We start from the raw sequence: 288,358 nt of genomic DNA, 5'->3' as shown, positions 1-288,358 counted from the left end.
TACTTACATATCCTGGGGATAAATCTCAGGAATTCTGAGTACCCTCTGCACCCCACTGACTTCAGTTTGTGGGCACTCAGCAAATTCAGGTGTAAAATAACTATTTGGTGAACAAAAGGTATTTGAATGAAGCCTTATCCCTCAGCCTACATTATTATGAATGTAGACATGCTCACAGTAAGAAGTACCACCAAGATCAACTGCTGTGTCATCTGTAGATGAGGCTCATAATATGAAGACTTGAAGCTGAAAGTACCAGCGAAATGACACAGACATTACCACTTTTTTCCCTATATGTTTGTTCCTCCCAAACTGTGAAATTGTCTTTGTGGTCCAGAAAAGCAGAGAAGAAAGGAAAACAGGTGAGTATCTTCCACTAATGTTTTGACTATCTAGGATGGCCTTGGGACTCCCCATTCCTCAGTATGCATGTCTAAATCACAAGAAATACTGCAGTACCTGAGCAGATTCCAAAAGTCACTGCAGACAGGCATCCTCCTGCCTTGTACCAGAGTAAAGCGGCACTGTAAGGTACCAGGTTCAGAGCAGAGTCCAGTATAATCAATTTCCACCCACTCAAAAGCAATATAACAGCCTTGAGTCAGGTGTTTGAGCCTTTCTCAGAAAAGCAGTTTATTTGTTTCTGCTTACAAATGGAGCTTAATTCTTCTCTGGTCTGAGACAGCTTTTTAGATTCAGTTAACAAAAACACCTGGGTTTTGGGGATGCAATTGAACCAGTGCTTTCCTGTTGGAAAACACTTTGCCTTTGAGGATGTTAGCATCCAGACCCGCACTCAGCGCATAACCATAGTTAAATACTTCCTTTGAGGGCAAGTGGAAGTAGGTTTTTATAGGTGCAGAAGAAGTATCAAGGTGTGATATTGTGAACTGCTAGCCAGGGAAGCAGTGTGTGACTGGATTTGGCCACACAGAGGCTAGTGGACCTGTGAGCCAGGCTGACAGCACAGTGGGGTGCAATGTGTCACCACTCCCCTTACCAGCAGAATGTCCAGCCAAACCCAGGAAGATCAAAACCTGAAAAACAAATTAAAGCAAATTCCAGCCTGAAATGCACACAAAGCTCGTGCCCAATATGCAAGCCCCCATCCTTCATCTATGCATCATGGAACATTTGCTCGTAGTTGTGTGCTCCAAGAAAGCAGCAAACTCAAAGGGAAATACCTGAGGGACAGTCAACACTGGGCTCCCTGTTTGCCAACCAGGCCACACTCCTTCAGACTTGGCTGTTTCACCACTCCTTGCTGATGACCAGCTCGCCTTAGACCCACCTCAGAGCTCCTTGTTTGCTTTGGCGGGGCCTGCAACCCCAGGCAACCCAGCCTGGTGTTTGAGCCTTTCCCAGTACACTGCAGAACAGAGAACATGTGTTTTTTGATTTCAAAGATATTGCTTAAAATAACTCCATCTCTATAATGTTGAAAGTGGAACCCTCTTTCTCCTCTACCTCCTCTGTTTGTGCAACAGTGACTCCCGTGAGGATCCAGAGACAGATGTGCCGTGAGGATCTGGTTATCATTCCTCCTTCCTGCATCTTTCTCTGCATTGCTGAACAATAGCAAGCATCTGTGAGAAGATGGGGGGAAGGAAAACACAGGCTGAAAAACACCTCCTGCCTCCTTTCCCCCTCCCTGTCATCCTGTGCTCTCTTCAAACACGTTTTTAAACATACCAGTTTTGGTCTGGTTTCCTGGATGGCACATCTTCATGTCTAGCTGGGCTCCCTCCATTACCTCATGAGACAGGGTAGGATCGAGGTAACAAAATTGATGGAACATTTTGAGCTAGGGCAGTGGGTGAAAAGACCCTCCCAGGACAGCAGTGGAAATGGAACAAGGGGGCATTTTTATATTTTAAAATCATTGACTAAGTCTGTTTTAAGAGGGAAAAGGTAATTTATAGCCTAGAGAGATAATTTGGCGTTCCGTCTTGTTTGTCCAACCAAAATGATGAGATGACTAATTTCATTTTATTTTTATTTATTTATTCATTTTTAAATTTTACATTCAGTACCTGAAACTGTGTTTCTTTTCTTGTCTCTCTCTCTTTTATTTTTATTTCATTATTTATTTATTTATGTATTTATTGTGGTTTGGAGAAGTGTGATTTAAAATGCCTGCCTTACTTAGAGTTCAGAAGCAACCAAGTTACTTCCACTTCTGGAGGGTCCTATATTTTATTCCAAATTGGCACAAGATCTGTTCAGTTATTCTTAGCCTTGCTGACACCTTTTTGCTTTTGTTACATTAATGCATGGATGTGAAGAGGGAATGGACTCAGTTCTGGATCCCATTCCACTGAACTGCTAATTCACATTAAGAAATGTCAAGTCTAATAGAGTACTGCCTTATGTTGAGGCCAAGAGGAAAAGGAATTCATCCAAAAACTCACTTTGCAGGAGTATTTAACCCCTTCAAATGCCATTAGGCTGCATATATGTCACAGCAAGTACTCTTTTATGGAGGTGCCCAGACAAAATATCTCATTGCTCATCTTTCAGTTCCAGTGTTCCAAAGCTCAGATCTCAGTTCTGTTACAGCTCCTACTGCTGCATGATCTCCACTTGTAACAGTCAGCTTCCTGCTAAAGGCAAAGACACTCTTCCATATTATGGTGCAGAGTTTGTGCATGAATGTATGTATCAGGGCACTCTACGCAAAATGAAAGAAAGCAAGAAAATACAAAGATGCTCATACAGGTGAGGGAGAGAAAGTTTGCTTCTTATGAAAAAATAGAATGATGATGAGCTACTAAATAGAGGTAGGTAACCTTTGCTAATTGTATTGCAGTGCAATGTGCACTAAAGAAAACAGATAATCTAAGAGTATTGTCTCCCAGGAGACTCCCAGAGTCTGAAACTCTACATATGGGTTGTTAAGCGTAGAGAAGAAAGAAAGATGAAGGCCAACTGGCTGCTTAGAAAGTGCTCAAGGAGACTGAAAAAAAGATTAGCATTTTCTAGCTGAAGATAAGAAACACACCTATTTGTCTTGTGCAGGGACAAGAGGTATAGGGATTTGAAGAAAATTTGCTTCTGCTAAAACAGAGGATTACAAATCATGGTATTTGTCTGCATCACAAACCTTGAAGTTCACTTGAACATTTTAGGAAAACAAAACATTTTTGTCTCAGACTCAAGGGATAGAGGAAATAAATAATTTAATTTTCGTTCTGTCTCTATTAATATCAAATCATGAAACACCTTGCTATGAGAACTGCAGGATGTGATGAATAAAACAAGAAAAATTCTGCTGTCAAGGTTGAAGTTGTTCTACTAAAAGCTTGCTATCTGTTTGTCTTCTGCAAGGGAAGAGTCTCAGGCAGGCCAGTGATTATGGATATACAACTAACAGTGTCTTGCAGTGCACAAATTAACTTATTAAAACGCAAAAAGACTGTTAAAAGGAAATGAATACAAAACAAGAGATGTTCTTTTTCTGTATAATATTATACTCTTTCAGGATGTCTATTCCACAAAGAAAAATTGTCATTAAAATAAAAATGTTCCATTTTCGGACCTTTTCTTGAAGAGGAGCTGCCTGAGTTGTGGATTTTCCTTCTAAACAAGAAAGATTTTATTTATGTCCTGAGTGATACTACATGTATGATGCAGGCCAATGTTTTTATATATATTTCTATGAACATGAAAGCATAACAGTTCTATATTTTTTTTTAAAATGAAAGCTGCATATGATCTTTTCTAAGGTTTCTCTGAGCAGTGGATATCTCAAAACATAGAGCTAGCACTATCATTGGCACAAGTACATGTAAGAGACTTGCTTTTCTTCACAAGCAAGGCAGGAGAGAAACTACACTGATGGAGGTGAGACAGCAGAGATTTTACTGGGCAGCAAAGAGATAAGTTCCCAACCCATAGAGCCCTTGTTCAGCACAGCCCTTTTCTAACACCATGTGAGACTGGCAAGCACAGTCCTCCAGGAGGGGAACTCCCTCTGTGTTGGCTGGGAGAAGAAATTCAGTTCTTTGCTCTGCATCCTTCGAGAAAACAAGAATCTCTCAGTTTGCTTTTATGAGAAGATTTCACATTTTGTTCCAGCTGGAGGGAAAAAGAGAGAGAAAAATACACACACTTTCCTTCACCAGGCGAGAGTTGTCTGCACGCACAGGCTGGGCCCCACACCTGACACTGTGGGTTATTTCATCAGGATTTGCATATGCCCTGCTTCCCACCCAGCTGAGAAAGCATCAGTCCTGGTAAAAGCAGCACATCCTGTGTGAAAAGGCCTCAGAAGCAGACAAAACTTGGTGTCTGGCTGAGCAGTTTTAGTTCTACCTTGTTTTGAGCAGGTAATAAATAGTAAGGTAATAGTAAGTCTTAAATTTCCAAATGCAGTCATTGCCTTCAGAGCATCTTCAGTGCACAACTCAGCTGTGATAATATATGTCTTTGGAAAGTTGAGTCCTTTACCAGCACTGGTTACGTGAAGTCCAAAGAGGCTCTGCACACAATAAGAAATCACAGGAAAAATCCTGACTCACAGAGTGTTTAAAGATCTGGACTATCTCTAGAAGAAGAGATGCCAAGTGTGGATACAGACTAAACTGTCTAGGAGTGTCTTGTCTAGGAGTGTCTGGGGTTCCAATCTATCCCGTGAAGTCAACAAGCAAAATAGCAGTTTGAATTTTATTGTACTTATTGTGTCCACAGATGTGAAGCTCCAGGTGAGGCCCCTCTGCTTAAAACAACCAGGGACTATGCAGGTGCAGGGATGGGAGCCAGCAATCCAGCTGCCTGCACAGCCCCCCCAGCTCTGAATGGCAGGATCTGTTTTGGAGATGGACATCCCCTTCCTACACCAATAACCTAAGTGGGAACCAAAGCGAACATCAACTGTGTGATGTTGAGTGAGAGGAAGTAGTAATGTCCAACAAACTGCATTGTGTCTATAATTGTTCTTAACATGAGGCTGTGAGAAGAGTATCTTGCAAGCAGCATGTAGTGTCATTCCTGTCTTTACCTGTCCCACATCCTCAGGGTAGGAATAGAGTGCCTGTTGCAGTGTTGGGGCTGTACTCATGAGTGAGTGGCTGGGTGGTTTCATCTGCACCAGCTTAGTCTCCAGCAAGATTCTATTTAAACTCCTGCACTCTGTTTTGCCTGCTGTTATCTGGCAACTTGCTGAGGCCTGCAGCAGGGGTGGGGAGGCAAATAGGGTAGACAATAGGATTCAGAGCAATAATGATCATGATAAGAAGAACCAATGTTGAATGCAATTCCCATTTCTCATTACTATGCTACTGTAGCTATGGTTTGGCTCTCCTCCTGGCCTTGGCAAACATGATCCACTTCATCTCCTGCATCTCCTGTTGGCTGGGCTCCCATCCTCCTCTTGGCTCCTGAAGCCAAACTCCTGGCTGGCTGGCTGCAGTAATCCCACATAATATTTCACGCAAATTTATATGAAGCCTATTACAAAGCTCAGCAAGGAGACACTGTTTCTTTTTCTTGATACAATTAATCATTTGTAGCTCTGCTCCAAGGACTAGCCTGTCTTTCATGTAATGGCTCTTTTCTCTCAAAGAGGTTGAGAAAGTGCAGTACTTAGGAGGGGCAGTGAGAAACAGTGTTTTCCCCACTTTTCTCTTCCCTTTCACCCTATTTGAAACCATGACAAGTTACAGAGACTCCTGACCTGCCTTCCCCTGTCCTGCTTTGGGCAACAAACATTCTTATCTGAATGCCATCTTCCCTTAACCTGAGCACAGCTGCTTAGTTGTCCTACCTCTACATAGACTGGATGCTTGCTCTCCAGCTGCTCCCTTCCTCAGCCCACTGGTGGGGACGCATTATGGGTTTGGTCTTGTCTCCTCCAGTTCTTGCTGCTTTGCATCTTCTTGTTCATCTTCTCAGTAAAGCCTTCTCCTCCCAGCCCTACTGAAGCGCAGCGCAGCACCATTTCTAGCGAAATCTAAGCCACAGTATAAAGTTTCTGAGGCTCAACAGGAGACCCGAGTCTTTGGGCTTGTTAGTCCAGGACCTCACACCAGAACTGACATTCAAAGAAACAGAGAAAGAGAATCTATTTCTGCTTGTAACTGTGTGTGTCCATATATTAACTTGGTATTTCCCTGCTTAAGTCCATCTGACATATAAATCAATTTCTCCTCTTCCTCCTAGTCTTAGGTATAACATCAGGAAGGCAATTAAAATACGTGTTCTTAACAAAAACCCATACTCACCTTTTCAGCTCTAGGCATAGAAAAGGTTTGAAAACAGGAATCTGACTCAGTATCCTTTTTTATGATATTTCTATGTAATTGATGATAGTCTGATTCAGTAGAGATAGTAAGGGAAAAGGAAGTTTAATCATGTTTTTAATAATTCTTAAAATAAACACTAGAAGAGATGACAATTTATTTTTACTCTAACTACTCAGAAGGTGCTGTTTTCCATCCCAGAGCAAATTCAGGCCATGTGTGGTAATAGGAAGAAACTAAACAAGAAACAGGCCTTTTTCTCTCCTTTTGACAGGATTTTCTTAGTTTCATGTAGAAAGAATGTCATATATTCTGAAGCACAACCACTTGCCACCATTAAGTGAATTACTTTTGCCTGATAGCTGCAGTTCCTCTTTTCAAAGCATAGTTTCCACTTCCAAAGGAACTAGGTGAACCAAATTGAAATCCATTATACTCCAGAAATCTTTTCTACTTGTCACAGGTTTACTTGCCAGGTAAATATTTCTTCTCAGCAGAAATTTTTTCTTTAATTGGCCCTCCAATCTAACAGATTCATATTTGCAAACTGAGATTAAGACTATAAACCAAAGAATTAGGAAATGAGTTTGCAGCCATGCCTCTAAGGTAAGGGCATTTCTGAAGGTCCAATTTGCATGACAGCTTTCTCACATCATATTTCTGATACTGACATTTCCTACTAAATTTTTTCAATACCTGGAGGGCTGAACAGGCAGTTGTGGTTGGTATTTTTTTTAAAGTATTATGGCACTGTGGCAGATATAAGGTAGACAGAGGAGGTTTGTGGAAGAATGCCCTGGCATGAATCTGGCATTTAGTGTAATTTCATTCTCCATTCAGGAAATGTTTGCTAGAGAATGGGATAGCATACAAAAGGAAAGATTATACTTGGAAGAAATATGCACCTGTTTCTTCAACTGTTTTTGTAAGCAGATACTGTTGTTCACTACCAAAGGCAAGATACTGAGTCTAACATCTTATTGTTAAAGCTACAAAGTTATGTGGAATATCGTATTTCCTTTTTTTGTTTGTTTTTCTGTTTTCCAGCTAACAGCTACAAAGTTTTCTTTTCTTCTCCTCTCCTCTCCTCTCCTCTCCTCTCCTCTCCTCTCCTCTCCTCTCCTCTCCTCTCCTCTCCTCTCCTCTCCTCTCCTCTCCTCTCCTCTCCTCTCCTCTCCTCTCCTCTCCTCTCCTCTCCTCTCCTCTCCTCTCCTCTCCTCTCCTCTCCTCTCCTCTCCTCTCCTCTCCTCTCCTCTCCTCTCCTCTCCTCTCCTCTCCTCTCCTCTCCTCTCCTCTCCTCTCCTCTCCTCTCCTCTCCACTCCTCTCCTCTCCTCTCCTCTCCTCTCCTCTCCTCTCCTCTCCTCTCCTCTCCTCTCCTCTCCTCTCCTCTCCTCTCCTCTCCTCTCCTCTCCTCTCCTCTCCTCTCCTCTCCTCTCCTCTCCTCTCCTCTCCTCTCCTCTCCTCTCCTCTCCTCTCCTCTCCTCTCCTCTCCTCTCCTCTCCTCTCCTCTCCTCTCCTCATCTTCTGTCATGTCCTTGCAGGGCACTTTTTGCTTTGTTTGTTTGTTTATTATTATTATTATTATTATTATTATTATTATTATTATTATTATTATTTACCACCTTCAGGAAAAGAATATACTAGAGACTGATTTTTGAAGAATTAAAACATAAAAGTAAATTTTCAAGTCAGATTGACATTGCTTCAATTTAAAGGAGCAGGAATGAAAACTGAGAATTATATACAGTGTTATATGCTTCCTTTTCAAAAATTTTTTGGATGCTAGATATTCCTTCTAGACTTCTGGTAAAAAAATACCACATTAGTTTATTTCAGATTTACACTTGACCAAAGTTTGGATTAAACAGGTTATGACAGGACCCCACATCAATTAGAAATCTGAGGAAGACTTGTCTGTATATTGTCCTTAAAGAAAGAATCCCCAGAACACACCAGGAGGAATTTAAAAATTCAAGTTGGAATTTCTGAGAACCTAAATATGTAGGGATCTTCTTTCAACAGAGGGAAAAAAGATCTTCAGGTTAAAATGAAGAAAAATAAAGGATTTTGACAGGAATTCTCCCCAACTGTTGTTCAAAGTGATTATTTCCTGTAAGCTTACTCACACCACAGCATCATTTTGATGTGCCAGCACCTATTTGTTGTTATGCGGCAACTGTTCACTGACTTCTCTGGGTCCCTTTGAACAGTCCCTCTCTCTCCATTGCCTCAGAGGCCTGATTGTGTGTGTGTTTATGCAGTCTATTTTTTTCACAGTAGAATTGTTACTGGCAGTCCTCTGCCAACCCTCCATGCTTGTATCTTCAAATACTCTCAAGGGAAGATTAATCTTCCCCTTTCTCACTTGTCCAGTAGCGAAAACAAGGCAAAGAAACAGTTCTCCTTTCTATTGCTCAAACATTCCACCTTTATGGTTGATTTTCCTGTACTCAGAAATAGTAAGTTGCCAAACAAATGAAACAGAAACTATATATATCAGGATAGAAAATTCATCCTTATTTGTTATTCTTTCAAAGTAGTACACTCTACATTGAGCCCCCTCTTGTAACTCATCCATTATGTCCTTCATCTTCTGAGCAGTGTATCATGTTCCAAATATTAAAATATTTAACGATATCTGCCTGGTAGCTGTTTCATATACTGGGAAAATCTTCAAGTTAGAGAACTATGAACGTGTGCCCCGGTGGCGCAGCGGTAGAATTCCCATCTGCAACACCAGGGGGCCCGGGTTCGAATCCCCCCTGTGGAGCAGGGGGTAGAAGTGCCGCTCTGCTACACAGAGGGCTCGAATCCCGGGAGTTGGACTCGATGATCTCTAAGGTCCCTTCCAACTCGCACAATACTATGATACTATGATGAACTATACTAGTGTCCATGTCCACATTTCCAATGACAGACAAAAACCTCCAATGGCATGTCATCACGTTACTTTTCTGCATCTAAGCCCTAGAGCCCACCTCATTCTCTTTTAAGGGTGAATCACCAGAGATCTAATATTCAGATATTAAAAGGTATTGTTATGCTACATGACTGTTTTTCTTCTTCTGTGCGTAAGACAAATATAGCATTGCACAAAGAGCTGTTGATCACTCAACTGAGAAGGTACAGTAATTGCCTTCGATCACTATGGCTGAGGCTCCTTACTCCTGGAGAGTGAGTGCTGCCAGGTGTGCTTGACCTGGAAAATAAATAGAAAAATTGAGGAGGGGATCCTGAGTATAAACCAGTTAGTACAGCACAAGAGGAAGCAGTTAGCCCAGCCTCTATTTTAAGCCAACTGTGTGTGATTTCAGGGTTACCAAGAGATTTAGATTAAGTGCTGTCTTCCGTACATCAAAGATGTGAACCCTGCCTGGATGATATAGAGAGCAATTGCCTGCAATATGATACATGTGTCCACTTCAGACATGCCAGGAAACCCATCTGTTTACTTAACTTTTAATGAAAGCAGTTGGGATAAAGAGCTTCTATTTGACTGAGGAGGTATTTTATTTATTTATTTGCTTGTAGTTAAAAAATTTAATATGAATTATGTGAAAAATATCACTTTTCCGGTACTAGAAGTTATCAAAATAGAAGTCTTTCAAAGAGCAGTGTGTAGCAAGAATAACGAGAGTGACACCAGCAAGGACTCACAGCAATTCATGACCCACCTCTATTTCTCCATAGGAATGAACTGCAAATGAACTGCAAATAAACTTTTACAAACTACAATTTCTCCTTCTTCTGTACCCTTCTTTCTCTGAAGCTGTCTTTTTCCTGGAGTCACAAGCTAAGCTTTGCAGAGCTCCCAAGATGCTCATAAACAGATTACTGGAAGACTGGAAGCAGGAACGCACAGAACCTCTCCAAGCAGAGGACAACACATGAGAGAGCTGTTTCCCACAGGCTGTATCTGATCTCAAGTCATTTGGTAGTTCAGAAGATGGAGGGGATGTCCAGGGTACAGTGGATGCAGAATATATTTCTGCCAGGGCTTCTTTCAGTATAAAGCACTTGCTAGAGAAGCACATGCAGTGCTGTGCAACCTTATACCTTCTTTCTTAATATTCTAGGTGCCACAGCTTCTCTTTTTGGCTTTAGTCAATTAATGCTGCATCTCATCTGTCTTTGTACACTGACAGAAAAACCCACTGGAAGTAAGCTACAACATTTTGTGATGTTACTTCTCCCATGTATGATCCCTCCCAGTATGTTGAAGCCTCACATTATCTCACTTCGCAATCCATTGTACTATAGAAGAAGGGAAGTTTGCACCAGTTTTTTTTGGACCCTAAAATACGTAGTCCGAGTCATTGAATTTAATGATCTATCCCACCACTCCCTCGAATTGGCTGCAGACTCTACCAGATGACCACAGTGTGCTAAAGCCATCAGTGCTTGTAAGTCTGTGCCTTGAATAGTCATGTGGTGGCAGCTGTCTATTGCTCTGAATTGAAAACAACAGTAATAAAAACTTCAATGAAACAACCTACATTTTTCTAATCAGAACAGTTTTGAATAGCTTTGAGGAGGAAAAAAGTTGCTACCATCTTTCCGGTAAGAAAAACAGGGACTTAATTTTTTGAGACGCAGGCAAGTTTTAGCCAGAAAAATGGCTGTAGTTATTTGCACAATTTTACTTGTACAGACATTCAGGTACAGACGCTTTCATGGAAACTTTGGCTACATAACAGTATTAATTTTGGCTGCATCCTGAGACTATTTTCAGAAGCTTTCAGAAATTTATAGGAAGTACATTTCCTTTCTTATTTATGTACAGTGTTATTATTTTTATGTATTAAAGAAATAAACTTAGATACTTTTACTTTTCTTCTACTAGATTCCATGTCAAGAAAGAGGGGAGAAAAATCTGGGCTTAGCTAATTCAAAAACAAGGCTCATGGCAACCCAGCAGTCGAATGTCCTTTCTAGAAAACCCGGTATTAAGGCCAATGGTATCCTCTGAGACTGCCTGGTCTACTGCTTGTGTTGTGGCAGAAGAAACAAACAAACAGAGCAAAGTAAAGATGAGATGGTTCTCTGAGGTTTGGGTTTCTTGCTGTCTCTTTCATGAGCAATGAATGGGGTGACCACACAGACTTGGAATATCTTGTGATGCTTGAATCCACTGCTGACTTTCAAGTAGATAGAATGCAGGATTATATGGGATTCTCTGGCAGTGTTAAGGAGTCTGTTAGAGAGGCTTCAAGGTAAACTAGGAGTTTTTATTGCTTACACAGAGGGGGAAAAAAATTAACAGCTGCTCTTTACTCTCACTGGTGGTATATGCAACAGAGTCCTAAGAAACTCCTGGAAAAGCCTGGGTGTCCAGATCTGCTGTCTTGAGACCCTATTATGAGTATGAATTTAATTTTCAGGAACAGTAGTGAAACTCCTGTTCAGTGTGCACACCTGAGATGACCACATATCCCAAGATAATTTCCCACTGACCTGGGTGGTCTCAACCACCTGAAAGTCTTTCTACTGAGAGATGGCATACAAAGTTGATGCAATGAATATTAACCAATATAATATTACAATGTCTCCAAATACAAACGTGCTGTGTTCCAGAGTTCATGTCTCTCCTTTCTGTTTTCTCCTTGAATTTTCTGAGCTTAATTAGCAGAACTCTATAATTAAGGCTTTAAGGATTTATTGAAGCAAAGAAAATTAGGGTTTTCTTCCACACTACACAAAGAATAATTGGGAACAACTATTTATTATGCAAAAGGCATTTAGTCCTGTCTTCTGTGCCTACCATGTGAATCACTGAAGTTGTATATCTTTTCTGTGATAGAAGCAGTGAACTTGATTATCCCCAAAGATAGTTCAGCTATTTTTCCTACGGAAGTGTACTGCCGAATCAAAATCAAAATTAAGAGATTTAGAGACTGAGATTTAGAGAGGAGAGGAGAGGAGATGAGAAGAGAAGAGAGGAGAGGAAACTGACTACTGCAGATTCATGAAAGGAAGAAGCAACATGAATTCTGTGTAAGAAATATGATAGTAAGGTGGAATAGTGACACTGTTCTGTGTTTCCTCTTGTGATTGCTCTGGCTGTTCTTCATATGTGATGACATTAACACCATATGAGAGACAGTTTTCTTATCTGGCATACCAACTCCAGTATTGTTGAGAACTGGTAAAAAGTACTTTATGGTAGAAGAATTAAGATCTTTATTTCTACTTGGTATATCCATATGCTGACACTAAAGACAAAATAAATACTTGTGATTTCATTTTGTGGCTATGGCACTGTTTCCCACTTTGCTGCCTTGGACAAATTACTTGGATATTGCCTCTGTTTCCCTACTTAAGATTTTTTTTTGTCTGCTTTATTGCCCCTCCTTGCAGGGTATCACCAGCACTCCAAAGATCATGCATGGACTTTGAAAGACTGTGTAATAGATGAAGACCTTCACACTAACCTTCCATGAAAGTAGAAGGTATTATCCTTTTCTTAGCACAGAGAGAATTACTAAGTATTTGAGGTTGTGAAGATGTAAGACTTCATAGAATTACTTTGTGCTGTACAATTATAATAGGTACTCTAAGGGTAGCAGAAAGGGAGGATTTCTGTCTCCAGTGCTGCCATGGTCTGGTACCTTTCATGAACAGCAAAAAACAGTTTTTAACCACTATAAAGAGTAAAAGTTAAAGTGGATAAACATTTAAAAATATACTATGAAAGAAAGCCAGCTTTTGAAACAAACTATGAAAGAAATCCAACTCCCTTTGAACCAGACAGCAGCATCATAAAGAGGAAAAAGCGCAAGAAAAATGGAGAAAATGAAATCAAATAATTAATGGCTAAAAGAAAATCCAACCCTAGATCTGAAACAAAAGGAAGCTGCATGCTGAAAACTATACATACTAAAAGGAGAATTACAACAAAATCAAACAATAACTTTGCAGTCTTCTCCACAGGCACAGAGCTTGTTCTGACCACAGAGCTCTGTGCCTGGTGAGAATGCAGAGTATGTTAGAACAGTGAAGGTCTTTGAAGATTAATAGTTTACAAAGTCAGAAGGGATTTGTTAGAGTTTCTACTGAAAACAAGTTTTGGATCCTCAGCCAATATCAGACCACAAAATGTCACTCAATATCAAGCCTAAAGTATAAAGACTTAGTTTTATAATTTTTTAGTTTTGTCCTGATTTGAATGAACTATAACTTTCTCAAAGGAAAATGGATAGCTAAATATAAGAAATATGCAATAACAAGGACTACTACTTATGGAGTAAATCATAATGTTTAATAAAGGATCTGCAAGGCCAGCCTTATTCTTCTTTTCCCAAATGTAAATAGAAAAAATGATTTATTTATTTATTTTTAATCAGAAATATTTGGCACTCAGAAGAGAACTGAACTTGCAGATGGACATAATATTTGGAGACCAGATTTATTTTACTGAAGAACACGTATTGGAAGAATTATTGAAAATGTTTCTTTTCCCCAAAGCAGATTCACCTCAGTAACTACAGAGCTTAGTGCAGTATTAGCTGAATCTCTGGATAGCTTAGAGATAGCTAATTATTAATGTCTGCAGTAAGAGCAACAAGAGATTGTGAAACTTTGCACTACTCTTTCATGTTGCCATGACCATTACCAAAGAACAAAGTGATGGAATTATGTACTTTCTCTAAGCTCCCAGGTTCTTAGGAGAAAGTTTGCTCAACATAAATCTCATGGAGTCATTTGAGTTAGAAAGAACTCTTAAAGGTTGTCTAGTTCAACTTTTCTGCAATGAACAGGGACAGCCATAGCTAGATCAAGTTGCTCAGAGCACCCTCCAACCTGACCTTGAATGTCCCCAAGGATGGGGCATCAACCACATCTCTAGAAAACATGTTCCAGTGATTAACTACCCTTATTGTATAAAAATAAAAATAATAATAATAAAAAAAGAAATTCCTTATATCCAATCTAAATCTTCCCTCTTTTAGTCCGAAACCATTTTCCCATCCTATCGTAACAGACCCTAATAAAGAGTCTGTCCCCTTCTGTCCTATAGCCCTCCTTTTGAAATGGAAGGGCCACAAACAGGTCCTTCTGGAGTCTTCTCTATGATGAACAGTCCCAGTTCTCTCAGTCTGTCCTCATAGGGAAGGTGTTCCAAACCTCTGATTATCTTCGTGGCCCTTCTCTGGATACACTCCAACAAGTATATGTGTTTTCTGTACTGAGAACTCTACATCTGGACACAGTACTCAGGATGAGATCTCATCAGCAAATCACCATCATCATCACAAAGGAAAGAGGCAGGATCATTTCCCTTGAACTACTGACCATGATTTTTTATTTTTTATTTTTTTAATTAATTAATTTATTTATTTTATGCAGATCAAGATAAGGTTGTCTTTCTGGGCTGCAAAGGCTGGCTCATGCTGAGTTTACCATTCATCAGTAAGCCCAAGTCCCTTTCAGCAGAGCTGTGCTCTATCCTTTTACCTCCCAGCCTGTATTGATAGTGGGGGTTTCTGCAGTCTGGGTGCAAGACCTTGCACTTGGCTTTGTCTGACCTTGAGAACTCCTGAGATTCTTCTGGGCCCACTGCTCAAGTCTCTCTGCATGGCATCTTGTCCCTCAGGTGAGTTGACCACACCACACAGCTTAGTATCATCCTCAAACTTTCTGAGAATGTACTCAGTTTCACTGTCAACATTGTTGTTGAAGATATCACAGACTATCAGTCCTAGCACAGACCCCTGAGGGACACCTCTCATCACTTATCTCCATCTGGACACTGAGCTACTGACCACCACTCTCTGGGTATGACCTTACAACCTGTTCCTCATCCACTGAGCAATCCATCCATCAAATCAGTATCTTTCCAATTTGGAGAGAAGTATGTCCACGCCAACACTCATGTCTGAGCAAAGACAGGAAAAAAAAAACCAACCCAGCTTATTCAGTAGAATCAATTGCTGTTTCCCTGAGGAAGATCAATGGAAGTCCTTCGTAATAAATCTCAGCAACATAGTATGCACAGCCACGGTTCCTCTCATTTATAGATTTCCCCTGTCCCACTAGAGGTGTGGGCTTTACGGTGCTAACAATACTGAGTCATGGGTGGAGATGGTCATGGTTAAACTGTGCAGGGATTTTCAGAGCAGCAGGTTACACACTGGCTGATAAAGAGCAATAATTAAAAGCTGGGTGCTCTGGAGAGGCAGAAGTCATAAGTGAGGCAGATTCCCTTCTTTGAGTGAGATGCAGACATTCAGAATTATCAAAAGTCCCTAATTCTCTCTCCTTTGTCGCCAGTGAAAGGCACACAGTTTTTCTGCAGTTTTTATGACTTTCTGTTCTCTGAACCACCTGAATTCAGAAAAAGAATTTTTTGTTATCTGGCACACATGCATTGTTAGTTCCAAGAGACCAGATGATTTGCTCTGAATTATGGGTTGTAAGCTTTGTATTGAAGTGAATACCTGGGTTGGTGTCTGTGACACACAACATTGCTGCAAATTGGAATGGAAATAAGCTTTCATTTATTAGAAATTTCTTACTGCTGTAACATCTTGACTTGTTCTATGCATCCTCTACACTGTGCACAGAGCCCTGATTAACCTGACATACTGTCACAACTGAAAATAAGAAATTTTGCTTTAATTAAAGCACTGGGGTGAATTTGTTCAATAACTAGCAGTTACGTTTGTCAGGTAGGTGGTATTTTCTACTATATATGTTTAGAAAGGGATCATGAGCTAACGCATTTGCTATCCACACTGTCGGCATGAAATAAATCGATGAAGCATTGATGTAGATCATGCTAGAATTTATATTCAAGGCCTCTAATGTATTTTTTTACTTAAAGATTAATACCTGTATGGTTTTTACTTCAAAAATGGTTGGCAAGCTCCTTATTAACTGCACTCACAAGCTAACATGGTGGGCAGTAGTAGGAGGATACTTCATTTTAAGGTACTAAAATCTGTGATTAAGCAATGATTTATGTCTTTTTTTCAACTTAGAACTGAGGGGCTTTTTTAATAGGAGGATTTTTGGATAGGCTAATTGAAGTTAAAATTGACTGATTTACGATTTAATTTGCAAAATCTTTTGCCACGCCTTTCTTGATGAAACATACTTTTTCCTTTTTCCCACTGAGGTATATTTTCCATTACTGCTATGCTAGCATAACATTAGAAAAGCAGTTGCTGTCTCAAACATCACTGAAAGGCTATTTCTTTGGCTATTTCTTTTCGGGTAGCTTTTGCAATTATATATTTAAACTGCTTTTCCTTCACATCTTTCTCTGTCCAAACAGTAAAAAAAAAAAAAAAAAAAAAAAAAAAAAAAAAAAAAAAAGAATTCCTAGGTCAAAAGCTTGCAGGAATTCTTGCCTTCCCTCTTGTGCCTAACACTGGGAAGTGTTTCAGTGTAAGAATTACTATTCCTACAATCTCCATAGGTAAATTAACAAAAGAGTTCTATTTCAGGCTGTAGTGCTTTAGTGCTTGAGGCCAATTTTGCTTATCAGTATTGTGTTTATCTTATAAACTTTCTTGAGGATATCCATGAGCCTGTGGTTACAACAGATAGAGATTTCTTTATTAAGTAGAGTTTCACAGATCCTTACATCACACTGAATCACATTTTTATTTTCTTATTTTTGGGGGTATGGTTCCTTCTTGCATTGTTGAAAACAGTGTGCATAGGTATTGTGTAACAGATGTAGGATGAAGGATAAATCAGGCAGGCAGTCACACAAGCAAGAAAAATCTGTCCAAAGGTTCCTTTGCAGACAGCTCATCTGTAAAGGTTTACTTTTCATTTTTTCGTGGGAAAACTAATTCAACACTTTCTTCCATGTTTCATCTGGTTTTGATAAGTGCATTTTCTTGAAATCCAGAATCCACTTTGGACATTTTAGCTGAATACTGTTTTTGAAATGGTTTTCCTGTTGAGAAAGTTCAAAGATCTGCTCCCTATTGATTTGTTAATACTACTAACAGTTCTGAAGTACTTTAGCGAGTCAGCCAGGTTTAAACAAAGCAATCTTGGACCTCTGCTATAATTCATACAAGGCCCATTTTTTTAGGGAATACAAATGATCTGAGGTGAATCTGGTTTTGTATTTAAACAGAAAAAGCTAACTTTTTCTGACAGACAGCAGATCAAACAGAAAATGGCTCAATTTAGAGATTTCTAAATAAATCAGGAAGTATGGTCATGGTGAGAAATGCTTTCAGGTTTCATAGGTACTTCTCCAGAAAGCAATTCCCCATGTAATTCACACACTTGCTTATCAAAACATCCATTCAAATATAATACCATTAACGTTCAGTGTGGCTTCACTGTGCTGAGAATTATTCCCACACCCAAAGAAATGAGAAACTTTAAGAACATAACAAAATGACATATCTTTATGGATGTGAATTAAATTAAAGTACTCTGTGATCATCCTGACATGCCAGATAACACTCTTGCTAAAGTCCCAACTCCATATCAGCTAATTATAAGAAGCTACTCTCTTTCAGTTCAAGCCTCAGTGAGCTGTCTTAACCCCTAGGCATTTGTATGACTTCCATTTATACAAGATCGTAATGCCTTACCAAATTTTCTGTGTTATCACTCAGAAGAAAGAATTTATCATTCCTATTCTGTAGCTGGGAGAAAGGAGAAACCCCTCAAAAGAGAACTGGGCCAAACTTTGAGTAGGAACTTTCAGAAGTATCAAGCTTTGAAAGTTAGATAGATAGTTGGGCACTTTTGGAACTGGTTCTAGAATTGTATAAGACTGATCAGTATTAAAAACTAGGCTTGCAATAAAATTACTACAGTTGTAGAGGAAGTTTGTAACATGACAAGGCAAAAAACACAAGAAATTTCCCATAACCCTGATCACTTAGGCCATTATTCTCTGATGGTATTTTACCTAACAGAAAAGTAGAGCATTTAGAAACTTGTGTATTGATCTATCTACATCTCCCTATGTCTAAACCTGGATTTATAAAATCATGTTCAGAAATCCATGAATCAAATCACTGCAATACTTTATGAATATGACATTGTTTGCACAAGGAGTTAATAAAACCCAATAAACTCCATTAAATGTACTTTATTGTTGTTTCAAGTTTTCTTCTCCAGATTTTAATGCAATCTGGAGATGTGTCAGGTTCTTATATTTGTTCCACTTAAAGACCAAAAAATATCTAGGATTAGTGAGACACTCCCAACTAGGTCAGAGCATGTTATTATGCATCAAAGATTGAAGTGGCAAGGAGCAGTAATTGCTGAGCTTTGACAGCATCTTTTCTGTGCTCCGGGCAGTTGAGATTGTATATACATGTATTTGTTTTATGCATGTCTGTCGTAACTTGCTTCAGGGATTCAACCAACCATTTGTCTGCAGCCTAACTTAATAATAACTAAGACAGCCGAAGAAGGGGGCTGAAGCAAGCAGGTAAGGCTGTACAGAGCTTGAAAAGTATAAAACTAGTAGAGGAAACTAGTAGGGGATCACACTGTGAAGCAATAGTATTCAATTCAGAAGGGAAAATTGGTGAGGGATTACAGTATTTCTGTTACTAAAGGGACATTTGCCGACTGCTCTGGACAAAGTATTGGAATATGTAGTGTATGAAGCCAGTTTAAACAGGTAGCTTGATTCTTTGTACAGCTTGACTATAATCAAGAAGAGCTGTACTGAAACGTCTTTCTCACAGTCAAGTTATTCTATTGTAGTTGTGCAATTGCTACATCACCCATCATTTTGTTTAATCATCCAACCTTTGCCCATTGCATATTTGCCAGCTAGTCCATGCTATGGAAAAACATGGGTTATCATCCACCTCTCACCCCGCACAAAAAAGGCTCTGTGATGTTTTCAAACATGCATGAGACATGGATTAAGTATCTTTTGTTACTGCTCTTCCACTTGTCTGACTCTTATTTCTGTCTTTACTGGCTTCTCTGTGAGGGCTCATTGAAACTTCATACTGAGTCACTTCCAAGGAACTTTAAATCAGCCACAAATAGACGCAGATGGCATGTTTAAAGAGAGCAAGGAGAATGACTTCCTATTACTACTGTGACAAGAACACTTTTTATCCTACCATTTAGTGAGTAAAATAATACGTAGCAGGCTCTTAGGTTTCCCAAGAAGCAGTTGCAGAAACTTGGATATACATAAACATTCACTCCTGTTCTATGTGGTGTGGCTTAACTTGGTAGAATAGAATAGATAGAAGATAAGACTGTCTGCATGGCCAAACTCTCTGTGAGCATCTGGTGGCTGGCTCCCTCCCCAGCTCTTAAGCTAACAAAGTTCAGTCAATCATCACCTTACACATTTTTTTTTTTTATTTTTTTTTTTTTCCTGTTTTACAATTCATGGACATAAATATCAAGAGAAAATAATGGCTGCATCAGTCTCACTAAACAGTACTCACTGAAAAGGAGTTTTTGTTTTCTTAATTTTTTCTCAGGAAAAAAAAAAAAAAAAAAAAAAAAAAAGGAATTAGGAAACATTACATTGAGTAAGTGAGGTTTCTTTGTCTGCTGTCTTGGCCAGAAATTATACCCTAAAGCCACATTTACAGTCTATTCAGCCCTTAAATTAAAACTGTGTAGAGACTTTATTTTTCTGTGCTCATATACACATTTGACAGCTAGAGAAGAAGCAAGTGAGTACTGGTGAGAAGGAGAATCAGATATTCTCCTTTTGTTTTATTTTAGAAATTGAATGCACTACTACCATACAGTGTGTTTATTTCCATTAAATGGTTTGCTGAGACACAGAAAATACAGAGACAACATTATTAAAGTATTTCATATTACATATAAAGAATTATTAACTATTGCTTCTAAACTAGAATACACGCAGTTAATCTTCTGTAGTGCAGGTGATTTATTGGTACCTCCCTCATAATTAGCTGAATGAGTAAACTGTTTTGCTATTAAAAAGTAAAGGAAAGCCCTCCAAATCTTCTTCATTATTAAAAGCTCTCACTCAGTGGTACAGAAAATACCTCAGATTCTTCTTTATACATCCAGAGCTCTTTAAATCAAAACTCAGATATTCAATAGTGGGTTCTTCATTACAAGCACTAAATGACTCTGTCTGCACTACATAATTTCTTGCATTGTACCAATTAAACTCTCTGAGTCCTGCCCAAGCATTCTTTGAACTTAATTAGTAGAAAAAGAAAGGAATTCTCTTGATGGGCAATCATTTGCTTGACACACTCAAAGTCACATTCAGGGATTAAAAAGAGATATGCTGTGAACCTTACATGTAAAATAGGAAATAACTCTGTTATACCAGTTGGAAACATATCTCTGAGATACAACTGTGCTGTGTGAATGGGGAAACAGAAGATAGACAAGAAAATAATATGGATTACCTTCAACATCCCAGCAGTAGTGTCACATAACATGGATGACTCTCTGGGGCTTCAGTACACTAAGACAATTTGTGAATTGCTTTTTAGAGGTAGTTACTGATTTTCCTTTTTATATTTCTGTGGCAGGGAATGAAGGAAGGAGAATAAGGAGGTGGAAATAGCTATAAAATATGATTTTTCATAGAATTTTAGAATTATAAAGTATCCTGTGTTGGAAGGGACCCACAGGGATCACTGAGTCCAACTGCTGTTTAAGCAAAATGAAATTATTCTTTAGGAAAACACCTAATTTATTATAGGTTCTGTGATACACTAATGCACTTTTTACAGTTCAAGGGCCATGACACCCTGATACAGCACAATGAAATCTTTTAAGACTGCTTCCACAATTAGGCAACTAAAAAGATAACTACTGTACATCCCCCAGGTAAAACCTCTTTTTCTGTGTATGTTTAAATGCCTGACTTGCCACTGGCACAGATGAAGCAGGTTTAATAGCATCCGCAGGAAGGAGGCCATTTATTTTGTCATGCATATCACCACAGGTATTTTTGCCTATCTGTGTGTCCTCTGCTTAAACTCGTGTTAGCATGTACATTTATAGCTGGACATGCTGTTGCTGTAGCAACGGTTCCCCAAACTTCAGCTCACTGGCAGATTCAGAAACAGAGTATCAGCATAAGGTTCCTTTCCTCAGAGCTACTATATATCAGAAAAATACAGTCTTGAGACACCCCATAGGATAGTTTTTTAGAGGAACATGGATAATTAGGATATTTAAGTGTAACTTTAAACATTTACTTCTCTTGAGAAAACATTTAAAGTGGCAGTACTTTATACAATTCCTGCAAATGCAAACACACACATGGGGCTTGAACTTGTTTGTCAAATCTCTGTGAGTTTGGGAGAGTTTTGCTTCTGATCGGCACGACAAGCTTTTCTTTCTCTCTATTTTAGATGTGAATGTGTGTACCCTCTAGCTATCTCCGTTCATATGATTTTTACTCACTTCACTGATTTTACCTTGTCTTATCATGATAGGGCATGTGATGTGAAGTCATAAAGATCACTCTAAATAAATGTGGTGCATCTGCAGCTCTGAGTATACGTACATGTGCAGGCATCCCTTAACTCCAGACAAACCTCAGTGTTCCATACAAGCCAAACCAGTACTCACTGCTTTGTCTTCTCACACATTTCAAGAACTTTCAATCTGACATGCTATCTATTACAGTTTCAGTTTTGAAAAAGCAACAACAACAAAAACCAAACTCAAAACCATTGCAACCATTGCATTACAGACTGTAGAGATGAGTGTCTGTTGACACAGGACAACTGATGAGGAAGGATGTCATAACCCTCCTTCCTCCACTCCACCTATGAAGATTTTCCTCCTTTCCTCCTTTTTTTTTTTTTTTTTTTTTTGGTTTGTTTGATGACTTGGTCAGTGAAGAAAGATTTAGGGAGTGTGAGACATGGAAAGTTACATCTCTAGTTATCCAGAGGTCGTGACAGTCAGCCAAAATGTGTACTTCCATTCCCACCTCTACACCCACTATGCTGTCCTGCTGCTGACCTTAAAATGGAAAGACCACCCTCCTTTGAAATGAAATGAAATCCTCAAAACTTGCTCATCCCAGGGCCTCTCCCAAGTGCTCTTGCTGCCAAGCATGCCTAATTCAGCAGTAGCTTCATAACTTGGTGAGCTTCTACTCTCTTGTGATCTGGGTTGAGGTCATCGCATTCATTTCTATTTACTAAGCTGTCTTGCATTTAAATCCATGTTGTCTCAGAGGCAAATGTGCGTCTGGATTTTTCCCACTGTGTATGTGCTGCCCTTCTTGCACAGATGAGATTTTTCTGGAAGCCTTCTCTCATGTTGCTATGCTTTGAATTACTATTTTTTTTAAAAAAACTTCTCCAGTCCAAAGTTCTCTCTCTCTTTTTTTTTTTTTTTTTTTTCTTTTTTTTTTTTTTTTTTCCATTCTCTCATGCTCTCCCCCCCACACCTGTATTTTTTTACACCATTGCCATCCTTTACCCCTCCAATGTATCTCTGTGTTATTTTTGGCTTGTTCAAATGCTGCATAGGAGCTAAGTTAATTTAGGTGCTTGTCTCCTTGCCTGTCAAGTTCTATCAAGTGTAAAAAGAATGACAAAGTAATAAACTCAAAATTACATCTGGCACAAAGCAGACTTTTATTCCATGCTGTTTATCTGACAGCAGGTGAAAAAATACCAATAAAAGGGAAGAAGTACAATCATCTTTCACACATACACGCATACATGCGTGTACACGCTCTTTAAAAGGACAGCAAATGGCTGAGCTTTACTGTCAGTTAGCCAGCACAGAATTAACTGGTGGTCTCAGGCCAGACCACATGGGGCATATGTCCACATTACAGAAACCACAAGCAACATTTGCAGGCTTCTTGACAACTGCAGCACAAGGACTCTCTCCCACTCAGGAGAGACACTTGTTTAGAATTAGAGAACAGGATAGAAAGGAGAATTGAACAAGAGCATCCTGCTCCTGGTCAGGGAATATTAACACAACTAATAAAAGACGCATCCTCCACAGAAAACAGACTGACCAGGAGAATGAGATATAATGAACTGGCCCTGCCCTCAGAAAAGTATGTTATAGATTCATGAAATCAGGAGTGAGTGCTATCTTACTAGAAAGAAAAACATCAAAAATCTATAAATTAGAGCTGCCAGTATCCTGGGAATTTTGTTGAGCTTCCTTCCATAACTGAAGCTTCACCAATATATTTAGGAAGCCCAGAAGAACAGAATATATTGGAACTAAACGTAGAAAAGATGCTACCATATAGTTGTGTTTGAAATTTAGAATTTGTTAGAAATAAGATAGCTTTGGAAAAGTCAAGAAATGTATCATTTCTTGAGGGGGGGGGAAAAAAAAAAAAAAAAAAAAAAAGAATTATGCGAATAAGAGAAGGGGGAAACCTATTTATTTATTTATTTATTGTAATTTCACAGCACACCCCTTTCTTTCCACTGTACGAAAGCACAAGTCATGCCAGTCAGGCTTCTTCAGGGCGTGGTATTTTTCAGGCTTAAAGAAGAAACTCTTTCCCTCCACAAGGGTGGTATAAGTCTTTCTTTGTTAACACCCCGTTTCTCTACTTTTGCTCCTGGAATTGAAGTTATATCTTCCCTTACAACTTTCAACCAAGTCCCCAACATCACCTTAGCTGAATTTATCCCTCCTTCCCAAGGAAAAGCCTGTGCCTTCAGATGAACTAAAAAGTAGCATTATATTTTTATTTCTGCATTTTGTCTCCCTTTCAGCATCTTCCTAGCTTATCTGCAATCATTCTAGGAAATTACTTAAAAGTCATGCTGTTGTGGTTTAAGCCAGCATGTGACTCAGTACCACGTAGTCTTTTGCTCACTCCCAGGGAAGGAAATAATAATAATAATAATAATAATAATAATAATAAATAACAAAGTAGAACCTGTGGATTGATATAAAACCATTTACTAAAATAGAGAAAAAGAAAAGGATAATAATTATGACCACTATGTATCTCTCTATATAAAGAAATATATGTACGTGTATATAACAAGTAATGTACAAGGAATGTCTCACTGCCCCCCAACCAATGCCCATCGAGCCCCCAGGAAGTAGGAGAGAGAGAGATGAACTCTTCCCCTTCAAAACTCCAAATTCTTGATGGCATAAGTTATGGAATATTCCTTTTACCAGTTGAAGGCAATGGTCCTAATTCTGTTCCCTTTCAGTCCCTTGGGCCCTTTACTTTAAATGGCCTTGGCTCTATACAACACTGATTAGCAGGCTACTATAAAAAATGGTATGTTATCAACCAAGATAAAAAAAAAAAAAAAAAAAAAAAGCATCACACCAGACACACTGAAGAAAAAATTCCATCCCAGCTGAAATTAAGACACACAGACTTGCAAATAAATGAGAACATCTTAGTGATATCACATCTGATGCATCCAGCTTTTAAGAACTAAGCTGCTGAACTGGATCTAAATTCCAAATGTTTGGTGGACTTCAATGAATCAACCAGCATTTAACACTGAGTAGTTACTGAAAAATTTAGATCCTGGACCAGAACATTTCAAAAGCTTGGTACTAGTAGTGGGTGGCAAAACATATATAATTAATTCAAAAATCAAACATGCCTTATAGCACTGTTGAGTAACGTTTGATTATGTTTTTTATTTGCGTATTTGAGTATTTATAACTACACAAATATATTATGTAAGTACATATTTTGTTTACCAATGTGACTGGGAATTTCCCAAAAATGCAGTGCTACACTTTCTAAAGTCATGAGTCTGATAAACATGTGAAAACTCCAACTCCCTCTGGAAGCTTATACAAAATGTGCTTGATTTAGACACCAGAGAGACTCGCTGGAAATGTTACCATTTATTTAGTGACAATGTGCATTTGAATACAAAACATAAAGAAAATACACATCTTAGGATTGTGTATATTAAGCTCTCACTTCTTATTAATACAATCATTAATATCTAAAATTTATCAAGCAACAGGGGGCCAGCAGCAGTAGTCCTACCAGTAAACCACAATCTAAGAAAGCCTAATTTTTAAAAAGGTTGTTTATTTATGCTTTTTGTTTGTTTGTTTGTTTTTTGTTTTTTGTTTTTTGTTTTTTTTTTTTGTCTAACATGGTTAAGTAGGTGTTGAAAAGGTCTAAAACTATCATGGGAGCAATAAGGAGCGGGCCAGGTGGAAGAAATTATTGTAACATTTGAGCAAAAATATCAGGATAGTAGGGATATTTAATGTGAGACTATAAAGCATGAAGAATATTAATGGGAAACTATACTTTGTCCATCTTGCAGCTCATGGACTAACACTTACTTTCAGGCTGTTGGGCCCCAGTTCATCACTGTACTATGTTGGGTTCTTGGCTTTATGCAACTGAATGACAGTGTTGGAATCGTCGGGACTATGTTACTTCTTAAAAACTTTCAAAAGAACACTGTTAGATTATGGCCATAAATTACCACAACAAAGAGATGCAACCTATTCTACAGCTAGAAGACAGTAGTTCAACATGTGTAAACAAGTACAACATCTTGCTTTGAATTCCACTTTGATTCATTTTCAGAAACAGACCTCATCCCTGTGGAGCAATTTATTTCCCACTTGGCGTGCTTCTAATTAGTGTAAGATAATGACATACAGAAATGACACTATAGTAAAGATGATGGATGATCAATTAAGTGGCTGCAGATTAGCAGAAAAGAAAGCTGACTTTTGAAGTTTGACTTGAAGTTTGTAGAAAACAAAAGTAAACAAACAACAAAACTCACAAATAAACAAGTAGATAAAAATCAAATTCTGTGAATTCTATGCCTTAAATCTGGGGGACCAGATGTCTTCTAGAGCAGGTGTTTTATGTCAAAGGCTTACCTTGAAATGTCTTCATCTCCTCTGAAATTCATATTTTGTAAGGAGAAGGGAAAAACATAAAGCCATTTTGAAAGAAGAAAACTATGTTTTCCTTAGATAAAGCTTTTAGACTAGAGTGTTAGTAAGTCTGTAGCTAGTTTATGCTTATACATGGATTTTACAGACCAAGATGAGTCAGTCTAGTATGAAAATGACTGGATGACTTTATATACCTACTTAGAATTGTTATTTTCCTCCTGATTGCACCTGATGAAAAGCTTGTAAGTGTTTGCACCACTTTCTAAGCAAAGAAGATGAACTAGACAACAGTACCTGGAATACTTTACAGGACTTTCTGTTCTGAAGTGATCTTGACAGTGATTGCTGCATTTTAATCAGAGGTAGGCTTTTGCTTAGAAGGTAGTCCAGTAGGCTATTTTGAAAATTGGAGAATGGAGTAGAAGAGAGGAAGAGATTGTAGTAGATAAGGAAAAATAAAATAAAATAAAATAAAATAAAATAAAATAAAATAAAATAAAATAAAAATTACTTAATCAGTCAAATAGTAAACTATCCAAAAATTTCCCTAAAGACATTCACTTATCTTGTCTGTCTGTGCTCAGTCGAGTTAGAGAGATCTCTTGGTTTCTTGTACAGACACTGCTTGCTCTTTGTCTCACACTCTGGTCTTCCAGGGTTTCACAGTGATAAGATCTATCAAAGAGTCTGATCAGTTCCTTGGTGACTTGCTCATGGTCACATCTTCCCTCACACTTGTCTGTGTGAACTACTACAGAAAATAATATTATGTACCATAGTTTGCCACAATATACCCCAAACAAGGAATTGATCCCTTGCCCTGTGCTGTGTTTGTTCTCTGGCTACAGTATACTATAATATTTTAAGGACTTTACTGAGGTTCAAGGATTTTATATATGTTCACATATGGACTTGATATTTTTTTCTACAGTTGAACTGAAGATGAGGATAACTCTCTCTCCAGTTCCGCTGCTCTTTTGAAACCTGATCACTTTACTGAAATAACACAATATCAATGTCATTACAAGCTCAGAATGTATTTAAGAAGCAAATCTTAAAGCAAATCTCCCCATAGTCAAAGAGATGACATATGATAGGGACAAGAATTATAAAATTGTATGAAGTATATCTATTTCAAAAAAATGTTTCAGTGTTTGGTAAGCATCAAAACATAATCATAAAAAAGTATCAAAAAAACTTAGAATGACACCATGCATCATTAATGAGTTAAAGCTTTGGAGCTAAGATATCACAAGAACTCTCAAATTTGAGATCACACTGGAATACAGAAATCATAAGGAAGTAACTGCTTGTTTAGTCTTTCAGTATGGAATTTCTTATTGTTTGTTGTTTTCAATGTCTTCTAATAAGACATGGAAACATGGATATTTGTTTCAACAAGTAGGTCTGTCAGTGAGTGGACTTTGCTATTAAACAGCTCCATACGAGTATCACCGTAGATGTGTATTTTCACCAATCAGCTTTAGGAGTATGTGTGCCATGTTGCTAACTATGAATAAATCTGAAGAAGCTTGTATAGTATCAATGTAAGTTAATTTTGTAATTCTTATTTTTGGCCAGTTTCCTGTGCTGAGATGGAAGAAATGTTCTTTGATAATTCAAAAAATATTCCTAGAAGGTGTTTTTTTTTCTTGAATGTGACATTTTTGTCAAAAAAGGGTAAATTTAAGCTGAAATTCTTTAATTTTGTAGACATGTGCTCATTACTAACTTTGTCACAACAGGGGACAAAGAATGCTAAAGAAATACACCTACTTTTTTAACAAGGTTTGTGTTACACTCTTTTACCACTGCCTTGTTCTTCAGTCACATCTACTTTGAAGAAGACAATTGGAGCATTTTACAGGGTAGCTACAGTAAATTTGACTCTGCCCTCCTGAGAAAGTTTATTTCAGTAAATCCTCCCAACCATTCCCCAGAACCAGAAAGTATGAAAGCATCAAATAAATTCTAAAGCCATTGAAGCAAATATTTCAGTGATTTTTTAAGCTATATCTTTAAATCTTTGTTGTTAAGTGTTGATACTTGCATGTGCTTGAGAAAGGAATGGAACAAATTCCAATGGTTCAGTAAAATATTTCTGATCCTAAGTTTCAACTCATTTTCCTTCAAAATATATTGGATGCTTCACTGGATAAGCTGTATGTACACCATGACTTTGGAAAGTAAATAAGAGAGCTCCACATTTTCTCATTAACATAAGAACATAAACTCTGCATCTCCTGTAACACTGAAATAATACACGACTCTTTGTTACTGTTAACAGCGTTCTTAAAGAAATACTCCTGTTAAATACATAGTTAAAAAAATAAAGATTTTCACTCTATAAGGAAAACAGAAGGCAGGGGTAAGGCCACCAGTTTTCAAAGAGAAGAAACCTAACAATGGAGAGCTCGGCATATACCAAATGCCTAACTGCCAGTCATGTGATATTTAAGGTGTCCAGGTCACTAGCAGTTGCTTAGGAATCAAGCTATTTAGTAGCATGGAAAGTGCTTAAATATTTAAAACGTAATTCTATGATTCATATTTTTTAAAAACTTGATGGATGACTATTGGTAAAAATGTTATGCTCTTAAGAAGGGAGGTGGAAAGGGTCATAACTTGGTCATCAACCTTTGATGCATCCCAAAAGAGGACATAAAATGGTCTCTCACTAGGAGTTTTCTGTTGTTGTTGGCTATCCTTGTTTCCAGATGTGACTGAAATTGATTCAGGCTTTCAGGAGTGAGAATAAAAACATAAACTGTAAGTTCACTAGCTGTTTGGTGTTTGGTTTTAAAAATTATGAGCTACTATGATGTCTGAGATGACACTATTGAGCCTATTTGATAACTTTAAATATTTGTTATCTCAATGAGAAAAAATACCATGGAAGATATATTATTTTACATGTTTAGACATAATTACAAAGCAAAGTAGGACACCACTCTGCCATTCCAGACTCTCTGACACTTCCCATCTACATGTAATTTGTGGGCAGAAGGGCAGCGAACAATCTAAAGCAGCAAAATACAACCCATCTTTCCCACTAAACCCCAAACTTCCTTAAAGTACTTTACTTTTCCTGTCTCTACTATGGATAACAAAAAACCTTGGTTTTCACTAATAACCTGGTTTCCTTTGGTGGTTGTTTGTTTGTTTTTAAATTGAAGCTTAATATTAATATGTTATTGACAAAAGATGCAAAGTCAAGAGTGATAAATGGCTCCACCAGTCTACACAATAGACGTGATCTAGGCAGGCCTCTAGCAGGCCCAGTTTTAGTTTTTGCATTTCAAAGTGAGCATCTTAAATATCTTGAGTGTGTTCCCCTTCTCTCATCTACTTCCACAAAAATCCTTTTACTATTTCAGTCTCTTAAGCAAATTTGTCCTGTAAAGACAAAAACAGCTTTGTCACAGCTGAGCCTAATACTTACATTATGGCCTTGCTATACACATCCCATGAGGTGGTTTTAAATAAGAAGTTTAGTCATTCTTCTGATTTCTCTATTCAAAGCTGTCCATGAGAGTGGGTAGAAAGAAACTGTATCTGTTTGGAGGGAACCGGCTGGAAGTTGTTAATTAATTTCACAGAAACCAGACTTCAGACTGTCAGTGGCTTTTGATCAGTCTAAGTAGTATTTCAGGTATGATTTATAGCTGAAAAGGTTTCTTCTACTACAGTATGGAAGTCTTGCTCCGCCATCCAGCCTATTTCTAAGCAAAAGGGTGGCTGTGACTCTGTGAATTAGTGAGGTCACAGGGCTGAGAGTTTACCTGGGAGAATAAACTTATTTATCTCAATAGAAGTTCTCAATAGAACTGATTTATCTCAGTTAGAAGCTACTACAGACTAGAAATCTTGTTCACAGTATCTCAGGAACCAGAAGAATATAAGAAGAAACAAGGTTCTCCTTAGAGGTGACAAGACTCAAAGATGATAGATGTACTTTTTCAGAAGGATACTTACTCCCTGAAACACTCAGTTGTCTTTGTTGGCTCTGATGATAATTAATGTTTGGGTGGGAAACAAGGAGAAAATTAAATGGTAAAAACCTTAATTCTCAATCTCCTTGTCTTTTACATGTCACCTTGCCTTTTGAGGGATCCTGAAGTGCTCTGTGTTGCATAACTTCTGAAGTCACTTTGTCCAATCTAGATGATGAACTGCGGCAGTAATACATTTCTGGATAGGTCAGTTTTTATTATCAGATACATTGGCATAAATATAGAGGAAACCATCAAATTGTCAAAAACTTCTTTCTGTTTATCAGTATTATCAGTATTTATCAGTATTAGAGAACTGAGCTCAGTGTGACTACCTACACCACAGAATACTAGTTCAGAATACTCAGAATACTCTCTTATTTTAAAAATGAGTGAAATTTAGTTAGAAAAATTACAGTTACAATGGGAACACACTACTCAGTTTGATAAAAAGAGTCTATAAATTATGCTTAGTACTTGAAATATTATACTTCAATCAAAAGAATGAGCACTCAAGTGCATTTACTGATTCTCTTAGTAACATTCCTGGGCATTAATGTTAGCAGTAAAGTACAGTGTGTTGGAGTTTGCCTTGGAGGCCGTACGATGACATGTATTTACCTGGTTTGTCAGATCTGAAGACATCAGCAAGGATGTAAAACAAACTACTTTGACATTTTTCATTTGAATCACAGAAAAAAAAAAAAAAAAAAAAAAGCAATCTAAAGTTTGTTGCAGTACAATCCACTAGGCAGCTAAGAACTACATAATAATTCTCTCATTTTGCCATTCCTCCCATTAGTGTATTAGTGTGCGGGACAGAATTGGAAAGAAAGTTGAATGCATGGATTGGGAAAAAAATTAAATTACTAAGACAGAAAAGGAAGAGAATAATAATAGTAATAATAGTAATTACATATAAATATATACATATGTACATGAGGGCTGCTCTGAAAGTATCACATCCTATTTTGTTATGCTGATCTGAGACCAATATAAGGTGGTTGCTGGTGGTATAGCAGTAGAAGTTGAACCTTCCCACCTACATGCCATTTGTTGCTGTATAACAGATGATAGCAGAGAGGCATGCAAACAAAATAGAGCCTGACATGGAAGTGTATATGAAGAAAAGTTATGTCATTGAATTTCTCCATGTGAAAAAAGTTGCTGCCATTGACATTCGTCAATACTTGCTAAATGTTTATGGAGACTAAACAGTTGTTAGCACAGTGAGAAGGTGGGTGGTGGTATTTCAACAGTGGTAACAGAAACACAAATAACGAATCATATTCTGAACAGCCATGAAGATTTTCATGATTGTGGCATGCAGACTGCTGTTCATTACTGGTGAAAGTGCATAACTAATGGTGCTGACTATGTTGAAAGATAGTATTTTGTAGCTGAGAATTTGCTCTACCAAATAGTGTTATTGTGCTCTTTGAAACTGTTGTAGTTTCCATGGAAATATGTATATATTTTTTCAAAGCAAGTGATGCGCAATGCAATTGCTCACCACCCCAGACCCATGCCCAGACAGTCTTTGAGCAGCAGCTGCCCCCCAGCCAGCTCCCCTCAGTTTTATAGATGTTTTTTTAGGTCAGCAGTCCTGGTTCTGTCCTTCCTCAACTCCTTGTGTCCCCACCCAGCCCACTTGCTGGCAGGACAGTACAAGAAACTGGTAAACTGAAAAGTCCTTGGCTCTGAACTGCACTGCTCAGTATCAACTGAAACGCTGTGTTATCAACTTCTGTCTTTTTTTTTTTTTTTTTTTTTTTCTCAAAGCCAAAACATGGCATCACACCAGACACTACAAAGAAAATCAACTCTGAAACCAGGACAATTATGTATGTGCTAAAATAATGGAGAAATCATTTGTTGACCACCACATCTGCCCAGAAAAAAATTGCCTCTTTCTGTGTAGGGAAGGTGAGCAATTTTTTTTTCTATGCTAGTTATTCATGCTAGTACAAGTGCTGAGAAAACAGTAGCTTTGAGACTTTTATTAGCCATGTGTTTTCCCAATAAACAATTGCATTCTCAGGGCCTTCCAGATATATATATATATATATAATTCATTGATGTGCACTGGATATTTGGAAAGATGGAAGGGAAGCAGGAAGACTTCTTGTTGGGTTTGATTTACTGCTGGACTGCATTTGGCTGTGTTGTCTTTTAGTCTTGATTCTTTCACTGTTGACATGCTCAAATGACAGCTCCCATTGGGGACCCTTTCTTGCTTTGCAGATTTGTGTGCAACACATAGCAGAATCATTGAGAAGACAAAGAGCTACAGTATAAAGTGAAAGAGGCTGCAGAGGTAATCAGGAAAGTACAGAATGGAGTGAGTGGCTGGAACATCTTGTTTGAGTCACTCAGCATCACCAAAACCTAGCCAATCTGTATTCTACCAATCAATAACTCTACACTGATCCTTTCTCCTGCTGTACTAATTCATTTTCTAGCCCCCACTTCTTTCTGCTATGCTATTTCACCATTGGAAGCAGATACCTTCAGACAAAACTAAACAGCGGGAATCAACAGCTAAATGAGGTATCTCTCTGCCTATCCCTCTGTCTGCAAGCATTCATTTTGCCTCCTGGACAAAGCCAGGTGAAGAATGATCCAACTGCCCAAAGAATGTCCTAGGAAAGAAGAGTCACATCAAGAGACAGCAGTGTGGAAACTGATTACATGTCTGTCATAGCTGTATTTTCTAGCAGGATACAGTGAACTCAAACATGTCTACAAACAAGAGAACAAAGACACAGCCTGGCAACAATGAACACAAGAAAATCCATTTCATGGCAAGACTACCAGTAACTTGTGCAGGATTAGGATAATCCTTCTTCAAGTACAAGGGAGAAAATTGTAGTCACTGTCATCTAAAATTACTGTTGTTTTCAGACCTTTCTAACTTTCCTATTACTTTTCTGTAGCTTGCCTATTTGAAGAATACAAAGACCTTAAAATATGAGCTGCAAGTAATTTTTTCATATTAAAAACAAATAGAAATTCTGAAATTAATCCCATAGCAGCACAAGGCTATGAACTAAGATCTAGTTCAAAGAAGGATCTCTATCTACTAACACAGACATTTCAGCCAAAATAAACCTTTATCTTCAACAGATGTCACATGTGGCTTAAACACTCTCATGCATCTCTGCTAGAATAAATTTTAGAAATGTTCTCCACTTGACAATACAAATTGAAATTCTGTGAGCTGATCTTAAGATAATTAAGACAATCCTTTATCTTCCTCCATTTTATGTTATTCTTTGGCCTTTCAGGGATCAATGTATTCAGCAAAAGTGGAGACCTCTACAAACTTTTGTGCCCAGATGAATGCAAAACACGGGACACATCAGCTACACAGTGCCAGATAACATTTGGTGGTTCAGATGAGTAAAGCAATGTGATGGAACCAGACTAATGATTTTGGTATGTTAACACTTTTTATTTGGTTTTCATTATTATTACTGTTCTGACTTCAAAAGCACCTTTAAAGAATGCACAATGGCCATGGGTTTGATGGAGGAGACAGCTACCTAAAAAATGTAATGCCCTATTGAATAATTGGATTAATAAAAGAGTAGAAAAATACTTAACCAAACATTTTAGCCCTTCTGCAGTCTGGGATTCACGGAAGACTCACTTACAGTCTCAATCTTTAGCACTTTGTGTTCTTGTGGTAATCTTAAGCAAAACTGACAGCAGTTCTCTACAGGCCATCATGGATTCTTGAAATTAAAAATAGTAAAAATAAACAAAGCATACCCACGAAACAAACAAACAAACAAACAAACCTCAAAACTTAGAAAAGCCTGAAGAAATAGGCTTAAAACATTAGAAAAACAGCTCCAAAATATATTTTCTGTAAATCTAAAGTTCAAATGCAAGAAATTTTTCTTGCTGGACAGAGGGAGCAAATAGAGAACCTGGGAAAAAAAAATAATTCCTAAGAGAGAGAGGTGGAACATAATTCAGCTATATTAAATAAGAGTATCCAAGACCTCCCGTTTATTTTAAACTGCCCTACTAGTCCTGACCCTTCCCTTCCACTGTAGCAACCAGCTGTTGCTGGTTGCTGTTTCACTGCGTATTTGAAGGTGTTTGCACCTGTTTGCCATAGGAGGATGAAAAAGGAGATGAAGATCACATTTAGACATAAAAGACATGAAAAAAGCTGAAAGTAAGAGAAAAAACAAAAAACAAAAAAAACCCCAAACCTGACTACTGTGAGGGGAGGTAATATCAGACAGAATGTTTGGAACTATGCTGTTTGAATGACATGGACTTTGCCATCAATTTTAATCATGTATAGGGAGATAAGAGGATGGATTTCAGAAAGAATCTAAATAAAAAACACCCCACAGATTTAGCACTGAATGAAAACCTCCAACCCTTCTTTGGGATGGGATGACTGGAAAGAATAAACATTAATGGAAAATTTAGAATGAAGGACATTAGGGAAAAGAGGTGGTTATCCAAAATGTCTATCGAGTATTTTGAAAACGCAAGTTTCAGAGTCCCCAAGCAAGACTTCCAAGCCTGTAGGCTGGCCCAAGCCACATGAATGTTAGGGAAGTGTACAAAACCACTGCTTTCCTTTGGCCCACTCACCTAGAGTTGTTAGAGTTTCCTGACTAGAAAAAAAGAATCTGCTACAGGGAATTCAGGACAAATAGTTGTCTGGAACCACTATCACTTTTTTTTTTTTTTTTTTTTTTTTTTTTTTTCCCTAAAGCTGTAATGCTGCCCAGTTCATCAAAAAATAACCAAAATATTTTAATCAGCAGCACTGGATTTCACTGAAGCACAAAAGCCAACAGAAAAACATAGTAATTATTAGAAATGCTTCACAATAATTAGATTTTTTCCCATGATAATAACAAGGAAATTAACATTTAAATATACTTTTTGCTCATAAAATATCATCTATCAATCACTCTTCCTGTTTTGTACTTTTGCCTTGCAGAGGTATGAGTCCTACTCTTCACAAATATGACACAGGGTAAGAAAGAGGAGAGAGAAGATAGACCACAAGGAAACAAAATATCAAAATATATGCTTTTACTGAATATACTTATTTGCAGAAAGATTTTTGCACTAATGCAGTATTTAAGGAGACAGAGCAGGAGTCCTGAACATTAAGCTTGTTCATAAATTACTATAAGCAAAGCATTCCATTTTGATAAATCCATTTTCTTCAATACAGTTTTTACAGCGTTCATTTCTTCACTCATCAAAAGTTTAGTGAAAACAGACAATAAAAGTGTTTATCTACACTTTGAGACTGGTTTTTGTTTAGTTTTTCATTAGTGATTCTTTTCTTGGATGGATAAATTGTCTGGATTTTTCCTATCTCATATTCCTTGTCCTCTACCATATACCCCATCTCCAAAGTTTTCACCTTTGCCCATTTCTTTAGCAACCCTCCCTTCCATCTCCCATGGCTTTTCAACTTTTCCTTGCCTTTCTGAGAGTACACGTCTCCTCCAGCTTGTGCTTTAGGCAGCACAGAAGGTACTTGGGAAGTATTCTCCCAGACCCTCTACCACAAAGTGTTAAACCTAATACTTGGGCAACACTTCAATTTCAAATGTAAAATTCTGTGTCATTCTGTCCACTTTTGCCAAAGTTCCTGAAAGAAAAAGTTTGTTCAGAAGACAAGAGGCAGCATATGATAGCTTTTGATTTCTTGCTGGGAATGCATAAACTAGGTCTGAAACAGGAAGTTGCAGAAATGTGGCATCATGTTCTCTGTGAAAATCTTATGTTTGCTGAAGAGAAAGTAAAGAAATTGCCAAGAGCTCCCCACTGCCTATTGATACACAGTCAAACTTTTCACCCTCGCAGTTCTACCACACCTTACTTTAAATCCCAGCTCAGATTATTTTTATTTTTATAAAAATAGCTCATGATTTTGTTGGGTCTACTGCTCACAGAGATTGTGTTGCCACTAAAAACACATAGCTAAACACAAGTGGGTAGAATTCAAAAGACTCAAGCAGATATATTTATTTGTAATTTATTAAAAATCTCTCAATACAGATAAAAGTTCCTGACTTAATACTTTTTTATTGTTTCACCTGCTATACAGCAGGAATTGCAATGGGGTTGTCTAATCTGGTTGTATCTGCTTGAACTGTCTGAGGATACTGTGATGAAATACAAAACTAAGAAGCCACCCCCAGTAATATCTCCCAGCTGCCCTCTGAAATTTGAGTCTCCCTGCATGAGCTTTGGGCTCTGGGACCTATACAAGTCACAAGCGAGTTGCTTCCCTTGCACACATGCATTTGCTTTCTGTGATCAAAGAAGGAGGCACAGTTGTGTTCTGCCAGAAGTCCTTACTCCATGCTCTCCAAAACTGTCATTTGAAGCCCATGCTACATTTCTACTCATATTTGGTTTTGGATATTCTAACAAATTTTCTTGGTATTCCCTGCACTGTGAACTTGCTTCTAGATCTGATCATTTGGAGGCCGGAGGAAATAAGTTCAAATATGGTAAAGGAAACCTCTGTGGTGTTCCCAATTGTTCCATCAGGCACACAAGACAAACAGTGCGATATTTGCTGATTCCACCCAAGTAGCTGGCCTTATTTGGAGATCTTTTCTAATTATCCTGTGTTATATTCTTGTTTCTTTCTTTCAAGCTTTCTTGTTAAATCAGTTCCATGTTGTTAAAAGGTGCTTCCTTTGTGTCTTTTTTGCTTTTCTAAGATATTAGGAAACTCTATTTTTGCCTTTTCTACATTATCTCCATTAGCAAAACATCTGCTGTAGTTTTCCTAAAGCTAAAGTACTTCGAATGTGATATATTATGTATGGTAGTGGAATCCTATTTTTAATATGATATTAAAAGGCGCTGCACACAGCAGTTTTATTTTGTGAATTATGGCTGTGTAGAAAAAAGATTATTATTTCATTTCTTAGTGACCTCTGTATCTGTCACACCAAAGCCATCTAGATTCACTGCCTACAGGGCATGTCTGAAGGCTGTATACTATTTTCACTTCCTAGTTACAAGTGCCAGCTGACACCAAGCAGCTGATCTTGTGGCTTGCCGAATACTCTTGGCTTTGTCTGAAGAAGAATCTTCCCAATGGTGAAGAGTATTTCTCCATTATAGCAAGGCAACTTCGGCAACCAAAGTCATAAGATCTCATTCCACTAAGAAATAAAAATCATCGGTGGAATTCCAAGTTACATAGCTCATTCTAGCAATGCAAGGTTTTCGTTTAACAGATAGTAACCCTCTTTTCCTTTTGCACTGAACCTATAAATTCTTACTTTAGACACATTAGTATTACATAAAATCATTTAAAACTATGGCACACTTTTTTCTTTTAATACAATAAAATTTCCAATGAACTTTTGAACCTTCTAACTTTTTTCAACTAAATATCTATGTTAACAGGAAAAATAAAGTTTCTAAATAAAGTCTTCCTCTCGGATGGCATTTTTGTCTTGCCAAATAAAACTAACCAAAACTTTTGTTTCTCTAGAAATTTAGCTTCCCAAGAAAAATACACCTGCAGCTATCAGAAGTCATGCTTGAGCACGCAGGCTCTCTTTTTCATGATCAACATTAGAGGGCACTTCTGCATTGTGGTCAGCTTCAGCCAAAGAAAGGGACAAGCTTCAGCCAAAGAAAGGGACAAGCTTCAGCCAAAGAAAGGGACAAGTCTGATCATACTGCTTGAATTGTTTTTGAATTCAATGACAATTTGAAATCTGTTCCAGCCTCATTCAGATTATTATTCAGATCATTGTGCAGGCAGCATCTTAAGTCTTGTTAAAGCTGCTCCTGGAAATGCTGTTGGGGAAGGTGGGCACATGTACTTTCTGCAGAGGTCAGCAGCCTGGGTGGTGGGCCTGGAGCATGGGCTTCCCTCCCACCCCACATTCCTGCATCCCGTTACCCAGACAACCCAGCCCCTGTGAGCTCTCACCCAGGGCTGGGGTTCTGGATCAAAGGAGGCTGTGAGAGCTTTATTGCAGAATGTGAAAGGAAGATGCTATGGTTTTGACAGTTCTATTGATTTTGTTTTGAGTCTCTCTTCATTTAACGCTCTTGCAATTTCAGCTGACAAAAACATGTGGTTATTCTATAATCTCTGCTTTCTCTGAAAGAAAAACAAACAGCTTTCCAACCTGACTGATTACAGAAGAAAGCTTGAAAAGGAGATCTAAAACCTTAAATATCAGAAGGTCATTGGGAGGTAAAAACTGGATATTTATTTACTTATTTATTCTAGAAATGCCATGACTTTGAAACTAATTTTCTTATTTTGAGGGTTCTGACTCACATTTTATGAAAGTTTCAGGTTAGAAATGCTGACATAAGCAAACAAAAGCTACCATTAAAAAGCTCTAGTTTATCCAAAAACCTTTGTGAAAACATTTCAATATGTGATTTTCTTCAATTATAGAATCACAGAATATCCTAGTTGGAAGGGGCCCACAAAGTTCATCAAGTCCAACTCCTAATGACACGATCTCTTCAAAAGTTACGTAACATTATCAGCAGAGGGGGTTCACCAGGTGTGTTTTCTTACTTTCTGTTCTCCATGGCCTGACCATGTTGAGCTCCTGATCCCAGAATACCACTGAAACAAGGTTACAATTTATCCTGTACCTATATCTTTTTCCCCATTAGGAGGAAGGTTTTCACAATACGCTTTAAGACGAATCTTCCATGTTTTATACTTTGAACCACCCCTTCCTCACTTATAATAACAGGGGGAGGTTTTAGGAAAGTCCAGTCTCACCCTGGGGGTAAGGAAGTGAAAAAAGAGCAACAGAAGGGCATTTTGAAAACATGGGTCAATCTGGACTAAATGACCATGATTTCCCCACAGAAAACTCAAAGTTTTGACCTAAATTTATTTTGTTCAGTCCAATCCAAAAGTACACAGCTTTTTTCCTGGAAATAATTTGGTCATCATTCAAGCCACACTAAATGCTCAGCCTTCTCTCCAGCTCTGCAGGTACATCTAGTAATCAGGATCCCTCAAAGACTCCCAGATAGGCTGTTTACTTGTGTACTACTTCATTTGCTGTTGCATTTCACCTTGCATCACTTGTGTCACAGCCATTCCATAAACAGAGTACAACTTGCTATAATGACTAGCTGGATCTGGGACTTTTCCTGGACAGATTATCTTGGTGTTTTCCACATTCACCCACACTTATTAGCACCAGAGGGACTGGCCTTGGACATGTTTAGAAGTGAAAACCAGGCTTGTCATTGTGTTTAGGCTGAGTGGCACAATACATGTGCTTCTGTGGAAGCATGAACATTTGTGTATCTGTTCATCTCTCTCTCCTATTCAGGAGCCTGTCTGCCCCTTGTCTTGGCAGCTCATGTATTCAAGTTTCAGCTATCTGATTCATGCAGTAAAAAGCCTTCCCACAGAAAACATACTGGCTGAACCACCTTGTTTTTCCTAGAGCAGTGCAAAGTTATTGAAAGGGGAATTTTAGGCAGATTGTGCCTGGTAAGGAAAGATTGCTAAATAAATATGTGATGTTAATTACTGTTTGCCTATTTCAAGTGAGCACTTCAAAGTGCTCTGCAAACCATTAATTAAACTGGAATTTAATACCATGAGGTAGTTAAATATTATTAACTACCTATTTTGCAGGTGGGAGACTATGACAAGGAAGGTGAAATATCCTTCATTAAGTCTGACAGCAGCAGACCTGTGAGACAAACCTCTAGGTTTCATCTCACTAGCTCTTGTCCTGTTAGACCTTTGTAGCATGAAAAGATGTGGTTGCTTCAAGAAGTGTGGTGAGAGGATGTGAGAATTTGAAGGGTAGGTCTGGAAACCATGTAGAGGGTCCCACTCTTGACATAAGAGGGACCAGCAGAAGTGGTTACCTGGACTGTGCTATAAACATGGCACTGTGTCCCATGTCCCACACTCTTTGGAGCAATGCTTGACTGACAGAAGCCTCTGTGGTTAATTATAGCTATGGTTCTGGTCTGTTGCTAACATCTGTGGAGAGAGATTTCATAAATAAGTGTGACCCTAAAGTCAGGTCTGCACTTCTGGAAAATTTTTTGGTTTATCATTTCTCTGAAGTTGCTTTACCCATTTAAATTGTCTCACACAGTTTTCATCCTCCTGCATTGTTAGACTCTCCTTTTTAGTAAGCAGCTGTGTTAAAGTGTCTTAGCAGAACCTTTTAATGTGCACAGGAGTTGAGCCTCCCATACCATGTATGCTAGCTAGAGTCACAGCTGGAGGAGTTATCTGAAGCTGAAAGATGACTCTTTGAAAGAAGGTGCTGAGCATCATCCCCAAAAGTGGGACATAGGTACTGAGGATATTTCACCAGCTCCTCATAAGATTAATGTTTTATTATCTGTTATTGACTCCTGCTGGAGACAGTATATCTCCTATTAGATACCAGGCCTGTCTCTACATTCTCCTATCCTCCTAGTTGATCTTCTTCCTTTGTTTAATCACCTTAGGAATCACCTTTATCAATGGAAATTCTAAATCAATGAAAGAATAAGAGTGAAGAAAGACTAAGAGTTTAGGACACCTGAAGAAAATGGTGAAAGGGAACAGATCTGTGCCACAGGGCTCATGTATCTGACACTGATAAGGAAAGAAATGAAAGGCGGAATTAGGGCTGACTGGGGAGGCAACTGACAAAGCATTCAAGGTTATACGTTTATTTTTGGGATGGACATTTGCAGAAAAGACAAGTAAAAGTGCAAAAACCAGGGGATGACTTCCTTTTTCAACAATCTGGCTTTTCTTCTCTTAGCACAGCTTACACCATTGTAGAAGATACTACCTTTCACTGCTTTTGAAACACATCTAATCGTTCTTACATCTAATTTGCCACCTACTTGGCATGAACTTTGTGAGGTCAGCTCCTTTGTGTGGCAAGCTTGTGAGGCAGTAGTACAGATGGCTTTTTAGCAGACTTAGCTGGTGGCAGGGACTGTGGCATCCAGGGGGCTGGGCTACCTCAGCTCCGTGCCACCAGAAGGCAAGGTGATTTTCCTTGCATGTAGAAGCTCTTAAATAAAGCCCTAGTGGTTCTAAATGCCTTTCAAATTCTGCTCCATACTGTATATGCATGCAGGTGAAGCTGTGCATTTTTATGCACATTTATACTTTGGTGTATACATCTACCTTTGTCATTCATATGTGTGAGCGGCTAGGATACATGGCAGATGTACAGAGGCATTGAGCCACTAGATGGGGCTGCAGGAGGAAAAAGATAAAAGTGGTTTGGAATACAGGCAATTCATCATGATAAAGACAAGTTGTGTGTTCAGTATCCTGGCCTGTGTGGAATCTTTACTGAAAAGATTGACCATAATAGCAGCGTACATCACCTGTAACCTCACCATGGGAAGGGAAGCAAACATGCTATTCAAGCCGATATGCAGAGTATTTTACCAGGAAAAAAAAAAACATTGTATCCCTTCTATTGTAAACTCTGGGTGAATGTGCTTATTATACATTCAGACCATGAGGCAGATGGTAACAAACCACACACTTGTGGATTATCCCACTTTTTCCACATTTGCATTCTCGAAACCACTTTTGGTGCCCGTGGTTTAACCTCTGTTTCCCTAACTCCTGTTTATGAGTTGAGTGGTCACATGTCATCATGTTGAGTGGGAAAGAGTGTACAGGGAAAAAGAAGGTAGAAGTAGTCCTATATGGTGAGAGATCTGACTATGTTGAAACATTAAAAAATACATAATGAGGAAAAGGCAAGAGTAAACATTTCAAAGAGACTGAGAATCTAAGACAATTTGACCTCTTTTGAGGGAAACTTTTCTGTATGTTAAAGGGAAACCTTGTGATTTTTGGTGTTTGCATCAGACATATTTACCTTCCTTTGCTCCATAGAAGAATGAGAGATTTCAGTCAGGGTACAGGAGGCCCCTGAGTGAAACTGCCAACTTCTTCTGAAACTGCTGATTACAGTGAAAAAAAATGCAAATAAATTTTCTTTAGAGAGTATTAAATCTGTCCACAACAGTGTTAAGAAGTGAAATGGGACTAAGTACGTAGTTCTAGTTTGGTGAGACAATTCATCCAGCAAAGTCAGAGCCCTTATGCTTTGGAAAAATGTGAACAAAACACATGTCCTTTATTCAAAGTGAGTATCAGAGATAAAATCTGTTACAGTATTATGTAACAAATTAAAATTATGGAACAAAAAATGAGAAATGATCCTTCACATTCCAGGTTTTGAATGAAAATTAAACAACACGGACAAAAACCCATTGTTGCCCAATGTGGATACAGAAGTTATTAATTCAGGTATTTTTGTTTATAAAGATCAAACAAGCAAGGATGAATGGGAATTTAACTTTAAAGCATACTTCTACAGTTTTATCTTTCATAGGTTCTGTGTTTAAGTCTTTCATAAATGAAAGGATGTTTTACCCAATGAGACTGTGGTATTCACATATATATTTAATTATATAGCATGAAGCAGTTCTGAAAGCCAAGATCTCTAGTTCCTTGGACTCTTTTGAAAATTAGGGGTCTCTGAGAAATTTCTAATAGGGCTCCAAAAAAGGAATATATTTCTGGATATTTAGGCTGAAGTTTTGAGGGCCAGTCCCAGAAGTCCCTAGTCCACTCCCAGAAAAAAGTTTCATCGATTAATTCAAACTGGCATTTATACTGTCCTTTATTAGTGGTTCTTAAGATTTCAGACTTGAGAGTTTTCAGAAGACAGACTAAGAAACCTGCATATCACTCAAAAGCACTTAGCTCTGCCTTCAGGGGAAGAAGATGATCTTTGACGATGTACCAGATAATGCATAGAAACTGGGTTGAAATTCCAGCTTCACTTTGCCATTAGCAAATCTAAAGCCAGTTGTTTTAGGAACATACCCAGTATACATTTTATCAACTCTAAGACTTCAATGGATGATGGATTGTACATATTCTCATAAATTAACTTATTCATAATCACAACTCAGAAAAAAATGAAATGTAATACATCGTCATTTCAGAAATGGAAACAGAATGCATAGGACTGTAGGAGGGACAATACAGAATGACAGATATAGGTCAGGACTACCCAGGTGGCAACTTCTTTGAAAGAGGATTGGATTCCTCACAGAATGTCTGAAACTTTCCCTGAGTTAGGTCTAAACCTGCACATTGTACAAAAACACTTTCTATCCCACTAGACATCCTATCACAGACCTGTTCTATATTCTGTAAAACTGGTGGTGGGTGGTTTTCAGTTAACTTCCTCCCCGCACACACTTACTGCCCTTTTCTGCCAAGTTAGAGAGAAGAAAAATCATATATACTTGCATTTACCAAGTGATCTCCAAAGCAACTTAACTCTGGTTCAAGTCTTCCTTGTTTTATAAATCTGATTTGTTCTGTAGATTGTTTACCTACCACTTCTAGTGTGTCTCCAATAAATTAAAATCTGCTGAAGTGGTAAAATATACAAAAGATATAGTGAATGGTCTGCAGGCTTTACAGTGGAACCATTATTCTAAGAGGAAGTAGGAAAGGCAATCATAAAATTTTGAAAAATTATGCAATAATTTTGTAGTTATTGCCCATCTGTACACATTACAGTGATCTACTTCACAGATATATAAATAGAACTGGCAAGTAAAAGATGTGCTATTTGCCTCCAGTCATCGCACCAGGCTTCAGCAAATGAAATTCAATTAAAGACTTTAGAAAAAGTGTTATAAGCATTGATCAACACAAGGAATCTAATCACCTCTCTTTCTCACCCTCTCTCTTCACTCCGCCATGCTTGCACTCACCCCCGTTCAGGACACTTTTGGAAGAAAGATGACAAAATTTAATAGCTTCATTTTTGAGGCAGCTCTGATACATTGCATGACTTCATTCTCAGAAGGCAAAAAGTCCCATAAATCACACCTACTGAGTGTGCCCATTAGCGCTCCAGTCTGACAACTTTATGCCTAATACTCTCCAAACAAGGACCACACATAACTGAGACTTTAAAATTGCCTGTGACTCACAGTGGCTTTTATAACATGCACTCAGCTCAAAAAGACTTAACTTATATGGTTTTTAATCATGTTTAGGCATAGAATGCCTCTCTAATTTCAGACAACATATATTAAAAAGACAAAAAAGCAGGACATGTTCAGCAGAGCTCTTTCCCTTGAAGTTCCCACAGAGAAAAATGTCAGTATAATGGAAAAGCAATTGTTTCATTTTGTAAAGAAAGTGAACCCTTGTAAGTGTGTCTTCCTAAAACTGGAAAAATGGTGTTCTGTGCATCACCATGGGGTGGGATAAAGGGGTAGGAAGTGATTTGTTTCTGGGCTAGATGTATATCTGCACAAATCCAAGGGAGCTGCTAAAGCTGCACTCTTTTCTTGATTCTGCCTCCAAAAATGTTTACACTATCAGGCCCTTGAGCACTCATTGTAACAATCCCACTTGTGTCAAATATGAACATATGCATAATCACACTGACAAGATAGAGTGGAGAGCTAGGAGCAGTGAAACCCAGTTCAAGAGCTGACTGATGTTCTTCACAGAGTCAGATAACCAGCTGGTATTAAGTTATGTATATTCAAAAATATCCTAGACTATCTGCCCCATCGAGACCGGAGCCTTAGATCCAGAGGCTGACACTGCAGGCTTCTGCATGAACAATGGATGCAAAAGGGGCCTGGCAGTGGATCCAAATATTTTCAAGTGCTTTAGACCGGGGGTCCTATTGCTTGCCTCCAACTGTGTGACACGCATCACTACATTTGACTGAGAATCAGTTATTCCTTCACACAATAGCTTTTTTTCCCTGCCTTCCCTACGGCTACAAACGCAACGGAGGGAGTAAATCTTACACACTGTCTAATGGACTTTCCTGCATTTAGAAGGCATAACCAAGGGGGTTTATATAATCAGGCTGACAGGCAAACTAACTGAAATTACAATGGTACATTAGAATACATTCCTTAAGCATTCAAACCACAATGAAAAAAGTCCCCTCTACAAAACTAAGGGGGGCTAACTAAAATTCACAAAAGCTGAGAAGCATGGTAAGGTCTGACTGAAAGCCTGTCCTTATTTCACCCCTGAGGAAAAGACAAGAATCAGTATATAGAACAATGTACAGACAACACTGGCTACTTTTTGGTGGGCCCCATGTGAGCGGCAGAAATGTTAAGCCTCACAAACCAAATATGAGGCTTGTGAGCGTATCATCTCTTCTGCTCCCAGATAGGTTAGCCTTTACTTTACAGGCTTGCTGGGCATCACTTCCTTCAACTCAGGACCTTCAGTGGCACAAGCACCAGTCTTGACTCTGCTTTTCAATATTACAAGGTTTAAGATAGCAACTGCCACACTTTTCACTCTGCTTGCACTTGCCCTCACACAAAGAGGCTTGATTACATCAACTGTCCCAAAACAAGTAAGCAGAACAGTTCTGGATGCCCAGTTTCCCAAGGATTCATAGAATCATAGAATCACAGGATGGTTTGAGTTGGAAGAGACTTAAGATTATCTAGTTCCAGCCCCTCTGTTATAGGCAGGGACATCTCCCTCTAGACCAGGTTTCTCAAAGTCCCATCCAGCCTGGATTTGAATGCTTCCAGTGTCTCAGGACCCTCATAGGAAATAATTTCTTCCTAATATCTTGTTTAAATTTGCCCTCTTCCATTTTAAAGCAACTTCTCCTCATGCTGTCTCTACCTGCCCTTCTAAAAGTTCCTCTCCAGTTTTACTGTAGGCCCCCTTCAGTCTGCTAAGAGCCACAACTCTCTCAGCCTGCCCTCATAGGGGAGGTGCTCTATCCCTCTGATCATTTTCATGGCCCTCCTCTGGACCTGCTCCAACAACTCCATATCCTTCTTTTTCTGGAGGCTCCAGAACTAGATGCAGTACTCCAGGTGGGGTCTCATGAGAGCAGAGTAGAGAGGCAGAGTCACTCCCCTCAACCTACTGGTCACACTTTTCTTGAGGCAACCCAGGATACAGTTGGCCTTCTGGGCTGCAAGAGGACATTGCTGGCTCATGTTGAATCTTTCATCAGCCAACACATTCAAAACCCTCTCCTCAGGGGTGCTCTCAAGCCATGCTCTACCCAATCTGTTTCTGTACTTGGAATTACCCCCACTCAGGTACAGAACCTTGCACTTAGCCTTGTTCAACTTCAGGAGATTGGCATGGGCCCACCTCTCAAGCCCGTCCAAGTCTCTCTGGTTAGCATCCCTTCCCTCTAGCATGTCAAATGCACCATTCAGCTTGGTGTCATGTGAAAAATCGGTGAGGAAGCACTTGATCCCACTGTCCATGTTGCCTACAAAAATGTTAAATAACACCAGTCCCATCACCAATCCTGGAAGAACACCACTCACCACTGGTCTTCACCAGTTGACTGCAACTCTCTGAGTATGACCATCCAGCCAATTCCTTATCCACTAAATGGCCCATCCATGAAATCCATTTTTCTTCAATTTGGTGCTTAGAATGTGATGTGGGACAGTGTCAAATGCTTTGTACAAGTTCAGGTGGATGGCGTCAATTACTCTTCCTTTATCCAGTGACACTGTAGCTTCATTACAAAAGGCTACCGAGTTTGTCAGGAGTGACTTACTCTTGGTGAAGCCATGTTTGTTACCACCAATCACCTCATCTTTATTTTCCATGTGCTTTAGTAGGGCCTTCAGGAAGATCTGTTCCATGATCTTGACAGGAACAGAAGTGAGACTGACTGGCCTGTAGTTCCCTGGATCTTCTTTTTTTCCCTTCTTGAAAATGGAAGTTGTGTTTCCCCTTTTCCTGTCAGTGGGAACTTCACCAGACTGCCATAGCTTTTCAAATATGATGGATAGCTGCTTTGCAAACTCACCGACTATGTCTCTCAGAACCCTTGAATGGATCTCATTGAATTCCATGGACTTGTGCACCTTCAGGTTCTGTAGGTGGTCTTGAACCTGATCTTCATTTTAATTAGGCTGATATTCCTTCTCCAAGTTCTTACAATTTCTATCTGCAACTTGAGTGGTGCAGATAGATCCATTGCCAAGGAAGAATGATGCAAAGAAGTCATTGAACACCTCAGCCTCATCCATATTCCTGATGACCAGGTCTCCGGTTTCCTTCCAGAGAGGGTCCACATCCTCCCTGACCTTCTTTTTATCACTAACATACCTGTAGAATGTCTTCTTGTTCCCCCTTAAGTCCCTGGCTAGATTTAATTCTATCTGGGTTTTAGTTTTCCTTTCCTGATCCCTGGCTGCTCAGACAGCTTCTCTGTAACCCTCACAAGTTCCTGAATCCACTCCCTATAGACATTCTTTTTATGCAGTGTACAGTTTTATGATTCAGTGTTCCAAATGATCTAGGCTCAAATATATACCTTAAATCATTGTGAAAAATCTTATAGCCTGTCCAAGCTGATTTTGACTCCTTATCCCCTCCCTAGCTACTACTATTTAAAAGACACTTCTACTGAAAGTTAGCTTCTAAGCCTCAAAAGCTGATTAGCAGTACTGGAATTTATTTTTTTCTATAGTGCTATTTTCTGGAGGGGAAGAAACTTGCTATAAAAATGGGAGCAGCTACAAAATCTTGCAGATTTTGAAGATGGGAAATAACAGTTTCTTTGTAAAAAAAATAAACAAACTAAATTTGAAAAGCAATGCTTCACATTCTTTATGGGTTGGCATGAGCCTACAGGCTGATGGTTTGGGACACTAAAGCTATGAGACAGGAAAGACAAACCAAATTTCTGACACTGTAGCATAATGGCTAGTGCTATTCAAATATTCCATCTGCTTTATTTTTTTTTTTTTTTTTTTTTAAATAATAAATGAGTACATGTAAAATACTCTTTTTTCCCCATCAGTGCAAAAAAAGGTATTGTTTAGCTGTTAGACAACAGAGATGGGCAACGGTAAGAGATTATTCTTTTATGCCATTGCCTCAAAGCTTGCTGAGGAACAAGTCCAAGCAAGTCCTGGTCAAGGGTTGAGAAATCCTTTGTCTGAGGGACACAGATGGACAAGGCCAGGGGCAATGAGTGAGAGATAAACTGCAGATGAATGGCTGGGAAGCAGTCTTTTGTGTGAGTTTATTTCAAGGAAGATGGCCATCTCAGGGGGTGCTGCACATGACATTTACCCAAGCACCCAGGGATGTCACATAAGCAGGAAAAAAGGAGGATAAAACAAACAACCATGAAGTTAGGGTTTCTGACAACAGATTCCTCATGAAGAAGAAGGAGGTTTCTGACATGAGAAGTCTCGCAGCCTGCCTCTCCCTCCTGGACTTGCTCTGCGCTCTACCTGCTTGCTGCCTAAGGCCAGCCACTCTGCTTCTGCTCTCTCCCAAAGGTGTCTGCCATCAGATCCCTCACTATGGAATGCCTACATGCTGATGGACTCTCCAGAACCTGCTACTGGAGACCTGCTGCTTCCTCCCGGGCTTACCCTGCGGCCTTAGGACACATGGAATAAATACTGAAGAAAATGGTATAGACGCATTCCAATTGTAATATGATCTACAGTCAGTTCTGCTACATCAAAGATATAAGCTAACTTCTGGGTTTAGAAAATCTGTAAAAGGGAAAGGATTTATTCAGTTAGATAGTAACAAGTAACAAGAGATAAAAGAATATGGTATGATATCGCAGATGCACTGGCAAGGGAAAATGGTCACATTCAGGAAAGTTAAAAGGTATGTATGTGAGTAACAACCTTGTTACTATTATTTATTGATACAATAATTAATGTTAATATTTTAAAGTAGGAGAGATGGATAATCAATGAATTTTCACACACATAGAAAATTCAAAACCTAGAAGAAAACATTAAACCATCCTAGACGCTGTTATTTGTTAGGCATCACCAAATTCCCTTAAACTAAGCCCAGACACTTGTAATGAAATATTTCCGTTCTGTGGATACCTTCTCTTTATATATCTGGCCTTCAAAAGTGTTCAAGAGAAGTGAGCTGGGACAAGGTACATATTATAAATTTGTTCTTTACTGAAAACTCAGAGATTATTAGGATTTAGGGAGAGTTTTGTGCAGCTGTTTTGTGCACTACCTTTTCTAGAGAATTTTACGGTAGTTAATTTTCACATTTTCATGCCGATTTTCACCATAAAATTTTTATCTTTCTCTTAGTCTCAAGACTTGCCTTTTCCTGACTCTTTTTCCAACCCCTCTCCATCTTTCACAGCTCCAGAGAACTCTTCACACCATTTAAAACTCAAAAGATATTAAAAAGGGCTGAATTTCTACCAGAATAGCTCTGTTATTATGTTTGCAATACACAAATGGAACATGCAAAGTCATGAGCTGTAAGCCAAAACATCTAATCAGTCTGTGTTCATGTGAAGGGTGACAATGAGAACCAATCTCTGTAAAAGAAGCTATTTCAACGATTTTCCAACATGCTGTGTCAGAATTCTTGACTCAGACTTTCACTTTACAGTCTTCCAGATCTGTTCTGCTTCTTTTGGTTTTTGAAGGAGTGGATCAATCCCGGAATAAAAGGTGGAACTGTATATTTGCTGGATTCTTAGCTGTAGTCAGGGAGTCAACTTAATCTTTTCACTCACAGAAACTAAGGTAAGAGAAAAACTATTCTGAAGCTGAGGGGGTGGGGGGGGTGGGGGGAAAGGAAATCACACTTTTTTTTTTCCTGTTATTGAGTCATTGCTATGGAAATTAAAGTATTTGCACATAGTAGCTTCTCATCTCCCCTTCTCACACAGGTTATGTGTTACCAAGGTGGGAAATCCTGGAAAAAGCAAACCACCCCAACCATCATCTTCTTTCCCTTCTTTCACTGCCACAGCTGGTGATTGCTTATGAGTTATTGCTCTTCAGAACCTGAAATGAGACACAGATGAATTCTACAGGCGGGGAGCAAAATGTTTTAAGTATGAGAGTCATGCCAATTGAATTTATTATCTGTAAAGCTGATGAAGATTATTATTTGCTCAGAGCCAGTTATTTTAAGCCCATTACTATGGTATTTTACTGTTTTTATATCTTTTATCTATCTTCTACTTAAACAGACAAGCAAACAACCCTTGAGATGAGTTTACTGTGAAGACTACCATGACAGGATCAGCATGAGTTTCACATCCAATATTATAAATTCGTGGCATTATTCAAGTGCTAAGATGCAGCTGAAGATGAATACTAGCAGCTGTGCCCATGTAGGCATAGCAAGAGATGCCTCTCAGAAAGAAAAGGACAGTTATGACATAGTATGTTATACTCACTGTCAGCAACAACCTGAGGTGAACCGGATCTGCTTTCCTGAATTTTTGTATGTCTTCAAACCAAGAAGGCACAAGAAGCCTAAAAAAAGATACAAATTCCAGTTTTATGGAACAGCCTTTTTCTCCAGTCATACAAGTATGATATTTCACTTGGAGGATGTTGCTTGTCTCAGTCTTGGCTGAGTCCAAATCCACTTTGAGGAAATCTTCTAGTATTATTCTTGGGAGTCAAGGATAGTCCTTTTTCTAATTAATTCTTCTGAATTAATTGCCCATGCTTGATGAAGTTTAAATGCATATTAATATATACATAATAGAGCAGACAATGATGGAAAGTAATATTCTTGCATAATTCATCTAAAACAGGGAATACAAGTGTCTGATGCTCACAAACACAGTGCACTGGCTTCAGAGACTGAAACTCCTTGTATTCATCGAAGACTGCATTAAACAAGCAATACAAATTCCTTATTTCTTTTCTTATTCCTTATTTCCTGGTAAGTTCTATGAAATTCTAGGATTTTTTTTTTTTTATAACACATTTTTGTTGTAATTTGAACACTCAGTTTTTCAGCCATTTTTATGTTGATGACGAGTCATAGTCAATGCAAGTTCAAAGGAAACCTTGGTGAATATAAATTGCGCGTGGAAAAACATTTATATTTGGCCTTATGAATAAGGAGATCAAATATTCCATCAATATTCCATTTAATTAAAAACACATAATTGCTTTAAAACATGCCTTTGTTTAGGTAACAACAACTGATGTCCTTTGATTTCATACCTCGTAGAATCATAGGGCCATGGAATGGGTTGGAAGGGATCTTAAAAGTCATCTAGTTCCAAACCCACTGCCATAGTCAGGGTTGCCGAGGACAAGATCAAGCTTCCCACAGCCTCATTAAATCTGGCTTTGAACATCTCCAGGGATGGGGCATCCACAACTTCCCTGAGCAACATGTTCCAGTGCCTCACCACTCAATGAGTGATGAGTTTCTGCCAAATATCTAACCTAAATCTCCCCTCTTCTAGTGTAAAATCATTTCCCATTTTCTTATCACTGTTAGATTGTGTAAAAAGTCAGTTTCTCTCCTCTTGAGGAATCAGCTCAGTAGCCAAGCTAATCCTCACAACTCTGTGAAGATTTACAAAGAACAACAATAACAGGTGGGAAAAAAAAAAAAAAAAAAAAAAAAAAAAAAAGCATTTGTAGTAAATGACTATCAGAACTGGAGAAGATCCAGATATACCAAGGTGGTGGTCTCTTCTACTCAGTCATATCAGTGGGACTAAATTCTGCATCTGCCCTACATAACTAACAGACTTCTTAATTTCCATTTCGCTTTAAGAGGAGGAAAAAAATTCTCTCTCCCTCCCTGTGCAAAACCATGATTCATCTGTCATGTCAGTAACATCATGTTCGTAAATATACCACCATGCCTGATGTTTTCCATTGAAACTGGCAAAAGTACGTAGAAAAAAGTGAAATGAAATTTTCAAGAATTTCCAATTGGACTTAACAGGTTGTGAAAGAAGAGTGATGACTGCTATCAATTTAGAGTAATGCACTGTCTGGTTCTTCTGTTTTATGAAACAACTTAGCCATAGAGCATACCTACTTCATTGCCTTATTGACCTGGTCCTGGCCATGGTCTTAATACTTCTGAGGATGTTATTCATAAATGTTCATTTAATCAAGCTCAGGCACAGAATTTTACTGTACAGGCCAAACTAATTGCCAGGATACATGAGATGCCAAACCCTAGAAGGTAAAGCTAAGATCTGTGTGTCCTGGCTCAGGGAGCCACTCTGTTTCAAACTTGAAATAAAACTGAGTTTTTACATTTCTTAAACAGTTGTTTTTTTTCAGTCCAACAACTAGAACTCTGTGCGTCTCAAAAAAATTTACACTGCAAATAAGTACGTATCTTTTATTTTTTAGTAATAATAAAAAAGCCCCCAAAACAACCACCTCCACCACCAACAAAAAACCCTCTCTTTTTAAAGGGTTATGCTTTTTATTATTAGTGTTTTTATTTTAAAAGAGTAAGGACTAAAAATCTATTCCAAAATAATCGCTGGCTGGTGTGTATGGTTACCACACCTAAACAGAGAACAGTTTTCTGGGTGAATTGGCATTACCTTGGGTGCCAAGGCCCACATGGAGGATATGCCAAGGACTGCAAAGATTTTTATGTTTTTTCAGCCTTCACAAACAGGAATGCTGTATCTCTCAACTAGGCAACTGGAAGGTTCCCCGGTGAGTATACCCTTGTATTGAAAAAAGAGAGATGAATGTCTTCCTTTATTCTTTTCTGATGAAGGGGGAAGAGGGGGCTCAGGGGAGACTATATTGCTCTTCAATGTCTTAAAAGTGATTGCAGTGAGAGTGGGACTAGTCTCTTCTCACTGGTGACAGGATGAGGGGAAATGGCCTCAAGCTGCATCAGGGGATATTTAGGTTGAATATCAGGAAAGACTTTACAGAAAGGGTTGTTAAGTACTGGAGTAAGCTCCCCAGGAAGATGGTTGAGTCACCATCCCTGGATGTGTTTAAAAACAGTTTGGATGTGGTGCTCAGGGACATGATTTAGTGGGTTGTTAGGTTAGTGTGGTTAGGTTGTAATTGGACTTGATGATCTTTAAGGCCTTTTCCAACCTGAGCAATTCTATGATTATCTGATTTTCTTAAGAAGATAGGAAATGTCACTCTTTGGCCATAGAAGTAAACATATATATTTGAGCTTAGTATGCAAATTGCAGTAAACACAAATAATCAGTTTCCCTATTTCCATATTTCAAGATGCCTGAGGACAGTTTACAAAATCTTCATCTCTGTTTTAATTCAGAACATTTGTGAGTGCATTCAATAAGCTATTACTGAAGTACCATATGAAATGCACGTATCTTTAAATATTTAATTAGCAGCAGCACATGCTATAAACTGCACTTTTATATCAAAAATTGAAACATACATCACTGATTTCAACTATACAGTTGAAGATTTTGGAAGGCAGTTTGAAATACAAATTGTCATAAGAAGAAAGCATTTTCTACAAGGATTCTTTTAAGAAAGCTTTAACATTCGGTAAAAGCATACAATGAGTGAACTGAAATGCACTTTTGGAGTTAAATGAATAGCTATATGAAAGATAACTGTATTATTCAGTTCTATAAATCTAAAGAAATTAATTACAACAATGGATAAATATGAAAAGTACTGGCTTGAGATTGTGGATAAGTTTTCAGACTGTCAGTATTTGTCCAAATTATCAGGAACATTTGGGCATGGAAAAGCTGGGTGGAGAACTGCATGAAATCAGTAAAGAAAAAAGGAAATCTCACAAGACAAGAGCTGGAAGGATTGCCACGCATGGTTTTTTGGCAATTTCTCTACCCAGAAGCACACAATAAATGAAAAACAGCAATAACCAGTTCCAGATAGTGCTGAGAATTAACTGAAGCTCCAAGAACAAGGCACTTTCTGGGACCCTACACATAGAGATGGCTTGTGGAATGCCAGCCTCCACCCAGCTGCTCACAAAATTTTACAGGCGCAGTGTTTACTGCTGAGTCATGCTGGCAGACAGGCTATTGATTCCAAGCAGAATACAAAAGGATTTGGACTGTGTTGTTGGAGGAGGGGAAACCTACATCTCCAACAGAGTATTACCCCAGATAAGGGCTGGGAGAGAGGTACTGTCTTAGTTATTATTGCTAAATACTATTGATAAACTATGAATCATAGAATCATAGAATTACCCAGGTTGGAAAAGACCTTGAAGATCATCAAGTTCAACCACAGCCTAACCATAGTACCCTAACTCTAACAACCCTCTGCTAAATAGTATCTCTGAGCACCACATCCAAATGGCTCTTAAATACATCCAGGGATGGTGACTCAACCACCTCCCTGGGGAGCCTATTCCAGTGTCTAACTACCCTTTCTGTAAAGAAGTGTTTCCTAACGTCCAACCTAAACTTACCTTGGCACAACTTGAGGCCATTTCCCCTCATCCTGTCACCCATCACCAGTGAGAAGAGACTCGCCCCACTCTCACTGTAAGCACCTTTCAGATACTGGAAGAGAGCAATAAGGTCTCCCCTCAGCCTCCTTTTACCCAGACTAAAGAGCCCCAGCTCCCTCAGCCTCTTCTCATAGGAGGAAAGAATAACTCAGAAAAACTGAATGAAAGGATTCATGCTGTCTTTAAGAGTCCATTGTGCAGTACACAAATTTGGAAAATTCTTGCTCAAGAATAGCTGTTTTCACTTCCATTTGTAACTTTTGGAACCAGGACACACTATCTAAGGACATGAATTCAGACCTATGCACCAAAAGAGTTGCCATAATTTAAAATGCCCCTGCAAGTCTTTATTTTAGGTTGAGTGGAAATGCAAACTCAGCAGAAGAAACTATGTTATACTTCGCTGGAGAAGATCATAGTTTGCCAGCAAGTGACTGCATAATATGAAGCATCATATTGCAGCCATCACATAACATGTTACACTGATGTCATGGCTTCAAAGAAAATGACAAATTGCTGCTCTTGGAAAGACACAGGCTTCCAAAATCTCTCAGAGATACCTGAACAGAGGAAACAAGGAACTTGATTACAAAATGTCTCTCTCTCTCTCTCTCTCTCTTTTTTTTTTTTTTTTTTTTTTTTTTTTTTGACAAGTAGCCATTTATTGAAGTTATGTCAGCTTTGATGAAGATTTTCACAGATTATGTAATAGCATTACAATCCAAAATAAGTAAGTGAGCAAAAACAGACTGTATTTAAGAGGCAGAAGTCCAAATTCAGAATTTATTTTTCAGGCAAGGTCTTAATCCATCTTTTCAGTGTCAATCAAGATCCTCCAAATTAAAAGTGAGTAGGGAATCAATTGGGCTATCCTGTGACTGGTATGAAGTAATTCTCTCCAGCAGGCTTCAAAGTCCTCCTCTCGGATATTCTGATTTCTATATTTATTTCAGTATCACCAAGTAATAAAATAAGATTAAAAAGTATGTAATAAAATAAAGATTTTTCAGTGTCTTTCGTTATCTAAATCAAATGCCAAAAGGACCACTGATTTTTCAGAATCATTACTTGTCCAAGAATTCTGTTACAAGATAAACTTCACTTCTTCTGTCCAGGACAGAAAGATGTAAAGGTCTAGGTCCTACCCTGTTGGAGGACAGGGCTGAACTTGTGACAGAACAGCTAAGTTTGTACCCCTTTTCTAGGTGAAACATGGGAGCAGCTTTGCAGCAGGCCTTGCTGGTGAGCAGCGAAGAGTCAATTCTTTTCCCATGAAAGATACTTTTAAGCTGAAAAACCAGTGCCTGGACCATGCCCAAACTGTTGCTCCAGCTTAGAAAACTTCCGTTCCAAGCTCATGTTTAGACATCCAGCTTGTGATTCTACATAAGAGGCACTTATATAAGTCCAAGATTTCTTATACCTCTTCTATTCTCCATACTGATTTGGGAAAAATAATGACACTGATGTTTTGTCCATCAGCATAACTAATGAGTTGATTTATTTTTCATAATTAATTGTCACAGCTGGCATCATTTCAAACAAAGTTTTATTTATTATTTTGGAACTCTAGTAAATCAGGTTGAGGAATTTATTCCACACAGGATATCTTGTTCTATAGGCCTCTAGCATTGATGGGCCTATGGCAGTACTCACAAGCACCGATGTGGCTGTTTCCCAAGGAAAAACTAATGGATCTTTCTACCCCACCACCAAGCTATGACATTCATATTCATATTCTGTTTCCCTTGAGATAAGACAGATACATTTCCTTCAAATAAATCTAATTTAAGGGAAAATGGTATTTCACCCCTTTGAATAGGTCTACCCACACAAATTCCACTTTGATTCAATAAAGAAGTCATATAGAGTAAGAACAATACGGGAAAATAATAGAAATAACAGTACTTTTGTTTTTTACACTGTATTACAGCCAATATCAGAAAAAAGACAATGTGTTATAAAGAAGTACAAGTTTCAGTGATTTAGTATTTAAGCCAGTTGCATATGTGGTTATTTATACCTGGAGATGGACACGATCATTCCTTTGATAGGCTCAAAATAAAATTATTTCAAATATTGTAAACTGTTAGTGCAGGTAAACTGGATTTGGAGAGTAACAACCAGAGAGGAAAGGAGTTTACAAAGCAACAAACAAAAAGATGACTTACGGAAAATGTAGGGAAAATGAATTCAAAGAAGAGACAAGGGAAATAAAGGTGTGGGAGATACAACTTAAAAATAAATTTGAGAAGGAAGCAGAATATGGAGATACGAAAAATAAAATTAAAGCAATAAAAAACAAAACAAAAACAAACAAACAAAACCCCAAAAAAACAAAAAACCAAAAAAACCACCAAACCACAAAGAAAGTAGATCAGTGTTTTTGTAATCCTGATGGTCAGAGCTAATTGTCTTGACTTCTCATCTTAATTTTACAGTACAGCACTGGCTTAGTGGCATTTCATGACCTAAGTGTTGGATCTTGAAAACCTCCAAATTCAACTGAACTCTAGGTGAAGCCTTCTGTCTGCGAGAGTCACCCTGCAATATAGACAAATCTGATCAGAAAACAGTAAGGAATAAGTGTACTAAATTACTTTGCTTGGTCAGTATCTTTAACCTAGGTAAGAAGGGGAGAGTAGGTGAGGAAATGCTTGGGACTAGGATAAAAAAATTATATTTTTTCTGTCATTCAAGTACACTATGGTCTGAAATCAAAGGAGCATTTCTCATTTTACCTTCTTCCACAAATTTATAGGCATTTTAGTTCTAAGTGTTCTGTAAGCTGTTGATTTGTCAAAAAATGAATCTTTTCATACATGGTTTAGGAAGAGAAGATTTCTCAGATTAATGATAAAGTTTCTAGACAGGACTAACCTCATGCTATGGCACAGTACCTCTTTGTTTAGACAGATGACGTATGGACAGGCTTATCCTCTGACAGGGAATTAACTTGTTATCCTCAAACAAACAGACTGAAAAAGATTCTCTCCATTCAGGATTATAATGATCAACACATCTGCCATGCAGAAGCTTTTAGAGAGGAGTCAGTATTTCATCTGAAATCTACTTCCTGGTAGATTACTTTATCCCCTTGACATCTATGTTTTTGTGCTCTCACATGTAAAGGAAAAAAAAAAAAAATGGTTTTGTCCCTCTTAGGAATACTTAGGAAATCTCAAACATATTTCCAGGACAGAAATACCACTTTCTACTTAGTACTTGCATTCATCCCACTTCATTTTGAAATTGGAATATTTTGATATGACCTGTATTGATATGACCTTTCCAGGCATGATGAGCAAGGCTGATTTGACCTCCTTCGTTGTCAGTTGCAACAATAGACAACCAGAGGTTGTGTTTTGTACATCTGCTTAATGCCAGGTCAAAACTGAAAAACACTGTTATTTCTTCTTCAAATGGAATATAGTTAATTACTAGCTCTGCAGAATAACAGGAAATCAACAAAATTTCTTACAATTATATGTAGTAATGATTTCACCATTTGAAAAAGCTTTTAGAGTCATGGCAGTCCAAATGCAAGATTTCTGATGTGAATTCAACAGGTATTCACAGTTGTTTTTTTTCAATTAAAATCTGTAAAAGCTTTGACACTACTAGATGTGGGCATGAGAAAAGCTAAATTACTCATGTTTTCAAAATATAGGAAGATCAAATGAATTTCAGGTTGTAATGGAAGCAGATTGTTGTGCCAATAGTACTGATGTAGTTGCAGATAATTAACCTTAATAATCTTGATATACTGTTAAAATATTATGTTATCTATGATGCTTGCAGTGCACAGGAATGATGATTTTCCTCACAGTGGGCTGTGGGATTTGATAGTAAAACATATTTCACTAGTAAAGTGGACTCAATAATTTGATTTTGTAGCTTGATAGCATTTTAGCAGCTGTGCTCAGTCTAACATCCCATCTTATAATAACCCTGCATCTGGACAAACTGAAATCAATGTGCCAAGGCAAAATACTCAATTAGTGGTCGCTTCATTTAATGTTCTTTATATATTTTACCAACAAATATACAGTACTCATAACCAAATTTGTCTTCTTAACGAGGCTGGCAGAATGAGGAGTGAAACAAATTTTCCAAGTCCTGAGTACTGACATGAAAAGCCTGACAATCAAAATCCATCTTTCTCCAATATGAAAAATATTTATTTTATTCTTAAATAATAGTGGGATAATGACACAAGGACAAAAAAAGCCACCAAATTCCCAGCTTAGCCTAACAACTTGCCTAATGAAGCTCTGCCTGAAGATCTCATTCATTTCCTTTTTCTCCTTGTTGCATAATGTCTCATTTCAAATGCTGGCATGTCACTCTTCATCCTAATTTTTTTGTTGTTGTTATTTTTTGTTTATGCAGAATTATAGCAGAACAGCAATGTGAAATAAAGACATTTAAGATAAGAGAATTTAAGATGCTTCTTCAGTACTTCATTTTCTTCCTTTTCTTTAGAGTGGAGGGCCCAGTAATAAAAAAAGCAAGCGTGGTATTCAAATCTCATTCCTGATACTTAAGACTTTAGACAAAAGATGGAGTACCTACTGATTTTGGTAAAGTACTTTAAGTTCTGAGTCTTAGTTTCTGTTTTTCACTGCTTTCTAAAGAGTTCTGAACAGAAACTGAGACTATGCTTTCTGATGTATTCTGTAGTTTGACATTCTAGGTCACACTCATCTCTCTGACTAAGGACACTTACTATGACTATTTGCTTTACATATATTTATATATATGTATGTATATATTTTGCCACATAAGCAGTTCAGATCCCCTCCTGATGAGTGCCAAGATAATATAACTTATTCCTTACGATGGCCATGGTAGAACTGTCAGCTGTAACATTCTTGCCTGCAAAATAAAACCGATCTGTGTCCTCATGAGAGGAGGATCAGCCATGTCTTCAAGAATCTGTCAATCCTTTCATGCATTTTAACAAACTCCTGAGAGAGTTCTGACACATTTGTAAATAGCAATTACAAAAATGGACTTAGGACTTCATATTAGAAGTTACATTATTTACATACCACAGGTTTTATGGCTTTATGGTAAACTCTTGTTAAAAAATGCTTCAGGGCTTGAAATCAAATCAGAATATGGAAAATTAAGAGTATTAGAAAGATTTTAGTACAAACCTTGTCTATGACAGAGAAGTTCTATCTGCTACTCGCTGTTCAATTCTAAATGAATACAGCTGACAGCTGGCTGCTTTTTAGGTGAAAATGTTGATAAGAACAAAGCATATTTTTGACTGTACTCTGGAATAAATATTGAATATGTCTTGCTTTTGTCTATGTTTGCATTGAAATTACCATGTGTTGCTTGTAGAATTAGGCAAAATTAAAAAGAATAACTAGTGATGAAAAATCCTGAAATGCATCCAGGAAACAAAGAGTGAAGCGATACTCACACTGTTTTCATTTTGATCTTTCTTGGGAAGGTAGCACATAGTATTGTATTCTGACAAGGCAGATATCCTGGTGGGCGTCTGTTATAGAAATGAAATACACTCTCTCAGAAATAGAATAATTATTTGAAAGAAAGACTTCTACACCAGAGTAGGTTGGAAAAAAAGGCACTTTTTTCTGCTGTTGTTATTCCAGCCAAAATCCTATAAAGATAATAACTTCCATGAGAAAGACCAATGTCCTTAGTATGCAGTATAGTCAGAGATCTTTATTTCAGACCTGGTCTGATTCCTTGTTGTGTTACAACAGTGTGACTTGAAGTCTGAGTCTGAATGGTCTAAAAGCAATGAAACAGAACAACATAGATTGTGTTTTATCAGGGATTAACTATCTAACCATTTATGGCTGTGGCTTTTTTGGCTAACAAATTATCAAATGAATGGAAGAACACTCAGAGTTTCTCATGGATGTACCATGAACATTAAGAAAGAATAAACTAGTTTATGAGACATTGTTCACAAAAGAATAATAAAACAGTTTACAGAAAGATGCTGTTTAAGAAGAAGTAGTTTTGTGCTGAGAGAAACAAAGAAAGCCCTGTTTCCTGTAGCCTTGTGTCATGGTTGAATTCCTTGGTGTTTGGAAAGGGAGGAGTTCATTTTGCATCTACTGCTAGTATCTGTCTATGCTCAGCATAAGATTTCTTAGTGAAATAAAGAGAGCACTGGGAAAGTAATGGGGGAAAAAAAAATACATGCTTTTGAAGCTGGACGAGAATGCACCCATGAATAGTGTAAAATGTAGTAGAGATCTTCTTTAAATGACATTCTTCCCATGGAAGCTTAGGACCAGAGTAGACTTTAGTCGCCTTGCATTTGCTTGATTCAGTGTTCATTTGTGCTGACACACAGTAATAGATGAATCCCCCATATATTAGTTAAATTTCTTTCTGAGAAGTGCAACTTATTCTGAGGAGCTGAACCAAGGTGTAAAAAAATGCGCATTTTAGATAAATCTATGAAGCTGAACTCTGAGCTGGCATGACCTCAAGCCTGGGAATTAGACATTACTGCTCTTGGAAGTAAGAGAGTGTTGATTTTCTGTCAGGTATTTCTAAGCATGTTTCAGGCAATAGAGCCTGGCATAATTATTCATTAGGTTGGTTGCTACTTGGGAGGGCAGTTAATCCCTCCACATTCTCTCTCTTCCTCTCACCATCCTGTAGAGCTCTCTTCAGCCAGCCAGAATGCTCTGCTTAGGTGTAACCAGAGGAAAAGTCATGGTACTCACATACTTTTCTGTAAGCGCACAGGTAAGAACAGACATGATTTAAAGGTTGCAGTGTTATAGTTCTGTAGTGGGAGAGATGTGATGGAGCTTTTTTTCTCCTAGAGGTATTTAGAATGTTTTCTACCACCTACCAGAGTCATTCTGGCTATCCTTGTCAGGCAGGCTCTATTTTCTTTAATATTCATTTCCATGGTATTTATAAGGCCATCAGAGGCCTGCTAGCTAGAAAGAAAACTTAAATCACTGTGAATACTCTTAATTCTGGAAAAAAATCAAAAGTAGACTTTCAGAAAAAAATAAAAATAAAAATGTTTGGAGTAATCACTGCCAGGTTCCTGAAGTTGCCTGTTCCTCGGTGTCTTTAGTATTTCAGTGTTTATTTTGACCACTGGATGCTCAGCTTTTCAATTAAAGATCAAAACAACAGCTTCAAGTATTTAGCCTGCTTGTAACCAAAACCTTTGCTCATCTTTGGTAGGAAATATTTTAAGATTCTATATGGGACTTCTATTTCTGTTTATTCGAAGGATTGTCTGATATCTTGAGTACCATAAAATACAAAGAATATTCCTCATTTGTAGGCACTCAAGGATTCCAGGTTTGTTATCAACTTTCCACTCTCCTTGCAAATTGGTCCACTATGCATATGAAATAAACTGCCGTTGAATGAAAAGAAGTAGATAGTCTATGGTCTATATTCAATACTCATCATCAAAAGAAAATATTCTCTACACAATTGATTACATGTTGTCTATTTTCTATCATTAATGAGGCAGGGAGATTAATGTGTGCCTTGTCACACTTACAGAAGCACAAATCATTTGGAGCCATATTAATGTGACTGTAGCATGGAAGATAATAAAATGTAAACAGTAGAAGTCAGAGTATAGATAATATAGACAAGCTTCCTTTTAGTTCAGTTTTTCAAGAACTTGCTAAAGTTTTTTAAGTTTCTATAGCAAATACTGAACATATATATAAAAAACTACTGAAAAAAAGGAAATTGTGCTTTTGAAAACTGGATTCTAGAAAGAGGCAGAATATTCTGGTCATTACAATAAGCAATTCAATGTGAATTGTATAGTTGTACAGTTATAGTGTTCTTTTATTTTCCATGTCATCTTTATTTACCATATTTTTCAGAAAGGCAGATAATTTGTCTAGGAAAAAAAAAGAGTTGTGTACTAACTGAAACATGTATAGCATCCGCAGTGTGACTTTAAATGTAACAACTCAGCAAGGTCAAGGATATATTTTACTTACATTTTAGACCAATTCCCTGCATTAAAAAGGTCTGCTTCTATGATCTTAACAAAAGTGATGGTTAATTTTTTTTTTTCTGTCAGTGTGAATAAGAAAAACAAGCATTAAATGGACTTAATTTCTATAATAGTTCACATTTATATTCGGTCTAGTTATTTTTCTTGATGTTACCTACAGAGCTTAAGTCCCATACATTTCAACCTCATCTTCTAAAACCTATAAGTTTCATTTATATAGACAGCAAATAATTTTAATGCACTGACTACTTTATCTTCTTTTACTTTTATTTCTGAAATATGAAATCAAATAATATAATTCTTATTTCTATCATAGCCTCTTGATTTTTATGGTTTAAATCACACCACTTTTAAAATTGCTTAATATTGTTACTCAGTTCTATAAATCATTATTCAGTTGGCACAGTAGCTGCATATATTCAATGCATTAAAAAGTTTCCTGATTATTTATAACTTAGTGGTCTAACCTAATGAGAAGCCTCAGGGAAACAGAGATGTTTTCTCTGAGGAAAAAAATAAGAATTAGTTCAAGGTTAATTCATTTTTCTAGCGATGGTCCCAATATATATACATAAAATTTCTGGTTGTCAACAGCATTATATGTAGTTTGCACTGAAAATAAAGCCTCCTATTTATGTCCACATAAACTGCAATATATACAAAGAGCACAATGACACTATTTGACTGAACAAATTTTTAGCTACAGAGCACTATTTTTCAACAGAGTCAGCACCATTAGCTATACGTTTTCACCAGCAATGAACAAGATCCTGCATGCTGCACTCATAAAAATCCATATCTGAGGATGTGACTCACTGCCACTACTAAAATCCAACACCCATTGCCTCACTGTGCTTACATCCACTGTTTGGTCTCTATAAACATCAAGTGTTAATGAACGTCAGAGGGTAAAATTTTTACTGCATGGAGGAATTCAATAACACACCTTTGTTTCATACACTTCCATGTCAGACGCCATTTTGTCAGATGGCCTCTCTTCTGCCATCTGTTACACAGCAACAAAATGTAACAGAATATTTGAGTGAAAGTTCAGCCTCTACTGTCATACCACCAACATCTGCCTTTGCGGCACTGCAAAATGATGGAAATCACAAACGGAATCTATGAGATTCCGAGTAAACAACAGCAGTGCTTTGGCCTCTTTAGCATACTGGTTGGTGGCAGAACTCATAGACCCTTATCATACCTGGTGAAATACTGTGAATTTTACATGGAAGTGTATGAAAGATGCTTCTGTTTTGGAGTTTTCTTTCTTCAAAAATCACTCTTGTAAAAATCAGAAAACAACAAAGCAAACAGAAACATCTGCAGTGTTTGCATCTGCCTTGCATCTACTACTGTTTTTCCCTCTTTTAAGAATGCATACAGAATTTCTGTACTTTCCCCCTATATTCTTCCCTCTTTCCAAGACAACTGAATAGTTTTTAAATACAAGATAAAACGGAGGTTGGGGAAGAAAAAAAAGAAATAGCTGGACAACAAATCTACAAGGTCTGCTCCAAAAGTAATGCCTTCAATTTTATTATGTCAGCTCATAATCAACTTAATGGATGTCTTGCAAACCTGTGTCTTTCCATCAGGTCTGTGTCTTTCCTGTGCCTCAGAACTGAATGCAGTGTTCCAGATGGGATCATATGAGGGCAGATCAGAAGGGGACAATCACCTTCCTTGACCTGAAGGTTATGTTTCTTTTGATGCAGTCCAAGGTACAGCTGGCTTTCTGAGCCACAAGTGCATGCTGTTGAGTTCACATTCAGTTCTTTGTCCACCAGAATCCCCAAGTCGTTCTCTTCAGGGCTCCTCTCAATCCCTTCATCATCAAGCCCTAATTCATGTTTGGGATTGCTCCAGTTGGGTGCTGAAACTTGCATGTGTTGAACTTCACATGGATATATGCTGGGAAAAGCACACAGCAAGCTTCAGAAGATACAGGAATCTTCTGGAGTACATGGATGATAAGTTTCTGGTTCAAGTGTAGGATAGACCAAAGAGAGGTGAAACACTACTGGATATGGTGCTCATCAATGAAGAGGAGATCATTAAAGAATCACTGAAGGCAGCTTAGGCAACTATGCCTTGGTTGAGGTTTGGATCTCAAGGAACATGGGCCAGGTAAAATGTAGGGTCAGGACCCTGAATGGGAGAGCAAACTTCAGGCTGTTTAAGGAATTGTTGGAAGAAAGTTGGCTACTCTTCAAGGATGCCTTTCTGAAAGCACAAGAGCTCTCCATCTCTCAGAACAAGAAAGTAAACAGGGGAGACAGGAAACCGACAGGGCTTGGCAAGGACCTCCAAGTCAGACTGTGAAAACAAGGGCATATTACCTGGGGAGAAAACAGATGCTATCCAGATTTGCAGAGAGGAGATTAGAAAATCCAAGGCACGGACAGAACTGGACTTGGTGAGGGATGTTAAAAACAACAAGAGATCCTATAAGCACACTGGCCAGAAGAGGCAGGCCAAAGAGAGTGGACCTTCTTTGGTGAATGAGAAAGGAGAACTGGCTATTACAGATATGGAGAAGGCTGAGGTACTAAATGATTTATTTGCCTTGGTCTTTACTGGCAGCCAGGATTCATGTATTTCTCATGTCCCTGAAGATCACATCCCTGGGCCTCTAGGTGAGAACTGGGAGAGTAAATCTGCCTCTGCTTTAAGGACAGAGTGAGTCCAAGACCGCCTCATGAGACCGAATGTATACAAGTCTATGGGGCCGGATGACACATATCCTGGGGTGATAAAGGAGCTGACTGATGTGGTTGCTGAGCCGCTCTGCATCATATTTGAAAAGTCGTGGCTGTTGGGTGAAGTGCTCAGGGACTGGAAAAAAGGAAACATCACTCCCATTTACGTGAAAGGGAGGAAGGAGGACCCAGGGAACTAAAAGGCCAGTGTGCCTCACATCTGTGCCTGGGAAGATCATGGAACAGATCCTCCCAGAAGACACATGACAGCACATGAGGGATAAACAGGTGATCCGAGACAGCCAGGATGGCTTTCTTAAGTGTAGGTTGTGCCTGACCTATCTAGTGGCTTTCTATGATGGAGAGACAATATCAGTGGTCAAAGGGAAGGCTACTGATGTCATCTACCTGGACTTGTACAAGGCCTTTGACATGGTCTCCCACCACATTCTCTTCTCTAAATTGTAATGATACAGATTTGAGGAGCTGACTATTTGATGGATAAGGAATTGGTTGGAAGACCATAGACAGGGTTATGTTGAATGGCACTAAGTTCAGGTGCAGGCTGCCAACAGCAGTCTGCCTTGGGACTAGTGCTCTTCAACATCTTCTTCAGTGACATTGATGACAGTCTGGAATGCACTTTCAGCAAGTTTGCTGATGACACTGAGTAGTGCAGTTGACATGGTAGAAAGAAGTGAAGCCATCCAGAGGGACCTCAACAAACTCAAAACATGCGCTCGTGTGAACCTAATGAGATTCAACATATCTAAGTGCAAGGTTTTGTGTTCTGGTCAGAGTAACCCCAAATTCATATACAGACTGGGAGAAGAAACGCTTGACAGTAGCCCAGTAGAGAAGGACCGTGGGGTCCTGGTAGATGAAAAACTAAACATGAGCCAGCAGTGTGCTCTTGCAGCTTGGAAGGTCAGTGGTATCCTGGGATCCATCAGAAGAGGGCTTGCCAGCAAAGGCAGGGAGGTGATTGTCACTATCTACTCCGCCTTTGAGAGGCCCCATCTGGAGTACTGAGTCATGGTCTGGGGTCCCCAACACAGGAAAGATGCAGAGCTGTTGGAGAGGGTCCAGAGGAGGACCACTCCTACAAAGGCAGGCTGAGGGAGCTGGGCTTGTTCACCCTGGAGAAGGCTGCAAGGATACTTCACTGCAGCCTTCCAGTATTTAAAAGGGGATTATAAAAAGCAGGGGAATTATTTTTCACTTGGGTAGGTAGTGAATGGTAGTAGGGTAGGTAGTAGATGGAAATGGTTTTAAGCTCAAAGAGGGAAGATTTAGATTGGATGTCCGGGGAAAGTTCTTCACAGAACTGGTGCTGGAACAGGCTGCCCAGAGAGGCTGTGGATGTTCTGTTCCTGTAGATGTTCAAGACCAGGTTGGATGGGGCCCTGGGCAACCTGGTGTAATACCAGATCTGTGTCAGGGGGTTGGAACTTGGGGATCCTTGGGGTCCCTTCTAATCCAAACCATTTTATGATTTTATGATTTATGAGATTTTCATGGACCTTCTAAGGCCCTATCATTTGGAGACTGGAACACTCCTATGTGCTTCATCCAGATGTTCTTTGAAGCCATCTGAACCCATCTGCTTATGGAGCTGTGTTTCCTCCCACTGAGCTACCAACAACAGGGGACTTAAAAAATCTATCTGATGTGCAGTTTGAGTTCTGCTTCTTCCAGTCACACAACGTTTTGCAAAAGGGCGACATACTGCCAATATATTGAGAGCCAAATGACACGAGTGTTTAAGAACTAATGTTGTGTATCAGTCTGGACATTTGACATGAGCTTCCAACTCTTATGCTTAGCCTTACCATCTCAAAAGTTGTGGTTACAGTAAAAGCTCATTTGCAAAGAAGGTTGTTCCTCCTCAACATACTTGTCTGGTATTGTCCAATGTATTGTTAAAAACATCATTAGAGCTAAAAATTTTTGATTTGGCAACATGCTGTTTCAATGGTCACCTAATGGGTTTAGTAGCATGAGAAAACTAATAAAAATAAATTAAGAGTTTTCTTGGCAAAACCAGAATAACATAGAAAGGAAGACTTTTTTAACAGTAGAAGTAAGACCAAGCTACTCTTGTTCTCTGTTAGTTTAGACGACCTCTAACATTAAAAAGAAATACATCCATAAACTTCATTCCTAATTTCCAGTGTTGTTGGTGAAATGACAATGGGAATGGGATTTTTATTTAAGTCATGACTTCTGGAATATCTTAGAAACTGGCTGTTTTCATATTTTCTTTAATAGATGTGAATGTCAAGATGTCAAGACAAATCTGAATGCTGTATGGGTGATAAAGAGAATAGTTTACACAGCACCAAGAAATTGGGTTCTTTTACTGCTCTTTTCCTAATTATACAGAGGTCTTTTGTTTTATTTTTTAATATACAGATATTTTTCAAATTTTATTTTGGAGTGGAAGAAAAGGGAAGATAATAGAGAGCAATGCTAGCTAACATCAGGGGAAGCCTACTATTTGACTAAGCTTTATTTATCAAATCTTAGAAGTTTTAATCAGGACAGTGTACAGTGTTTGTAAGAGAAGAGCTCTGAGTTAATCACAGTAGTCACTGAAGACCTTCATCTTGGAAGGACACAAAGGTAGTGACTTGTGTCTGGAATCAGAAATCAACATTCAAGATTGTAAGATGAGTTACATAGTAAAGGCATATATTGAGAAAAAAATTAGTTGTAGTTTCTTCTGATAGGTAAAAACACCTTCATCATCCTACTTCTCAGTGTCTTTGCTCCTTGTGTCTATCAGCCTGGTTCTGCTTTTTCCCTGCACCACATCTTCCAGTTTCTACCTTGCTCTTACTTCTCTTTGTATTTAGCTTCTGGTCCCAAGTATAGTAGATTGCCTAGAAAGCATGTGAAAAAAGCATGTGAAATTATTTTTTCACATGCTATCTTGGCAATCTGCCATATTTGTCCTTGTATCTCACTCTTCTTTGCTCTGACCCTAGAAGTCATGGCTGCTGTTGTCCTCAAAATCATCATTACAGACCTAGGAAATAAAAAGATAAGAATTTACTGTAGATATTGAAATACATTAGAATATGGAAACTCACTGGGACACCTAATGTTCAATTGCTTTATGTACTGACATATTGAATTACCTCTATTAGTTGGTATGATTTATGTTACAGATTCCTTAGCAAAATTTTTAGTGTGTGAAGATTTTTAATTTTTGTACAGATTCCTATAGGATGTTTGTATAACTGTGCATTCTGGGGAATCTAACATGATCTACAAGAAAACCGGGGAGGGACTTTTTGTAAGGGCATGTAGCAAGATGAAATCACTTTAAACTGGAAGAAGGTAGATTTAGACTAGCTACTAGGAAGAAATTATTCACTGTGAGGGTGGTGAGACACTGGAACAGGTTGCCCAAAAAGGTTATGGATGCCCCCTTCCTGGAAGCACTCAAGGCCAGACTCAATGGGGTTTTGACCAATCTGGTCTAGTGGAAGGTGTCCCTGCCAAGAGCAGGGGTGTTGGAACTATGCAATCTTTAAGGTCCCTTTCAACCCAAACCATTCTATGATTCTATAATTTCCTAGGAATCTATCAGCTACAGACAGCATATAGCCTCACAATTCTATTTATATATTGGAGAGATGGATTATTCCTGGAACTATCCTTCTCAACCCTCTCTGCTTCCATTTTCTATATATAATTGGTTTTAAGAAACAGAATCATATTTTAACAGTGGAATGCCAGCAATGAGAACAATTGGGATCCCTCTGGCTGGTTTTCAGACAGAAATGGATGAATGTAAGTGGAAAAGAATTTCCCAAGTGAAAATGAATAAAATCATAGCTGCCAGAAACAGAGAGTTTGAATTTGAAAATTGGAAGTATGATCTGAACACCTGTTTTCAAGCCCAAGTCTCATTAAGAATGGAAGCTAAAGAGAAGAGATGCAAGAAACAGTCAGGAAACCATATTCAATGCAATATTATTAAAGATAAGGAAAAACAAAGTACAACCTTGGCTTAGATGAAATCAAACACTCTCCTTACCTTCACTACTGCAATAGTGTTCCTCATGGACAATTCTAGGGCATTCTAGAAATGGAACAGGGCACACTGAGTAAAACTGTGGAAAAGACTCAAAAATTCCACTATATTAAAATGATATTATCTTTATGACTCTAGCAGATTTACTACAAATGAAGTGTAATTTTGTTTTCCTCTCCTACAATAAAACCAGTGCATTACAGTGGAGAATTCCTTCCTTTTCCTGCAGCTGCTGTGACAAAGTAACTTTTAAAATGAGTTATGTACCCAGAAGACATAAAGTGAAGGGGTTACAGAGACACTGCTGCTTTTGGAGCTTGCACCTGGTTAAAACAAATCTACCTTATTTTATTCACAGTAAAGTAGTTTATTTGTTCGGAGTAAAGTAGTTTGTTTAAGAAAAGTGTAGGCCTGGATCTTAGCTTAAAAATAGGATTCCATATTGCTACGGTATCTTTGAATTTCCTGACTGAAGCAAGAAGATAATGTTCAAGTTTTTCAGATTTTTTTCCTATTTTGGAAAGTTCTTAATGTTGAAAGTCCATTGAGCATAAGCCACAGTTGTGGCTTAAGCAGGCAGATAAACACCACGTAGCCATTTGCTCACCCTCTCCTACCATGCTGAGGGATAGGGGAAATAATCGAAATATGAGAGAACTTGTGGATTGAGAAAAGGATAGTTTAATAAGAAAGGGAAAAGAAAAAAAGGAAGGAAAATAATAATAATTAAAAAATCCACACCAACACCAATCCAACAAAAAGCACCATAAGAAAAAGAATAAATAAAACAAGTGATGTACCAAGTAATCTCTCACCATCAGTCAACCAATGTTCAATCAATCCCTAAGCAATTGTAGTCCTCTCAGCCAACTTCCCCAGTTCTATCACTCAGCGTGTCGCCATGTGATACAGGATATCCCTCTGGCCAGTCTGGATCAGCAATCCTGGTTCTACTTTCTCCCAGCTCCTCACTGGCAGAGCAGTCACTGTGAGAAGCTGAAAAATCTTTCGCTCCGTGTAAGCACTTGTCTGCAATAACAAAAATGTTATTAACATTATTCTCATCCTAAATCCAAACATACTACTGAGTTCACTACAGTGAAGAAAATTAACTCGAGCAAAGCTGAAACCAGAACAGCCATACAGTACGTTTGCCAGTCAGTCAGGGTGTTCTCCAATGATTTCTGTGCATATTTTTGAAACTTGTAATGACTCTAGTTGGGATGGAGCTGATTTCCCCATAGCAGTTCATACAGTGCACTGTTTTGTGTTGGTAGAAAAAAAAAGTGTTGATAATATCTGTGCTTGTACCCCAGTAAGTAGCATGGCAGTGGTCAGGAGCTTAGGAGAGTGCATAGCCAGCAGAGGCAATTAGAACTGACCAAAGGAATATCCCATACCATATTATGTCATGGTCAGCAATAAATCTTGCAAGTTACTTAAAAGCAGTTGTTGTTTGAGAGAGTGGCTGGCAATGGGATACTGGTGGTGGATGATTGCTTTTGCACTACTTCTTTCTTCTTCCGTTGTTTTTTCATATAACCTTACTGAATTGTCCTTAATTTGACCCATGAATTCTTCATATTTTAGCCTTTCCAGTTCTATTCTTCACCCAAATGGGGAGAAGTGAGTGAGCAGTCAGGTACAGGTCTACCTAACAGCCAGAGTTAATCCATCAAAAAACTGAACATTCATAAAACTTCTTTTAATGGTACTGAATGTGTTGGGTATGCAAAACCATGTTTAGCTGGTCTCTTACTGATTTTGGATTAGATTAGATAGTAAGCCAGTTGTACAAATCACAAGGTGAGAAGTGCTTTAGCATTAGGTGGATTTTTTTGGCAGAGGTTCATCTGCTGCTGGATTTTTAAGGATGATCAGGAATAATTTCAGTAGATGTCATTAACACTGCTATTGCTGGACAACTAGATGACCTCAGAATACCACAGGAATGATAATATTCGATGAAAAAAATCTTTCTTTTATCAGAGATTTAAAACAGCGACAATTCCAGAGCTAAGAAGAGATGAGCTGAGAAAAGATCCTTCCATTTATGGTACATCTGTCGAAAGGGTCATCCAAGTCCTCTTCGTACATATAGAACTGACAAAGCAGGGACAACACTTGTGTGAATCATCTCTAGTTTCGGCATATTTTACTGGTAATTCGAATGGAGAAGTTTCAAAGATGGTAAGACATTCCCTTCCATCAGATAGAGACACCTTTCATTTGCTCTTACCTGAACCAGATTTAAACCAAGCAGCTAAGATGTGACACATTCCTTACCTCATGGCCTTTTTCATTACTTTTCTGATCCCATTTGTTTTTCACCTCTTTCATGTTAGCAACATCAACAATATATTTCTCTTCTTAAATCAAAATTATAGCTCTTATTATTTTTTTTCCTAGAACAGCAAAGAACACGTGCCAGCAGTGGATAAGACACAGGCCAAAGTCTACAGGCTTCTGGCACTGTGTCTCTGTTTCTTCCAGCTGAGGAGCAATAATCCGACTCCTCTGAAGTAGCAGGACCTCATACCCTGACAACTGCAGCCTTGTTTTACAGCTCCAAGCCATTCAAACACATGACAAAAATCACAGTCAGCAACATCCATAGTGGATTTTTTTCCCACCTTAGCAGTTCTTTCTCTCCTCTGATGTGGGCTTGGAGATACACTTTGTGGTATCACTGTTATGCTTTTCATTTATTTTTCCACACTTAGTTACACAAAATGAAACACTCCCTTTTAGACACCAGTCCAAATTATTCAAGAATACTTTTGACAGTTGCCAAGTAATTTAGAAGGATACCTTATTAACACCTTCTCAAAACAGACCTGACAACTCAGAAGAGTAAAGCTTTCACTCACTTTTAACTATTCTGCACATGCTGAATTTACCAAGGATATTAATTTCACTGAAGCACAGGTTTTCTTCCTCTTAGTTGGGTGAAGGGACTTTATGGTTCTCTGGGTTGGAACACACATACTGCCATTTACAAATCGGTAGTTTTCTACCACTTGTCACCACCAAAAATCTATATTTCGAATGATGAGACTTTAATAGAATGTCAAATGTTTTAAAAGACACTTATGTTCAGTGAATAACTCACTAAAATACTTAAAGGGTTCTTCAAAAAACATACATACTACCAAACTGGTCAAACAAAAGTCTTGTTTTCAAGGCTTTACTCATACCACTGTTACATTTACAGTCCAGCAAATAATGATAATATAAAATCACCTGATTAGTTTGATTCACCTGACTTTCTAGGTTACAGCTTATTTTGGGAATACGTTTTCTTGCATCAATAAAGAATATTCTATCAAAACTTATGTGTGATGTTGGCTTATATCTTTTGCATCACTGATAAGTGCTCCATGGGCAGACTAAGAAAAGCCTGACATATATTCAGAATGAAGGCTAAGTCACAGAGTGAAGCTCACTTAAATATTAAAAAAAAAAAAAAAAAAAAAAAAAAGTGTAACTCCAAATTGAATTCTTACTATTATATGGTTAGAGGGAATATAGCCAGGAATGCTTTCAGCTATGTGGCCTTCATTTAACACATGTAGTGGAAACCCTGGGGACATGGGTTTTGATTCAGGAAATTCCCTCAAAGTTTTTTAAAAAGCTGAATCACTTACTTACCTAAAACAATATATCCCTGTGAAATGTATGGATATTTAATACCTAGGCAACATACACCATGTGTTCATCATTATGGATAAATATGTCTCTCAGCACCAGACATTTTGGAAAGCAGAGTATAAAAGAAAGCCCTAGACAGCATCAAAAAAATCTAAACCAAACCAAAACAAAAAGCAGGAAGGACCTGTCATTGCTGCGGCAATTAACCCCTCTACCTTATCCCTCAGTTGTAAGCCCTTGTTGATTATAAGTCCAGGAATTTAAAAAAAGAACAAAAACCTAGTGATGAGGAGCAGGATCAGGCAAGTTTAGGCTTGATCTAGTCATTGCTTACTTTGCAGGACTCTTCCCTGAAGGAAGCTGTCAGAAGTGACAAGGAAGTGCTGGAAGAGCAAGACAGTAGTTTGCTCTTCAGTTCAGGTCTTTACTGCAAAGAGTGTTACAAACACAACTGCACACCAAAGTGTACAGAATTTCCATGCTATATAAATGATAGCTACTGGGAGACCAGTGACAAGAAATTTCAAATGCTCCAGTTGAACAGATGTGACTGATCTTCAAGATCTGCTATTGACATTATTCCATTGTCTACTCTGTATGGAGCTTAGCTGGTACAATTTTTTTGTTTGTTTGTTTTTGCCTTTGGCAAAAGATAGATCACTTTTTCTATCTACAGGCTGATATCCTAGTCTACAGATACTAGTCCTTGAAGTCCACCATAATACGTATTTGCTCTGACATCTTGGCAATGTTATAGATAGCCTTTAACAGAATAAGCTGTTATTTGTTCTATACTTCCAGATGTTGTATTCATACTGACTTCCATAGACTTTTCATTGAAACCCACTGTTTTCAGTGAGGAAGTGAAATGCTTTAAACTGGAAGAAGGTAGATTTAGACTAGGAGTTAGGAAGAAACCCTTTACTGTGAGGTTGGTGAGGCACTGAAACAGGATGTAGAGGTTCCCTAACTAGAGGCCTTCAAAGGCTGGTTGGATGGGGCTTTGAGCAACCTGCTCTAGTGGGAGGTGTCCCTGCCTATAGCAGGCTGGAACTAAATGTTCTTAAAGGTTGCTCTCAACCTAAACCATCCTATGACCCTATGATACTATGAATTCTTTTTCAAATACATTCTAATCCTCCCTATAGATGTAAACCTTCATGACTGCCAAACAAATACGCACCAAAACCTGACACAAGGTGGTAGTGGAGAGAAGGGGAAAAGTATTTTGAAGTACTATAGATGTCAAATAAGTCATTTGTTTTCTCTGTGGAAGGCTCCCTGTGGATGACTGAAAATTAAGAGTCCAAAAGTATCAATAGTGAAAATTGTATATGACTTTTAAAATATAGGAAAATATTTAGAAGGTTCAACCAGAAAAAATATATTGATGAATAGATAGAGTGGGAGTCAATGTTCTGAACATTTTTAAGAAGTAGTTTTGGGCAAGGATGAGAACCATCCTCACAGAGCACTGGGAAATGAAAATTAAACCAGCACATAAGAAACTGGTATAAGTTCTCCATGATACTTTTACTTTCATAAAAGAATGTGGATGAGAAAGAGAGGAAATGAGGGCAGGGGTGGGAACATGGAAAGAACATCCTCAGCAGAAAGGAAATATCTCAGCATTGCTCTGAACAACTTTCTCAAACTACTCTGCATCTTGGAACAGTACAGAAGGTGAAATCAGTGGACTTCACAATTGAATTAGAATATAGTGAAGATGATAATAAGTTTAGTTAATGTTCTGAAGTTTTTAGTTCATCTGATGATTAACTCACTGCCTTGGGATAGATTCTAAGAAAGCTCTACATCTTGCTTAAACCAGCTATTTCAGTGCAGAACAACCAAGCAGATGCCACCAGAATGGCAGATGGTAACCCAGCTTCAGCAAGTAGCTTGAGAAGGGCTCTTCATATTGGCTTAGCACTCTAGATTTCCTGGTAAGTAATCAGTAGATTTCTTAAACAAAGTTATGTTTTTGTTTTTTAATATTTTTCCCAGTTTGCGTTACAACCCTTGCTCCTTCAGAGTCCAAAACAAAATAGACAAAACACACCAGACTCAGGAGCTAACTTAAACTGAAATAGAATAATGCATAATAGTATTCAGCATAATGCAGTCTCGGCTTGGGTTGACTACAGTTTAGATTCAGTGTACTGGAAACCAAGTCATTGTTAGACTGTCTCAGATGACATTCTTATGGTGTTAGGCAAACTTGAGAAGCACCTTGAATTCTCTGTAAAAACAACAATAACAAACAAAGCCTGGAAGTCAAGAGGCATGGGAAAATAAAATAAGAGGGGAAACAGTTAACCAAAATTATGTGAAAAGGGCTTGTATTCACTACAAGCTATGGGAAGGTCAGATCCATTCTCTGTGATTATTCTGTGCTTAATAATTTCAAGATTAGGTCAATAAAATAAGACGTGCGGAGACACTAAAATTTCTCAGGCCTTTCTATTTTCAGTTGAGTTGTTTTCTCCCACTATGTAGCCTCTAAACCAGGTGGAAAAAAGTCAGTTTCCTAGTTAATAGAATACTCATTGCTTCTCTTGGGAACTATATCATATTTAATAGTTAATGTCTAGATACATCTCTCTCTCTTTTTTTTTTTTTTTCTTTTTCTTTTTCTTTTTCTTTCTTTTTTTTTTTTTTTTTTTTTTTTTTTTTTTTTTTTTTTTTTTTTTTGTTTCCAATATACAGGAATATCAGTACATTTCATCCCCTTAATTTATGTCTGATTATTGTCTGAATTAGTTATTCCTTGTGAAACCCTTCCAGTTTAGTCCATTACATCTCTCACAGTAAGAGAACATTGCCAAGTCCCATTTATATTATGGAGTAGAACAAAAATAGGATGTTCTCCCACCTTGTGATGTACCTTGGGCGTGCATTTAAAACGTGCACCCTAGGGGGCGTAGATGAAGTAATTAAGGTATATAAGGTGTTGATTACTCCTACTAAACGCCATTTTGCCACCTTTCTTGATGAGTCACGGTGGTCTTCTTGGCCCTAGCGGGGGTTTCGCTAGAACCTGGGCAAAGGGGGGGGTGAACACAGCAACAAACTATACATAGAGTTTGAGCCAAAGGAAATAATAGAACTCATTCCCCAGGTTTTAGACAAGTTTTGAGCTTCAAGTTTACCTGTGCTCTGTTACAAGTGAAGTAATCAGTTCAGTTTCCCTAAAATCACAGGACCACCAAGGTTAGAAAAGAACTCCAAGATCACCTAGTCTAACCATCCACCTACCACCAATACTTTCCCACTAAAACATGTGTAAACATCTCTTGAGTGCTTCCAGTGACAGTGACTTTACCACTTCCCTGGGTTCCAGCACTTGCTTGCAAAGACTTTTTATTCAGACTAATCTGTATTTGTCAACTGGATTTATTGCAATGGTCATTCTTTAAGAAAGATTTTAAGGGTGACAGGACATTGCTCACTGGATGCAAGTGATGATTTTCTCTGTTGGAGTTTGCTCTGTTTGGGAGAAGCTGAGAAAGAGAGAGAAATCTTGCTAAATGATTAATTTGGTTCTAGTGATCTGTGATAGCTGAACAATTGGCATGCAGGAAGCACTCTTCAAGTGAGATTTTAATCAGTATGATGGCATTGGTAGTTTAGGACAAACTATTTTTTAAAATTCAAACATTTGAGTATGAAAAGAGCATTTGATTAAAAGCTATCTACTTTTCTTAAGTAAGCCTATGGACTATGGTTTAGACCATCCCCCTTGATCTATTTACCTTTAGAAACAAATAAGTTTTATCACAGGAAACTGAAATGTAGAGATTAAACGACTTTTCCAAAATCATATGGTTTGCAGCAAAACACAGAAATGAATCCACATCTACGGAATTCAATGAAACTAGATTTCCCTTGTGCATTCTGATTTATAAAGTCTGTCTTCTTTATTTTTGGAGTGTTATTGTTGCACCTTCTAAAACAACACTGAAGAAGCCAATAGCTACAGTGTCTTGTTTCACATATGATGGAAGAAAACTAGGCTGTGAGTGTGACTATATGCAGTTTGTGCACCAACATTCATGTCCACATTAACAAAAAAATAAGCAGTCTATAAACATAAAGTGAATAAAACAACTACGTGATAACTTTTCCTGAAACATAGGACCCTAACTTGCAACATCAGAATCCAGTTAGAGCCTGGATTGATCTTGATCCTGTATTAATTAAAATTTTGCATTTTTTTTTTTTTTTTTTTTTTTTTTTTTTTAGGATTCCAAATTAAGTTATTATTTGAAAAAATTCACGCTGAAAGGCACTGAGGAAGAATGGGACTTTTCTAGTTAAAATTCTAGAGTGAACTGAAAAAACCCCGATTCTTTACCAAAAACAACAACAACAACAAAAAAACAAACAAACCATGCAATTGTACACTAACCATATTCTCATATTCCTTATCAGAAATTGTTTATTTTCCAGTAGCCCTGTGCTATTATTTTACAGAGATCTATTTTATTTTGTTTTGGTTTGTCTTTAATATTGGTAAGGTGTTCTTGTCTTGTTTTGTATTTTTTTAGCTTCCTGTCTTAACAGTATTGGAAACCCTCAGGCTACATATGCTGCCTCTCTTGAGATCACCAGTCAAAGTGTTGACCACCACATAAACCCATCTGGCAGTACCAGAACTGAATTCATGTCAGTGAGCAAAAAACAAAACAGGAATCTTGCTTAAAATAGACATACAGATTGTCTGGGATTTTAACTGTGTCAACATTGTGTCAGTGAAAGAACCTCAGATGTCTAAAGTCACAAAGAGATTAGAGCCCTCTGGTGATTTTCACCTGGACTGTGTCAGGGTGATCCAGTCTGGAGCTTCTTCAAACTCTGACCTTCCACATTAATTGTCTAATGCCAACCTGTATTTTACTTTGACCATTTGATATAGCTTTTGCAATTCCCTTCAGCCCCAGCTCATATCTTCTGCCTGCTTTTCCTGTCATGTCCCAGATCCCATCTACCTCCTGCAAATTCAGTACAGTGTTCACACAACTGTGAAGACACATCTTCCATTCTGGGGTCAGAAAAATGAAACACATTATTTGTTTAGACAGTAGACATTCAAATACTATGTTTAAAGGAAAAGGTACTTTTTTACCTGTAGAAACAAACAAAAAATGCGGCTGAGAATATAATTTCTGAGCCATTAGAAATGTTGATTTTTAAGAAATTTTAGGACACCAGGAAATTGCAGAGGATAAATAGAACATAAACATTGATAACAGTTTTGAAGTAGGTTGGAGGGATTCTGGGAAAGTATGAGAATAACTTGACACAGATGTTAGGCAAAATCACAGACAGGCTGCTATGGGGAACTATACAAAATGAATGAAGAAACTGTGATTGTAAGGTGAAAGATATGCTATCATAAAAACTTGAGTTTGATTTCTAGATATTTCCTTTCATTAGAAGACAACAGATTTGGTGGTTAAAGACACTGATGAAGTCACTGTATTTTTACCACTATCTAAAGCATTTGGTAGAGTCCTGTATGACTGCAATTTTAGCTGAAAAATGAGTAAATAATGGCAGCAAAAGTGAGTATCTGTGTAATTCACATTAAGTATATGAAAGATTAAGTGTTTACCTCATTTGACTGTAAAAAATTGAGATCATAAAACAGTGTGGCTCAACTGCCATCTCTCGGATTCCTCTTCCTGGCTGAAAAGTACTTACCATCAAGATTGGAAAAGACCTCTAAGATCATCCTCTCCAACCACTGCTCTTGCTGTCAACACTATGTCTGATACAAGCCAGTCTGGCACTGGCCATCTTGGCCACCTGGGCACTGCTGGCTCATGTTCACCTGAGCATCCAACTGGTCAACATCCCCTGGCCTGTTTCTTCTACACAGTCATCCAGTCACTCTGTCCCCAGACTGTAGAATTGCCTGGGACTATTGTAGTCAAAGTGCAGGACCTGATACTTGGTATTCTTGAACTTCATCCCATAAAGTAAAAATATATAAAAATAAACATATATATTTGCAATACACTTATTATATAAAAATATGTATAATTTATATGTATATATATATATACACATAAATATATACAGGTCACTCCAAAAGTAATGCCTCATATTTATTTTCACAGCAACTGCAACATCTACAAAGAGCAGAGTGACAGTATTTGATAGAGCAAATTCTCAGCTACAAAATGCTGATTTTCAACAATCACCACCATTAGCTGTGCATTTTTACCAGCAATGAACAGTATGAATGCTACGCTCATAAAAATCCGCACCAGTGAATGTGATCCACTGTTTCAGAGCAGCTATGGTGGCTTTGTTGCTAAGAAAATGTTGCCCACTTAATCCATCCTTCATCAGCTCAAACAGATGGAAATCAAAAGATGCCAAATTTGGACCATACAATAGATGTGGTAGGACAGTTTCACCAAGACCAGAAATGTGCTTCATGGTCTTCAAACTTGTATGGAGCCTGGCACTATCATGTTGCAAGTAAAAGCTTTTTTTCTTCTTCTGGAAGTTTGAGCCTTCAGCTTAGTTAGCATAATGATGTAGTAGATAGAATTGATGGTTTGCCAGGGTTACAGAAAATCCAGAAGAACCACCCTTTTCCTACCCCAAAAGTTAATGCACTCACTGAGGGCTGTATTTTTCTTTTTCTTCAATGGAGAATTCATATGTCACCATTCCATGGATTGTTATTCTGACTCTAGCTCATAATGGTGACATCATTTTTCATCACCAGTACTGATCCAATCCAGAAAACTTTCAGCCTTGTATTTGTTCAACAAGTTCTGACAAACTAGCATAAGGTGTTATTTCTGCTCCACTGTTAGCACTCATGGGACTCACCTGGAGTAAACTGCAATATTCCAACATTGCCACCATTTTCAAAGCATTAAGTTGATATTCAGCTTCATTTACAGTTTCCTTGTCATAATTTGCCTATGCAGGTTGATGAGTTGATTAAGACACTCTTCATATTGTGGTATGACAGTTGTCCATGGCCATCTGGCATGTGATTTATCTTTCACATAACTGTCATCACTGCTGAAATGTACCACTCATCATCTCACTGTGCTCATATCCACAGTCTGGTCCCCAGAAAAATTCAGCAAGCATAGAATCATAGAATCACAGAATCATAGAATCATAGAATCATAGAATCATAGGATCATAGGATCATAGAATGGCCTGGGTTGAAAAGAACCCCAATGACCATCTCGTTTCAACCACCCTTCTATGTGCAGGGTCACTAACCTAGTCTGCCCAGAGCCACATCCAACCTGGTCTTGAATGCCTCCAGGGATGGGGCATCCACAACCTCCCTGGGCAACCTGTTCCAGTGTGCCACCACCCTCTGTGTGAAAAACTTTCTCCTAATCTCTAACATGAACCTTCTATCACTATCCACCCTTGCAAACAGGCATTGCCCCTCCTGTTTAAACTGGAAGTACTGGAGGACCGCAATGAGGTCTCCCTGGAGTCTTCTCTTCTCTTCTCTTCTCTTCTCTTCTCTTCTCTTCTCTTCTCTTCTCTTCTCTTCTCTTCTCTTCTCTTCTCTTCTCTTCTCTTCTCTTCTCTTCTCTTCTCTTCTCTTCTCTTCTCTTCTCTTCTCTTCTCTTCTCTTCTCTTCTCTTCTCTTCTCTTCTCTTTGTCACAGGTTACCCTAAAATCTACCGGCACCCATGACAGGGGTATAGACGGCCTGCAGGGCCGCTATCCCAAAAGGAAAAGAAAACAGGGAAAGAGAAAATAAATACAGCGGCAGCGATCTAAGGAGGCACACTATTTTACTAAATACTATATCAGAATACAGAATAACACAATATAATGCAATATAATTGGAATTAAGGCTAACAAATCAAGTAAAATAAGAGAGAGTGAGTCCCAAAACCGAGAGGCCTACTGTAACTCTAGGCGAAATGGCTGGAACGCTTCCACACACTCCCCCATGGCTGGCAGGATCCGAGAGAGCGAGTCCAGCACTGAAGTGAGATTATATAGTCCTGGTCATATGACTGACCGTGGTGCTCCCTGGGACATGTAGTCTTCTTTCTGTGAGCAGCAGATTCGTCAAAATTATCTATGCTTAACATGATGTTATGATGTGGAATACTGATAGCAAAATTACAACATTGCAAAACCATGACATTCCACCCCTTATTCTACATCATTACATTATGCTTATTATACACACACACACATATATATAGTCGTGAGCAATCAGCAACCTTATTTTCTTAACAATTTATATCTATTTTCATGCAAATCTTTAGGCTGAAAATAAAACTCCGTAACTTAACACACTATTATTTACTAGGTCGAGGAAATGACAAAACTGCTGGAAAAAGGAACTGACGGCAGTGGAGGGAAAAAAGGGGAAAGGCAGCACTAGTGGAGCGTCCCCCACATCAAGGTGCACTCATGCTTTCCCTAAGCTACAGGGCCGCTGCATGGAGGACTTCTTGGGATTGTCCTCCTCTGTCTCCATCACTGGATGTCAGGCAGGAGACCCGAGAATAAGTAGAGGGGAGAAGCAGACCAGCATCACTGCTGGTGGTATGGCCATCCTCCAAGTCATCTGTTCCGTCCAGTGGAACAGAAGCATCAAGGAGAGGCTCATCAAGAAGCTCCCCAGCAGGTGATCACTGTATCACAGTATCGTGCGAGTTGGAAGGGACCATAGAGATCATCGAGTCCAACTCCCGGGATTCGAGCCTTCTGTGTAGCAGAGCGGCACTTCTACCACTTGTGCCACAGGGGGGATTCGAACCCAGGCCTCCAGTGTTGCAAGCGGCACTTCTACCACCGCGCCACCGGGGCGCACGTTGGTGCCAGCAGCTTCACATACTGGCCTGGAGAGTTCAGCTCCAAACCCTCGTAGGGGAACAGCGAACTCAGGCCTCGTGGCTGCAGGATGACCCCCCTCACTGTGGGGTGGCTCACTTGGCACATCCACACCATCCTCACCATGGGCTTCTGCTTCATGCCCAGGTGACAGGGATAGGAGTGGAACTGCTGGGGCAGTGTCTGGAGTACCATGCCTCCATAGAACTTGCTTCTCCAGCCCTAATATGGTATTTCGGGTGATAGCATGGGGTACTGCGTATGTTTCAAGCCACCCAGTGGTTGCCTCTACCATGGTGAGCACATAACGCTTACCATTGCGCGATCATGGCAAGGTGATATAATCAACCTACCATGCCTCCCCATATTTATATTTTTGCCATCGCCCTTCCCCCCAAAAAGTTTTCATCCTCTTGGCTTGTTTAATTATGGCGCATATTTCACAGTCATGAATGACCTGAGCAATAGCATGCATAGTTAAGTCCACCCCTCGGTCTCTGGACCACTTGTATGTTGCATCTGTTGCTTGATGGCCTGAGGTCTCATGGGCCCATCGAGCTAGGAATAATTCAGTCTTGTTCTGCCAGTCCAAGTCTATTTGAGCCACCTCAGTTTTGGCAGCTCGATCAACCTGATGGTTATTTTAATGTTCTTCAGTAGCCTTACTCTTAGGCACGTGAGCATCTACATGGCGCACCTTTACAACAATGTTTCTTATTTGGGCAGCAATGTTTTTCCACAGTTCAGCAGCCCAAATAGGTTTACCTCTTCGTTGCCAGTTGTCTTGTTCCCACTGCTGCAATCACCCCCATAAGGCATTTGCCACCGTCCATGAATCAGTATAAAGATGAAGCATTGGCCACCTCTCCTGTTCAGCCACATCTAAGGCCACCCCTCATGCTGGACAGCCGGGCCTCCAGTGGGCTGGATGGGGGCAGTGCAGTTCTCCTGCCCCATGGCCATAGCGGTGGGCGCCTGCTCAGCCTGGAAGCGCACCAACCCCTTCCAGATATGGAACAGACCCACCGGGAGAGCCGAGACCGGTGTTGTCCACTTGGGGTTGCGCTGCTCCGCTACAGGCTGCCTCGTCTGGGCTCGGGAAGGAGCCTTGCTCTGATCGGAGGTTGTTACACTCAGACTGGAGGTTGTTACACTCAGACTGGAGGGCGTCGTGCTCAGACTGGAGGGCGTTGCGCTTGGACTGGAGAGTGTCACGCTCGGACTGGAGAGTGTCACGCTCGGACTGGAGAGTGTCACGCTCGGACCGAAGGGCATCTCGCTCAGACCGAAGGGCATCTCGCTCAGACCGAAGGGCGTCTCGCTCAGACTGGGGTGTGTCTTGCCTGGACCAGAGGGCATCAAGTTCGGACCGGAGGGTGTCACGCTGATATAGGAGGTCATTTCTCTCAGCTCTGAGACTCTCCATCTCAGTTCTGAGACTCTCTATCTCAGCTTCAGAAACTTTTTCCCTCTCTGCCTTTTCAGCTCTGAGACTCTCTCTCTCAGCTTCAAAATTGAATAAGGCCCAATAGGCATTAGCCAGGCCCCAAATCATTTGTGCCTCCTGAGATCTGCCTGTGCCGCAACATTCCTGCCTCAAATATGCGATCAAGCTCTCAGGATTCTTCAAGTGTTCAGGAGTAAAGCTCCATGACGCTGAAGATGTCTGCCTTTTTAAAGTCTCCTCAAAGCCTCTCCACACTCCCTGCCACTCAGTATTCTCTGGTTCTGGGGAAGACTTCCTCAGAATGTTATAAATCCAGATACTGAGTGAGATTAATAAAATAACCAACAGTATGTTCAGGGAAATTAACAGTGTGGTCAAATGGGCATTCAAAAACTGCATAATGGATTCAGGGAAGGGACAAGGAGCATGCAGTCCCCTGAAAAGCAGTTTTACAAGCAGTTTTAACAGAGCACACATTTTTTTTTCCTCTCTTCAATAACGAGATAGCAGAGCTAAAAGTTTACAAAATATTCTGGGGTATTGGCCGTCCGCCTGGACTTTCAAGGTCAAGCTCCCAGGTGCAGAAACGTAAACTTTAGATAGCTCCTTAACGAAAAAAAAAACTCGTAGCTCTGTAAAAGCTAAAGGAACAGCAGGGAAAACAGCAGCTTTTGCAGTTTTTCCCCACTTTTGCCCCTTTTTGCCCAAATTTCTTGGCAATCTGCCCGCATTCTCCACCAATTATGTCACAGGTTACCCTAAAATCTACCGGCACCCATGACAGGGGTATAGACGGCCTGCAGGGCCGCTATCCCAAAAGGAAAAGAAAACAGGGAAAGAGAAAATAAATACAGCGGCAGCGATCTAAGGAGGCACACTATTTTACTAAATACTATATCAGAATACAGAATAACACAATATAATGCAATATAATTGGAATTAAGGCTAACAAATCAAGTAAAATAAGAGTGAGTCCCAAAACCGAGAGGCCTACTGTAACTCTAGGCGAAATGGCTGGAACGCTTCCACACACTCCCCCATGGCTGGCAGGATCCGAGAGAGCGAGTCCAGCACTGAAGTGAGATTATATAGTCCTGGTCATATGACTGACCGTGGTGCTCCCTGGGACATGTAGTCTTCTTTCTGTGAGCAGCAGATTCGTCAAAATTATCTATGCTTAACATGATGTTATGATGTGGAATACTGATAGCAAAATTACAACATTGCAAAACCATGACACTCTTCTCTTCTCTTCTCTTCTCTTCTCTTCTCTTCTCTTCTCTTCTCTTCTCTTCTCTTCTCTTCTCTTCTCTTCTCTTCTCTTCTCTTCTCTTCTCTTCTCTTCTCTTCTCTTCTCTTCTCTTCTCTTCTCTTCTCTTCTCTTCTCTTCTCTTCTCTTCTCTTCTCTTCTAAGCTAAACAAGCCCAGTTCTCTCAACTTTTCCTCATAGGAGAGGTGCCCAGCCCTCTGATCATCTTAGTGGCCCTCCTCTGGAACTGCTCCAAGAGCTTCAATTAACATCGTGTCTAGAGGAAGGCCACAAAAATGATCCAAGGGATGGAACACCTCTCCCATAAGGATAGGCTAAGAGAGCTGAGGCTGTTCAGCCTAGAGAAAAGAAGACTCAGAGGTGACCTGATAGCTGCCCTTCAGCATCTAAAGGGGTGATAAAGAAAACAAAGGGACAGACTCTTTAGCAGGCTCTGTGGTGACAGAAAAAGGGGAAATGGCTTCAAGTTCAAAGAGAGTAGATTAAGGTTAGATACCACCCTCTTTATGTTGAGGGTATTGAGGCACTGGAACAGGCTGCCTCAATGGTTGATGCCCCATCCCAGGAGAGTTTCAAGGTGAGGTTAGATAAGGTCCTGTTCAACCTGATCTAGCTGTGGATGTCCTTGTTTATTGTTCGGGAGTTGGACTAGATGGCCTACAGTAGTCCTTTCCAACTTTAAGGATTCTATGATTCTATGTAGGATAAGAACAGGAATATTATCCCTCTCACATCGAGGGGAGCATTCTTGGAGTTTTCTATGCAATTTGATGTCTATCCTTCCAAAATAATATAGAAAAACTGGAAAGTGTTCTGAAAGATCTAAGAGAATGATTAAGATCTAGAGAATTGCTAATACACATCTCAGAGTGTGAGACTGGTTTGGAAATATCAGTATGAAAATAATTTCATATCAGAGATAGATTTCTAATCAAATAGAATAAGACAGAAATAAGATTCAGTGACTAGAATATGCAGATAAATAAAACCCAGCCTAGGGGAAAGGCATGACTTTTTACCAGGAAGAGAAAGCATCCACTTGGATCAAGGTGAATTCTCTCTCAGTTAGAGCTTGTAGCTCAGTCCAGATCTGTGCACAGAGAGCCAGGAGAATTTTCTGGGTGAAATGCTAAAGCTTGTATTACGTAATGGTTAGACTAGATTATAACCGTCCCAAGTTCATCGTAGGGGAGTTGGACTAGATGATGTTTAAAGGTTCCTTCTAACTCAAATGAATCTATGACTTCAGTTTTAGTAACATATTAAAAGCTCTTTTTTTTTTTTTTTTTTTTTTTTTTTCCTTGCAGAAAACAGGACCAGAAGTCTTCTATTTGCAGTGGAGAGATGGACATCCACTGAAATGCAGTCTGCAGATGGAGAGATATGAAATATTTGGATGAGGAGAGCGTCCCACTGGGTTGTTTATACTCAGTATATCTCTGTCAGATCTGAATGAGATCTTGACGTGCACTGAAATTATTCAGTAGGCACTTAGATAAGTTAAATAAATTTCCTTTCCTCCCCATTTCACCTCCCAAGTCCTAATGCTTTCATTTATGGTAAATATATATATATAGCTAGTAAATCTATACTACTCTATAAAAAGGACAGCATAATGCTTGTTAAGTTTTTGGACAATTTCTTCTTATCATACATACATAAGTAAAGTGTACATGATCATTATGAACTGCTCTTGTGAATGGGTCTTTATCAGCCTACAGTGATTAGGACATCGTAGATGCCAGGACAAAATTCTGTCAGCACAAGAAGCAATTTCATCATGTTTCTTTTTATGCAGACTTATGGCTCGCACTGGCTCTGCAGCCTTCCAGATTTTTTTAATCTTCCCTAGCCATTCCATTTGATGCTTTATTCAGATGGAAATTAAAACAATTTCAAGAATGAATAGTTTTAGACTGTATTTAAAAATAGCCCTGCTTTTCAGCAGGGGATATGACTCCTTATCCACATGCAAAAAAAGTGACCTCCTTGTCAGATCTAGGCTATAATAGGAGATGTCTGCTTCTGTTCTACTTTTATACTGGTTCAAAAATAAACAGCAAGTTTCTCTGGCTGGCCTCCCTCACTAAACACAGGCAAGGAACATTCTTTGAAAGGAAGCACTCATCTGTTTGAGGGGCCAACTTTAATGAAGCTAGTTGATGCATCAATGATGTGTGTTAAGCGTTAATGCTTTCCTAATATGTTTATGACTTGCATGACTACATATATTAGTGCACAGTAAACACAGCCATGTACATTTGGGATATCCTACAGATGTGAGTTAAAAGGGAATGTATTTATTTTTGCAAATGGAATCTTTGTGCTCAGATTTGAAATTTATGTAATGTGCCAGGGACATCACAGTAGATGATATACTTTCCCAAATACAGGTGAATGAATCAGAAATGTGTGTGATATTTTACAGAAAAAAAATAAAAAAATAAAAAATATCCCAATTAATAAAAAGGTCCCTTGTACTATATGGATTACATCTTCTAGAAAAACAAAACAGAAAAGGGAAAATTCAGAAAGGGAAGTAGAAAATTAACCCGTCTTAACTGTCATTAATATTCAGGAACTAAAAAGCTACAGTGTAGTGCAGACATTGAAAATATGAGCCCTTAGGCAATTAACAGGGATATGTTGCAGTGCAATTGCTACATTTCAGCAATGCAAAAGACTTAGATGGTATAAGGCAAAAATGCATAACAAAACATATTTTCATTGTAAGAATGAGGTACAATATTGTTAGAATAAGAATCTAGACCAATATATTTGATACAGCACATACACTGAAGAACCGAGTGAAGTGCAAACACTGAACACACTTTACCTTGTTCCAGATTGATTGCCATCTTGTGACTGATGAGTTCAGAGACACAGAATAACACTGCTGATACTGTCCGGGCTGAACATTCACCATTTGATTTCAGCAGAGAAACGCCTGAGGAGACACAGTGCAGCGTCTCTGTGTAATGGTCTACTTCTGGCACAAGATACCAGCAGTTCAGCTATGTACAATATAATGGACTCCATAACAATGGACAAAGAGACAGAGATGCTTGGGAGGCACATCAGGATCTAAAGTCAGAGCAGTATTTCATATATTCCAGCTGTTAGATAGTTTAAAACACATGGTAACACTAAAAATGTTTTTATTTCTGTTGTTAGACTGTGTGATAAAATCTTTTCTCCACACATGTGAAGGTGAATGGATGCAAAGGCAAGTGGGGAAATCCAACTAACACCCTGATATGGACACTTCCAGGCCCACAAAAGGAGTCATCAGCCCATCAGTATCTCATCTTCACAAACATGAAGTAGCAGAGAGGCACAGCTGCAGATGGGAACACCCCAGAAAGACTGAAAGAATTGAGTACAGCTCTGCTGAAAAAGACCTGGGGGTACTAGTGGATGGGAAGCTGGACATGAGTCAGCAATGGGCCTTTGCAGCTCAGAAAACCAACCATATCCAGGACTGCATCAAAAGAAGCATGGCCAGCAGGGTAAGAGAAGTGATCCTGCCCTTCTACTATGTTCTGGTGAGGACTCGCCTGCAGTACTGCATCAAGATGCAGAGTTCTCAGTACAGGAGAGACGGAGATCTATTGGAGCATGTTCAGAGGAGGGCCACAAAAATGATCCAAGGGATGGAACACCTTTCCTATGAGGATAGGCTGAGAAAGCTGGGGCTGTTCAGCCCAGAGAAGAGAAGACTCAGAGATGACATGATAGCAGCCCTTCAAGCATCTAAAAGAGAGCTAAAGAAAAGAAGGGGATAGTACTGCTTCCTACATTCAGTACAGTTTGTCCTATTTTCTTAATGAAACTACACTTATGCATGACACTCTATTTTGTGAGCACGTTTGTATATAGAGGTCCACATAGCAGCCACTTGAGAACAGACCACAGCTTATACCTGTGGTGCTGGCAGCTCAAACAATAAAGGTGTGCATAATCCTGGATGATAAATAGCTGTCTTAGTTTCAGCTGGGATGGAATCGTTTCTTTCAGTGTGTCTGGTACGATGCTAGGTTTTTTGTTCTTGGAGAAAAACTATGTTGAAAACACACTTATGTTTATACTTGCATGTGAGCTGGGAGGAAACAGAATTAGTACAGCAGACTTAAACTGGCAAAAAGGATATTCCATACATCACAGTGGAAAGAGTTTTGAATGGGGTGAGAGTTCATCTGGCTCTCTTTCAGTGCCTGGGAGACTTGCTGGGCATCAGCTGGGGGGTGGAGAGCAATTGTTTTATGCATCACTTGCTCTATACATTCATATATATATATTACCCTTTATATATATTACATATATATCAATAAATAATATTTATATTATTTATTAATAATTTAATAATTATTATATTAATATATATATATTACCCCTTTCCTTTTCTCAGTCTTAGTAAACAGTTTTATCTCATCCCATGAGTCCCATGATATCCTTATCTCCAGACTGGAGATATATGGATTTGAAGGGTGAATGATTCCGTGGCTCAGGAACTGGTTGCAGCCTCTGAATTAACTTCAAATGGAGTCAAGGTGTTGATCAAGCAATAGTGTGCTTTTATTTACTAAAAGACAGGTGAGAGAGAGAGGAAAAAGAAAAAAGGAAGGAGAAAGAAAAAAAGGGAAGAAAAACAAGTCACCACTGTGGATCCTGAGATGTCCTGAGGGTCCGTACTCCTTTTTCTTCTGAGGTGTAAGATGTGGTGGGACAAGCATTGCCAGCTGTAGGGTTGGTAGTGCCTCTTATGCCATATGATGGTCCCTTCTGCTCAGGTCAGGAGCTATCACCAGATAGAGAGAGCTGTGTGCATGCTATGTGCTTCTCCCCTCCACAGGCTGGTTGTGGAGGCTGTGTTTGGGAGGTGGGGAGGGACCCAAGGCCACCTTCTCAAGACAACTAACTCCTGGCTTCTCCACTGTGTTTAAGCACAACATGAGTTTGTTCTGCACCTTTCACAACAGTATTTTTGCACTGTTTGTACTGTACTGTTTTGTACAGTTTTTGCACTGAGGCCTTCACAGGACTGTTACAACTTTGACTCCAGTCACCAGTTAGCTGCAAGTCTGCCTCTTAACCAATGAGAAACTGAGTGAGAATTCACAATGTTACAGTTCCCTATAATGTTGTCACAGTCTGAGCCAGAAAGAAACATGTCACTTTGCTCCCACAGACTGGGCTTGTTGAATCTGGAAGAGAAGGCTGGGGGGAGACTTCGTTGCGGCCTTTCAGTATTTCACAGAATCACAGAATCAAAGAATTATCAAGGTTGGAAAAGACCTAGAAGATCATCCAGTCCAACCATTACCCATACTTCTCAGCTAAATCACATCCCTCAACGCAACATCCAAACGTTTCTTGAACACTCCCATGGTTGGTGACTCCACCACCTCCTTGGGCAGTCCATTCCAGTGCCTGACTACCCTTTCCGAGAAGTAACATTTCCTAATGTCCAGCCTGAATCTCCCCTGGCGCAGCTTGAAACCATTCCCTCTAGTTCTATCACTGATTACATGAGAGAAGAGGCCAACCCCCAGGTCACTACAACCTCCCTTCAGGAAGTTATAGAGAGCAATGAGGTCTCCCCTGAGCCTCCTCTTCTCCAGGCTGAACAATCCCAGCTCCCTCAGCTGCTCCTCATAAGGCCTGTGCTCCAGACCCCTCACCAGCTTTGTCGCCCTCCTCTGAACACGTTCCAGGGCCTCAATGTCTTCCCTGTAGTGAGGGGCCCAAAACTGAACACAATACTCAAGGTGTGGCTGCACCAATGCCGAGTACAGGGGGACAATTACTTCCCTGTTCCTGCTAGTAACACTGTTTTTTTTAAAGCGGAATTTATAAATATAAGACAAAGGAACTTTTTACAAGGGTAAATAGTGATAGGACAAGGAGGAATTACTTTAAAACAAAGGAAAAGACATTTAGATTAGGTGCCAGGGGGAAGTTTCTTACTGAAAGATTGGTGAGGCGCTGGCACAGGCTGCCCAGAGAGGCTGTGGATGTCCCATCCCTGGAGGTGTTCAAGGCCAGCTTGAATGGGGCCCTGGGCAATCACATTTAGTACTTGATCTAGTGGCTGGCAACACTGCCTCTAGCAGGGGTGTTGGAACTTGATGATCTTTGAGGTCATACATATACACAGGCCATACTATAATTCCATGATTCTATCCACTTTTTTTTTTTTTTTTTTTTTTTTTTTTTTTTTTTGTGTCAGTCCTCTCTCTCATCCCCCTGGGAAGCAAGGAGTGAGCGAACAGCTATGTGGTGCTGCTTAGCTACCTGCTGGGTTAAACTGTAACAACAGCAAATATCACAAGTTGGATTAGCCAGATAATGGATGAAGCGCAGAAGATACTCAGGAAGAGAGAACATTCTGGACAAGCTGCTGGTGGACTCTGGGTGAGGCAGGTCTAAAGAGAAGGCTGTTACAGGATGGCCCCAAATACACAGTTGTGAACAGAATGAACAAGAATAACATTCATCTTTTCTCAGAATAGAGAAGCAAGGAAACATCCACTGGGTACAAAATGAAACTTTTGTTGTTACATACAACATATTTCCTTGGGAAATTCAGAGTCAGTGTATTATTGAGGATAAGTGGTTACTGAACAGCCAAAAACGGAAAAGGTAGTAAGCCTGTGGAGTCTCAGCCTTCAAGATGTAAAAGCCGGCCTTTAACTGACTAAAGCCAGAAAAAATATTTTCTTTCTCAGTGTGGTATACCATAATTCTCCATTATGAAAAGTCTTGACTTGCTCTCAGGGTTACCTGGTACTACTAAGAGAGAAAAGCAAAATCTGCTCTCTCTGTGAGTAGCAGGGCCTCTACCTTTTAAAACAGCATTAAAATTTGATATAATTCATGCTAGTCCTTCCTTTTCTAGAGCACTGAATAAGTAAAGAACTTGACTATGGACTTTAGTGGAAGATGGTTTAAGGAGGAATGTGGAGAATTAAACCCAGAACAGTGTGACTACAGATGGATTGTTCAGTAATCTGCTGGCTCTTGGAAGTATGATTTTATGATTTTACAATTAAAAAGTTATAATTTTATATTTTCATAGTATCATAGTATCGTGCGAGTTGGAAGGGACCTTAGAGATCATCGAGTCCAACTCCCGGGTTTCGAGCCCTCTGTGTAGCAAAGCGGCACTTCTACCCCCTGCTCCACAGGGGGGATTTGAACCCGGGCCCTTTGGTGCCGCAAGCAGCACTTTATACCACTGTGCCACCGGGGGCACGCATTTTATAATTGATATTAACAATATAGTAATTGTATAACATAAACATATCCTGGATCCTGAATCCTGAATACTACCAGGCAATCGGAACATTACGAAGTTGTACCTAAACTGAAAGAACTGCATCTAGGTCATAAGACCATCTCAAGGTGAACATTCGGTATGCCATATTTTAACAGTTAAAATTGGCATCATCATTTAGACATTTGTACAAGAGGGCTGAAAGAATGAATCCCTCTTTGTGATTTAGGTCTGATGTTCAATTTCCATGCACAGTGGTTTTCCCATTTATAAAAGGAGAATTTACTGCCCTTCTTTAATCTGTAGAGCTTTTTGCTGAGCCTAAAAAATATCATGGTTAAAAGATAAGCCACTAAGAATAACCCATATGGGTAGGTAAAATGGCAGTCTACATAGAACGCAAATTCTTAGCTAGTGAACTTTGAAAAAGAGATTCTTGGACAGATTGGACAAGACAGAAAAACGACTTCTCATTGCTGATTGTTATTCAGTAGGTTTTCTCACCACTTTTTCCAATTAGGGGTTCTAGTATGTTTCCTATCTCCTCCTTCCCATTTGTTCTGGCATTGAAGCCATCACTAGATAGGCATTTTATAAAGAGAATTCCAGATCTGAATTTTTTCAGAAACTGGAAGATGGGGGATGAAAACAAAGTATTGGCTTCTGACATGTAAGTTCAACTGGGGATTCAAATTCCACCTAGTTTGGGGTTATGTTATTGTGAGATTCCAGTTCAAGCTCATCTCTCCAGTCATTATTTGGAATTCATGACATTAAAATTCTTTCCACAGCACGAAACGGATGTCATCACAAACACTACATTATGACTTCCCTAGAGGTTGCTGGAGACCAGCACTAAAACTAGCCCAGAAACAGCAAAGATCTTTAAAAAAAATCATGACCTTTCAGCAACAGAACACATGGGAAAATCTAAGTCTTACAAAACCTCATTTGCTTATGTCTTGGCCCTCTGTGTAAATCTCTGTATAAAGAGAAAATTAAGGCAAGGATTTCTATGCTCCCTCCTTAACTGCAGGCACAGTTTTTTTGTTTGTTTGTTTGTTTTTAATCTAAACATTCTATTCCTGAGATCTTGATGTATCCTTTGCCAGGTACTGATGATTCTGAAATGTAGGGATTAATTATGAGAGTGTCATTGTGAGAATGGCAACCACAGCAACATCTAAATTCTGATTTTGGACATGGAAAAAATAACAAAGTAGAAACAAAAACAAAGAAAAGAAACATATTCTGTGTTGGAGTCTTTCTAAAAATCATATGCAAGACTCCAGATGGAGAGAGTTCAGAATGCTGTTCATGCCTAACATGATCAGCAGATAAATGAGTGGCTTGGAGACAGAAGTAAGTGGCCTAGAGAAAGTCCCAGATTGCTAGCTGGGATTTCAATGAATGTTTGTGGCAAACCATGCCTCCTCAGATCTCTCTCTCTCTCTCTCTCTCTTTTTTTTTTTTTTTTTTTTTGTTCTTCCTTTGGCCTGAATGCTGTCTTAGAGGCCATGAATGGAAATATAAGGACCAGTCATTTTGGGGCTAGTTGTGATTTCCTAATAGCGATCTCATTTTCCAACCTGAAAGCCATTTCTTTCTCAAGACTTGTGAATACCATTAGAACAAAATAATGCCTTCAAGACAAGCCAGTCTCACTTCATCAAAAGATACATAAGATAAAGACCACAGTGTTAATAGAGGAAAGGGCTATACAAGTATTATTTCTCACCCACAACTTTTTTTCAGTTCTCCTCAGCTTAACCACTCTAGGTTAGGGGCTGGGGAAATTCTCCTGTGCATCTCTGTGCATCTCTTTCCCACTACTGGCTCCCTGCTCCTACTGACAATACCATCATCTTCCTGTCTTCTTCTCCAAGTGGAAATTTTATGTTTCAGTGGTCACTTGCTATATGTGAACTTCATCCTAGGCTTGTCCAAGTGGTTTAGTCTTTTTCCTTTCACCACTACTGTTACATAAGAAGGCGGTATTTGCTGGTTCCCTGAAAGACAAACCCTGCAAAATTCCTGAGGTGAATATGTGTGGTCAGGCTTTTGTGGACAGAAGTGGTTATTTCCTATTCTTGGAGTTGTTGGAGTGTAGAGTAGAAAGGACAAGAAATTTTTATGCTAGGCAAACCTACTTAGAATCAAGTGCGTTGATTCAGAAACAGACCTTTTTTCTTACTTGTACAAATCCTTTAGAGATGATGATATCTCTCTTTCTTCCTAGACCACACTCCCTTGCACTACAAAGACCTATTCTACTATCCCTTGATACACATTCTGCCCCAGTTTCTCAGCACTATAGTAAGATCTGAAAAGAATCATTTGCTGGTCTGATTTGCAACAGAACCTGAACTAATCCAGAAAGTGAGGACTCAATTGGTCTGCAGCTTACTCTTTTTAATCTGCTCAAAAACATATATCAAATGGGAAACACCAGGAAAGGGCAGCTTCCCAGATGTTAGAATGATGTTTTAGTGCCCAAGGGAAAAAGAGTCATTAAGGCCTAAGTATGAACTGCAGATGTCAGGTTGTTTTACAGGCTTGTTTCAAAGCCCATTAAAGTGAAAAAGAATCTTTACTTTGTCTTTGATGGGTTTTGGATAAGACCTGTGGATATGAAGAAGTCCAAAGTGACAATTAGGATGAATGGGACTGACAGAAATTCCTTAGAAAGTGGCTATAATGTAAAAAATTAAAAATAAATAAATAAAAAATTAAGCAGAATATTTATGGAATATTTCTGTATTTACGTATACAGTGCAGGATAATATGTTACACATTCCAGAAAAGTTACCAGCATTCTGTCTCTTGCTGCTCCAGCACATGCTGCCAGATGGATAGGGAGAAAAGCCTTTTTCCAATTGGATTTCTCCATTAGCACAGCTTTATACGCTTGTATATAATATGAAGCAGCATTTTCTATTTCTCTTCAAACTGTGGAGGCTTGGATTTCTTCCAGAAGTTTTGATTAACAGGTTAACCTAAATCAAAGCTGCTTGGGGTCTCCTCTGCCTTCCTGACACATCATGATAATCCTTTCATCTGTTTTTTCAAGTCTGTTACTCTCCCTCTCTAAGACAGAACTGTTTCAAAGCAAGACTTCTACTACATAAGGGAAAACTTTGTTGGGTTGTCTCAGAACTGAACTGCCAACAACACTGGATTAAGGACTGCAGGACAGAGGGCGGGTTTTGTTGAAGGTAGTCAGCTCCTCTATGCTCAGGCCCACGTCAGGCTTTGCTCAGGTGGTCCAGGACCAAACCAGCACAGCCACACTTTCTTGCATATAACACAAATTAAAGCACATTGTCAGTGCCATCTAGGGTCTGCATGTTGCTTTTATCACCAACCAAAAAATTTAAAAAACCTCTGTGTGGCTCAGCTGGTGAATAGACTGAATTCCTGAAAGTGACATGAAAGTTGATAGGACTAGCTTACAGTCTGAGACGCAATTTAAGCATCCATCAACTAACTGAATCACAATTGGCTATATGTATATATATGTATATATATTTCTATTTTAAGAGACTCAGTGTGTCCTGATAGCACTGGTCACATAACAGCAAAAAAATTTAATATTAAATAGCAGAATTGTAAGATTATGTTTGCACCGTGTGCATGAGTAACATCAGTAGGAATGGAATTATGCTAAAGGCAAAGCCTCCCAGAGTTGAAATCAGTAAGAAAAAATAACAAACTGTTCCTATCTGTATACTGGTGGAATAAAAGCCAAAGACAGAGTGAAGACTATCACTCAGCAGGTCAAGGGATTTAGTGATAGGCTGTAAGGAAAAAGATGTGGTATTCAATGCATGTTGTGGCTGAAGTTTCACAAATAAGACTTGAGAAGATTGCTGAGCAACTCTTAGAAGCCATTTCTAAACACAACAAGGATAAGAAGGTGATTAGGGGGAGCCAGCATCATATAATATCCAAACAATTTCAGTGCTTTCTATGATGATGTGCCTGAAATGGTGGGCAAGAGGAGTGCGGCAGATGTTGAATACCTTGATTTATGCATGGACTTTGACACAGTCTCCCACAATTTCCTCATCACTATATTGGTGACAGATGCGTTGTATCTCTGGGGAGAAAACTGTCTAAACTGTTGGGCTCAAAGAGTTGTGATAACTGCTGCAAAGTCCAGCTAAACGAACAAACTGTCAGGAGCAGTCCTTATTCTGGAGGGCAGGACTGCAATTCAAAGGGACTGAAATAGCAGGGATGGTGTGAAGAACTGAGCTGACAAAAAAGCTCATGAGATTCAGAAAGAACAAGCACAAGCATCTGGGACAAAATAGCCTCACAAAATGATACAGATTGATGGGTAACTTTTATGAAACAGCTCTGCAGGAAAGCAACTGTAGGTCATAGTGGGCAGCATTCATTTCTGAGTGTGTGTAATGCTGTTACTGCGCTACACTCTGCTGATGGTTTTAGGAGATTCTCCTTTCAGTAATAGTACAGTTCAATCAGTCTGAGCACAGATTTCAGTTCTCTGCAGAAAAAGCAGAAAAATTTGCATGCTTCCTAATTTCTTCTCTATTGTTAAGGGTGAATTTATGATATTTTTGTCAACACATATCCGCCTCTGTCAAACAAAACAAAACAAAACAAAACAAAAAAAAAAACAAACACCACAACTACTAGACTATCTCTTCATAGCAATCATTGACAAATATCTGCTGTATTTTGAAAGTTATAACCAAAGATAGTCTCAGAGAGTTACAAACTCTAGGTCAAAATCTAGAAATAGATATTGAACAAAATAGTGAGCACCTTTAGAAACTGTCTTATAGCCTTATAATCAAGTTCAGTACTGAAAACTTCAGCTGAAGTATAAAGCTGAAGTATAAAGCTGAAAATAAGTTCAAAGTAGGTAGATGTTTTGTTAAACAGTTTTAAGGTAACGTTGCATAATATTTGCATTATTTGTCATATTTGCATTATTTAGATTTTAGATTTAGATTTCCATCTTAATGACCAGTAATAACAATATAAATGCCATAGACAAAAAATGGAGTTACCTGTGAAATGCAGCTAAGAAATGTAATTAAGTCTTTATTATTGCTCTCTAGTCTTGCTGGTTTTAAACTTAGTATATCAGGCCTTGAAGTGTTCTCTGAATGTCATGCTAGAGCAGTATCCTTTCATTGCTCCCCTTTGTGAACCAAGATGAAGAGCAACTGCACTCAGGAAAGCTGACCTTCCCACATTACTAGAGGACCAATCACCTACGTGGAAACAGCAGTGGATGGGACTAGAAACGAAAGATATTAAAGCACATTGTCTTCTGATTATTCTTACTGAAGAGATAAGTTCAAAAGAATATTTATGCCAGAGTAATCTAAAGTGCTCTAAATGTCACCCAAACTCATTCTTACCTCAATGTTAGTATCAGTTATAGTGGGGGAGAAATAAAAATGCATGAGGGCCACCTTATTTCCACCTTAATATCTCAAGTTACACAACCCCAGGCAATGATACAGGCTTGAGGCAGAGTGGCTGGAAGCCTGTGCAGAGAAAATGGACCTGGGGGTGCTTGTCGATGCTTGGCTGAACATGAACAGTCTGCCCAGGTGGCCAAGAAGGGTAGTGCCATCCTGGCTTGTACCAGAAATACTGTTGGCAACAGTAGCAGAGAAGTGATCATGCTTCTGTATTCAGCTCTGGTGAGGCCATACCTTGTTTACTGTGTTCATTTTGGGCCCCTCAATACAAGAAGGACATTGAAGCTGTGGAGCATGTTCAAAGAAGGGCAATGAAGCTGATGAGAGGACTGGAGCACAAATCTTACGAGGAATGTTTGAGGGAGCTGAGCTTGTTTAGTCTGGAGAAGAGGAGGCACAAGGTGATATTACTGCTCTCCAAAACTACCCGAAGGGTAGTGGCGAGATGGGAGTTGTCATCTTCTCCCATTTAACTAGCAATTAAGATCAGAGGAAATAGCTTCAAGTTGAGCCAGGGTAGATTCAGGTTGAATGTTAGGAAGTACTTCTCTGAGAGAGTGGTCAGGCACTGGAACAGGCTGCGGAGGGAGGTGTTTAAGAAACATTTACACGTTGTACCGAGGGACATGGTTTAGTGGGAAATATTCATGATATGTATGATGGTTGGACTGGATGATCTTAGAGGTCTTTTTCAACCTTGGTGATTCTATGATAAGTTCATCCGTAAGAACAGCTCTGTCAACCCATAAGCTGTTATCTACAATGCATATTCTTCCAGAATTCCAGATTTATGCAACCACATTTTCTGATGTTTTTCTCTAAATATACACATCTTGTGACAGTAAGCAAACCTGCAGCATGTGTAGGATACATCTTTCCATCCTGCCTGTCAATGATTCTTGGAAGTATCATATGTTTCATGAATAAATCTGTAATTTATAGTTATGTCACTGCTTTTAGACAAAAGGGACACAACAAGGTAATTGACTTGCACATCATCTAGACCAAGTGAACTGGAATGTAAGCAGCAAAGACATTGGACAAAACTATGGAGATGAAAAGAAGAATAGGGCATTACTGCAGTGTTAATATTTGTCTAGTTACATAAACAGAAATAGTATTTTTTGTTTTGTTTTGTTTTGTTTTTAAGAAAAAAATCCGACTTCTCACTTCCTATTTAATACTTCCATTACGTAAAGTAAATATGTCAAAACATCTCCAGATTCCTTCATGCTGGAAATGAAATTATACTTAAACAAAGTTTGTGTGTGTCCTTCTCTGGCAGCTACCAATTGAATGTCAGTATTTTAAATACCACTTTTAGAAACAGCTTTTATACTTTGCCAGATGAGGTCACAACTACTTCCTTTCAATTGCTAGCAGTTTTACTAAAATGTAGAAATGGGTAGCATAAGTTTTCTGTTGTTTTCTTGTTTGATTAAAAAGAAATAAGCATGTAGAGAAGACAGGGAGACAGAAGGACATTTGATCACGTGAAAAGAGAAAAGTTTGCATTCTCTGTGCAGCCCCTCCAACAGGAAACCACTCAATGTTAGATGTGTGTTCATCAAAACATTAGGATGCTTTATCACCAAGGACAGCCCTTGCCCCACAGTAGAGGCTTCACACAAGTTCTTTACCCCATAACAAACTTATCTGTAGTTCCCTACTATATGTGCAAAGATAAAGTATTAGAGAAAAGCTCTGCGGTGCTAGTTAGCCCTCAGGGTATGGTCCTGGGAAAGTGCTACGGTTGTCATATCTCCCCATCAGTGAGGCTGAGGCACCCTATTACTTGCAAAGTAGACAGCAGGAAAGACCTCAGAATTTTCCCACTGATTCTTTCCAGGATCTTTTCACATAAGGATTCAGTTTATTCTCTGGAGTTTCTGTGTAAACCAACACCAACTCATGATCTCTTGTAATACCAGCAGCTCATAACTCCAATAGGCCTTGGAATGAGCACAAGGAGAGCATTTGCCAGCTGATATCCATATCATAACTCTTACAGACCAGGTTATGTGCAATATTGGCATCTACTACACCTGCAAAATTTGTCAGAATCCTTTAAATAATCCAGACCATCAAGGTTAGAAAAAAATAGCATTAAAAAAAAAATAAAACCCTTTTGAGAATTTTATACTGTTTTCACTGGAAAATGAGCTGATTCTTTCCACAGTACTTTATCATCTGAAAATGGCAGTTAATCAAAGTATGTCTGTCAGCAAGTGAATAGAAATAATAACCACTAATGTTGGGACCACGTGATCCAAATCAATCCAACTAGATTAGATTTTGTGGGATGCTATTGTGCAGTTACAAGATTTCCTCTTTGCATGTACAGTATACCATTGTCCAACATCTTTCACAGAATCACAGAAAATCCTGAATTGGAAGGAACTCGGGCAAATCACCAAGTCCAACTTTTGGCTCCACACAGGACCACCCAAAATTCAAATCTTATGTCTGGGAGCATTTGAACAGTGATTGGGGTGTGACCACCATTTCAGGAAGCATGTTTTAGTGCCCAATCATGCACTGGGGAAGAACCTTTTACTAATCCCCAGCCTGATCCTCCCCTGATTCAGCTCCATGATGTTCACTTGGGTCCAGTCACTGTCACTAGAGAGCAGAAATCAGCACCTTACCCTCCAGTCCCCTTGTGAGGAAGCTGAAGGCCAACGTGAGGACTCCCCTCAGTCCCCACTTCTCTAGACTGAACAAACCAAGTGATCTCGGTTGTTCCTCATCAACTCTCATCCTCTAGACCCTTCCCCTTTGTAGCTTTCCTTTCAGCATCAATAATTTTACGTCCTTCTTATATTGTAGCACCCAAACTAGCACACAGTGCTCAAGGTGAAGCCACACCAGTGCAAAGCAGAGTGGGACAATCCTTTCTCTTGAACAGCTGGCAGTGCTGGGCCTGATGCACCCTAGGACATGGTAGACACTTTTGTCTGTCAGGACACAGTGCTGACTCAGATTCAACTTCTAATCAAACAGAACATCTAGATATCTTTTTCATGGGGCTCCTTCATTCCTTCTCTGGGTGGTGGTCTTCCCAAGAATGCATTAGAGGAGCTTTCTTAGAAATCAGAAAAATCAAATGTTATTTCTGTCATAATAGATAGTGATATAGTACTTGCCCTCAGAGTCCTGTGCAAAACTCTACAGCCAATGAATCTTGTTCCCAACACAATTACTAGACTCAGCTCCATACTTTGAAAAGGAGCCCTGCTTTACTCTGTCCAGCATGCAGTCAGACATGTAAGTTAGACTTAGAAGGGGGTCTGAGTGTAAGCAGTTGCCAGCAAATTTAGGGTGATACATTCTGTGCACACCAAAATGCATCCCAGAGCTTGATCCCTCCCATGCTGCTGGAGCTCATCTCTTCTTCAGTTCAAATGAACACCTTTCACCAGCACAAGCCCCAGTTCACCATCAACTGAGGACTAACTAAAAGGATATGGCAGCTTGGATACGATGGAGTTTTAGGTCAAACACACCAGCCTTCCTTCCAACTCCCCTTTGTGGTGGGGGTACATTGGCTGTTTAAGGACCACAGCTGTATGTTCATGTAAAGATCTAGCAAGCAATAAATCATACTGAGCTTTCTTTGCTTCCAATATGTCCCAGTTATTTTTTCAAAAGCTCCACTAAGATATATTTAAACTTTATGAATCTGGGATTTTCAGAATATCAGGGATTGCCATGTCAAACCCTTCATTTACTAACTTACTTGACAGCATCTCCTACAATAGATCTCCACTGAGATCAATAGTTCTGGATCTCTCACTGACCCCTTCCTGGGACCAGACATCAGGGACTTTCACTTTTTCACAGGTCCTTTGGATGTACTGGAAAAGTTCTTTTATTCTCAATATTTCTGCCTTGAATTTTTCTTTCCGTTCACTTCAGTCCTCGTTGAATCTGGCCCTGACTTCACCTTGGAAGCATATGCAGTGACAGGGTGATTGAATGAAACACTCTTGCTCATCTAAACATCTGCTAGATGTGAGCAAAACAACAGAGAAAGTTCAAATTACCTCTCTTAAAAAAATGACAGATATGAGTAAGAGGCACCACTCATGAGGCACCTCTGTGGAGTAAACATTTTGGAATAATATTCCAGGCAACAACTACAGAGGCTCTAACAACAGATTGACCAGCCATTTATTACATTTCAAACAAAGTGACTCAAAGGAAAATCTTCCAAACAGGCACCGCTGGGCATTTGACTCAGTCAAGCAATGCTTAACTATTGCTCTGCCTCAGAAAATACATGTTTCTTCTGTAAACCATGTCCAGATCAGGCTGAATAAAAGCATAGTGCATCTCACCTTTTTCACCCTAATTTTTGATATTAAGTAGACACTGAAGGGAGCTGCTCTTTCCTCTCAGCATGTGATGCCAAGTTCAAATGAATTATTGAGGTATTTTAAACCTTTTTTTTTTTTTTTTTCCTGGGGGGGCTCCTTAAGTAACAGAAGTTCTCCGAGTTACTGCAGGCCTAAAAGCTGGTTTTAATTTAAATATAAATAATATCCAGAGTGACTGTGTGATTTTTGTAAAAATAGATTGTTTTCTGTTCTAAATGTTTCTCTGATCTTAAAGCTGGGAGGGTGGAGAGGGGATAGGATATCCAGACCTTTTCGGACTGAGTGTGGCATTCTGTCTCCAGAGAAGTGATTCATTTCTGAGATACCAACAGTTTATCTGGAAATGTGTTTACCATCCTATAGTACCAGAACATCTATTCAGAATGTGGATCAGAAATCATGAGGGGAAATCACATGGTGTGAAAACTAAATATTCTTGAATGAGCTTCAGCCATAGCTAGTTCAGTAGCACAAAAAGAAACTGTAATGAGTGCAGTTGCATAAATTTTCCAAATAAACAAATCAAACAAGTTTATCCAGGAAGAAAGCCATACCTATATGATTTATAATAGTCCCTAAAAGCAAGATGAATGTTGTCAAACAGAAGTCGCAGGCCAAACAGAAGTCACAGATTTCAGTGATATCTGCAGTACCTTTACTTATTCTAACCAGTCTGCAACAACTGGTATGGAGCTCATTTGATGTTAGGAATGTATGCCTTCTAGCAATGCTTGGAAGCTTCTACTGGCTTAAAGGCTGCTGATGAGCAGTGTGGGTTAGTATCAACAGTTTAAAATTTAGGGATCTTATTTACAGCCTCCTGACAGAAGATTGACAAAAAAAAATGTCCAAAATCAGTTTGCTTTGCTGAAGGCCTCCTTAGGTGTACTTTGGAAACAATTCTGTCTGTCTTTCACCACGGTTAAGTCACCCTCCAGTTTGGCCTGCCAGTGAGTAGTAGCTGGTAGTGCAGAGCCAGCAAGTTTTATGGCTGAGCGGCACCAGACCATACAGCCAACAACAGATGGAAAATACTAAATGCAATGTGACACCTGATGAATGATGATAATGAACAAAAATTAGAATGGGGACTGGTGGGCATCTTGATTTCTTTTCACACTACTTGTGACATGATGAAATGACTGACCTCACAGCTGTGAGGGGTGTTTTTAACAACAGGACTCCTCCCATTCATCAGGAGCCAGCCCTTCCTTGGTTTCTTATCACCCACTCCTAGAAAAAGTAGCTCATATCATGGGCCTGCTCATCTAGTCACCGGCACCCTGTGCAACCACTGTATCCCAGGCTATGAAACAAAATCAATGAAAACACTCATTTTCATTGATAGGAAGAACTTTATATCTTCTGTTCAAAACAATGGAGCCATTCAATGCACAAAGCAATGAGGAAAGATAAGTACAGTCTCTGAAGACAAGCTTAGAGCAGACTTCATATACTTTGACAGCTTTTTTACTAACTTGTCTGGAGGTAGTTCTCTTGATCCTTGATCTCTGCACAAGAAGTTTTTTTCCAGAGACAGTAATTGGGCGTTCAGATTTCAGAATAAGTCATTTATTTTCTCTTCACTGCTTTGTGTCAAGTGATGAGATTCAAGTCTTACATATTCCATGCCTGCTCTGACCTCATTCTTACAGATTCTAGGTGTCAGGGAAAGGTATTACTAAATCTCTTGCTATGGGGTATCTGCTTTTTCTCACTGAGTCAGAGGAGTGACATTTCCAGAATCACAAACTTCTCTGTCAGATTTGCTGCTCAGCTTTCCAGGCAGCAGGAAGATAATGTTCCTCAGACACTGCATTCTGTAAAAAAGCATTTCAGGAAGGCATGGCAGTCTCAGTGGCTAACACAATAATTATAAGTCAGCAAAATACCTGAAAGCCAAACAGCTCTGACTGTGTTAGAGATGCTGTGCTCTCCATTTTGCTGCACACTTCTAGGAGTTACATGTTACTGTTTGCTAGACGTATGCATGGAACAAAATGGATGTTGGGTTTCTGTAGCAGATTGTGAAGCTAGGCAGAACTGGGCAATGAAGGGAAGTGCTGATTTTGATTGACTCAGTTTCATTCAAAGCAGAAAGGAAAAGCACTCATTTACTGCCCATTTGCTGACAAATGCTGTTTTCCAGCATTAATTTCCCAACCTATTGCCTTCACTAGGGCTCATGGATACATGTGCCATTTTAGGGGCTGAATGAAGCCAGTGGGATACTACTTCAGTATGAATCTGCCTTCAGGCAGAGCTAATTGCAAGATCAGGCCAAAAGAGTGTTTATGCCAGTACGGAAGGATGGAACTTAAGCCTATCAAGCAAGGAAAATTCCAAACAATGCAGGTTATATTTTAGGAATAGCTTCCTCCTCTACATTAAAAACTCCTCCTTCACAACCTAACACCAAAGAAGTAAAAATACACTTATGTGGACAGAGATGAGGTACTGCTTAAATAATTATTTCATGTTCTGCTAACTGATGGCACTGCACGCACCATTGCCTTGGTGTTCTGCTAGAGCTGCTGCTCACAAACAAAACTCACTTCAGGGTCTGACCTTCTGCAAGCTTACTAGTTCTGCCAGGATTTTGTTTACACGCTTGGCACATACTTCAATGAGCTATACTGGAGCAGGCTGCTAAAGTAGGTTTTTTTGCTCCTTAAAAACAGAAGTCTGCATCTAGACTGAAGCCTCAGTATTATCAGAAACCTTTCTCCCACACAACCCCAAATCTTATCAAAAAGAATCTGTATCATTATTATAACCATTCGTGCTGTCACAGTTGAATCCCCTAAAAAGTATGAAATGTGCTTTCACATATCATTTACTGTTTTCCTGTGATTCATGAAACATCTTTTCACATGAACAGTCAGTCACTTCTTGTTTATGTATCCCTATGGTACCTAGCTACTCTGAGGAGGCTGAAAAGAAAAAAGGGCAAAAACCAAATATTTAATCATTATATCCACATGCAAACTACTCCCCAAAATTCCTTACAAAAGAAGACATGGAATTTTTGATCAAATAAATGTTTCTTAAAGGTAAATCAGGGAGTTTTACCTTCCTTAGCACCAGTTAACAAATTATTTTTCTTCATGCTTGTTTTGTGCTTCATATTTTATAGTGTAAACAATACAACAAGGAAATTCCTTAAAACCATCCAGAGATGATGGAGTAAAAAGAATGCTCTAAGTGCACTGTTTCTGGAATGACAGCTTTCTAAACATGAATTAGATGATTTCTCAGGGGAGACAGTTAGAATGAAGCTTACATCATCTGAATTAGATAGCATATCAGTGTGTCCTCAGAACTCTGTTTCAACTTCAACAGTGAAAGCTTCAGTGAATGCTCACTTTTACAGAGCAGTGAACTGAGGCACTACTTAATTTGTTTACAAGGACTACTCACTGAGTCAGTGCTCAAGTTACTCTGCAATGAAGTTCTGATCCGTAAAGCTCCTCCTCTGTCTTCAACAACAGCTTCCTAATCAGACAGTATAATTAGCCCAGTGTGACAACACCTGTGAAAGATAGATGCATATGTCTGTGTGTGTAGATTTGTGTTTTGTGCCTTAAATTTGAAGGTCACCTTGTGAATTATTTTGACAGTGAATGAAAAAAAAAAAAAGCCAAACAACTATATTTCTGTTTAACAGCTTTGTACCATGGCAATCCAAAAAGATGTCAGACAACACAAGTCATCAGGAACATTTATAGGAAAAAATATACTAGCATATGACCAGCTGTCAGCGTAGAGCAATAGGTTTTGTCCAACAAATGTCAGTGGTCAGAATCAATGCAAAAGGATAAAGAAAAGAAAATTCTTGTAATTGGAAATACAAGAGGTCCTGTTTACCAAAAACAGAGACCAACCTCTGGTTTTTAAGATGAAAGGGAATAAAAAGCTGAGCAGTTTTTACCTCATACAAACATGAGTCAAACCTAAAGCCTCAAAATTTGATCTTACTAAAAAACAGGATTGTGAGCTGTGAGGTTTTTGTTTTTCTTGATTTTTTGGCAGAGAGGTAGAAACAGAAGGGAGTGAAACTTTGGCGAGTGGTGGAGTTCGGACAAGGGAGGAGAGAAGTGGACAAGGGAGAGAGAAAAACAACTGCTTAGAGTCTAGTCTTTTGATTCAAATGCACCTTAGCAGCACTGGCTGGAAAGCAGACTAAAAAGTGGAAAGAATTTCTGGATCCGGATCAAGACAGCAGAAACTTTTTAATTTTTGCTGGGCCATAATCCCTTGAGAAAAGGCTTGTGAGAATTTGATCCTGTCATTTCCAAACTAGAATCTTAAAACTGCTTTGGACCAGAACTACAGTCAGCTTGAAAATGTTACTCCTTCCTGTGGAAAGAAAGAAAGGGGGAAAAAAAAGAAAAAAAAAAAAAAAAAAAAAAAAAAAAAGAAAAAGAAAAAGAAAAAGAAAATGAACCAAGAAAACAAAGCAAAACAAAACAAAAGGAAAAAAAAATCAGCTAAACCCGAAGTGCATGGATTCATTACAAGCTCAGGAAATAACTCTATTTAAATCTCTTTCAGCAGCACTCTCCAACTTTAATCATGCGTGTGTAGAAACAAATGTTACACAGACTTTCACACTTCCCTCCTGGATCCCCTTCAGCCTTAGCTGTACATCTGAATGGTTGATAAGTCTCCTCAACACTTCCTCTCACTACCCATAATTTTCATTCTTTTCAGAATTCCTTCCTCGTTCAGCTAATGATGCTGGGCCACTCTCTTAATCTTTCTTCTGATCTCCTCAATGCTGCTTCCTTTGGGAAACTCATAAGAGCAGAGCTCCTTGAAATGGCAATAAAGATGACAGGCTACAGTGTAACCATTTATTATTTTACAATGTCTTACATATCAAAGATTCTAGGGTTGGAAAAAAGAGCCTCCATTCTTTATAAACAATTTGGTCAGCATGAAATCTTTATTTACTTAGTGCACTAAATGAGAACTTCTTATAATGTCAATGGTTCATTATTCTTACATGATCTAAGACCTCACAAAGGGCATTTATAAGAACCAGAAATTTTCTACTAGCTTTCCAGACAGTTAAGTGAAATACACTGAATATACTACGTTTACAAAGTGGGTTGAAGAACACTGTGTTGTCTTTGCTTTAATGAACTTCTATGAGGATCTAACATACTTCTAGTATTTCCATCCTTCCGTGAACCTGTGGATCACCGCTTCCATTTATGTTCTTTATTTTTAATTTAAGTTTAATTTTAGCTAGAGGATAATTGACCTCTTTGGTACCAGTATCTTCACTAGTTGTTGGCAATCAGATTTAAATAGCACTTGCCACCATATAAATCACAGGTGCTGCAAATGTGTTTTGATTGCAACAGCTCTGCATAGTTTCTAATGTGAGGAAACTTTCCCAGAAGCAGGATCATCAGCAGAATTTTGACACACTGAGCACAGTTGTTGGTGTCCACATTTTTGCCTTATCTGTACTCAAGCTGCCTTGAATTCAAGCCTGTCAGTTTGGTATGTAATAAGCCAAATAATGTGGGAGTGATTAATTTTGGGTCTGCATGACTTTATTCACTGTGGCAGACTGTCAGCAAGAACTATTGAGGACTATATACCCTCCTTAAACACAGAAACTACTGCAGCGGTAACATAGAGGCACCAGTATGCCTGAGAATGCGTTGAAGAAAAATTATTCCAAAAACTATGTGTATGCATTTTTTTCCCCATGATATTTGTATTATATATTTCTTGATAAAAATAGCTTTACAAAAACACAACATATGTATTATATATGGATACTATCAAAGTAAGTTTAATTTAATTCTGATTTTGCTATCATTTATCTGTAGACTTCAGAGTAGTCTTGTTGTTTATGAAATATGCAGCTATCAGTCTTTTGTAGACCTTCTCTGTTGCTGTCCTGAGGAAGCATGAATTTATATTCCAACTTCTGTAACATGTTCAAATTAAAAAGTATTTCATTTGTGAGATAGCTGAGCATCTTTCTTATTCCTAAATAGATTATCAGATTATATATAATCTTCCAACACAATTCTGGATTTCTTTTCATGTTATTTGGCAGACTTTTAATGACCTCTCTGTTGTTTATACAGTTTTTGAATGCTAGTGCTGCAGTCAAACAAGAATTTGTTAATCATCCTGATTCACCAGTATTCCCAGTAAGCACCATTCCTCTAGACAAGTTTCCAAAACATGGTGTTTAGGAATCCCTCTTGATGTTTCTCAGACTAACATATTTGGATTGAAATATATTAGCACTGGAATGCTTTTAAGGTTTGCAAGGCATAAACTGTTCTACTTATTTTATTTATTTATTTATTTTTGAGGTTTTAGATGTTTTCAAGTGTGGAATCATAGAATCACATATTGGTTTGAGTTGGAAGGGACCTTAAAGATCACCTAGTTCCAACCCCCTTGCTATAGGCAGGGATACCTCCTACTAGACCAGGTTGCTCAAAGCCCCAACCAGTCGGGACTTGAATACTTCCAGGGAGGGGGCATTCACAGTCTCACTAGGCAGCCTGTTCCAGTGTCTCACCACAAGAGAATTTCTTCCTGGTATCTGGTCTAAATCTACTCTCTTACAGTTTAAAGCATTTTCCCCTCACCCTGTCACTACCTGCCCTTATAAAAAGGAGTCCCTCTCCAGCTTTTTTGTAGGCTCTCTTCAGGTACTAGAATGTATATGGTCCTCCAAGAGCCTTCTCCAGGCTGAAGAGCCCCAACACTCTCAGCCTGTCCTCATAGGGGAGGTGCTCCAGCCCTCTGATTATCTTTGTGGCCACCCTCTGGACCTGTGAGGCAGTAAGATGGTAGCCATGAAGCTGTGGGTCACCTTCGCTGCATAGATTTTTAAGAGTGCAGCATTCAGGCTCTTGCTCATCACTGGTGAAAATGCTTAGCTCATCGTGGTTACTATGTTGAAAAACTGTGTTTTATAGCTGAGAATTTGCTCAATGAAATAGTGTAATTCTGCTCTTTGTGTCTTTCAGTGTTTCCATGGAAACTACAGGTGGAATCCACCTGGGTCAAAAAGGAAAAAGGATTCTAGTCAGGAGTTTGCAGGTTTCACTTAGAAGACTTTAAACTATGTTGAAGAGGTAAAGGAGATGAGCCCAGGGGCAGCATGCCAAGACTTGCAGAGAGACAAATAGCCCGCTTGAAGTGCATCTACATCAATCCCTTGGGATTCAGTCCAGAAGAACAAAGATGTCAAGGAAGGCTGGAAGTTCCTTAAGAATGAAGTTTTAGAAGCACAGGAACAGGCTGTCCCCCTGTGCCATAAGATGTGTCAGCAGGGAAGAAGACCAGCCTGGATAAACAGGGAGATGTTGCTGAAACTGGGAAAAAAAACTGCCTCCAAAGACCATTTGGAAGAAGTGTCTGGGAATTCAGAAGGAGTACAAGGATGTTGCTAGGATATGCAGAGGGTAATGTAGAAAACTGAAAGCCCAACAAGAATTTAATCTGGCCACCATTGTTAAAGATAATGAAAAATGCAAGAGGAGATGCAAGGAGAATCTCATCCTTTATTGGATGCATCAGTGAATATTATAACTGAGAATCAGGAAAGGACTGAGGTTTTCAGTCTTCTTTGCTTCTGTCTTTAATAGTCAGGCCAGTTATCCTTGTGGTACTCAGCCCCCTGATCTGTAAGATAGGAATGCAGAGCAGAATAAACCTCCCATAATATAGGAAGAAGCAGTCAGTTAGCCACCTGGTACACAATCTGAAGTCTATGGGGATGGATGGGATTCACCTAAGACTATTGAGGGAGCTGGCAGAAGTGCTTGTCAAGCCATATTTATAAGCAGTTCTGGTCAACCAGGGCAGTTCCACATGCCTGGAGACTTGCTAATGTGATACATTTCTATGAGAAGGGACAGATGGACAATCCAAGCAACCACAGGCCTAACAGAATGACCTTGGTATAAAAGAAAGTCATGGAGCAACTTGTCTTGAGTGTGATCACAAGGCATACATACGACACCAGGAGAACAGGCCTATACAGCATGGGTTCATGAAAGGCAGGTCCTACTTGGTCAATCCAATCTTCTTCTATGACCAAGTAGCCTGTCTAGTGGATTAGGGAAAGGCTGAAAATGAAATTTAACTAGACTTCAAAAAAACCTTAGTCTGACTCCCACAGTGTTCTCCTGGAGAAGCTGGTCGTCTATATCTTGGACATGTGTTCTCTTTGCTGGGTAAAAACTGGCTCAACAGCTGCGCCCAGAGAGTTAAATCCAGCTGGCAACTGGCTATGAGTGGTATTCCTTAAGGGTCTATATTGGGGACAGGGCTGTTTAATATCCTTATTGATGATCTGGAAAAGAGGATTGAGTGCACCCTCAGTAAGTTTGCAAATGACACCAAGGTGGAAGAAAGTATCAACCTGCATGAAGTCCTACAGAGATATCTGGATGTTCTGGATCCACGGGCTGAGTCCAGTTGTATGAGTTTCAATGAGACCAAGTGCCAGGTCCTGCACTTTGGTTACAACAACCCCATGCATTGCTACAGGCTTGAGACACAGTGGCTGGAAAGCTGTGGAGAAGAAAAGGATCTAGGAGTATTAGTTGACAGCCAGGTGAACATCAGCCATCAGTGTGCTCAGGAGGCTAAGTAGGCCAGTGCCATCCTGGCTTGTATCAGAAACAGTGTAGTCATCAGGATTAGTGATGGCAACGAAGCTGGTGGAGGATCTGGAACAAAAGCCTTATGAAGAACCATTAAGGGAACTGTCACTGTTTAATCTGGAGAAGGCTCAGGGGAGACCTTATCCCCTCTCTAGATGTAATAAGGTTGTAGAAGGGTGGGGATAGGCCTCTTTTACTAAGTACTTAGTGATAGGATGAGAGGGAATGGCCTCAAGTTGTGCCAGGGGAGGTTCAGGTTGGATATCAGGAAAATCTTCATCTCAGATATAGTGGTAATGCATTGGAACTGGCTGCCCATGGCAGTGGTGGAGTCACCATCCCTGAAGTCTTCCAGGAAAAGGATAGATGTGGAACTTATGGACATGGTTTACTGGGCATGGTGGTGAAGGGTTGAGATGTGGACTAGACTCTCTGAGAGATCGTTTCCAACATTAACAATTCTATGAAATAAATAGGAGGCATTATGTAAGGTCCGCTAGCTTACAAGTGCTCCTTTAGATCCACTATCATTTTCATAAACATTTGTGAAAATACTGCTCCTTTTGCCTTAGACTGTGAATCATGTGACTAATACACAAAAAACCATAAAGACACAAGACAGGAAAATTGCATTACAGATTGGTTTCTGAAACAATCATGCTTTCCAATATCAATGTTAGTGTTTCAGACAGACCAAATGCAGGTTTATTGTCTTTAGCCAAAGCACCTGCTGAAATACTTGGATGCTGACACTCCAGGACAGATTTGGACCCATTCTAACAATAATCCACAAACTAAAGCAAAATGTTCTCATTTGCATGACTCCCTGACCCTGGGAAAACTAGTAAGACTCATCCTGTTTCAACTGGGATTTTTTTTTAAATCAAAATACCATCCAGCTGTAAACTTAGAAGCACAGCATCATAGAACTGTTTGAATTGGAAGGAATCTTTAAAGGTCATGTATTCCAATGACCATACAGTGAACGAGTAATGAACTCTAGTCTGGTTACATTTGCCACAGCTACAGAATTTCAGAAAGTCTCCATTTTCTCTGTCACTGAAACGTAGTTACAGAAGGAACATATAACATAGTAGTAACACCTTATACTTACCTTCATGTTTTCTACTTCCATCATGCCTCCTGCTAAAATAGCCTGAGTTATATCTTTGTGATAGTCACTTTGCTGATATACCACATAGTATGTATTTTCTACAAGCTTTTCAGTAGGGAAAACTACAATTTGGTTCTTATGAACCAAATGAGAAAAAAAAATATTTCAAGAAGAATATAGAAATACATTATTTTTAGCAGTATTACAGTACTGTGAGACGTAGCCCCTAACCAAGGTCTCAGCCGGCGGCTCATCCCCCCTCCTTGATACACAACAAACAGAACAAGTGCTGATACTTACTTTAGAAAAAAAGATTGTGAAATGTGCTCTTGAAATACATTTCCAGAACACTTCTCAGTACATTTCCAGGCCCATACAAAGCTGTTTATGTTCTATTAGTTGCAGATACAATTGCAAAAAATGTGAGGAAGACCAATATTCAGAGCTGCAAGCAGCCAACAATTCTTGAATTCCTGGGAGCCAGAACTTCACAGTCACTCTTTAAATATGTAATCTCCGGTAATGATAAAAGAACTGGAGGTTTAAATAATGGAATTTTTAAAATTATTGCCACAGAAATAGAGACTGGACATTCATCATCGTGATCAGCTATCTTTCAGAAAATTTATGTTGAGAGATTGATGTGAAGTTTCAGCTGTTGCCCTAATTTGGTAGTAGTACATGAACTTAAACAGCCTTCAATATTCACTTAGACAAAACAAATCTCCTTTCACCAAAGGGCCTCCTACCATCATTGTATAGATGGGAACTCAGAAGTTCAAATCCTTTGAACTTTGTGAAAAGACAAAATATGTTAAATTGAAGAAAGAGAATGAATGAAAATTACTTTCCATCTGACAGTGATCTTTATCTACTGATACAGACTTACTACCAAATCCAGTAAAAAAAAGAGACATTTATAGCATTTTGTTGATAATTTTATTTCTGGGTATGTGTATTAATAAACATCTACGTTTTTTTTCCCTTTTATGCTAGGTTTTGCTGTCAAACTGTTTGAAAATACCATTAGAAAGCCTGAGTGTTTATTCAATAGCACCTTCTTTGTCTATCATATTACTCATGCTGGACAATGGAAAGCATCTGAAAAACGCCGAGTTTTAACTCTGAAATGCAAGGAATTGAAGATGAAATAAACAACTTTGAATCTCTGACGCATATTGAAACAGTTACAATTACACACTATGAAAGACATTCTGATCACACTCATCACAGGAGATGACGGTTCAGAAAGATGGTGGAAAAAAATTAAAACATATTCTGTACAATAAATGATTTCAAAAGAAAAAAGTTTTTGTTTTTTTTTTGTTTTGTTTTTTTTGGTGTTGCTAAATACTTGCTGTAATGAGCACCTACAGATGATTTTCATCTTTCACGACATTATAATATATCTTTACAATGACATGGTGCACAGATATGTAATAACCATAATATACAAATCTGCTTCAAATAGTATAAAGCAAGGTTGACCTTTTGCTCTGCATGCAACAGAGCTTGCTGTGGGCATTTTTAGCTACTACATCACTGTGACAAGCGAACTGCTTAGGTAATGTCTGTTCTTCAATGAGAAGTCAACACATCTCTGTCCTTAGCTCTGTCCTTAATTAACACACCAGACACAAACTCTGATCAATTCCACAACTTCCTCTGTTTCCCCATAATGTTCAACTGTCCAAATAGGACCTTTATTCATCAGCATTACTGTTAGCTCTATGGAGGCTCTAAGAAGAAATACTAGTGAAGAGACAATTGATTCTTGAAGCCTTAGAACAATATTTTTGGACACATCACAGAAAATGGTTTAGCCTGTTTCTGAAGGTCCAAATTATACCCACGAGTAAAGTGTTTTCCACACCAGCTTTCTTTGGCATATTTAAAATCAGATGATGAAACACGAATGACACAGAAGTTAAAAGGCCTTTCTAGAAAATATTCAGAATGGCCATGTAAAAATTTTCAGGAAAATCTTGTCAGGAAAATCTTCTTTTCAGGAAAAAAAGTTAGTAACTCCTGCATCAGCATCTACAGTACTAATTAAAGTAAATGACGTATTTCACATAACCTCATGTAGCCTGAAATACAGATTGGGAAACAGAAAAATGGACATTTGATACTGCATCAATACTGTCCATTATCTGAAAGTAAGCAGAAATTATATGTGTTAACTTGAATAATTTTTAATCAGTGGCTATTACCTTTTAGGAAACAAGATGAAATCTCTTCATCCAAGGGGAAGAGAAAATTCTGCAAGCTCAAGTATTTGGACATAAACACACAGTGCAAGAGGAGGCTCCAGCATGATATACAGGAGCTTCAGTATTGAAAAGGAAATAGGCCCTTTGAGGTCATGCCTACACCACTAGTTTCAGACAGTCAGGAATTAACATTGCCATATACTGAGCTGGCAGGAGATGAGGCAAGTTTAGACCAGAGGCCAGTGTAATGATGCACAAAAGTCTTAAAATGCTAACACAAACTCATCCTTCAAAATGGTTACTGCTTTTTCTTTGTCCAGCTGTGTTTTGACACAATGAAGGAAATAAATTCTTTGTAAAAATGACTTTTATTTAACAAAGTTATTCCTAGAGCAAGGCAAAAATTCAAATATTCCTTCACTTACCTCAGATACAGACAGTGTACAAAAAAAGCATGGAAAATGAATTATTCTTTGTTAATGACATATATACATAGTCTCAGAGCTAAACTTCTGTAAAGGAAGTAGATTGGGAGCCAAAAGAAATGTGCAGAAATACAACACAAATGCGTAGATCTGTAGTAACATTAAATTATTGGTTAGAAATCTCACTTATCTGATTTTCTCTGGTCTAGATCATCAAGTGAAAATGATCAAATAGGATAAGCCTAACTGATGCTAATAAAGACACAGTTAGATACAGCAGATCTATTATTACTGTTTTACTTAGCTTTTAGACACATTCTAATATAATCAAATGTATAGCTAATTTCTAATATAAAGCCTATAATAATATACATGTATATAGCATGCATATTATATGACTGCAGACTGAAGAGCTTGAACATTTTAGATTTTGCATTTGTTGAGCCTAAGGACTAGTTCTAGGTCTTCCTGCTTCTTTCACTGCATGTAAGTCTTGTCCGAATTCAAGGCACGGTTGGATGGGGCCCTGGGCAACCTGATCTAGTAAAGGTGTATGTTTGGCAGCCCTGCTAGGCAGGGGGTTGGAACTACATGATCCTTGAGGTCCCTTCCAACCCGGGTCATTCTATGATTCTATGAATCATTTTATGTTATCTTGGACACAAAGAATATGCTTAAAAATTGCACTAGCAACCATGCCTTGGAGGCAGATAAAGTTTGAACCTTTATGCTTTCAACTTATCTAAAATGCCATTTTTCAGGATATCATCAATTTATTTATTTAATTTATTTATATAACATAACTAAAAAAACACCCCTGTGATGTCACCTGCCATAAACTTAGAATGGTTTTGCAAACCTTTCCCTGATATTCCTCTTCCCAAATTTCCACAAATTAGTTTCCTATGATGTCATGGTTTTATGCTTTTTGTTATCAGTATTCTGCATCATAACATCATGTAAAGCACTGGGAGCTAAAGAGTTAATGCCCCACTTCCATGGGCTGCTGAGAATACCCATCTCTAAGAAGAGAAGAACTACATACCCCAGAGGACCTAGGGTTCAGAGGGGAAGATAAAGCTGGCAAGTCATAGGACTTGCTCTCTCTCTCGCTGCCTGGCAGTGTGTGGGTGTGCGTGTGTGTGTGTGCTCCCCAGCTGTTTCAACTTCAATTCAGAGTAAGACCTTTGGTTTCAGACACTCTCTCTCACTGTCATTTTATTTGATTTATTAGCTTCAATTCCAGGTGTGTTATCTTCCATTCTGATATCATATTAAGTAAATTAACTTTCCTCCTCAGATTGTTGCTGCTGTTCTCTTTCTAGGCCCATCTTTCATCTCCCTACCCTTCCCCTTTCCTTTTCCCAGGGTGTGGATCTGTAGGTCCCCTGCCCCATTATAGTAACAGCACTGGGCCAAATTAGCCTGTAAACCATTGACACTCTCCCCTTCCCTTTTCTGGGCCTGTGGGCCTGTGGGCCTGCTATCCCCCTGTCACAGACACAGATAGATGTAGAGATAACTCCATGACACTATGATTAGGCAGAAATAATGAAAACTAGAAGTAATCTCTAATGCTTTGGGCGTGATGAGGAGGAGATGGTGTTTAATGCATAATGAAAAGTTTATTTACTACATAGTTCTTTCATTTTCTGCTGGATATCTGCATTTCGTCTCTCAGACTTGCAGTTTTGAAAGCAGTCACTGCTCCAGTCTGATTTTTTATGTCTGTCATCTAATTCTGAAGTTATGCTCACAGGGTAGAGAGAAGAACACCTAATGCACTAGAACTGTCAAAGGGAAGGAAAAAAACCAAACCTGTTGTTCTATGTGATAATTACAATATTCATGAGCGGAGACTAACACATGATGTTCCACTGGGGAAGATACAGTGTTATCAGTAACAAAGTAATCATTAGCTTCTCCCACTTCTCCATAACCACACATTGCTGAAAGACTACAAAACTCTTCTGTAGCAAAACTGATGAGGGCAAATGGTAAAAACAAAGTGCAAGCAAATTCTACCATTTCCTTTCCCTATTTCACCTAGTTAAACAAGATTGTTTGGATTCATCAACAGTCAAATATCTTTCGGTTTACCAGATGAAAACTGGTCAGTCAATCAAAAAATCTGGATTTTCATTCATTTGGAATGAATTCATTCATTCATTTTCATTTCATTCATTTTTCAATCATTATCTAATAAAATCTGCATCATTTACTTATTCAGTGAAAACCCACAGCCATACAGAAGGCAAGAACTTTGGTTCTGATTACAAAAAATAAGGACAGAAAAAGATTTAAATAAAAAGAAACCCTCTGCAATACACATTTCATATTAACAAACACATAGGAAACTATTTGGAGTTCATTGCTATAAGGAAGCAATTTATGGAAAGTGACTGACTGGAAAAACAACAGAAAAAAGTGGAATAAAAAATCACAACCACCAGAAAATAACAAGAAGTGCCCATGGGTCCCCACACAAGCACACCATTGGAGGTATCATTCTCAGTTTATTTATATTCCTAGGCATTATTTCATCCAGAACATAAAAACTAAAGCTCCGGATGTACAATCAATAGAGTGCAGGCACTGCGTTTCCCATTCATAGACTTGATCCAAAGTCCATTGTCAGTTGGCAGCATTATTACTTCCTTCAGTGGGTTTAAAAATGACATCTGAGGTCAGCAAGATACTCTCCTTATTCTGTAAGAAATTCCACTGAAGCAGTGCAGTATACATATCCACAAGATTACGTACATCATATTCCTGAAACTGAGGTCTCTGAGCTTTGTAAAACAGAAATAGAATACATACCAGACACTGGTTACAGTAATGTTCGTAACTACTCTAACATGATGCACTGCTGGGTTTTTAATTTTTTTCTATCACTAGAGCTGGAGTTGTTTATGAATGTCTGAAGAAATGACTGTCAAAGCTCTTATCTTTCAGCACGGATTCTTCCATTATGCATCTAAAGCAATAAGAGTTAATAAGCTTCTCACACTCATTTCAGGCAATGCATTTGGGCATATACTTGAGAAATAAAGACAGACTTGTACATATATTTAATTATTTTTCAATTTCTTTTAAAATTAAAAATGCTAATAAATTACATCAAGACATGATAACACCTTTAAACCAGAAATGAAAGGGAATTTTTTCATCATTGCTGTAGTTACCTAGAGCTTCAATCACAGGCTACTAGATAAGACAATAAAATTAAATCATAAATAAGAACTATTTTTTCCTATTAAAAGAAAAAATAAAGGACTGAATACACAGATACTTCTCTCAAGAATAGTTTAAGAGAAATCTTGAGCCCATGATACACACCCAAATGAAGATATTTACCATTTGCTTAGCAGAGATTTGCAAGTTCACAAATCATATTGTATCAGTGGTACAGAGAATGTCAGTCTCTCTTTTCCTGTGTGGTGGTTGGTTCTTCATTTAATAAACTGCTTAACTGTTTCTGTGCACATGAGAGGAAAAGTTCCAAACTAGACAGATTTCTCTGACGAATAACTTGATCAAGCTGTTGAAATAAGGAAAGAAAGAAAGAATAAGAGAACCTAGAAATAAATGCTAGGGTTTAATTAACAAAAATTCATACAAATTCACTAACAAAAATTCAAAAAACCAAATTAGACAACCACCCATGAGAAGAATTAATACTCACAGTTTAGTAACAGCTTTTGAACAATTATTTTCTTCCATAATAAAATGTATGTATGTCACTTTGAAAGCAATGCCTTCTATTTAATTCCATGGAAATGACAACAGACAGGAAGAACATACATATAACAGTATTCGACAGAGCAAATTCTCAGCTACAAAACACTATTTTTCAACATACTGAACGACTTTGCATTTCTGACAGTGATGAACAAGACCCTGCATGTTGTGCTCATAAGAATCTGCACCAGCAAATGTGCCTCACTGTCCATTGTAGTCATTACTGAAATGTACCACCTACTGTCTCACCATGCTTACATTCACTGTTTGGTCTCCATAAATGTTCAACAAGCATCATTTTTTTCTGCATACAGGAATTCACTGAAACACCTTTGCTTCATACACATTTCTGTGCCAGATGCCATTTTGTCAGACGCCCCTTTGCTGTTATCTGTCACATGGTAACAAAATGTAATGGAATACTGGCTGGGGAGGTTTGTTAGAAGTTTATGTAAGTTCAGTAACATAAAAGTTCAGAACTCACCACTGAAGCTTTACCTTCAAAGATAAGTTTTTAAATTCTTCCATGCTGAAGTAGCTGGCAAAACACTCAGAAAAGACTTAGGATTTTCACGTGACACAAAACAAAACAAAAAACAGTGAAATGGTACTAATTTTGAAAATAGTACACTAAAATGTCTGTTCAGAAGGAGAGCATCCTCATTAATGGAGAAGTTGACTGGGAAACACAAAAAAATCGTCAGAATATATAATAGATTATTAAATGAAGTGTTTGGAACAGCCAGTTTTTTTTTGTTTTTTGTTTTTGAAGAGTGCCTTAATATTACTGTGTTGCTCCTTGCATAACATATCATTAAATGAGAAGGTTTTTTAAACCTTGCTTTTTCTAAACAGTCATCCCTTTGTATTTATAGGTCCTGTTCACTTCACGGAATGATCTCATTACTTCAGCAAACATTAATGGACATCTGGTAAATTCAAACTGAATGTGACTCATGTGCAAATGTAATCAGTATGAATAGCACAATAGGGATGGAGTATTCATATAACCAAATTAAGTTAGCTGCTTTAATTCTGTAGATACTGAAAAATATACTGTATTGGTCTTGATCTACCACAAGTGTGGACATTCTCTATATCCCACCATTACTGTTTTTAGTATTAATAAATGTTTTTAATCATAATTTATCCTGTTCACTGCTCCCAATTTTATATGCCGTGTCCTAGAAGCAGAACTTTATTAAAACAGTTTTATTGTTTGCAGCATTAAAGCCTTCCCCAAACTTCATTGGACTGATATATTCAACACTATATTTTTAGTACTTTACAGTTTTTTAAATTAAAAACCAGCAATGAAACAAGCAGCAAAGCAATAACAAAAAAAACTCAATAGCCAGAGTTTGTTCTCTTATGTTCCCATATTGAACACACAGAGACACAGGCTATAGATATGATTTGGACAACTCCATAGGGTCTGTTACTACTCCTGAAAATCCCAGAATCACTGAGACACATTTGTTTGCCAAAAATAAAAAAGCTTTGGTCCACCTTCGAGATCTAAGTATTATTCTACCATCCTTCTGGTCTGAGACTCCTTTGTGGGGTCACACCTCAGACATATCCTTAGATCACTCATATGATGTGTCTCTGGGCCAAATGAGGTGTACTCTAAAAAGGGACATAGGTCTCATGTTATTGGAAGTAAAAATTTGGGAAATAAAACCAAAGGCTCATATGCAGCTGTGAAGAAGACTACCACTAAGTGACTGCTTTCATTCCAGATTACACTGTTTTACTTTATGTCAATCCATCTTGCACTGCATCATTTTGTAAACCCATACCTCTAATCAAAGCTAAGAATTATTCTTGGCACCACATTTTCTTAGCTTTTATCATAAAGTTCAATTTTTCTGCAAAATTGAATGAAAATCTACATGACTGATGCCTCTAGGAAAAAATATTGCTTCTTACACAAATAGCTGAGCATTCACATCCTTCACATTTTTCCATTTCTAGAGTAACTACCCACAAATAGAGATATTTTTGAGGCACAAGTTCTTAGCTTCCTCCATCAAATATTTCCCAAACATCTAAAAATTTTAAATGGCTAGAATAGAAATGCTCTTTAAGAATATTCTTTAAGTATTTCCTACATATCAGAATTATTTTATTCCTTACTAGTCAATTATAAAATATTTTACAGAAAGTTCAAATTTAGGTTTAGGTATGAAGTTCTAAGGATGAAACTAGGATCTAATCATAGTAAAGATGATGCATTTTATTATTAACCTTGCAGTGGCTTAAAGTTCACCTAGGGATGTAAAGAAAGCAAAATTGTAACATTAAAGTCCTTCACTTTTCCCTGCTGTGTAAATACTAAGGTGTTTACAAGATATTTATCAAAACTGTTTGTCAGATGAGATTATTTTCCAGTAGTGAACAGATTCCAAACTGTAGAAAATGGCAGATACATTTCTAAAGATGTATGCTGAACAATTTATCAGTACTTCAAGTGATAATCTGATGACTAAGGTAGACAAATGCAATTCCACTCACTCTTCTGTCTCTGTAATTTTAAAAGGATTTAATGTTTACAATGACTCGAGACTAAAAATTAAATGAAGACACTGAGTACTGTTGATACTTTTTAACTGGAATTTTTCACGGTTGATCTTAATCATATGTTGTAAAAATGAAGAATAAACTATTTAATGAAGCAGAGCATCTTCTCTTAAACATAATGAAATCAGAAACCAGTTTTTGTCTCCTGCAAATTTCTTAAGAAACTCATGCAAAACAATGACAAAAAGTATTGAATATGTAACAAATCCCTTTAATACGTCCATATCTGTGTTTTTATTTACCCACAGAAGAGAAAAAAAAAAACTTCAAACCCTGAAAAGTACCCTTGTCGCTCAAAGAAAATGAAGTTCATGAAAAGACAGGAAATTTCAAATGCAAAATAAATAGTTTATGGAATTGAAAACACCTAGATTGATGTGTAGGAGAATGTGTTCTGAATATTGAGCTTAGTAGATCAAGGTTAGTGGAGTTAATATAAAGGCTTTCCACCTATTCAGTGATACAAGTAGCTGCTTGTTAGCTGTTAAATAGAATTCAATTCCAAGGTAATTCCTTTAAATTCAATACTGATCAGGCAGAAGGAATTATTTATAGATAACATTATGAGGTCATTACACACATTTCCTCCAAGTGACCAGTAATTTGAGCTATCCTACATATTTTTCAGTAAAAAAAAAAAAAAAAAAAAAAGACATTTCAACACTGTAGGTAAATGTAATTAAGGTTTGGTTGTATTTGTTGTGAGTTTATCTTCTTTTATTTAATCTTGGTTTCTCTACCTATTTTCATTTCTATAATTCTGTTTTAACTGAGTTTCTCCATACTTTGAGAAGTATTTCCACAGAGCACACAATATTACTCAAATGTGTTCACGATGAAAGCTGCTTCTACTAAATATTGATGTACTTAAGAATTAAGAACTAGAGTAAAAAAAAATCTTCACTAGATTCCACTAGAATCAGGAACATAATTTAATGTCTCATTCTACACACTTGATACAATATTAAAAGTACTCTGGATTGTTCATGGAGCAGTTCCTCTAGATGTAAAACAACTTCCTACCACTGCTGTGATCAAATTAAAATGCAGGTATTTCTTTTCTATCTAATTGTATGCAAACAAGTAATAACTTGTAAAAAGTTCACTAAAATGGCATATCAGAACTCTGTGTTATGAAATACAGACAGAAAATGGTCTTTCTAAAAAAGGACCTGAACTTCAGTGCTATGAAATGAATGCACATAAAATCTTACAAAAATTTTTAACCGCAGTTGCTTTTTATGAATAATATAATTCTTTCTGAAACATTATGAGTTTTCTTGAGTAATTAAAACCTCAGCTTTTGCAGAATTTTCCTGCCCCCATTCACAGTATAGAATAATCCATTCAAATGAACTTAGTGCAAAATTTGTTGCGTATACTGTGCTGTATATTGGCTTACAAACTCAAGTGTTCAGCAGAATATTGCAGTGTAATTACAGACTCATCCGTGTGTTCTCAGTCTGATCTGTAGACGTTCCTCTTCAAGAAAAAATAAAAAACGAGGGTACAATTTTTGGTACAGTTTTTATGCGGTATGTTTTGTGGGTTTTTTTTTCTTCTTTTTTTCTTTCACAACTAATCCACACACGAGCCACAGACTCATGTGTTTCTGAAAAAATGCATAGCTACAGAAGTTGAGCGGTATGTAATCTATGGTTTCGGAAAGTTTTCACACTGCACTAACATGAGCTTCTCTCCACAGATTAAACAGAAGGCTTTAAAAATTTCCCTAGTGCATTAAATATAACACATAAAAAATTACCCCATGGAACCTGCAAATCTGGCAGTTGGATGGAGAAACAATGAACTTGTTCCTCTCATTCCTTTAATGCATGAGGAGAAAAACAGATCCATATGGTACATATGGGTAGCAGAGCCTATTTTAAAGTTAATCCCAGAACAGCACATTTTTGTCTGTTCACCTGTGTATTTCTACTATTGATAACACTTACTAAGAATAGAAAAACAAGGTTCTTCATGGCTGGAATTTATTCAGTATCTGCTACTCAGCAGAGAGCCATCAGTGTTCAAGACAGAATCTCTGGAGTCTGAAATCACTGGAACAGGCTGCCCAGGGAGGTGGTGGAGTCTCCTTCTCTGGAGATATTCAAGACCTGCCTGGACGCCTACCTCTGCGACGTGGTGTAGGGAACCTGCTTTGGCAGGGGGGTTGGACTCGATGATCTCTAGAGGTCCCTTCCAACCCCTACAGTTCTGTGATTCTGTGAAATGTGAAAATGTTTGTTTCTCCTTATAATAAATAACACTTCAACTTCTAATCCTTAAGGAATTTAGGCTCCAAACTTGATCAGTGAAGCCATTAAAATAATCCCATATGTTGGAGATATCTTCAAAACAGATTTGCATAGTCTGCTGAAAGTGGTGAGGAAACACCGTCAACCCTCTCAGAATCTCTCCACTGTCTCCCAGTTGGACAGAGAAATGTAAGAGAATGCCAACCTTCCTTCATACAAATAAAAGAAAGAAATCTACTTTCAATCAAGGAATGCAGAAAGGAGCTAAAAATCATTGCAACACCTGCTCAGACTAATGTAAAAGGTCTGAAAAAAGGGAATATCTAGGAAAACAAAAATAGTAATGGAAATACTTATGTGTAGAAACACATAAGCCACCTCTGGGTAGATCTATCTATTAAATAGCTTAGCGACACATGATTCCTTTATTCAAGTATTTACAGGTTATTGCCATATACTAAGTATATAGTTACCGTAACTGTTACTGTAATTGCTGATGGGTACAGCAATCAGATACCATATACTTCAGACAAACATATGGAAATATATTTAAACAGTACTTAAGTATATGGATATCTCATACAACTAAATTCCCTTGTATAACCTTAAAGACTGAGGTCCTGATGCCGCAAACTTGCAGATGCCTGTAAAATCTTGAAAACACCAGTGACTGTCCCACTATTAAAGTCACTCACGTGTGTTATGTGGACATATGCTTCACTGATTTTTAAAGGTTTCCAAAAGAAAAGATTTTGTAAAAACCTGTTGAATTTGAAGAAAACAAGTGTCTTCCTTACAGCATAATACCTGAAGCATGAAAATACTCATTAAATACATGAAGACAGATTCATTTTATAGTTATCTTCTTTTAAAGCAAAAATATCACAGTGCTGTCATATCCCACTGTTCTTCTCTAGTAGAGTTACTGAAGAGTACCAGAAAAGCACAGATCAGTTCCACTCATAAAATAACAAAACGACTAAATTTGGCACCTGTATATTATGCAAAAACTGCATCTATTGAAAATAATGGAAAAGCATAATAAGGAGTTATTTTGAAGGCTGCTTTCCATGTTTCACAGACTAACAGGTTGCGTAAAACTGGCTTAGACTGGGCAGGCTTCAAAAAAAGCTCAGCTTCCCACATGTTATGTCACACAAGACCAATTCTTGTTTTCCTTTGGGCACTAGAATTTCCTCTAATTTTGAAAATGGAAAAACAAACAAACAAGCAAATAAATAAATAATTTGCAGTAGATACCAACCATCCCCTAGATAACTTTGTTATCCCTGTCAATACTCAGCACCTTAACTCAATTTGATAACTCCGTGAATGTTACTACAACTATTTTACAAATAGAGCTACGGGGGTGACTCTATGCTATAGCTACTCCTGAGCCACATTTGATTCTGTTCAGTAAGGAACTCAGCAGTGTCTGCAAAATCTCCAAAAGAAAAATGGTTCACATTTGGTTCTGCAAGTGCCTACATAGTTCCTGATATGTACAGTCCCTGCAAGACAGGTGCAGAGCAGGAAACTAATCACAGTGTAACTATGGGTCATCTTCATCAGATCACCTCTGATACGGAAGTAAGAACCGAAAACATACAACAGCACCTAAATCATGGATTCTTAAATGATCTGACAGCTTTCTATCTAGGCTGGTCAGATCCTGGGTCCTTACTGTTTTGAGTATCCAAGTCAGTCTTAGGCACTATTAAATGCTGTTGTATATGACTACTAAGGACTTCCTAGAGACTACCCAGGGCTTCTGTGTAGCATCATAACCACAGATTATAAGATGTTACAGGATGAAACCATACATACCTGAAGGCAGAGGGAAAGATGATAACATATGAAATACCTATAGGTAAAATTATATTACCATTGTAGATAGATTCTCAAAAAGAAACTCAACAAGGAACCAGTCTGCAGTAAATCTGGTAAATTAAGTCAGTAGTAATCTCACTTGCAATGGAATAATACGTAATTAAGCATTAAGGCTTAGGGAGTAGAAAACTATAATTTTCTACTATCCAGACAGGCATTTCTGAGGCCATGCTTAAAGGACTTCTTCAGTATTGACTGGATTGCTCTTGTTTTCACTGTCAGATCCATTTTACTGGATATTTCCATTTGGAATTTGAAGCCAGACTTCTGCAGCGTAATTCAGAGCAGCCACTGCAGAAGAACCTAATAAAGCTGCATGTGCAACAACGTCATCAAAGAAAAGAAACGGTATCATAAAATTTAAAGATGTAAGAGATCTTGGTCAATCTACTGATTTTTGCACTGAGAATTGCAATAAAATTTATCACTGTGGAATTTCTCTCTTGCAATTTGACAACCTCATATGTGCCTGCCAAAATGACGTTGATAGCCATATTTTTTGCTCCAAGATTTCTAAGGATCCTCTTTTTGCCAACAGAGACTTGTAAAAAGACAAGGAGTTGGCGTATAACAACAAAAACAAAACTGCAGATGATTTTAGTTTCAATTAATCCAAGTTGATTATATTGAACTGATTAATTTTCCAATCTAGTCAAAACTAATGTGGATAACATCAACTTTGTAAAATTTGTAACCATTCTTGTGCTATCAATTCACCTAACATTGAGAGATTGACCAGTGGTATAACTCCCTGACAGGCCAGAGAGAAAGGCTTCAGGGAGACACCCCCCTGAACATGATGGACCCCCTGCCTCATCACTGTCCGGCATGGGGAGGGACGGGACTTGAGAAATGGGGAGAGCTTGGAAGACAGTCCCAGCTTGGACTCGTGGGCGAACCCCTTCCCAACCAACCTCACTTCCCCATGTGCCCCTGAGTGATAGGTTTGAGGCACTGGAAATTGAAGAGGAGGTTAAACGAGCAGGTGTGGGAAGATTTGCCTAAGACATTGCCAAGGGTGAGGTAGTCAACTCCGCATTTCCAGACTGCCTTTGCCAAGAAAGAAAGATGGATTATTGTTGCAGGTGATTCCCTCCTCATGGGAATGGAGGGCATTATATGCAGACTGGACCTGACTTGTAGGGAAGTGTGCTGCCTCCCTGGGGTGTGGGTCAAGGACATAATTCCCATAGCTGGTTTACCCCTCTGATTACTACCCATTACTGATAGGTCAGGCAGACGGTGATGAAGTAGCTCAGAGAAACCTGTGAACTATCAAAAAAGACTTCAGGGCTTTAGGGCAGTTTGTTGAGGGAGCGGAAGCATAACTGGTAAGTTCTCCTATCCCTTCTGGGGCGGCTACAGATGAAGTGGGCTAGGAAAACTCAGGTAATAAATAAGTGACTGAGAGAATGGTGCTGACACAGGAACTTTGGGATTTTTGATCATAAGGTTATTTAATCAGCACCTGGTCTAATATTTGCAGATGGGTGTCACTTATCTCTAAGATCTAACAAATCCTAGCCCAACAGCTAGTGGAGCTCACTGAAAGGGTTCCAGACGAGGTAGGAAGGGGATGCAGTGAGGCTCACAAGGCTAGTCTGGGGCTTTATACTAGATCCAATGAGTGAAGAATGTTGAGTGTAGTGGGACAGAGAAAGAACTGGAGTTGCTGTCATGGCAGGAGATTGCAGTGAAAAAACTCTGAAATGTCCTGTAGGACTTTGTGGGAACTTCTTAGAAGAGTCTCTGCAAACTTCTCATGTCCCTCTAGGCAGCAGTGGGGGAAAACTTCAGATTTATTCCAGAGATTTGAGGGAGGGCCCCTCTAGAAAGGTGGTGTGTCAGAAAGGCCAGCTGAAGTGCCTTTACACCAATGCACACAGCATGGGAAATAAGCAGAAGGAGTTGGAAATCATGATATGCTTGGAAAATTATGATCTGGCTGCTATCATGGAAACATGTTGGGATGACTCACAAAACCGGAAAACCACTGTAGAGGGCTATTGCCTTTTTAGGAGGGATGGCCTAGGTAGGAAGGGTGGAGGAGTTGCTCTCTATGTTAAAGACTGGACAGACTGTGAGAATCAGGACCCTGAACTTTGGGAGAGCAAAGTTCAGGCTGTTTAATGAATTGTTGGATGAGAACTCCCGGGAACCTGTCCTTAGAGACAAAGGAGTGGAAGAAAGTTGGCTACTCTTTAGGGATGCCTTTCTGAAAACACAAGAGCTCTCCAACTCTCAGAACAAGCAAGTGGGCAGGGGAGGCAGGAAACTGACAGGGCTTGGCCCTGTAAGGACCTGTAAGTCAGACTGAAGGAAAAGAAGAAACTGTACCAGCTGTGGAAACAATAATGTGTCACCTGGGGAGAAAACAGGGATGCTGTCTGGATTTGCAGAGAGGAGATTAGAAAAGCCAAGGCACAGATGGAACTGAACTTGGTGAGTGATGCAGCCAGGATTCTTGTATTTCTCACATCCATGGGGACTAGAAAAAAGGAAGCATCACTCCCATTTACATGAAAGGGAGGAAGGAGGACCTGGGGAACTACATGCCAGTGAACTTCACTTCTGTACCTGGGAAGATCACAGAACAGATCCTCCTAGTAGATGTGTTAAGGGACATGAGGGAGGAGGAGCCAGGATGGCTTTCTCAAGGGATGGTTATGCCTGATCAACCCAATGGCGTTCTATGATGGAGAGACAACACCAGTGGACAAAGGGAAGGTGACTGATGTCATCAACCTGGACTTGTGCAAGGCCTTTGACATGGTCTCTCACCACATCCTCATCTTTAAATTGGAACAACATAGATTTGAGGACTACCCAAGGATACCAATGGTATCCTGGGCTCCACCAGAAGAGGGCTTATCAGCAGGGGCAGGGAGATTATTGTCCCTCCCTATTTTGCCTTTGGAAAGCCCCATCTAGAGTACTGTGTCCAGGTCTGGGGCCCCCAGTACAGGAAAGATATGGAAGTATTGGAGATGGTCCAGAGGAAGGCCACAAAGATGATCAGAGGGCTGAAGCACCTTCCCTAGAAAAAGAGTCTGGGTGAGCTGGGCTTGTTCAGCCTGGAGAAGAGAAGGCTGTGAGAACTTACCGCAGTCTTCCAGTATTCAAAGGGGAATTATAAAATTATCAACTTACTCAGGTAGATAGTGATAGGACAGGGGGGAATGGTTTTAAGCTCAAGGAGGGAAGGCTTAGACTGGATGTCAGAGGGAAACTGCTCACAGAGAGAGTGGTGAAGTGCTGGAACAGGCTGCTAAGACTGGGTGTGGTTGCCCTCTCCCTGTAGGTGTTCAGTACCAGATTGACTGGGCCCTGGACAACCTGGTCTATTACCAGATATGGAGGTTGATAGCCCTGCCTGGGGGAGGGAGGCTGGAATTCTATGATCCTTGGGGTCCCTTCCAGCCCAAGCCATTCTATGATTCCAATTGCACACACACAAAAATTCTGAATGAAGAAACAACCATGGAATACAAATAATTGTAATACCAACTTGGCTACAAACACACAGATGAGTTTGAAAGAAAAAGGCAACAAATTAATAGTGCTTATATTTTACTAGGAACAACTTCACCAAGTATGCTAAACATCTACTTAACTCAGCCTAATGTAGTATCTAACCTTAATCCACTTGTCTTTTGTAATTTCCTTATTAGGATGGTAAAATAGGAGTATTTATGTTCATTCACACAAAGATGTACAGCCTTTGTTTGTGGTTTTTTTTGTTTGTTCTGATGACTTTTTATCATCTATTCTTAGTCAATCTTAAATTCTCTTCTTAATGCTTAAGGGAAAGAGCCACAAGTTGTATTAAAAATACATAATTTTACTTATCTAATTAAGAATTATTTTTTCCTGTACTTTATTTCAAAACTTATTTTGAGTAAGCATACAGAACACATAGGAAGCAATCTCAAAAGACATGATCTGGTTATAATTCTGATAACCAGAGATGTTATTTTAAAGTCTTGCTCAATTACAGCACAAGAAAGATGGAACAGGAGTAACACAGAAAAGCTTTAATTAGAGAGGACAGGAGGATGCCTCACTTCCTCTTGTCACACACAGCTTTCCCGATAAACAATAGGAAGAAATAAGAAACTCCTATTTTTCTTGTCAAATACTTGTATAATAAAGGACCATGCATGTCAGACTTTGTGGATTCCTCAGGTGTTGCTGTATCACATAATGATATTGAAAAAAAACAACAACCCATTATACACTGACAGATACATCTGGGTGATGCTAGTATTACAAACCTTTGTTAATGTGAACAGACTACTCCACAGAGAAATTTTAACTTATATCTTACAACTTGTATATATAGTTATTTATTCACATTGGATAAAAAACAATATATCTAAGCAGTTTTGAGATAGTGTACCAACCAGCCATCTCACTGCTGAATGTGATAATTCATCCTGACATTTTTTTTTTCCTCCCTTTTGGCTTAGATATCAGAGTTTTTCCTCAGCTATAATACTACTTGACTTTGGTTTGAACTGGAACTTTGCCTGGATAAAGAGTACAGGCATAACCTTGGTCTTTGAAGACTTAAACAGTGAAGCACAAAAGAATACGTGAAACAGCTTCAACTTAATTTCAAACTCTCACGTTTTCACTACAGAATAATTGCAAAATGCAAAAGGTTATGCACTGCAACTAAATCACTTTAGTCAACAGACAATTAATCAAGGAGAGTAAGAACTATAATTTTGCTTTAATATTTTCCTTTGATTTTAATGAACTTAAGTGGCAGAGAACTGCATTTTTAAACATTTAAACAGTATTATAATTTCTAAAAAATTTAACATCCTCTTCATTACTGAGAAGTGGCAGAAAATGTCATAAATTACTCTTAAGAAAAATGTCAAATAGGATCAATAGGATATAATATTATATTCCTCCATTTTAATATCTAGAAATGATATTTCAAAAGATCATAGAGATTAAAAGTTCAGGAAAAAAAAAAAAAACAACAAAAAACTGATCTAATGACTGTATTGCATGCAGGAAACTGCTTAATCATGTCATATTCACAAAAGAGAAAACGGAGAGCAGGTGTACCAACTCATCTTACAGTACAACTTCACATAAATCCCTTAGTTAATTCTTCGGATTTATACTGCTTTTTGAATTGGGTAAGGAGCAGTGTAAAAATGCTTCTATGGCCTCAGTGTAAATGTTTCTTTAATCCTTTTAAAGCCACAAAACAGGCCCAGCTGAATGAGCAGGAAACTGAGCTGAGAAACTCTCAGTGACCCTATCATACTACTGTCTCTCTTGGCACTGATCTGTTGGTCACAAGTTCATCCTGGGTGGGGCACAGAGGTTCAAACATCAGGCTAATTTAAAGCACCAACACGTGAACCCTGATAATAAATATATGCCTATCTGATGGTGACGTGCTTTGTACTAACATGAAGATTTGCACTCGTAACTTATAGCAGAATTATTAAAATAGTTGACGCAAAACTATACAAAATATAGATACCAAAACAAATTATGTGATTAAATAGTTTTACATCAAAATTTCTTGTTTACACTGGATTTTGTGCTACCAAAGCAAATTAATGAATTCAACCCCAGATTATACAGCTTTATTGTTTTTCTTTTAAAGTAGAAAGGTAGGGGGATGGAATTTGAGAGAAAAATGTTCAAGGTGACACCAAACTTTAGGAACTAGGAAACTAGTCTGTTAAAATGTACTGGTTTAGGGCTTATAATCCCATTAATGTGGCCTGAGGGAAAATACAAACACTTTTCCTGAAATTAAACTTTGGGTCTGCCCAGTACAATAATCACAAACAGCAATAACAACAGTCCCCTACTTTGTTCTAAGTTGTATTAAAATACAGGAAGCATAAAAGAGAAGAGAAGAGAAGAGAAGAGAAGAGAAGAGAAGAGAAGAGAAGAGAAGAGAAGAGAAGAGAAGAGAAGAGAAGAGAAGAGAAGAGAAGAGAAGAGAAGAGAAGAGAAGAGAAGAGAAGAGAAGAGAAGAGAAGAGAAGAGAAGAGAAGAGAAGAGAAGAGAAGAGAAGAGAAATCACTCATTTGAGATTAACAGATTAGGAGAAACTGATTTTCATAACCTCTCCCACTTGTGCTTGCCTTCAAATAGTAAGTTTTCAGGTGAAAGCTGTGCTTGATTCTTGAAGTCAAGCACACTTAAAGAATGTGAATCAAACTTCTGATAATCACCATCACTGAAGAGCATGAATTCTACCTAGATAAAATCAATTCTCTGGTTTTGATGCACAATTTTGCAGGTGACAATACAAATGGATTAGTAAATGAAAGTCACCTAACTATAACACAAGTACTTCCTTTCCATTTATAGTGATGGGATATCCTAATAGTATAAATCTTAAAAATCATTTTAGGCCTGGATATGCTTAAATTCTGATTCATATTCTCAGTTCTTTTTCCTAAATAAACTATCTACAAGGTGATAATATGCTGCTGCAAGTGTTACCTTTTCTTCTCCCCTGAGGCTGTAGCAAGAGCCTTCCACAGTTGCACAATGGAGATGGACTGATAAAGCTTAGGTAATTTAAATAATTGAAAAGGATATATAACCTAAGTGTATATTTTTTTTTCCATCACCCCAATAATCCATATTCTTATAGTATAATTCTTGTGGATTTAGAATTATATTAAGAATCGAGTTGCAAGAGATTTTACTTAACAGCAATAGTTACCGCAAATAGATGTATCACAAAAGTAGATACATCATGTACAGAAGTACAGACAGTAAAGCAAAGATACAGTCAGTGGGAGAAGTTGAAGGAATTCAGTCAAATGTAGTTGAAAGAGGTTAACTACACAGCATATTGTCTAGAAAGCAACCATTCAGACATTTCAGAAATGATAAAATGTAGACAAAACAACAAAAGTTCAATATAATAGTTGAACCTTATGCCAACTTTTAGTTCGACAGAAAGCCAAAATGATATCAAAACTGCTTCAAATACAATGTGCCACAAATATGATCCTAAAGCTAAAGACTAATACATGGGTAAAATGAAAATGGTTTCAAACCTTATAACATTTCCTCAGCAGTAGAGAGATCAATTACATAGACTTTTTTTCTACAGAAAAATGTAATCTTTCAAAATAGATACTTAAAAATCTTTAAGAGTGATAAAAAACACATCTCATAACTACATCCAATAGGACGTTTTTGTTTTCTAGTAACTTATGAGTAGATTTACTTATAAGAATTGTTTTCAAATGACAATCTGAAACCGTCTTTGATTGGATATCAGACATCTCTACTCTGCTTACTTACCCCATTAACTTCACTCAACTCAAAATAAAACGTGTTATTAACTATGAGGAAGGCTACCTTTTACATACTAAGGAATTTTTCATATTCATGCAAATAATGTAAAGAACTGTCATTTTAATTGTAGTACTGAATTATGTTAATGGGAATTATAGTCTAATTTGTTTAAGAACTTAACTGATGATTTTCACTGATGGTTTTGATGGATGAAGAACAGCAAATATACAGATGTACAGATATCTTCTCACCTGGCCAGCATTCACAAGTAAATTAGAGGCAATTCCTCAGAATTTCAATGACCAGAAGGAACTTATGACCTTTACTCAACTGGGCAGAAAGACTAATTCACGTGAAAATTTACATTGAACTTTAAGTATTCTCCTGTAGTCTTTACCTTGAGTAGTTTTAAATGCAAGGCATTAGCTTTCATCAAAAAACCATTCTAGGATTTTAAAGAACAACGAACACTAGACAAATGGACCTTATGGTCAGTGCATTTTAAGGTAACTTGCACTTTAGGGAACTGCTGTAAATGTGTATTAAGATAAACTCTAATATTTTACAAACGTTCTCAGTCTTCTTCACAAAAAAGTAAAAATGTCTAGTTCTTCTAGTTGTGCAATAGATACCTAAGCTGACTGTTCTAGAACACATCAAATCTACAGAAAGGCAAACTCCCACTCATCTTTCAGTCCGGACAAAACTGCACAGATAGCACCTAGTAAAGAAAAATAGAAAGCCCAATTAGGATTCCAGCTTCTAAAAGTAATCACAGCACTACCACGTTAAAGTAATAATTTCTTTACATAATGCCAGAAAAGAAACTTTACAGCTTAGCTTTTTCATTGCTTCGCAGGAAGACAGATGTGGTTTATACCAGCTTGCCAGTGATCCTTAAATACAAACACAGTACAGTTGCTAAGTTTCTATAACATTAGGAAAAAACAACAAGCTAATACCGCCCTCCCTTCCCCCTCCCCTCCCCCCCCCATCTCATTTTAATATCTGCAATTATTAAGTGTGCATTTATGTTTTGGTAAATATTAGAGAAATACAGTGTTTAACTACGCATCTTCTAAAAGTTATAGGACACAACTTCACAAATCACATGGGAACACTCAGCACTACATTGAATTTCTCATACGGCGGTTATAGCCTTGCTCACAGCTTCTGACAATTAAAGTGAGATGGGATGGCATGTGACAAGTGTCTGCGGACAGAACAAACATATTCAAGCGATTACTCAAGTCCTTACATGTAAACTTAACCTCTGTAAGCTAAAATATGCCCTTTGAAGTCTACAAAAGCTGCATACATTAAGCAGTTGTCTGATACATGCAATCTAGTTGGTTTCCAGTAAAGTTTCCCAAAGGAAGATCAATGCCAGAAATTCAAATTTGCTTGCTGACTGTGTGGGCAGTAGTTTAGCAACACAAACACAGAAAATGGTTGCTATATGCATTTGTCTCACAAAGTAATCTTTGTCATTTAGAACATTGCTTTCAATAACCTGTTCAGTACAAGAACATTTACTTGGTAGAAAATGCTCCCTCCCAGCTTGCTTTTTCCTATGTATGACAACCATAAGAATTCCTTTTTCCCTCTGCACAGCTAATGGTCACTGAAACAAAGAACTACATAAAAGGTAAAATATCTGAGTATTGCATTTTTGCCTGCTATAAACATGCAGATGATAGCACTGAATGAGTACTTCATGAAGCACTCAATAGCAATGAATAGACAGTAAATTACTTAACTATGAGATTCATAAGTAACTTTAAATTAGAAGCTGATAATAAAAATATAGGAACTGAACAACAGAATAATTTTGTATTTCCCCTTCCCATAAAACTTACTAACACTTGTACTTTTTTAAGAGTTGAAAATACCTGGTTTTGAACAAAAGGCAAATAACATTTATTACATATATTATGTAGAAGAAACCTGAACACTTTCCATGTGTTTTTTTTCCAAAAAAAACCCCACAAAACAAAAACAACAAACAACAACAACAACAAAAAAAAAAAAAAGAAAAAAAAAACAACAAACAAAGCAAAGAATTTCCTTACCTTTCTAGCAAAAATAATTACAAGCAGAGTTCAGTTTGAAGCACAGTGGTGACCAATTAGAAAAACTTTAATCATTGAAACAGATAAGACATACAGATTTGTTATTTATTTACTTTTTAATTTAAATCAGCCTGACTCAGTTTCTAGACAGTTTACACGGACATCATCAGCAGGAAAAACCACACTGCTATCTGAAAATTTCATATCTACTAATAAGTTACCCTCATAGTGGCTAAAAAAGAAAAATGAACTCCAAAACACTGTTGTTTTTCCTCAGTTTATTTGCTATTTTATTAACGTGGATGAAGAAATTATGATTGACAATGATGGCCCCACTCAGTGCAAGTCAAAAGAGGGCTAACTGTTGCACAATTGATGAGTTAAATTATACCTTTCCCTGCCCTATGTACTCATCGATGAGAAAAGTGTTTTAGAAGTTGCGAGGCCTTATTTACTTTGAGGAGGCCACTGGCAGATAAGCTGAGATACCCCAAACCAGTAGGAGGTAAATGTGACTTTCTTGAACTCCTCTGTACAAGAGCAGAAGATATCAGGAAGAATGAAATCTCAGCCTAAGCTCTGTGGGAGCCATTCTAGTCCACACAGATGTCTCCTTTAACAGACAGACATATACTTGCTCAAGTTAATATTACACAGCAACTTGAAATTGAAAACATTTAAGTGATACAATGTCCTCGCTAGGAGACTAGAACTCCCTTTGAGCAAGTGACTGCATGGAATACCAACATCCAGACAGAATATTTCTTTTGGGAGCACAAGTGTTCCAGTATTCTCTCAAGTCAATCTCCTGCTGTCTTAAAAAAAATACAGTAATAAAATAATAATTTGAATGCTTTGTTGATGTTCCTTTTTAAGGAAAGCTTGATGCAGCACTGTATGCCTTCCTCTGAGTAAGGCTCTTTTGTCCAACTTACACATCTCGGAAAGGGAAAAGTATTTTGTCAGTTGTGACACTGATCTTCGAATGAAAGTAATTTTGAAAGGGAGGCCTTGCTTTTTTTTTTTTTTTTCTTTTTTTTAACCCTGAAAAAATCCTCACTATTTTCCACTAATAAAACTGTTGTAAACACATTACAGAGGCATAGTTTGTGGGATCCACAGCATGGCTAGAATGGACAGGGAACCAAACAGGGATAACTACAACAAAACTCTACTGGTTGCTGCAGTCACTGACAAAAAAAAAAAAAAAAGACAGACATACAAGAAGAGTGGTAAAGCTGATAGCCTGGAATAACACCTAACTCCATTTGTTCACCTAGTTTTTCTATGGCTCTGTATTTCACATCAAGAACACAAAGTACATACAGAGTCAAAATACTGAATATATAGATAGAAACACTTGTGATAATTCTCCTCAACACTGATTCTTAAAGATGGCCAAAGATGCTATCTTCTGTTTCAAAGTAAATCGTGTTTACATTTGCCTATGAAGACATATTTCATTTAAACTGTGTTTCAGGCGAATTCTTTATCTAAAAAAAGTTGTCAAACTGATCAGCTTTTGACATAGTTTTCATTCCTGAAGTGCTTACAGAAATGCTTTAAAGTAACATTCAACTCTCCTGGCCTTGGTGATGTGCTGAAGGCATACTACAAGATGTTTCTACTTTTAAGTACAAGGTTACAGTCGAATAACTTGATGAAAACAAAGCTTTAATGAAGTTCACATGCATATTATTTCACTATATGAAAGCATAATGGATTTATTACGCACTTGATTCACCAAGGTTCTAGAGACAACTAGAAGCAGGAATATTAAACTAGTATCAAATTAGACTTTAAGTCAATTTCATTTTTACCATCTTACTGCTTACCCTAAGTTTGTTTTGTTGTATTTTTCCCCCTTTTTATACACAAAAACTGACTGCCAAAAATAAGAACTCAAGTCAGGAATGTCCATATTTAGTAGAAGCAATAAATGCTTTATAATCTACATATGAGTCCTACAAATGTGGTAGTAGCAGCAACTATCAAGCCAAGTGCTTCCTTCTACACTTCCCTATGACCTAGCATGCAGACATATTGCCTTGTTTAAAAAAAAAAAAAAAAAAAAAAAAAAAAAGTAAATGGTAGTATTAATATTTTTAGTTTCTATTTACTTTGTTTATATAATAAGAACAAAAGAATAGATTGTACTCAACATTTCAGTACAATTTAGACCAACGTCCAACTAGCCCAGAGGCAAACAGCAAGTACCTAGCAAAAAGTATAGCTAGAAAAGCATGCACTACCTCAGTTACTACCTTTGCCAGTGCAAAATATTTTTGCATTTAACAGTTCTTGGCAGAACTTTATTCCAATGAATTCCCAGTCAATTGAAAACAGTAAGAAAAAAAAAGCAAAAACAAGGTTTAATATCTGCAACAGCCAGTGTTGAGGAGCTCCATATTATGTGAAGAACTGCATGCTCCTGCTTATTTTTCAGCTGGTATCATCTAACTGCATTACCCGACAATCTGATCAACATTAATCTCATAAGTATCGCTATTTACAAGGTTTCATGACTAGCGTTCAAAGGCAAACCTTTATCAGAATGAACTGTTTCATCACAAGACCCTTCTGCAACTATTTAGTTAGACAGCAGTTTCAAGACTTCTGCTAAAAAAAAGGTCACAGACATCTTGGAACTGACTTATACCTTAACATACAGCACATAACTAAGAAGACAAGCATTTCTAAATGTTTGTATTTTCCTTGATTTAAATAAAGATTTATTATTATTATTATTTCCAAATATATTTTTAAAAATGTATAATCTTGGTGTATCAACTCCAAAAATAATCAGATCAAATACAAAATAATGAGTAAACTCCAGACATGCTCTTGAAATGCTTCTTCATGAAATGTGGAAAAGACAAAAGCATATCACACCAAGTGTAGAAATCCAAGAAAATTAAAATTAATGGAAAATACTAAATTATACTCCTGCAACTTCATAACTTCTATTTGAGAGAAATCCCTTCTTGTGCAGGAAAAAGTTATAAAGTTATTGAAAGTACCTACACTGTTGCAAGAATGTTATGAGTTACTGAATGACAATGGTAGTTTTGACAATGTATCTTCAAATGTGAAAATCAAAATCAAGAAATAACCCCTTATTAACACTTTATAAAGAAATGGACATATCACGTATTTCCATTCTTCCAGAATCAGTAACTGTAGCAAATACATTTCAACCTATCCTTAAACACAGTCACATTCTAGCCCAGGCAGGGTTTGTTTCTTGTAATGAATGCCTCATATTTGTGTTTATTCTTCTTTTCAGCAGCCATAGAATCCTCACAGTTGGAAGGGACCTTTAATGGTTATCCAGTGAAACTCCCCTGCAATGAACAACTAAAGCAGGTTGCTCAGGGCCTGATCCCACCTCACCTTGAAAGTCTCTCCTTGTAGGAGAGGTGTTCCAGCCCTTGGATCATTTTCTGTGGCCCTCCTCTAGACATGCTTCAATAGGTCCATGTCTTTCTCATACTGATGACTCCACATCTGGATGCAATACTCCAAGTAAGGCCTCACCAGCACAGAGTAGAAGGGTAGGATCACCTCCTTCAATTTGCTGGCCATGCTTCTTTTGATGCAGTCCTCGATATGATGGCTTTGTGGCTTATGTCCCGATTCCCATTCCACCAGTACCCCCAGGTCATCTTCATCAGGGCTGCACTCAATCCTTACATCCCCAGTTTACACTCACAGTGATTACCTCAATCCAGGTGCAGACGTTGCATTTGAACTTGTCAAACCTCATGAACTTCACCGAAGCCCACTGTTCAAGACTTTCTAGGTCCCTCTGAATGGCATCCTGTCCCACTGGCATGTTGACTGTACCCCACAGATGAATGTCATAAGCAAACTTGCTGAGGGTGCACTTGAACCCACTGTCAATGTAATCAATGAAGATATTTAAGAAGTCCAGATAGAAGACATCAGTGACACTTCCCTTGTCTAATAATTCAGTGACACCATCATAAAAGGCCACCAGGTTGGTCAGACAGGATTTGCCCTTGGTGAAACCTTGCTGGTTCTCCTGTGTCACCTCTCTATCTTCCTCAGCACTGAGGTGAGTCTGATAGAACAGTAGCTCCTGGGATCATCCTTTTTACTCTCCAAAATAAAAAAAAAAATAAAAAATAATAACCTGATTGCCACGATTTTTTAAATATCACAGAGAGTGGCTTAGCAACCACATTAGCTAATTTCCTCAGGATTCTGGAATGCATCTCATCAGGACCCACAGAGTTCTAGATGGCCAGGCTCCTCAGGTGGTTACAAATCTGATCTCTGCATAGGTGGGAGAGACAGTGCTTCCCCAGTGTCCTACTACCAAACATTTAAGGACTCTGTGGCCAGCACTTGTCAGAGAAGAACAAAGCAAAAAAGTTGTTAAGAAGCTCAACCTCTTGTAACTCACTAGGGGGAGGTATGCCCTCCTGGACTTTCCTTTTCTTGTTGAGGTACCTGTAGCAGCCTCTCTTCTTCTTCTTGGCACCCCCTGCCAAGTTTAGTTCAAGCTGAGCCTTGACTTTCCTCACCACATCTCCATACAGTCAGCCAACTTCCTTATGCTCTTCCCACAGTACCTGCCTGTTTCCAATGCCTGTGCATTTTCTTCTTGCTTTTCAGTTGGACCAGCAGGTCCTGGTTCAGCCAAGTCAGCCTCTTTCTAAGGAAAGCTTCCTTGAAGATTTGCCTGTTCTGCAGCACACCCTTGCCCATGTTGACAGTCTCCCAAGGTGCTCTGTTGACTAACTTTCAGCTCTTCAGGGAGTTACTTCAGGGAGTTTCTTTCCTGAAATTTAGCATCCTAATTTTACTCTTTTCCTGTCTCACATCCCTCAGGTGCACGAACTCCTCCATGGTCACTACAGCACAGGTAGCCTCCAATTCTGATATCACAAATCAATTCATTTGCACTGATGAGCAACGGATCCAGTACTGAACTAGCAGAGATGCAATTACTTGACTCAAAGTTATCCTCAATGCATTCCAAGAGTCTCTACAGCTCACCACACTACTTTTCCAGTAGATGTCTGGAGGATCCTCCCGGCAGGATGAGCACTTGAAATTGTGACACCTCCTGTATCTGGAGGTAGAAGACCTCATCAACAGGTTCTGCTTGATTGGGTAGCCTGTAGAATACACTGATCACAAGGCTCTCTTTGCTGCCTTGATCTCTAACGGTCACCCATATCTTTTGACTTGCTCATGACCATTCTTTAGTGACAGCTCTTCACATTCTATTTATTTACTGACGTAGACAGTAGCACCCTCTCCTTCCTTGCCTGTCCTTTATGAACAGTTTGTGGTCAAAAATATGAATTATTTGTTTTACATCTTAGCTGTGAACAACTGCATATCAAAAATTAAAAACAGTGCTGTAAGAGAAGTGAAATGAGTTGCTTCTTAAGGAAAGATTTTTTTTTAACATAAAATAATTAAAACAGAATAAAGAAGTGCACATAGAAATGCTAAAAAACTGAAGGATGTGTCTTTTAATTCATCTTCAGCATTAACAAAATCGAGGTGATTGATAAATGGTCAATGGACAACACAGTTATGCTCATACCCTCACATAATCCAGCCTACTTTCCAGCTACTATATAGCTATTCTAATAAGCTAAAGTTCTCTCAAGCAAAACTGTACTACAAAATTCACACACTGAAACAGAGAATTCTAGGCTAATATATTTTCAGTTTTCTACTATTTTGAATATAGACAGAACATAGTCAGACTCTCCTACTCCCTGTGGCTCAAAATAGAAAAAAAAACTTAAAAAGTTTTAGGCTCACAAGAAAAGTTGAAAAGACACCAATGAAGAAATTTGAAAGCTACAGAAAAAAATTCCTCACAAAGATATTTCATATTTTTGAAACATTTGGCCTAATGTATTTTAGATTACTGCAAGTTACCCTTTTAGAACTCAGTTCAATTATGCATTTGATACTCCTGGAAATAATTATTTTAGAATGCACAACGCATGTACTGCAATCATTAAAAACTCAACCACAGAAATGGAAAAAGAAATTAAGCACAAAGGGAAAACAGTGCATAAATGATTCACACAAAATCTTGTATCAACAAGTATAAAGAGAAAATAATCCAAGTAATTATTTAAAATGTCAAGTGTGCCCACAGTCAAAACCCTAGGATGGATAACTGACTCTAAAACAATTCTTGTAAAATGACTAGGAAAATTCAGTTGAAAGTTCTGTATTCCATTAGAAGGCAAATATTTTTGAGGCCTTTATATTCACACTAAAATCAAATAGGACTTCATCATTTATTTTTAAAGGGCGCATACAATATAAAACTCATGTAAAAAGAATAATATAACTCTTCAGTGATTATGAAACAGAATTTTACCCTCAAAAAATCCATGTGGAAAAATAAAGTACTACACTAACACTCCACTGCAGAAGAGGTCAAAGTATAAAATGTCAAAAATCTCACTACTTCTTGACAATATTTTTAGTAGCTTTGTACAGATGAATAACAGAAATTACTACAGTATTGTTTTTTTCCCCCCAAAATACCTTTAGAGATACAAACAACAGACTATGGGAATGTAGTAACTGTACTGCTAAGTCCTGACGCCTTTTACTAAAGAAAACAGTGAAAACAGAAGTGGGATGTGGTTATTTGACCTTGTCACCAAAGGACCAGATAGAAACAAGAGTTAAGAAAAAAAAAACAAAAAACGCTTGCATGACCAAGTATCATCCTGACCTCAAACATCCCTAATTTGAATTATAAATTTATGAGCTGTTTCCTAATACTGCCCATGTAATGAACTAGAAAAAAAACTGTGGTGTTCCAATATAACAGTTCTGTTACAACTGTGGAAAGGATTCATATATGGTGGAAAAATACTAGTTTTGAAATCTATTCCAGCTTTAACACCAGAAAATGTGGTTACAAATTAAATTGCTTTCAGAAGTCAGTGAAAATACAAAAACAGAGATTTGACCCAGAATGAAGAGAACCCACACAACCATCACTACAACTTTTTAAACAGCCCCTGGTCTTGTGAAATACGTATTGTAGTTAGCAATCACCGAACTGTCAAGGTAATTTTTGTGGTGTATTGCTAAGCTACATACTCTTGCTGCAGTTCTCACGGGTAACTAAGGTCTCTTTGAATTCCTGAGATGCAGCAAGTTTCAGAACATGCAATTTATAACTGTCAGAAAAATGAAGGCTTGAATTTTACATTAAAACTGATATAATTAAATTTATTAAAAATAAAATTGATTGATTTTATTGATGTAATTTAATTAAAACTGAATAACATTTGTTTAAAGTACAAAATACTGTCAAAAAATAGTGATATTCACATGCGTTTCATCTATCAGGATACCGTACGCATTCCTTGAAATTAATAGATTTACAAACAATTATAATATTCCTGCATACAAAAACTTAATTGAATTTTTTCACTGAATTCACCAAATTCATATGTATAGTTTGAGACTCCATCTAAAAGCAGTTCTCTGAACAGTAAAGATATAGCAGTGAACTGAATACAAGATCACAAGACAACATTTCTTTGTCTGCCATTTAAACCACTATCCTACCAGATTTCCCTGTCTTGCTAGCAGAAGAAAATAAGATCAACTACAGTGGATAAAATAAAGAATGCATATATGTTTTTGCAGAACTAGTGTGACAAGGCTGATATTTGGTGGATAAAAAATGCGGACAAATAGTCCAAAAGATCACAGGTGATTTACTTCATATTGCAAGGAACTGGAGTGTCACAGTCTTTGCTTATAAAAAGTTTTATGATGCTAGGATACACACTGAACAGGAAAGAAAACAAAAACATTAATAGAAGCATAAGTATAATGCAAATAATATATTCAATTCCTATTTTTTTCTTAGTTTCATATGCTGTTAAAGTATTGAGGTACTAAGGCCTGAATAGTAGGCCTCACACCAGAGCTGACCTCAAGATAAATCTCACAACCAAACATTATGTATCTTCAGTATTTGATCATTAGTGAAGTATGTATGATCTTAGCAAAATATGTATTTTGGACAAAACATCTCATTAGTAAGAGATGCAGTTTAGATAAAGTGTCATGAGAATATATTAACCTTTCTTTGTTTAGAAGCATAGTGTCAAGGCCTACTAGTCCTACCCAGGCTTGTGGCAGAATCCAAAAGGGATAATAAATCCAGATGTTTCTGCCTAATTGTCACATAAACTTGTTAATTCAACAATATAAAAGCTGAGTCCTCTTTTAGTGAAGTTAGAGACCTCATCTATGTGTGCACACACTATGTAGGACTCCGCAATTACCAGGAAAGGCTCTACAAATCCTAACTGCAACAGGGCCTTTCCAGCAACAGAGGGGTTGGATTATGGTAAAATATTAGGACAATTGATGATTTATCTCTCCAGATCACTATCACTATCCTCATGAAGTAGTGCCTAGGTGCATTGCCTTGCTCTGTCTTACTCTTGCTGTATCATTTCACTTCTTATCTCATTGCTTTAAACTTAAGTAAAGATAAATGTACTTCTTTAACTTGGTGTCTGTGATCTTTGTGCTGACTCCATCCACAGGCAAAACAAGCATATAAGGCCCCATAGAAATTACTAAAGGAATGCATAGTTTATTTTAAAATACTTGTGTTACTGCTAGAATCCACCTGGATCTCTGCACCATTTCATCTGCTAGAAACAGAAAATGCAGTGTAATTGCCTAGCTATAGTATTTACACAAATTTCCATAAATTCAGTAGTTTTTGATTTTGAAAAATCACAACTATTTCAGTTGAAAACAGTAAACAAAAATCACTTATTTAAATCACTTAAGACTTTGAATTAGTTTAATATTATCTTTATTAAGCTTCTCTCCTTGCTTTCTGCCTACAATTTAATAATAATAAAAAATAATAATAATAATCTCAGCTATTCATATAAAACATTCAGAAATTTCCTTTGCGGAACAGCAGGCACTAAACTCCTTGCATACAAAGAAAAATCTGCAATTCCACATTATGAATACAAATAAGACAAAACATGGCCCTTATGAATGGTTTCACTACTTCAAAGTAAAATTAAGAAGCATGGGAGCCAAGTACAATCCTTTTTTTTTTTTTTTTTTTTTTTTTTTTTTTTTTCCAGATACTGCCTTCCTGTTATTTTACAATTTGTTTTCAAGCTTGTTTGTACTTCATAAATTAATTATTATTCCTGTTAATCAGATGACTTGGATTTTTTCTACATAGTATGTGCTACTCTGCAGTTCCATGAACTGTTGAGTATGCTAAAGACAGCACTTTCTTCACATGTTGCATCAGTGAAAGAAGTCAGAATGTAAACAAAAGACTATAGCAAAGCTGTTGTCCATGCATTACTTTACACAGGAAGCTAACATGCTTCTTTTATTCTTTTAACCACAGACTTGGAATACTTATTGACTTAAATTTTGGGGATATGTTATCTTGTAATTAATTGCATTGCACATGGGAGCAAACAACAGATGTGAAAGTTCCTTGGAACTGCCTACAATAGTCAGCACTTCGTAACAAAGTTATGCTTCTGTTCACTTAATTCATGGCCCCCATATTAAAGAAGAAAGTGATCACAGATTGAGCTGAAGTGTCCTATGAAGACCACATAAGAAGCCTTATTATATTCATAAAAGAGCACCACACACCCACTAATCAAATTTTTAACTGGAAATATTACAAAAGTAATACAGTTGTAAAGGTCTGAGGTAGGATGCCTGCTGTGTCGTTATGTCATAGTCCATGGATAACAGATTGGGAATGCTAATAAAAGGTTATAGTTTATATGCTACTAAATTCCTTGCCATGTTCTCATAGTAATAAATAAATATGTATGCCTACAAACAAACATAAATATATAAACATATAAATATATACTACTACATCAGCATTCTGCAAAACAGACTGAGGAAAAAAAGAAACTAACAGCTATTATGCCTAGTACCAGGGAACCCCTTGAAGTACATACAATATGAAAACAAACACCAGAATTTTTAGAAACAATGCAAAAATTGGAATAGCATTCTCCATCCAATTAATAACACATGCATAGTGGATCTGAATGGCTGGCCTATGTGATTTACTGTATCTTGGGGCACTCAAAAGACTGGGATCTGTCACAGTTCTCACTGTTTTCAGAGCAGTCAGAAATGCAAGCCCAGAGGCTACAGGATTATGAGTTTCAAACCACAAAAGACAACACTAGCAAATAAGTTAGTAAATCTTGAGCTCAAGTCAAAAAAGACAAACGCGGATTCTCACAGAAAAGTTCTTCCTTATCATTATATTTTTAACCAAAATGCAAGACACTGCTTCCCTCTACATCCAAGTCTCACCAGAAGCACTCAATACTGTATTATATCTATGCACTGGATATAATCTAGAAATAACATTTCTATAATAATTTAAAGTGAAAGTAGAGGCTTGTCATTTTAATCCTACTTTAGCACCTGCCCTCTTTTTCATCCATGTTAGAATTCACTGCTTTCTACTCATTTCTCCCTTATTCTAGCAAGACAATAAAGCATAGTTTTGCTTTCCCAATATTCCCATTCAAACAACGACCTACTAATACTACAGAGTCAAACAAAATTTCAGAAAATTAATAAAGATATTTTCTGGACATAATGTGGATGTACCTCTGAAAAAATAATGCCTGGCTAACAGCTGTAATAAGTATATTCAAACTTGACTCAGAAATGTTCTTTAAGGTATCATGAAGGTTCATATAAACCTCTACAAGTTTGATAGCTTTTGAAGATTACTTTCATCAGATACAGCAGTATCCGCAAAACATCCTTCTTTATCCTTCTTATCATTCTTCCTTTGAAAATGCAACAAATAAAATGAAACTGAAATATATAAACTGAGCTATTGCCAAATTAGTGCTATTAAAAAAAACTGGGATTGCATTTGGAGTATTAAAAGACCACAATGACTGGCATTCAACCCTTAAATGGGGTCTAGGAGGGGTGCAGCCAAGCTCCACCCCTTTTGGTCACACAGGTGAATTGCCTTCACCTGTGTTCCCAGGGCTGACAGAATCCTTTTCCCACCTGCTCAAGCAGTGGCTCAGGTTGGACTCAACATTTCCCATACAATACTGCATTTACCATAAAGTAAAAAAAAAAAAAAAAAAAAAAAAAAAAAAAAAGTATTTTATGCTATTACAAAATAAGATGAAGTTTCTGGATATGAATTTTGCTCTTTTATTAGAGTGCTTAACCACTGCTAACCAGGTACTGATATTGTGGTAGCCTTGCTTGCAGGATTCTAAAACTTATTTTCAAAACAATGATGAAGGGTGCACTACTTTTGTAAAGGTACAACTGGAACTCTTCAAATTCAAGGAAAAATATTAACTGCCCGGGGGATTGCGAAGTCTCCTTCTCTGGAAATATTCAAGACCTGCCTGGACACCTACCTATGCAACGTGGTATAGGGAACCTGCTTTGGCAGGGGGGTTGGACTCTATGATCTCTGGAGGTCCCTTCCAACCCCTACAGTTCTGTGATTCTGTGAACTACGAAAGCTATGAGCTTTCACTGAGCTATTTTAAAAATTCTTTCCACAGGCTGCTTTTTAGTATAGTTCATAAAGCTCTGTGATTTTTTTTTTTAATTTTATTTTTTTGCTCTGACAGGTGCATGGCCTTTGATCAAGGTCCATTTATTATGTTTCTATTATATAAACTTATAAAAACTACCATGTGTAATGATTTGAAGATAAAAATATCTTCCAATCTGATCTTAAATACAGTAATTTTATATACCTTATGCCAGAAAAAGCTAACTGTCCTCAGACAGGAATTTTTTTTTTATTGTAGAGAAATATGTGGCAATTGAGTAATAAAGGAAAAAAAACGATTATTGCAATAGTTTGATATTCAAGAACTCTATGAGACAACTGGAAATGTTGCTCCAATGAAGAAACAATTTTATTTCTTTGAAGATGGTATTTTTTTGTTTCTCTTATTTGAGAAAAGTTCATAAGGATAAGAAAGATTGACAGAAATCAGAAAATGGAATAAAGGCAAAGAGCTCTAACTGTGGGGGAGGTGGAAAGAAAACAGAGGTCCTCCAGTCTTGAAGACAGCAGAAATCTATGAAATTAAGGACAGATGAATTGTTATAGAATTTCCTGAAGGAAATAAATAATAAACTTGTGTAATTTATTTTTTTAGAATTCCTCTGTGTAAGTAATTATATGATAATTTCCTCAGGAAAAATATATATACATAATATATGATATATATATACATATATATATATATATATATGAATGAGTTCTCAGGAAATCTAGTAAGTACTACATAGAATTTATATGTTTTTTCTTTTTGCTGTTGTTAAAAATTACAAACTACATGTTCATGTCTGTTTATTTCCAGAATTAAAACAACAAGAAACTGCAAGGAGGTCACAGACAAGTCAAAAGGAAAGAAGGGTCAGAATTAATTCTCATACCTCATTTCCTAAGTCAGACTGCTACCTTAGACAACTACTCTGCTTTAGCTTCCATATAAGTTATTAAGATAGACCGCCCTCTACAGTGTCTGATGATACTACTTAACAGACCATATCCTCACTCACCACACAAAGAGTACAGAAAATCAAGAAGTTAGGTTTCATGTTTAAACAGATGATAAAAATTTGCCCTGATCATGTCCTACAATATTATACATATATATAATATATAATTATTATATTTATTTATATAAATATATAATTATAATTCAAATATGAAAAATATAAAAAATAAATATAAATTTAAATTAAATATAAATAATGTAAATGATATAATGTAAATTATATACACATATATTGTGTTACCACATTATTATTTAGCTTATAACAGCAGGGAATATAAGAGGTTAATTACAACATTACTTCCTCATGTTCACAATATTGATTATCCAATAACTAATTATGGTACTTCTGATCACAACCAGAATTTGACAAACTGCATTCCTATATTTAATTTAATGTGATAAGAAACATCATCGATTCCAGCTAATTTATTCATTTTATTATTCTGCCTTTTGATTTGCAAAAACCCCAAAATTCTGTAAATGCACATGTAGAACAATGTTATACTAAAATAAATTATTTGAAAAAAAAAGTGACAAATCAGAAGATGCAACTTCTGATTCTATTTTCCTGTTCATTTCAAGACAAATTTCAAGATTTCTCACTCTGGTAAATAAAACCCTTTAGCCTCTGGTAACTTACCCTTTTCTGCTCCTTAATATACTCCATTAGTTCCTCTCTTGTCCTTTTAACAGCTTCTTCAATTGCCTTTTCACTTCGTTTTTGCTCCTCCATTAATGCTTCCTTGATAATTTCCTTTGTAAAAGGAAAATGTTAAGTGTAAGTATTAAAAATATTTCACAAATGTAACACAGCTCACCCTTTTCCTTCCTACTAGAAGTTTATCATGACCATATTCTGCCCCAAATTACCACGACCCTAAATGAAATTCAGTATTAGAAGTACACTGTAATAAAGAAAGCCAGGAACAAATTAAAACACCTCTATCACATCAAATACAACATTGATATTATTATATTAAATATTACTATTATCTTGTGTGAGAATTTCCAGCCCTAAAAATATAGAGATAAAAGTTGGCTAAAAACCATGACAACTGTTTCACTCTCAGTAATTACAAATAAGATCACTGCATTGTTTTCTTCTATGGGCCAAAATCCATATTTCCCATTTTTGTGTCACAGCTATGCATTACAGATCCAGTAAGTGCACTTAGAATTCAGTACATAATAAAGTAATTTATTATGCAAGAGAGATGACCACTAAGGCAATGCTGCAGTACATGGAAAAGAAGAATCTTATTTCCTTCCTTTCACAAAACTGAAAGAAGCTAAGGAAAATACACTGGGAAAAAAACAATGGTTCAGTAAATAACACACCAGGAATTCTGGTGTATTTATTTATGGATATGGCCATAGTTTTTACTCTTTACTTTTTAAACACTTTTTTTTTTTTTTTTTTTTTTTTTTTTTAATGAAAAATAATGCTCCAGAACTATCATCTTCTTCCTCACTACTGTTTTGCTGTTTAGACTTAACACTACATTACCAGTAGTTGCTGAAAATGTTCGTCTGTCCATAAGTTTGCTTGAGTGCAGAATAATGATATTTTATGATACATATCTGGAACTTGGATTTGTGGAAGTAGTGGAGGCTGGGTTTTTTGTTTTTTCCTTTTTTATCAGAACTCTACTGACGAAGGACAATTGATCTAAATGGCGTTCAAAAACCTTTTATTATATGCGATATCAACAGATATGACCCATTATCCAATAAATATTACACCAGAATAGTGCCTACTAAGCAACACAGCTTGTACACAGAAAGTAAAACTAAAACCAAAAATCCCACATTTTTCATCTCTTCAATTAAAAATAAATAAATAAATAAATAAATAAAAATCAACAATGGATTTGTTTTTTTTAAGATTTAATTATAAACAGCCATTTGGGCTTTTGTCAGAATGAGTCAGTACATGTTGCACACGCTGTCAGGCTAAAAAGAAGACAATTAACTTTGCTGCAGAACTTACAGCATTCAAATTAAAATATTAAGTTAAAACATGAAACTTATTTATAAGGGGATAATGACTAGCATAAGGAGAAATCTATAACTTCACAAATATTTGGGAGCTCAGATGACAAGCATTTTATTGCCTTATTTAATGGTTTAAGGAACATTTGTCAAACTGAGCAGTAACACCATTTTAAAATACAGAATCACAGAAAACTAACATGCATTCTTGGTGTTTTATTATTCTTCGTATAGAATATTTTTGTAGGAACTCAGTTGTATTGAATGTATACAGTTCAAAGAACAGGTGCGATGCTAAGGCTTTAGAGGTATAAGATATTTACAAAATTACATAATTCATCTACACACATCAGAGTGGCACTTTACTGTATACTTTTAGTGTACAAAATGCATATCACTGGATTGGACTTATTGGACTAGATATTTGAAACTCTTCAGTTGAAGAGTTGAAGTTACACGCTATAGAAAATTACAGAAAGCTAAGTTTGTCAAAAGTTCCCAAAATACTTCGTTTCATATTAGAATGGAAAATAATGCATTCATTTACCCAATTAAATTCTTAAAGGCAAATTATGAAACTGATAAGGTGCTATATATTAAAATGAAGAAAATCCTGCATTATAATAAAATATTTAAAAATAACAAACATATAAACTTTCCTTGACATCATGCTACCTGATGCTTACAACTTCACTTAATTAAAAACAAGCTGTGATGAATATGAAGGTTTGGATACATGTGAAAACAAAGTTGCATAAAGTCCTGTTGAGGTAATAAGCGGAGCTTACTATAATTAGACTGTCTGTTAGTTGCAGCTCATGACAGCAAACACATATAGGCCTCTGTAAAAACTGTAGGCTGCTCAAAACTGAAGACAGATTTGCTTTTGAACTGGCAAACTTAGAAAACGTTTGCTGTTTAGTTTTCAGGAGTGTGCTTCAATAATGAAGTTTGTTTGTAGTTTACTTATTAATAAGAGATATTGGAAATTGGTAAAATAAGCACACAGCTATTCAGCAAATACTCAACAAAGACAGATAGAGAACATATATTATCATTAGCAGTACGTGCAATACAAATCCTGTCCTTCCTGTAAGATGATGGCAGAGAGCAGGCACCAAAGCTGCTCCATTTCTTTCCTCTACCTCAGATGAATACATGTATACTTTATACGATGTTCAACACATTTGGAAAGGGAGAATTTAAGCAAATATGAGTCACTGTGAGAGAAATAATTCAAACAACATCCAATCACCTAGTTAACATGTATTTTTGCTCTGCCCTTTGAGCTAATAAGTCCGTCCTTACTACACTATTTTCCACAAAAATCTCACTCCAGGCTCTCTAAGCCACCATCTTTTTTTCAGTCTTTTTCTGTCAGTCATTACAGTAAATTATCAACTTATACAATGATTATTTAAGTACTGACGTTGACTATTACTACTGATCAACAAAGTCCTAATTGCATGTACATCCTCTCAGTGCATGTACTACTTCATATTTTTATTTGCTCTTTCCTATAATGCTACATCCATCCTCAACATATTTTTAAATACATTTTGATTGCCAAGGTAAAAAATAATCTGTATTTCATCTTTCCATAAAAAAGGTATGGCACTATTTGAGGCTTTGAGTGTTATTTTAATTAACTCAAGAAAAACTGAAAGCCCATTTTCTCAGAAAAAGTTGAGATGCATTTCAGGCATGACTCTCTCTTTCTTTCTTAATATCTAATTAGTGGCCACATGACTAATCATAGCCAAAAGCAGCTTCTTTACAGGACTTTACAGGAGACTAGAGTAGCTAATAAAAAATAAAATAACTTGATAAATCATATTCAGACTTATGTTTGAATATATGACATAAGTATCATAACCACATCACCAGTGTGTGTGTATGTGTGTACTTGTGTGCATGTCTGGAGGAAGATAAAAAGAAAACGCACTTTAGGTAACTGAGCATTCCAATCAGTACTCAAACAAAACAACAGAAAAAAAAAAGCAATAAAAACATAAGATTGTTTGCAATTTTATAGGAACATTCTTCTGTTTCCACACAACAGTAATAAATTTTATCTAGGAAATACAACCACAGACTACAGTGTCAATGGTTTTTCAGAAAATAGTAACCTTCAAATTATAACATGTGTGATTTTAACTAATGCTTAGTACTAACTAGTACTTGTGAAGGTGGGCGTGGTTAAAGTCAGCATACTGAAAATAAATTGATCTAATAGCAGAAATCTCCTGCCACTCAGTGTTGCTGTGTTCATCCTCATGCTCTCAAACTTACAAATATTTTATTTAAAAACTTGTTTCAATAAACACTTGCAAAATCAATGCTCCCCATAAACATTTGGCCTGTTACTATTTCTGGAGCAAAGTGGAAAATTAAGAAGAAAGAAAAACTGAAAATTTTGTTAAAATACGTAATTCCTTTCTTTCACGTTTTCATAATGAAACTTCTCTAATTTTTGGTACTATCCATATTTTTAAGAGACAATGACTGTAGATTGTTACTTACAAAGTTAATTGCAAGATTAATTTGACAAAGTTAATTGCAAGATTAATTAATAAAAAGCGCACACAAAGTGTTATTTCATGTTCTCTTAAGAGAAATTTAAGCACTGAAAGTTGAAAAATATGGTAAAGGCAATATAAATTGTACATGAATTTAGGCTTTTTTTTTTTTTTTTTTTTTTTTTTCCATTACATTACATAATACAATTGTCATTGTTGTAATATGGCAGGAACCATGACATTCAGAAAAATATCTTCTGCCATAAATTCACATGAACATTTGAACACGAACGGCAACGTTGTGATAGGCCAAGACTGCTGCTGAACAAACTGTTCATCCTTCCAAAACTTAACACTCTCTCAATTGGTCAAACAAAGTCTAGCAACTTATTCCTGGAATTGCAACATTAAATGTACCATTGTACTGGCATATTATGAAGCATAGATCAAAACAGAGCACACTGCCTGCATCCCCAACAGGATTTTGTAAGCTATGCAAGACATGAAACGGACAAAGAAAAACTGACAAACAGATACTATTTTGTATTCTGTGTGCTTAACTGGCAGTGCTGTCCTGTATATCATAAATGAGAAGAGTTTCAAAGACTATTTCAGGAAGTGAAATTAATATTATTGTATAGGTCATTCTCGAGTACAAAAGCATTATAAAGGTCAGTATCATGGGCTTCTTATATATAGAAAACAAATGGAACTTTCAGTAATAAATATAATTAAAGTCAAAAAAATGAGAAAATTGAAAGTGATCTCTGATGCACAGATCAAAAGTAGCACATAGCCTGTTTATCAGAGAAAGAGCAATGGAGAGACCACAATAAAGGGCTAGAAAAAGGTCTTTAAAGTAGTACTCTAAAGCAGCAAACAATAACTGAGTCAGGGAAAATAAAGATGTAATACTAAAGGAATAAAGATTGTACCTACGTGGCTAGATATGATATGTCATCTATTGCAGCTCTGCTGCATAAATGACCAGCAACACCTAAACAGTTATGTTTAAAGTCAGATCTGAAACAAAGCCATTACACAGTCCAGGAAAACAAGCAACAACGTGCATATTGAAGGTAACAATTAGTATTTGGATAGTCAAAAGTAAAAGAAAACATTAAGCTATCTATTGAGTTTAAAGTGATAGTGACGCATTCACAAGGTGGTACCAAATATAGAGATGTTTTTAGTATAGACAGAAAAACAAACAAACATACAAGCAAACAAAAAACACTCAAAGGAAGTGCTTAGCAAAAAGTACATTAGGCTTCTAAATTCAGTACAAGTCAGGAGACAACACAGAGCAGTTACCTAAACCTGGGAAGGAAATAGTTCCCAGTTAAACAGAAGAAGCATAAATAAGAAATATCACAGAAAACTGCACAACAAAGAGGTCCTCATTCCCATTGACTAAGTTACCAGATTGGCTGTTCTGTCGCTGTATTTGGCTTAGGTGGCAAGGCTTTGCCATAGTTATGGGGCTGCAGGGGTGGCCTCTGTGAGCAGTGCCCAGCAACTGCCCCACGCTCAATCAACAGCCAGCTCCAGCTCCAAAAAGGGACTCAGCACTGACCAGAGCTGAGCTATGAGCAATACTGGGTATGACTCTGGGAGAGGAGATTTAAGAAAATCTCCTTTTCAAGAGCAGCTGGGAGAAGGAATAAGAAATGTAAGACAAAAAGCCCTGCGGACACCAAGGCCAGTGCAGAAGGAGGGCAGGAGGTGCTTCGGGCATGGAACAGAAGTTCTCCTCCAGCCCATGGAGAAGCCCATGATGGAGCAGGCTGTCATACTGTGGCCCACAGGCACGAAACAAAACAGATTTTTGCATACAGCAATTGAGGAGCTCGTGGGGCAGCAGTGGATGTGGCCTGAAAGAAACTGCAGTCTATGGAGAGTCCCTGTGGGAACATGCCCTAGGCCAGATCTACAGCCCATAGAAAGGAGCCCACAGTGAAGCAGGATGGGTGAGGAGTGACAGTAATTGGTGAGTGATGTCTACTTTCTTACCTCAAATCTTGAGCCTTTTTTCATTGTATTTTTTCCCCTTCATCCTTTGAGGAGAGGGAGTGAGAGAGGGGTGTGCTCGATTTTAGCTGCCCTTCAGGGTGAAAGTACCACAATTGCAGAGAAACAAGATGCAAACTTCAGATAATTGGATAACATCAGGATTTAAAAATTAGTGGTGCCAGTGAACAAAATCCTATAGGTCTGACACTTACTAAAGATGTGTTAATGAATCTATACATGAAAATGTTGTCTTGACAATAAATACATATATTTTCTTCAAAATGTTTATTATAAACTCCTGGCTCCATGTACCAGCAAAAAATCTTTTTGTTTGTTTGTGATTCTTGTTTTCAAGATTACACAGCTAAGCAAAGACCATTCTATAGCTAATTAATCTGACTGAAAAAGAAAAACCAGAGTGGGAAATAATTTATATAAATTTATATAGGCAAAACAGTATATTACTTTTTCCCACCCCTCTCAAAATGCAGAGCAATGAGGAAAATTTAGGCAGAAAATAATTTTCAACTAAAATTTAACAGTTAAGCAGTAGTAGAAAACTAAGCTAGTTCTCTAAGTATGGATCCAGCATCTCCATGTTTTCATTTATAGAAGACTGGGTGTGGAAATTCTTAAAGATACTTCACACAAAATTGATTCTGACATGCAAAACTATGAACAGAAGAACTCCCTTAAGCACACTGTAAGAACTCCCTTTAAGAATACCCTTAAGAAGTTTTATTAACATATCAGGTAAGCAGCCATGAATTTTTCAGAATTAAGCACTATGTTCTATGCTTTCTACTTTTAACTTCTGAGAAATTACATCTTCTAATATTTTTAAACTCACTACAACACATTAAAAACATTTTGAGGCCCATACAATGAAAAATAATGTTAGTTAATCAAGTTTTGTAAGCCATTGAGATGTTTTCTGGTAAAACTATAGTGGACATTCCAAGATGGTAAACTAGAAATAACAGTCCTGCATAAAATAGTTACAACATATGAGCCCTCGGGTGCGTGAGGATACTAGAACTGTACTGCATTTTTGGAGACTTACTCAGCAAAGACTACTAGGAAGCTCAATTTATTTTTTCTTTTTTTTTTTTTTTTTTTTTTTCCATAAGCCTTTTAGTGAACTTTTCTTGAAAAAATATTTTTCTCTTTGTTTATCTTGTTACATCTTGCATACCCTAGTTGTGGATTGGCAGAATGCAACATTACAGACTCAGTTTTCCTACAACTTACCACCCATTTGACATTTTATGTTAGTTCTTTTAATAAAATAGTTTTGGGTTTGTTTTCTTTTTCCTCTAATTATTTGCAGTCTTCTCTAGAGTCTTGCATACAACTCGTGGATTATGGCAATTATGAATTCAGGCTTTTTTTCCTCTGAGAATCAGGGTAAGATGCAGTACATTCTATGTCACACTTTAAATATAAGCCTTCAGGTTAAGGCGTAGACCTGAAAATCCAGGGCTTACCCTGCAGATGTTTGCTATCATTTCAATTTTAAAGACTTTTTTTTTTTTTTTTAAACTAAAATTGTCAGGCAAAAATTGTCTTTAATGACTTAATTATATAAATGAGTAGAATAAAATTAAGTATTTAGCTTTGCGAAATTTTAACACTACCATACAGAGAGATAAAATAGCTACATACAGGTCTCCACATTACAGTGTTATGGTTACTCTAGCTACTGTTATATCTACTCTGCATTGCCCAGTAATTATATGAGGCTTGCTCCAAAAGTAATTCCTCCTATATTATTATGCTGGCCCATGAGATCAGAGGCACACGTTGGTGGTTTGACAGCAGAGGTTGGACTTTCCCACTACTATTTGATTACATATTGTTGTCGTGTGAGAGATGAAAGCAGAGGTCAGTTTGACAATATGAAGTCTGATGTGGAAGTGCTTATGAAGCAAAGGTTTGGAATTGAATTCCTCCATGTGGAAAAAATGGCACCCTTTGACACTGCTGAATGGTTATGGAGACCAAACAGTAGGTATGAGCATAGTGAGTTGGTGGGTGGTGTTTCAGCAGTGGTGACAATGACAGTGGATCACTTCTGCTGGTGCAGATTTTTAAGGGCGCAGCATGCAGGCTCTTGTTCATCAGTGACAAAAGAACACAGATAATTCTGGTGACTATGTTTAAAAAGTGTTTTGTAGCTGAGAATTTGCCCTATCAAATATTGTTATTGTGCTTGTAATTTCCAAGGAAATAAACAGGAGGCATTACTTTTGGAGTGACCTACTACAAGTTCTATTTTATTGAAATTTTTATTGCTCTACTTACCCTATATTGTCCATTTTTTTCACTCTGTTTTACTGCCCAGATTTACTCTTTTTTTTTTCCCGAAGAGTAAAACTAAGCGAGAAGAAAATAATCTTTAACAATTCATTGTAAGCACTGTTCATTGTCTTTTCCACTTACATCCACTTACAACCTACAGGCTTGGGGAGGTGTGGCTGGAAAGCTGCTGATGGAAAAGGACCTTGGTGTGCTGATGGACAGTCGGCTGAACATGAGCCAGCAGTGTGCCCAGGCAGCTAAACGGGCCAATGGCATCCTGGCTTGTAACAGGAATGGTATGGTGAGCAGGACTAGGGAAGTCATCCTGCCCCTGTACTCAGTACCAGTGAGGCCTCACCTCGAATACTGTGTTCAGTTTTGGGCACCTCATCTCAGGAAAAACATTGAGGTACTGGAGCAGGTCCAGAGAAGGGCAACGAGGCTTGTGAAGGGCTTGGAAAAAAACAACCCTATGAGGAAAGACTAAGGAAGCTGGGGCTGTTTAGTCTGGGCAAAAGGAGGCTGAGGGGAGACCTTATTACTCTCTTCCAATATCTGAAAGGTGCTTACAGTGAGTGCGGGGCAAGTCACTTCTCATTGGTGACAAGTGACAGGACAAATGGAAATGGCCTCAAGTTGCACCAAGGTAAGTTCAGGTTGGATATTAGGAAACACTTCTTTACAGAAAGGGTAGTTAAGTACTGGAATAGGCTCCGCAGGGAGGTGGTTGAATCGCCATCCCTGGATGTGTTTAAGAGCCGTTCGGATGTGGTGCTCAGAGATATGATTTAGCAGAGGGTTGTTACAATTAGGGTACTATGGTTAGGCTGTGGTTGGACTTGATGATATTTGAGGTCTTTACCAACCTGGGTAATTCTATGATTCATTTATACGAGGTGCTTAAATGCCATTTTGAGTTCTATAGGGAAAGGTTCAGCTTCAGCTAAGTTTAAAGATTCTCTATGCACTGGGCAACCTCTGCTAAGTCCAAAAAACACTTTAGATAAAATATTCTAGTGGGATAATTTTCTATTTCAAGCATTCCTCTCAACACTGAGAACTATTGGGCCTATTAAATCTCCTTTACAGGGAAGTTGCTAGAGAAAAAAAACAATCCAATGTGTCAAAACAAAAGATAAATGCAGGAGACACACCAGCCGACATTTAGTCTGCTAAACATCCTCACCCATAAGAATTTTTAAATGTGTTGCACAAAGATTACAGTTACTTTGCAAATGTACATTATCTTTAATTAAAAGACTACTTGCTTATTTCAAGGAGAGCTTATTCTCCTCAATTTAAGCCTCATGTTTAGCATATCTTTTTCTTTTAATTGCTTTTAAAAAAGGAAGCTAAATTTTAACTCAGATTTTCTTAGTTATTACTTTGCGTATTTGGTAACAATATTCTTGATATTGATAATGGGTTAATCATGGTGGTTATAATTCAATCACAGATTATAAAGTGGGACTTCATCTCAAAGAAGACTGTAAAATTTAGCACATGTTCAGACTTCTCCATTCTTCGTTCCTAGAGTTACCTACATGTTTCATGACTGCAAGCCATTCTGCCTCAACTATTTGCGGAAGTGTACATGACCCTTTCCAGTCTTCAAATTCTGCAGACACATAGCATTAGCAAAGGAAAATTCCTCCTCTTTAGTACTATGCTTGACATAATATTTTGCTGTTCAAATCATTAAAGCCAATCACTTACAGTTAATTTGCATAAAATTCAATTGTAATCTAAGTTTCCATGACAAAATTACTAATGGGGTAGAAGAAAGACAATTTTAAATATAAAAATGTATTTTCTATCTCAAACACATATTCTTCCCATTTGTGATAATTTGAAAAGGATAGGGAGTTTTGTTAAGAACAAGACTTCTCTTTCTAAACTGATGTGTTGGTTTAAAAGTTAGTTCTCTTATAATAACAGTATTCCCTGCTGTTTTTATATGCCTGACACTGAAAGACACATTTTGCTTGTTCACTTACACTCATCCACACTTGTTTCATTAGTTGGTGCTAAGCATAATGATATTATCAAATGACAATTCTGAAGCAAGAAGCATGAAGCATTATACAATAAGTTATGAAGAATTAAAGGAGGCATTATCTTACCATGTAAGTAATTCTACTTAAAAAAAAAAAAGTAGAATTCTACTTTTTGTTATCCAATATATTAGACTATGTATTTTACTTTTGGTCATTACTGGGCTGACTTGACAGACTATGCTGTCTTAACAAGAATTGCAAGAAAGTGAATAGTTTTTATACTTCTTGTTAGAAAAATCTTAAAGAAAAGGTGCAAATAAGAAACTAAGTAGAAGTCTCTATAAAACCACTGTTAGCTGACAAACTGCTCGATGATAGTTCCAACTATTTTTCAGCACTAAACTGAAGTCACTTCTGACAACTTCCAATTTGGCAAACAGGCTTTAAATGGCTTTCTTTGTTGTCAGATTGAGAGAATTTTAGTAGCTGTAGTATGTTTATAAGAGTAATGGCTTAAGGAGGTAAGTAATTTCAAAGTAGAAGTAGAAAGTGAAAATTTATACAAAAAAAAAAAAAAAAAGCATTCTGTATGAAAGTCCATCCTTCCCAAAGAACTTGCATTCATTAACCAGAGATTAAAGAGCAAAACATCAAATATGTTATACATATTTAAATGTGAGAACTCTAGAAATCTTGAAAAAAATCTGCATTTCACTTCAGTGAAAACAGATTAAATACTTGAAAAAAGGCACCTAATTTGAAGGAGAAATCATAATTGATTAAAAGAAAAATTATTCCTGTTACCATCAAACTTGTCAGAGCTATTCAGCATTAGATAAATTAATTAATTAATTATTAATTAATTAATTTATTAATTATTAATTAATAACTACATCAAAAGCAAGAGTTTTATGGGAGAAGTACTAACAATATTCTCCAATAACAAAGTACTACTCAGCATCACAGTATATCAGTATATAACTGTGTATATAATACTCTAATATAATCAACTGCTTGATTAGCTAGCATCCCAAACTGAAAATTCCTCTTGAAGTCCTGAATTTCTTACTTGGAAAAGCACTGATATCTCAGTACTTAAGATTTTATCTGAAAAATGCATCAATCAATACTAAGCTACTATTATGCTGCCCCAGTAGTACATTCCACAAGGAAAAAACAAAAACAACAACAAAACAAACAAACAAAAACCAAAACAAAAAAAAACCAAAAAAACTACCTTTAGTCATTTGAGGGTATTTTATGTGCACACCATATACATAAAAATAGAATCCCGTCTGACCTCACACACTCAACTGTGAAACCCATTCCCTGACAAATGTTTCACACACAAAACCAACTTTAATCTTCTCATTTGACAGATGGAACATTTTGTCCAAGATGCACAGGTTTCCACAGGACAGAACTATCTGCCTTACGAATATCACTAAACTGAACATTAATTTAATGACACATCCATATCTATTTCCTCCTGCTACCAATCTCTTCACGTTCCACATTCTATAAAACTATGGTCTTTCTTTACCATAGTACACAACTATGTTGTTCTTTCTGCTGTTAACAGCTCCTCTGCAGCACTGGTACTAACAATTCAGGGTAGTCTAAATGATTTCTAGAGTAGCTAAACCTTGAGCAGTGTTCTTAGTTTAAATTTAGCTCTTAAGTCACTGGATTATCCTTTGGTCATGAAGAATTTGGGTCCTTAAATGCTTACATAGTAAAATTACTCCCTTGACAACTGACATCAGTTGATATTTTTACATTAAAAAAAATTAAGCCTGATACATACAAAACAAAATCATTTTATTTATACTAGAAATGTGCACAAAACAGAGGCAGATTATTATAATAGTTTTGCATCAAAAAATAACTTTGTAAATTTGGTTAGTTATGAGATGAATATTTCTTTTAACACTGGGGGGGGGGGGAATGGCATCTGTTTGCAAGGAGATGGGTTTGAAACACATATGATATTTTATCCTATGCTTTAAATTCAAAAGCTGTGTGGTTTGTTGGCTTTTTTCTTTTTTGTGTTGTTCAATATGTTAAAAAAAAAAATAGCAACATGAAATTCCAACATTTGAATGAAATTCATCTTGAATCTTATAGTGTAAAGAATTTTAATCAAATAGGCCACCAACAGAACAGACTGTTCTTTCAGGTATTTTGACCAGCAGAGACTACAGAATAAAACTTTTGGAAGAGCTACTTAATTTAAGATCCCTGCCATCTTGTTAAATACTGTGCTGGGAATGTACCCCTCAATACATACAACTATCCCTATTTCTCTAGGATGTAACTCTAAAAACATTGGTTTGTTAATGTTTTAGGTTTCTGATTTTAATAACCCTCTTTATTTTGTACCTACTCTACATTTTATCTCAGTAAATCATCCTTTTACTAAGAGAGACAATGGAATTCCAGCATAATAAGGAATACATGCAATTTATCTTCCAGAAGTATAAAAAGGAAAAAGTCACATATATAATCTACAAAATAACACCAGTATCTGAACAATTTCTCTTGGGCTCTTTTGGAACTCAGTGAAGAAAACCAGGCATTTACAGTGCACAGTTACCTCATTTCAATACACATGCCTCAAAAAGTCACAGGAACTACGTTCTGAAACTGTCAAATTCTTTCCAATCTAAATGGAAATAACTTAAGAATGAAGTGCATTTCAAGTATCAATAAAGTGCAGTGAAAAACAACATACCATAAGAAAAGCTACCATATCATTAGAAAGGCCTTAAAAAATAAATATAAAACAAACAAAGCAGCTTCATAGAAGAATAAAATATACTGACTTCATTATGTTTTCTTTGTTCTTGCATTGCTTCCTCAACAGCCTGGGCAATCTTCTTGTTTTGTCTCTCATGTTCTGCTTTCCATATATTTCTTTCTTCTTCATGAATCTTCTCCATATTTCTCCTTTCCTCCTCTACGGCTTTCAGAACAGCCTCCTGTACTATTTCTTTTTCAGTCTTCAAAACAAATCAGGAAGTAAATGAAGAAAATACCAGTGTGGGTGCTGTAAGCACACATTTTACTTTTCCTAATGAGATCAGTGAGCTGACAGGATATGAGAAAAATATTTTTACTTCTGAACTATGAACTTCAATCCATCTTAAAATGCTAGCAAGCATTAAAAAAATTAAAAATCTGCAAGCCAAGATCTTAAATGCCACCAACTTGGGTACACCATATCGTCACTAGCTTACTTTCTGCGATCACAAAAAGATAATGTGGCAGGAATCACATCAGTGTTGGTGATATTTATTGACACAACATATCATCCTAACCATGGCATGGGGGTTGGAACTAGATGACCTTGATGAGGTCTAGATGAAGTCTTTACCAGCCCACAGCATTTTATGATTCTATGACCATGGGACTTCGGTTTACATGGGACAGGTTAACTTAAATAGAAGAAGATAGTCTATATAAGCTATCTCTATGAAAACGTAAGATTAAACAGATCTATTAATCTGATTATTTCTAGGCTTAGTCTTTCCTTTAAACACAAATAAGAACATAACATTTGACAAATGTGGCTATGAAATGTGTTGCTAGACCTGGTGTTTGTAATTTCACACATATAATCTACTGTGTATTTAATACCTAGCAAGAGATACCTTTGCAGCAGCTTCCACAGCCTCCTTACTTCTTTTCCTTTCTTCATCCAAACATCTGTCCAGCACTTCCTATAAATATTACAAAAAAATTAAACTACAATATTCAGTAGAGGAGTGACTAAAGACAATTGCAGTCAACCACTTGAGAAAAATCCATTTTCCTGTCAATAACTGTGACAGAATCATTGCCTACAAAATCTACTGGGTGCACTAGAATCATTTTTCTTTTGTAAATAAAAGCAATACCTTATGTTTTTGTGACTGCTGCATCAAAGCTTCTCTGATCTTTTCTGACAATGCTTCCTTCTCTGCTTCCAAAATGTCAAGAAGTCTCTGATGCTATTGGGAGAAAATATTTATATTATTTTAACAGCAGTTTGCAAAAAACAAACAAACAAACAAAAAAACCAGACAAAAACAACTCATCCAAGAGACTTAGGTTTGTTGGCTGCTTATAAAACAACTCAAAATTTAGATTCGGTTAAAGGAAATATACAATGCACCTTTAGCTGATTCACTGACAACAGAAACATATGGTAAGAAGAAATGTTTAACTTCCTGATTATCTGTTATTTCCTCTCAATCTGAACAGTACTAGAAAGGAAGTTGAAAAGAACACTATATATAGCAATATTTCTTATAAAATTTATAACAATAATCCAAATAATCACATATTTTAAATGGTTAATTCAAACAACTGCTTAAATTAGGAGGAGCTAGAAGCCATCCTGCAGCTGGCAAACTATGTCTTAGTCGCTGTTACTGAAACATGGTGGGACTGTTCCCATGACTGGAGTGCTGCAATGGATAGCTATAAGCTCTTTGGAAGGGACAGGCAAAGAAGGAGAGCTGGTGGCACAGCTCTCTATGTTACAGTGTTTTGATGTTATTTTGCTTGGGGCTGGGAATAAAGTTGAGTCTATATAGGCAAGGATCAAGAGGGAGAGCCAACAAGGCTGACATTATGGAAGAGGACTGCTATAGATTGTCTAATCAGGCTGAAAAGATGGATGAGGCATTCTATGAGCAGCTGACAGCAGTAGTGAGATCACTAGCCCTCATTCTCACAGAGAACTTCAACTTTCCTGATATATGCTGGAAATACAATACAGTGCAGAAGAAATCTAGAGTTTCTAGTTTCTAGAGTGAACCTGGAAGACAACTTCCTGATGCAGCCTATCAGGGGAAGTGCCCTGCTCTAGCAGGTCACAGTCCTGCACTTCACAAGGAAAGGGTTGATGGCAGATGTGGAGGTCAAGAGCTGCCTTGGGCAGAGCAACCATGAAATGGCTCTCTACTCTTAGTGATGTCAGGAGAGGGGTCAACAAAACTAGTACCTTGGACTTCTGGAGGTTAGACTTTAAACAGTTCAGGACAGTAGTAGGGAGGCTCCTTTGGGATTCAGTCCTGAAGGGTAAGTGGGTTCAGTGTTGCTGGACACCTGCCAAGCAAGAAGTCTTAGAGGTGCAGAAGCAGGTTGTTCCCCTGCACCATAAGATGAGCCAGCAGAGAAGAAAACCTGGTGAAGATGAACAGATCACTTCTGAGACTCCAGGAGAACAGGTCTACCTCCTGTGGAAGATAGAACAGGCAACTCGAGGAGAGTACAAGGAAGTTGCAAGGATAGGTAGGGACAAAATCAGGCAAAAACCAAACTTGAACTCAACCTGGTCACTGTAGTAAAAGACAACAAAAACTTTTTAATGAATCTCTTAACATTAAGTGGAGCACTAAGGAGAATCTCAAAACTTCACTGGATGCTGTGGGGAATGTGACCACTGTGAATAAGGAAGAGGCTGAGGTTCTCAAAGCCTTCTTTAAATTCATCTTTAAAAGTCATACCAGTTATCTTCAGAGTACATCTACCATCTTAAGAGTAAACCTACCCCCTGACCTGGAAGCCCAGGATGGGGAGCAGAATATACCCCTCATGATTCAGGTGGAAACAGACAGAGACCATCTACTCTATTTGGACCGTCACAAGTTTAAGGGGCCAAATTGGATACACCCAAGGGTGCTGAGGGAGCTGGCAGAGGTGATTGCCAGCCACTTTCCTCCACCTATCAACAGTCCTGGTCAACCAGAGTCATCCCAGAGGACTGAAGGCTTGCCAGTGTCATTCCCATATAAAAGAATGGAGGATCTGGAGAACTACAGGCCTGTCAGCCTTGGTGCCAGGGAAAATTATGTGACAGGTTGTCCTCAGTGAGATTACACAGCACGTGTGATCAGCAGATCAGATTCAGCCAGCATGTATTCATCAAAGGCAAGTCCTGGTTAGCCAACCAATCTTCTGCTATTAAGTGACCCACCTAACAGTGGAAGAAAAGGTTGACGTAGTTGACCTATACCTCAAGCAAAGCCTTTGACACTATCTTCATAGTATTCTCTTCGGGAAGTCATCAGCCTGTGGCTTGTACAAACTTTGCTGGGTAAAGAATGAGATAGAGGGTCAGGTCCAAAAACTGATAGAGAATGCAGCTGGCAGTGGGTCACTAAGTGGTGTTCCCCAAGGGTTGGTATTGGAGCCAGTTCTGTTTAATACCTCTATTGATGACCTGGATGAGGGGACTGAGTGCATCCTCAGTAAGTCTGCAGAGGAAAACAAGTCGACAGGAAGCATTGATCTGCCTGAGGGTAGGAAGACCCTTAAGAGGGATCTGGGTAGGTTGGATCTGTGGGCTGAGGCCCCAGTTGTACAAACTTAAACAAAACCACGTGCCAGGTCCCACACTTTGGTCACAACAATCTCATGCAACACTTCAGGCTTGAGACAGAGTGACTGGAAGACTGTCTGTAAGAAATGGACCTGGAGGTGTTGGTCATTGCTCAGCTAAACATGAGCCAGCAGCATGTCCAGATGGCCAAGAAGACCATTGGCATCCTGGCTTATATCAAAAATAGTGTTGCCAGCAGGAGAAGAGAGATGATAATCCCCCTGTACTCAGATGTGGTGAGGTCACACCTCAACTACTGTGTTTAGCTTGGGGCCCCTCACTACAAGAAAAAAAATGAAAGAGGCCATGGAATGAGTCCAGAGAAGGACAATTAAGATGTTGAGGGGTCTGGAGCACAAGACTTACAAGGAGCAGCTGAGGGCCCTGAACCTGAAAGGAAGCTGTAATGAGGTGGGGGTCCACCTCTTCTCCTTTGTATCTAGCAACAGGACATGAGGGAATGGCCACAAGCTGCACCAGGGGCCATTCATGTTGGATGTTAAGAAAAATTTATTCACTGAAAGAATGGTCAGACACGAAAATAGGCTGCCCAGGGTGGTTGTTGAGTCACTTATCTGTGAAAGTGTTAGAGAGATGTTTAGATGTTGTATTTAAGGACATAGTTCAGTGGGGAAATATTGATGGTAGGTGGATGGGTGGACTTGATGATCTTGGAGGTCTTTTCCAACCTTGGTGATTCTATGATTCCAGAGTGACCTGGTAGTTTACATGCAGTTTTATAATCAGTCACAATTTCTAATCATGAGCTATCTATTTTTCAGTAGACCACGTAAATCATCTGAAATACAGGGGCTGAGTCTACAAGAACTAAGTTGTTCTCCAAAGCTTAAAAAAAAAAAAAGTAACTGTAGATTATTATTGCTTATTGACAATTGTTAGCAAATCAGTATACTGTTAGATATTGAGTTGATATATTACAACCTTAAAATGAAAGCAAAAAAACTCTAACATTTATACAACAACACTTCTACACTAATACATACAAATAGTCCTTCCATCAGCATTTCTAAAAAAAAAAAAAAAGCCATTAATCTTTCATGAATTTTATTACTGTTTAGTTAGAAGTATCTTTAACAGCAGTTAGAAATACATTTCCAAAATGCAACACTGTTTTGGGAAGAACAAAAAAAGAATACACTTGTAAAATAGAATGGAAGACTTACAGGTTACTTTATAAAATACTTACCTACCCTCCCAGGGTAAACATGTAAAGAGGCATTTCCTTATAAATTTACTTAAAACAGTTCTAAATTGAGCAGACTTATAATGGAAAACACCTGTGGAATTAGCAGTGAAATTCACCTTGTGGTTATACTTAATTATGAGTACATTAAATTTATTTTTGTGGATTTTGTATTTTCAAATATTAAACTTATTATTCAGGGCATTTATGGGTGTTTTTTTTCCCCCCCCCTCATCAACTCAAAGTTGAAACAAGAGATTAATTTCATTAGCAAGATATGCAAATTTGAATCAGATACATACATTAAAACAAAGCTTGCTTGTGTCAGTTAAAAGTTTTAAAATTCATTGATATCAGTTAAGAATCATAGATAAATTCTCTAAGGAGTGCTTATTAAAGATCACTTCTAACACCTACAACCAAACTACAGTAAACTGTAGGCTAGAAACTCTAATCTTGCTTAACAACTGCCAGTATTTCAGTCTGACTTCTAGGTTAGATATGAAGAGACTGTGTATTTCAATTTGTCATAATGCACCAGCTTCCATCTGTATACGTCTTGCTCCAAAAGTAGTGCCTCCAATTTATCTCCATGGAAATTATAGCAGATATAAACCGCATGATAACACTGATAGAGCAGACTCACAGCTAAAAAACACTGTTTCTCAACATAGTTGCCACCATTAGCCACGCATTTGCACCAGTGATGAACAAAATTCTGCATGCTGCACCCATAAAAATCTGCACTATTAGAAGTGACCCAGTGTTGTTGTCAGCACTGCCAGAACACATTACCCACTACCTCACTTTGCTGACATCCACATTTGGTCTCCATAAACGTTCACTGTTGACAAATGTCAATGGATGTCTCTTTTTCCTGCATAGAAGAAATCAGTGGCACGCTTTTGATTCATATGCACTTCAACATCAGATTTATTTTGCCAAACTGGCCCTCTGCTTCCATTTCTTGCACAGCAACAAAATGTAATGGAATACTGGTGGGAAAGTTCAACCTATACTGTCATACCACCAACATCTACCTCTGATGACATGGGCCAATATAAAAAAAATAGAAGGCATTACATTCAGTGCAGTTGGGTTTTTTGTTTGTTTCTTTGTTTTCCTTTTTACTTTTTTCTTTTTTTAACTGAAATGCATCTTCAGCTATTAAATTACATAAATTATACAAAAAAAAAAAAGTCACAGAATCTCCTTGAAAGCTGCGACTCCTAAAATGATATTGATAGTGATATTAGCTCATTTGATATAAATGAATGCACTATGAAATTACCAAAACAAACTCAGCTATGTAGGTTTGTTTTTTAAGAATCTAAACAATTCCTTATACTATGCATAATCTTCAAGTAGAAAATATGTGAATCTGTGGTTAGCAAATGTTTATGTCTAAATATGCCTGAATTTTCAATCTAATTATCCATTATTCCAGAAAAATACCATATAATTCTCTGACTAAACTGCAGAAATTTAAATTGATGAGGGTACAGCTACATATTATCTGAAGGTAGGAAAAAAACTAGTGGGTGCATTAGTCCCCATTAGTAGAATACATAAGATTTCAAACATTGTTTCTAACAGTCTAAGTTTGCTAGACTAAACATACATATAATGCATATATTAGCATATTACGGACAGATACTCAGCCAGCTCTAAAATCCCTTAACTCGTGTACCACATTGTTTAACCAGCTTAGTCACCTATCTGCCCTCCTTTCTTACAAAGCTATCATTTGTGTCTTTTTATTCCTTGATTGGAGAGTTACTGAGCACAGAGTGCAAAATTGTGATGTGTAAAAATTCTGAAGAGTAAAACTGTAGTGTTTTATGGGCCTTCATGTTCCACAAGACACTGCTGTCCAACAAAAGAAAAGACATCTTTCTGAAAAGTGATATTCCAAATTGGAGAGATACATGTACTATCACTTTTAACCCATTCTCCAGAAAGCAGCAAGAACAGCAGCTTAAAGCAAAATAGCAACTTGAAATAAAAGGCATTCAAAAATAGGTTACATTTTCCACTCTGAAAGAAGTTTTCTAGGCAATGGTTCCAAATGAAAATTGTTTGATGTAGACTCAAATATAAATACAGAAGTCCTGTGGTTTTTCTCGAAGAAGAAAAAGAAATCTAAAAAAATCTTTTTTTTTTTTTTTCCTGAAATGTGAGTCACAGAACACATTGTAAGCAGATTTAATCATGACAGCGAGTAGTCAAAGTTTCGTTATTTTTATATGTTAAATTTACTTCTGAAGAGTCATGACATCTTTCTTTAAGGCATATGTATATATTGAAGGGTGACATGGTATGTATTATGATAAATATGTGGTGTGAATGAAATCACAGAATCAATCACAGAATTGTAAGGGTTGGAAGGGATCTCTAGAGACCATCGAGTCCAACCTCCCTGCCAATGCAGGCACAACTTATTTTACAGCTAAAATGCTATATTAATTAATAACTAAAGCCAATTTAGTACAGCTATAAGCATTACATAGTCCTGTTAACCCTACATTGCAGCTTTAAAGAAAAATGGAAAATAGGGTCTTGCTTCTACTGGAATGCTTTTTAAAAGTGTCAGTAGTTCTTTTCTCATTCCTGTACAGTTCCATAGAAAAGGATGTGAGCAAAGCATTTCACCCAATAATGTTATAATTATTTTACTATAACTGGTAGGCATCCAGTTTATATTTCCACAGATTGGTTATTTTACTTACTGCTACTATTACATAAACTATGAATAGCAACTAACAAATTTATGTCCACTGAGCTTGGTGATCTGTGCATGATGATTTGGCCAAATAGAATCACAGAATCATTAAATGTGGAAAGATCATCCAGTCCAGCCAGTGATCACCATGCTCACGAAACATGTCACATTTATTCTTTTTTAAAGCCTCCAGGGATGGCAACTCCAACACTTACCTGGGCAGCCTGTTCTAACACCTCACCACTCTTACTGAGTATCCAACCTGACCAATTCAATTATGAAAAGTAACCACTGAAAAACAACATCAAAGCACAAACAAAGTTAATGTGAATATCCAAACACTATGAGAAACAAAAAGGTTATGCAGAATACAATTAAATTCATAAAAATCACTGAATTGCTTGGATTGGAAGGAACGCCAGGGATCTCCAAGATCCAACTCCCCTGCCACAGGCAGAGCCACCAACCTCCAGATCTGGTACAAGACCAAGTCACCCAGGGCTCCATCCAATGTAGTCTTGAACACTTATAGGGATGGGGCACCCACAGCCTCTTTGGGTAGCCTGTTCCAGCACCTCACCACTCTCTCTGTGAAGAACTTCCTCCTGACTTCCAATCTGAATCATTCCTCCTTTAGCTGAAAACTATTCCCTCCTGTTCTATCACTATCTACCAGAGTAAAAAATTGATTCCCCTCCTTTTTATAACCCCCCTTTAAACACTGGAAAGCCGCGGTGAGTTCTTGTTACAGCCTTCTCCTCTCCAGGCTGAACAAGCCCAGCTCCCCCAGACTTCCTAAGGAAGGTGCTCCAACCCTCCAATCATCTTCGTGGCCCTCCTTTGGACCATCTCCAACAGCTCCACATCTTTTCTGTATTGGAGGGCCCCAGACACAGTACTCCAGATGAGGCCTCCTGAGGGCAGAGTAGAGAGGGACAATCACCTCTTCTAGTGAGCCCTCTTCTGACAGAGCCCAGGATACCATAGGTTTTCTGAGTTATAAGAACACTGGCTCATGTTTAGTTTTTCATCCACCAAGACCCCCCCAAGTACCTCTCTGCAGGGCTACTTTCAAGGATTTCTTCTCCCAGTCTGTACATGTATCTGGGATTACTCTGACCCAAGTACAAGACCTTGCACTTTGCTATGCTGAGCCTCATTAGGTTCACACAGGCCCATCTTTTGAGTTTGTTGTGGTCTCTCTGGATGGCATCCCTTTCTTTTAAGGTGTCAACCAAACATGCACCTTTACATATTTTTAAATCTGAGGAAAATATATTCACACACTAATGAAATGATGCTTGGAATCCTCCTTAACATCTTTCTGAAAAATACATTAAGTATATTAAGGCATGATCTTCTGTATTTCTAATCTATACTAGAAGTGAATGAGCAGTTTTTCTCATAAAAAAAACTATCAACGTTTTTCAACTCATGAAACTGCATTCTAGTGAGTACTTTATTAAAAAAACAAAACCAACCAAAAACAACAACATAGCAATAGTAAGACTATCTGTCATCTCCAATATAAAAAACACTTTTCTGCCTTCATTACATAGGACACAGAACAATCACTGACCCTCAAAATCTGGAAAAAAAAATCATCTACAGAAACAGTTAGCAAACACTTAAGAAATAACAACCTACTGGATTGTGCTTTTTAAGAATTCAGTGACTCAAATTTGTTCATCTATTTTAATAAGAAACCTTAGCCCACTAAATTCTACTTTTATTTCAGTCTCACAAAGGAATCTCACAGTAAGAAGAAATAATTCATGTTGTGGGAAAAACTCTTTTATCACTATTCGAGTGAGACATGACAAAATTATAGAGCTATAACAGAAAGACTTTGCAAAGTTAGCAAAATATGTCCACTGCTACCTATTCAAAACATTATCAAAACACTAATAATAGTTTTCTGCTCCTGAAAAAAGGGTAGCTAAATTTACCAGAATATTCTTTCATACTTTTCTTCACTCCTGCTATTCTAAGAGGAAATCAAATGTCAAGATCTGGTAATCGTATCTAGTTTCTTACATTGTCCTTACTATCAGTGGCATCTGAGTGTTTGGCAGGGCAAGGTGGAAAATCTGTCTAAAAAATTCCAACATCTGTTACATATTTCCACTTCCTCAAATTATAATTTATTATTGTATGGTTGAACTGTATCTTTTTTGCCAGTTTCTGGACCAAGTGGCTAACAAAGCAGCAAATGTTTTTAAGAGGAAGCTCAGAAACCAGCAAAACATACTAAAAAGAGAATTTAAAACAATGACAATACAAAGGAAAATTACAATAGTGGTAATAAAACTAAGCTTAATACTCAATTCAACAGCGTGCAAAAAATATGAATAACTTGATGTACATTGGAGGCTGATATTAATGCAAGACAATAGTATCAAGCTTCAAATCTTTTACTGTAACTGTGTTACTGCTTATAAATAGAGTAAGAAGCTATTCAGTCATCTAACACTAAAAGCACTTTTCTCAGAAAGCGCACATAAAGACTCTAATAGCCCCCAAACTGCCCTAAGAATAGAAAGATAAGAGACATAAAAACATGAATGAAAAGTGTTCATTAGCTCTTCTGTTTTTGTGATTTAGTTCATTCTGCAGACTGTATGCCTTATTCACAATTCCTCCAGTGCACCGGAAAAAAGTCAACAAAATGGCCTCCTGGAATGTAGGCTTTATAAACAGCAAATTGTTTGCTAATGGAGGATAGTAAAAACATGAAAAGTATTTTTTAAAGAATAGCTGTCAGAAAAATAATAAAGGAGAAAAATCACACAATGTTACTTATTTTTTGCGCTATTGGCAAGAACAGATGACTAATTCATAATAAGAAGTGAAGATTCTGTAAAAAAATCACACTAAAGAGCTGCTTTCATCTGAATCTTTGTAATTCAAGGAAGATCTGAAAACCTGGGTTAGCAAATGCAATATCCAAATAAGATTTTTTCTTTGTTGTTGTTGAGACTGACAGTATCATAGCTAAATTAACAGAGGAAAGAGACTGAAAAAAAAAAGTCACCTTTCAACTAGCTTGAGATAGTGGGCAGATTCAAATAAAGTTGAAAGACTAGAAAAGATTTTCATTTTTCAAAAAGGAAAAAATGTCTTTTTGCACCTTAGGAATTATTTATTTATTTAGAAATGTATATACCAAACAATATTAAATAAGCATTATTATATAAACATGCTACAGAATATAAGTAGATATAAAAATAAACATGAAATAATATAAAATGATACCTTGAAATTATGAAACTATATTGCTGAACCAAATAAACTTTCTCTGATATATAAAAGTTAGTTTTCTGTATGACATTGTCATAGTTTTATGATTTTTGTTATTGGTATTTCACATCATGACATCACGTAGAGCATAGGGAATTAAACAATCAGTGCTCCAGTTCTGTGGATTGTCAATAATTCTGGTACCTGTCTCAGAAGAGAAGGAGAATTACATACCCCAGAGGACTTTTTGTTTCCATTTTCCTTTCAGAGAGAAAGATAAAACTGTCTGCAGATCACTAGATGCCCCTTTTTACCCTTTCTGCTCATCTCTGCAGCACGTGCTCCTTAGCTGTCTTGCCTTCAGCATCAGAGCAAGGCCTTCAGTTTTTGGACACACATTTTATTTATTAGCTTCAACTCCAATTACATTGCATTATGTTGTGTCATCTTGCATTCTGATATCTCATTAAGTAAATTAACTTTCCTCCTCAGATCATTGCTGCTGTTTTGTTTTTAGGCCTACCTCCCTTCCCCTTTTGCCCTTCATCCTTTCCCAGAGCGTGGCTTCCCCCATTCTATTAGTCACAGAACCAGGCTGAAACAGCCAGTATACAGATGTGTATATTTCTTATATTTAGCATCTTAGGACTAGTTCATAGGGGCTACTGCTAATCTTCACAGATGACCATGCAAAACACAAAATGCATCCTCCAAATACTAAGAAGGCAAGGAATTTATTACATTCCAGCAGCTCATTATCATTAGCACATTAATTATCTGCTGTTCTTGTGAGCACCCACATACTTTAAAAAAATGAGTTGTAGAAACTGACAATTCTAACTGAACTTTCAGCATCTTTTCCAAACTGAAGATAAATCACCATTGTCAAGCAAGCCCCATCCACCTCACTCCCTGCCAAAATATTTCATACACCAAACTACTATTTGCAAACCTACAAACATGTCTGTTCACAGAGCAACTACTTATCTTAAATGATGTTCTATCTACAAATGAAACTTTTGTTTTACAGCTTCACATAAAGATATAAAAAAAATTAAATATATCACAGAACAGCTCGAGTTCAAAGGAACCTTAAAAATTATCTAGTCCCAAAACACAGAACCACACAGAATTACAGAATTGTAGGGGTTGGAAGGAACCTCCAGAGATCATCAAGTCCTCTTCCAGTTCAAAACCATTTCCCATCATCCTGTCCCTACACAACCTTATATAAATTCCACAGAATCACAGAATGACCTGGGTTGGAAGGGACCTCAAGGATCATGTAGTTCCAACCCCCCTGCCTAGCAGGGCCACCAAACATACGCCTTTACTAGATCAGGTTGCCCAGAGCCCTGTCCAACCTGGTCTTGAACACCTCCAAGGATGGGGCATCCACAACCTCCCTGGGCAGCCTGTTCCAGGACCTAACCACTCTCCTAGTAAAGAACTTCCCCCTAACATCCAACCTAAATCTTCCCTCTTTTAACTTAAAACCATTTCCCCTAGTCCTGCTATTGCCAGCCCTTTCGAAGAGTTTTCTCCCCTCCTGGGAGTAAGTTCCCTTCAGGTATTGAAAGGCTGCAATGAGGTTACCCCGCAACCTTCTCTTCTCCAGGCTGAGAAATTCCCTCTCAAGCTTTCCTGTAGACCCCCTTCAGGTACTGAAAGGCCACTATAAGGTGTCCCCAAGAGCCTTCTCTTCTCTAGGCTGAAGAGCCTCAGCTCTCTCTCAGCCTGTCCTCATAGGGGTGGTGCTCCAGCCCTCTGATCACCTCCTTGGCCCTCCTCTGGACCTGCTCCAACAGCTCACTGTCCTTCTTGTGTTGGGGACTTCAGAACTGGACTGCAATATACAACTCAGTCTCTAAGTCTTTCCTTTAATTTTGAAACATACTACTTCTATTCAAACAATGGAAAAGAGACCAAAAGACACACTATTCTCCATACTGAAACATGCAACAGCAGAATACTGACAATGAAACCCTACCAACTGCAGTTCCAACATACAGTCCAAGCAATTGCCCAGTATCTTAGTGTACAGTTGGAATAACACAAGTATAGTTGCAAATAGATAGCCAGAGAATATCTAAGGAAAGGACTCACCAACTCTGAGGCCTTCAGTCAAAATGGATAACGCTGAAGCTCACCACCAGAACTCCACAAAGGAGCAATCTCCAGATAGAGATGCCACCTTAGTGGTGGTCAGCCCTTAAATGGGATCTGGGAGAGGTAGAGTCAAGCTCCACCCCTTCCAGTAGCACATCTGAATTACCTTCACCTGTGCTCCTGCAGTTGACCCGTCACTTGCCTCAGATGGTTAATCAGAGGTTCAGGCTGTGATCAACACAGTTTTCCTCACATTTAGCGATGAGACCACATTTAATATATTTAATTCAAATTATAAATATATTTTAAAATGTCACTTTTTTCCTTCTGACTAAAAAAACAGTGTATCGCCTTCAGATCTTTTCCAGGCCTCTTCTTTTCATAGAAGTTTGATAGCACTTACTAAAGTAAACAACACTATAATTACAAAAATATAGATTTGTCAATAGGAGAGATGTGTTTACTATGCCCAACTTTTTATTTTATTAACTTTTACTTAGACACACACACACACTATCCCACTGTTTTCTACCCAATGTAATATTGCAGTTCTAGAACTGACCTATACCTGACATATTCTGAAACATTTTTATTAATTTAATTTTTGATGTGCCTTAATTTGCTGAGCAATAAAAAATTCTATTTGAAAGTTTTTTTTTGTTTTGTTTTGTTTTTTTTCTTTTCTTTTTAAAATTATCAAAATAATTATCCTATTCGGGTTTTTTTTTCCTAAAATATTATTAATGAACCACATGAAACTATCGATTTCTCACAGAGATCTCTTTGGAGTGTTCCGTTTTCAGTGGCTTCTGCTTTTTCCAAAAGTAGCCTATTTTGATCAGTTTTACAAGATCAATTTTTTCAGTACGTATTTTTGTAACACACACGAGTTCAAACACAAGATCAAAATTGGCATTCATTTTCAGGAGATGTCAAATGTGTGCCTCAGAAAAACATGAAATCTGTGATTTTCCCACTTAAGTTGAAGCGTGCTTGCCAATGACATTTCCTCTGTAATCTTCAAACACTATATGTATACAACTGACATGCACTCCTTTCCTAAATGTTTATCATCTCCCCAGACTGCTTTCTGGCATAAAGAAGTTACCATCACAAATCTTAAAATTCCATGAGAATAATTGCTTTGCTGTTGGATATGTATATCTGAGAGCACATTCCCTTGGAAAATAAACAGCAACACTAGAGACTACACCTCAGAAGCACCCATCACAGTGGTCATCAGTGAATTTGAGGGAACTGGTTCATTTAGCACATTCCAGCATGGGATTTAAAGAGAGGACCCAAAACCATCACACCTAAGGAACGTGTGATAAAGGACAAGTGACTGATATGAATAGACGAAGAAAAAGGGTAGCTGCATAACTACCCAGCATCTGTTGACAGCAACTGGATAGTAAGTGATGCTGACAATTCACTTCAGTGAGAGACAGTTTAATACAGTCATGGAGCGCACTGATCGAATTAACTCAGGCAGAATTTTTAACAACAGTGCAAAATATCCAGGAGGTTTTGAAAAAGCTAACATCCAAAATCTGAGGCTTTTCCAGACTGAGAGAAGAAAGAATACTATATAACACACATGTAAGAACTTCAAGCAAATGAAACTAAATTAGAAAACAGACCAGAACTTTCTGACTTTAGAACCTGTGGAGAAGGGACCCGTAAGAAGGACCACAACAGAAAATGGCAAGAGTATTTTACCCTGAAGAAGTTTTTGCAATTTTAGCAAGATCTTAAATTGAAGACCTATGAAAACAGAATCAGAAGAGGAGTGCAGTAAAGTAGACAGCTGAAGCAAGATTCAGAACCAAGGATAATTTTTGTTGATGAGCTGATGGTTCCCTCCTGGAGAAGTTTATGATGATGGTAGCTCCAGATAGTTAGTATGCTGAAAAATCTTGCATGTCAAAATCAAAGATGAATTTGTCTAGGAGGAAACTGAGATATAACTAGACCTTTCGCATATTTTTCTAGCCTAGAACATACAATAATGTACAATTATCAACGGCAGTTATCATGAGTACTTCTCCAGACAAACAACACGCATCTCCATCTCAGGCATTCTGATAAAAGACAGCTTTAAAATCTGAAACTCAAATAAACTGAAATAATGAGAGGTTTAAAACAAGCAAGAGTCATTCTTCCTTACCAAAGGAGGAGAGGCAGGAATGTTAAGGCAAAGACTTAGAAGAAAATATATGTGTCAATACATGAGGTGAGACAATCTTGATGTTATGGAACTAGAAATAAAACAGCAAAAAATTTAAGAGGGAATTAAATGTGCTTAAAATTTGAAAGCCAATTTTGCTTTTAAGATAAGAATGTTAAAGGAAGCCAGAAAAAGAAGTTGTGTTTGTGTACAGAACATACTTGCACTGTGATTAATGCTATAGCAAAAAAATATTCTTTGAAGTGATATAGATACTCATAATTTACATATAAAGATGTAGATATAAAGATTTCTATGCCATAACACAGAATACTAAAGAACTTGGTGTATGATTATAAGTAATCATTTCAGTAATCTTCAATAAAGTGTTAGAACAAAATCATTGGAACACAAGGAAATATTAAAACAGAGTAGTATACATTTAAGATCTGATCTATTAACAAATAAAAACACAATAAACATTTTCCAGAACTCTTTCAACGAATTTATTTACAGAATAAATTCTAGTTTATTAAGTCTGGTAGTTCTACCATAAAGCACTCTCTGCGCTTTTGTCTGCTTGATTAGGCTTCAAAACTCCAGTCACATATAAAAAATATAGATGGCAAACTTTCACTCAGGTGAATGAAGTTACTTGTAAGTTTGTGAACAAAATGTAAACCTTCACAGAGATCCAAGAGTAAAATGCATTTAATGCAGACATTATTTGAACTGTGAACTGGGCATTATGTCTTACATATACTGTAAGTCTTATGTTATTAGGTTCTACTGAAACCAAGCAAACAAACCACAACACCAATTAACACCTATCTCACTTGGATTCCCCAGATAAATTTGAACTTCGTGAACATTTCTGTCCCTGCCTTCAGGTTTGAGATGCAAATGTAACAGATTAGGGGAGCAGTACTTTTGCTGTTCTTGAATCTGTTCTAAGCAGACTAAAATGTTATAAAATACTTTCAAAGAATTATCATGCACTTAGTATTTAAGCAACTGTGTTTATTGTTATGCAAAGGACACAAAAGGAAAAACTGGTCATCCTCTTTGCTCCAAACGGCATTTTTTTTTTTTTTTCCAAACAAAAAAGCTGAAACTAAAATGACAATCATAGAAGTTTTTGTAAATGCACATACATACCTGAGCATCAAGAAGCTCTTGACATTTGTGAGAATGTTTCTCAATTGCTAGTATATACTGTTTTTCAGCAGATTCTTCTTGCTGTTGAACTGTACACTGTAGCAACGACTGCAATAAAGAAATAAACAAAAAATAATTATATATATACACATACACACACACATATATATGTGTATATATATATACAGGGATGTGTATTATTAACTGCAAGTCAGCTAGTACTTCTGTATAACCAGAACACAGAATGCTGTTATATATTTTGGAATGTGCAACTATTAAAGTACCTTTCTATGTAACACTATCTTGTTTTCAGTCAGGACTGAAATTTTTTTGGATCTCAGATTTCTTATACATAGGCTGCTTAAAGGAGAGCAGCACACAGAAGATAGAGAGGGCAAGTATTTCTGTTAAATATATTCAGAATAGTGAGACCACACAAGAAGAGAAGCATATGAAACCTGCTGAATAAAAAAAAAAAAAAAAAAGCCAGACATATTTCAATGGCTGACAGAACTCCACATCCTCTCGGCACAGTGTAAGATTCCATGGGCCAAGCATGATCTTTGCAACCACAAATCAAATAAAAGCAGATGGAAATTCTGTGTAACTTTAAACATAAAAGAACACCCCCCAGGAAGCACACACTCAAATGTGTAGCAGTGGAAGTCAAAGTACAAACACATTAACAAAAAGGTAATAACATCAGGAATTCTCTGTGTGTGCACCTGTGTGCATATGCATTTGTATTCACGTGCTCTTGACTTAACTTCACAGAATTTCCATCATCTGAATGCAAAATTAAAAACATGTCACATATATGGAAAAGCAAATCATCATTTGAAAGAACTGCACTCTTAACTTCCTTATTTTTACTCAGTATTTACTCATGTGCGACACAAGTTTTTTTCCCTTAATATTATAAAATATTAATATCACTTTCTTAATGTTCCTTGGGGTATTTATATACACTAAAGGAAGCTATTTCTACTGATAATCAATATAGAGGCTTAGCTGAAATTAATGGCTTAAGTTAAAGAAGAGTAGGTGGTACAGAAAACAGATCTTTGGCCCAAATGCAGACAAACAAAAAGGAAAAAATATATATATCTTTCAAACGATTTTTACTTTAGAGATATATTTACTTCACAGAATATAAAACACACTTTAAAGATACTTTGAAATGTTTTCTCAAGAAACTCCAAGCCAATAAAAACATGTTATCCTCAAAAACCCTGACAACTTTTTTAGTCTGTATTTCTACTGATTAGCCTCTGATGCCAAAATCATGTCCTTCAGGACATCAGAAATACTATAGTACCTTTCAGCAAAAGTTCAGAAAGATCTAAAAGGCAACAAATGGTAGATTATGCTTGACACACATTTTGATTAAAGTGTGAAACAACATTAATGGATATTTGCAGTGGACTTTGCTAGTCATAAGTTTACTTTCATGAAAGCAAATTTCTTTCTAGCTACATTCAGTTCTTGTATTGGTATAAATTCAGGCATCACAAAAATGTAGCTCTGTATAGGAAATTTTATTTATTAAATCCTGCTATGTATAAACTGGAATTGCCACGTATTACTGGGAAAACAAAATCTGTACTTTGCTTGCAGATTTTTGAGTTATTTTTTCCCCTAAACTGCTATGACAATAATTATTTTATATAAATGACTTGAAAGACAAAAAAGGAATAAGATTCTGATTACATGCAAAACAGTAACAGAATGGCCATTAGGATGCAATGCCATTTCTCATTTTATTCTTACTCATGCTAATGGTTGGTACTGTGTAAACTTGACTGATAATAATTAAGCCATACTGAGAATTTGGAGTTTTTCAGAGTAAAAAAGTTATCCGTTATATGGTATTAAGAGGTTGTTAAGATTTCCTAAAATCATAGAATCATAGAGTCATAGAATCATAGAATTACTCAGGTTGGAAAAGACCTCAACGATCATCAGGTTCAACCTCAGCCTAACCATAGAACCCTAACTCTAACAACCCTCTGCTAAATCATATCTCTGAGTAGCTTTTTTACTATTATTTTCTGCACAAAGATTCCACATTTATGAACTATAGCTTCCCATTTCTCTAATCTACATTACTAATAGAGTTTAAACAGCAACTAAGAATTGCATGTTTTTGACTATTTCACTAGTTGACCAAGTGAGAAGGCACAGACGCTGAAATGCTGTGATAGTACTGCACAACGTGGCATTTCAGAGATAGCTTTCATGTTGTGATATAATAAGAGAAAATCTTTTTTCTATGGAGAGAGAGAGCAATCCAGCCAAACAGGTCTTTAAAATATGGAATAAAATTTTCATTTAGGCCTAAATCTCAAGTCATTTAAAAAAAAAAATAAATAGGCAAGTCATATAAAATTCATGTTCTGTATTTAATAAATTATCAGAAAGAAGCCAATTTTAAAAACAAAAGAGAAACTGGACACAGTTTCCTATAACTGAAATTTAACATGCACGCACTATCTAGAAAAGTACTATATTCTTTGCTGACACCCCACATTTGCTTGGCTCCTGCTGACCATAAAACAGAGAAGAGCATATTATATGCAAACTTCCAGATAATCAAATATCTAATTCACTAATGAACAAAACTAATTAATTAACTGATTAAATGTAAATAATATATGTTGGGCCATAAGGTCAAATGGGGGATAGGCCTGAGTAAAGAACTGCTAACATAACAACAGCCAAAGCAACTGAAGCAGAACCATGGAATAGGGATATGAAGAAGTGCCTTTGCCAGATGCCCCGTGATGACATGACGATTGGGTTATTTGATGGCAACGTCATAATACATTTGGCTATCAGATGATGATAAACATTTGAAGAATTACTAAACCAGGCAACTGTTTATCACTGCTGAAACACTACTTTCTTCCTGAATTAATTACTTAGTTATTCTGGAGGGCTGATATTCCAAAAATCTGCAGCCCCTGACTGAGAATCAAGCTGGTATTCTTGAAGTAGTCTTTCAGCAGCTCATGGAATGAGCACAGCAGAATGTAGCATATTATATCTGTAGCATGAAGTCAAAGGATAGGCTTTCAGTATGGATGCCCTTGGTAATTCTTTTCTACTTCTACATACTGTGTAATGAACTTTCTTGAACCCGTGTAGCAATGGTCATCTTGTGACCCTTTCTAGAGAAAGTGTTGACTTCAGATTTTTAGGATCATTAATCAATTAGTTCATGGGAGTCCAACCTTTTGGCTTGCCTGGGCCACAAAGGCTGCTCTGAAAGTAATGCCTCCTAATTGTTTACATAGAAACAACAGATAAAAAGAGCACAATCACAGTATTTAATAGACTAAATTCTCAGCTACAAAATACTATTTTTCAACAGTTATCACCGTCAGCTATGAAATTTCACCACTGATGAACAAGAGCCTGCATGCTCTGCTCATAAAAATATGGAACAGCAGGACTGACCTGCTGTCATCACTGCTGAAATGTACCACCCGCCACCTCACTATGTTCATATCCACTTCATAAATGCTCAGCAAGCATCAATGAATGTCAATGGGTGCAATTTTTTTCCGCATGAAGGAATTCAATTCCACTCCTTTGTTCATTATGAATTTCCACATCAAATGTCATTTTGTAAGACTCTCCTGCTGTCATCTGTTGCACAACAACAAAATGTAAACGTATATTGGCAGGAAGGTCCAATGCCTAGTGCCGTGTCCAACATCCACCTCTGACACTGAGTTGACATCATAAAATAGGAGGCACTACATTCAGAGCAGTCCCCATAACATATACAGGACATAGGATACAGCAAGGGCAAAATGCAGTGCTAATCCATGTTACAGTAAATAATTTTATGCGTTTTGAAACATTGGCTAAACTCCGTCTTGGGTACAGTGAAAAATATTCAGCCTTGCTTTCTGTTTTCATAAAAGAAATGGAGACTTCGTTTCAAGACTGCTGAAAACAGCTTTTTTTTGTGTGTTAAATTTGCAACTCCATTTTCAGTCAGTGTAAATACACTACAAATATACTGCAATTTTTCAAATGGAATGTACAGAGTTACAATCAGATATTCAACTCAAAAAATCTGATGAGGTCTCTCTACTAGACTTTTATAAGATCAGTCATACCAGAGAAAGATACCTCTCACTTCAGAATCATGCCTTATTCATGTCATTGCTTTCTGGCAGTACACATATTTGTGAACGACTGTTTTCAAAGATAAAACAAAGGAAGAACATTTAACTAAAAATCTCTGATGAACACCTTCAGAACTCACTAAGAACTGCAGCTACCTCCACTTACCCAGACTGATGTGTTAGTTTCACAAAAACAAGATCAAGTATCCCATTCATTTTATGCTTTTGTTGCTTTCTTGTCCTTATATTTAAATAAAAAAATAAATAAAAATAATGTATTTTTGTTACTTATATACATTAACTACATTATATATTTTATATGCAACCCAGGTGAGCCAAAAGGTTGGATACCTATGGTTTAAAGGGATTGTCATAATTTCAGCAACTGCTTAAAAAAATTCTGTTTTAAAATTCAAACAAAAAACCTAACTTAATAAACCGCATTTGCAACAGAGATAGTTATGACCTGAAGTATATCATCATGATCTGAACTGGTGGCTTTCTAGTAATCAAAGCCAGAGTTTACAAGGCTTATATAATGAATCATCAAGGTGTTACTAACTATATCAAAATAAGAATAGTAACATCTTTCCTCAGTCTCCTAAAAACAAAAATACCACCACAGTTCCAAGTCATCAGGCTAATGTATTCTTGGCTTTTTCATATTTCCTTCTTCCCAATATCATATTACATTTTTTACCATGACTGAAACGGACAAAAAACTTTGAAAGAGAAAACGAAGAAACATAATCTACATTGACATTATTTTAAAAGGTTTCTTTGATCTGTTTGATCTATAATTCATTTTCAACTTGGCATAAGCCTCTTAACTACTTAAAACTACAACTTACTTAAGGTTTTAACCCTTGACTTCAACCTATACCCCTTTTGGTTTGTGCATCAGAAAAACAGTTTTATTTATGGAAGGAGTATATTTTTTTCCTTTCCCTCCCTGCACCCCTCCCCCCCCCCTTTTATTTTTTTCTCCTTTTCCATAAAGAAAGTAATGAATAGCATTCCAGTTTTTAACAAATGAAATACAAAATGTACTTAAGTGAATAAAAGTAAGAAAATATATATTTTCTTTACCTTAGTAGGGGGGGAAAAAGAGAGATTGTTATTTACAGCTTGGAAAATAACACAAAGTTGTAATTTTAAATTTAAAAGAAAGCACAATGGGAATACATACTACAAATAGGTATATGCTGCATTCCATATCTAGGATGATCTATACACCAAATGTCTGTTCTTGTAAATTTGATGAAAAAATTATAGTCTGTTGAGGACAGATTGCTGGTTCAGGTATTAGATGGACAGACCCAAGGTGAAGCCTTACTGGACCTGGTGCTCACCAATGCAGAGGAGAGAATCAGAGATTAAGACCAGAGGCAGCCTGGGCTGCGGTGATCATGCCCTGGTGGAGTTTGTGATCTGGAGGAATGCACACCTGGCAAAAAGTAGCATCAGGACCCTGAACTTCATAAGTAAGATCAGGAAAGCCAAGGCATAGATAGAGCTGAACTTGGTGAGGGATGCAAAAAATAACAAGGGGTTCTACAGGTACACTGGCAGGAGGAGACAGATCAAAGACAAATCAGGACAGAGAGCTGGCTTCCTCAGATATGGAAAAAGCTGAGGTGCTCAGTAAGTGCTTTACCTCAGTCTTCACTGGTGGTCAGGGTCCTCCCCATGTCTGCCAGGATCCTGATATGATAGGTGTGGGTGAGAAAAGCAGATTCTGTCCCACTGTAACAGTAGAACAAATCCAAGACCTCCTCATGAAACTGTATATAAGTCCATTGGGCCAGATGATATCCATCCTAGGGCTCTGAGAGAGATGGCTGATGTGGCTGCCAAGTTACTATCCATCATATCTGAAAATCATGGTTGTCCATTGAAGCCCCCAGTGACTGGAAAAAGGGAAACATTTATTCCCATTTATAATAAAGGAAGACCCAGGGAACTACAGGCTGGTGAGCATCACCTCTGTGCCTGGGAAGATCATGGAGCTCCTAGAAGCTATGTTAAGGTATATATGAGACAAAGAGGTGATTCTAGACAGCCCGTATGGCTTCACCAAGGGCAGATTGTGCCACCGCCTTCCATGATGGAGTGATGGCATTGGTGGACAGGGGAAGGGTGATGGATGTCATCTACCTGGACCTCTTCAAAGACTTTGACATGGTCCCTCACATCCTTCTAAATTGGACAAGCACAGATTTGAAGGTTGGACTGTTCAGTGGATTAATTTGTTGGCTGGTCACAGCCAAAGGGTTGTAATCAACAGTTCTCTGTCAGGGTGGAGGCCAGTCACAAGTGGTGTCCCTCAGGAGTCACTTTTGGGACCTGTGCTCTTCAACATCTTTGTCAATGACAGATGATGGAATTGAGTGCATCCTCAGCGAGTTTTCAGATGACACCAAGCTGAGTGGTGCAGTCAATGTGTTGAAGGGAAAGGAAGCCATCCAGAGCAACAGAGACAGGCTGGAGATGAGGGACCATGTGAACTTAAGGAGGTTCCACAAGGCCAAGTGCAAGGTGTTACACTTGAGCTGCAGAGAAGGACTTGGGTATCCTGGTGGACAAGAAGCTGGACATGAGTCAGCAGTGCGTGCTGGCAGCCCAGAAAGCCAACTGTGTTCTGGGCTGCATTAAAAAATGGGTGGCCTACAAGCAGAGGGAGGTGATTGTCCCCCTCTACTCAGCTCTTCTGACGCTCCATCTGGAGTACTGCAATCCAGGCCTGAGATCCCCAGTACAGGAAAGACACAGAGCTCTTGGAACAAGTCCAGAGGAGGACCACTAAGATGATCAGAGGGCTGGAGCACCTCTCATATGAAGTAAGGTTAAGGGAACTGGCCTTGTTTAGCTTGGAGAAGAGAAGCCTCTGGAGAGACCTCATTGTAGCCTTCCAATACTTGAAGGAAGTGTATAAACAGGAGGGGGTATCTCTGTTTATGAGAGTAGCTACTGATAGGACAAGGAGGACTGGTTTTAAACTGAGACACGGGAAGTTTAGGTTAGATATTAGGAGGAAGTTTTTCACACAGAGGGTGGTGACGCACTGGAACAGGTTGCCCAAGGAGGTTGCAGATGCCTCATCCCTGGAGGCATTAAAGGCCAGGCTGGATGTGGCTCTGGGCAATCTGGTCTAGTGGTTGGCAACCCTGCCTGTGGCAAGGGGGTAGAAACTAGATAATCTCTGAGGTCCTTTTCAACCCAGGCCATTCTATGATTAAAGAAAATATTTATATAACTTGAAGACAAACAATCTATGAGAAACAGCATGTTAACATTGCTAAGAATCACAGTATTAAATCAAATACCTAATCTTTTGTGCCATAGAAACTGAAAAATTTATATCCTTTTTTCTAGATGGTATATCAGAGCTTCACAGATGCTTTTGATTTGTAAAATAGTTCTCTAAAATTATGCATATGTATATCATTTTATCCAGCTACACATGAAGAGATATTCCTTAAATAGCTCCTTCTATCATCCTCGCAAAATGCTGAGATACAACACATGTTCATTGACCCATCCAAAGCAGTCAGCCTGAAAAATGTGCTCATTCCTCCCTCCCATTAAAAAAGGCTGAGGAACATGGGCCTGTTTGGCCTGAAGAAGGCTTGAGGTTATGAGTGTATGGGAAATTGGTAATCACAGCCTGAACCTCTGATTAATCAGCTGAGGCAAGTGTCGGGTCAGCTGTGGGAGCACAGGTGAGAGTAATTTAGCTGTGCTCCCAAAAGGGGTGGAGCTCGACTCCACCTCCTCTAGACCTCATTTAAGGGCTGACCACCACTGAGGTAGCATCTCTTTGAGACTGCTCCTTGGTGGAGACTGCTTCACTGTTTTCCAGCAGACTGAAGGCTTCCATATGGTTGAGTTTTTCCTGCAGATAACCTTTTGGATATTTATTACCATCTCTCTTGTACCATTACCATCTTTACATTTTTGTCACTGTACATGAGCAATGCATATAAATACCTGAAGGGAGAGTGCAAAAAGGACAGAGCCAGGCTCTTTTCAGTGGTGCCTAGTGCAAGGACAAGAGGCAATGGGCACAAACTTGTGCACAGAAGGTTCCCTCTGAACATGAGGAAGCACTTCTGTGCTGTGTGGGTGATGATGCACTGGTACAGGTTGCCCACACAGCCTCTCTTCAAAAGTTGCCTGGACACAGGCCTGGACACCCTGTTTTTGTTGTCCCTGCTTAAGCAGAGATTGGAGTAGGACAGAGAGGTCCCAGATGGATGACCTCAGCCATCCTGCAATTTTGTCATTCCATTGAGAAGCAAACCCCAGAAGTGTAAGAGGGAAAAGAAATGAAAAATTTCACTAAAGTGAAATGGAAAATGTCTGTGGAAATGAGACAGCAGTGGACATGATTAGCTTCTCTTAGGAATGGAAACTTTAGAAGCTTTTTTCAGAATAGGTTCCCTTTTGACTAAACTAGTAGAAATTGTATTAGTGAAAACAGACATATTCCTACAAATAGTTCAGTTTCAGTATTGACTACAGCATTGCTATCAATTACTAGCAAAGATATTAAAAGGAACATTTCTATAAGTTGTTGCAAAAATGTCTGGTGACTGGAATTGCTCTATGCTTTTCTGAAGCTTAATACATAGACCTCTCTCAAGAAGTTATTCCTAAAAGCATCATCATGTACCCTACACAGTGGTCCTTTCTCAAGCTCAGAATGTGTTTTGCCTAACATAAGCTTAGATAACATAAGGAAGCGAAGCTACAAGCCCTGCAAAATCTAATTTAAACAAAAGACTAGATCGATGGGCCAAGGTTAATGGCATGAGTAGGGCCAAGTGTCGGGTCCTGCATTTTGGTCACAACAACCCCAGGCAACCCTACAGGCTTGGGGAGGTGTGGCTGGAAAGCTGCCTGATGGAAAGGGACGTTGGTGTGCTGATGGACAGTCGGCTGAATATGAGCCAGCAGTGTGCCCAGGTAGCCAAGAAGGCCAATGGCATCCTGGCTTGTAACAGGAATGGTGTGGTGAGCTGGACTAGGGAAGTCATCCTGCCCCTGTACTCGGCATTGATGAGGCCTCACCTAGAGTACTGTGTTCAGTTTTGGGCACCTCAGCACAGGAAAGACATGGAGGTACTGGAGCAGGTCCAGAGAAGGGCAACGAGGCTCGTGAAGGGCTTGGAGAATCCAACCCTATGAGGAGAGGCTAAGGAAGCTGGGCCTGTTCAGTCTGGGGAAAAGGAGGCTGAGGGGAGACCTTATTACTCTCTTCTAGTATCTGAAAGGTGCTTACAGTGAGAGTGGGGCAGGTCTCTTCTCACTGGTGACAAATGACAGGATGAGGGGAAATGGCCTCAAGTTGCGCCAAGGTAAGTTGAGATTGGATGTTAGGAAATACTTCTTTACAGAAACAGTATGGTTAGGCTGCAGTTAGCTGTCCTGGAGCTGCAGGTCCTGATACTTCCATACAGATAAACACTTTGCAAGTAAGATTTTCATATTTCCTGAAAACATACAAGTTGGCCTAACCTCCCTATCAACACGGCAGGTTTCTTGACCAGCAGACCCTAGACTCAAACTTTCAGCTTACTACTTGAATAAAATGATAGCCTTGGTCCCATTCCTTCTTACTTTGCCAGTTACAAACCAAACCTAATGAACAACATCATTAGTTTGGTTTTCTCTGCTGACAGCTGTCTCATGTTTCCGTTCCCATTCTCAGCAACAACTCTATTTTCCATTTCCTACAATCCGATTTTTTTCCAGTCTGACATTGTTTACCTCTATTAAATCTAATTAGAACCCTCAGTTTTGTGCATTTCTAGTATTTACTAGTATGTTTTCATAGCAGTACAAAAGATATCAATTTATCCTGCACAATAATGTCCTATTCCTGTATCTTACTGGCTCAGCACAGATAGGAACAACATGAAAGGAGTTACAGATTCAGCCTTATTTTATCCCAAACTTCTTCTCATGCTGTGAACATAAATAAATATGATATTAAAAAAAAACTGCTCAATTGCTCTGTGAAGTTACAGTTTGTAGTTTGTCGAGGCAAAGGAGATCCAAAATGTAGATGGGCGCTAAATAATCAAAATCAAAGTTTAGTACAATTGACTAAGCATTTTTGTTTCATTCCAGAATTAACTTTCACTACTGAGAATGGCTAACACAGTTTATCTGAAGTTTCCCCTTTAACTAAAGTGCAGAGAGAGAAAACACACTATATAAAATTTCAGGCCAAGCAGTCTATAGTGGAAGCAACTAACAAAACAGTTTTATAATGAAAGAGGCTGAGCAACCAAAACTAATTATTATAGAAGACCATCTGGAGTGCATATTTATTTTATAGTATGTCACTGGAAAATGTGCTATCTTAACTCATTTACCTTGAACTCTTCAACAATAATACTCAAGGCTTCATGTCCAGCTTTTCTCATATCTTCTAACTCCTGCTTATGCTTTTCCTGTACGAAAAACATGGAAAGATTATATGCAGTATAAATACATAATATTAATTAAGAGAGTAAATGACAACTATTTTCCTCATTTTTGCTATCTTTCATGAAAAAGCATATAATAATCAAAAATTCAATAAGTATGTATTGTACTCAAAATGCAATCTGTTCCGAAAGATAAAACTTAGTTTATTTATTTATTTTCCTCTAGTACCCTCCTGATCATTCTGAATAGTTCTGTTGTTGTTTGTTTTGTTCTCTTTCTCTTATTTTTCTCATTTCTCTATGCACTTATGGATGGCTGGACTTCTGAAGCACTGTTAGTGAATAAAAACACTATTGTATCTTTAAAATGTTGCAGAAATTTTATTTACTGACTACATTATTAACCATTTTAACTCTTTTACTATCAGATCTAGCTTTCTCAGAACAGCAATACCTTTTCCTCATATCACTCTTTTTCTTATGTACAGAAACATTGTTTTTTCTTTTGTCTCCACATAAAATCGCCTGCATGTGGTTTACAATATGTCTGCAATATGAATACTTCACTAGATTCTCATCAGCATTTCACACTTACCAATGAGCAGCATCATCTTTTCAAATAATCAGTTGATAAAAACACGAAAAACTTTTCCCTCCTTCCTCATTATGTTACAGTGATCTGTTTTTAAATCAGCTAATACAGAAGATCACAAATGTATTAAATCAGCTTGGAAAACTGGTGCAGAAAACAGAAGAATCTCACAAATCATATCTTGCCCATACAGAACTTGTGCTACATGCCTACTGTTTTTGGAGGAATTTAAGTTGAAGTTAATACAATTTTGTTGTGGTTTAACCTGACGGGCAGCTAAATACCACACAGCCATTTGCTCATTCTTCCCCAGGTAAGACAGAAAACAAAACCAGAAACAAAACTCATGGGTTGGAATAAAAACTATTTACTAAGACAGAAAAGAAAAATGAAAACAAAACCACAACTATATACGCACACACATCTCACCTGCCAACCAACAGCCCACTTGCAAAGCAATGTCTCACCACCCATTGATCAATGTCCAGCCAAACCCTGAGCAGCACTCTACCCCCAAAACAATTCCCCACAGTTTGATAGCCTTTCTGCATGACGTCACACAGAATGGAATGATGTCTTGCCTAACTCAGGCCAGCAGTCTTACTGCCTGCTGTCATGTCATTGTGGCAGCTGCTGTTCTACCAAGTGGTCTGGTTGAGCTTTCTGCACACTCAGCAGCAACAGCATATTGATGTACTATTAACAGATTCTCATCAGAAACCAGGACAACATCTCCTTTGGATCCTCTGTCTCTGACTTCAAAACCTTAGAGATCAAACTTGAGTCTCCCCTGGTGCTTTCTGCCAGAGGCTCCAAGTGGGGCCATTCTCCCCAGCTGCACTGTAGCACACATTTTTCACATCTTGTCCTGTCTGGACTGGCCCAAGGAATGCTGCATGAACTATCTCCTGTTAAATTTGTTCAAAGGCTTGTTGTAGCTCAGGACTCCACGTAAAATTATTCTTCTTCTGAGTCACTTGATAGAGATGGTTTACAATCAAACTGTAATGCAGAATACATATCCTCCAAAAACCCACAACACCTAAGCTTGTGTTTCCCTTTTTCTAGTTGGTGGGGTTATAACATTTGTTGATCACATCCATAGGGATCTGATGATGTCTATCTTGCCACTTTATTCTTAAGAGCTGGATTTTCCTGTGCTGGTCCTTTGAACTTACTTTGCTTCATGTCAAAACCAGTTTTTAGAAGGATTTGGATTATTTTCTCAAAACTTCTGCTGTGTTATCCCACACTCTGATGTCATCAACATACTGCAGGTGTTCAGGAACTTAGCCTGTTCCAGTGCAGCCTGGATCAGACCATAGCAAAAGGTAAAACTCTGTTTCCACCCCAGGTGTACTGGATGCCCCTTCAATTGAAAGAAAACTGGCCTGCACTCTGCTGCCAAAGGGACTGAGAAAAATGCATACGCAATATTGATTATAGAATACTACTTATTTGCCTTTGGCTCCAGTTCATACTGAAGTTCTACCATGGCTGGCACAGAAGCATTTAATGGTGGTGTGACTTCATTCAGGCCATGACAGTCCTCACTCACATTAGTCCTCACTCTCCACTGGACTTTCACATTGGCCATACATGATTGTTAAAGTTGAGCCAGTGCTCAATGCTGATTACTCTTCGGCTCTCCAGTTGATGAATCAGCATATGGATGGGAATCAGGTAGTCCCAGCTGGTGCAACACTGACATCAGTGCACTGTCATTGTAACAACTCTCACCTGCTGTTCTGCTGCTTACAATCCCATGGCAAAGGGTCCTCTGAAAAACCAGGCAAGGCAAGCACAGCTGACTAATATCCTCCATCTGCAAGAAATATATACTGAAGGCCAACAGTATCCTTTTGGATTCCTTAAGTATCCTACTCTGAGGTAATCCATATCAAGGATGCATGGAGCCTCTGGGCCAGACACAATGGGGTGCTTTTGCCACTCATTCCCAGTTAGGCTTATTTCAGTCTCCAACATATTTAGCACTTGAGATCCTGTTACTCCAGAAATACTGATGGGCTCTACTCCTTTGTAAATTGATGGCATGAAAGTAAACTGCACTAGCATCCACTAGTCTTATGCTTCCATGCTTCTAATATGCCAGGTCATAAAATCCACACATTCCAATAAACCTGATTGTTCTGTTTCTCCACATGGCTGGACATAGGGCCCTTCCAGTTCTGGTTATTATAATCATGAATGCAAACCAAAAGATTTGTTATCCAACTCAAAAATAGGATCAAACCATCTTCTTTGTCTAGGAGACTGTCCATTGGAAACTGGAACAGCTATTTTACTGGTAGAACTCCCCATCTGAATTGCTCTTTCTTGCAACTCTTACACACCTGCCTCTAGTGGATTTGATATCCCACTTTTTCATATCCTTTAGTCATACAGGTAAAACCAGAGGGTGGCATGCAGTATGTACCCACTATATCCTCTCCCTTGAGAACAGGAATGCTTAATTTTTACAGCTGAGATACTGGTCATTATATGCAGGGAGTAAGAAATACTGTCTTTGAATTGCTGGAACTCCCAGGTCAGTTTCTCCATGGTTGAGAGACAAACCCATAGGGAGTAAGAGAGATTTCCTTCATATTGTCATAAGTTCTGGCACAGTTTTCTTGATGGCCTCCTTCAGATACTGGAAGGCTGCTGCAAGGTCTTGCAGGAGACTTCTCCCAAGTTGAAAAGCCCCAACTCTCTCAGCTTGTTCTCATAGCAGAGGTGCTCCAGTCCTCTGATCATCTTTGTGGCCCTTCTCTAGACCTGCTCCAACAACTCCATGTCTTTTTTGTGTTGAGGACTCCAGCACTGGATGCAGTCCTCCGGGCAGGGTCTCACAAGACAGAGTAGAGGGGCAGAAGCATTTCCCTTAACCTGCTGGTCACGCTTCTCTTGATGCAACCCAGGATATGGTTGGCCTTCTGGGCTGTAAGTACACACTGTCAGCTGATGTTGAGTCTTTTATCAACCGTCACTCTCAAATCCTTCTCCTCAGGGCTGATCTCAAACCATTCTCCAGTCAATCTGTCTTTGTGCTTAGCATTGCCCCAACCCAGGTAAAGAACCTTGTTTTTGGCCTTGTTGAACTTCGTGAGGTTGGCATAGGTCCACCTCTCAAGCCTGTCCAGGTCCTTCTGGATAGCATCCCTTCCCTCTAGCGTGTCAACTGCACTGCTTGGCTTGGTGTCATCTGCAAAACCTGTTGAGGGTGCATTCAGTCCCACTGTCCACGTCACCTAAGAAGCTATTAAATAGCACTGGTCCCAGCACTGATCTTTGAGGATCCACTGAATCTACCAGATGAATATATGCTCACCTGGCTGACAGTTTAAGTCTCTTTTGTGTATCTCACAGCTCATTGTGAGCTGATGAACTCTGACTCTTCCTGCTCCTGTCCTTGTGATGGCCCTGACTCATCCTCATCTTTTTCTTCCATACTCATTTTAATAGTAGCTTTGGTCTTTACTAAAAAAAAGTTGACTTTTGTTGACATTTTTTTCTCTTGTGTATAGGAGTAGTTGATACTGGCACAGATTGATTCTCTGATTGAACTGCAAGGTCTGTTGCAGGGGTTGGAACAACCACATGGCATGTTGCAGGGCCTGGAGAAACTGCATGGCCTGTTGCACAGACATCAAATCTAGAGATTTCTTGCTCTTTAGGTGCTAAATAGTGTTGAACAGGGCTTGGTAGGCATGGTCCAAGTCCCACCAGACTGCAGTGATTTGTGCTCTTTAGAATTGCCATGGTAACAGCACAACTTTCCAAATATTTCACTAGTTTCTCAGGATTCTGAAGCTGCTCAGAGGTTAAGTTCCAAAACTCTGGGGAAGCCCACTATTTGAGGTACCTGCTCATACCATTCAGCACTCCCTGCCACCCACAACTATCCAGCCTCAGGGCTAATCCCTGGGAGATATTTGTAAATAGTGGTTTAACCTTAAACAAAACCTGAAACATAATTGAGTAGACATAGCAATATAGACATGCTATATTATATAGCAATAGACATGTTGTGAACATTTCCTCTAGTCTCCTCATGGCCTGGTTCCCTAGGCAAAGTAGAGTGAATTATTCATAATTTCCAAGATATGGGTCCCAAAGTACGAATATGGCTGCAATATGAAATACAAATAGCAAATCAGTTTCCTGACCAGTGTTACACCATACAGAAAAGAAATAACCTTAATCTATCCTCTGGAAATGGTTAACAGTGCAACAGGGAACATATATAGCAAGTAGCTGTAGGATCAAAAAATAAATAAAAGAAAGCAAAGCATGTTCAATTTCAAAAGCCATATATTACCATTAAAAACAAATCACTCAGTCTATAACTCCACTAAATTTGATTAGAAAATTCTGCTAAGCCATTTGGTTCCATCTTAGCAAAAAGAGTCTGAAATCATGGTTATACCTACTAATTATTGACACAAATGTAATTAGATTCAGATTAACTTGAACAGAATTTCTTTTTTCAAAGCCCTGCAAGAACAGATGAAATGAAGCAGAAAAGCTGAAGATGGAAACATTTTGAAGTTTAAATAACTCCTACTTCCAGTAACAATACACAGCAACATCTGTACACATCTGCCTAATTGCACGGACATACAGACATCATAAACTAGCTCAACTCAGATGTTTCATGTAAAAAGGGCTGAACTAGTCATATTTTTACAACACAGTACTACAGAACTGGCATAAAGGAAAAAAAAAATTATTTAATTCTGCAAGTCAAATTTAAATTAGTTCACTGTGAGTAGTGAACAAAAAAGAAAAAAAGATGTAACTACTATAGTAGCATAAGAAGGATTCAAATATTAAATTAAAAAATCTATTGAATGAGGAAGTTCACTTTCATTACTTGTTCAAACATGGGAAAAAAAAAAAAAAAAAAAAAAAAGAAAGCATTCCTTATTGAAAAAGACCTTCAAACTAGAATAGTTAGATTCTTGCTGTTCTTACTAGAACAGTAAAATTTCAATTGAAGGTCTGTCTGAAGTATTTTAAAATTAACACTGAGACACAGGGGATCAAGTGTGCTCACTCACCCACAGACGGACATATTTAGTTCCAGTAAAAATTTATTATAATCTAGAGGGCTACCTAGTCCATGTGTATACAGAGATCTCTACAGTGGATTCTAAGTTTCCATAGCTAAAAGGACAACATTGATATTGACATTGGATTTGATCAACATTGATCTGGTGATCAATGGCTCTATGTCCAGGTGGAGGCCGGAAACGAGAGGTGTTCCGCAGGGTTCTGTCTTGGGACCGATGCTCTTTAACATCTTTATCAATGACATGATGGATTCCATCGAGGATGGAATTGAGTGTATCGTCAGCAAGTTTGCTGATGACACCAAGTTGAGTGGTGCGGTTGACAGGGAAGAAGGCAGGGATGCCATTCAGAGGGACCTTGACAGGCTTGAAAGGTGGACCTGGGTGAACCTAATGAGGTTCAACACAACAAAGTGCAAGGTTTTGCACTAGAGCCGGAAGAACCCCAGGCACCTTGGCCACTGCATGGCAGCAACTACACACAAATTGTGCTGTCAACGTTGCTTTATTCCCAGAACCAACCATACCATCGTACCAGCACTCTGAGGAACACGGTTCCATCCCATCTGAAACTAAGACACCCGTGAGCCTTGTTGGTGCCCACATTTGTCCTGAGCCATGAGAAGCCCTATTTCCTGTACACTGCTGTCCTTCAGCCCCACACTGAGAGCACCTAACTCTCCTCCTTGGCCATTTGCAGTTACTCATCTACTCCAGCCCCTTCTTCAGAAGAGATTACCTGTGGCTGCAGCAGCACTGCAAGCATAGAGCAGCCCAGAAGAGAAGAGCCATGGCTGCCCCTGGACCTGCCCTGCAGGAGGCTCTGAAGGAGCGCGCCTCTCGGGAGGTTCATCGGTGAGCCTCGAAACTGAGGTTCCTCTGTCCCCGGCCCTCCATGATGCACACAGCCAGAAGCTGGGGTTGCTGATGGGGCTGTATGTCACCAGGACTCTTAGGGCAGCACAAGAGGGATCAGCAGCAGGCTGAGAAAGAGAATATCTACCAGGGTGAGCCAGCAAGTGGGATATCAGGGTAGCTGGCAGGTGATGTGCCCGTACCCTGCTCTCTCCTGCCAGTGGGGAGAGCTGGGCGCCCTGCAGGTACGCGGCTGCCATCAAGCCTCTGTTCCTCTGTTATGTCAGGCCTTCACAGTGTGCTGCAAGACCCCAGTGGATCCATCTCTTTGCAGTCCCTTCAGACAGCACGGATCCTGAGAGAAACAAGGCCACCACCACTGTCAGGCTTCAGCTTTTGGCAGCTCTTCTCCAGGCTCCACAGTGTGTGGCATTGGTGGCACTCCTCCCAGGCAGACAGCTGAGCACACTGGAAATCTCTTGGCATCTTCTCCTGCCCTCTGCTCAGCTCTGCTCCTCATGCATCTCCTCCTGCCCTCTGCTCAGTATGTGAACCTGAAGCTAAGGGTTGTGCAAATCAGGCTTTGGCCATTAAAAACAGAGACAGAGGTTTGGGCAATAAAACAATGGCTTTGGATGCCCTGAAGTGATGCTTTGAGCTCTCAAAATGTCAGTTTGATCGGCAAATGAGACTTTGAGCCCTAAAAATCAGGCTTTGGCCCCCAGCATGCAACTTTGGGTTCTTAAAAAGGGAGCTTGAGGCCCCTAAGGACATGTTGGGCCTGAAAAGAATGAGAACCAAGAATGGTTTTCTGAACTCCAAGCAGCAGCTTTGGTCCTACAGGAGGGACAGCGGGTGCTCCAGAAGAGGCTCAGATGACTACAAAAGGGCTTTGGGTCTGCAAAAAAGTGACGTGGAGCCTGAGAAGAGGCTTTGTGCCCCACAGACCATGGTCTGCGCCTCAACACGGAGCCTTAGCACTTAGAACTGGGTATCTGGACTCTCCACCTCAGGGGCTGGATCCCCCAAATGATGCTTCGATCCCACAAAATGAGTGTTTGGTCCCTGAAAGGAGGCTTTGGGTCCTAAACTTCAGGCCTTAGCTCCTAGGACGAGGATTTGGGAGCTCCATAAATGGGGCTTTCCTCTTGAGGAAAGCACTGGGAGCCTCAGAAGGTGATTTTGCATCCTAATGAAATGGTGGGCTCTGAAACTGAGAGACCACACCCCAAAGGTGACAGTCTGGGACGTCCAAATGAGCATGTAAGCAATGCCTTCGGATCCAAACCTGAGGCTCAGGGCCCTGACAACAAGGATTTGGTCATGAAAAAGGAGACCCTGAGCCCCAAACCTGAAGGTTTAAGTGACCTGAGCGTATTTGGGCGCACCTCTGCTCCCGGGAGGTCACGGCTCAGCCCTGCACATCTCTGCCTCAGCCTCACTATTGTGGTGGGCAACCACAGTGTTTTTGCCAATGGAAGGCTGCTCCCTGCTGCACTCCGAGAAGAAACCTCACAGGAACAGCACTCGTTTGTGTTACAGCACACACGCACCCCACCACTGCTGCTCCTGCCCTATAACAACCCGATGCTTAACCAACAGGTTCGCTTTTTCCATTGCCAGAGAAATACGGGCTACAGATTAGGGACACTCATACACAAATAACACCCTTGTGCTGATTTACTGGCACTCCTAACATCTTTAATGAGAATGCCTGGGTACCAACGGGTGCAAGCAATTGTTTGCATTGCAGTACTAACACCACTGAGGAAATCAGGCTCAGGGGAGGCCTCACTTCATGGAACTCCCGGAAAGGTGTTCCATGGTGGGGGTCGGCCTCTTCTCCCAGCTAACAGCGATGGGACCAGAGGGAACGGCCTCAAGTTGCGACAGTGGAGGTCCCTGTTGGATATTAGGAAGAATGTCTGGGCTGAAAGAGCAGTCGGGCACTGGCACAGCTGCCCGGGGAGCTGGGGGAGTCAGCGTCCATGGAGGTGCTCCAGAAGCGTGGGGATGTGGCCCTGAGGGACGTGGGCAGTGGGCAGCTGGGGGGTGGTCGGTGGGACTTGGTGATCTTAGAGGTCTTTGTCAACCATAGAGATTCTGTGATTCTGTGAGTCATTGATTGTAACGAGAGGTAATCAGCGGCCAACAGCCCACAAGTAAAGCCTGGAGAACATCATGGCAACACGTAAACACTCTATTGGATACTGATGGAGCCACAGGCCCTGTAGCATTTAGGTGGGGCCAGGAGGGTGGATGTGCCGCCCAGTGCCTTCATCAGCACCAACACGCCGGGTTCTAGAAGGGCTGCGTCCGGCAAGAGCCGCCGCCCTCCTGCTTGGGTGCCCTCAGCCCTGTGAGGTGTGATGACAACACGGAGGGTGACACGGAACGGCCACTGTGACTTGCAGGCTGTGGAACAGAGCTGAGGCTGCGGGGCTCAGGCCCAGCTCAGTGCGACTTGGTGAGGTGAGCAGGGAGGAAGGGGCTGCCTGAGGCTGCCAAGGGAGGGAGGAGGGTTCCCCAGCGCTCGGAGGCCTGAGCTGCCAACTCAGCCTCGTCCCGTTTCTCCCATAGGTTGGCACGCAGAGGACAAAGCCTGGTGTTGCTGGGACAGACACTCTGCGAGTGCTCGCCGTTAACGCACACGATGTCCGAGGGGACACCCGAGGAGGCCGCCGGCTCGACTGAGCTAGGTGAGAGCAAAGTATCCCTGCACGCAGCTCCCCGCTGCCGGGTAGAGGGGTGCTGGGGGTCTGCCTGCAGCGGAGAGAGGAGGTGGGAGCACGCAGGGGCTCCCATCTGCCGCAGGCAGGGCCCCTCTGCTCCTTGGCCAGGGGGGCTGCGGTTGGGCTGTGGCTGCCCACTGTCACTGCTAGGCCTACAGTGCCCCTTCCCCTCCACGGCCTCCAGCTCTGCCCCTCAGCTGGCACAGCTGGCACAGAGCAGCCCCTGGGACAGCCCCCGGGGGCACCTGGCCCCACAAGGCACTCACGACTGTTACTCTTTCCTCTCCAGCATGCGTGCTCTGTGGCCGAGTGGATGACAACCCATCCATCTTCGGCGAGAGACACGAGATGTATGGGATCTGTTTCCATGCATTTTGTGTGGTGAGTTCCCTCGTGGCTTCTGCCACCTTCCTCCAACCAGTGGTTCCCTCCTTTCTGCATTAACAAAATCACGCTCTTTCCTCCTGTACAGGGATTTGCCAACGGCCTGTGTCAACATGGATTTAACAATAAAAAAGAGGGCCTTTTCTACATTGAACACCTCATTGTCTTGATGAGGCAGGCAGCGCAGACGGTGAGCACCGGACTGGAACAGGGAGCTTGGTGCCAGAAGAGGCACGGCGAGCTTAGCCTGGTCCCAAGAAAGCAATCCCAGCCCCTCCTCCCAGCTCCAGGAGAAACTCCTGCACTTGCAGACCAGCCCTGTTCACCAGGCAGCTCTGCAGAGTGCCACCCAGCCCTGCCCGCATCCTGCGCCCTGCCCAGAGGTGCGGGGCCCGCTGCGTAGGCCCTGAGCCTGCAGCTGATGGGGGCTGCTCTGCTCTTTCCAGCTTTGCTTCGTCTGTGGCAATCGGGGGGCCAGCGTCACCTGCGCAGCGCCAGGCTGCCAGCGGAGCTACCATTTCCCCTGCGCCCCAGAGGGTCAATGTGTCACCCAACACTTTGGCCACTACAGGTAAGGGCTCCCAGGTGTCGCCTGTGGGCCTCCAACCCCTGCTGTCAGCACCAGCCAAAGCAGCGAGGAACACGCTGTGAACCTCCCAGCAGCCTGACAGAGCCAGAGCCAAGGCCTGGGGCTCCTTCCCGTTCCTCTGCCCTCCTCGCAGCCCTTCTCACCTCGCCCATCCCTTCCATCTTCCCCCAGGTCCTTCTGCTGGGAGCACCTCCCGCACCAGCCAGTGGAGACAGCACCGATGCAGGACACCACCTGCATCATATGCATGGATCCCGTGGGTGACAGCAGGTCATACGTCACCATGGTGTGCCCGGCCTGCCAACACGCCTGGTTTCACCGGGACTGTATCCAGGTAGGAGCCCTCCCCTCGCCCCGCAGGCACCGCAGGCGCTCAGCAGCACCAGGCCCGGCTCACTCTCACCGCTGCTCGTGTTTCCGCTGTAGGGAATGGCCAAGAGTGCTGGGATGCGCTGCTTCCAGTGCCCTCTCTGCCGAGACCGAGAGAGGTTCATTCCAGAGATGATCAACCTGGGGATCTACATCCCACGCAGGTTGGTGTCTTTCAGCCAGCTCTCGAGACGGGAGGGCACAAGAGCTGTGCCTGCACAAAGACTGCCCCAGCAGGCCTGGCCCTTTGCTGCAGGGGTGGCTTTGCTTAGTCTCAGTCTAGAGGCACTCAGAGCTCATCACATTCCCACTATTCTCTGGCAGGAGACCAAAGTGGGAGCGCAACCGTGCCTACGCAGAGCTGGGAGTTCGGCACGGACGCTGCGACGCCAGCGACTGCCGTCACCCCCATGGCAGGGAGCAGAGAGAGGGAGAGGGGTGAGTGAGCTCAGCTGCCCTCTGGGGCTCTGCGTGGCATCGCAGCCTCACCACAGGCTGGGGGAGCACAGACCGAGCACCAGAGCTGCCCTCTGGGCACTCCCTGGCTCGGGGCACTTTGTCCTCACGGCCACAACCCGTTGCTTTCCACAGGCTCTGGGAGCTGCTCCTCTGCAGCTCCTGCGCTGCACAAGGCACGCACCGACTCTGCTCCAACTTGAGTCACAGCACCACCAGCTGGGAGTGCGCCAGCTGTGCTGGAGAGGGCACCGGTAAGAGGCGAACAGCCGCGTGCTGCCGGGCTGGGGCCAGGCGAGGCCTCGCTCAAGTCCCTTGGGCCCAGGACGGATGGGAGCCCGTCCCACCCCGGGGCTGCAGATCTGTCCCGCTCACCTTCCTGCCTTTCCTTACAGCCTCCAGCACCAACTCGGACAGCGCTGGCCCCAACACCGCCAGCCAGCAGGAACTGGGGCCATCCCAAAGCCCTGCAGGACAGCAGAGCAGCAGCTCCGACACCACCAGCCAGGCACCGTCGGAGCCGGATTCCAGTTCCCAGGTGCCGGAGCCGGTTTCCAGTTCCCAGGTGCCGGAGCCGGATCCCAGCTCCCAGGTGCCTGAGCTGCTCTCCGGGCAGCCGGGGCGGGCGCGGACTCGAAGCCGCTCGCCTCTCGATCGTCGGGCTGCAGAGACCGACAGCCAGCCCCAGAGGCGCCGTAGGAGCCGGTCCAGGCGGCGAGGGCCAGCCCAGGGCCGGAGCCGCACCCGAGTACCACCACGTCGGGCCCAGCGCGTCACCAGCCGGCCCCACTGACGCCGTCGGAGCAGCCGCGTACAAGCTCCGTTTCCTATCCAAAGTCATCAAGTCATCTGAATCCATCACAATAAAACTTAATTCCATCATGCCACTGTCAGTTTTGTTCTGCTCTGCCTGTCCCGAGCTGGGCAGCTTTAGGGGAGTCAGCGTCCGCGCTGGACGCTGAGGTGCTCCAGAACCGTGGGGATGTGGCACTGAGGGACGCGGGCAGTGGGCTGGTGGGGGGGAGGGGGGGAGATGGACTTGATGACCTTGGAGGTCTTCGTCAGTCTTAATTCCATGACTCAAGTATCCGACGGGTTTTGGGTGCTCACCTACCTTCACTACTACTCACATAGAAGCCAATGCAAAGTCAGCCTTAGTTTAGGTGATGCTCCTGCCAAGAACACGTCCAGCCAGAGCAGCGTTGTGGGAACAAAACGCCCAGCTGAACCCCGTGGTTTGGTGGTACAAATCCAAGCTAAGGGCTTCGAGCTGCTGTCAGCCCACGCTTTTGCAGAAGTGCAGTGCAGGCTTTGGAGCAAGCGTCCTTTTGCTCGTTCCTACACAGTCTGATGCTTTCTGGTCAGTTCTGCACACTGCAACATGCAGCCTGTTAAAGCATGATAAATGTCAGATCAAGCCTTCCCTCGAGAAGGCTTCCCTCTGCAGAGAAGGACCTGGGGGTCCTGGTGGATGAGAAACTTAACACGAGCCAGCAGTGTGCTCTTGCAGCTCGGAAAGCAAATGGTACCCTGGGCTCCATCAGGAGAGGGGTGGCCAGCAGGGACAGGGAGGTGATTGCCCCTCTCTACTCTGCTCTTGTGAGGCCCCATCTGGAGTACTGTGTCCAGGTGTGGAGCCCTCAGTACAAGAAAGACAGAGAGCTGTTGGAAAGGGTCCAGAGGAGGGCCACGAAGATGACTGGGGGGCTGGAGCTCCTCCCCTGTGATGACGGGCTGAGGGAGCTGGGCTTGTCCAGCCTGGAGAAAAGAAGGCTGCGGGGTGACCAGTTCTTTACTAGGAGAGTGGTGAGGTCCTGGAACAGGCTGCCCAGGGAGGTGGTGGATGTCCCGTCCTTGGAGATGTTCAAGACCAGGTTGGAGGGGGCCCTGGGCAACCTGATCTAGTAAACGTGGAAGACTGGTGGCCCTGCCAGGCAGGGGGGTTGGAGCTTCATGATCCTTGAGGTCCCTTCCAACTTGGGTCATTCTGTGATTCTGTAATTTATCTTTTATTTATAATGGATTACCACAAACCTCTAGCAAATATACTATGATTAAAAGGGAAATATTTACATCAAAAATAAGCTATTACAGATATTATCAGGAAGCAAATTTGTAGTATGTAGTAGATTTTGTAGCAAATTTTGTATGTAGTAGATATTGAGGGACTAGAACTAAATAATAGTCACAGCAAACAGATTTAAAAAGGGAATTAGTTATGATTAATTATAATAAAAAACAGCAAATATAGGTAAGTATGACAAATTAATCAAGTTATCATGTACTTTATTATAAAGTTACTGGTATTATAACATGTACACTTGTGACAGATTATATTTGTCAAAACTACTTATGACAGATTATTCAGATATGAATAATAAATATAAATGTAATAGAACTACTGGAACCAACTGCATCAACTAATCCCAGATAGGTGGGGGGGGGGGAAGGTGCAAGTGTGCAATGACTAAAACAACTTCAAAGGGGCCTAACTAAGAAAACTGACCTCAAAATAGTCTAAATATGAAAAACCATCTCAGAGGAAACTGATGCCTGAAAATGGGCTCAGGAGTCATACCAAACACATAACAAAGTTGCATTTTGAAGGCCACCAGCATCACAGAGTTTGCCTCCACAACAAAGGCTCCTTTTGTCTAGGAAATCTTGCAGGAAAGTTTGCAATACGGAGAATTCTCAGAGAAAAAAGGACAAGTTTGGAAAGAAAAAGAATACTTTTTACATCAGAGAAATGAAAGAGAGTGTAGGACAATGCCTACATTGGACAAGAGTGGACAAGAGATGCTGCTGACTTGTTTCACCTGAGACAGTCCCTGGAAGAGGTTTACGATCCTCCAACAAAATTTTACTTGTCCCAGACTACTTCATGCTTTTCAGATGTTGTTATAAAAGTTCCTTGGTGCTACCCTTTCTGACAGCAATTTCAGGAGGCCATCTGTACCCTTCAAGAATGCTCCCAGTTCACAGGTAAGTTCCCAACCTAGTAGCCCTAGCCTGGAAGGTGTTTTCTCTTGCCAGTGTTTTAGTAGATAATTCCTGCTGATTGTGGTTCCAGGGCCAGGTCACCTTTATGGCTACTCCCATCATAAACAGTGTCCCTCAATAGTACTGCAAAGTGAAAAAATTGAGTGTGTCTTCTTACTTTCTCAAGTTTCTCAAGTTCTCAAGTCTTCAAAACTTTCTCAAGTTTTCCAGAATTTGAAACTCGTCCAAAGTCACATGTCAAATGGGAAGTGACAAAAGAAGATAAAGCAGCAACACCAAGATATCTACATGAATGTGAAGGTCCCATTTAACACATTTTAAGAGTACTGACCTTCTTTAAATACTCCCTAAAGTAAAGGAAATTAACAGGAAAGAACTAATAGTAAGAAATTAGCTTTGCTTCATTCAGATGTATCAGACAATGTCTATGACAGCTTGAAGAGAGAATTATTTATCAGAAGTACACCAATGTCCTTCTATGACCGGGTGGCCCACATAGTGGATGAGGGAAAGACCAAGGACATAGTCCGCCTAGAATTTAGTAAAACATTTGACACTGTATCCCACAGCATTCTCCCGGAGCACATGATTTGAACAGGGGCACACTTTGCTGGGTAATAAAGTGCTGGACAGCCAGGCCCAGAGATTGGCCTGGCAACTGGTCTCTAAGAGTGTTCCTCAGAGAGGAGTACTGGGGCCAGTCCTCTTTAACACTCTTATTGATGATCTGGAGGAGGGGATTGAGTGCACCCTCAGTAAGTTTACTGATGACAGCAAGTTGGGAGGATCCACTGAAGGGTAGGATGGCCCTGCAGAGAGATCTGGACAGGTTGGATCCATGGACTGAGGCCAATTGTATGAGGCTTGACAAGATCAAGTGCCACATCTGGCATTTTGGACATAACCTTCGGCATTGCTACAGCTTGAGGCAGAGTGGCTGGAAAACTGTGAGTTGAAAAAGGATCTGGGGGTGTTAGCTGGCAGCCAGCTGAATGGGAGCCAGCAGTATGCCAAGGTGGCAAAAAAGGTCAATGGCATCCTCGCTTGTATCAGAAATAGGGCAGTCAGCAGGGCTAAGGAGGTGGTCGTCCCTCTGCACTCAGCTTTGGTGAGGCAGCACCTTGAGTGCTGTGTTAAGTTTGGGGCCTCTCACTACAAAAGAAAATGAGGCTTTGGAGAACGCCCCAGGAAGGACAGCCTGGTGAAGGATCTGGAGCACAAGTTATGAGGGGAAGCTGAGGGACTGTTTAATCTACAGAAGAGGCTTAGAGACCTTACTGCTCACTAAAGCTACCTGAAAGGAGATTATAGTGAGGTTGGGGGTCAGTCTCTTCTACCAGGTAATTAGCAATAGGATGAGAGGGAATGGCCTCAAGCTGCTCTGGAGGAGGTTCAGGTTATTACAAAAAATTTCTCCTCAGATATAATAGTAATGCTTTGGAACAGACTGCCCATGGAAGCAGTGGAGTCCCCATCCTTGGAGATTTTCAAGAAACATGTAGATGTTGCACTGAGTGACATGATTTAGTGGGCATAGTGGTGAGGGGTTCATCGTTGTACTAGATTACCCTAATGGTTTTTCCAATTCTAATGATTCTACGTGCAAGCCAGTTTTCTGAGTTCATGCTGACTGCTTAACTCCTGTAAGACTATGTATCTCCAGAGCTATTTACAAGTCCAAGTCAATATCTTTGAAAGTGATAAGTCTCTCTTTCCTTCTAACTTCTGTAGTAATTTAAAATAGCAAACTGTAGGCCCCTACATGCAAATAAATTGTAAGGTGTTTTTCCATCTTCCACACACCATTTTTCTGTATGCTATTAAATCATTAAGAATTGTCATAGTAGACTCAATTATTTAATTATGTATTTTCCTTTTCTACAAAAGTTATCAACTTTTTATTTTTCTTACAAAGCATCAATTTTGAAAATAACAACTAATATTTAGTGTCATAATGATTCTGTTAATATACCAACATTTTTTCTGTAACTCAAATATAGGGGAAAAAAATAATCTTTTGAACACTACAGATCTAAATGACATAAAAATTGAGTTAAACTGCTAATCCCTGACCTCTTTACAGAATTTATTTCAGTAAGAATAATACTGTCTAATCAAATGTATTAATTGCCCAGGCAAATACTATAATTCAAAACAATGAACTGAAGACAACACTGAATGAAGACCAATTTCTAACATGAAAGTTAGAAGACAACAGTATATATACACAGAGTTGCTTCTAGAGATCTCAAGTAATATATGTAGAAAAAAACATGCAAATTATCTCCTCCGGTCTTTTTGTGAAGAAGAAAAGGCATCAGAGATTTGATATTGAACTATACCAATTCTCTAGTATCCTCAAAAACAGAATTTGTATTTAAAAATCTGAGGACAGCTAATGGAAAATAAGATTGATGGGCAAGTCAAACAAATTAACAGAACTTGCAGATTAACTAAGAACTTTTCATCAAGCTGTTGTATTTGTTCCATTAGAAAGGTGACAAGAAAATAATCCCAGCTCCCTCAGCTGCTCCTCATAAAACTTGTACTCCAGACTCCTCACCATTTTCGTTGCCCTTCTCTAGACATGTTCCAGGACCTCAATGGTTCTTCTGAAGTGAGGGGCCCAAAACTGAACACAGTACTTGAGGTGTGGCCTCACCTGAGCTGAGTACAGAGGGATGATTATCTCTCTGCTCTTGCTAGCCACGCTATTTCTAATGTAGACCAGGATGGCATTGGCCTTCTTGGCCACCTGGGCACACTGTCAGCTCATGTTCAGCCGAGCATCAACCAACACCTCCAGGTCCCTTTCCTCTTCACAGTCATCCAGCCACTCAGCCCCAAGCCTATAGCGCTGCATGGGGTTATTGTGGCCAAAGTGCATGACCCGGCACTTGGCCATGTTGAACCTTATCCCATTCACCTCAGCCCAGTGATCCAGCTTCTCTACATCCCTCTTAATGGCTGTGTAGGAAAAAAGACACAATATACCAGTTACACCTTCACAAGAGACAACAAGAAGTAAACTGAAAAAGCAGAACTAATCTATTTTAATTTATAGTACAGAAAGAATACTTCTTCTGAAACCAAGGAAAAGAGTTTGTTACCTCAGTAAAATCCCATGTAGAAGGAAGCATCTCTTATGATCCCGAAAAAGAACCCCAGGATACAGATTCACAGATTCTGCAATAAGTCCTTCTTGTTTTCTGTTGTGTTACTCACTGAACTACTCTTGCATTTCTACATTCCGAATTACTGTGTTTCATTTACTGCAAAATCACATAGAACATAAATACATTGCATAGTATGTGTTCCTATTGTAACAAGACAAACATTTCCAAAGACCAAAAGTGTTACATTTTATGCAACTGAAATTTAAGTTACAGTAACTGATATTCTGATTAGTATAAAATTTCAAATACTGCATTAATCAGATTTTTGGTTCAGACATTCCTGGCCCTGCCCATAATTACTAATGTCTGTTTTCTGGCAATGAGCTAGGTCAGACTAGAGTAAAATATTCCAAATAATTTAGCTCGGGGAGTATCCCCTGGATTTCAGTTATGACCTTCCTGAATAGGAATAGACATTTATTTTTCTTGGTTTATGATCAAAGTATTAAATCACAACATCACACAATCATTCCGGTTGGAAAGGATCTCCTGAGGTCAAGTTGATCTTCCTACTGAAAGCAGGATAAACACTGACTGCAAACCATTTTGTTCAGTTAGACTTCGAAAATCTCCAAGGATTGAAGTTCTACAACATCACTGGTTAAAATATTCTAATGCTTACCTTCATCACATTTTTTTTTTCCTCATACCAAGTTCTAACTTACTATATTTCCATTTACAAACATTATCACTCACCCTTCTGCTGTGTGCCTTAGTAGAACCTGCCTTGCTCCATCTTTCTGACATCATCGCTGTTGGACATCTGTGGCAAACCCCAGGGGGGTTAGAAATAGACAGCTTTAAGGTCCCTTCCAATCCAAGCCACACTATGACTCTACAATCTGTCAGAAGACTTCCTCTAAGCCCTCCCTTTTCATGCTGAGGTCAGCATAAAGCATTCACTGCATTCCCCTCATCCACAATCCAGTCGGCTCATCACAGAAGGCAATCCAGGTTGATCATGCACAAATATCTTTTAATAAATCTATACTGGCTATTCCCAGGCACTTTCTTCACGTGCCCCAAATGGCTGCCAATGGCATTTGTTCCATGGATTTCCCAGGGTCCAAAAGGCAGGTAATCTAGTAAATCTGTAAACCATCCTTTTCATCTTCCTCCAATAATCAAACTTTCTTGAGTCTTGATAGAGATCTTCCCAGAGTGGCAAAGTGAAATCACCTATGTCAAATTCTGCTCTCCCAAATTCAGTGGGCCGTCCTCTCAAATACTCTGAACTGCTAATTCTTATAAAAAACAATCTCACCTCCTCTTCTAGACTACCTTTCTAATGACCTAATATCCATTATCCATAGGATAGATCTAGCCACACAGAGAATCCCAAAACATCTCAGCTATTTAAATATTAATATAACCACTGTACACAGCTCCTCTTACTTGTTTCTTCGGTTGCATGTACTTGCATATGGCCATTCAGCATGCCTCCTTGAAAACTGATTCAACTCTCATGCTGCTTGATGAGTGGAAGTCTGGTTATTCAGTTATTTCTTTTACCACTGCCCAACAGTGAGCAGCTAAAATCACAATAATACATAAATGAAACTTAGCCTAGTTAGTAAAGACTAGGGCTACCTCTAGTTCCTTTGTCATCAATGAAGTTCAAGTATTTGGAAAGATAAATAATCATTCTTTGGAGCCTAATATATAAACCTAGACAGCTGAAGAGCATTCCTATGTGAAAACTGTAAAATATGCTTTTTTTTTTTTTTTTTTTTTTTTTTTGTTGTGACCTAATAGACACAAGTCAAAGATAAAAAAAGAAAAAAAAAGAGAATCCTCTATTATACTTTCTGTGAAACAATAACATAATTAAGTAAACTTCCTTACTCAAGAGAATTTCTCCACTCCCCCAAGGAAGAGGGGGAAATAGCGCTTGATTTTAATCTTTTTCCTATTAAGAGACGATATCTTTAATTAAACCAGAACATGTCAGGTATATCAAATATATCATACACTCTGAAAAAGACAGCAAATATCAGTACTGCACTAGGTTACTCACAGATAGGCAAAAGCTATTACAGTGTTAGCTTTTTAAAAACACATATAGACCTGTGACATTTTAATAATGACATATGATTAAACTATATGGTCCAAACCATCTTATGCTTAGTACTGGGGCCACACATCTTTATCAATGATCTTGATGAGGGGATTGAATGCAGCCTCAGTAAGTTTGCAGACAACATGAAATTGGGAGCTGATCTGCCAGAGGCTAGAAAGGCACTAAAGTGGTACCTGGATAGACAAAATCAATAAGTCAAAGGAAACTGTATGAGTTTCAATAGGGGCAAGTGTCAGGTTCCTTTACAGAAAAACTTTCTTAAAGAAAGATCTGAACAAAACCTGCCAACCAATTTTCCTCCTGCACCATCAAAGAACAGGCAAAGTGACATAAACAGAATTAACATGAACAAAATCTCATTTTTCTTTTCTTCTCCCACTCTCTTGTACTGAGAAATATGCTTCCCTCAATGACTTGCACATACATAACTTAGGTCTGGCACTCACTCACTCATCACTTTGACATTATATTTCTTCTATGTTATACTCTTCCATCTCACGCTCATCTTTCCTGTAACCATAACAAAACCATGCTTTATCTGTGAAATTCTTCATTTGGAAAACAGTAACCATCTCCACAGCTCTCCTTAATCTAATGCACTTTCAGAAAAGTAAAGTAAAAATTAAAAAAAAATTTAAAAAAAAAAAAAAAAAAAAAGGAAAAAGAAAAGAAATTACGCTATTTCCAAGTGAAATCAAGAGGACAAAATGGACAAGAGTATCAGTAAGAGTCCTCCTGCTACTAAAAAATGACAAGGAGAAGCATAGAGATTCTAAGTTAGACGCAAATATCACTTCCTCTAATTATACAAACTAAGACCGTACATGTGTTGTCCCTGTGAATTCAATAATCCCTTAGTTCCTTTGTACAAGCCAGCTGGAAGCAGAAACAAGTTCATGATTTACTCACTGTATGAAGATGAAACAAAATGTAAATAGACTTTTAAAGGCTGCAGCACTGGGACTGAATTTTATTTAAGGCTTTATCATATTACAACTGTGTTTGAAACCTCTGAGTATTTTGCACACTATTAGACCTCCCACAAAATGGCTAATACAGATGAGAAAAATCATGATTAAGACAAGTTTTTGTTCTGAGCAGCTCCCTTTCTCAAAGGGGCACAGACATTGCTTACGGTAAGGCTCTTGGCTAGAAGTGTTTCAAAAAGTGTAAGGAAATAATTTTAAAAGTATTCTGGATGTATGCAAAATAATTAAGCATATGTAAAGCTACATAAAAGATTTGAGGCCGTACTAAAAAACCTGAACAGCAGATATTAAATATATTTGTGTATATAAAAATCAGATTTAAAATTGTTTCTTCCCTTAAAAATACTACTGAGTATCTATTGTGCAATGGAACATTAATCAGCTATGTCAGTGATTGGAATGTGTCAAGATAATGTAACTGGTGGTGACAGAATAGGAATGTGTTGACGGTTTTTGAAATACCATCATAGGAATTATAACATCTAAAAGAGCTGCTATTTTTGTTTAATAAACATTCTGCTCTGAAAAGAATATGCAAGTAAAGACAGAGTACTTTGATATGAGGGGGGCAGTGTGACTAGACTGTTCTTTTGCATATTTTCATGAAATACATTCAGAATTCTCTTGTAGTCATTTTTTACAGGACAGCCACCATATTCTCCTCTTTTCCTGTATGTGAGATGTTCACTGCATTTTTGAACAAACCCCATATAGGTCTAAATAATTTTCCTCAGTCAGCATAGTCATAGTCAGTAAATGATAACAATATAGAAGATTACAAAATATATATTGAAAAAGAAGAAGGAAGAAAGCAGAGCCCAGTCTCCCTGGAAGCACCTAATATCATTGTATTTTAGTAAGGAATTTCTTGCATGTTCAATCTGAATAATTTATCATAAGTCACTATAAATAAATAAATAAATATCATTATAGTTTAAAAGAAAATTGCAACTGCTACATGGAAGTAAGAAGTATTATACAAACTTGACTTGCTAGTTACATAGTACATGACCTCCAATGTTCCAATGTATGAATTTTAGATTGAAATATATTAAGATGCACTCTCTGACTCTTCTGAGCTTACTGAAAAGCTATGCAGCAAATATGATTTAGCAATTAAAGGGAAAGGAAGGGACAGTTCTTCAAAGTTGTTTCCAAACTATTATTCTAAAGTTTGTTATGTATCTTAATTTCTCACAAGCATGTAGGCATGAAAAGCAGAAATGCTGTTAAAAGCATTTACCAAGTTTGACTAAGTTCTCCACAAATGGACAGCTCTGGTGGAGTCACATTCCACACTGATGCAAGGAATTGCCTGCACAACGAAACAATTCCTCTCAGCAAGCAGCTGCTGCTTCCCTTGCCTTCCACATGGCAATGGCTCTGACATGGCTGGGTGGAGACAGAAGCAGTGCCTTCTACAGGAGCACTGTGAACAGAATGTGGTATGTCACTGAAAGCATGGTGCAGCAGTCTGTGCAGGCAGGGTGAGCACCTCTCTCCAGCTGGAGGTCTGGCTCACCCATTGGCTGCTTCCCACACAACAAATCTAATCATGGTTTCCATTAGGCAAAAAGCCCTTGTGCAAAAGAAAGCATCTACCCAGACCAAGTGCCTGTCCAGAAATGCATCTGTTAAGGTCTCTGGCTGCAGGGAGTGCCTGAGCCTGCTGCTGACACTGGAGGATGGTAGAGATACCACCTGTGTGAGGTGTGAGCAGGTGGATGATCTGCTCAGCCTTGTGGCAGAGGTTAAAGAGGAGGAGATTAAGGACTATCAGAAAGTGTAAGCAGAAAATAGACTGGTGGAGCAACTCAATGTCATAGTTATGAGAAAGGTAGGTATCACCTCAACTGCATGATATACACCAAGCAATGGTGGACTTCCTGCCCTGTTGCTGTCAGGAATGGGGAGAAGACTTAAGAGATGGAGAGGAATGGAAACAGGTCCCCACTCAACATTTCAAGAAACACCCCCCACTACCCACCCTCTTTCCAGGTGTCCATATGAAACAAGTTTAAGGCTTTAAAACTGAAGGGAAAGGTAAACAGGGGTGTGGTAGAAGGTCAACCAAGGAGGCTGTCTAGGGCAACAAGGTTGATTCCATGCCTCAAGACTGCCTGCACCAAAAAGGAAAGAAGGATAATTGTCATGGGTGACTCCTGAGAGGAATGGAGATCTCCATATGTCAACCAGACTCTACCCAAAGGGAAGTGTACTGCCTTTCCGTGGCCTGAGTAAGGGACATTACTAAGAGATTCCCTAGTCTGGTTTGCCCCTCTGATTATTACCCTTTACTGATAGTTCAGACTGGCAGTGATAGTTACCGAGAGAAGCCTGAGGGCTATCAGAAGAGACTTCAGCAGTCTGGGGCAATTAATGGACAGTGCAGGAATACAGGTGTTGTTCTCCTCTATTCCTTCAGTGGAGGCAAGGGGTACTGAGAGGACCAAGAAAACCTATCTCATAAAAATGTGGCTAAGAGGCTGGTGCCATTGAAGGAATTTTGGCTTTTTCAACCATGGGACAGACCTGGCCTGATATCTGCTTTTGGGGCCCTCTTGGGTCAAAAGGGGGAAAAAAAATCTGACCCAGCATCTGTCTAGGCTAATTAACAGGAGTTTAATGTACGTTTGAAGAGGAAGAAGGATGATAGCAAGCCTGCCAACAATGTGTGGGATAGCATAGTTAGGTTAAGGGAACAAGGAGCAACCTGCTGCATCTTATGATGATGAAGGCAACAGGTAAACTAAAAGTAAACACTTCAAAGGAATTAAGGAGTTATCCTCAGAGAAATTAACAAGACAACCTGCCCTGCTGAAGTGCTTTTAAGTTAATTGCACACATTTTGGGAAGCAAACAGGAGGAGGAGGAGTTAGAAGCCATCATGCTACTGGAAAACTGTGGCATAGTTGCTGTCACTGAACCCTTGTAGGATGATTCCCATGTGACTATTGACAGCTACAGATAGCTCAGGAGGGAGACGCAAGGAAAGAGGCGAGAAGGCATTACCCTCTACATCAGAGAAGGAATGTGTGAAGAGCTGTGAAGAATGGCCAAGAGCAAGTTGAAAGTATATGGGGGAAAGTTAGAGACAGGCAACAAATGGAGCTCTGTGGTTGGGGTCTACTATGTTACAGGCCACTTGATCAAGCAGTGACTGGTAATTAAGCCTTCTTCCTCCATCTGCAAGAGGTCTTTGCAGGCTCTTGTCCTTCTGGGGAACTTTAACCAGCCTGACATCATCTGGAAAAGTAGCACAATGAGCTGTGAGCAACCCAGGAGGCTCCTGGAATGCATTAAGGATAACTTCCTGAGTCAGGTAATAGTCAGTCCTGCCGGGGGTATGCAATGTTGGACCTGCTGCTCACCAATGCATGTGAACTGATTGGTGACATCAGGATTGTAGACTGCCAGGACTGTACTGATGATGCTCTTGAGGAATATTGGACATATAAAGAATAAAATCAGGAGGCTTACTTCTACGAAAGCCAAATTCCAACTTTTCAGAAAGGCTGGTCAACAAAACCTGCTGGAAATCTGTCCTCAGAAACAAAGGAGTGAAGCAGAGCTGGCAGATCTTTAGGGAAGCTTTCCTTAGAAAGCTCTCCATCTGCAGGTGTAGGAAGGAAAGGAAGGCAAGAGACCAACATGAAGGAAATGGGACCTACTGGTCAAATCAGAGGACAAGAAGAAAATGCACAAGTAATGATAGCAGGGACAGGTAACCTGGGAGGAGTACAGGAACATTGCCAAGCTGTGCAGGAATGAGGTTAGGAAGGCCAAGACCATCTGGAACTGGATTTGACAAGGGATGCAAGGAAGGATAAAAAAGGGTTCATAGATATATCCTTTTGGAAAAGGAAAGTCAGGAGGGCGTAATCCTCACAGTAAGCAATACAGGCAGACTAGTAACAACAGACAACCAGAAGGCTGAGGTACTCAACATTTTTTTTCTTCTCAGTCTTCACTAGTGACTGCTCTACACACAGCCATCAAATGTCTGGATGAAAACCAGTGATGAGTGGTGTCCCTCAGGGGTCAGTACTGGGATCACTGCTCTCTAACATCTTCATGAATGGTGTCAACACTGGGATCGAGTGCACCCTCTGTAAGTTTGCGGATGACACCAAACTGTGTTGTATAGTTGACATGCTGGAGGGGCAGGATGCCATCCAGACAGATGTAAATCGACTTGAGCAAACAAAGTTAAGTGCAAGGTCTTGCACCTGGAACATGGCAACCCCTGCTATCAATACAACTTGGGGGATAAAGCACTACCCTGATGAAAAGGACACAGGGTTCATGGTGGATGGCAAATGAGGCATCAACCTGCCCATCCAGTGCAAAAAGCCAAAAAAAGGCAAATAATTACATGCATTTTGATACATTGGCTATACACATTCCTTTGAACAGTGAACAATATGCAGCCTTGCTTTCCATTTTGACAAAGGAATTTCAGAGCAGATTTAAAGATTGCTGAAGAAAAGTCATCTTTTTTTTTTTTTTTTTTTTTTTTTTGCATATTTCCAACTCCATTTTCAGTCAACATAAATAAATTACTTGTGATTTTTTAAATAGAACATACAGAACTGAAATCAGATATTCAACTCAAAGGAAGATCTGATCATGTCTCTCTAGAAAGCTCTCATGAGACCTATCTGATCAGAGAAAAACACCCCTCACTTCACAATATCATCACTTTTTGGCAGTATGTATGCTTGTGAACAACTGTTTTTCATGGAGAAGGACAGGAAGAGAAAAATGTCATTGAAAATCTCTGATGAGCACCTAAAGAACTGCAATAATTTCCATGAAATCAAACTAATGCATTAGTTTCACAAAAAATAATGTTAAAAAAACCACCAGTTTGATGTTTTTTGTTGTTCTCTTTTATGTTTTGACTAAAAAAATAAGTTTCATTTTTTTACATACATTAAAAGTATTATATAGACTTGATGATCATGAAGGTCTTTTCCAACCTGAGCAATTCTATGATCTATAAATTATATGTGGCTCAGGACTATTTATCTTCACTCAGTGCAGCCCAGGAAAACCAAAAGGTTGGACACCCATGATCCAGTCCAACCTTCAACCCATTACCACCATGCCCAGTAAACCATGCGCCTAAGTACCACATCTACATGTTTCTTGAACAATTCTAGGGTCGGTGACTCCACCACCTCCCTGAGGAGCTCGTTCCAATACCTCACCACTATAAGAATTTTTTTTTCCTACCCTCAAACCTGAACATCCCGTGGCGCAACTTAGAGCCATTACCTCTCATCCTATCAACACTTAACTAGTAGAAGAATCCAACTCCCATCTCACTTCAACCTCCTTTCCAGAAGTTGCAGAGAGTACTCCAGACCTTTCATCAGCTTTGTTGCCCTTCCTGGGACATACTCCAAGGCCTCAACATCTTTTCTATATTGAGAGACCCAAAATCAAATGCAGTACTTTTGGTACAGCCTCACCAGGGCTCAAGATGGTCCTGCTGACTACCCTATCTCTGACATGAGCCAGGATGCCATCAGCCTTTTTGGCTACCTTGGCATACTGCTGGCTCCCATTCCACTGGCTGTCAGCTAACACCCCCAGATCCTTTTTCAACTTACAGTTTTCCAGCCACTCTGCCTCAAGCAGAACATAATGCTGTTATGACCAAAGTGCTGGATAAGGCACTTGGACTTGTCAAGCCTCATACAATTGGCCTCAGCCCATGGATTCAACCTGTCCAGATCCCTCTGAAGGGCCTTCCTACCCTCCAGCAGATCAACACTTCTTCCTAGCTTGGTGACATCTGTAAACTTACTGAGGGCTGCTCTGAAAGTAATGCCTCCCACTTTATTATGTTGGCCCATGACATCAGAGGTGGATGTTGGTAGTGTGTAGCAGTAAAGGCTGAACCTTTCCAACAATATTCTGTTACACTCTGTTGCCATGCAACACGTGGCAGCAGACAGACAGACTGACAAAATGGCACCTGACATGGAAGTGTCTATGAAGGAAAGATGCATCACTGAATTCCTTCAAGCAGAGAGAACTACACCTACTGACATTTACTGATGCTTGCTGAATGTTTATGGAGACAAACAGTAGATGTGAGCACAGCAAGGCAGAGGATGGCACGTTTCAACAGTGGTGACGGCAACAGTAGGTCACCTCCACAAGTGTAGATTTTTAGAAGTGTGACCTACAGGCTCTTGTTCATCACTGGTGAAAATGCCAACAATAGTGGTGGTAACTATGTTGAAAATCCCTGTTTTGTAGCTGAGAATTTGCTCTATCACTTGGTGTTATTGTGCTCTTGTATCTGTTGTAGTTTCCATGGAAATAAAGTGGAGGCATTACTTTCAGAGTGACATATGTACAAAAATATTAACATTTTCAAATTTGGGATATTTATGAAGAATGTAATATAAATTAGATATTCAATTTCCATCTAAAATCAAAGGTAGCTATATTAGAATTCCCTAAATTAATTCTAATGGCTCAACACAGCTGGTGTACAAGCACAGAAACATTTATGTTTAATAGTACAGAAATAGAAATAGGAAAGACAGCAAAATGGTATGGTATTTTCCATGTGTACACGATCTAGGTATGCCAGTCATCCCTAATCCTACAAAGCCAGCTCAAGAAGAGGAACTCTGTTTTACAGCTTAACTTCCCAGTAACAGAAGAATCTGTATATTCAGAATTCAGCTGTCCAGTTTAATTACAGCTCAGAGTATAGTTGAACTCATATTTTCTATCCTCCTCCACTAATATGAACTGAAGTTAAGGTGGAGTTATTTAAAATTGAATTGAAACTTAAACACAAAACAGGCTACAGCTATGCTTTTTTTTGCTTTTAGCATTATACACTGTCATAGAATCACAGAGTATTCCAAGTTGGAAGGGACCCATAAGGATTATCGATTCCAACTCCTGTCCACACAGGACCACCCAAAAACGAGACCATATGTCTGAGAGCATTGTCCAGATGCTTGTTTAACTCTGGCAAACCCCATGCAATTATCATTTCCCTTGGTAGCCTTCTACATTGCCTGACAACCCTCTCAGTAAAGAACGTTTTCCTAATATCCAACTTGAATCTGCACTGCTTCATGCCATTCCCTCAAGTTCTATCACTGGTCACCAGAGAGTAGAGGATCAGTACATGCCCCTCTATTCCCCCTCATGAGGAAGCCATAGCCACAGTGAGGTCTCCCATCAGTCTCTTATTATCTAGGCTGAACAAACCAAGAGACTTAATCTAATGCTCACACATCTTCCTTCCTAAATCCTTCACGATCTTAGCAGGCCTCCTTTGGATGCTCGACAACAGTTTTATGTCCTTTTTGTACTGTGGTGTCCGAAACTGCATACAGTACTCCAGGTGAGGCCATACCAGTGCAGCACAGTATAGGACAATTACTTCCCTTGACTGGCTGGCAATACTATGCTTGATGCACCTCAAGATACAGTTGGTCTTCCTGATGCCTGGGCACACTGTCTACCCATGTTGAACTTACTGTCAATCAAGATCCCCAAACCTCTTTCAGCAGGGCAGGAAGTTGTTGTTAAATTTCATCCAGCTGGTAACTGCCCAGCTATCGAATTTCTCTAAGTGTCTCTGAAAGGCCTTTCCATCTTTGATAGAGTCAACAGCTCCTCCCAATTTAGTATTGTCAATAAATTTGATTTAAAACACCTTCCAGTCCTACATCCAAGTCATTTATTAAAAGATTATACAGAACTAGCCCTGAAACGGAGTTGTGGGGAACCCCACTAATGACCAGCTGCCAACCTGATGTAACACCATTTACTATGCATCTTTGGGCCTAAACCATCAACCAATTGCTCACCCAGCACATTGCATTTTTGTCTAGCTGTATGCTAGACAAAGGCGTATGGCTTTTGTCTAGAAGGATACTGTGAGAAATAGTAATGGAAGTTTTACTAAAATCCAAAGAGATAACATCAACTAGATTCCCTTGGTCAACTAGGTGGGTAACCTTGTCATAAAACAAAATTAACTTAATTAAACAGGATCTTCCCCTCATGAACCCATGTTGGCTGTGACCAATGACTAACATTCTTCTTCAGGTGTTTTTCAATAACTCCTAGCATAATTTTCTCCATAATTTTATAAGGCATTGAAGTGATACTGACAGGCCTGTAATTACCAGTCTTCTCTCTGTGAACAGAATCCCTGCAGTCTCCCCCATGTCACCTGACCTTGCTTCCAGTGGCCACATGCTTCCTTTTTCCACCTAAGCTTTGAAAGAAGATCCCTGTTCAGCCAAGCTGGCCTTCTGCCCTCCCTTTTTGACTTCTAGCATTTTGGAATTGCCTGTTTCTGTGCTCTCAAGAACAGAAGGTAGAATTTAAAAAGTGACCAGCACTGATGGACCCCAATGCTTCCCAAAGAAGTTTCCCAGGGGATCTTATTAACAACATCCCTGAATAGCCTGAAATTTAAACTTACTTTAAATTCAACCACTTCATGGTCAGTATGGCAAGATGGCCACCAATAGCTCTTTCATTAAATGTTCTTTAGGGTACCCTCCAATCTAAGCCATTCTAAGATCCTACAATTTCTTTCCTCATAATGTTGAGCTTTATAATTTGAATGTCAGATTTAGTAGAAACTCAATGAAAAGATTCCCTAAAAATCAATGGCTTCAAAAATAAGCAGATGAAACATCATCCAATAAGAGTAATAATTGTACTTGTATTACCATGCAGTTTAATTCCAGCTAAGAATTAATGCACAACCTTTGCATAATTATGCACTAATTCATTAACATATTCTTCAGCATAAGGTTTCTTAACTTTCTAAAATATTACTTAAATACGGTGTCTACCTGATCTGCTTCTTTACAAACAAGAACATCACTCAAAATAAAATAGTAGTATTGAACTAGTTAATTTTTTAATCATGACTTTTTGCGGCAGTAGAAATACTGTTAAACTGAAGTCACTGTCGCAATAAAAATTGCAGAGATATTCCCTAAACAAAAAGCAGGGAACAGAAACAAAGGATTCCAAACAAACACATTTTCAGTATGTTCGAAAAAGAACTATAGATATATTAAGTTAGAAGAATAGAAGTTAGTTGCCAACAGAAAAAAAGTTTATTTCAAAAAGAAAGATCACACTACATCAAGTACATTATGCTGTGAAAAAAAGTCTGCTTAACTTCCAGAAACTGTTGACGATGGGAAAAAATGTGTATAACCACAACTAGAGTTTTCCAACAGCAATGCAGTACTCAAATAAAACTGTGTGGTAAATCAAAGAAATAGCAGAGGAAAAATGTGATCCATTTTTTAGTGAATCATCAAAAACTGTTGTCTGCCACTAGACCAAACATCGTAAGTCTTATCAGCTAAACAATCTGTCCAAATAATTAAGATCCCACTAAGAAGGCTAGAACTCAAGCACTGTTTTCTCTTCTTGAACCAAGTAAGTTAGATAATGTCACCTACTAACAGGACTATTAAGAGAAAACAGATAATCTGCATCAGAAAACAGAACATGGATAATAAAAACTGAGAGATTTTTTTAATCTGAAGTCATATCATATCATATTAAAGCTCAAGTGAACTGCTGCATATTACATGCATAAACCTTTCTGCTTTTCTTGTTCAAATGACAGGTTCGAAATGTATTATGAAGGCTTTCAGTATACATTGTGAATCTACCAGAAAAACTTATGTTTGCATATACGTTTTCCAGGTCTTTATAAAGAAACCTGCAATAATAAAAACTCATCTCCCATAAGACCTGCTTATATCTTTGTCACTCTCTATGACATTTTAAAAGCTGACAATCAGTTGAAGCCCTTGGTGACTGAAAAAAAAGGTAACACCATTTTTAAGAAGGGTAAAAAAGATGACCCCTGGAACTACCAACCTATCAGTCTCACCTCTGTTGCAGGGATGATCGTGAAACAGATCCTCTTGGAAGCTATGCTAAGGGACATGGAAGACAGGGACACAATATAGGAGAACCTGCATGGCTTCACCAAGGGCAAATCCAACTTAACCAACCTAGTGGCCTTCTATGATGGTGTCACTCAATCAGTGGACAAGGGAAGTGTCACTGATGGACTGTCCGGACTTCAGTAAGGCCTTTGACATGGTACCCCACAACATCCTTCTCTCCAAATTGGACAGATATGGATTTGATCGGTGGACTGTTTGATGGACAAAGAACTGGCTGCAGGATCAATTCCAGGGTCAATGGTTCAATGTCTAGATGAAGATCAGTGATGAGTGGTGTCTTCTAGGGATCAGTGCTGGATTCTAAACTCTTCTAATATCTTCATCAATGACATTGACAGCAAGTTTGTTGATAATACACCAAACTGTGGGGTGTGGGCAACACACCAGAGGGATGGGATGCCATTCAGAGGGACCTGAGTGAACCTCAGGTGAACCTCACAAGGTTCAACAAATCCAAGTGCAAGGTCTTGTACCTGGGTCAAGGCAACCCTCACTACCAATATAAACTGAGGGATGTAAGGATTGATTATAGCCCAGCCAAAAAAGACTTGGGGGTACTGGAGGATGGGAAGCCAGACATGAGCTAGCAATGTGCCCTCACATCCTGGCCTGCATCTAAAAAAGAGAGGCCAGCAGGGCAAGGAAGGTGATCCTGCCCCTCTACTCTGCAGTAGTGAGGCCTCACCATGAGTACCACATCCAGATGTGAAGCCCTTAGTTCAGGAGAGACGTGGACCGTTTAGAGCACATTAAAATGATGTATAGAATGGAACACCTCTCCTATGAGGACAATCTGAGCAAGCTGAGGCTGTTCAGCCTGAAGAAGAGAAGGCTGAAAGGAGACCTGATAGCGGCCTTTCAGTATTCCTTTAAATACAGAAAAACACAGGAAAGAAGTAGACAGACTCCTTAGCAGGGTCTGTGGTGACATAACAAGGGGATATGGCTTCAAGTTCAAAGAGGGCAGATTTAGGTTAGATATAAGGAAAACATCTTTTACAGTGAGGGTGGTGTGGCACTGGAACAGGTTGCCTAGTATTGTAGTTGATGCCCTGCTGGATAAGGCCCTGGGCAACCTGATCTAGCTGTGGTGACTGTTCTCCGCAGGGGAGTTAGACTAGATGGTATTTAAAGGTCCCTTCCAACTCTAAGGATTCTATGATTCTATCTTCTTATTCAACTGCTTTCATACGGTACAGATAGCTGCAAGATAGTTCTAAACTATGACTACAATTGGATAGGCTTTTTTGAATGAATACTTACAATTGAAGAAAAACATAATCAAGTGACTAATGGATTCCAGAGCTTCAAGCATGCATTATCTATAGAACTAAGAAGAGTTCAGAGAATTAAGTGGAAAAAACTTATTGAATAAAAAAGATTAAGTCTGCATTCTGGTTCTTCCACTTATCTTAAAGTTATAAAACTCTGCATTTACATCTTAGTATTTTGTATTGTCTGAGAAACACAAATCTACTTAGAAAAAATAAAGTCCCAGGAGCTTCCCATATTTTTATGGAACATGAAATGACAAGGCAACTGGCAAAGCTTCTCAGAAAAACCTAGTATTTTATATTTATTTGCAAGAGAGAGGGCAAAAATGTGTGTCTAAGAAGTTAAGACCCTTTCTAAGAACATTAAATCTTACATTTAAGTCCTACCCACATACTTCTGTCACTGTATAGAAGCAGTCTACAATTGGAAAATCTTAAAAACAAAAAGCAACATGATCGATAGGGCAGTAGGGAAAACTTTAGACAAGACTAATACTGGAAAATAGTCCCTGTGATTGTCCAATGAAATCACTCCAAGCCAGACCTGAAAAGTCAATAATGCCTATGAAATCACAAGAAAAATAAGGGTCTAAGTTTTCAATGTCAGACTAATGAAATCTTCTCAAAACTAAATACAACAAATTCACAACAACAAAATAGCAACAATGATTCTTATCTAAACATTACCTGCTTTAAAGATCTGACCACCTGTTTGGCTCTACTACCTCCAAACCAGCGTTTGCAAATACAAAATATATTGAAACTTCTGGCATTTGTTATTAACAGTCAGTTAACTAGGAAGCATAAAACAGCATGAAGTAATGCTTTTTCAGATGTATTACACACTAGTAATCTTCTATCATCTGCAACAATTTTTTACCATCAAATATTAGAATAAAAACTTCCAATACAACAAATTAAGTCATAGAATCACAGAATGGTTTGGGATGGAAGGGTCCTTTAAGATGATCTAGTTCCAACTCCCCTGCTTTAGGCAGGGACACCTCCTTCTAGACCAGGTTGCTCAAAGCTCCATCTAGCCTGGCCTTGAATGCCTCTGGAGTTGGAGTATCCAAAGCCTCAGTGTGCAACCTGTTCCAGTGTCTCAGTCCCCTCACAGTAAAGAATTTCTTCCTAATATGTAGTCTAAAACTATCTTCTTCCAGTTTAGAGCCACTTCCCCTCATCCTATTGCTACATGCCCTTCTAAAAAGTTCATCCCTAGTTTTTCTGTAGGTCCCCTTCAGGTACTGGAAGGTCAATATAAGGTTCTTCCACACCCTTCTCCAGGCCAAAGAGCCCCAGCTCTCTCAGCCTGTTTCCATAGGTACTCCAGCCCTCTGACCACCTTCGTGGCCCTTCTCTGGACCAACCCTGCATATCCTTCTTGTGCTGGGTGCCCCAGAACTGGATGCAATACTCCAGGTCTCCAAGTCTATGAACATTCATAGCACAGGAATCAAGAATAATTTCATTTAAAAGTCTTAACCTGAAAACTCACAAAAACTTTCCCAGAATCATCACTACACTCTGCTTTTCAAGTCAACAGAACAAATAAGTGGTTGTTTCTACCAGGAAAATGTCAGTGAGATGGACATCTGTACTCTGTATCTGCCAAACTTGCTCAGCATGTGCCACAGATATTGTCCTTTGTGTTGTAGAAGCCAAAGGAGAAAGACAAAAGTAATTGGCATTACAAGCAGTGCAAGCTTCAAGAAATTAATTTTAACTCACAGCATGTAGAAGCATGACTCACTTTTGTTCTCTAATTTGATTTGATCATATCCAGAGCACAAGATACATGAGTTTTTCTAACAAGTTAAAGGTTATGACTTTTTATCTGTCACTCTTGAAAACAATAGAGAAGTGGACAAACACCTGATGCAGACTATTAAACCCATATTCCTGCTAATGTAAAAATCAGGTTTTGCTTTGAAGACCCTAAAAATTCTTCAAATTCTGGAGCAGGGCTGCAGATAGTAAGAGGATTTGTTCAACATAAACATACTTCGCACAAAACACTGTTGAAAATACAAGCATACTGCAAGAAATGAAATGAAATTACCTGGAGTATCTTGTAATGATCTTGATGTGAAAGAGCTTTTTCTTTTTTCTCCTTCAAGAAATTCATTTCTTGAACACTGTGCTTTTCCAGTAAATATTCTATTTCCTGTAAAGATTACAAAATATAGTAAGAGAAATTAAAAATGTTTGTGAACTGTGAAAATACAGATTTAGGTCATCATTCCAACTAGCTTCAGTTCTGAAGACAATGACATTTTCTATCATAACATCAGAAAATACTTAAAGTCAAGTATTTCTGCATTTTAAATAGTTTGTCTTTCAAACAAAAGAAAACAGTCTTTCTTCAGCTGAAAACCTTATAAAGTACTTTTAGAAAATGATTCCACTAAAAGGCACCTCAATCTCCAAAATGGCTAGAACCTTAACATAACCAAAACCATACTGTGGCCTGCTCCCTCCCCAACACCATCATGGTGGTAGCTTTTCCCCACTGTATGGCCCAGTCTGGCCCCAAGTATGCATCCGTCCCTCAGGAACAACAATCAGTGTGTGATGGGCGCTGTTTCAGCTGAAATCAGCATAAGGCGGGGAGGGGGGGGAGAGAGAGGGGAGAGCACAGTGAAGTGTTAAGGCAAATAATTGCATGCACTTTGATACACTGGCTACACACAGTCCTTTGTACAGTGAACAACATGCAGCCTTGAATTCCATTTTGACAATGGAATTTGTCAAAAGGTATAAAGATTGCTTAGAAAATCACCATATTTTTTTCACACATTTACAACCACATTTTCAGTTCACATAAATTAATTAATTTACATTAATTGCAAGTTTTCAGATGGAATATACAGAGTTGCAACCACACATTCAACTCAAAGAAAAATCTGATAATGCCTCTTTACTAGACTTCTATAAGACCCTTCTGATGAGAGAAAAATATCACTTGCTTCACAATCACACCTTGTTCATGTCATCACTTTTTTGGCAATACATATATTTCTAAACAACTGTTTTTAAGGGTAAAGGACAAGAGTGAAATGCTTTGATGAACTAAGAAGTGCAAACACTTCCACTGAACAAGAGTGATGTAGCTCTTTTTTTAATGTTCCAATTAAAAAAATTAAAATGCAAAATAAGGTTTGTTAGCTATTGTTAGTTATTGTTAGCTATGTTATTGTTAAAGTATATGTAGCCCAAGATAATTCCTCTTCACTCAGTGAGGTTCACTGAAGCCATGATGCAGTGCTTATCACAGAATCACAGAATCACAGAATTATAGGGGTTGGAAGGGACCTCTAGAGATCATCGAGTTCAACCCCCCTGTCAAAGCAGGCTCCCTACACCACGTCGCACAGGTAGGCGTCCAGAGAAGGAGACTCCACCACCTCCCTGGGCAGCCTTTTCCAGTGCTCCGTCACCCTCACCGTAAAGAAGTTCTTGCGCACATTCGTGCGGAACTTCCTATGCTGAAGTTTCAGCCCACTTCCCCTAGTCCTGTCCCCACGCACTACTGAAAAGAGACCAGCCTCGCCACTATGGCTCCCACACTTCAGGTATTTATAAACCTGGATCAAGTCCCCTCTCAGCCTTCTTTTCTCAAGGCTAAACAGACCCAGTTCCCTAAGTCTCTCATCATAGGGGAGATGCTCCAGGCCCTTCACCATCTTTGTGGCCCTCCGCTGGACTCTTTGCAAGAGATCCCTGTCTTTTTTGTACTGGGGAGCCCAGAACTGGACACAGTATTCCAGATGAGGCCTCACCAGGGCAGAGTAGAGGGGGAGGATCACCTCCCTTGACCTGCTGGCTACGCTCTTTTTAATGCACCCCAGTATGCCATTGGTCTTTTTGGCTACAAGGGCACACTGCTGGCTCATGGCCAACCTGTCGTCCACCAGGACGCCCAGGTCCCTCTCAGCAGAGCTTATCTCTTTGTATATCTCTCTTATAATCTGTACTTAACAAACAGGGAATTAAAAGTTAACCTCACCCTAGACCACCAGGGGGACACTTACTCTCCAGTGTGTCAGTGACCTTTGATTTACTCAGATACACAATGACAAGCACAGTCCTGATTGGTACTCTACAACACTCAGTGCGGAAGCGATATGAAGAATTTAGTTAGTATTATGCTTGTGTAGACAGCCAAAGGAATTTCCAACTTCAGAGACCACAAACTCCCAGAACATTGTTAAAACTTCATACCACATGGCTTTACACTGCGACATTTCATCTTTCTAAATATGGCTCAATTTGGTTATTTTCTCTTAAAAAGCTTTGTAAATGTCCGGGTGTTTTTTTTACAGCAAAAAGAAACATACCTTTTTAATTTTTAATTTTTCTTCCTCAGCAGCATTAAGATTGATTTCTAGATTTGCTAGAGTCTCTTGAAGGCAGCTCTTTGATTCGTTTGTTCTCTGCATCTGACCATCATCCAAAGCAACGGATGTGACTAAGGACTTATCTTCTGTTAAATTCGAAGAGGCAACTGGAATATCTACTTGAATCTAATTTATAAGAAAAACAAAATGGTAAAGGAGATGGCAAAGAGAATATAACATTATGGTCAAGTTAAATTTCATTTCCAATTGAAATTATAGATCTTAATTAATGTAAACACAAAGGTTACTTATTGGTAATCATGCTCTCTTGAGATTAGCCATGCACCCTCTCACATGTATGATGTGCTGGCCAAAAAGAAAGCTTCAACAATGGAACAGTAGCTAGAAGTTCTACTCGCATTCAGACCAATCCTTCATGTCTCCTCTACTGCTTTTCAAGAAATACTTTGTAGAAGGCTTTTAAGAAGGAGGCTGACATCAGATACTTCAGTTCTGAATGCGGTCAAAACACTAAAAAGACGTGAAAAGAGGATAAGAGTGAAACAAAATCGTTGGTCTCAAAGCACCAGGCTTACAGGGAAATAAAATCTCCATGAATAAATCACTCCTTGTTTTTCATCCAATGAAGAATACAAACAGTAGCCATAGAAAGTGAAGTGATTAAACAGATTTTAACTAAAATCAGAATACATTTTTAACCAAAATAAAAATATTGAAACTACAGCAACAGAAAAAGAGTAACTGAGACATGTCTGCAAAAGTTAGCTAATGCTATTTCAGTAAATTGCACAAATACATGAACTGAAACAGAGGCCTCTTGAATATACTACCTAAGACAGAGAAAACATTAACAATACAATACTTTCAGCAAAGCATAAAAATAAATTAGGTGAAATTTTAGATATTTCATGGTACAATTAATGGAAGATAAAGCTTAATTTTCTTTTCCTAATTCATAGAATCATAGAATGATCCGGGTTGGAAGGGACCTCAAGGATCATGTAGTTCCAACGCCCCTGCCTAGCAGGGCCACCAAACATACACCTTTACTAGATCAGGTTGCCCAGGGCCCCATCCAACCTGGCCTTGAACACCTCCAAGGACGGGGCATCCACAACCTCCCCGGGCAGCCTGTTCCAGGGCCTAACCACTCTCCTAGTAAAGAACTTCCCCCTAACATCCAACCTAAATGTTCCCTCCTTCAACTTGGATCCATTTCCCTTAGTCCTGCTGTTGTCAGCTCTTTCAAAGAGTTTACTCCCCTCTTGGGCGTAGGTTCCCTTCAGGTATTGAAAGGCTGCAATGAGGTCACCCCGCAGCCTTCTCTTCTCCAGGCTGAACAAGCCTAACTCCTTCAGCCTGTCCTCATAGGGGAGGTGCTCCAGGCCCCTGATCATCTTTGTGGCCCTCCTCTGGACCCTTTCCAACAGCTCTCTGTCTTTCTTGTACTGAGGGCTCCACACCTGTACACAGTACTCCAGATGGGGTCTCACAAGAGCTGAGTAGAGAGGGACAATCACCTCCCTGTCCCTGCTGACCACCCCTCTCCTGATGGAGCCCAGGATCCCATTTGCCTTCCGAGCCGCCAGAGTGCACTGCTGGCTCATGTTGAGTCTCTCATCCATCAGGACCCCCAGGTCCTTCTCTGCTGAGCTGCTCTCAAGGACTACCTACTCCCAGCCTGTACAGGTGCCTGGGGTTCTTCCGGCCCAAGTGCAAAACCTTGTACTTTGCCGTGTTGAACCTCATTAGGTTCACCTGAGCCCAGCTTTCCAGCCTGTCGAGGTCCCTCTGGATGGCTGCAAAGGAATTTCAAAGGAAAACGCCAGAACTTCAGCTACCATTTGTTTTCTAACAACTTTTTGAAAGCCAACAGCACTTGAGACTGGGGAAGGAGCAGCAAGGGAACATCTCAGTATGTTTTTTAGGAGAGAACTGAATGATACAATGTAATCAATTTCCTAAGCACATAATATTAAAGCAATCACAACCTTTTGATTACTAAATAGCAGAGATCTTGACTGTATACGGATGTGTAAGATCCAGAATATAAAACAGACAGAAAGAAACCTGCAGTTTGTGCTCTCAATTCACTTTCTGTCAAAACAAAGAGAAGCTAGATGTGGCCTGGGACCCTCAAAATAAGGACAAAGACCTGTTACCCAAGGTCAAGAGAAGGCCAAAAGAAAGATCAAAGGGCTGGAGCTCGTCTCCAATGAAGTCAGGCTGAGGGAGCAGGGCTTATGCAGCCTGGAGAAAAGAAGGATACAGTGAGACCACTTTATAGCCTGGAAGTATTGAAAGGAGTCTTTTAGATGGGAAGGGACTCTTTTAACAGGAGATGTAAAGATAGCACAAGGGGTAAAATAGTTTCAAACTAGAAGAGGGTAGATCTAAACAAGAAATTAGAAATCAATTATTTACTCAGCGTGTGGTGAGGCACTGGCACATGATGCCCAGAGAAGCTATGAATACCTCATCTCTGGAGGTACTCAAGGCCAGCTTGTATGGAGTTTGGGCAACTTGATCCAGTGGGAAGTGTCCCTGCCCAGGGTTGGGGGTTGGAACTAGATAATATTTAAGTTCCCTTCCAAACCAAACCATCTTACCATTTTTTGATTCTCCAAATCTAAGAGAAAAAATTAATTCTAATTAAGGGGAAAAATAAATGTTAATTCTCTAGCTGTAATATCACTTAAGAAATAATCATTAGTATATACTACTGTTAAATCTATAAATATATGTGAGAGGTAGATGGTGTTTTTGAAGTGGATATTTCCCGTATTTCTGTATGTAGCACAGGATAAGTTGCCTTTCACAAAAAAAGCTTCTGAACAGAGTAGAGTTGAGACTGGGTTGTTCCAACCTAGGTAAAATTGGCACAGGCAGCAGGTAATTATGTAGGGAAGGGGAGAGACCCATACAGGACAGAATTAGCGTGCAGACTGTTGAAGATATTGTCCTCCTATCACCATAAAAAGTACAGAACATACCCAAAGAAAGTGAGGTGGTGACAGACATCGTATGGAAATATAACTTAGCTATGGAAGTGTAATGTAGCTATGGAAGTGTAATGTAGCTATGGAAGTGTAAACATACCTATGGAAGTGTAACTGTGGCTATGGAAGCGTAACATAGCAACAGCGCCGGAAGACTGTGAGCCTGAGACACTCAACCAATGAGTGCCAGGAGAGGCTTTACCTGTGTTGGATCCAGGTAATATAACAGAATGGATTTCACTGACTAGCTGCGCAATTTCTCCCTTGTCAGAAGGGGGTGTGCATCCATTATTGCAATAATGAATAAACTGATCCTCACAGAGGTCTTTCCCTGATTAGAAATTTTTCATCTTGAGTGTTTCTCACATATACACACACACACACATACCGTATATACTTATAGACATTTTTTGTTACCATTTCCAATTTTCATTCCTAGTACTATAAACATGCCTTTAATATACTTATCACTCTTGCAATCCATACCAAACGAGTACGGAATTTCCCAATTAGAAGACTCAAACACTATTTCCCTATGTCCCACACTCATAAAGAATCAAAAATTATTTTACTTGAGAATCTTAAATCACAAAAATCATCAAAGAGCCAGCAATTGATCTTAAAACACAAACTAAATTTGTACAGAAAAAATGTAATGCTAAGATATTTGATACTTCAAGTTCTCATGTTGAAATACAGATTGCAATTGCTGTTTTACCTGTTCTTCGAGAACAGCTGAGTTTATCACATTGTTGGCTGTCTGAATAGATGTTGGCACATTATCACTTGATAAAGTGAGTGAGTCAGAAGGATCCAGGAAGGATGAAGGCACACCATGCTCCAGATGAACATCAGGAGAAACATTCTGAGATATATGAACTTCAAACTCTAATGCAAGAAATAGAAACAGAAAAACTTGCAAGATGCATTCAAACACTGTTTCTGAAATCTAAACATATCACAGTAGGAAGAAGTTAGAGGAGTCCTAGTCAAATAAGACTATGTAACTTTCACAAAGTAATTGCACTGAAATGTAACTCCATACAGTTATTTTAAGTACTACCACATCAATGACATGCAAATTTAAACAGTCACACTACATTTGGACTTGTAACTTACACAGAGGCTTCAGGAGGCAACTGCCATCGCAAACAGCAGTCTTAACTACTGTCTCTTCTCAGAGCCTTTCAGTTTCAGCATGATCTTGAATCAGTTTAAGACAACTGTAAAACCATATTTGCAAGTTCCCACCTTTTATAAAGTTTTACCAAGACACTTGATAAAAGCAAGTTTCTATTTTAGAACAGATCAAAAAAGATAACAATATAGTTATCTTTTGATAGCAAGTTAATAACTTTATAGCTACGAAAGCAAAAACGTAATTAAATATTGGTGTGAGTTCTCTCATAGCAATTGCCATTTATGCTATAAGAAAAGAGGGTATTTACCAACACTGCACTACAGAAACTAGAGTGCTTTTATGACAGATTCAGATAAACACTAAGTAAAAAGTTACTTTTTTAATTTAATAACAAAATCCTTTCACAATTCTGAGGTGCAACCTCTACTGCCATACCACCAACATCCACCTCAGATATTGCTGGTGAACATAATAAAACCGGAGGCATTTCTTTGAGAATATTTATGTCAGCCATTAAGTATTTCATGAAAAGAAAAAAACTACTAAAATAACATTTTCTTTGAAATCATGTTGACAGTACCATCCTGAAACTCCTGACATAAAGAGGATTTCTGCTTGAGTTAAGTGCAATCAAAAAGTATATGCAGTTGCATTAGAAAAAGTAGCATACATTAGTATATCTGGTGAACTGTAAAGATTACCTGAGGAAGGCTCAGATTCTCAAAATCATCATTGAATGCATTGCATTCATACACATACACAGAACAAGTAAACATATATATTGGCCTAAATACACTCAAAACGACAAATCTGATCCTTGAATCCAGTACACCGTGTTTCACCTTCTCTACCTTCCCCATTTTGGGATTCAGGTTAAGAAAGATGCAAACCTTTATCAACCAAAAAGAAAGAAGAAAGACTACATAACAGAAAATCATCAGGGTGTTAAGCAAAGCAAGAATGTATTTGGACATGTGGAGAGGAAAACAAACAAACAAACAAACAAACAAACAAACAAAAAAGGAAACTGAATGAAAATGCTAGAGAACAGTATTTCAATATTAATAATAATAAAAAAAAAAAACAACCAACAAAACAGTAAACAGTTTAGGTAACCAAGACCAACAAAAATGCACTTGGAAACAGAGGACTCTTCTCCATCATCTTCAATGTGACTTTTCAGGCTTTCTTTATGTAACATAAGTTACCTGTGAAATCAACTAAAAGATTATGCTTAACTTTTCCCTGCCCTTCCAAATGCCTATTCATGAAAAAAAGGCAGCTTCCTAAAGCCATTACTTCTTCTATTAGTTCAAATGACAGAGATGGTAACAGAGAATACCACCTTTCGAGCTGCTAAAAAATATAATAATTACAACAAAACCAACAATAAGGTCTCAGTTTTATGCTTTCACTTGATATCCTGACTTTCAGCATGAAATCTGTTTTCAATAGATGGAACATCAACTATTGTAGCATACCAGATAATTCTGACTGAGCAGACAAGATGTTTCTGGGATTAAAACTATTAGCTCAAACAGAAAATCCTAGCACAATGCTGATTCCCAAGTTGTTACCATTCATACTTTTGTTATGATCACTGGAATACAGCCATTTTCACACAATTAATTTATCACAGAAGCAAAAATCATGAGACTGAGACACATTAGACAGCCTTTCAAATAATACTTTTTTTGTGCGCATAACTTTCTATAATCAAGTTGAGCTTTCAGTTTAAAATTTTGAGGAGCAAGATAAAAAACAATTAAAAAAAAACAACTCAATTCTTCAACTGTCAAGATAACATCTGGAAAATAAGGAGCAACAACTGATAACCACTCTGAATGCTTTGGCTTCTACTAAACACATGACCTTGCAGAAGATAAGGCAAGCCTGAGGTATCTTTTTTTATTATTTTATTTTATTTTTTTAAACAAAGCTTTCAATTTCAGCAGCAAAGACTCATCATTCTAGGAAAATCTAATATTTGCTATGTCTATCAATCGAGATCTCTTAATTCATTCTTTTTGAGTATGTAACAGGTGATACAAAATTGCATTAGTATTTTAGTTCAGCTTAAACCATGTTTATGAAGATCACCCCTCAATACTGAACATAATATCATGCTTACGTTTATTGCATTATTATGCTTATGTTTTGTACTCCTGGATTGTGAGTGTCCTGCTGTTTTCTCTCTGACAGATCCTGAAGTGTTTAACATTCCTCTGAGGGATGAAGTAAGCTGAAGAAGGTCTTAGTTACAGCAGGCAAATGCAGCAATGTCAGCTGTGTTGGTTTGCCCATTAATCCAGACTCATAAATTCATGACTGATTGCCTACCCCAAAACAGAGTTCTGTGCCTTCCAGCTACTCTCTTACATAAAGGGATACTCCCTATCCCAGTTTTTTCTTCTTAAAGGGCCTACCCTTCATCCATTCCAACATTTTAGTCATTCAAGCTATCTCCATCATTTTGTCTGTGATCTCTGTGAGATCATAGTTCTGCACACAGAATTCTAATTGATCCTGTTTGATCATCACATACTGTGTTTTAGAGTACCAGCCACTTCAGAAAGGCCCCGTTTGTACTGATTTGTCAAAAGAGAAATGAGAGCTCTGCTAATAATGCTATTCCACATGCATTTACTTATGCGTGAATACTTGGGTTGATCCTAGTTCAGCCTTGTTTTGTTGATTATGAAGTCTTTTCTATTTCCACCCACCCAGACCATTTGCTTGTCACTCTATTCACCATTTCCTCACTCAGTCACTCCTTCTCCCTAGTTGAACATTTCATGGACTTGTTTTGCTCTTTTTTTTTTTTAGGTTCATGTATTACTGTCAAAAAACAAGGAAAAGAATTTACATCAGACAGTTCAGAATACAGCCTGCATTACAGATTGAAACTAAACTTTCACTAAGATCATCTGATAATTCACTTGCATAAAGGTACAAACAAGGTTTTTCTTTCAGAGCAACAAAACTAAGTCTTAGAAAAGAAAACCAGATTGATTTATAACACAGTCTACATACATTGCTCTGAAAGTAATGAGTCCTATTTATGTTCATGGAAACTGCAACAGATACAAAGTGCACAGTAAAGCTATTTAGTGGCACAAATTCTCAGCTACAAAGCACCATTTTTAACACAGACACCAATAAAAAATATGCATTATTGTCAGCAATGAACTAGAGTCTGTACACTGCATTTATAAAAATCTTCATGGCTGTCCAGAAAGTGGTTTGTCTTTCACATCACTTTCACTGCAGCTGACATGCACCATCCACCTCTGAAACACACCACTTATCACCTCACTGTGCTAACATCCACTGTTTGGTCTCCATAAACATTCAGCAAGCACCAGTGGGTGCCATTTTTCTGCAAGAAGGAATTCTGTGGCACAGCTTTGGTTCATACACACTTCCATGTCAGACATTATTTTGTCAGACTGCTCCTCTGCTGTCATCTGTTGCATGGAACAAAATGTAACAGAATATTGGTGGGAAGGTTCAGTCTCTACTGCCATACCACCAACATCTGCCTCTGACATTGTGGGCCAACATAATAAAACGGGAGGTATTACTTTTAGATCAGCCTTCATTCTCAGCCCTTGCAACAGACTCTCCATACTTCATATTGAGAGTATTCTTAGAGTAAAGAAGTTCCTTTTTTTTCTATCCATTATTGACTTAAGAGCCAATAAACATTTCTCACTTGTATTCCTCAATAACATGCAACTTTGAGAAGTACAGCTTCTGAAAATATTCAGGAACATTCTTATGCCTATCTTTCACTGCTGTCTACTATTTTATTGCATATACACACTCATGTACTAGCATTTACAATGAATAGAGAACAAGAATATATTATTAACAATTTCAATGCTGGGTTTTTTATTTATTGTTTTTCTAAATCAATACCTGTAGGAAATGCTGCCCATGGAATAGCAGGAGATGTAGTCTGCTTGTCACCATTTCCACATTCATAGCTCTCTGCTGCCTACAAACACAGAAAAAAAATGATACTATTTATAAAATGCTATACATATTAAAAAAAAAAAAAAAAAAAAAAAGTTTAAACACTTATTTACCACAGTTTTCATATAGTAAACAAGAATGTAAGTTTATAAGCAACTTATGTAATTACATTGAGCATGCATCTTACCATCAGAAAACTATAGATTTGAGTCAAATATAAATAATCTATACAAGGAGAGCGTGAAATAAAAACTCTGCCAGCAATATAGAATGCCTGAACAGTGAAACAACACAAATGTAGTAGTATAATAGACCAGATACATGGTATGTGTAGAGGCATAGGAGACATGCTTATCGCAGAACAAATATCAGCTATGTGTAAAAAAATGAAATTTAGCTTAAGAAGATTTATGATACTTGAGAATACAATATTTAGAAAGTTAAAGATTAAACAAAATCTATTTATCATCCCCTATTTCAGTACAACTCCAGAATAAAATATTAGACCCCATTACTAAAGTGCATAACTACTAATTTGGCATTTTCATAAAGTTAACAAAATTAACAGAAGCACAGGTGTAACATATTCCTTGAAAATAATACTGTCAAAACTATTTCCACATAAACAGTTAGGTTTCAAAATTAAATCAACATACCTCAAATCCTCCAAAATCATCATCATCCATTTTTCAACAAGTACTACAGCATGGCAGAAATCCTGATTTAAAAACAAAACCCAAATCACTAATTATTCATATCTTTTTTACCCAAAAAATAAAAAAAAATAAAAAAATTAAAATGAAAAATGTACTGCTCATTTTAAAGAACAAACTTATTTAAAGTATTATAATCCTGAAGACCAGCAAGATAAAGTAATACAACGCAATACACTGCAGGAAAATGAGTATATTTCATTAGAATCATAGAATCATAGAATCACCAAGGTTGGAAAAGACCTAAAAGATCATCCAGTCCAACCGTTCACCTATCACCAATATCTCCCACTAAACCATGTCCCTCAAAACAACATCCAACCTTGAACACCCCCAAGAGCTGGTGACTCCACCACCTCCCTGGGCAGTCCATTCCTGTGCCTCACCACACTTTCTGAGAAGTAATATTTCCTAATGTCCAGCCTGAATCTCCCCTACTGCAGCTTGAAAACGTTTCCTCTAGTCCTATCACTAATGACACAAGAGAAGAGGACGACCCCCAGCTCACTACAACCTCCCTTAAGGAAGTTTTAGAGAGCAAAAAGGTCTCCCCTGAGCTTCCTCTTCTCCAGGCTGAACATTCCCAGCTCCTTCAGCCACTCCTCATATGGCCTGTGCTCCAGACCCCACACCAGCTTAGTTGCTCTTCTTTGAACATGTTCCAAGGCCTCGATGTCCTTCTTGCAGTGAGGTCATTTGGTCATTTTCATTGGTCAGTTTCATAAGACAAATGCATTAATTCTATGTTCAAGTAGGAGTCAGAAGAAAAAAATGGACTCCTACATTGTAACTCAGTTAAATGACAGATGAATAAACACCTGGATACAAGTGCTTCCTAGCTCATCTACGTGTACTTCCTAGCCTTATCAACTTCTCATTCAGAAGTGTATTCAGTTATCCAAATGCTTAACTTTAATTCCACAAGCAATCTGAAATCATCCCAGTGTACAAGTTCTACAAAAGATCAAGAGCCCTATAGAAAAGAAGGAAGGAAGGAAGGGAGGAAGAAAGAAAAAGAATTTCACACAGAGGTTACAAGGGCTAGAGCTGCAAGATTTCTTTAAGAAGCAAATTTTTATTGGTACAAGTAAAATAGGTTCGAACTTTTAAGACGGAATTTGAAAATCTTCAAGAGCTTCAAGATAAGCACAATGATATTGAGGAACTTTTCAAAACAAGAAAGAAAGTAACAACTGCTTTTTAAAATGGGAAAATAGAACAAGTTATTTTTTAAGTTATGTTTACTGGTCTGAAACATAGAAGACAATTCTCTACTACCTACATAAATGATACTAACAGCAACATAATCCAGTTCATCTGAATATTAAATAAATAAATAAATAAATAAACATTTTCAGACTGTAAGATTCTGAAATGAAGAGTTTTCTTAATTAATAATGAACATAACTCAATTTAACGACATGGTAATACGCAGTATACTTTACAGCTCTGTGATCATGAATTAAAAGATAAAAACAGTGTCTATCCTTAAGTTTTTTTTCCAAATCAGCACCATGATTAAATCAGATGTTTCCTGCATTTCCCATTTATTCTTAGTCATCGGCACAAACTGCAGTTCAGAAAAATCCTGCAGTGAATTTCTGGAAATTTTTTTGCTACCACAGAGATCCTTCTCTAGGTTTCATGGAGGGGTTGATTGAGATTTTACAAACTGATCAGCATTTTTGAGTTGTAGCCCTAAATTCTGTGGTATTTTGAAATATTTATAGTTCAGCTGACATTCCTTTTACAAAACTGCAGGATAAGTTACACTGCTAATTAAAGCAACCCAAGATTCTTCCATGAACCCATGTCAGTTCATGGAAGAGTATAATACATAAATATGGAAAAAAATAAAATAAAATCAACACGATATGCAAATGAAGGATGACACAAAAAACGTCTAGGTTTTTTAGGTTTTTTTTTCCTTTAAACAAAATGTCAAAACATTTGTAAAGTTAATCGACCTCAGTTTATAGGATAGAGAAACTTAATACTATGAAAGCACATCTTCAGAAACAGAACAGTTCAAAAGGTTTGGAGTACATCTCCAAAATTCTGTCAAACTCGACACATTCAGTTTATATCTGTTGAAAAACATTAGCAGGAAAAGCTTAAATAAACATCTTCCGAAGTTTAACATATTTATTTCCAAGTTCTTGTTGATAAACTTCAATTAAATCAACACTATTAAAATGTAAGTAGATCTGGTTCAACTAAAAAAGATCATGATCCAATAACTACCTTTTATTTTCTCAAATACACATCTTTTTAGGGACTGCAAATGTTTAGTTTGTTTTGAGTAGCTTTCCAGTCAGTGTTAATCTTAACTTCACACATTCTGTTAACATTCAGAGCTTTAATATGCTATTGGAATTGTAATAGCACTGCAGAATCAAGGAAGCAATGTATAAACGAGAAAGTGAATATACATTACTAAATGACATTCCAAGACAAGTTGGCAAATTATAGAGGCATTGTAAAATTTAACCTAAATCTGAGGTACCAAAAGGAATCTGAAAATTCTGGATTAATTATATTTAGTATAAAAGGCTGCTATGTTAAACAAGCTACTCTTGATTTAAAAAGAGCTTCCGTGTGAAAAAGAATGTGAACTGCTACATACATAAAACCATAAGAACACTCAATAATCGCATTCAGTTTAATTTGAATTAAAACATACGATAATAATAGGCCTTTTGGCATCAATGATTACTGAAGCACTAGTGTCATATAACCCTGTATATAGCCTGATTTACTTCATAACAGAAATTTTATTTTACTATACTTAACACAATTGATTCAGCTAACAAAAATGTTTCTGGAAAAAGGTGAAATTGCTTTCTTAACTCTTACTTTTCCTCCAAACTAACTGCTTTAGAATAAACTCAGTCTAAAAACATGTTCCTGAAATATATCTAATATATATTTCATTTCATATAGTGTGGCTTAGTACCTTAACAAGAACTTTTAAAACTATATAATAATAATGTTCTAAACCTATTCAAAGAAACAGCATTCATATAGCAATCGGAGCTAAAATCTTTAGAAAAGCAAAGGACTATTTTATCTACATCATGCATGCCATGGCTTCAGGTCCCATAGGCCCTACTAGAAGTTACTTCAAAGTACCACATTAGAAAAAGCAGATTTTTTCACCAAAGAGCAAGAGCAACTCTCTTTTTCTCAGAACCAGTTGTTAAATCTCAACTGGATAAAGTACATTCCACATTCAGTACCATGTTTTAGAACACAAACTGGAAGAAATTCAGAGATGTGTAACAAACCAATTTTGGAAAGGCATACTAAATTAGAGAAGTTGGGTGGAGTAGGGCTGAAGGAAAACAAACAAGAATCTATAAAATATGAAAAATAATATTAGAAGAAGAACACTGATCAATTAATTTAATTTATCATCACATGCACCACTTTTCTGCAGTAAATGGAAACGTCTCTGTAGGAAAAACATGTATTAAACATTAGCAAGAATTTCCAAGAAGGCAACAACAAACCACAACAAGAACACTTTTAAGTACTTAGAGATACATAAAACAGGAATAAGTCACTTTTAACACACACACACATACACACACACACAAATGCAGGGTAAAAGAAGAAAGAAGAATTAACTTGTAATTGGCTCCATCCTCTTTACATTACATTTCACATACAGTATTCATATTCTTCAGTTCATGATCAGACTTATCTTAACATTACCTCGTTTCACAAATTTTAACAAACATTTCTTGGCTGTTTGTCTAACATGATTTTGAATCATTTCCCTGTACCATCTAAATGGAACAGAGGAAAACAACATCCTAAAGAAATCCAAGAATCAATGGTGTTTCTATGTCTAACTGCTAATCCACTGATTTCCAAGTCTTTAGAGATTCCATATGAATACTAGGCTAAATGATGCTAGGAAGGATCCCTTGCTACATAGAATACACTTTCACACATTTAAATGCACCTCTACTTTTGAACAAAAAGCTAAGTTTCTAGTCCATAAAAAAGAAGCATTAGCCTGCTTACATATTCTGTTTAATGGAGAAAAAAAAAAAAAAAAAAAAAAAAAAAAAAAAAGAAAAGAAAAGAAAAGAAAAAATAAAAGAAAGCAAACAAAAAACAACAGAAAAAAAACAACCAAACAACAGAAAAATCAGACAGCAACTGGCAAATTTGGCAGGTATTATATGTAAGCAAATTACAATATATAGACTAAATCCTAATGAACTTGGGACAAAAGGCATTTCAGAAATTCAGAAGTTCAATATCTTAGTCTAAGAACTATTACTAGGAGACACTGTCTTTCCAAGAATATATTACTTCTTGCATAAAACTTTTCTTTCCTTAGGGACTTACATCTTATAGAATCATAGAATCATTTGAGTTGAAAGAGACCTTTAAATGCCATCTAGTCCAACTCCCCTGCAACAAACACAAGAGGTATCTACAGCTAGGTCAAGTTGCTCTGAGTCCCCTACAGTCTAATCTGGAACATCACCAAGGACGGGCCTTTCATCACCTCTCTAGGCAACCTGTTCCAGTCCTTCATTATCCTTATTGATAAGAACTTCCTCCTTATATCTAAACTAAATCTCCCATTCTTTCATTTGAAACAGTCTCCCCTTATGTTATCACAACAGGCCCCGCTAAAGAGTGTGTCCCCTTCCTTCTGTCTTGCTTTAGATACTAAAAGGCCTCTACTAGCTTCCCCCAGAGCCTTCTCTTCTCCAGACTGAACAGCCACAGCTCTCTCAGCCTGTCCTCATAGGGAAGGTGTTTTATCCCTTGAATCACTTCTGTCGCCCTCCTCTGGATGCACTCCAACAGGTCCATGTCTATCTTGTACTGGGGACTCCACATCTGGATGCAGTACTCCAGCTGAGGTTTCACCAGTACAGAGCAGAAAGACAGGATCACCTCCCTTGACTGGCTGACAACACTTCTTTTGATGCAGCCCAGGATATGGTTGGTATTCTGGGCTGCAAGGGCACACTGCTGGCTCATGTCTGGCGTATCATCCACCAGTACCCCCAGGTCCTCTTTGTCAAGACTGTACTCTATCAATTCTTCTCCTAGTTTGTATAGATGGTGGATGTTACAGCAATCCAGGTGCAAGACCTTGCACATGGATTTTTTAAAACTCGTGAGGTTCTCCTGAGCCCACTGCTCAAGCTTGTCTAGGTCTGTCTGGTTGGCATCCCATCCCCTAGGCGTGTCGACTGCACCACACAGCTTGATGTCATCTGCAGAACTCCTGAAGGTCCACTCAGCTCCACTACTGACACCACTGATGAAGATGTTAAAGAGTCTCAATACTAAGGTTACTAAGGTAATCTAAAGGTCTCAGTACTGACCCGAGGGACACCACTCACCACTGATCTTCATCCAGACATTGAGCCACTGGCCACCACTCTCTGGGTATGATCTCATAACCAGTTCTTCAGCCACTGAACAGTCCACCCATTGAATCCACATCTTACCAGTTTGAAGAAAAGAATGTTGTAGGGAGCCATGTTAAAGGCCCTTATTTAAGTCGACACTGAAGACATCAGTGGCTCTTCCTTTGTGCAGTGATAGTTATACAACCATAGGCAGGTGGGTCAGGAAGGACTTGCCTTTGATGAAGCCATGCTGCTTGCCCCTTATCACCTGCCTCTCTTCCAGGTTTATTAACACAGCCTCCAGGAAGATATGTTCCATGACATTCCCTGGCACTGTTGTGAGGCTTACAGATTGGTAGTTCCCTGTGTCATTCTTTCTACCCTTCTTACATTGCCTTTTCCCCAGTCACCAGGGACTTCACCTGACTGCTGCAACTATCACTGAGAGTGGACTGGCAACTACATCAGCCAATTCCCTCAGGACTCTGAGATGCATCACATCAGAATCCATAGATTTTAGTTCCTAAACTGGTTGCAAACCTGATCTTTGCTCTCAGCAGGAGCGACATTGCTCCCAGAGTTCCCACCATTGGAAGGATCCACTCAGGGAGTGTGTGAAGAGCAGCTGCCAGTGAAGACTAAGGCAAAAAAACGCTTTGTGGCATCAGAATTGGAAAGATTACATTAAATGCTGACAACCCACAGAAAGATAAAAAACAAACAAACAAACAAAAAAAAAAAAAAAAAACAATAAACCAAACCAAACAATAAACCCGAAGCAACACACAGTCATACCATGACTAAATGTGGCCTCTTAAAACATGCCTGTTACTGGAATTAAGAAACCATAAAATTAGGTAATCAACCTTCAAAATGCAGACTCACAGAAATTATGGCTGAAAAAGACACAGGAAGGAGGAGTTAGCCTCTTTTCCCAGATAACTAGCAATAGAACAAAAAGAAATGGCTTTAAGTTGTGTCAGGGAAGGTTCAGGTGGGATATCAAGAAATACTCCCTCTCAAGAATGCTAAGGTATTGGAACAGGATGCCTGGGGGTGGTGGTTTTACTGTCCCTGGAAACATTCAAGAAAAGAAAGAAAAGGGTAGATGTGGTACTGGGTGACATGTTTTAGTGAATATGGCGGTGACGGATTGATGGTTGGTCTAGATAATCTTATTGGCCTTTTCCAACATTAATGGCTCTATGATTCTATGAAATACAGACGTGTACATATCTGAGATGCTTGCAGGCTTTGCTATAGAAAACAGAGCCACCAACGCTCAATCATCAGCTTACTGATCATCATGAGAACTCTGTGAAATATACTTATCTAACAGACAGACTAAAGTCATGTTTTTATACATAGGAAGATGAATAGACTTTCACAATGAATAAGACAAAAAAATAAAAAGAAAAAAAACACAAAAGTAAGTTCAGAGAAAAAGCCCCTTCTTCCCCTTGTCCAGCTGTTCAGAGAAGGAATGTTGTAAACCCTCTATAAATCCTGGTATTCTTCATATCCAGAAGTCAAGATTAGCAGAGATACAAATGTTGAATTAAAAAGAATTCTTCATTCATCTAACTCTGATAAGAATTCAAATAAATTGAATAATTGATCTTTAAGTCAAACATAAGTTTGATTTGATAAGAGAAACAACCAATTCTGCCAGGTACATTCTACAAACCACTGCACCATAATTTTGAGAAGGCAGCTATCGTACTTGCAGAACTTTGTACACTTCAAAGGAACAACTTAGAAAGCACAATGCTCTTAGTGTTGTTTTTAAGCTTCCATTTCTGCAATCTGCCTTACAGCAATATGTTGTTTGTAATGAAAAGCTTTTGCTAACTTTAAAAACACTCAACCAGATACAGTAAAACTGAACTGGAGAAAATTCTACAAAGATAGAATGTACATTCCACATTAAAATTTCAGTATTTATCATTTGTTTTGGGAAGTAAAGTATATATTTGATCAGAGGCAAAAATCAGCAAGACCAAGAGGAGGTAAGACCAGAACCTTTTTACAATTTGGGAAACTTCACTGCATTCTTTATATCTTATGTAATGTTTAAGGAATTAGAATTGTTACCAAAATTACACTGGACTTCCATGAGAAATTAACAATTAATGTCGAAAGCATAACCAATAATTTAGTAATATGATAGGAAATCAGGATGCAGAAGTTGCATGTCAGTTCATCAGAAACTGATTTCAATTTCACTTAACAAGAACATCTTAAGCAATCTTGAGGACTTCAGTAACTGCCTTTCCCAATTTTATTTTAAGAAACATTTTCAATACAACAAAACACAGAATAGGATTAGCCACTAATATATACACCTTTAAAAGCATAATAAGGGTGGGCAACAATCTCAGTAATTATATACAATCCCTAACTGAACAAAAGTTACTCTTTCCTGGATATAGTTCCTATTAAAGAAATTAAACTGTTATTCACGAACCATATTCTCATCTGAAAGTTACTAAGCAAATATAAGCAAAATAAATAAATAAATAAATAGATAAATAAATAAATCCCCAAGTTCCACAAAACACTAAGTAGTAAGATAATCTATAGAATCAATGCTACAAAAATGGGTCCTCATATAACATGGTTCCTCAAACGAGAACTGGCTGAATAGCAGAGCTCAGAGGGCTGTCAACAGCAGCATGAAGCCTAGTTGGAGGCTTGCAACTAGCAAAGTCCCCCAGGGGTTTGTACTGAGTCCAGTCTTGTTCAAAACCTTCATTAATGACCTCGATGAAGGGATATATTGTACCCTCAGCAAGTTTGATCATTATTCAAAGCCGAGAGGATTGGCTGACACACCCGAAGGCTGCACTGCTATTCAGCAAGACTTGGACAGGCTCAAGAGTTGGTTGGAGAGGTACCTTATGATGTTCCACGAGAGCAATTGTAGAGTCCTACACCTGAGAAGGGATAACTGCACACATGAGTACAAGTTAGGAGCTGACCTACTGGAAAGGAACACTGCAGAGAAGGACCTAGGTGTCACTGTGGACTACAGGCAGATTTTGAGACAACAGTGTGCCCTAGAGGCCAAGATGGCCAATGGTATTCTAGGGTGAATTAAAATAGCATGGCCAGTGGGTCAAAGGAAGTGATCCTCTCCCTCTACACTGCCCTAGTGAGGTCACATCTGGAGTACTGTGTCCAGTTGTGGGCTCCTCAGTTGTGTGGCATCACTCTGAGTACTATCTGCACTTCTGGTCTCCACAATACAAAAAGGACTTTAAAGTTTTGAAAGCACCCAAAAGAGGGCATCAAAGCTGGTAACAGGGCTGGAAGGCATGTCTTGTGAGGAGAAGCTGAGGATATTTGGGCTGTTCAGTCTGAAGAAGAGAAGCTAGAAGATCTCATTGCTTGCTGCAGCTCTCTGACTGGAGAAAGCAGAGAGGTACCAGGCTCTGCTCCTGAGAACTGATGGCCACATGCATGGGAATAGCACAAAACTGTACCAGGAGAGACTCAGACCAGGCATTAGGAAAAATGCCTTTACCATGAAGGTTGTTAACTATTGGAATAGGCTTCCTAGTGAAGTGATGATGTACCATGCCGCTTAGCTTTCAGGAGGCATTTAGATAATTCCCTCATTAATATGCTTTAACTTTTGATTAGACATGAAGTGGTCAGGCAACTGAACTTTTCTTTGTAGGTCTTTCTAAAACCAACTGGAAACTAAAGAGAATTACTAGAGGAGGGGAAACAATTTTCCCTTGATGCCCAGCTGCCCAACTGTACATGTAAAACTAAATGTAAAACTACCTGAAAAGCTACTGCAAATGTAAAACTACCACATATGTGGTGTGCATTTAAGTACAGGAAAGAACAAATATAGATTGGAACAGAAGCATTTTCTCCTGGATCAGTAAGAAGGTGTCACCTCTAGGCCAATGTCTAAAATATCTACTTGTGATTCAGAAATAGTTGCTAAGCTTTACTTCAGAGTATTTCCCAAGTTAGAGATCTACCACACAAATATACCATTTTTGACTCTACACTAGACCACAATCCATGGACCACATGGGGATTCCTTGCCCAATTGAATGTACTCAAGACAACATCATCCAGAAGAAAAGACTTCACAAGTACCACAGTGATACTTCAAATTAAGAGGCTGAATGGAGAGAAGGTCTGCATAGTTTGGTTTCTAAACACTTTGGTCACTGAGATCTACCCACAGTCAGGAAAAAAATAGAAAACTAAAAAAACCACACAACTCACTAACAAGACAAGGACAGACTTAACTCCAGAAGGTTACCTCTTGTCAAAAGCAATGTTAGGGACACACTTAGTCACTGAAGATTTTACTTGCCTGTGAGTCTTGGGTCAGCTGTTCCCCAGTTTAAGAACTTATTACTTTAAAACAAAACAAAACAAAACCACTCTTTTTCATTGCAGGTATCTGAACACAAATAAAGACCATATTAACTCTAGAGAAAGGATTGTACTGCCATTCTTCTCCACACATAATGGTCACTTTCTCAGAAGAATTCTAACAACTTAAGATGTTATTGAAAGGCCTTCAAAGGTCTCCAGTCTTCACCACAATCAGTTTCCTGTGACCAGACCACAAAAAGACCAGCTTTTGTTTTATCATAAAATAATCAACCACTTAAATAACTGTAAAATCAATTTAATGTCCCCTTAAAAGCTTTTTGCACCACAAACATCTTTTAACTTCGAAAGCATATATAATGAAAATACATTGTGTTTTCTGAAAAAAGAAAAAAAGGAAAGATACCACAACAAAAGACATTGCTAGAATTAAAGAGCATTTCTGTTTTTCACAGACAGGAATATACACATAATTAATGAAGTCCAGATCAACAATCTGTAACCTTGCTTCAGATGACTATGAATCCTGGAAATATGTCTGTATTCTGTAAATAGCTAAAAAAAGCTTGACTTGTCTTCCACTAACTAGGTGACACAGATCAGTCAGTAATTGCCACGTAAACACTTCAGCAAAAGTGGCCACCCTAGGTTCCAATAACTAACATTCATACCATACTAGCCACTATAAAATTTACTGAGTTCTCTTATAAGACTGGTACTCTTATAAGAGGTAGTCTGGTATTGAATGTACATAGGGACAGGACAAGACGCACAGGAGAAACACCAAGAGAGTGAAAATTCTGACCTACTATTGGAATGGGTAGTGCCCATAAACACTGTGGACTTTTCATTTCTGCATATACTCAGAACTGAACAATTCTCTTAAGAACCTACGCTTTACCCTGCTTCAAGCAAAGTTTTGGACTTGAAAACCTCTACTTCCCTTCCATGCATGGTCTCAGATTCTATACTTTCAGTTTTATTAAGAACAGTACAGCTAGAAAATGCACTGAATCACAGCAGAGTCTGTAAAAAAATAAAAATAAAAATAGATCATTATCCAGTTTAAATTATACTACTAACAGCCAACATCTGTTCAAGACCATTTTTGAACTGGTTTTGTTAATGACAAGTGAACAAACTTCCAGAGAAGAAGAATGGAAGAGAAGGTATATCTAGAAGTCTCCACTGACATGGAAGGGAACAAAGATTGCAAAATCCTAGTTAAATGTTTTTATCATGACTTTTATTATGACCAAGAAAACAGTCTTGAGTAAATCTCTTAAAACAAAGATATTTCCTGAGGAAGGGTGATGTGATATTAGCATGAAAAAAATATTTTACAAGAAGAATTGCATGGGGAATATTTATCTCTGGAAGAAACAGAAAAGTTGATTAATTTGCTCAAAATCCTTCAATTTGGATTGTAATTAGTTCAGATCTCTCAAAAAAAGTTCATTAATTTCCACAATTTGTAATACATCTACAAACAGCAATTCTTTATTTTTTTAATTATTATTTTCTAAAGTTCACATTTCATAACAAATGAAAGGTTTTTTGAACCAAATTAAGATTCAGCAATCTCCATCTATATTTTATTCTTGGTCTTCACAGATATGCTTTGTTATTTTCTGTTTCTCCTAAAATTTCTGCATTTCAAAACCAGGAAAGAGTTCATGCAATTGGACACTTCAACTGTATGTTTAATTTTTGTAAACTGCTTATTCAGGTAACACAATCTTTTTACATGGAAGAAAATAAACAGCTGGTACAAAAACAGTCACTGTTAAGGGTTTTGGAATGCTAGGACACAGATTCTTCCATAACCTAAGATAAACCTAAGAAATTGAGGTTTTAAAAGTAAAATAGAATAGCCCTATTTCAAAGACATTTCTAATTAAGTGATTAAGTTTCAACAACTTAATTGAAATAGTTAAGCTTCTCTATTGTTTTAACATCCAACAGATCTGAATGCCATCAGATATTTTTACAAGCAGAAAATGTATTTTTACAAAAACTTAAAAAGAAGAGTCTGTATGATGAAGTGAGAAGCTTTCCAAGCATAAAAGCTACCAAGTTTTAACTCAAAATAACTTTGTCACTGATTTAAATATCTGAAAATAGAGTTTTTGACACAGTCTTAGTAACAAAGCATCAAAACAAAAAAATAGTTTACTATGCCAACATGTCAAACTAAAACACAGTCTATGAATATTCTGTATATACTCAAAAGAACATGCAGTAACTTGAACAGATAATATTAATTCAAAGTACTCAAGTAGAGATCTTCTCAAATTAAATAATCAGACAGGAGATTTGGATAATTTTTTGCCATTTATTTATTTATTTTTAAAGTAATGGTGCTGGAAAAGTAAAATTTCATCCGAAAGTATGAGCTTCAAAATTAAAGTCGTCTTGATTTGTATTTTAAAAAGATGCTTTTCTCTTCATCAAAAAATGGAGCAGTAAAGATTAAAATAAAGAACACTTTTAAGCATAACAGTTAAATATTATAAAAGGAATATTGCTTTCCCTTAAGTGGTTGTATGGGAAACTGTTGATCACAGCCTGAACCTCTGATTAACCATCTGAGGCAAGCAATGAGTCAACTGCAGGAGCACAGGTGAAGGTAATTCAGCTGTGCTCCCGGAAGGGGTGGAACTCTCCCAGATCCCTCTTAAGGGCTGACTGCTACTAAGGCAGGATTTCTTTCTCTGTAGATTGCTCCTTTGTGGCGTTTACTACAAACTTTCAATATTAAGTGGGTATTTTCCATTTATTTTTCCATTTATCATAGATTATCTTTCTCTCACAATAATCTTGCATATGAAGCATCAGTTTAACCTCTGTTTACCTTTTGATTGTATAACTGTATAGCTGTATGGTGGTATATAGAGACTTTACAACAAAGTGGTTGGGTTTAGGGAATGCTATTCCATTTTTACATAACAATAGCTGATGGATGACCATGGATACATGGAAGAAACCACTAATGCATACTAACACACGGAATAGAATCATAGAATCACAAGGTTGGAAAGGATCTACAAGATCATCTACTTCAAAAGACCTTAACACCTTAATAAAACAAATAATGCTTCTTTCTTCCCTTCTTCCAAATATTAACTGGAAATACAGATTCTATGACAGTTTAAATTGAGGTAATCTAAATGTAATTCTGGGGCTTCAAAAACAATGGAGTTACTGGAGCAGGTTTAGAGGAGGGCCACAAAGGTGATCAGATGGCTGGAGTATCTCCCCTGTGCAGACAGGCTTAGAGAAGTGAGGCTTTTCAGACTGGAGAAGGAAAGGCTTTTGAGATACTTAATCACAGTCTTCTAGTAACTGAAGGGGACCTACAGCTGGGTTGGGAGTTTTTAGAAGGGCATGTAGCAAAAGGTTTTAAACTGGAAGAGGGAAGGTTTAGACAAGATATTAGGAAGAAATTCTTTACTGTGAGGGTGGTGAGACACTGGAACTGGTTACCCATTGAGGCTGTGGATGGCCCCTTCCTAGAAGCATTCAAAGCCAGGCTGGATGGAACTTTTACTTAAAAGACTTTTACCTGGTCTAGAGGGAGCTGTCTTTGTCTATAGTGGGTGGAGCTGGAACTAGATGATCTTAAATGTCCTATCCAGCCCAATCCATTCTGATCCTACAGAGAATGAGAAGACAGAAATTCAGGTTTGAAAGAGTAAATATTTTGCAGACTGATATCTTTTAACTTCATTATTTACTGGGCAATTACACTGCTTTAGTCTACCAACTTGCCATGGGGCCAAGTTTTGCTTCACTGAAGTCAGCACTCTACAATATAAAAAATGAATGCATTTCTCAGTTTGAAAATTCAGGCTGTTTCTGTGGGTGCGTTGTTGTTTGTTCTTGTTGTTTTTGCAGAAGTGTTAGCAAAAACATTATTGTAAATAAGCAAATTCATATTTGAAAATGTGATTTTTAAAAAAAAGGCAAAAAAAAAAATTAAATTGAAGCTATTTCCTTTCTCTCCTTAAAAATTGACATACATTAAACATACCTTCATTTTTTAATCAAAATTGTAATTTATCATCTAGACTTGTAATCTAGAAACTCTCATCAGATCACAGTGTATTTTACAAGAAAAGGGAGTATGTCTGAGTAATTTAAACATAGCTGGTATCTGCTGAGGAGTCTTCAAAATAAAAGTAAATTATATTTTTGCAACATTCTTGTTAACTTAAAAGAAAAAAAAGAACTGTTAACAGACAAAATGAACTTCTCAAATCCATCTTAAACACACTGCAATGCAGACTGTTCTACGTTTTACCTTGGCCTGTTTCAAATGTGACTGATTGTTACAACTGTGTTCTGAATGTATAAAGAGTTTACATTTTTTTTATGCTTTCTATGGCAATTAAGAAAAAAACTTCATCTGTTCAAATTAGCATGTACCACTGGGGCAGCGTGTGTGTTGTTGAGGAGTTGAAGAGGAGGGGGTGAAATGGGTTCTCTTCAAGGAGACAGACAATTAAACAGAACAGTTTCCAAAATTAAATATAACTTGGCTCTATTTTTCAAATTTGCAAGCATATTAATTCATGTCTTTTCTCCTTTCAAAGAAAAAGATTCTTGAACTAGTAGTGCTTTCTTTCACACCAGCAAAGAAAGTCAGACCTCTTTATACACTTTACAAGTGGTATATATATGCATCTATCAATCCATCAAGGTCTCTGTAGGTAGCAAATTTATTAGAAAGAGAGGAAGACAGAGAGAGAAAAAAAGAGGAAACAAACAAACAAACAAAAAACCTGCACTATCTATACCATAATATCTAATAAACAAAGGATTATGTAAGAGAAAATTTACATATGTAGTACTAAAATATAAAGTCATGCAATTTAAAGTCAAATTCCTTCCTTCTAGTCACACCACAAAATAAATGAAATCAATTCTAGTAGAATGTTTTGGTGAAGTATTTAATGACGAAGTACTTAACTGGAAAGAACAACAGTTAGGCAACTGTATACAGAACTTTGGATACCTTTTACCTAAATTTGTCTTATTCAAAAATCTTGCAAAGGAACAAAATGAACTTAAAATCAGTGTGTACTACACATTTATTTGCAAGCTAGCAGAACTCGAGAAGCTACAGCCTTTACTGAAAGTTCTTCAAGCAACAAAAGCTTTACACAGTACTGGGTAACAGGTGCCAAATAAATCATTCTCTACCCAGTATTTTCCTAAATTGATATATACTTTTTGGTATCCCCTATTCTATGAATATTTTAGCTGTCCTTATAGTAATGAAAGAGGTTTTGTTCTTATTCTTCTTCATAAAGTTCTCTATGTTCAAAACCAGTTTACAGAGTTACTGTTACTCTACCTGGATTGTCACAAGTTCCCAAGAAAAGGTAGGATCCACCTGAGAATACTGAGGGAGATGGTGAAAGTGACTTCCAAGACACTTTTCATCATTTTTCAGGAGTCCTAGTCAACAGAGGACATCCTGGATGACTGGAGACTTGTTAATATGACTCCCAATTAGAAGAAATGTTGGGGGGGGTGGGGGGCCAGGTTGGGGAATTACAGGCCTGTCAGCCTGAGCTCACTATTGGGGTATCTTTGCTGGGTAAAAAAAAAAAAATGTCTGGACAGACAAGCTCAGAGTGTGGTGGTAAACATTGGTTACTAGCAGAGTTCCTCAGAGAGCAGTACTGTTTAATATGATTATCTTTACTGATTATCTGGACAAGGTGATTGAATGCAACTTCAGTAAGTTTGCAGATGACACCAAGTTGGGAGGAAGCGTTGATTGCCTGGGGGTAGGAAAGCTCTGCAGAGGGATCTGGACAGGCTGGATCTGTGGGCTAAGGCCAACTAATGAGGTTCAACAAGATCAAATGTCAGGTCCTGCACTTTGGTCGCAACCTCAGGAAATGCTACAGGCTTGGGGCACCATCCTGGAAGGAGGTGGAGTGGAAAAGAATCTGAGGGTATTAGCTAACTGAACATGAACCAGCAGTGTACTTAGGTGACTGAAGGCCAATGGCATCAGAAGTTGCATATTCATCAGGACCAGGGAAACAATCATTCCTCTGTCCTTGGCACTGTTGAGGCCTGCACCTGAAATACGGTATACAGTTTTGTGTCCCTCATTGCTATAAAGATATTGAGTCCTTGAAGGGCAATAAAGCTGGTGAAGGATCTGGAACATAAGTTTTATGAGGAGCAGCAGAGAGCGCTGGGACTGTTTAGTCTAGAGAAGGCTCAAGGGAGACCCTACTGCTCTCTACAACTACCTGAAAGGAGGTTGCGGCAAGAGGAGAGTTGGCCTCTTTTCTCAGATAGCTAGCACTAGGACAAATGGTAATAGCTTTAAGTCCTCCCAGAAGAGGTCCGGGTTGGATATTAAGAAAAATTTACACTCAGGAAAAGTGGTGAGGTACTGGAACAGGCTACCCAGGAGTAGTGGAGTCACTGTCCCTGGAGGTGTTTGAAAAACATGCAGATGTGGCACCAACTGACATGTGTCAGTGGGTATGATGGCAATGAGTTGATGGATGGACTACATGATCTTGGCCTTTTCCTTTGATGGGAGTATACCCTGCTGGGTGAAACACTGGCTACATGGCTGGGCCCAAAGAGATGTGGTTAGTCGAGTTGAATCCAGTTGGCAGCTGGCCCTTAGTGATATCCCCCAGGGCTTAGAACCGGGGCTGCTTCTATTTAAAAACTTTATTAATAATCCTAATGAGGGGATTGAGTGCACCCTCAGTAACTTTGCAGATGACACCAAGTTGGAAGGGAATGTTGATCTGCCAGAAGGGAGAAAGGCACTACAGAGGGACCTGGATAGACTGGATTGATGGACCAGGGTAGACTGTATGAGTTTCAATAGGGCCAAGTGTTGGGTTCTGTCTTTTGATCACAACAACCCCAGGAAACCCTACAGGCTTGGGGAGGAGTGGCTAAAAAGCTGCCTGATGGAAAGAGGCATTGGTGTACTGATGGACACCAGTCAGCTGAATATGAGCCAGCAGTGTGCCCAGGTGGCCAAGAAGGTCAATGGCATCCTGTGATTGATTCTATAATTATTTCTTAGCAGAACAGGGGAAAAACCCATCTTCTAACAAAACATTCCTAGAACTACTTATTTAGAAATCCCCCAATATTAATATTGTTTTGAAATGTAAATTGCTAGAAGACATCTGCCATTTTTTAATTTTGAGAATACTTTAATCATAATCATTTTATAAATATTTAATGACCATCAGAAACAAAAACAAGTTTTAAAAAGAAAACAAAACAAACTTTCAGTCACTCAGCCTTGAGTTCCTTAATCATTTTTCTGAACAGGATATGGACAAGCAGAGTTATTCCATGGCACTGTGATGTTTTCCAATACCTCTGCAGATTGTAAAAGGTGAATTATAGTCCATATCCTGCCAATGCTTTTCTAAGATAAGTGTTCTCATAAGATTTAATGAAAATGCCAATTGTTAGCTATTCGCAACCTCATGGATTTTCTTGGATGGATTCATGGATTTACAAAGCCTGTCACAGGAAACAGTGACAAAAAGTACAAATTCTACCAAAACAAACTGAAAAATATACTCCACCATTCTTTCTTACAGAACAGGTACTGACACTGTGGGACAAAATCTATTTTGAAAATGGAGTCAGCTCACATCAATTAATGCAGGGGAAAAAATATACTGAAATATATTTACTTTTTTTTTTTTTTTTCTTTACAGCTTCTCTAATGTTTTGTCATAGGGCAATGAAACAACTGTGATGAACTTACCTAATCACATACTGCAGCTGTGTTACCCTGATGTTACAATTCCTCTTAGTTGCTGACCTAAAGCCAGGGGAAACCTTGTCTGTTCATGCTTCCAAAGTCTTAAGCTTTGTTCAACATCAAGGATAGCGTGTCCCATGAAATTATGCAGACCATCAAAAAATTCAGAAGCCCAATTCTTCCCGCACAACAGGCACCTATATCCTATATACCACAGTCTGTAAGAATATACTACACTCAGTGAAAGCACAGGGCAATCTCAGCACAATTTCTATTACTGTAAGTATATTCTTCCCGGAATGTAACAGTAATACTACTATATATATATTATATATAAATATAACATAACTCTGCAGCCAGGCTTAGCAGGAAACTCCTGCCAGAGAGACAAACTTTAAGTTATGGAAAGCCCTAAATGTTATCAGGAAAACATGTTACCCAGCTTTAGCAAGGATTAGTGCTGAGACTTACCAAGAAAGCAGCACTTATTCTGGATATATATAGATGAAGCATTTCTAAACCAGCTCATCGTCTTACAGGTTAATTCTAACCTTATTGACCGTACACAAAAGAACACACGCAAAAGTAAGCCTCTATCACAGTTATTTTCTAGGAAAATCCATAGTTTAGAGCAAATACTCATCACCCCCATCAGCTCACATTTACTTAGTATCCTCACCAAGAGCTGCATATCTTAAGTGCTCACAGTACTCATTTGAAGTAAGCATGAAATCCATAGTAGAAATTTTAAGTCATGTTGTTCTTCTGAAATTCTGGCATCCTCCCTGCCAGTGACACTGCCCCGTGTCTAGATGTACTTAATGTTCTATTACTCCTGGGGAGTGTCACATGTGCACTGAACTAGCAGTCCATAAAAATGAGGACCAAAGTCCTACATCTACATTACTAATAGGTGTGCTTCCTATTTTGTTATGTTGTTTCACAATATCAGAGGCAGATATCAATGGTATGGATGTAGATGTTGAACCTTCATGCCAATATTCCATTACTTTTTATTATTTTTTTTTTAACTGTGAAACAGATGGCAGCAGAGGGGCAGTCTGACACAGAGTGCATATGAAGCAAAGGTGTGCCACTAAATTCCACCATGCAGTAAACATTGACATTCATCAACATTTATGGAGATCAAACAGTGGATTTTAGCACAGTGACATGGTAGATGGTGTATTTCAGCAGTGGTGATGGCAGATCACCTCTAGTGGTACAAAATCTTTACAAGCACAGCATGCAGGCTCTTGTTCATCACCAGCAAAAATGCATAGCTAATAGTGGTGACTGTATTAGAAAACAGTGTTTTGTAACTGAGAATTTGCTCTAACAAATAGTGCAGTCTTTGTATCTGTTGTAGTTTCTACAGAAATAAATAGGAGGCATTACTTTCTAAGCAGCTTACATATTAACTTCATCTATTTGCAAAACACAGGCATGTTACATTTTTATTTTTTTCAGATGAGCTTAAAAAGCACTCCCTAAATCTTTTCCTTGTATTTTTACCTGGTTGAAATAGATGGTGGCCAACTGTATATTCTTTTATTTCAGACTGACAGCATATATACATCCTTGGCCTGTGTTGTTTTAGTGAGTAAAATAACTATATTTAAAACCTTTAAGAACACAGTAATTCATAAGTAGCAGAACAATTCTTTATTACATACCAAAAACGGGGAGGGGGGAGGGGAGAAAACAATCATACTCAAACACTATTGTTTTCAACATTGGTAACACCACTGGTAATGGCTTCTACAGAAACTATGTAGTACATTAAGTCCCTTTTTAAGTTCTTGGCTGACATAAAAGAAACATTTCACTAACACATTCTGGGTCAGTCTCAAAATAAGTAGTTTTCCCAGTTGGAATAATTTGCTTTTTGAATGTTTTGTGCTTTAATATATGCTCAAGAACCTTTTATCCTTTGTTTAGAAACAAATTCTTTTAACGCTATCAGTCTTCAGTGCTCATTTCCAATTGCATTTAACAGACTACAAGCCATTTGGTCTCCAGTACAAGTTGTTTTCCTTCATAGTTGAAAGGGAAGATGAACAGAAGCAAGAATCACAATTAGAAAACATCCTTGCTACCAGCACAACTACTTTTAATTAATTTTTCCTAAAGAAAAACAAAAATAGTAACAATAAAACAAACAACCCACCACACTGTAGCAGAATCACATAAGATTAGTTTACAACTGTATATAAAAATTTTCCACCTTTTCCACAAGGTCTGTACTAAAGTAGTAATACTCCTGGGAGTTTAAAGGTAAGAAAATTGGACAAGACCCAACTTATGTTTCACTGTATCTGAAAACTTACCTAATTAATATTAAAGTATTAGAATGCCATATGGTGACAAAAAAATAGCTAAAAGATTAAAATTTGGTTATTTGATCAAATAAGTACTGAATAAACTATATTTTAGAAGTGTTATTGAAGGTGGTAGTTTTACCCTAAAATAATAATCCTGTCTCAGTGTTCTATAAACTAGCCGAGATTAGGTTTTTTTTATTCTAAACTAGCATAATGATTTGAGCAAGTGTGCTTTTGTTACATGAAATTTAGAACTTCATGAAAACATAATCAAAGTTTTATTTTATAAAGACTAAAGTTAGCAATTCAAACTCTAGTCACTTCCACATTCTTAGCTGAAATACATATAAACAATGAATTGTGATCACTTCAATGACAAGCAATTAAAAACAAACTGATTTTTCTTCAAAATGTTCAGCATATGGCTGTGAGCATAAATATCTGCTCACATGTATACAGGCATTAGAAATAAGCTTTTCTTTCTAAGAATCTGGAATGCTTTTATAACAATCAAGTCCATTCCTGTTTCAAAGGCTTGAAAAATTTGCTAGACAATATCTGCAATAACATAATCAACATGAAACATTAGCCTTATATATGCAAACAAGCTAAGACTGACACAATTCTCAAGCAGCTTATGAAAAACTTCGGAGGAGTTCTATAACAATGCCAACCTTATAATCTATTTGGGAATGGTCATCATGACTTGAAAAAGTCAATGTAAATCAATGAAGTTAATTCACTGAGTTTTACTTAAGAAGGTTGCTTAACAAGAAGTGTATGGATAACTTAATTCTACTGCTCCAAACCTATTTTACGTACCCTAAGACCAAATTTTCCTTTTTAAGACTTCACTGAAGCAATGACTAGAAGCCAGAAAATTCATTTCATTCATTCCAAAAATAAGCCTGTCAACTGAACAATTTAAAAGGCAAAAGGCAGCAATCTCATAAAAGCAAAATTTTCCCAAACTTGTTTGGAGGAAAGAACACAATTCTCACTGTATGCTAAGAAACTCTACATTTTATGTTACTCTACATTAAGAAAATTACAAATAACTTAAGTCCTTTATGTTATTGCACCACTTCTGGGCATTCAAGTCTGACAAGCAGGTACCATTGCTTCAACGACATACAGGGAATAAAAGAAAGAGATTATGGTTGCAACAAGCATAACCAGAAATGGTAAAGCCTAAAACTTAAACTATTTATTAGCACAAGTGATGGTTATTTGCATATTAAACATATATTTTATACAACAGAAAAATAACCTCAATTCTGATGCACTCTTATAATAAATAAGTAAAAAAGAGATTAAATGTAACAAGGGTTACATTGCCTGAAAACCAACTTGCAGCACATTCTAGACAGTCTATCACTTACAGTGTACCTAAAGGCAGATTTAATTTGCATGACTTAAACTTTACCATCTGCAACCTGAAACCCCCATACTAGTGAAAAAGCTCTAGGCAAAAGAAAAAATACAACTGAAAAATAACATCAAGACTGGTTTAACAAGTGTTTTTTTTCTTCCACTATTACAACCAAATTACTTTTATCTAAGTAGAAAGATCTTTCTTATACAAGCATTTAAAGGAATCAAAAGTTGCACAGATTTACAATAGCAGATTACAGAACAGAAGCATACCAGATTCATTGCAAAATGAAACAACCACCTTGTGAATCTACATGGACTCAAATAACATGAAAAAGAAGGTATTGAGAGCTCTAAAGATTCACAGAAAACTTGTTTCCATCATACCACAAACTTTTTCCATTTGGTGTTGCAAGCCTTCCTGGAAGTTGGCTTTCAGGAAGCCAGGAGGAGGCAAGCCAACTGCTCAGACATGCATCATACTGAGATGTCTTAGCAGTCCTATAAATACTTGAAGAATGCCAGTTATTGCCCTCAGATCCGCTATCCATTTGTTCATCTGGACCAGAAATATGCATTATAGTGTAATTGTATTTTGGTACTCAGAAATCCATGCAGCTATCATCCTGAACATCAGGCTGACACCACATAAGCTGCTAACTGTCTAGAGAACATACTTTCATCACTGACCTCTGGCTGTAGTTTTGTCACCTGGGAAGACATACAAAGGAGCTGGTCTACAGCATCCAAAGACAACCAAACAACAACTGAGTAGTGAGTAACTGAGTACAGAACTTAAACTGCATCCAGAGTTCTAGTGAGCATCTCAAAATCAATGTGAACATCACAGATATGAAAAGGTCACCAAGTACAATCAGTTTTCACTTGTTATAAAGTTTTTGATTGAAAAATATTCAAAAGTGAATTATTTTCATATCCACTCTCTCAATTTAGAGTGGACACACCTCCTCATTTGAACTAAAATAAAATATCATCTCAACTTCAAGGTAGAAGAAATCAGCATTTGGAGATACAATCTTCTAGACCAATAGCAGAAGGCTACTGCTGAGGCTATGCACAAAAGCATATATGCTTATCTCTTATATTTAATGGTTTTCTTTTCAAAATAGCAAAAATAAATTTGCACAATGTTTTCATGCATGTTTTTAAGAGGTTCCAAGAAAGGATATATTGTATTAACTGAGCATTCAGCCATCTCTTTTTTGAACACTACTGCGATTGTTTTTCCTATTCTTTTCAAGTCCTATCAGTGCAAAGGTCACTATCGCACTTGTTAGAAGACATCATCTGACCTACATACACTCTTTGAATGATCAGCAGACTACTTCCTGTATTAGTGGTAGAAAAATTGACATCCTAAAGAGCAACAAAAAAAACCACCAGCATAAAATACCGATACACTTGCACCAGCACTTACTCAGACACACACTAGGCATATGGAGGCAGAACAAAATCATGCAGTGAAGACACATATGCAGAAGAGCAAAATACAAAGAGCAGGAGAAAACAAAATAGCTACAAAGAAATGAGAAGTATAAGTTATGCAACTCCGCATCAATAAGTCTTCAAGTATCATGACAAAAAAAACAAAGAGTCCACTAAAATGCTGAAATAAAAAGGCAAGATAAACATCCATAGTGTGCAATTGATGGGCAAAATGAATTTCTCAGACAGAAAAAATAGTTGCTTACAGAATTAATTACAGCCTGTTGAGAAGAGCTAAAGCTGCATACAGAGCTCATGAAGGAGCAAAAGGTAAAGCTCAGATACTGAGATACCAACAGGAGACTGTCAGACCTATTATAAAAATGTTAAATCTACAGTACTAAAATGCTTTAAGACTAGGTTTATAGAGTAGTTTTTAGATGCCCAATGATTCAGACAGATATTCAGAAATACTTCAATACCTAGCACCCTTTATATAGGCGATATTAACTACATAGAAAGCACTGAAAATCTTACTAGATATTTCCCCATAATGTAAGATTTCTGATGGTATCAGAAAACTTGGTCACAAACACTTCCCCCTGTCAGAAGCAAACGGGAAGAGGCCATTTCCAAAGCTCTGGGCTACAGAACTACCTAAAAGACTCTCCTTTCCACTGCCATCAGTTTTCTAGTGTAGAGACTGGAAAAAACAACAGTTCCACCTAAGTATTTTTATAATCTCCTTTTGAGCATTCCCATAGCCACATGCCCACAGTACATGGCCACCACTAGTACAGGCGCACAGGCGGGCCCGGCCCTCAGGCAGCAGGGAGGAGCAACAGGTAAAAGTAGGCCTCAGGAGAGAAGCACCTACAGCAGCCCCCGCGGTTCCACTACTAGAGGCAGCAGCCGGGCTAAGCAACCCAGTGAGGAAGAAGGCGAGGGTGCCGGAATGAATGGTTGCCCCTCTCTGTTAGGCTCAACCAACGCGGGCAAGCTGCCCTCAGAGCACGAGACGGAACGTGGCTTCCACATCCCGCCTCAGCCGTTTCAGCGACCGCCCCCGTCAGACGCCGGCACGGCCGTAAAAGTCGCTGACGTCCCCAAACGCTCCCGCGGGGGCCGTGCGCGCAAATCCAGTCACTTCGCTCTCTACTCGTAAAATCCATCCCCCACCCATGTCCACGCGAGTCCCATGCGCTGCGGCCTCACCCGGATGCGGATTTCACGCTCGCCTTCGGCCCGCCTCTCCTACGCGCCCCCTTCTCCGCATGCACGCATACGTGCGCGTGCTCGGCGCCGACGGCCTCTGATTGGGTGTCGGTGCGGGCACACGCTGGAATCAGCGCAGTGACAGAGCTGGGCACGGGGGTGCGACGGGCGCGGTGGTCTGTGAGATCAGTTGAGTGTGTAGCAGTTCTTTGCATCTCCTTGTACGGGCTGTAGAAATATACTTGTGCTGGGAACTGTGCTCACAGGGTACTCCTGGCTTCCGGATATATCCTTTACTCTTTGGCCTTTGGTTCTTTAGTTGTACTTTGCTCACCGTGTGTAGTGACCTCCTCACCTCAAATTTTAGTATCAGTTTAGAATCAGTTACCAACCTTCTACATCCTCACGGAAAATGAATCAAGAGCTGACTGGGCAGTGAAGATCAAACCACTCCTCAGTCTGGCTAGAAGGGGATAAGCTTCCAGGTAGTCCTTTTTGTAGCTGCCATAAAGTGCTGAAAAGATATGGCATAAAGTTACAATAACCATGGTTGACATTCCATAATAAGATAAATCAATTCTGAGCCACCCTGTACAAAAGAAGTGTGGACATACTGTAGAGAGTGCATCAGAAGGCCACCAACATGCTTGGAGGTCTCAAGTACCTCTCCTGTGAGAAGAAGCTGAAATAGCTGCAACTATTCAGTCCGGAGAAGAAGAGTAAAAGGTATTTAGCAAAAGAAGTTCTCCTTCTGGTTCTACCTTTCTTTATATTCCTCATCACATGAATATAAACTCAGTGTTCCAGAGCTTTCTAAGTATGTACAGGCATTTGAAACAGGATGGTTTGTTAGCCTTCATAATCCATCTCTTGTTGGCTGGCTCAAAGTCTGAAAATTCATCTTGCATTCCAGCATAGACCATGATCCATTGGGTACACCAGAGTACTTAAACACTTCTGCTCATTAGCTCCCAGTATTTCTTCAGGCTCACCTCACTGTTTTGGGAAGAAATTGTGTTGTCAGCACAGTATTTTTCATTAATATTTTAATGATATAAAATGTATCAATTTAAGATGACATTTACCGAATTTTCTCAGTGCTGAGAGAATGACACTGCTATTGCTATTGCTATTTTCTAAGTAACTGAAGAATATCAACTAAAGTAAGATTGTAATTTTGTTAGATGCACAATAAGATTACAGTATCTTGTGGAGTTCCTAAAAACTTACAATGAAAATAGTGGCTAATATTCTGAGACTCTTAGTTTCCATAAAATTTGAATATATGCGTAGTAAACAATATTAGTCTAGAAAACAAATGAATAAACTATTAAACTTATCTTTCCTTGATTTAAAATGCTCACGAGTTTATTCAAACAATACACAAAAGAGTATTATATCCTTAATTTATGTATCATCATCACAAAAGAGGAAAGCATTTCCTGTACTCTAAACCAGCTCAAAAAGTAAATCAAATATTAAAGTGTTATACTTTTTTTTTTTTTTCACTTACAGTAATGTTTAGATTATACAAAAATCAATTTCAGTATCAATTCTGTGCAATTTAGGTTAGTGTAACGCAAACCCCTGTATTTTGTTGTTTGCTGGTTTATTGTTCTTTTTTTTTTTTTTTTTCCCTACCCCAAATTAAGTGGGAAAAATCCTTTATGTCTATAATTTTCCAAATGTCTGTATTTTATGGTTTTCATGGGGTCTGATGTGGTTTTGTTCTGATAATTCTCTTCCTTGCTGAGTTGCCACACTAGCCATGGAAATGTACTGCTATTGGTGAATTTATTTCAGCTTTTTTTCTTGGTATAGATAACTCTTCCATTTGTTGGATATCCTGATTTAGACAGACCTTCAGCAGTAATTGTTGACATTCTTCAAAATCTAGTGTACTTTGGGAAACTAACAGACAAAGAAACAAAAATGAAATGAAAAAGTTAATTTGCCTCAGTTTCAGACTCACTCACTAAACCTGAAGAGAATAACGTAGTAAATCTAAATTAATCAAGGAAAGAAAAAAACTGGATGAAAAAATACATTGCAAACCATATACTTATTAAAGATTTTTAAAGTAATGAGGAAATAGGAGCTATGTAGGAGGCTTATATTTTCAACTGATTGAATACAGCAGTTACTGAGAGAGTGCTTGTATTTGATATCTGTTTTCAACTTCAAATTACATTTTCCCCTAGAGTTTTATGAAATATGAATAAAAGACATTTTTAATGCCTAGATTAATGAAAAAATCAAATGTACAATTGCACTGAATTCATTTTGAATCATTTTGAGAGCAGAAATTTCTTCATTTGGGTGAGTGATATTGATACATCTCCTGGCGTGCCAAGTTTGTAGAGATTCCTGTCAGTTGTGGACTTTTTTTTATTAATCCAGCCATACATGTGAACTTTAGGTGGTTTTGAATAAATTGGGTAATATCAGTCTCTCTTACAGCAGTTTGTGTGGTATGAAGCCCTATTTCTGGTCTTCCAAATCAAACAATGTATGTATGTAGAGCTATTGGAAATAATACTTTTTTTTTTTTTTTTTTTTTTTTTTTTTTTAAGAGAACTAAGAGCAAGCATTATTTGAAAGTTGATATGGATATATGGATTAATTCACCATTATTGAATGCTATCATTAACCCAAAGTGCTGACTTCCTTACTGGAGTGAACTGGTGATACAACAATGACAACAAGTATTCACTTTACTTCTTTTGAAGGAGATGGAGACAGTGAGAGATAAGGCTCTTGGCTCTATGCTTCTTTATAGCATAGAATCATAGAATGGCTTGGGCTGGGTGGGACCTTTAAGGTCATCTAGTTCCAACTCCACCTGCTGTAGGCAGGGACAGCTACCTCTAACTTCTAACTTCATTATTTACTGGGCAATTACACTGCTTTAGTCTACCAACTTGCCATGGGGCCAAGTTTTGTTTCACTGAAGTCAGCAGGAAAAATCTTGACTATCTGAACAGCTGCAGTTCATACTCTACACTTACATTCCATAATATCAAAAACAAATGCATTTCACAGTTTGAAATTTTGGGCTGTTTCTGTGGGTGTTTTTTTGCAGATGTTAGCAAAAACATTATTGTTAATAAAGAAATTCATATTTGAAAACATGATATTTTTTGAAAAAAGCAAAAAACAACAAAAAACAAACAAAAACAAACAAAAAAAACACCAAAGCTATTTCCTTTCTCTTTAGAAATAGACATACATTAAACATATCTTCATTTAAAAAATAAAAATAAAAAATTGTCATAAACTTCTCAAATCCATCTTAAACATACTGCAATACATTAAGCACACTGACAGAGTATCCTTAAAATTGTAAAACAATTTGAAACATTTTACTGCAAGCTCACTTTCTAACAGTTTTACCTTGACCTGTTTCAAATGTGACTGATTTTCAAAACTGCCTCCTCCACATTCGCACAGAATCACAGAATTATAGGGGTTGGACAGGTAGGCGTCCAAGCGGGTCCTGAATACATCCAGAGAAGGAGACTTCACAACCCCCCCTGGGCAGCCTGTTCCAGTGCTTCGTCACCCTCACTGTAAATAAGTTCTTGCACACATTCATGCGGAACTTCCTATGTTCCAGTTTCTGCCCCTTTCCCCTTGTCCTGTCTCCACACACTGCTGAAAAGAGTCTGGCCTCACCACTTTGTCCCCCACACCTCAAATATTTCTAGACCTGGATCAGGTCCCCTCTCAGTCTTCTTATCAAGGATAAACAAACCCAGTTCACTTAGCCTTTCTTTATAGGGGAGATGCTCCAGGCCCTTCACCATCTTTGTGGCCCTCCGCTGGACTCTTTCCAAGAGATCCCTGTCTTTTTTGTACTGGGGAGCCCAGGACTGGACACAGTACTCCAGATGAGGCCTTACCAAGGCAGAGTAGAGGGGGAGGATCACCTCCCTTGACCTGCTGGCCATTCTCTTTTGGATACACCCCAGAATGCCATTGGCCTTTTTGGCTACAAGGGCACACTGCTGGCTCATGGCCAACCTGTCATCCACCAGGACACCCAGGTCCCACTCTGCAGAGCTCCTCTCCAGCTGGTCATCCCCCAACATGTACTGGTGCATGCAATTATTCCTCCCTAGGTGCAAGACTCTACATTCTCTATGTTAAACCTCATCCGGTTTCTTACCACCCAGCTTTCCAACCTGTCCAGGTCTCTCTAAATGGCAGCACAGACTTCAGGTATGTCAGCCAATCCTCCCAGCTTCGAATCATCAGCATACTTGCTGAGGGTGATTGCTATCTCCTCGTCAAGGTCATTGATGAAGATACTGAACAAGACCAGACCCAGCACCAACCCCTGGGGAACACTGTACTGGTTCCAGGTCCCCAACCAGACACTGCACCACCAGTGACAACCCTCTGTGTTCTGCCAGTCAGACAATTCTCAGCCCACCTCACTGTACACTGATCTATCCCACACTTTCTCAGCTTTGGTATAAGGATGTAGTGGGAGACAGTATCAAATGCCTTGCTGAAGTCAAGGTAGACTACATCCACTGATCTCCCCCCATCCACCCAACCAGTGACAACATCATAGAAGGCTACCAGGTTGGTCGAGCATGACCTCCCCTAGGTGAACCCATGCTGACTACTCCTGATAACCTTTTCTTCTTCTTGTCTGGAGATGACATCCAGCACACGCCGCTGTTCCATCACCTTTCCAGGAACAGAGATGAGGCTGACTGGCCTGTAATTACCTGGATCTTCATTCTGGCCCTTTTTGAAGACCAGAGTGACACTGGCTATCCTCCAGTCTTCAGGCACCTCCCCCATTCTCTGAGACCTCTCAAAGATGATAGAGAGCAGTTCAGCAATCACCTCTGCCAGCTCCCTCAGCACCTGTGGATGTACCCCATCGGGTCCCATGGATTTATGAACACTGCTGTTGCTTAGGCACTCAGGGATCACCTCTTCCCTGACTGAAAGGAAGTCTTCCATTCCCCAGATGCTCTCACTAACCTCCAGGGTCTGGGGTTCCTGAGGGAGAGCTTTTCAACTTAAGACAGAAGTGAAGAAGGCATTCAGTATCTCTGCCTTCTCAGCATCCCCCATTAGCACAACACTCCCCTCACTTAGTAAGGGGCCCACATTCTCCCTAATGTTCCTTTTTCTGTTAACATACTTTAAAAAGCCTTTTTTATTATTATTTTATTATCCTTTATTTTATTATTTTATTATCCTTTAACACTTTTGCAATTCCAGGTGGACTTTAGCCTTCCTCATCGCATCTCTGCAGGCCCTGACAAAAATTTTATATACTTCCCAAATGTTCAGACCCTTTTCCCACATTTTATGGACCTTCTTCCCTTCCCAATGCTACATGTTGGGTGGATCTATTTATTTATTGGGGGGGGGGGAGGGGATGGTTGTTTTGTCTTTTTTTGTTGTTGTTGTTTTGGACGGTGAGGGTAAATATATGTTTGTTCATCATCCTTTTGAAAATGGAGTTGGTGATCTGTTTTTCAACTACATTTTTCCAAGTTTATTTGATTTATTGATTTTTGATTCTCATACTGGTCTTTTAAAATCATTTTTGCCTCTGACAGCAATTTATGTACAGTATTCTCAGTTGAGGTCATCTTTTCCTACAGTATTTTAGTTTCCCTCATTTAACATTAAAATGAATAAATACTTGAGTTCATAGAAATTCTAGAGAAAACAGAATTGCACAAAGAAATCACCTAGTTAATCATGGTAAACTGCATAAGTGCTGGGAGTTTGTTTAAGCTCTGAGGGAAATGTCCAAGTCATTTTTAAAACCATTACAACCATACTTGCAAGCACTTTAACCTTTAAAGTCAGATATTGTCAACAAGAACTATGGCTGTGTTCTTCAGATGGTGGCTAATGTACACACATCTTTTTAGGATTTAAAAGAGTGAACAAACAAGAAACATAAATTTTCTCCACACCAAGTTCAAGAATGCTGAACTGTGTCCAAAAGAAATAGTTTCTGAGGACCAGAGTTTGGCCTTTTAAAAATTGTTCTGTTTTTCCATTTGGCTTTCTTAGAACATCAGTATTCAAAACATCCGTGGATCATTCTGAAACATAATTTTATTTCTAAAATAATCAGTACCATCTCAACAATATTGCCAAAATGTATAAAGTTAAGCACTAAATACTGATTTCTTGAAGTTAAGAGGTAAATTCAATGATACAATAGACTTCCGGAGGTTTTTAGGTTATCTTCCTAATGTTTTGCTGTGTTGTTAGTTTTATATATTTATTTCAGTAATTCATAAGTACACACAAAAGAAGACAGATTTTCAAGCACTACTGGGTTTATCTTATTAATAAGGTCTTGTAGAGACTTCTCTAGGAACTGGAGAACAGTTAAATCTTAATGATTTATTTACTGATATATTGAATTGCTGAATCATTTACTTCTAGTACCTCTACTCAGGCCACCAATATTTGAAAGGTAGGGCTTTACCTTGGCTGATAACCAGAGCTTTAAAATAGATATGATGTGGGAAGGGTGTGTACTTCCAAGTAACAGAGTAGAGACAGGTAACAATGGATGGTCTAGAACGCTCTCTTCCATGCCTTTCTCTATGACCAATGTACTTGTAGAACCCTTGTTATTTTTCACATCCCTCACCAAATTCAGTTCCATCTCTGCCTCTGCTTTTCAGATCCCATCTCTGCTTCTCTGAATGGCATCTCTGTATACTTCCCAGACCACTCATCCCTGTTTCTACTGTCTATTTCCTTTCTATCCAATGGTTTGACCAGCAGGTCCTTGTTCAGTCATGCTGGTTTCCTGCCTCTGATTGCTGTGGGATAGAAAGTTCTGGTGATCTCAGTAAGATGTCCTTGAGCTGTCAGCTCTGTTCTGTTCCTATGTCCATAAGGATGGTTTCCCAGGAGATCTCATCCCATAAGTCCTTAAACAGGTGGAATTTCATTCCTCTGAATTTTAGGGACTTGACTCTGTTTTTTGCTTGGTCCATATTCCTTGAGATCACAAACTCAGTCAGGGCATGGTTCCTACAGTCCAAGCTGCCTCCAGTCTTAACCTCTTGAATGAGCTCTTTGTGAACTCCTGGTGCAGTAATGCATCACTTCTGGTTGGTTTGTCCAGTACCAGGACTGGGAATTTATCCTCAACAGACTTGGAGTTTCTTGGATTTCTTGCTACCCATTGCATTATTTTCCCAACAGACAACTGGATAGTTGAAATCCCCCATCAGGATGAGAAACTGCAAGAAAAACACCACTTATAGTGGAAGCAAGAATGCCTTGTCAACAAGCTCCCCTTGACTGGGAGCTTGTAGTAGATTGCTACCACCAGATATCATTAATTGAACCAGTCTCTAATTTTTACCTAGAAGCTCTCAGCTTGATCATGGCTGTTTTTTAGAGGCTGCTCTTCACAATATCTTCTCTTAACATAGAGAGCAACTCCCCACCCTTCCTGTTTTGCCTATCCCTTCTAAAGATTTTACAGCCGTCTGTCATAATATTTCCATTGTGAAATGAACTTCCTTTTTGCTAGCATCCATTTCTCTAGACCAAATAGTCCCAATTCCTTCAGCCAGTTCTCATATATCCTGCGTTCTCATCCCTTCACCAGCTTTGTTGTTTTTCTCTGAATATATTCCAGCAATTCAGTATCTTTCTTGTAGTGAGCAGCCCAAAACCGAGTATAGTACTAAGCACCAAAACTTGTGTGTCCTCACCATTTTGATTCACAAGGCCACAATCACTTTCCTTGTGCTGCTGCCCACAGTAGTTCTGATGCAGGCCAACATGCTGTTGGTTTTCTTGGCCACCTGGGCATGCTTCTGGCTCGTGTTCAGCCAGCTGCCAACCATAACTTCTAGGTCCTTTTTTACCATGCAGCTTTCTAACCACTCTTCCCCCCAGCTTTTAACACTGCATGAACTTATTGTGACACAAGAGCAGCACCTAGCACTTAGCCTCATTGAATGCCATACATTTAGATGCAATCCATCAATCCAGACTATCCAGATCCTTCTGCAAAGCCTTCCTACCCTCGAACAGATCATCACTCCAAACAACTTGGTGTTGTCTGCAAGCTTAATAAAGGTACACTTAATCCCCTCATCAATATTTTTAGTAAAGATATTAATAAAAACTGATCCCAGTACTGAGACCTGGGGAGCACTAACTGCTGACTAGATTTCACTCCATTCACAACTACCCTTTGGGCCCAGACATCCAGTCAGTCTTCTACCTGAGAAACAGTACATCCATCCAAGCCATGAGGAACCAGTTTCTCCAGGAGAATGATAAAGGGAAAAATTATCAAATGCCTTACTGAAGTCTGAATAAACAACATCCACAGCCTTTTTCTTATCCTTAAGCAGGTCATCATTCTATAGGAAGATACCAAGTTAGTCACTGACTAGTTGTCCTGTACATGCTGTGTTGACAACAAAGTAACCTTCCCATAATCTTTCTTGGCACCAGGATCAGACTGGCAGGCTTATAGTTCCTTAGGTACTCCTTCATGCCATTGTAGTAGGTGGGTGTTACATTTGCCAGCCTCCAGGCAGCTGGGACCTTCCCCATTATCTAGGGCTGCTGGTAAATTATTCAAAGTGTCTAGTCAAGCACTTCTTCCAGTCAATCCCATTTGAGCTGATCCCACCCAGCCCCATAGATTTGTTGGTTTCCAAGTAGTGTAGTATTTCACTAGCCTCTCCCCCTTGTAAGTGGTTAATTCTGTTCCTAGTCTCTATGTTCCTGATGAACAGGCTGAGTACCCTGAGAAGAATTTAAATTGTTGATAAAGAATGTTGCAAAGAAGACATTAAGTACCTCAACTATTTCCTCATCTTGTCGCTGTGTTTCCCCTTGCATACAGGGGTTCCCCTCTGTCTCCTTTCCACTGTTCATATACTTAACATTTTTAATTGTCTTTCACTGTAGTGGCAAAGTTAAGCTCCAAATGGGCTTTCATCCTTCTAATTTCCTCCCTGAATAGCTTCAATCAACATCTTTGGAGATAGTCTTCCTGAGTTGCCTGCCTATTCTCCCAAAGGTTATGAACTCTCTTTTTTTTCTTTCTGAGTTCCAGAAAAAGTTCTCTGTTCAGCCAGGCTGATCTTCTACCCTGCTTGTCTTTGGCATATAGGGACAGTCTCCTTCTGTGCCATCAGTATTTCATTCTTGAAGAATGTCCTAGATGCCTTTGTTCTTTTAAACTGTTCTTTTAAACCTCCCAAGGCACCCTGTCAACCAGGTTCCTAAATAGACCAAAAATTGCCCTGTAAAAATCCAAAATAGCAGTTATGTTGACAGCCTTCCTGGCTTCCTCAAGGACCAAGAATTCTATTGTCTTGTCATTGCTGTACCCAAGATGACTTCCATCCAGCACATAACACATGAGACTTCCTGTTAACAAGCGGCAGCTCAAGTGGGCCACTTTCCTCAGTTTGTTTGTAATTTCTATTATAAAGACAAGATTAAATCAAAACTTCTTACATCTTACACTCAGAAAGTGCCAATATAATATTAGAGATAAATCTCTACCATTATCTTTTGTAACCACTGGCTTTATAGTCTCAGAGCAGAAATCAGACAAGCTGTTAAAACAGGTGTATCAGAGAAGACAAAATTCATAAAGCAACTGAGACTGAACATTGCAGCAAGCATAATGAACTGAACTGCATTCTCAGTTTTCTTTCTGCTAATATAGTCTAAGACCAGTACAAACCACTTGTTACCAAGGAGAACAAAGAGAGTCCCATATGAAATGTCTTTTGTTAAATCACAGTGATTTCACAGGGTTACCACATAACCAAAGATTCTTCCTTCTGTGGTTGCTGTGGAATGTTCTTCCTACTGAAGTGAAGAGAAGCAAGATAGGAAGGAAGCAGAAGGAAGCAGAAGGAAGGGAGAGAGGAGTTTGCTGCACAAGATTCAGGGAGGAAGGCAAGTGGAATATTGTTCAAGGACAGTACTCACCTTCTGAAACAGCAAAATTATTAGCAACATCTATGCAGTTTTCCTCATACTATACAACAGTTTGAATCTAGGGGCAAATTTTCTTACTGTGCTTTTCCCTCATCATTTCTCATATACATGTAAAACAGCAACTCCTCTATTTTCTTTGGGTTTTATGATTCTTTTAAATGCTTTTAAAAGAAGCATTCAGCATCCTTGCCCTTTTCTATTGTTTGATTTCACTCTTAATCATTTTTTATTTTTTTTTTATCTCAATAACCAGATATTTCCAGAGACATGCTTCAGGATTGGCTAATTTTAAACTACATATAAGCATGAGGCATAAGTAATAGTAAAAACATTGACACCCTCAAGAATTCTAGAATACTAGAGTTAAAGAACAGGCTGAGAACCTCAGTAGGACTCTTCTTGTATTCACATAAATACTGAAGTGATTCTGTATCTTTTATAAAACCACATCTAAGACTGCCCAATGTCAGATTGCTTCAGGTGGGTCAATGCTGCTAACCTGAGTGCTGGTTTATGTAAGACTCTCTTCCAGAAGAGTAGTACTCCTTCTGTTAACAATCATTCTGCCAACATTTGCAGATTGTATATTAAGTGACTGATCCTTTTGGCATCTTCTTAATAGTCATGGTACTTTAAATTTAAACACATTTAGATTCACCACATTACTATTTAGATCACTAATGTCCACAATTTCTTTCTTGCTGCACACTTTCTGGGATAGAATTTTGGAATTCTTACATCAACAAAAAGCAGGTTCTTTGCTAGGAACAGAAGTTTTTAGGGTCTTCCATACATGTATGAGGCCTTGTTCATATTTTTCGGGCCCTAATGAGTCTCGTGGAGCCTGTTTCAAGATGCAGGGTTTGCTTCCAGTATCTGATCATGATTATGTGTCTTCCATTTCCTTATGTATCTAAGGATACCATAGGTGTGTCCTCATTAGTATTTTAGTTCAGATCAGGTATGTGCCTTTGAGGTGAATCTCTCAATTATCTTCACTTATAAAAACCCTTCAGATCATGGAGTAGTCTTGGAATACATGAGCTACATTCCTTTTGAAAGAAAATAAATTGGAAGATGCTGTCAGGAGTGTACATAATATACACCAGCTGTTAAGAGATGTTCAATCTATCAGACCCCATAGAGCTAGTCCAAAGTAAAATCCCTGAAATATCAGCACTAATGGATGTGGTTTTGCCAAACTGGATTTCTGTAGATGTTGCAGATAGGTCCTCAAACAGCTTGACAAAACATCTTTGCAACATTTGCTGAGAATTTTCAGAAAGTAATTTAAAGACGATAGCAGGATTTACGACTGGCAGTTTTAAATCCTTTCAAGGTCTTTTGAGGTAATTTTTTTCTCAAAATGTCTAATATTTGATAGGGACTATAAACACCCTGGTAATAGTTGTCTGAAAGGAGTAAAATAATAATAAATAAAACCAATAACATATTTTTGCATCTCTTACTTCTTGACATAAATCTTCAGTAGGTTATTGTGAAATAGAAGACCAGTCATTCTAGGCTGCATTATCAAGAGTATAGCCAGCAGACTGATAGACAGTTTTATACAATTTTGATTGAATTAATTCTGATTAATGAAATCATTGGAAAGTTTCATATAATAGTGAACTCCAACGATGAAAAGACAAAGATATCTGCCGCTACTGACATTCAGTAGATACTTTTCCATTAATAACAAATGTGAGCTAAGTATTAAGCCAACCCTGAAGTTTTCTTCATTTCCTCAAATCAGATTCACCTCTTTTTTTGCAGCTGTGGATGGAAGATTTCTTCTTCCAGCACCCCTGAGCAAGTAATAGAACATAACATAGTCATTTTGTAGCCTATAGCTGAGATAAAAACAGAATGTAAGTAGAACAGAATCAGATCTTGTAACATATAATCACCACAAATATTTAGTTACTATCAAATGTCTGTGTACCGCTAACAGAAGGGGATTTCTACTCATTTGTTAAAGTGAGAATGAATGAATGACTCTATTGTTAGCTAGTCTCAGATTGCAAAAAGTATTTGCATTTGTATGAAGAAATTTCAAGTTGAAAAGTCTCTGTTCAATCTTGTCCACAGCTGTACGCACATACTTTCTAAAATCAGCAAGTGTTGGCTAGCTTTTTAACAGATAAATGACACATACAAAAATGTCTGGGGGCAAGATTGACCTCACACGCTGTAAGACTTGCCACTACCTACATTTTCACATTCCATAGGTATGGAGTGGGTAATCTAAGTTGCAATAACACAAAAATACAGTTTAAAATTCTGATAACTTTATTATTAGCATTCTTCTACATTGTATAACTTCCTTTATATAAAACAAAATTTGATTCCTATTTCTGTTATTTCCTCATTCTGCACTGACTCTGATTTGTTTTAATTTTCTGGTACATGTCAAGGAAATTAACAAAGACATGTGAGAGACATTTTCATCAAATAACTTTTTATACATTTATTTTCCGTAATATGGTATCTATATTCCTGTACTTTACCCTTCTGATCTGTTCAAACTTTTGACTTTTGATTGTTCCTCAGATATCTGAAAGATCTGGAGAAGTACAACCTCTGAAGGTGTGTAAAGACTGCCTTACTATCTTATCTTTATGCTTATCCCAGGGTCAAGCAAATAGCAAATTTTCACTGTGAGAGATTGAACTTCCTGTAAGCACTGTACTTTTCCATGACAGACCCTCCACCAATCCTCAACACTGTACATTTACTGCACTACACCTGCATAGTCAGCCAGATTTTATAGTAGTGATATACAACATTTTCAGTAATAGTCTGCAACTGGAATATGTATGCACATCTGTTGGAAGGGGATTTCCAAAATCAGTTTCCTGGCTGGCAAGCTAGGGCCCCTGCCCAATGGCCTCACACTGAATGTACAATGACAGCTGTGGCCTAACTTGCCTTTTTCACTTGTGGTTGTGAAACTGAATCACAAGTGTTCAAGGATTACATCACATAGATCACATCCAGCCTATTTTTCGTGAAACTTGATCTCTAAGGTCCCTTCCAACTCGCACAATACTATGATACTATGATACTATGATGAAACAGTCTAACGTGTCCTTGCAGGGCTAGTTGCAATTTTGTATATTTGCAGACAAATTCTCCATTTTTCAAACATCTAGTTGTATTCTCCTGCTGTATCCAGCTCACAGTCATATTCCTTCTTTGGCTTTCAAGTCAGTTAACTGTCTAGAAGAAAAGTCTTTCTTCCTTTAACTATTTCCAGACATTTTACTTTTCACCTATACCCATATAGATCCTTTTTGTGTATATTATTATTTACTAAGCCATTTCATGTAGTGGGTTAATGCATCACCTGTCACCCCATTGTGCTAGCATACATGGTTTCATCTCCATAAACATTTACCAAGTGTCAGTAAGTATCAGTGGATGCCATTTTTTCTGCATGGAGTAATTCAAATACACTTTTGCTTCACATACTCTTCCATGTCAGATGTTATTTTGTCAGACTGCTCCTCTGCTACCATCAGTCACATGGCAGCAAAATATAATGGAATACTGGCAGGAAGGTTCAACCTCTATTGTCATACCACCAGCATCTACAACTGACATTGTGCCTCAACATAATGAAACAGGAGGCATTTCTTTCAGAGCAGCTCTCATACTTAACTATATGAAGATTATCTCAGAAAGCAAAAGTCTATTTCAGGTCTAATAGAATTTTAGTGGAACACTGAGATTATGTCCTTATGGATTCACGCAACATACTTATAGGCAAATCAATGTAATTTAGAGGACTTGAGCCAGGGCAACTTAATTCAGATCCTACTCAAACTTTCCAGTGACCTTGTCTAACAATAGATCTGAAACAGAGCAGATCTCAATCTTTTCTTCTTGTTCTTTCTGCAAGGCATAGTTTTTCTGCCAGTGAGCAAGCTGGCATATATTAATGTTAAGTCTGAACATGCGTTAACATGTAAATAGTAAAAATGTTACAGGAACTAAATTTTAAGCTAGAGATGGTGAAAAAATAACAGCTTGTGCTGCAGAACAGAGGCTGCTGACAGAAAGCATGCTTTATTTAACAGATGACTGTTGTTCTGAAGTTCACTGACATGTTTCATATATTACTTTGTTACAGTTGATATTGAAAGGAGCCATGAAAGTGAATATTTGGTATTGCTAAAATCAGCCCAGCTTCAGGAACATAGAGCCAAACCTGTTCTTAATTTTGAAGATGGGATTCTTTCTCAGAGATTCCATTTTTTGAGGGATAGGTGGGTTAATTTTTGCTTTTCTCCAAATAAAAATCCTGAAGTTTGACTGAAACTTCTATTCATACAAAATTTATTTCATTTTTTAAAAAGTGTTCAATAAACTCATTAGAAAGAAATTATGAAACTACACTAACACTGCCAGTTCTCATTCTTTGGTGATCCAGAATTTGAAACTATAATTCAAATTATTCCTATCTTCTGTATGGTTTGTATAATTTATCTAAGATATAACATTTTATTTTGGAAAGATTGACAGAACTGGATAGTTGATAAAAGCCTTTTCCTGTGCAGGAAATCAAATAGCCTGCTCATAAAAATACTTTCACGCTCTTTAAGAAAAGTATTGGCTAATGGTACTAGAACAGTTATTTGTCTATTACCAGTTTGTCTTAACATTAATTATGTTTAATTAGAGATAAGTTGATTATATAGCCCTTATCAGCTTGAAATATCAGTGTTTTATCAACAAATAACATAACATTGTAATAGTGATTATATTGTACCTATACTTTTAAAAAGTTTATTTACTGTTGGACATATTTTCCATACAAATTACTATGAAGAAACGCGACTGTCAGACAGCTGGAAAAGGAAACATTTTGTCTATGGGTATGCCATAGAAAAGGTATATTATTAGACAATTGTCCAGCTGGTAGCTTTCTAGGTTTTTGAGCTTAACAAAAATATATAACAAAATATCTTGCCACAGCTTTAGGAAAATGTAAGGGTTGCTCCGAAAGTAATGCCTTCTGTTTTATTATATTGGTCTACAATGTCACAGGCGGATGTTGGTGATATGGCAGTAGAGGCTGAATCTTCCCACCAATATTCCATTACATTTTCTTGCCACACAACAGATGGCAGCAGAAGGGCAGTCTGACAAAGTGTTGTCTAGCATGTAAGTCTGTATGAAGCAAAGGTGTGTAACTGAATTCCTCCATGCAGAAAAGAAAAATGGTACCTATTGACATTCATTAGTGCTTGCTGAATGTTTATGGAGACCAAACTGTGTATGCTAGCATAGTGAGGTAGTGGGTGGTGCATTTCAGCATCAGTCACATAATATGAAAGACAAGCCACGTTCTGCATGGCCAGGCATATTTTTACAAGTGCAGCATTGCTGGTAAAAATGCAAGTTAATTGTGGTAATTATGTCAAAAAAAAATATGTTTTACAGCTGAGAATTTGTTCTGTCAAATAGTGTTGTAGTTTCCATGGAAATAAATAGGTGGCATTACTTTAAGAGGGACTGAGAGTGATTTTTTTTAAAGGGAAGTGAAAGGTTATTACACTACAGAAGTATACTTGTACTCATAATGCATTTAACATTTGTATGTATGTAATTAATTTCCTTGATTGCTTCTGTAAGTCTTTCAGAGAGTATTAAGAGAGAAAAGCTCCATGGAAACATGGTTATGAATCACTATATTTGACCAGTAAGATTTGAAGTTCATATTAGAAGCACAATAAATTTCATTCATATTTAGATATGGCACAGTTAGCTATTTGTGTCCCTTGGAAAACAAAATAATCAGGCTTCTTTTAAAATGCTGTAAAAGAAACCTGAGTTGCATTTTCCAGTGTTTCATATTTTTGTTATCAAATTCTGTGTGGTTTTGGATTTGTGAAAAACAATTTTAGCAATGATTTTCTACAAAAATAAGTACTGGTAGATTTAATTTGCCACAGAACTATCTAGTTTGCCCACCCTATTATCATGTAGAAGATGTATTTGAATGGATTCTACAGAGCTCAACAATGCAAGATGTCTGCAAATAGTGTAGGTTTTAATTGAACTATTTGCATGAACTTCACGAACTCTAGGACTTGACAATTTCTGAGAAAAAGCTATCATTAATACTATTGGACTGTAAGTATTTATAGGTTCTCAGGGTATTGCTTCAAAGCTGTCATAAGCACACCAGTATTTCACTTCTGTTTTAGAAACCAACAAGATGCTATCTAAGTGTGTTTAGCTAGCTGAAAGCTATCTGAGATTTCCTCCAAACAAACACTGTTTGAATTAATACATTATTTCCTGATGAGTTACACTGGCAAGGTATACAGTAACGTGGTTTTGAAAAATAAATCCAAATAAAATGAAAATAGAAACAGCAGAAAATCTGTTTGAGTCTTGTATGAACACTGTGTGGATTTTATTTTGTATGATAAATGACAGAAAATCAGAAGGAGAAAAAGTTGACACAAAGTCTTGAAAATAGTGCAAGCAGCCATTAAGTACTAAGTAAGTATAGAAGTCAACGTTTAATAATGTCAGTTAATTTTCTATGCCTATTATACAGGCATTATCCAGTTCCGTTAATAGCACTGGTGACTGTTTAACATACTTCCTTCACATGAAGAACCTGATCCAAGGCCAGCAATGTCAGTGATCTATGTATCAGTTCTGTGATTTTGAAACAGATAAATGTGAAGGTTTGAAGCAGCTGAGAGTATTAGCTGCTGATCAAGAATAAATGATTGAAAATCTTGTTGAAAAGAAGGAAAGCCAAGTATTGTTGGCTTAATATAGTTTTTCTGTTCCTGAGTCTTCCAGTTCAATTTGAAACATGGTAATCTCTGATGAACCACTTGTTGATCAGAAAATACTCATGCTAGTACATTTGAGATATTAATTGAATAGGATTATTATAATAACAGAAAATTGCTTAGATACAGATTGCAGATTTTTTCTTTGATGAAGTTCACCACCACAGGATCTGATCCTTTTTAGGAACTGTCCTCAAAACATTCTGCAAGAATATGCAGTCAGTAATTTTCAAATGAGGAGTTCAGATTCCTATATACTAGAACGCTGACTTCTTGTTTTAGCATAACTGAGGAATGAGTTTACAAATCTACATTTCCTTTAATGTCTATATTCTATGCAAGTATGGATTCCTTAGTAAAATGTTAACCCCTGATTGTGTGTGTTTTACTGAAAATAATTCATTGCTGTGATCAGATATGTATGTGGTCTACACATTAGCTCAGATGAGTGTATATATAGGTGAGTGTAAGGAAGAACAACAATTAAACTAGTAGCTCTACTAGACAATTTTTGTATCTATTTATTAGTGTAAGATGCGTGAGAGGTGAAAAATACAATTTATCTTCTTTTCTTTTGGAAAGTATCTTTTATGTGGAAGGAGGGAAATGAAATGAGAATTTTCACTGTACTTAACTGATATTCTGTTTGCTTGTAAACTCACACCGATACTAACCATTAATTTGTGAATCATATACAAATATACAAATTTGAGAGATTCATTGACAGTCATTTACTTTCCCAGAATGTGAGTGCTCTTTTATTTTCAAGAAAATAAAGTATTTTTTAGTATTTTTTGTTCGACATTACCTATAAATCAATGGTTAAGCATCTTCAGCATTGGAAATGCACTCAGTGTCCAGTCACCAATAAACACATAAATAGCATTTGTCAAGACCAAGACACAGTATGGTCTTCAGAAGTATTTTGCACTTGGATTCTGTTGAGCAGACCAGAAGGTTTTCCTCTTCTCCATTTATTTGTTAATTACATTTATTTCATTGATTCAACAGTAAAAAATACAGGTGCACTCTGAAAATGATCTGTAAGAAACCATCTGTTGAAAGAGAAAAAGAAAGAGAGAAGAAAAAGAAAAGATTCTGATACTGGCACTGGTCCTGGTCCTGATCCTGGAACTGGTAGATGGCAAGCTGAACATTCCAGCAATGTGCCGTTGCATCCCAGAATGCCAACCATATCCTGGGCTGCATCAAAAGAAGTGTGGCCAGAAGGTTGAAGGAGGTGATACTCACCCTCTACTCTGTGCTGATGAGACCTCACCTGGAGTACTGCATTCAGATGTGATGTCCTCAGTACAGGATAGATTTTATATTTTGGAGTGCATCCAGTGGAAAACCACGAAAATGATCCAAGGGATGGAACCTTCCCTATGAAGATAGGCTGAGAGATCTGTGGCTGTTCAGAATGGAGAAGTCCCTGGGAAGACCTGAAAGTGGCCTTTCAATATCTAAAGGGGTTCTATAAGAAAGAAGGAGACAGGCTCTTTAGAGGTCCCTTCCAATTCCTACGTTTCTGTGACTCTTCAGCAGGGTCTGTTGTGACATGAAAGGGGAAAATTGTTTCAAACCAGAGAGGGAGATTTTGACTGGGTACAAGGAAGGTGTTTTTTATGATAAAGGTGGTATGGCACTGAAACAGGTTACCCAGAGAGGCAATGGAAGCCCCATCCTTGGAGACATTCAAGGCCAGGCTGGATCAGGCTCTGAGCAGTCTGGTCTAGCTGTAGGTGTCCTTGTTCATTGCGTGGGAGTTGGACTAGATGACCATTAAGGGTCCTTTCCAGTTAAAAAAAAATTATGTTATTCTAATTTAAGAATTATCTGTTAACTGATGGTAAACTGTTTATCAAGCATGACTTCTTTGTAAAATTTCATGTTATTCTGGATTTTCATTCACTTTTTTCAGTGAGTTTTTGAGAGATCTAGGTAAGTGCTATTTAAATTTTGATCACAGAATTGCTCAGGTTGGAAAAGAACGTAAGGATCATCAAGTCCAACCACTTAGTAGATCATTCCATGTTGTTTCACATTATAACTGTCCTTTCATTAAAATGCAATGGGAAATGAATAGCGCTTCCCTGTATATTCATGACATTCCTGAAGATCTATATGTATTGCATGTATGTGAGGCAAATTTTGATGTTAAATGCATATTTATTTATCAGAATGGTATAACCGTAACAGTTCTCAGTTTCTAAAGAGGTTAGGTAATGAAGTGTGAAGTTGGCCATTGAAGTAGTAATGATATAGCAGTAGTGATATAGTTTTTAATCTGTTTTTGTTTGTTTGTTTGTTTGTTTGTTTTGTTTTGTTTTGTTTGTTCAAGCTGTGACAGTTCTGCATGTCTCTGTGTGTGAAAAACACTGCCTTCTGAAGCTAAATGATCTGTGTGATTCATACAAGGCCACATAAAGTTAATATAATTAAATATTAGTTGGAGAAAATAGCATGGTATAGAAGCTAGTGGGAGTTTTGAGAGCACAAGTTGTGAATAAAAACTCAGAAAAGCTGTTGGAATGTTTTTCTGGTGATTAAAAAGTAATCATGTTGTTGTGTTACAGTATGTTAAATCAAATTCATTCTTATTCCTTTTGTATGTCTACTTTTTGGATCTCCTTATGCAACTTCCATCAGTTACTTTGTGGTTTGCTCTTGGCTGATTTTTAAAAATTAAATCACTTGCCTTTTCAATCTCAAGCTTGTATTATTGCTGGTACACAAAAGTTCCGTTCAAGCAAACACACTTCCAGTTATTTATTCCATATATATCGTAAGCCTAGCCAATCCAATAGACCCACATTACCAGCACTAAAAAAAAGTGGACAAGATAGGGCAGGGTAGGAAAGGAGGAATATACTCTCAGCAATACATTATTGAAATGCTTTACTTAGGTAGTGAAAATTCTAATTCTAAGACTAATGCAATTCTGAAGATTTTTGGAAACAGTAAAAGTGTTAGTATTTGAAGAAAGAATCATATTTTTTCTTTTCACTCTCAGTTGCACAAAGTCTCACGTGATAAGACTTGTTCAGTTTACCTCAGATCATCTAGTCTATTTATACAACATGTACAGGAAGTACATGTTGTAAATACAAATACAAATTTGTATTTACCTCTTTGTATCAGGTTAACTTTTTAAAACAGCTGATTCAAGGCATTATAAGAAATATATCTGAGACAGCTTATTCAGGAACCATAAAGTATATTCTGACCCTATAATCACAGTGGAAGAAAACACACACACATGCACGCACACACACACATACACACACACACACACACAAAAAAAAAAAGCAGATCATCAAAACAGTAGAGATGTTAATCCTGATTAAAATTGCCATGCTGCATTAGCCAACAGTGATAAATCTAGTTCTCAAATATTTTGGAAACAGGCATTGGAGGGAAGTAACAATTTTATAAAAATTACTGCGTTGCCCCCTAAGTGATGAAATAAGAAGTGAAAGTTCTTACTGCTATTTATTTTTTTTTTACCCTAAGGAAGAAATGGCAGGATAAAAAAAAGGGAAAAAAAAAAAAATCACTATAGTGGTGCTTTCCCTCCTTTTTCCCCCATGGTGTTTCTTTCCATTACCTGAAGATTCTCATACCGTTCCAGAGGCCAGAAATTTTTTGTGTCATGGGTATCTTTAACAGTTGTTTTTAACAAGACTTACAGGACAGCAGAAGACTTCACAGTCTCTGAATATTCCTGACACATATTATACAAATAAAAGTCAAGTTCCAAATCGCACTCAAAATTTCATTCCTGTAGCAGCCAGCTAAATATTACTTCTACCTTTCAGCTGTTCATTCCAAAGCTGAAGCATGCTCATAGAGGGTACTCTGGGGTTAATCTTCTGTCTTTCAAGCAGGATTTAATTTGAGTCTTTCCACTGACACCATATTTGGTGTCTTGGCACAAAAAAAGACCACAAGAAGCTAGTCACTCAGAACTCACAAGTGATAGTACCTTATAGCAAAATCTGATTTCTTATATATTCAAATTAGGAACCATTCAACAGGTGAGGAATAGCAAGGGCAGAGACTGCTACCAACAAGAGCCACTCTTTTGGCATACTTTGTTTTGTAGGATTTTGGATTGTACACTGCATAACTCACTTTGAATTAATCCAGTCTCAAAGTACAAAAGTAAGGTAACAGGAAAAAGATCAAGGTAATCCTTCAAGCACAGTTCAAATAACATGTTTGGTAGCTCCTTCTACATGAGAGGAGAACAGCTGATATCTGATGCAAGCACAGATTTGCCAGCATGAATGTAACAATGATGGATTTAGCAGCTTTACAATTCAGTGATTATCCCCAGTCATGCCATCATCAGTTTAATCCCAGTTGCAACGGATGAATCAGCAAGATTTCACCCTTACTTAGTTGCCCTTGAATTTTGGCAAGACAGTACTGCACTGATTGTTAGAAGAGTGATAGAAGTATGATACCATCCTGGAAACAATATGTGAATCATATTACTCCCACTCACCCAGTAATCTCAAACACATACCAATAGGAGATAAGACATATCTCCAGTATCATTCTTTATCACATTGCCTAAAGGAGAAGGAAGAAAATTTCTCACATGACATTCTGGGAAAAGCAAATTAGGAGAGAAACCGGCAATTCAAAAGTAGTGACCCCTGCTGTGTGATGTGAAAGCTTGGAAAAGAAGTCATGATGCATTCCCAGATCAATGGAAACACTGCAATTTCAGTTCCATACCCATGTAAGTAAAATGATTGAGAAGGGCCAAGGGACTCAGAGATAACTGATCTTCAAGAAGTATTTTTATCACATGTGCCTGTGTGATTGTAATGAAAAACAGAATATTATTATCAGTTGATAATCAAGTTAGTCAGCATCAAATGCCCATTGCTCTTTGTTACCAAACAAGATATTACATATATTCCACAAAGATGGAGTTAAAAGGCTTGAAAGATCATGTAAGATTGCAAAATGATCCAGAATTTAAAGTTATTAATGTGGCCATTTTGGTTCACCTTAGATTTTTTGAGATCATGTTATTAGAGACCATATTGGTTTTTTAGTTTCTCCAGGGAAATCTGTGCCCCACTGGGTACACCACATGGACAACCTTCAGTTAACAAACATATATCTTTTTTATTGCAGGCTGCTCAGTCTCTGATACAAAAGCAGAATTGTACATTTCTCTGTCTTTTTCATTGATATTCATGTCTACAGTTCATGAATGCATCGCAAACATTAGTGATACTATTTTAAAAAGACTGTATTGTAGCTAGGCGACAGAAATATAAAGATAGTGAGAACAAAAGTTTTCACCAATCGTGAGTCAGACTTTATATGCCTAGAAGCAGGTCTTTTCAAAGTGTGTAGAATTATCTATCAATTAGTGAGATCAAAGCACAAATACCTTACATATCAAGCACTGTTCTGAGATGTAGCCGTTTCTGTAAATCAGACCTAAAGCAGACACCTAGAAAACTGAGCATATTCTCACTGATTCTCTAGGAAAAGACTGATTTAAGCTATCGGTCTGTTGTCACAAGGAGAGTTAATTGTGAAGACATTCCTTCTCTTACTTTGTGTTAACAGTCTTTGTCTTCTTTTGTCTTGGACCTTTGCTACAGCTAAAATTTCCTTCACTGGGAAAAAAAAAATGGGATCTTGTTTATAAATTACTCTGTGACCATGTATTCAAATGAAGATATGCCTGTATGAGAGGTAGCCAAACTAATGTTGCACAAATAATTCCAGTTTTGAATTTCCATAACTGTTAACATGTGACTTAATGACCATAATTCCTAAATCTAATGTAATGTTTTGTGGGTTTGTTTTTTTGTGTTTGTTTGTTTGTTTGTGTTTTGTTTCTGTTTTTGTTTTCCCATGTTTTAAGAAATGAACTGGAAAGAAAAAGGTACCATATTCAGGCAAAATGTGAAATGTCAGCAGGGTTGGAATCTAAATCCACTCTGCCTCATAGTCCTATGTATGCTGACAGACTGGTGGTATAGTAACTGGCCACTGTCCAGGTGAATCAGCAGAACCATAAATAATACATTTTTATAGCAAAGAACTAACATGATAGCAGTAATTTTTACTTCCACTCAGAAATGCATTATGCATCCGCCTCTTCCTAGTCCCAGTTTCTTTACCTTCTAGAATTCTTTATTCTGAACTTATTTTCACTGTATGGCTACTTAAAGACTTAGATGATATTCACCTGATAATTGTCCTGCTCTCTTTCCCTTCACTCTAACTTGTCAACCTGAAGCAGCCTGGGAACACAGTCTTCCTGCTATGTACTTGCATTTTAACTGCAGACAGCTCCAGTTCCAAGTTGACATGAATGGCTTCTTACCAATTGCTTCTCTGGACTTCACCAATATCTCCTAGTGTCTCTTCCTGTCAAAGGCCAAGTCAATTCTTCTCCCTGCAACAAGCCTTTACAATTTTATCCCTGTTCTTCTTCACCATATGTAGTCAAACATCCTCCAGTCTTCTCCCTCTTTTTCATTTTCAAGCATCTTTCTCTCTCTCTTCAGATACCTGAACCTGATTTGTGTGACCAGAGGTCCTAGGACATTACAAAAATCTGGACATTGGTTTACTTTCCAAAGTATCTCATCTGTATTTTCCAGAAGATCTGTAAATAATCTTACGGTTTTATTTTTACCATTATTCATTTTCATCATCTACTTTCTTGTTTTACTACATTGCAGCACTGTGAAGCAGATTATATAATGTAATAAGAATGCATTCTCAGATATAATCAAAGCTTGATTTCTGCCTCATGCTATACATTTGAGCAAACCTGGTTCTATTAGTCCTTCAAGTCTCCACCCTGTATCATTTTACAGCAGAGAGTAAGATGTTACATTCTGAATAATTGCATTCTAAATTAGAGTCAGTGGCATGTTTTGCTGTTATGCGATTATGTTTATGCAGAGGTGGAAAGAACTCCCACACACAAAACCTGGTGATTAATTCTTGTGGGTGCTTGATGGTATTTTATGCAGACTTTTAGAAACAAGGAAGCTATGGCGCCCTGTGGTAAATCTTTATTCATTACTAAATAATAAATAGTCCTAGCTCTTGAGCCTGGATAGTTCTTAATTACAGTTTCATTCAAGAAGTAAAAGAAAGGAAATATTAGACTCTGTTATTTGGACCTTTTGCCGTTTCATTTACACTAACCTCAACACTGTTAAACTGAACAGTTCTTGAAATGTTATGTATTGTTAAACTGTTACATGTTAGTGGGCTTCAGTGGTACACAGTTTCCTTTGAGCCGCAGAAGTCTCTCAGTAGATGATTCTCTGCAACAGGAAGGCCTTTTGAAGAAAGCTGGGGATAATGGAAAGCAGTGTCAGAGTTGATTGACACTTTCTCTACCTCCAGGGAACCAGCCAGCTCATCCCAGGAATGGTGGGGAAATGCACTGATTTACTGTACATCCTGGTCATGCCTGGTCAGAGCAAGTTCAGCAATACCCTACCCCTTCCTTTATTCACTTTAGTATTTTGTTCGTTTTTGATTTTCCACAAAGCAGATGTTTTTATTAAGATCTCCAGTGTCACACAGGTCATTTTCTTGGGTGGTTACTGTTTATTCTAAATCCAACAATGTGTATTAGTAATATCCTTCAAACACACCTTATTTTGAGCTTTCCATTACAAATTTCCTCTGCCATTGTGCTGCCTAATTACCTAGGTTTATCTTGACCAGCTTAAATTATAGCTCACTTAACTGACTGTTCCTCATTAATAAAATATTTCCATAGCAAATGTTGTCATCATGCTGTTTAAGCCCTTTCCTAAAGCGTTAACGAATACACTGAAGTTCTTAAAGTCTTATGGTGTTCTCCAGCTACCCACCATCAGTTGAAAACTGACCATTCTGTATTTTCTTAGCCATTCTGTGATCCACAACACAACTGCACCTGCCTCCTGACTACTTCTTAGTTTCCTCCCTAGCCTCTTGTGAGGACTGCAGTCAATAACACTTTTATAGAGTCCAAATAAGTATATCAACTAAAAAATCTTTGTTCAGAATCCATCTGACTTCTCTCAGATGGTTTCTCAGAACTCCCAAAATGCACAAATTTAATTCAGAAAATAAATAAATAAATAAATCAGAACGCTACTAAGTTGCACTTGATTTATTTCCTTTTAGTAGTTGGCAATAACTGTATTGATGCAATGTTTGGCCTTTGCTATACGTATTCATGTCAGAAAAATTAATAACATTAACTGTTGCTTTAGAATCCCACTGACCTCTGACCAGTTTCTGGGACTGAAGGGAAGATAAAAACCCTTGCTGCACATCTGGCCTGTCTGGGATTGTCTTGTCCAGAAGTTCTGGGTGGTAGCAGCAGTGGAAGTGCTGGGCTAGAGGTTAAAGAATGCTTTTGGCAACCAGATGAGGTCAAAGTTCTGTGTGAAGTGGGTTCTACTACATCCCACAGGGTCTACCTTCCTGCAGCCAGAAAGACTTTAATTGGTTCTGTGGAAATCCTCTCACAGCTGACCTAGCCTCTCTGCTGCCAGTTTTGTATGTCTGGGGGCTGGGAAATATTGTTGGCAGAGAGAAGACAGAGAACACAATGAAGGTAGTTAAAAGAAAGCATGATCACAAAGGGCTGATTATTTTAATGGATTTTGAAAATTAACTTCTGGTGGGAACAGGGGGAGGTAACCTGATCTTCCAAAAGGCATAATGCTAGACAAGTTTGATGGTAATTTCTTAACTGCTAAGAGACACAATACTCTTTATGGAGAACTCATTATCCTTCCTACATCATTTGGATATTTCCAGCCTTTTAGCTTTCAGTACTGAAATGACATTGCAGATCTCACCTCAAGAGTCTGGTCTGGAATACCAGCATTGTATTAAAACAGTCTGAAGAAACAGCCACTTTTTTTTTTTTTTTTTTTTTTTTTTTTTTTTTTTTTTCCTCATAAAATTTCATTGTCACTCATCAGTATGTACATTTCATTTGCTCAATGACTTTGCTAGCTGCACCAAATACTTACTTTCTAAGTAAATCCCATAGAGAATAACCTAACATCATGGAAATAATTACCAGTACATCAAATATTTACTGTCAGCTCACAATTTCACAATAATCTTCCCCCTCACCCCCACCCCTCCCCCCACCCACAAGAATGTGAGAGTTACAGTTCTGCTTAGTGAAGCTCAAACTTCTGAGGAAATGATAAAAAATCTCTCTCTAACCCTAATCTTGCAAAGATGGATAGCAACACTGACATTATTTCAAGCCACAATCTAGAAATATTTTAAACCAAAGTGAATGATCTAACGAATTTAAGGTGATAACTGGCAAGACTGAAAACCTCTTTTCATATGACTGTAGTTTTGGTTCTATCAAGAAACATCTGCCTCTCACATTTCATGAGTTCACTATTCATGTTATGTAAATCTCCCTGAAAAGGGAAAATAGTCTTTTGTTTTGTGCAAATTTAGATGATATACCAGTCAAGCTTCATCTGCTTTGATTTCATCTAGGTCATCATTGAGTTACTCATGGAAGCTGTTTAATATATGTGAGTTAAAGCCTAGTCTCTATTATGCTGAGGGAAGCTGCACCATCAATTTCCTTTGAAAATGCTTTTTGCAGGGTATCAGACTTTGAATCTGATCTTTTGCAGTGATATCTAGAAGGAGCAATCCCTCTGAAGTGTCAAAGCAAAGTGAATGAAAACCACTGTAGAGCACAGCTATTGACTCAGTGGCACTTTTCATTTTTTGAGTAAGGCATCTGTAGCTTTGTCATTGAGAAGCAGAATACATTAGAATTTGCTGTAATTTTTGTTGCCTCATGTTAAACAGCAACAAAAATATGTGCAGTTCTCACAGCGAGGTAGTTTAAAATTAGCTTAGGAACATCTACTGTATTCGGTAATCAGTGACTACAGTGGATTAATGACTCTCCTTTCTTTCTTTTATTCATGTTTAGCACAGTCTTCTTTCAAACAACACATGGCCTACAGATGGCACCTGAAAGTACAGTATCTGTTCCAAAAGAAATTCTAGGCTTACTTTTTTTCCTCATCTTCTTCCAAAAGAAAAAAGAATGCATATTTTTTTAATGTGTTATGGCCTTATGTAGGACACCACCCACAACCTCACCCTTTTTTCCCCTTCCATGAATAATCTTTTCACAGGGTGGGGAGGGAATGGGATGGGACAAGGTGGGATGGGAAAAACGAGTTTCTTTCATGTTTTCTAGCAATGATTTTGTCTATGACTATTTCCTTCTCAGCTTCTTACTCACTGTTTCTGAAATTTCCCGGTACTTTAACAATAGTATTGTTGCTTCAGCTGCACTGGTTATATTTCCCTACATTCTCTCATCTTGGGGCTTGAAATGAGCATGGTTTGTTTTTATACATGGTAACTTGGAACAGACTATAACAACATTACAGAAGGCCTTGATAATGTAATTGTAATATTCACACACACTATTTTCTCTGCTTTTTGTCTCCCTGACCAAAATTCTAATTTATTAGGTTTGTTTTTTGTTGTTGTTGTTGTTGTTCTTATTTGTTTCATTTTTAATATTGCACCCATATTCCAGTTAGAAATGTTACAAAATGTGGATCTTGAATAAGCATTGCAGTGTTTGCTTTGTTGTTGTTGTTGTTGTTGTCGTTATCAGTGGTGGTTTTTTGTTATTGTTTTTAATCTGCTAATTGAGACTCCCATTTAAAATAAAATTAAAACATCAATTTAAAAAGTAATCAAAAGGTGAAAAATACTTTGTTACTTTTATTCTCTGTTTTCAGGCATCTTGAACTTTTCTCAACCAAAACTCAAAATAAAGATTAGATTCTTACATATGCTAAAACCTGCACGAGAACTTTTACAATATAAAGGGTGATACCAGTGCAGGTTTCATCCCTACTCTGCTTGAGTACATGCTCTAAACTTTAGAGCATGTTCACTTTTGCTGGAACACTACTCAACATTCAATCATATAATCTTAGTAGAAAGATGCTGTATATTAAGCATGTCAGTTTAAAAAGCCCTTCATTTGCTGGAGTATCAATCACCTGGAAACAAATAGGTGTATGGAATGCACATCTACTGAAATCAGCAGTTCCCCCGCATAAAAATGCAGGTTATGGGGCATTTGTTTAGACACATTAGGTAATGCAACTGTACTGTCTCAAATTTAGATTGCATCAGATACCCATGCAAGTCTTGACATACTTATATACTTTTCATTGTTTCCAGGTCTGATTAGTGCTGACAAAAGATGGCTCACTGACAGGGACACAAAAATCCCCTTAACCTGCAAAACCCAGACAGGATGAACTGTGGAATTCAAGACACCAGCCTGTTTATCTTCACAGATACTCACAAATAGTTTTAAGGTGTTGTGGAGCCGAGTGTGAATGATGGTGTTCATGTTCTGGATGCCTGTGGCAAGTCATCCACTAAGGCAGGTCCTCACAACAAAAGAGTGTCAGGACCTGTGATAGGCTTTTTTTTCTTGATTATTTCATCAATTATTTAATTCCTCATGTTCTACAGAAACCATCCCAATTGCAATATCTTTCCTTTTTTGTGGGGTATAAAAAAGGCAGTTATTAAATTCAGAGTGGATTAACAGCATTGTCACCATTTGGTTTTGTAGATGTTTCACATAGAACAACTTCTAATGAATGAAATTTGCAGCTTTCATGGTCTTTTCTGATATCACTGCATTTATTTAACCAATAAGATGTAGGAGGCAGCATGCTCGTTTTCCTAGTATACTAAAGAAGAAAGTAAAGTTATAATCCAGTAGGTGAGATTTTTTGCAGCTCCCTAGTAAATATTTGTTTGGCAAATTAGGCTTGAAAGGAGAACCAAAAAGCCTTTAAAACCAATTCCGAGAACATTATATGTTTCAAGTTTAATCAATGCTCTCATCATCATATGCCCCTATGCACTGTCTTGCAGATGCAAAAAAACCTTAGCATAATTAAAAAGTAGGTATGTCTGTACAGGCCACAAAAAAATTTCTCTCACAAGTAAGTGGATGGTTAAACATTTCCACATCTGATGTTGAAAGAAAGTGTTTACACCAAATGAATTAGACAGGTCATTAGTCAAGGCTGCTTAATAGTAGCCCAAATATCATCCTTGCAATAAATTGGCAAATTGGACATCACTTGAAATTAGCATTTGCTGTAAGCACACTGGTTGTATTTTCCTAAGGGAGTCTGTTGCAACTTGCATATAGTTGTTTCAGATGGCATTTTTACTGTATTTTGTGAACAGATAAGTCTCTGCTTACCTTAAAGTAGTGATCTACTTGATGCATGTCTATAAAAGAAAAGACATGGTAGTGACTGTAAGTTGCACCCAAAAAGTTGAAAACTTCGTGCAATTTTGAGTTGTAACTCATACAAAGTTGCTCAGATCTTTTGAAATCAAAAGCTTTCTCTTAATATGGCGTAAAAATTTATAGCTTTCCTCTTAACAAACTAATATTTTTACTCAATTATAAAAAATCCCAAGAGTCACATGAGCTACATTTGACTTGTAATTTGAATATCAATCAGTAGTCCTGAGGTTTGAGCATAACCTCAGCTCTCCTGTAAACTCTGGGCAATTCATTTCCATATTTCTCTTCTTAATCGCTACTTTTGTGAACATGCCTGCTTACTCGTTCATCTATTATTAGAAGGAGAAACACGGAAATATCTCAAAGGCAGTCATACAGGTTTGTTTGGAAATAATTCTTGTAGAATTATTTCCACTAAAATTTCACATCTGCATCCCCAAGAAATCTGAGAAATTTCTACTTCCTTCATTACATTCATTAGCTACTAACCTGTCTAATACTTATCAATCGTGATAATGTATGAGAATCTTGTGGTAGAATAAATGTTCTTATAGAGGTTAATATTATAGGTCAAGGAGCAGGAAAGATCTCCACTAACTCCTCATTCTTCCTTTTCTGATGTGCTGAAATCTATGTCATCTAGGCTACGTTCTATAAACCTTATGCTAGGAAGTCTAGGAAACCATCATAAAATAAAATATAGCTCAGTTTGAATAAAAGGGCATTTGGAAGTTTCTCTTTTCCACTGCTTTGTAAGAGAAGTTCCAACTGTTCGGTGGCTGTTCAGTTCCAACTGTTCACTCTATGGCTATTTGGTAAAAGAAAACTAATGGAAATCTTAGGGTTTGGTGTGGTAAATGTTTCTGCATGAACTCAGGCAAAAACTCAGGCATGTAGGCATAAAATTGATTAATTTATGGTTTCTCATCCCAGATCCAGCAACTCAGAGACTTATGCAAGGATACAAATATTTAAAGGTCAGAAGACTTATTTGCCTGACGTTAAATTATATTTAAGGGTCTAGGTGAGAAAAGCAAGTGGCATCTAGAATAGTATAGATGGACGTGCAGCCCTCTTAAAGTAAAGGTTTAATCATCATGCACAAAAGAAACATCATTTAGTGTACCTCATACCAACTGAGTTAAAATTAGAATTCAGCTGTTCTAAATGAAAATGTTGAAATAATATTCTGTATCTCTGCTTAATGTTAAATAACACATTGTACTAGATTTTATGAGTAACAAGTTACTTTATAAGGAATACCTTGTTTGCTAGTCATCCTTAGAGGAATATTCTTAATATTTTTTTATTAATAATTGAATACATTAAAATTGTTACTACATCATGATATGATTTCCAATTTTGAAATAAAAGTGACTACTATAGAACAAGGAAGAAATCTCTTTCTTAATCCTTATCAATACTGAATCATTTTGGTCTACATCATGAGATGGCTCTTATGCTCACAGAAGTGACTTGGTTAGAGTAATATCCTCCCCTTCACATCAAAAATATCTACCAACAAGAAAAAAATATTACCTAATAAATCACTTGACAGTCAAGCCAAGACATTCCATGTGTACTTTTTTTAACTGGTAAAAATGGATTCTGAGTTACTTGATTATTATCTCTCCTTACATTGCTTTGGCACACTATCTATAATAAATGTACGTTTTTTTTTCTCCATAAAATACGTTAATGCATTTTAAATCTCTTTTACTTATAGCTTTAAAAATTGCGTAACAATTTGGCTTTGAAATATTGCAAACTAGTGCTTTGAATATTTTAGTGCTTTACCTTGGAACCTGAAAGTATCCTTAGGAAAGACAATAGTGCAGTCTGCGTTCTTGCATTCCTGCAATTACAGTATATTACATTTAAGTGGAAAGAATCAATCTACAGCTTTTTTTTTTTTTTTTTTTTTTTTTTTTTTTTTTTTGTAACCTACATTGCCAGATTTCATTTATTTATTTATTTATTTATTTAAGTGCTGATGCAGACAGGTTGTAATTACTTTTGTAAATTGTTTGTAATGGCATTTTCATTAAAAGAAAGTTCTCAGTTTCCCAGGACCGTGAAATGTGGAAATTTCTAGAAAAAAAATCAGTCTTAAGAAATGTGTGCAATCAACAATTCATGTCTTTTGCTTTGCAAACATAGCAAGCACATGACATTCACACAACCTAGCAAAGAAGAATTAAAAGGGAATATTTCTGCGTCAGAGAGGATGATTATGTTTCAGAGAACTTTGTGCAGAAAAGAGAAATACCCGTGCTGATTTTGTTGCATGTTTTTTGAATGATACTCTAGTTGCTGTTGTCAGCCTTTGGGAAGCATGAGAATCACCTTAATCAACACTCTTCTGTACTTCACTACTCAGGCATCTAGTCTATGTCAAAATACTGTTTTGACTCCTTTGTTTCATCATTTGAATTTGTCTTTGCCAGATTTTCTCCTATCAAACTATCTGTGTTCTATTTTGTACTAAAGGGAGACATAAGCCAGGGATGAATCTAGTTGCTAGAAATCTATCTTATTAATCTCTAGCCTGTTTAAACAGGAATCTGCTTTCCAATAACGCTGCTACTAGGTTTGCTTTTTTTTTTTCATGTTACTTTTCTCCCCTGTAGCAAAGAACATGCTAGAATTTATACATACCACAGAGGTAGGTCTCTCAGAGCAGCTTGCGATACACAAAATAAAAAAATAATCTTTAGAGCATAGCTATTTTGGGAGAAAAGAATCATCAATCAGTTGTCATTATCAAGAACCTCAGAACCCGCTGGTGTTTTGATATCTACATTTCTCCTTTGTGAAAATCAATTTGACCAGAGAACAGAAGGGAATCAAGGGTGGTCAGGAATGGTAGTGATTATATTTTTATGTGTCATGAACAAAAATCATCTCTTTTTTCTAGAAAAAAAGAAAGAAGTCAAGAAAACTCACATGTAGTACTGAAAGTATCCTTAGATACTTTGGGGGGCCCAATAGAGCCAAAATGAATAAGAAGAAAAAGCTTTACTCATCACAAACATTACCAAATTATCTGCAGCCCAACAGGGAGCTAGCTCACCATCAGTAAGTGAGAACTTAACTTCTTAAGGCACTAGTTCCCATTACACATGAATATAACTTAGCAAATCAGCTTAATTATTTTTCCCTAACTAAAGAAATATATTTTTAGAACAAGAAGTCTCTCTGAGTATTTTGTGGCACTCACTTCAAGAGAGTCTGATAAGAAAAATATGCCCTAAAAAATTAGATGAGACTTGAACTCATTTGTATACATATCCTTTATATCCCTTTAGACTTCATATCTGATTTAGATTTCCCCTTGGCCACATCACGCAGTCATAAGATGGAAGGAGAAACAAGGTTATATCTCTTTCACTATTTGTCTAGTCTAACCGGCTACCCTAATGAAAAGGATGACTTGTGGAGCAGCCAGGAATACATGCTTTCCCTGGATCCTGGCTGCTTTACAGCCATATGAATACATCAGATCCAGCTAGCCCATGCCTGATGACAAATGAACATATTAGTTTATTTGGACATGGAATTAAGAAATCAGTTCCATATATTTCAGACAACATATTTTGGACATACCCAAGGGCAGGACTTCATGTAGAAAAATACTGCATTGGAGATTTTAGCTTGAAGAAATTGAGATTTTAGCTTGGAAATTGTTCTTAGTACAAAGTCCAAAGAATGAAGTACAGTGATTTTAGAGGTGTTTTTTTGGTTTGTTTGTTTGTTTGTTTTTAATATGCATATCTAATTTGGATATATTTATAGCAGTGATGGTGTGGTACAATAAATGGATAAGAGACTCATCTTTCTTTCCACATCACCTGACACA

At 38.3% G+C, this 288,358-nt stretch overlaps 1 protein-coding gene and 1 pseudogene across 2 annotated transcripts; one reads left to right on the top strand and one right to left on the bottom strand.

Annotated features, from left to right (window-relative positions):
- Nucleotides 1-113,759: 113,759 nt before the first annotated feature.
- Nucleotides 113,760-255,397, bottom strand: CCDC91 (coiled-coil domain containing 91). Of its 2 annotated transcripts, XM_072360395.1 has the most exons (14): nt 255,325-255,393; nt 244,754-244,843; nt 231,380-231,441; nt 230,667-230,745; nt 226,323-226,492; nt 222,585-222,770; nt 220,307-220,411; nt 186,616-186,693; nt 176,094-176,201; nt 161,020-161,112; nt 160,774-160,842; nt 159,946-160,122; nt 146,939-147,052; nt 113,760-117,370 (listed from the first exon to the last, which is right to left on the bottom strand). In XM_072360395.1, the coding sequence occupies exons 3-14, from the start codon at nt 231,407-231,409 to the stop codon at nt 117,248-117,250; spliced, it is 1,332 nt and encodes a 443-aa protein (XP_072216496.1). In that variant the 5' UTR covers nt 231,410-231,441; nt 244,754-244,843; nt 255,325-255,393; the 3' UTR covers nt 113,760-117,247. The 2 variants fall into 2 exon arrangements, with proteins under 2 accessions (XP_072216496.1, XP_072216491.1); XM_072360390.1 differs by lacking the exon at nt 244,754-244,843 and having other exon boundaries at nt 255,325-255,397.
- LOC140260372 (PHD finger protein 7-like) lies at nt 194,902-198,514 on the top strand (annotated as a pseudogene).
- Nucleotides 255,398-288,358: the final 32,961 nt, after the last annotated feature.

This window comes from Excalfactoria chinensis, chromosome 1 (genome assembly GCF_039878825.1).
Source record: "Excalfactoria chinensis isolate bCotChi1 chromosome 1, bCotChi1.hap2, whole genome shotgun sequence".
Taxonomy (NCBI): Eukaryota; Metazoa; Chordata; class Aves; order Galliformes; family Phasianidae; genus Excalfactoria; species Excalfactoria chinensis.
Note: the sequence above shows the minus strand (reverse complement) of the source record. Positions and strands in the feature narration are given on the sequence as shown.

What these genes read in the sequence shown, in the direction of transcription:
- CCDC91 (XM_072360390.1), bottom strand. Translation starts at nt 231,409, where the DNA reads ATGGATGATGATGATTTTGGAGGATTTGAG. An exon ending in CAGCTGTTCTCGAAGAACAG is followed by an intron (nt 222,771 to 226,322) that starts GTAAAACAGCAA and finishes CTTATAAATTAG; the next exon opens with ATTCAAGTAGATATTCCAGT. An exon ending in ATCATTACAAGATACTCCAG is followed by an intron (nt 186,694 to 220,306) that starts GTAATTTCATTT and finishes TTTTTCGTACAG; the next exon opens with GAAAAGCATAAGCAGGAGTT.